The sequence below is a fragment of the Stenella coeruleoalba genome (genome assembly GCF_951394435.1).
Source record: "Stenella coeruleoalba genome assembly, chromosome: 3".
Taxonomy (NCBI): domain Eukaryota; kingdom Metazoa; phylum Chordata; class Mammalia; order Artiodactyla; family Delphinidae; genus Stenella; species Stenella coeruleoalba.
In genome coordinates, this window is record NC_137148.1 from 125809662 (window position 1) to 126064308 (window position 254647).

At 53.2% G+C, this 254647-nt stretch overlaps 5 protein-coding genes across 7 annotated transcripts; 2 read left to right on the forward strand and 3 right to left on the reverse strand.

Annotated features, from left to right (window-relative positions):
- Positions 1–22544: 22544 nt before the first annotated feature.
- On the reverse strand, positions 22545–61301 carry PDGFRB (platelet derived growth factor receptor beta; the record flags this gene model as incomplete). 3 transcript variants are annotated; one of them, XM_079916835.1, is made up of 23 exons in its annotated part: positions 22549–24819; positions 25932–26164; positions 27264–27369; positions 27921–28020; positions 28458–28569; positions 29355–29477; positions 29720–29838; positions 30753–30913; positions 31975–32134; positions 33197–33307; positions 33678–33782; positions 34334–34466; positions 35365–35459; positions 37851–38062; positions 38496–38619; positions 39953–40068; positions 40774–40966; positions 41511–41682; positions 41799–41926; positions 42646–42912; positions 43441–43764; positions 44834–44879; positions 60879–61301. In XM_079916835.1, the coding sequence occupies 22 exons, from the start codon at positions 44871–44873 to the stop codon at positions 24642–24644; spliced, it is 3312 nt and encodes a 1103-aa protein (XP_079772961.1). In that variant the 3' UTR covers positions 22549–24641. The 3 variants fall into 3 exon arrangements, with proteins under 3 accessions (XP_079772963.1, XP_079772962.1, XP_079772961.1); XM_079916836.1 differs by lacking the exon at positions 60879–61301 and having other exon boundaries at positions 22548–24819; XM_079916837.1 differs by lacking the exons at positions 43441–43764; positions 44834–44879; positions 60879–61301 and having other exon boundaries at positions 22545–24819; positions 42612–42759.
- Positions 61302–71654: 10353 nt separating this feature from the next.
- Positions 71655–86747, forward strand: CDX1 (caudal type homeobox 1; the record flags this gene model as incomplete). Its single annotated transcript, XM_079918222.1, has 3 exons — positions 71655–72172; positions 85842–85987; positions 86541–86747. The coding sequence occupies exons 1-3, from the start codon at positions 71740–71742 to the stop codon at positions 86745–86747; spliced, it is 786 nt and encodes a 261-aa protein (XP_079774348.1). The 5' UTR covers positions 71655–71739.
- A 6197-nt stretch (positions 86748–92944) lies between these two features.
- On the forward strand, positions 92945–111736 carry SLC6A7 (solute carrier family 6 member 7; the record flags this gene model as incomplete). The annotated part of the gene is made up of 14 exons (XM_079918291.1): positions 92945–92977; positions 97641–97824; positions 99513–99644; positions 99780–100014; positions 101718–101856; positions 103393–103527; positions 104439–104542; positions 104665–104789; positions 105480–105592; positions 105897–106028; positions 106520–106619; positions 106811–106911; positions 107459–107626; positions 111368–111736. 14 exons carry the CDS (start codon positions 92945–92947, stop codon positions 111575–111577), a joined length of 1911 nt encoding a protein of 636 aa, XP_079774417.1. The 3' UTR covers positions 111578–111736.
- Positions 111737–123806: 12070 nt separating this feature from the next.
- CAMK2A (calcium/calmodulin dependent protein kinase II alpha) lies at positions 123807–185990 on the reverse strand (the record flags this gene model as incomplete). Its single annotated transcript, XM_079917266.1, has 17 exons — positions 123807–124039; positions 127776–127870; positions 130479–130554; positions 137072–137120; positions 142827–142867; positions 145420–145462; positions 146986–147069; positions 147655–147777; positions 148841–148935; positions 149080–149163; positions 150500–150602; positions 153587–153659; positions 153772–153837; positions 154726–154780; positions 161500–161559; positions 169520–169614; positions 185929–185990. The coding sequence occupies 17 exons, from the start codon at positions 185988–185990 to the stop codon at positions 123807–123809; spliced, it is 1437 nt and encodes a 478-aa protein (XP_079773392.1).
- A 6231-nt stretch (positions 185991–192221) lies between these two features.
- On the reverse strand, positions 192222–199808 carry ARSI (arylsulfatase family member I). Its single transcript, XM_079918059.1, has 2 exons — positions 199015–199808; positions 192222–194729 (listed from the first exon to the last, which is right to left on the reverse strand). Exons 1-2 carry the CDS (start codon positions 199329–199331, stop codon positions 193325–193327), a joined length of 1722 nt encoding a protein of 573 aa, XP_079774185.1. The 5' UTR covers positions 199332–199808; the 3' UTR covers positions 192222–193324.
- Between the last annotated feature and the right edge of the window lie 54839 nt (positions 199809–254647).

Genomic DNA, 254647 nt, shown 5'->3' on the forward strand with positions numbered 1-254647 from the left:
CCAACATCACCAGCCACTAAAAGGATAATAAGGGAATACTATAAAATGCTCTAGGTAAAAGGATTATAAGGGAATCCTGTAAAACGCTCTAAGTACATCTCTTCAAGTTAGATAAAATGGACAAATCTCTGGAGAGACACAAGAAGATGCTTCTAGCATCAGTGAGCTGGCCTGTTGGCCCTAAGGCGAGGATGAGAAACATGGGAGGCGGAGCTGCACCAGCTAAGGTACCTCTGCTGAGCCCAGCCTGGAGCAGAATCCCCAGTCACCATGTAGATGCCTGAGTGAACCCTACAGAGTCCAACAGGATCAGCCGCACAAGGTGTAGATGAGAGAGAAATAAATGTCGTTTATTATTATTGTAGATTTGTGGGGTTTTATTTGTTTGAATGCTATAGAAGAGAAGCTAACTGGTAATGTATTGATCTGGGATAAATGCCAAGCCTGGGGAGGGTTGGGTTTTGCCAGGCAGAGGCAGGGAAGAAAAAAGAAAGGGCATTTAGAAAGAAATGAACAGCAAAGGCCATTAGCAGAGCAGCTAGCTGGCCACTGGCAGGTACAGAACCCAGGCAGAGAGCAGTAGTGCCAGGAATCCCTTCCCAGCAGCACGCTATAGCCCTGTTGCCCCACAGTGCTTACTGCAAGATAGTCGTACATACAGAGGGATCTATTCTCCCCGCGGATGCAAGTCCCCCCCATAAACCCTTCTCCCAACCACAGCCCGTTTCCAGGAAAGCCACCGGTACGAATCATGTATATGCTCCACCCTTCCTGACCTCTGTCCACACAGCTATAGGCTCATCCACGGGTCCATTCATCCGTCCACTCAGACATACTGTGTGGTTTTAAAAAGCAGTAGTAAATGCTATTTACTGCACTGTGGGGCTTCGGGTTAAGCACTTAATCACACATCTTAGAAGTCTTTCCATGTCGATAGAGATTTACCTCAGTTGTTAACTAGCTACACTGTATTCATGACATAAACGTACCATGATTGTTTTCACCATTCCTCTACTGAATGGACTCTTTAGTTACCTGATTTTTCTCCACTGTAAACAATGCTGCGGTGCACATCCGAGCACCTAGATGGTTGTGCGTGTGCGCCATCATCTGAGCGGGATCCATTCCGGATTTTGGGGTCCAAGGGTGGGTCCAGTAAAATGTGAGGCACTGTTAAACTGCCTCCAACAAAGGCTGTGTGGGGCTCCCCTGGTGGCGCCGTGGTTAAGAATCCATCTTAGGGCTTCCCTGGTGGAGCCGTGGTTAAGAATCCACCTTAAAATCCACCAGGGAGAACAGGTTTTAGTGAGGGTCCTCCCTTGAACCATAAGTTTACATCTCTTCCACAAATTCTTACCTTGCAAAATAACTTAGAAAAACCAGTGGAGGTCAGACGTATCTGCCTACTCTTGATCTGAGGAACGTTGATAACCGCAGTGCACGGCAGAGAGCTGACGGTAGCACAGCCAGGCGTCCTTCCTCGAAGAAAAACAAGCACTTAGTGAAGCTGGGCTCTGCAGCTGGCTGACTGGGTTTCCTCCGCTGCAGTGCTCAAGATAGTTTACTTCTTGGCCAGCAAAACCCCAGAAGAGGCTGGAACAACTACCTTCACCAAACGCCTGCCGCTTCTTCCCAGCCTTTATGGTTGGGGCCGCACACCAATCAGCAGTCTTATCAGAGACTCAGGTCTGCGTGATGCTGCAATGCTGGCTGTACCGGGAAAACCTGGGCGTTCACGGGAGATGAAGGAAAGCACCAGGACTTGCCAATCTGAGGCTACGAGCAACCTTTATTCCTATATAGGCAGCACCTGGGCACACGGGCCGCTTGCCCCGCCAACCACTCTCCATCTTAGTGCCTGTACTGAGGAGTTATCTTGCCCCCCAGAGAATGGATGTTTGGGGAGAGAGAACATGAAAACAGGCAACCCCTAAGTCAAAGTCTTAGTCAATATCCCAGGTTTCAAACCCAAGAGCTGAGAACAGTGTATGGACTGCAAATCTCTAGAAAATGGCCTTCCCTCAGTAACTCATAGAAGCCCGTGCACAAGGAAGATAGCCCCGCTCGCCGCAACTAGAGAGGGACCCGCATGCAGCAACCAAGTCCCAACGCAGCCAAAATAAAAAAAAAAATACCATTCACTTAAAAAGACAAGAAAAGAATTCCCTGGAGAATCACAAAGGAGAATGGAGAGCCTCAAAGATGACCAGCTTGGATTTGAGGGTTCCCTTAGGGAACACTGAAAAGGTTTCCATTAAAGATGGTTGCCAAGCACTGTAGCCTAAACGTCACACGTGCTGCCTGTCTGCCAAGAAATCTGTCCTGGCAGTTCAGAGGCTTCACCCACGGTGGTCAGAGGCTCCTAAGAGTTTGCCCCCGAGTGCTGAGGGCAGGCGTGCCTATTGCAGAGGGGCCTGGGAGAGGCCAGGCTCTGTCTCACGCACTGCCTGGATAAATTTATCTCATGGGGAGGCAGGTGGAGGAAATGACAGGATCACCTTGAAGAAACCAAAGTGAGGAGGCTGTCAGACTCAGAGCTGAATTTGAGAGACGAATTCAGGAGTATACAGGTTGAAACACCCAAGCCCTGACTTCTTTGTGGGCATGTTGGGGTTTAATCTTCCACGTAGATGATCGAAACATTTTACCTCCCCAGCACAAATCAAAGAGAAGCTCAGCTCAGTGCCTGGGAAATTTCCAAGTAGAATACATTCCGCCCAAGACCTCCATATAGCATGTGGCCTTTTGCATCACCACCAATGCTTGCTCCTCCGGCAAACTTTCATGCACACACACACACACACACACACAAACACACACACACAAACACACACATACACATACTGAAAGGCATTTCAATGCTAACTCCCTGCTAGTTTGGCTCATACAAAAGAGGGTTAAAACTCTCAGTGAGGAAAACCGAAAACCTCCAATTGTATGAAATTCCTTTAACCCAGACATGGGTGACGTTCTTCTGGGGTCGAGATTTTCCTGCTCATGTTCCTTCATTTCCCCTTAACCCTCTTGCCACAACAATGTAATCTGGGCTGGTTTAAGAATACACACCTTTATCAATACCGCCAGGTAATTATATTAGGCACAGGTGAAAACTCTCAACAGCTCTGTAAGGCAAGCTCTCTAGTCAGGGAGCCATGGCTTTAACCTCCTGGGTCAGAGGACCCCCCCCCCAATTAATCCTGATTCAGAAAGTTTTGCTATAGTTATCCAGGAACCAACCCCTATTAGCCAATCCTAACAAAGGAAACAGTCAGACATAGGCAAACAAAAAGGCATGGGGCTCTAACCCAGGGTTGGGATTCTAACCTGATTGATCCTTTCGTACCTCAGTGGCTGCAACCTTTTAGAGTGTCTCTCTTAAGGTGGGACTCTCACCCACAATCCTGATGAGTTTATTCAACAATATAGTCACTGGTGCATTTTAACACGGTTACTCACCCCAAAGACATCTGATTTAGGAACTGTTTCTTCTCTCAAAAGTGAAAGGAGCACTGAGGGGCCTGGAGGGCCACAGCGTTACCGGGAAGCAGGAACTCGACAGCTGACCCTCTAGATGATTTTGGTCTGGGTGGCCACTCAGGGTCTGTGGTGAGGCCACACTCCTCCAGGGGCTACAGTGCCTCGGGCAGGCTGTCACAAGACTGAGTCCCTTCATGGAGTCCAAAACTGTTACTGAGCAAGGGCTTGCTACCCAACGTGCGTAAGAGCCAACACTATGTGCCTGGCATTTGAGAAAAGGAAGAACTTTATTGGGAGGTTGGCTGCCAAGGAGACAGATTTGAGGGCCTTGCCTTGGTTGACCCCCGGATGAGGAGGAACCTTGGATACAGACGGATGACGATAAGCAATAGGTGGATGAACACCCACAGTGCTCAAGGGTCAGCTCTACACCAGTTAAAGGACATTGTCATACTGGATAAAAAAGCAAAACCGAGGGTTTCCCTGGTGGTGCACTGGTTCGGGTCCCCTGCCGATGCAGGGGACACGGGTTTGTGCCCCGGTCCAGGAAGATCCCACATGCCGCTGAGTGCCTGGGCCCGTGAGCCATGGCCGCTGAGCCTAGGCGTCTGGAGCCTGTGCTCTGCAGCGGGAGAGGCCACAACTGTGAGAGGCCCGCGTACCGCAAAAAAAAAAAAAAAAATGTAATTTCGTGCAGCCACTATGGAGAACAGTATGGAGGTTCCCTAAGAAACTAAAAACAGAGCTACCATATGATCCAGCAATCCCACTCCAGGGGGATATAACTGGAAAAACTCTAATTTCATCTTTACTTTCTAATAATCAAAAAGATACATGTGCCCCAATGTTCATAGCAGCACTATTCACAACAAGCAAGTCACGGAAGCTATCTACGTGTCCATCGACAGAGGAATGGATAAAGAAGATGTGGCATAGCCTCCTGTTGTTTCCCAGAACCTGTCAGGATTCCCACCTTCCAACAGTCCTGCGTTCTGGCAGAGCCTGGAGCTAAGAGCAGAGAGAATTAGTGGAACAAGCTTCATCTCTCCTGGATGCCAATGAACAACCTCACAGCCTTCTCCTTTGGGCTCTGACCTAAGACTCTCCCAGCCTGTTTGCAAGAGGCTAAGGGCCTCTTAACTTCCAACATGTCCCTGACCCATCTGAAATGGGCAACACCTGGAGAACTTAACTTGTTAAAAACACACTAGCCTGGAAGGAAGAGCTCAGCCTCTTCTTTCGGGGAGGGACGTTTAGGTGACTATTCTTGAGAGAGCAGAACAGCAAGCTTTGTCCTCAGCACCTTAGCCCTGTGGGGCCCTGGGTTGCTCTAGTTCCTGCCTTTGCTGCCAGGAGATGTGTCAGCTTGATCATACCAATATGGTAACTGAGAAGATGAGAACAGAAGTGATGAACCTGCTGCAGGTTTGCTGGTTGGTATTAGAGCTGATTGAACCCCAGGCCCCCTGTGTCCCACTTCTGCAGATTCCACTGTTAGCAGGAGATGATCAGAATATACAAGTCTCACCATTTAAACCCTCTGTGACCAAGACCCTTTGCTCTCTTCAGCCCCACCTCTCCCTGTGACCCCATGGTCCATACTCTAGTGATAATTTACTTTTTTCATTAAAGTGTAATTGATTTACAGTATAAATATAACACAAGTATAAGTATACATAAGTATAAATATAACACAAGTATAATTGTGTTACTTTCAGGTACACAGCAAAGTGATTTGTTTAAACACATATTCTTATTTTTCAATACTTTTCTTATAATTAGTTTATTGTAAGATATTGAATATAGTTCCCTGTGCTGTAACAGGAAATCCTTGTTGTTTATTTTATACATGGGAGTGTGCATCTGTTAATCTCATACTCCTAATTTATCCCTTCCCCCTCTTTGGTGACCATAAATTTGTTCTCTATGTCTGTGAGACTCTTTGTTTTGTAAATCAGTTCATTTGTGCTATTTTTCAGATTCCACATGTAAGTGATATCATGTAAAAAAAAAAAGATGTGGCATATATATATATATAAACACATATAATGGAATATCATTCAGCCATAAAAAAGAATGAACTAATCCCACTTGCAGCAACATGACCTACAGATTATCATACTAAGTGAAGTAAGTCACACAGAGAAAGACAATATCATATATCACTTGTACGTGAAATCTAAAATAAAATTATACAAATGAACTTATTAACAAAAGAGGAACAGAGTCACAGACATAGCAAACAAACTTATCGTTACCAAAGAGGAAAGGTGGGATAAAAAAGGAGTTTGGGATTAACAGCTACACACTACTATATATAAAATATATAAACAACAAGGACCTAATTTATAGCACAGGGAAGTACATACAATATCTTGTAATAACGTATAAAGGAAAGGAATCTAAATTACATATATAACTATATATATATATATATATATATATATATACCTGAATTACTTTGCTTTCTACCTGAAACTAACACAACATTGTAAATCAACTATACTTCAATAATAATGAGAAAAAACCCACTTTAAATATGAAGACATAGGTAGGATAAAAGTAAAAGGATGGAAAAAGATATTCCATGGAAACTGTAATCAAAAAACAAAAAAAACAGCTAGAGTGCTGTATTAATCTCAGACAGAGCAGACATCACAACAAGGAATATCTCTAGGGATAGTCAAGAATATTACATAATGACAAAAAAGTCAATTATCCAAGAATACAACTATCCTAAATGTATGTGCACCTTAGAAGAGAGCTTGTAAATACATGAAACAAAACTGAGAACTGAAAGGATAGACAAATCTCTGGTGACACATCTCTCTCTGGAACAGATGATACAAGTACAGAGAAAGTAAGAATATAAAAGCCCTGAACAAAAGTACAAACCAACTTGATCTAATTGATATTTAGGGAATACTCTACTTAACAACAAGAGAATACACATTCTTCCCAAGGAAACATGGAACAGTCACCAAGATGTACCATATTCTTATCTATATGTAAAACCATGAAACATTTGAAAAGCAAAAAAAGTTTAAACATCTAAATCATACAAAGTATTTCTTGTACCATAACAGAATTAAACTTGAAATCATTAACAGGACAACAACTGGGAAATCCAAATATATGGTAATTGAACACTTATAAACAACCCATGAGTCAAAGAAGATCTCCCAGGGGAAATTAGACAATATTTTTAATTGAATGAAAAAATAATCAATGATCTGAGTTCTACCTTAAGAAACCAGAAAAAGAACAAATTAAACCAATAGTAACTATAAGGGAGGAAAGAGGATAACAGCAGAAATGAATGAAATCAGAGAATCAGTAAAGCCAAAAGCCGTTTCACTGAAAAAGAAAATATATATAAAATATTCAAGAAAAACAAAACAAAACAAGAAAGATACAAGTTAAAAATGTCAGGAATCAAAGAGGGGACAACATCCCCAACATCACCAGCCACTAAAAGGATAATAAGGGAATACTATAAAATGCTCTAGGTAAAAGGATAATAAGGGAATCCTGTAAAACGCTCTAAGTACATCACTTCAAAAAGTTAGATAAAATGGACAAATCTCTGGAGAGATGCAAGAAGATGCTTCTAGCATCACTGAGCTGGCCTGTTGATCCTAAGGCGAGGATGAAAAACACGTGAGGCGGAGCTGCACCAGCTAAGGTACCTCTGCTGAGCCCAGCCTGGAGCAGAATCCCCAGTCGCCATGTAGATGCCTGAGTGAACCCTACAGAGTCCAACAGGATCAGCCGCACAAGGTGTAGATGAGAGAGAAATAAACGTTGTTATTAGTTTAGATTTGTGGGGTTTTATTTGTTTGAATGCTATAGAAGGGAAGCTAACTGGTAATGTATTGATCTGGGATAAATGCCAAGCCTGGGGAGGGTTGGGTTTTGCCAGGCAGAGGCAGGGAAGAAAAAAGAAAGGGCATTTAGAAAGAAATGAACAGCAAAGGCCATTAGCAGAGCAGCTAGCTGGCCACTGGCAGGTACTGAACCCAGGCAGAGAGCAGTAGTGCCAGGAATCCCTTCCCAGCAGCACGCTATAGCCCTGTTGCCCCACAGTGCTTACTGCAAGATAGTCATACATACAGAGGGATCTATTCTCCCCGCGGATGCAAGTCCCCCCAACAAACCCTTCTCCCAACCACAGCCCCTTTCCCAGCAACAGCCACTGGTACGAATCATGTATATGCTCTACCCTTCCTGACCTTTGTCCACACAGCTATAAGCTCATCCACGGATCCATTCATCCATCCTCTCAGCCATACTGTGTGGTTTTAAAAAGCAGTAGTAAATGCTATTTACTGCACTGTGGGGCTTCGGGTTAAGCACTTAATCACACATCTTAGAAGTCTTTCCATGTCGATAGAGATTTACCTCAGTTGTTAACTAGCTACACTGTATTCATGACATAAACGTACCATAATTGTTTTCACCATTCCTCTACTGTATGAACACTTCAGTTACTTGATTTTTCTCCACTGTAAACAAGGCTGCGGTGCACATCCGAGCACCTAGATGATTGTGCGTGTGTGCTATCATCTTAGCGGGATCCATTCCGGAGTTTTGGGTCCAAAGGTGGGTCCAGTGAAATGTGAGGCACTGTTAAACTGCCCTCCAACAAAGGCTGTGTGGGGCTCCCCTGGTGGCGCCGTGGTTAAGAATCCATCTTAGGGCTTCCCTGGTGGCGCAGTGGTTGAGAGTCCGCCTGCCGATGCAGGGGACACGGGTTTGTGCCCAGGTCCGGGAGGATCCCACATGCTGCAGAGCGGCTGGGCCCGTGAGCCATGGCCCCTGAGCCTGCGCGTCCCGAGCCTGTGCTCCGCAACGGGAGCGGCTACAAGAGTGAGAGGCCCGCGTACCGCAGGAAAAAAGAAACAAAAAACAAAACAAAACAAAAAGAATCCACCTTAAAATCCACCAGAGAGAACAGGTTTTAGTGAGGGTCCTCCCTTGAACCATAATTTTACATCTCTTCCACAAATTCTTACGTTGCAAAATAATTTAGAAAATAAAGTGGAGGTCAGACGTACCTGCCTACTCTTGATCTGAGGAAAGTTGATACCGCAGTGCAGGCAGAGAGCTGACGGTAGCACAGCCAGGAGTCCTTCCTCGAAGAAAAACAAGCACTTAGTGAAGCTGGGCTCTACAGCTGGCTGCCTGGGTTTCCTCCGCTGCAGTGCTCAAGATAGTTTACTTCTTGGCCAGCAAAACCCCAGAAGAGGCTGGAACAACTACCTTCACGAAATGCCTGCCGCTTCTTCCCAGCCTTTATGGTTGGGGCCGCACACCAATCAGCAGTCTTATCAGAGACTCAGGTCTGCGTGATGCTGCAATGTTGGCTGCACCTGGAAGACCTGGGCGTTCACGGGAGATGAAGGAAAGCACCAGGACTTGCCAATCTGTGGCTACGAGCACCCTTTATTCCTATATAGGCAGCACCTGGGCACACGGGCCACTTGCCCCGCCAACCACTCTCCATCTTAGTGCCTGTTCTGAGGGGTTAGCTTGCCCCCGAGAATGGATGTTTGGGGAGAGAGTGCGTGAAAACAGGCAACCCCTAAGTCAAAGTCTTAGTCAATATCCCAGGTTTCAAACCCAAGAGCTGAGAACAGTGTATGGACTGCAAATCTCTAGAAAGTGGCCTTCCCTCAGTAACTCATAAAAGCCCGTGCACCACAAGGAAGATTGCCCCGCTCGCCGCAACTAGAGAGGGACCCGCATGCAGCAACCAAGTCCCAACGCAGCCAAAAAAAAAAAAAAACAAAATACCATTCACTTAAAAGACAAACAAAGAATTCCCTGGAGAATCACAAAGGAGAATGGAGGGTCTCAAAGACAACAAGCTTGGATTTGAAGGTTCCCTTAGGGAACACTGAAAAGGTTTCCATTAAAGATGGTTGCCAAGCACTGTAGCCTAAACGTCACGCGTGCTGCCTGTCTGTCAAGAAATCTGTCCTGGCAGTTCCGAGGCCGTAGCCACGGTGGTCAGAGGCTCCTAAGAGTTTCTACCCGAGTGCTGAGGGCAGGCGTGCCTATTGCAGAGGGGCCTGGGAGAGCCCAGGGTCTGTCTCACGCACTGCCTGGATAAATTTACCTCATGGCGAGGCAGGTGGAGGCAGTGACAGGATCACCTTGAAGAAACCAAAGTGAGGAGGCTGTCTGAGACTCAGAGCTGAATTTGAGAGACGAATTCAGGAGTATACAGGTTGAAACACCCAAGCCCTGACTTCTTTGTGGGCATGTTGGGGTTTAATCTTCCAGGTAGATGATCGAAACATTTTACCTTCCCAGCAGAAATCAAAGAGAAGCTCAGCTCAGCGCCTGGGAAATTTCCAGGTAGAATACATTCCGCCCAAGACCTCCATATAGCATGTGGCCTTTAGCATCACCACCAATGCTTCTTCCTCCGGCAAACTTTCACACACACACACACACACACACACACACTCTCACACAAATTGAAAGGCATTTCAATGCTAACTCCCTGCTAGTTTGGCTCATGCAAAAGAGGGTTAAAACTCTCACTGAGGAAAACTGAAAACGTCCAACTATATGAAATTCTTTTAATCCAGACACGGGTGACATTCTTTTGGGGTCGAGATTTTCCTGCTTCACGCTCCCTCATTTCCCCTTTACCCTCTCGCCCCAACAAGGTAATCTGGGCTGGTTTAAGAATACACACCTTTATCAATACCGCCAGGTAATTATATTAGGCACAGGTGAAATCTCCCGACAGCTCTGTAAGGCAAGCTCTCTAGTCAGGGAGCAATGGCTTTTACCTCCTGGGTCAGAGGACCGCCCCCCCCAACCCCTTTAATCCTGGTTCCAGAAAGTTTTGCTATAGTCATCCAGGAACCAACCCCTATTAGCCAATCCTAAGAAGGAAACAGTCAGACATAGATAAACAAAAAGGCATGGGGCTTAACTCAGGGATTGGGATTCTAACCTGATTGATCCTTTGGTACCTCAGTGGCTGCAACCTTTTAGAGTGTCTCTCTTAAGGTGGGAATCTAACCCACAATCCTGTTGAGTTTATTCAACAATATAGGCACTGGTGCATTTTAACAAGGTTACTCACCCCCAAAGACATCTGATTTAGGAGCTGTTTCTTCTCTCAAAAGTGAAAGGAGCACTGAGGGGCCTGGAGGGCCACAGCGGAGAAGCAGGAACTCAAGAGCTGACCCTCTAGATGAATTTGGTCTAGGTGGCCACTCAGGGTCTGTGGTGAGGGCCACACTCCGCCAGGGGCTACAGTGCCTCCGTCAGGCTGCCAAAAGACTGAGTCCCTTCATGGAGTCCAAAATTGTTACTGAGCAAGGGCTCGCTACCCAACGTGCATAAGAGCCAACACTATGGGTCTGGCTTTTGAGAAAAGGAAGAGCTTTATTATGAGGTTGGCTGCCAAGGAGACAGATTTGAGGGCCTTGCCTTGGTTGACCCCCCAGAGGAGGAGGAACCTTGAATACAGAGGGATGACGATAAGCAATAGGTGGATGAACACCCAGTGTTCACGGGTCAGCTCTACACCAGTTAAAGGACATTGTCATACTGGATAAAAAAGCCAAACCCAATATTTGCTTTCTACAAGAAACCCACTTTAGAATGTAAACTGGTGCAGCCACTATGGAGAACAGTATGGAGGTTCCCTAAAAAACTAAAAATAGAGCTACCATATGATCCAGCAATCCCACTCCAGGGCATAAAACTGAAAAGACGACAACTCTAATTCAAAAAGATACATGTACCCCAATGTTCATAGCAGCACTGTTCACAACAGCCAAGTCATGGAAGCTATCTAAGTGTCCATCGACAGAGGAATGGATAAAGATGTAGCATATATATATATATGATGAAATATCACTCAGCCATAAAAAAGAATGAAGTAATGCCATTTGCAGCAACATGACCTACTGATTATCATACTAAGTGAAGTAAGTTACACAGAGAAAGACAATATCATATATCACTTATATGTGAAATCTAAAATAAAATTATACAAATGAACTTATTTACAAAAGAGGAACAGATTCACAGACATAACAAACTTATGGTTACCAAAGGGGAAGGTGGGATAAATTAGGAGTTTGGGATTAACAGCTACACACTACTATATATAAAATATATACAAAAAAAGGACCTACTTTATAGCACAGGGAACTGCATTCAATATCTTGTAATAACTTATAATGGAAAGGAATCTAAATTTTATATATATATATATATATATATATATATATATATGAATCACTTTGCTTTACACCTGAAACTAACACAACATTGTAAATCAACTATACCTCAATAACAATGAAAAAAAAGAAACCACTTTAAATATAAAGACATAGGTAGGATAAAAGTAAAAGGATGGAAAAAGATATTACATGGAAACTGTAATCAGAATAAACAAAAAAAAACAGCTAGAGTGCTGTACTAATCTCAGACAGAGCAGACATTAGAACAAGGAATATTTCTAGGGATAGTGAAGAATATTACATAATGACAAAGAAGTCAATTATCCAAGAATACAACTATCCTAAATGTATGTGCACCTTAGAAGAGAGCTTGTAAATACGTGAGACAAAACTGAGAACTGAAAGAAGAGATCGACCAATCTCTGGTGACACATCTCTCTCTGGAACAGATGGTACAAGTACAGAGAAATTAAGAATATAAAAGACCTGAACAAAAGTACAAACCAACTTGACCTAATTGATATTTAGAGAATACTCTTCTTAACAAAAAGAGAATACACATTCTTCCCAAGGACACATGGAGCAGTCACCAAGATGTACCATATACTCATGTATAGAAAAAACATTAAAAATTTTAAAAGCATAAAGACTTTAAATATCTAAATCATACAAAATATTTCATGTACCATAACAGAATTAAACTTGAAATCATTAACAGGACAATAACCGGGAAATCCGAACATATGGAAATTGAACAACACTCTTATAAACAACCCACGAGTCAAAGAAGAAATCCCAAGGGAAATTAGTCAATGTTTTTAATTGAATGAAAAAATAATCAATGATCTGAGTTGTACCTTAAGAAGCCAGAAAAGAACAAATTAAACCCATAGCAACTATAAGGGAGGAAAGAGGATAACAGCAGAAATGAATGAAATCCAGAAAAAGTCAGAGAATAATCAGTAAAGCCAAAAGCCGTTTCACTGAAAAAGAAAAAATATATAAAATATTCAAGAAAGACAAAACAAAACAAGAAAGACACAAGTTACAAATGTAATCAAAGAGTGGACATCATCACCAACATCACCGTTTTAGTGTACAGACACTAAAAGGATAAAAAGGGAATAGTAGAAAATGCTCTAGGTACATCACTTCAACAAGTTAGATAAAATGGACAAATCTCTGTAGAGACACAAGAAGATGCTTCTAGCATCACTGAGCTGGCCTGTTGATCCTAAGGCGAGGATGAGAAACACGTGAGGCGGAGCTGCACCAGCTAAGGTACCTCTGCTGAGCCCAGCCTGGAGCAGAATCCCCAGTCACCATGTAGATGCCTGAGTGAACCCTACAGAGTCCAACAGGATCAGCCGCACAAGGTGTAGATGAGAGAGAAATAAACGTTGTTATTATTTTAGATTTGTGGGGTTTTATTTGTTTGAATGCTATAGAAGGGAAGCTAACTGGTAATGTATTGATCTGGGATAAATGCCAAGCCTGGGGAGGGTTGGGTTTGCCAGGTAGAGGCAGGGAAGAAAAAAGAAAGGGCATTTAGAAAGAAATGAACAGCAAAGGCCATTAGCAGAGCAGCTAGCTGGCCACTGGCAGGTACAGAACCCAGGCAGAGAGCAGTAGTGCCAGGAATCCCTTCCCAGCAGCACGCTATAGCCCTGTTGCCCCACAGTGCTTACTGCAAGATAGTCATACATACAGAGGGATCTATTCTCCCCCTGGATGGAAGTCCCCCCAACAAACCCTTCTCCCAACCACAGCCCCTTTCCCAGCAACAGCCACTGGTACGAATCATGTATATGCTCTACCCTTCCTGACCTTTGTCCACACAGCTATAAGCTCATCCACGGATCCATTCATCCATCCTCTCAGCCATATTTTGTGGTTTTAGAAAAAAGTAGCCATTGCTGCTTATTGCACTGTGGGGCTTTGGGTTTTATTACTTAATCACCCATCTTAGAAGTCTTTCCATGTCAATACGCTGAGATCTACCTCAGTTGTTAAATTGCTACATTGTATTGAGATAAACGTACCATAATTGTTTTCACCATTCCTCTACTGAATGGACTCTTTAGTTACCTGATTTTTCTCCACTGTAAACAATGCTGCGGTGCACATCCGAACACCTAGATGGTTGTGCGTGTGTGACATCATCTGAGCGGGATCCATTCCGGATTTGGGGGTCCAAGGGTGGGTCCAGTAAAATGTGAGGCACTGTTAAACTGCCCTCCAAAAAGGGCTGTGTGGGGCTCCACTGGTGGAGCCGTGGTTAAGAATCCGCCTGCCAATGCAGGGGACACGGGTTTGAGCCCTGTTCCGGAGAGATCCCACATGCCGTGGAGCAACTAAGCCCATGTACCACAACTGCTGAGGCTGCGCTCTAGAGCCCGTGAGCCACAACTACTGAGCCTGCACGCCTTGAGCCCGTGCTCCGCAACAAGACAAGCCACCGCAATGAGAAACGCACACACTGCAACAACGAGTAGCCCCCGCTTGCCACAACTAGAGACAGCCCGCGCTCAGTAAGGAAGACCCAACGCAGCCAAAAATAAATTAAAATAAATTTAAAAAAAAAGACTGTGTAAATGTGCATTCCTATCAACAGTGTGTAGGAAACCAGCTACACTATGTTCTTGCTGACATTGGCTTTTACTGACCTTTAAAGATGTTCCCAATCTGATAGAAAAGAAATGTTATTTCATTGAGATTTTAATATGCATTTGTGAGGTTGATGGTAAAGTGATTGCTTTTTTAACATGTATATTGGCTATTTGGATTTCTTCAACAGATATCCTTGCCTCATTTTCCCATTTGTTTCTTGCCTTTTATTGATTTGTTGGCACTATTTATATTCTGTATTATGTCTATTAACCCTATTATCAGATACATTGAAAATATTCTCCCCCAGTCCACCACTTCTCTTTCAACTTTCTTTTCTGGTATCTCTATTTACACAGAAGTTTTACTTTGTTGTCAAATGTGCTGGTCTTTTCATTTCTGGTTTCTGGGCTTTGTGTCTTGCTTAGGAAGGCTGAGCCATTAATCGTTTACAAGGCACTTTCATTTCCATTTTCTCATAGAGGCCTGGGCCACAGGGACTCAGTGAAGTGCATAGTATCTCCACTAGAGATAAGAAAAAGAAAGGTCAGAGAGGGTAAGTGACTTAACTCAGGTCACACAGTCACTTTGGGGAAGACTTAGAGGCAGTACTGGGATTCTCAGGGACTCAGGTCCAGGATACCCCTCCCGACTGCCAGGTCGATTGGCCAATACCATTCCCCACACACTCACAGCATTCCTGGCAGGTCACCTGCGTACCTCTTGTAGTTAGAAAGCTGTAGCCCATGCTTCCCTACCAGGGAACAGATCTGTCTCCCTGGGGTACTCACCTGTCACTACTGGTGCTGTTTTCAGGATCCCCCGGCAACTCTGTTCCCTGTCCCGCAACAGGCCAGCTGTGTGGGGGCAGCCCCTGTGGCCCCTGGAGGCACCATGTCTCTAGGGCAAGCACTTCATCCCTTAGCGGTCCTCCTGGGACCTGGTCTCCCAACACGTCTGGTCATCCTCACCCTCATCAGATCTTCCACAATATGCAGGGTCAGCAATATGACGTTAACTTTTTCAAGTCCAATATATTTGGAAGGAGCCCCTTCGTGTGGTGACAGGGGCACAATCAGGTGGCATGGGGGGATAGGATGGAGAGGCTTCGAGGGTTTCCAGAGCAGTGGCTTTGGAGCTGGTCCTTGGAGGAGTCCTCCAGGCAGAAAGGAAACCCAGGAGTGTGACCGGCATGAGGGCAGAGAGGGCGAAAAGTCAGAGCTCCCCGTGGCCGGCCAGAGGAAGGGAGCAGAGGCCGAAGTAGGAAGGGGCGAGGTCCAAGGGCAAAGTGTCCCTGACCATGTGGCTGGGGTTTTAGGCTTTATCCTACAGGCCAGGGTTCTTCATGGGAACTGGAAGAGGGGGGGTACCTCCAAGTACAGTCTGGGTCCAAGTACAGTCCAGGGACCCCAGCCTCAGAATCACAGGGGTACCTGTTAAAATGCAGATTCCAGGGCCATCCCAGGCCTGTGGAATTAGAGGTGGGATATGGGAACCTGCACAGGAAACAAGCTCTCTAGGGGATTCTGATGCTTCCTTGTGTCTGAGGCCATTGTCCTCCAAAGCCCACGGATGGCCTTGAGGAAAGCTGAGAATCTCTAAGATGTAGGTGAAGTCTGTGTCTGGTCTCAGGACTGGGCTCTCAGCTTCCATTCAATTCTCACAAAGTCCCTGATCTGGGCTGGCGGGGACCCCTCCCTGGTGGAGGGCGTTGAGGTGGAGAAGGGATGTGGCTACCCAGGGGGATGGAGGTCACAGTGACCCCGAGGGGTGACATAGGCCACCTCAGTAGAACCTGTCTCTGTCCCAGAGATCAGAGGAAGCTGTCACTTCTGTTCACCCAGCTATAACTCCAACAGTTTGGACTCCCTACCTGTTCCTGCCAGGCTGGCAGGGGTTCTGCCTACGCATCCCAAGCCTTCTGGGTTCACACCCATCTCAGTTCTCTTTTCACTTGCAGGCCTCCGAGGTTCTACGCATCCCAAGCCTTCTGGGTTCACACCCATCTCAGTTCTCTTTTCACTTGCAGGCCTCCAAGGTTTATCAGGTTCTCACATGTCAGGCAGCATGCCAAGCTCTCTTTGGAATTTTCTCACTGAATCCTCAACCCTAGAGGTAGGTGTGGTTATTATTCCAAGGCTCAGAGGAGTTAAGTCACTTTCTCGAGGTCACACAGCTGGTGAGGGTTTTCCTGCCTCTTGAGCCTGTGGTATACCTGACCATTCTGATCCACTGATTTTAGATGTTTGAAGGATGAATGAATCAACAAACGAATGCTGTGTTCCAAAGCTCTGTGAGCAGGAAGGCACTGTACCCTCCTGGAAATATGGCATTTGGAGGCCTAACATCATCCACGTGTTGTTTATGTGCCAGGCACCATGCCAGGTTCTTTGCATATTTATCTCGTTTAATCCTCTCAACCAGGAGACCTGTTCTATTAATTATTCCCATTTTGCAGATGAGGAAACAAAGGCTCATAGAGGTTAGGCACTTGCCCCAGGTCCTAGAGCCAGCAGGTGACAGAGCTGGCTGCAAAGACTTTGCTAATGACCATCAAAATGCACAAGGTGACCCTGGGTCTTTCTCAGACGTGAGGGTGCTGGCGACCCATGAATGTGGGTGGGAGTGCCCTGGGCTCATGTGGTGACCCTAACTGGGGAAGCTGCAGTGACGCTGCCAGGAGGGTGATGAACAGGGACCCCAGACTGCCATGACTCCTTCCTGTGGCAGAGGAGCTTTGCAAAGGGTTTGCACGTCAGCCTGAACATTAGGATGTCCTGAAGCAACTGTGTGGGCCCGTCACGCTCCTGCACACACCGAGGGCCTGTACTCATCTCCCTGCCTGGCTCTGGGCTCCTGGCACCTCCGGACCCCATGGCAGAGAGAGCTCAGCCCCCACTCTCCTGACCACTCAACCCCAGCCCCAGCCCATGTCCTGAGATGCAGGCAGTTTCCCCACCAGGGAGAGGAGGGGCCCAAGCCAGGAGCCAGGGACCCACCATCAGAACACTTGGCTACCAGTCCTGCTTCGACCCCAGGCCAGAGAGATTCTACTGCACCTCCCTCTAGGACTGAGGATGAAATGAGTTCTAGTATCTGGTTTAGGCTACTGTGGGGTGTTTGTTCCCATCTACTATTCCAGCCCAGCAGGGCAGATCAAGTCCACACTCTAGCTGAGCTTACAGGAGCCTTTGCGACCCACCCACATCTGACCTCAGATCCTCTGCTCTCTCTACTCATTCTCCCCACTGTACTGAACCCCAAGCTTTCAGCTCCAGAACTCGCCATGCTCTTTCTTACTGCTCTATGTGCTCCTGCTTCTGTCTGGACGGTGCTCACCCCTCCTGCCTTTGTCTGTCTTATACTCTCTCTGGCCCCCTGAGGTCACAGCACTTCTCAGTGTCAGGATGTTCTCAGTGAGGGAGGCTATTGATATAACATCATCCTGACACCCTCCACCCCCATCACAGCTCCCTGGCAAGCCCTGCATCTCTCCTGGTCTCCTTTATACCCTCTGCCCTTGGCCCATGCCCGGCAGATGGTGGGAGCTCAGTCAGTGCCGGATGCATGAATAAATGAGTAAATGTATAAACAAACGAACAGAGAGCAAAAGGAGTCCTCCACTCTCAGAAACCAATCCATTTGGTGACTACTTCACATGCCAGGCCCTGTTCTGGGCCCAGGAAGGAGAAGGCTCAGGGCAGTTTTCTGCCTTCATGGTCCTCCCTGTCCTAAGTGGTGGTACTATAATGCAGGTGATAATACTGATATCAGTCTATATTGCTATGATTTATCATCCAAACGAGGACCTTTGAGACCAAAAGGGTGTCATTAGTAATTGCAGTAAAGTGGTTACATAAAGAGGGGCTGTCTTGAGTCCCCCCCTGTCCACTGGGCACTTTCTTTGTGCCAATCTCTAGACTAATATCTTTGTACAGGTCATCTCATATGATCCTCACAATCGCCTAAGGGGATAGCTATAATTATTCCATGTTATAGGAAAGACAGGCTCAGAGATGTGTTCTGCCCAGGGTCACACAGCTGATAAGTGGCAGAGCTGGATTTGAACTCAGGAACTCAGCCCCAGAGACCATGTTTTTAACCACCTGCCTTCAGCAACGGCTGGGGCTCTCAGAAAGGTCAAGGGTAGAGGGGAGTGGCTTGGTTTTTGGAGCCAGACAGACTGGGAATGACATTCCCCACTCATAGCTGTGTGACCACAGCCAGCTCCATGACCTCTCTGTTTTTTTCATCTGTAAAACAGGGGAAGGGTTACTAACTCAGATCCAGTGAGACAGTAATGCAGGTGAAGTGCATTCAACAAATGTTTATCAAGTGTTGACTCTCTGCTTGGCCTTAGGGACAGTGCTGAACACGGCAGGCACGGTCCCTCCCCTTTGGAGCTCACAGCCTAGGGTGAAGATGAACTAGGGCATCAGTGGAGTTGCAGGACATCCTGGGAACACTGAACACAAGGAAGAGTTTGCCTAAACTGAGAAGGAGTTGGGGAGAGGTCCAGGGAGGAGTAGGGAATATTCTAGGAAGGAGAGACAGCATGGTAAAGGCTTGGAAGTGAGAGAGCACATAGGACATCAGGGGACTGAGGGTGTCAGAAAAACATGAGGGCCCATCAGAGGCACAAGCAAAGGACTGGGAAAAGAATCCACTTCCAGCTGAGTATTAGGAAGGCTTCTTGGAGGAGGTGGCTTTGGGCTGGGCTGGAAGTTAGAGCAAGACTTTGCCTTTCAGTCATAGAGGGCCGGGAGTCCTAGGTGGTAAGCGCAGCACCAACAGAAATGCAGAGGCGGGGCTTCTACACAGCAAAAACTAACAAAATGAAAAGGTAATCTATGAAGTGGGAGAAAATATTGGCAAATTATATATCTGATAAGGGGTTAATATCCAAAATATAAGTAACACATACAACTCAATAACAAAAAAAAAATCCAATTACAACATGGACAGAGGAACTGAATAGACATTTTTGCAGAGAAGATCTACATATGGCCAGCAGGCACTAATCATCAAGAAATCAAATCAAAACCACAATGAGGTATCACCTCACACCTGTTCGAATGGCTATTATCAAAAAGACAAGTGATAGGTGTTGGTAAGGATGTGGAGAAAAGGGAAGCCTTGTGCACTGTTGGAAGGTTGGACAGCTTGTAGCCACACAGGGGTAGACAGGCCTTGAGGGCAGATGTGGGGAGGGAACAGGAGAGGTTGGAGGCAGGTCAGGAAGGGCCTTAAAGACCACATGAGGATGTCTGGACTTCGTTTGTTGGGCTGTGGGGACCCATCAAAGGTGTTTGAGCAAAGGAGAGCCAAGATCACAGTAGGCTTCAAGAAGATCAGTAACGGAGAAGAAAAACTTTCAGGCGTGGAAGCTGCCATCTTTTCCCTTCAGAAGGGGAACAACCACTCTGAGAATTCTGTGATTTTCCAGAAGCTTTGTTACTTCCCTGTGTTTGTGACTTTCTAGTTCCTTGAAGTGATTACCCACAAAACCCCAAACCAGAAAGAGACTGGAACTGTCCCAACCTTGCTAGGAGGAAAGGAGCCCTAAGCGGGGGGCGGAGGCATAGGGAGCTGTTGGAGAGGGCAGACAAGCATGCCAAAGGGGGACCAGAGAGAAGGGCAGGGGCTGAGCCAGTGGGAGGGGGACCACAGAGAGATAGTCCGGCTTCTGTGATGTCCCTGAGTCCCTGCTGGATCCTGAGAAGGGCCACCCTCTGCCCCAGGCTGGGTCCCCTTCATCAGGCCCCAAAAGTCATGGCAGGTCATGGCAGATGGTATTCTGAGCTGTGGGAACCCATCACAGCCCAGAGAAGCCCCAGAAGCCCCCTCCAAGGAGAAGCCTACCCAGGGAATTCCAGGAGCCTCACCCCGAGTGGACGGTCAGCACCCGGACTCCAAGGTTCAGCCTGCTGCCCCCTCTGCATCCAGGAACTGGACTCAGAGACTCCCTGAGAAAGGCAGTAGCAAGGATACCAGACTGGCAGGCATGAGCCTCTCTGTGTGTGACCTTGGGCCAGCACTTCATGGCTCTGAGCCTCAGCTTCCTCACCTGGATCTTCCCTTGGCATGTCTCCTGGCTGTACTGTGAACATCACATGGGTCTACCGATAGGAACCCACTCTAAATGCTGAGGGACCGGGACAGAGTCAGGCTCTCAAGGGTCTCTTTCTATATTACATATTTTGTAATAGATACTTTTCAGTGTAGGCATATACTATATAAATGCTTTTATAAAAGTGATTTAAAATGACTATGAAGCTGAATGCGAAATTGAAATAGAAGAGGCCTTGTGGAGACACGGCTCTAATTCAAAGAAGGGGCATTAATGGGGGTCGTGGGGCCCCTCATCAGCTGAGGGTCAGGGCCCCTCAGCAAAAGCTTTCAGTCTTTCCCTCTTTTTCCAGGAACAAGGATGCTGGCTGTGAATAGGGTGGCGGAAGAATTGTGTAGTCAAGTGGCTCATCGTCTGGCAGGAAAATTCCAGCTCACCCGTTCCCATGGGCCCGCCTGAGTGGCGGGAGCCTGCAGAGGTTGACCTACGGTTCCCCGTCCTCCAGCTCCTGCACCCCTCTGCACAGGGGACTGTGGGTTCCAAGTCCCCCACCAGACTCTTGCTTATTATGTCCACTTAGCCCTCAGACTCCCTTAGCTCTCTCCTCTCCCCCAGTTCTTTCTCCTGGGGACCCACAGACCTAGAGGTCTGGAGTCAGGAGACCGGGGCTGGGACCCAGGCTTCCCCACTCACCTGCCATGCAAGCCGGCCTGGGCTTCGCCTCCCCTAGGGCTGACCTGGGGGTCGGCCAGGCCCAGGCTCCTATCCCCTCCCTGCCACACCGACCAGATGACATTGGGCAAGCCACTTCAACCCCCGTGAACTGGTGTCCCCTTTGTAATATGGGGACAATAGTAGCCCCTGGTTCACACGGTGGATGTAAGGGCAAATGAGAAGATGTGTGCAGCAACAGGACAGGCCTGGCACAGAGTAACTGTTCAGTAAGTGGGCACCGGCGCTCTATCCTCCTTTATCCCTTTGTGGCATCATTAGCTCCATTTACCTCTGGGGAAATGGGGGCCTGAGGCCAAATAATCCACTCAAGGCCCCATAAGGAGCAGGCCTGAGCTGGAGGGAGCCGAGGTCCCCTGACCTCCGGATGGAGGCTTTTCCCACGGGCGAGGGTAATCCGCATCTGGAATGTGGAGATTTACTCTCTTTACGGGGCAGGTCTGGGTATGGCTTATTCATCTTCTACCACAGCCAGGAGAGACGGGGTCACGGGCTCTAAGGCCAGGACCCCCAGGAGGGTGGGCCCTGCAGCAGGTGGGGTTTCCCTGGGGGTGGCTCAACCGCCCGAGTTGGCGGCTGGGCCCATGAGTCAGAGCTGCCCCACGTCTCTGTTCCTCTCCCCACTGGCAGCCACGGCCCCAGACTCCTGGAGGCAGTCCAGGGAGCCCTGTGGTTCCAAAACCAGGTGCCTGTCCCTAGGAACAAACTGAGAGGCCCCTTCCCCAGTTCAGAGTGAGCAGGGAATGGCCAAGGTCACGTAGTGAGGTGTGACAGATCTCAAGCTGAAACCTGGTTCCACCTCAGGTGACCCCTCCCAAAGGGCTCAGGCGGGAGGGCCAGGAAGCCCCAGGCTGGGTCCAGGACCTGTGCACCCTGCCCTCGGCCCCTGGCAGCTCCATTGCCCTGGCTCCCTACTGCCGCCTGGTCTCCCAGGCCTGCGCTGGGCAGTGGAGCCGACGTCCAGTCCTGAGCCGGCCAGCAGACACCGAGATGCCTGGTTCGTGCCAGCCCCACGCCACCGAGCTGCTGCAGCCATGGGAGGCCGGTCCGCACTCCTCTCCCAGCCTGGCTAGACTTTACTCTCAGAGACCCAGCCGGGCCGCCTTTCCCACCACCCCCCCGACCGGCCTTGTCCTGGTGGCTCTCACCCCACGTCTTCCTCCCTTCCTCTTCCCCTATCTCCTTCACCCTCTCTCCTCATTCCTCCTGCTCTCTGGACCCCTTGGGTGCTCTGTCCATCTGCCCTGATCCTACCTGAGACACGACCACTACTCACCGGGGCCTGGGATCTGGGCTTTAGCGGATGCCTCTCGATCTGGGCCCATGGGCAGAATGGAGGGAGGGGGCGGGGTGGCCTGGCTTAACAGCCAAAGCCAAAGCACATGGTGGGGCGGAGTGGGGCTGGCGGGGGAGCGCAGGCTCCCGACCCAGAGCCGGGCACTGCAGAGCCGGAAAAGCCTTCTCCTTTCACAACCTGGAAAACCAAAGCCTGAGGTCCAGGTCACCCGGCTACCGGCGAGGAGCTGGGGGGAGTGTGAAGACCTCCGTCTCACAGATGGAAGCAAGACTTGAGCTGAAGGGCCCCGTGCAGGGATCCTACAGCTGGGCGAGCCCGGCTGCCCTACCCCACTTTTGCCACCTTCCGGGCCCGGGGATCCAAACCTGCGAGACACCACGAGGTCTGTGGGTGAGAAGCACCAGGTTTAATATTAAAATCTTTCTTTAAAAAAAAAAGTACACAGAGAAGAAAAGTTGATGGCATACAAAATAGCACTTCTGTTGTATAAATGTGAGTTAATGTGAGTCCTAAAAATACTTGTAAACCTAGGTGATTACATCTTTGGTACCGTAGTGAGAACCCACGCCCTCTCCTTGACCAGGCTGCGGGGGTCCTGGGGCGCGGAGGCGCCAACCAACACAAGGGGCTGGTGCCCAGAGGCACTGACCTTCCCTCACCCTCCGTCCAGCCCTTCCCCTGCCAGCAGTCTCGGCCACAGCCCTCACGCCCCAGTTCCCTCCAGTGCCAACTGGGCTGGCAGACACAGTGAGGTGAGCATCCCCGGGCAGACAAAGCCATGTTCTACGGTTCCTGCCTCAGGGTGGGGCAGCTGGCAGGTGGGAAGACACCCCCCAAAGTACCCACCTCTTGTGCCCCTTCCTCAGGTCCCCCATCCAAGGTTTCTTGTCCGTTCACTGTCCTCTAGGTCTGCGGCACAGACCTGGACAGCAGGTACGAGTGGTGGGCTGTGTCAGGTGGTCTGACTTGCCGTCTCGGCCTCCTTTGCCCAGAATAGCTCCAGAGGTCATGTGGGTGCTGAAAGGGGTCCCACGGTCTCCCCATGTCCCTGGGGCAGCTTCTGGGGGCTTTCTAGGACACTGGCTGTCGCTCAGAGTCAAGGCCTGGGCAGCTGGCCTTTGGAGACTTGCCAGGGGCCTGGGGGAGGGGCACAGCGCCTGAATGCCTGGAGTGTGCTGTGTAGCCTGGAAACTCCCCAGACCCCAACTAACCCAGGATAGAGGTTTGGAGGGTTTATCTTTGCTTCATCTGGGCAAGTGTGCAACCCCTGGAATATTCTAGAATGTTAGTGCTGGCAGGGCACCAGAAGTCAATGAGTCCAACCTGCTCATTTTTCAACAGGGAAAACAGAGGGCGAGGGATTCCTCCAAGGTCTCTTAGTGGGTCCAATGCCACATTGGTCCATACACGTGGACACCTCTTGCAGGCACGTCAACACACTCATCACAGACGTGGGGCCCATCTGGCCCTGGAGACTCTGGTGAGTGGAGTAAGACTGGCAGTGATGAGGAAAAAGACCCCTGGATCCATGGGGCCAGGAAGACACGGACACAGGCATGTTATGGGGAGGTGTACCCCGAGTGCCTGGGGCAGGGGCTACAGGCCAGGGTGTCCTGTCCTTGGCTCAGCCCCCAGCATTAATTAAGCTTGGAAGGCCCCAGACCAGCCTGGGCCTGGGAAAGCAAAGACTGGCATTGAGGGGAGGTGGCTTCTGGATGAGACAACACTGTCCAAGGCCAGGCCCTAGCTCAGCCAGGAGCCAGAGATGCTAGGGTCCCTTCCCCAGCTCTTGGGCAGGAAAAAGTGCAAGGAGAGAGCTGCAGCTCCTTGAGGGGCAGCTGGCTGAACAGAAAAAAAGTTAACCTACCACCTCATGAACCTTGAGCATCTCCTCAGGGATTCCAGCCTCCATATCTGTCAGCCAGGGTGAGAATCCCAGATGGTGGGTTGCCAAGCCCACCTTTCCCACCTTACAGATGGGGAAACTGAGTCCCCTGGGAGAAGCCTGGCTCAGAGTCACATGCGCTCTCCAGAGGCAGAGGACCGGTCATGGTCCCTACGGTTCTCTTACCTCCTAAGCCAGCCCCAGGGGTCGGGGTGTGATGTGCCAGGGGCAGAAGCTTTCCAGAGGGGACAGCTGATGGGAACAGCCTGGCTGCTGGGAGGCTGGGCCAGGCCAGGAGGCGCAGGGTGCTGGGAGGTAGAGGGGGAGCTTCGGGTAGGGCAGGGTGGGGGCCAGCCCCTACAGGAAGCTGTCCTCCGCCTCGGCCCGAGGCCCAGGGCAGCTGGAATCCGGCGGCCGCTTGGGCTCTGGCTCCACCTGGGACTCAGGCTGGGGCTCTGGCTCTGGTTCCTCTTGGGGTTCCAGGGGGCTGTCACAGGAGATGGTAGAGGAGGTGTTGACTTCATTCAGGGCGGAGCTAGAGGCGGAAGGCAAGTGAGTGAGAGGCTGGGAGGGAACCACAGTGAAATAATACCAGCCTTAACGTAGAGCTTTCTATCTATCCACCCTTGCAGCGTGCACCTTACACATGTTAACTCACTGAATCCTTGTAAAGACTATGCAAGGCAGGCGCTGTGAGGAAAGTGCAGCTCAGAGAGGTTACATCATTGCCTTGCATCACACAGCGGGTAAGTATAGGAGTTAGGACTTCAAAGCAGATCGAGTTGATTGCTCACCCGTCAGTGTCTCTCTCCTGCATGCCTGAATGTATAATGATCTCATTTAATCCCCACAACAACCTCCAAATAGAAGTATTCTTACTGTTTTCATTTTACAGTTAAGGAAACTGAGGTTCAGAGAGGCGAAGCAGCTTGTCTGAGGGCACCAACATTCACAGCCCAAGCTGTTCGAAACTCTGAGCTCAACTCCTCTATACATTGGCTACTTGGAGCCTTGGAATGTTTGGGGCGTGGGTTTGGCCACATGGGGAACATCTAGTCCAGGCAACAGCTGGCCTTCCTCCAAAGCCCTCCCCATACCGTAACATCACATCCCGAGGCAAAAGAAAAGCACGAATCTCCTCCCCAGTCCGAATTCTGGCCTGAACTTCTGTAGGTACCTCTGCCTCCCTGTGCCAGGCTCCCTGGGGTCCTCAGGGCATGGTGCTAAAGGACAGACCACAGGGCTGGTGATGCCCATAGAGTAATACATGGCGTGCTGGGGATGCGAATTCGATTTTCCTCTTTTCCTCCTTAGGGCTAGGACAGGGCCTAGAGAGGGGCCAGAGTAGATGGCCTGTGGAGGCTCCTTTAAAGAAACAGCTACCTTACCATATATCCCAGGCCACTTTCTCTTACCAGCCTGCCATTTCCACTCGAGGTCATCAAAGGTCAAATGAGTTCAATTCTCTCTTCTATTCACTGGCAGGAATAAGTACTCACCCTAGGTAACTTACTTCTAAGGCAAGCCTGATGGCATGAAGACACAGACAGATACACACACAAAGACACACACACAAAGACACACACACACACACACACACACACGCTATGCATCCTACTGCTTTGGGCTGCAGGTCAGAATGGCTACCTGGCAAGGCTGGGGGAACCCTCCAGTGGTCCCTCATCAGCAACCTCGGGTTTGGGGTCAGGCAGGGGGATGATATAGTCGTTGTCACCCTCGTTGGGCTGCACAGCAGTGTAGAGGACGGAGCTGGTGTCCAGGGGGGATCGGAGGCCATTGAAGCCGGGCAAGCGGGCTTGGGACCGAAGGACGGCTGGGTGGTCGCTCCTCAGAAACTCCTCATCCACCTGCTGGTACTTCTGCTCGGCAGGGCAGGAAGAAGCCGAGACACAGGGAGGGTCAGACCAGAAATGCCTTTAGGGATCATCTAAGGGCAGGTTCTGACCCAGCCCCTCCCGCCTCATGTAAATAAAGCACCTGGTGCTCCGAGAGGAAGAATTGCCCAAAGCCCCACAGCTGAGCTGCTCTCCTACCCGGCCTCTCACCAGACAAGATGGGCTCAGGGTCACCCAGGGAGGGGACAGTGATCGGACTAGCACCCGCAACCCTAACTCTTCCCCCACTTCAGGGTAGACAGGCGCGGGCTCTCTGCCTGCCATGGCCTCCCTCGCTACTGAAGGGAGACAACTCCCTTCCAACTCACTGGAGCTGTAAACAGATGTGGTTGGGAGTGGGCTTAGGAATGGACTGAGGGAAAGGGCTGTGTCTGGGCCAAAGGACAAGTGCATCCCCCTCACTGTAGCTTCGTAGTTGGGCAGCGAGGGTTTTAAGGCCCTGCTGGCTCCGTAAGCCTTGTATGAGCCCGCCACAGGGTCCAAGTGGTCAGGCCCTCAGCAGTCATCTCGCCTGGGGTTGTTCAAACTTGTGACGGAGGCCCAGGACTTGGTCTGGGTGCAAAGGCATGAGGAAGGATGCAGGATGAAGGGGGCTGTAGGCTTCCTGCCCCCACTTTAAATTAATCAGCTTCCACATAGGATTTCACTTTTAAAAACTCTATGCTGCTAAAAGAAACTACACTCACAGCTCCAGCCCATCCCTTATTAGTACCAACAGGGAAACTGAGGCCCAGAGAGGGGAAAGGATGGTCCCCCAAATACCAGCATGTCACACAGAGCCTTGTACCCTGTGTCTACTTCTGGACCAGAACTCTCCGTTCCCCACCCCAACCCTGCCTCAACGTACCTTTTTTTTTTTTTTGCGGTACGCGGGCCTCTCACTGTTGTGGCCTCTCCCGTTGCGGAGCACAGGCTCCGGATGCGCAGGCTCAGAGGCCACGGCTCACGGGCCCAGCCGCTCCACGGCATGTGGGATCTTCCCGGAGCGGGGCACGAACCCATGTCCCCTGCGTCGGCAGGCGGACTGTCAACCACCGCGCCACCAGGGAAGCCCTCAACGTACCTTTTTGTAACCCTCGCCCAGCAGTCTCTCGAGAAGCAGCACCAGCTGGGAGAAGGGGGGCCGAATCTCAAACTTCTCTTCCCAGCACTTCTGCATGATCTCATAGCTGGGGAGAGGGGCAGAGGGGTCAGGGTCTCTGGCTCAGGGTCTGCCACCTCCCAGAACAAGGGGAGTTATGAAGAGTTTGGAGGGGAGGGGTTTTTTCCATTACTGTACCTGCATGTTCCCTTGGGAAGCCCTCCCACCATCCTCAGTTCAGTGGTCCCATGGGATTGATCACACCTTGGTGAGCACATGACATGGGCATGGCCAGTAGGCATTTTTATCCCCTTAGCTCAGTGGCTGGTTTTCTGGATGGGGAGGTGACCCCAGCTGAGCCCTTGACAGTCACCTCTGGACCTTTCACTGGAACTATGGTGAAAACAGCTAGGACGTAGCCATTTGGACGGTGCCAACCTGAGAGTGAGGCTGACGCGGAGGAGAGCAGAGCCCCGCGGTAGGATGAGAGAGTGTAGATGATGTCTTATGAACAACAGGATCCAGCTATACCTACATTTGTCTACATCTCTGAACTAATAAATCTATTTTCGGCTTAAGCTGGTAAAGTTGGATATCTACTGTTTGCACCCAAAGTATCTTCCCAAGCGCTCCACTCACATCTCGTCAGAGGCGTGGGCAGGCTGGGCCATGCGGTAGCCCCGCTTGATGGCATTGTAGAACTGCTCGTTCATGGGCAGCTCTGGGTACGGGGTGCCACCTGTTAGGGAGCAGAGACAAGAAACACAGGCTCAGGTGTGTCGGAACAGTGGCAAGAATCTTCCTCCATGGGACAGGGAGAGGCACACCAACCCCGGCGTCGGTGAGGGTGCAGTGGCCTTGGCATTGGGAAATGTGGGCTCCCTCATAGGCTCTGGACAGAGACTGCATGCCTCCCCAGAATCAGAGAATCAGAGAATGCCGGAGCCAAGCAGGCTTTTTGATGTCACTGTCCAGATTCATCTCTACTGAGATGGGGAGGTAAAGAGATCCAGAGAGGGCAAGAGACTTGCCAAGGTCACACAGTAACAAGAAAGCAGCAGAGCTTCTGAGCCCTGTCCCAGAGCCCATCCCACAGCCCCACCAGGATGAAGGTGTGAGCGGTCAGGGCGGACGCTGCGCCGTGAGGCTGAGGACTGGAGGAAGAAGGAAGCGTACCCAGGGTGAAGATCTCCCAGAGCAGGATCCCGAAGGACCACACGTCGCTCAGGGTGGTGTAGAGGCTGTTGAAGATGCTCTCGGGGGCCATCCACTTCAGAGGCAGGAAGGTCTGCGGGAGGGCGGAGGCTGCTGAGTGCAAGGAGGGGCCGGGCCCCACTCTGCACCTGGGAGCCGGGAGGAAGCCTGGCAGTTCCCACCCCCAGCTCTTTCTCACTTCTCGGTCCCTGAGGGCCCATCTCTGCTGGTGCACGGTTCCCACGCCCATCCCACTGCTGGTCAGAGGATCAGGAGGCTGAGTTTCTTTTCGCACAAGCTGGGGACATGGTAACCCCTGTCCATGAGGGAGAGCCCCAGGGTCTGAGGCTCCTCATGGAACAGGCTCCCCTTCTTGACCCTAGGAAAGGCCCTGCTGTGGGGAAGAAGAGACGTGCCAAGGTGTCACCCAGCTCTCATCCTAGCTGCCTTAGATCTCTGGGCAGATTCCTACGCGGGAAGTGCAGACATGAGTGGGAGGCAGGATGGTCACCTTTGAACCAAATACTGCCTGCCATCTACTCATCTGTCTTAGCCTGTCACCTGGGCTTCTTGCTCTGTTCACCATCGCCGCTGGGTCAGCACATTTGGCCTGTTGCCCCCTCAACCTCCCCAGGACCCTTTACAGCTGGTCCCTTGCCCCCTGCCACGACCAGCAAATCTGAGCCCCCGGCCTACCCCACGGGCCTCGGCGTCTCACCCCCGCCCCATGCACAGCTAGTGGCTCCCCTTCCCATCCCTGCACACAGGGATAGGCAGGCAGAGCCCATCGCCACTGGGAAGGTCAGGCCACGAGAACCCTGTCCTGATCTCCCATGAGCCACAGCCACGCGAACCATGAGGACGGGGAAAGGCACTCACACTGCCTTTGGAGATGTAGTTCGAATCCCGCATGATGTCACGAGCCAGGCCAAAGTCGCAGATCTTGACCAGTTTGCCCTCACAGATGAGCACATTCCTGGCTGCCAGATCTCGGTGGACGCACTGGGGAGGGAGGAGACGGGAGCTGAGACCGTGGGGGGCAATTCTGGGGAAAGACTCTCCGTGTCAGGGGCTTTGGGAAATACGCATCGCTGCTCAGGTGTGAGGGGCCGCCAGGTGTGAGGGCATTTGCCGTCCTCACCCGCCAGAGGGCTGCCGTACGGGGCCATGTACTGGGAGCACCCTGGCTGGCTGGGTGACCCACCTCCCCAGGACCCCACTGTGCTCACTGTGACCACACATACATTCTTGGAGGCCAGGAACTCCATGCCATTGGCCACCTGGTAGCTGAAGCCCACAAGATCCGTGTAGCTAAGTACTGGGGACTCGTTGATTAAAGTCACCCGGCAGGTCCTCTCAGGAGCTAGGGAAGAGCAGAAGGACACCCACTGTCTTGTGTCTCCCTGGGGCTAGAGAACTCCTGGCCTTTGGCTCGTGGAGGCTGAATGTCCCAGAGAGAAGACTCCTGATCCTCTAAGCCTCCCACAAAAGGAAAACAATTTCCAAATATCTAACTTAAATTCTCCTTCTTTATCAGAGCCCTCATTGGCCAGAAAAACTTTTGGCTTTAGCCCTGGGCCACCTTTGCTCAGCCTGGCCTGCCTGCTCTTTAGGGACTCTAGATCAGCCTGGCACCTGTAGACCACTCTTCCCCAAGGCCCCAGCAGGTCAGGCACCCCTGTGCCCACCCTAGCTCCTCCCCTCCCTGTGGACTGTGTACACGTCTCTGGACCCAGAAACAGGGGGTTCATATTGGGGTTCCACCACACAGCAGCTTTGGGCAGGTGGCTAGCCTCAGTTTCTGCATCTATGAAATGGGCACAAGGTCACCTTCCTAGCAGGGTTGTTGCCAGGCTGGGCAGAGGAAAGGTTTCGAAAAGAATGTATGACTACATGGGACTTCCCTGGTGGCGCACTGGTTAAGAATCTGCCTGCCAATGCAGGGGACACGGGTTCGATCCCTGGTCCGGGAAGATCCCACGTGCCGCAGAGCAACTAAGCTCGTGCGCCACAACTAGTGAGCCTGCGCTCTAGAGCCCATGAGCCACAGCTACTGAAGCCCGCGCGCCTAGAGCCCGTGCTCCACAACAAGAGAAGCCGCCGCACTGAGAAGCAGCCCGCGCACCGCAACGAAGAGTAGCCCCCGCTCGACGCGACTAGAGAAAGCCCGTGCGCAGCAACGATGACCCAATGCAGCCAAAAATTTTTAAAAAATTAAAATTAAAAAAAAAAAAGAATGCATGACTACATAGGTGTGAGGACCCTGTGCGCACCCACCGGAGGGGACGTAGTTATCATAAGGAGCCATGTAGTTGGAGGACTCGATGTCTGCGTATTTGACGTCCCCTTTCATGTCCAGCATGGGCACGTAGTCCACTGACTCATCTTTGCTCATGTCCATGTAGCCACCATCGCTCTCCCCAGGCAGGGACACATGGCTGGGGGCAGAGGAGCGTTACAAAAGGAGAAGCACAGGCTCTTCCCTCTCTTCCCCTTCCTGCAAGGCCCCATCACTCATGCATTTCTTCTCTCCCTCACTCTTGCATGCCCACACAGTCTGTCACAATATGAATGACCATGTAGTGAGCCCTTCCAGCCAACCTCAGGCCCACGCTGAGCTGGACACTGGGTCTGCCAAGATGACCTAGGACCCCGGGTGTGTCCTCAGAGAATTTACGTCCAGGGGTGATTCCAGCAACCCAGGACCAGGGTCACAGGAAGGGCCTGTACCCAAGTGCCTTCCTGTGGCCACTACAGCACCGTCCAGCCACGATGCCCTGCAAGTGGGCAATGAATCGCCTTAATGCCTCTGCCTGCAGCAGCAGCTCCCCCGAGAGCTGAGGGACTATGTACACATGTGTCTCTAGGGTTAGAGAAAAGACTGGAAGGAAATCAATCAAAATATTGGGGAGGACACGGGTGAGTTTTAATGTCTTCTAATGCTATTCTGAACTTACTCTTGCCTCTGCAATAAACATGTGTAGCTTTTGTAATTAGCAAAAGAACAAAGAAATGTTATTTTTGGAAAAGAAAAAGAAGAAAGGGGATGAGCTGCCCTGGAGGCACTGGAGAGACTGGTGTGGGGAGGAGGGGGGAGGCTGTGGTGAGGCAGGAGTAGAGTGTGGAGCACTACAGAGGGGGTCATCCTGGGACAGGAGGGCCCCAGGTGCCCCCTGTCGACAGGAGATGAGATGGGGTGGGGTGAGGGGTCAAGGGGGTCACCCCCTCTGAGCCTCCAGAGTGCTCAGCGCAGGGCCTGGCACACCACGGCAGTCAGCAGGTGGTAGCCGATGCCACCATCATCACCACCGTCATTGTTTTGCCCACCTCTGGGGTGGCCAGGGGCCAGGTCTTGAGCTGGCTGGTGAAACAAGTGAAACCTGGTTCCAGGAGTGGCTCTGCCCGCCCTCACCTCAGCTTTCTGTCCTGGACAAGGAAGGAGTGAGCAGGCGCTCCTCAGGGCTCCCCACAGATTCAGGTCCCGCCCTCCCTCCAGTACCTGGGCAGCGGGAGCCCAACGGGCAGGGCGTTGCTGTAGAGCTCAGCGCTGGGCGGGTGGCGCTTGTTGGAGCAGCGCTGCAGAAAGGTGTGCTTGTTGCGGTGCAGGTAGTCCACCAGGTCGCCGTAGCGGCAGTACTCGGTGATGATGAAGATGGGCCCTGCGGAGGGACAGGCTCAGGGACAGTCCCGGGGCGGGGGGGGAGGTCTTCCCATCAGAGCCATGAGGCTAATGACGGGTTGCACGTGGGTCAGCAAAGAGGCTTAGGTGCCAGGCAAACCTGGACTTTCCTGACCGTGAGCAAGGCACTTAGTTTCCCTGAGCTTTACTTTCCCCATCTATTAAATGGGGCTAGTAATATACCCACCCCAAAGGGCTGCATTGAGTATTCATGAAACAATGCCTTTGTCAGCTCAGCTCAATGCCTGGCAAGTAGCAAGCACAGGGTTAGCTGTTATTGATAAAGCTGATTCTGGAGCCCAGGATACAAAATAAACAAAGGTAACTCTTTATTACCAGGTTACTGTTTAAATTCAAACACGATACATTGACTTAAAGTCAATCAGTGACAGCTTAAACATACTGGTGGAATCAAAAATTTTGAAATGTGTGATCACTGCAGACATAAGTTGGCCTACGCACACAGCGTACTTCTGTATTCTGTTTTTGTTGCACAATACCGAGGAAAATCCCAAATCTCACAATAAGAAGCTGCAAATAGTGCTAACATTTTTTTTTGGCGGCCTAACTTGTAATCAGAGCTTCAAATAAACACATTTGGCTGGAGAGACCTTATTCTATGATCCGAGTGACAGCAGCTCACAGTGAGCAAGCTAGTTGGTGGGCTCCAGAGGTGGGGCTATAACTCATTTCAGTGTCACAGGAGCTGTCACTTTTGATAGCTTTTAAAAGGTATTGTAAACAAATAAATAAGTAAAAATAAAATAAAATGTATCGTGAACATTTTTTCAGTGTCAGAGAACCCCTTGATTTGGAAGCCGCTAGGACTGGTGAACTAAAGAGTCCTTTGGTCTTGAAGGTGATGTGATTTGGTGACTTGCTAAATCCCACACCCATCTGCCTCTGTGAAGTGAGGGCACCAGACAGGGTGCGCACGGACCCTCCAGCTGGAGTGTCCTGTCCGTAAACTGAGGAGGGGGCGGGGAGGGGCCAGGCTTTGGCCACTGGCACTTCCCCAGAATCCTCTAGGGGTGGGTTGTACCTCCTTTAGTGCAGGCCCCCAGCAGGTTAACCACGTTCAGGTGGGGCCCGAGGTGACTCATGATCTTCAGCTCCGACATGAGAGCTTGCTTCTCGCTGCTGCGGGCTGTGGCTGAGGGAGAGAGGGGGCCCTCAGGCTTGGTCCAGTCACTGAGGCCCCGCAGACGCCCCACTGGAGCCTCTTCCGGCTCTTCTGTCCCAGGCTGGGCTGTAAGACCCAGGTGGCTGAGGGAGATGAGGAGCCGTGCACAGGAGAAGAGGAAAGAGGATGGGAGGAAGATGGAGGAGGACAGGAGGCTCCCGGAGGAGGGGGCAGGGTGAGAAAGCCTCTTTCCCAGAGCAGAATCAGGAGTGCTGCTGGCTCTGGTGTGAGTGCACTTCCTGTGCCCGGAGAATCAGCGGGAGGCCTGCTCTGGGAATGCCTGAATGTGCGGGGAGGGGGCAGCGGAGAGGTAAGGGAGGGGCGGGCTCCCAGGACTCACATTTCAGCATCTTGACGGCCACTTTCATGGTAGCCTGTGAATGGCTCAGGCCGTGAGCCGTGGCCTCCACCACCTGGCCAAAGGCCCCGGAGCCCAGGGTGCGTCCTGGGGAAGAGATGATCTCTCAGCTCCTGGCGCACTAGGAAGCTGCACCCCCCTACACTCTCTGAGGTCAAGCTAGACATCCCTCAAGCCACCCTGGACTTAAGGTGTTTCTCCGACGGACCCTCCTAAAATCACAGCGCTTCGCAGACCATCCTGGTCTCGCCTAAGTCCTGCCTGCTTTCTGGCCCCTCTTTAGTCCCTGGAGGCCTTCTTCTCCCCACAGAGGGGAGCACAGCTCCTCCACGCTCTCTCAGCCTCTCCAGCTAGACTAAGCGCAGGCCTGGCACTCAGCCTGCCCTCAACTAATACTTCCTCTCTCGCCATGAAGGGGTCTCATCTCACACCATCATTGGATCATAGGACCTCAACGTTGGACGGTCCCTGGGGGATCATCTTGCCGCCACTGTACAGAGGGCGGGGCCCTATGGCCAGAGAAGGCAAGACGTCAGCACTAGGTCTCAAAGCTAATCATGGCAAGGCTGTGCTCAGACATCAGTGTTCCCACCCGCCTCAAGTCCCCAGACTGCCGCTTGAGGCCTCCCTGGGCTGACCAAGCACAAGCTGGTCCCGCGGCAGCTCCCAGGTGGAGTCGTAAGGCAGCTGCATAGGGTCCACGTAGATGTATTCATGGCCATCAGAGCTCACAGATTCAATCACTTTCCATCGGATCTCATAGCGTGGCTTCTGCAGGACCAAGACGAGGGATGGATCATCAGAGGGGGACCACTAGGTCCAGCTCCTTATGAAACAGATGGGGCAGGAAAACCTGAAGCCCAGAAAGGATTAGGGGCATATCTGAAGCCATACAGCATGTTATCAATAGAGCCAAGGCCTTCATGGGCTCCACGGAACAGATGTTGGGGGAGGTGCTGAGGAACAGCTGACAGCTGAGGGGCAGGCTCATCAGAACCTCCGTACCAGCTTCTCCCAGAGCCTGGGCCGCTCCTCAGATGGGAAGACGGGAGCAGGCAGCGCTGGAAGGTAACACAAGGCAGGGACATTCTACTGGATGTGGATGGCCCCTCCCCACGCTGGATCAGTCACAGTGGGAATCTCAGAAAGATATAACCTTAGAGTGTTGAAATCATAGGAGGTTGGAGTCACAAGATTGGGATCTGAGAATGATAGAATCATGGGGCGCTGCAATCCTGTGGTGGAATCATGGAACGGTGAAAGCTCAGAACAGTCCATTGAAATGACAGATTTAAAGGATTAGAATGCCTTTCAGTAGAAGCCTGGGAGTCTCTGTGGGTCAGAGTTGGAAGAATGCTGGAGCCCGTGCAGTCCACCCTGAAGGTCCCATGCCCCGTGGTTGCGATGGGCAGGGATGATGCCTGAGCAGGACTCTGGATGGAAAGCGGGGTGCACAGCACAGACAGGGCACCCTGGATGGCCTGGACCAGGCCCACGTTGCCCAGGCTGCTGGGGTTGAAAGCAGCTCAAACACGCAGCATCACTTCACACCTGAGCTCCACGCTGGGCCCCGACCATGGCCCGATCCTCCAGCAATAGGGGATTGCGGGGGGGTCCATGCAAAGAATGGTGTGCCAGTCTGCACCCATCAGGCAAGGGTGGGGCTTACCTTCTGCCAGAGCATGATGAGGATGATGAGGGAGATGATCGTGAGCACCACCAAGGCCAGGATTGCCGAGATCACCACCACCTTGAAGGGTAAGGCTGGAAGCAGAGACAGGAGCTGCTTATGAGCAGACAGGGCGTTTGGCAGCTCCCCTCCCTTCAGTCCACCCCTGGTACCACAAATCGCTCTCTGCCCAACCTGCCCCATCCCCCTTTGGCCTACGATGTCAGACCCTTAGCCTCTCCCCTCTGGGCCACATCTCCAGCCCCTTGCATAAATACCCCATGCCCTTCAGTAACTACCCCTGGATCACTACTGGCCGCCAAATCCCTTCAGCCCTTGCCAGGGTCAGTCTGGCCTGTCTGCCGTAGCTCCAGATGGGATGCAAGCTCCTGACAGCTGGGCTGTGGTTCACCTCTCCTCTGAATCCACGCCCTCATTGGGGCTGTCACTGCTAGGACAGAGCCTGACTGAGAGGCCAATGGACCCAATAACTGAGCTCCCATAGCCTGAGGCATCCAGACTGCAGAAAGGAGCCGGTTTCCTCCCCCATAGTGATGGTAGTTGTAAAGTACATCGGGGTGTGGGCCAGGGAACTGGGGTAACCAAGTAGGGCCAACTCTGGGTGCCCCCCCCAAGCCCTGAGTGTCCTCTACCCCCAAAGCCTCAGCCTCTTTGCTGCACAGATACCCACTCCTTCCCACTCCCTCCACATCCACCCTAGCCAGACCCTCACCTCCCCTGTCCTGCCCCTCTGGCCACCCATGAAGTCCCCTGGGAACTCACTCCCTCCTCCTGTGTCACCCACCTGCCCTTCTCTGCTCGCTAGAGAGCTCTGTCCCTCCTCCTCAGGGACTCAGACCAACATCACTCCTCTCCTCCTTTTCCCCATCCTGGGAAGGAAGCCTGCATCTTCTAGGGAAGCCATTTCCAAGTAAAAAGAGGGGCCTTCATCCAGCCTTGGAAATTCCCCGTGGGCTGGTACATGGCTTCCCCCTCAGTGGCACACAAAAGTTTTACTTCTGCTTTGCTCAGAGCTGGTCTGCACGTGCCCACTTGCTCGAGGATATGTGTGCATGTGTGGGAGTGTGAGTGAGATAAGGCATTAAAACCCATCACCCATCCCACCACAGGGCAGGGGGAGGCAGGTCTGCGTAGAGCAGTATCTGCCTGTATAAGCCCATGGACCTACCTAAGTATAGGCATAAGTGTGTCCAAAACACCTTGGACAGTCTTCATATCTCTGCTTGCACTGGCTTCTGTCTTCTCCTGCAGCTCCCTCCTTTACTAGTCCCCTCCTCCTTATCTCCTCCCCCAGCCCCTAAATATATACACTCTGTTCTCCAGCCAGGTTGAATTCCTTTCATTTCTCTGAACCCACTTTGCCTCTGGGCTTTTGCAGAGGCTGTTCCGTCTGACCAGAGCACCATTCCTCACCAGGCTAACTCCAGTTATCTTTCAGGTATTGACCTAAAGCTTCCTTTTACCAGGACACTTTCCTGAATCCCACAGCTGGGTATGGAGCCCCTTCTCCCTTTAGGCTTTCCCCCCAAATGCTGACCCCCACAGTGAGGTTGCCTAGTTCCTTGTCTGCCTCCTCTCTGCACCGTGGGCACTAGGAGGACAGGCAGGGCTGGGCCTTCTCCAGTGAGAAGCTGCGACCCTGTGACTATTTACTGAATGAGGAAATAGGTGAAAAAATGAAGCACGTGCACGCAGGTCCACGCATGCACAGGGACTGGCAGGTAGCAAAAGCGTCTGGGCACTGTAGGAACTGTTCATACGGATAAGAATTATGCATGGATGTGTACCTGCTAACAGACATGCACGGCACAGCAAGCATATGTGTATGGGGATTGCGTCGCACAGTTTTACAAAAAGGTGTGCTGCATCTCCACGCTTACAGACGTGCACTATGCCAGTGTGCACACGTGCACGGGAGTTGTACATTGTTTGCACACTTGTATGGGGATTGTGCACCTGCACGTACACGCCTACAGACGTACACACGTGGGTTTATATACCTGCCTGGGGATCGGGGTGCTCATGTACATGGTTTACAAACATACCCTCAGTGGGTTTATACCCATAAACGTGCTTGTGTACATGCTTACAGACACACGCTCTAGCTTTACACATGTATGTGGGGATTGGGCATTCTTCACTACTTGCTTTACAAACCTACACTTGCAGGGTTTGCACCCACGTCAAGGATCAGGCATGCTCGCGTACACAGCTTAGGACACACATACAGTGCACATACAAAAGAAGACAGCACTGTTCATCGTCATGGCTTATACACATACACTCGTGGATGTACACATGTGTGGCAATACTGTGCTGCTGTGCAAATGCCTGGGGAGATACACCCACAATGCTCCTGAACGCTGACTTTAGCCTGCTGTGGGCACACAGGCACAGTTCCAAGTACAGCAGGGTTGAGGTGGGGGTGAGGGGTCGTCAGGGGCTACGGAGGATGGAGGACTCACAATGTGGCACCACGGTGACCTCCTGAACGTCTTGGCCCAGCAGGTTGTGCAGCGTGCAGCGCACTGACAGCGGCTGATCCACACGGCGCAGGCGCAGCGTGCTCACCACCTCGAACTCCTGCTCCTCTGCCCAGTACGTCACGTTCGTCTCCAGCAGGCTCTCCTCCTCGGAACTGTTCCCCAGTGGCGTGGGAGGCAGCTCCAGCGGACACCTGCCGGAGAACCAGCCAGGTCGGCTTCCAGTCCCTTGCTTCCCTATGCGGGTGGGAAAACTGAGGCCAAAAGCAGGCAGAGCCACCGGGTGGTGGTAGAAGGAAGCTGGGCGCGTCCAGTTCCTTTTTCCCACTGCCTGGTCCTGAGTTGGTTCCTCCCGTGATCCCTCAACTGACCAGCAGGGGCGCACCTACCCCAGAATTGAGAACCTGGATTGCAAAATCCACTCCCTTCCTTTGACCCTCAGGGTTAAGGTAAGGAAAGGCAACAATTTAGGTCATGCAGAGCATCTCCAAGAAGCCACATCTTCTACGATATGGATCTAGCCTGGAACAGTGTTCCCAGAGGATGGTGTTGGACTAGATGACCTTCATTGGGTCCTTCCAGTCAGCTATGGGTACCCTGGGAGACCCTGGCCCAGGGTCTGCTCACCTTTTGAGGTCGCTGCAGGTAGACCAGCTGAGGTGTGGCTGGGGCATGCCCCGGCCACGACAGCGGACTGTCTGCTCGCCGCTGGCAGGGTGGCTCTCGCTCAGCTCCAGCACACGGACAGGCACTGCAGGGAGAGGGGCACGGGCCAGGAGGTGGAGAGGTCAGGATAGACAGTCAGTAAGAAAGGCCCTCAGGGAGGACCTGGTCCAGAGTCTCCCTTGGGGGGAGGGGAGCTTCAGACGGCAGGTGAACATTAAATACCAGGAATCACCATGTGAAAACTGACAGATTCCCCTTCTGGGTACTTCAAAGGGAAAGTCTCAGTAGGGTGCTAGTCTGTCTTTAACACCTCTCTGAGATTTGCTAATCTTCCCTTTTAACAAAGAGAGGGCAGGCCTGAGGATCAGAGCCCTGGACCGGCAAGAACATGCAGTTAGAATTTAATAGCACTGTTTTGTTTTCTCAGAGTTTATTTTAGTGGTTGCTTTATATTTATGACATGTGATGCTGATTTTCCATCTACAGTGGAGAAGTTCACTTTTCATTCAAAATAAATTTATTTTTAGAGAGTCAATTCAAAAAAACATTAAGTCATTATTGTGTCATTTCTCTGCTCAGAATCCTGCAGTGGCTCTTCATTTCAGTCACAGTAAAAGCCAAAGTCCATACAAGCGCCCAGGAAGGCCTACACGATCTACCCTCTCCTGTCCCCCCAACTGCCCCGTCTCAGCTCTGACCTCATCTCCCACCGCTCTCCCCTTCACTCTGTTCTGGCTACACAAGCCTTTCTGCGTTGCTCCTGCCTTTGCACTGCCTGGTGTGCCCTTCCCCCAAATAGTCACTTGGCTAATGCCCTCACCTTCTTCAAGTCTTCACACAAATGTCATCTCCATGCAGCCAATCTTGATCATGCTATTTGAAATTGTAACTCTCCCCACTCCCCTGCCCCCAGGACTCTACCCTCCTTACCGAGCTTTTCTGTTTTTTTGTTTTCTTTCACAGCACTTGTTACCTTCTAACCTTGTACATGGTTTGCTGTTTTTTCCCCTTTTTTGAATGTTTATCTTCCCCGCACTGGGATGCAAGCTCCACAGTGGCAGGGCCTCAAGAACCTTGAATGGACTGGCATATTGTAGTTGCTCAATAAATATCTAATTAGTACTATAGTGTAAGTGGTGTGTGAGAAGGAAAAACCATGCCACTGGGATGTGAATGCCTGAGGTTTTGTAAACACCAATCTAGCCCAATGACCTTCTCGCAAAGCTGTGGAAACTGAGGCCCAGAGAGGGGATGTGCACGCAGCAGTGGTCAGTGTCAGAGCCTGGCCTAGAACCCAGCCTCCTGAGTCCTGGACTCTCTCTTCTCCTCCTCCTGTGGGTGGATGGACAGTGTAGGAATGGCAAGACAATGGGGGTGGGAGGGTCAGGGGAAGGAAAGCAGGGTGGAAGGCTCCTCACCGTTGACCTGCAGCTGGAAGGAGAGCTGGGCTTCAGCATCCTCATGGAAGGCCCGCATGGTGTAGCGGCCAGCTTCAGCCACCTTCACCCGCACCAGTGTCAGTTCTGACACATACCTGATGAGGAGGACAGGCCAGGAGACCCAGCTGTCAGAGCTGGAAGAAGTCCTACAGCCCCCACCTTTCTTGTAAAGACAGAAAAACAAGGTCCAGGGAGTGGAAGGGGAGTGTCAAGGTCACATGGGTATCAGTAGCAGTGCCAGGACTTTTGAATCCCCACCCATAGGCAGCTCCAGTGAGTCAAGGGGGAGGGTTAGGACGGATGGGGTGGGGGGCGTGGTGGAGGGGAAGCACCATCTCCATCCGTCCACATCTCATCCCTTTCAGAAAGGCCTGACACTGCTTTATTCTAACATGCAGCACCTCAGGTCAGTCTGCTAATCTCCAGCCTCAGGGGAACCATTCTTGCATAGGTGCAGTGGCCTGCCTGCACCCTCTTCTCCAGTCATCCTGCCTTTTTATCCGTGGCTGCTTCCGGCTGACTCCACCCATCACAAGGACAACTAAACATCTGGGTGATCGGATGACCAGAGTCCGTTTTCCCCTCTAGACAGGAAACTCTAGGAAGGCTGCAACTGTCTGTTCTGGTCTATGCAGCATCCCCAGTGCCTGGCACAGGCCCCTGGTATGGCGCCTGGCATGTAGTAGGCTCTCAGGAAAGATGGGCCTCGATAGGTTTGCCAAGTAGCTTAAGGCTGTGGGCTGCCTGCCGGCTGCAGAGAATAGTAACTTCAAGAATGAAGCGGACAGGCCGCCGCTCACCGGGTCTCAGACACATTGCGCGTGGACAGCGCAACCTCGCCGGCGCCGGAGTCACCCAGGGTCCGGTTGTCCTTGAACCACATGACAGTGGGCGGCGGGTAGGCCTCGAACACCACCTGCAGTGTCCGGCTGCGGTGAAGCTCCGCGAATTGTACAGGGTCCAGCTCTCCCAGCAGCCGCACGTAACCGCTCTCTGCAATGGGCGGCCGTCAGGGGCGGGGCTATGCCCGGCCTCCAATGGGGCAGCACCTCCTGGGGGCGGGGCCTCAGGTTTTAGGAACTGAACCAGCGAAGGAGTTACCTGAGTTGGGGTTCAGGTGGGTACTGTGATGGAATGGAGCAGGAGCCGAATTTGGGGCTGATACTGGTTTGGGGGCTGGGCTCAAGATTGGGACTGGGGTTGTAGTGCTCTTTGGTGTGCTCTGTCTCAGGATTGTGGCGGAGATGGGTTACAGCCTGGCTGAATTTGGGGATGGGGCTGCCTGGCCCGGGGATGGCAGCTGGGATTTAGAAATCGGGTTGGGGCTCAGGTTCTGGCTAGGCGGGAAGTCTAGGTTGGGATTAGGATTGGAATTGGGGCTGGTACTGTGCTTTGGTTCTGGTTTATCCTGAAAAGGGGGCTTTGCTTGGCACTAAGGCTAGAGATGGATTAGAACATGGCTGACAGTACCCCAGGGCTGTGACAAGGTCTGGGTCCAGTTCAGACTGAGGGCTGGGGGTAAGCCTAAGGCACACACCGACCACGGTGACATTGATGGCCTTTTCATCTCGATGGTCGCTCACACTTTCTGATACATTGCAGATGTAGGTCCCTGAGTCTCCCAGCTCGGCACTGGGGATGTGCAGGATAGAACGTATGTGGGGCATTTCAAAGAGGAAGTCGGTCACTGGCTCCACCAGCCGCCCACTCTGTAGGGAAGGTTGGGGCAAGCCCCCCACATCAGGAAAGGTCCATGAAGTCAGGCTACGAGCCTGAAATACCCATCCCTGCCCGTCCCTTCCTCCCACCCGTGGCCCGGCATTACCTCCATGCGTGGGTATGTCCACTCAAAGTTGACCACCTCATTCCCAGTCACAATGCACATGATGGTGATGTTCTCCCCTTGGCGGACCACAGTCTGCACCGCATTCACTGAGACGTTGATGGAGGACACTGGTGGCAAGAGACTGGCTTAGGGCTGAGGAAGTCACCCCCCAGCCACCAGCACATCCGTTTAGGGAGGGGGTGGGGGTCCAGAGAGGGAAGGGATAACTGGTGTGGAAGATTCACTCTTTCAACAAATATTTATTAAATACCTACTATTCTAGGCACTGGGCCTTTAGCAGGAAGCACAACAGACAAAATTCCTGTCCTCATGAAGCTGACATTCTAGAAGGGGTAACAATTTTGAAATCAAAGTACTCTCTGAGCATCTGAGTACAGAAGAAATTTATTGAGCACAACCACATACTCTCCATCTTTTGTTTTATTTAATCTTCACAATAATCCCACTAGGTAAGCAGTCAGTATTATCCCCATTTTACAGAGGAAGAAGCAGACTCAGAGAGATCATGTGTCTTGTGCAAAGTCACTGAGATGGGAAGTGGCAGAGCTGGGATTCAAACCCCACTGGTTCAAAGCCTGTGCCTTTGCCCACCGCAGTATACAGCCCAGCTCCACCACTAATGCTTCCTGTGACCTTGGACATACTCCATCCTCTTTCTGAGTCTCAGTTTTCTCATCTGTAAAATGGGGCAACACACCTGCCTTCCAAGGCTGTAGTGAGAATTCAGTGAAAAATGGAATTGCACACTGTGTTATCCGAAAGGTCTGTACCTCTGTGGAGGGTCATACTTGCCTCTGCTGAGCACCAGGCCAGAAAGGGGGCTCACCCTGGAGGCTGTAGACATAGTAGGCATCCGAATCCACCTCCCTGTCCCCGATGGTGGTTTTGCAGACGTAGGTCTTGTCCTCAAAGGTACCAGAGAAGCCACGTTGGTGGTCATAGGTGATGGGCAGCGGGACATCCACCTTCTTCTCATGCAACGTCACCACCAGTCTCGGGTCCGTCACTCGGCACGGAATTGTGGTCTCAGTTATTTCCGTGAGAAAGATGAATAGTTCCTCGGGGTCAACGGGGAGGAAGCCCACAGTGGGATCTGCCATAGGTGAAGCCACGAATACGAGTCAGAGGAGCTGGGTTTCTGGCTATGCCCTGATTTTCTCGGTTACCTTGAACAGGTCTCTTTCTCTCTCTGGGCCTCAGTCTACCCACTACAGAATAAGCATGCTCTCAGAGGTCCCTTCTAGCTTTAGCATTTAATATGGACAGCACTGGCCTGAGAAAGAAGATAAGTTGCAAGTGGAAGGGCAGCTGGTACCTGGAGCTTAGAGAATGGGGAAAATGAGATGTGGAGGCCGAGAGGGTGCATACTGGAACCAGCTGAGAATGCAGAGTTCTTGGGAACCGGGAATGGGGTGGGCTGGCAGGGAGCAGACAAATATTCAGGGCAAGGGGTGGGAGTGAACATACTCCTGGACTGAACCAGGCTGGATTCCCTGATTCATCTGCGTTTCTGAGACAGCTGTGTTTCACCATATCAGTAAGGCACTTTCTGAACTTCCCCCAGATGCCTGCAGTTGAGAAGAGGAATAAGGGAGTGAGTACACAGGCCGGGGGCCCTCACCTGGCACAAAGATGTAGAGTCGTTTTCGCTCGCTGGCCTCCAGCCCATGGGAGCCTTTGTAGGTACAAAAGTATTCTCCTGTGTCTAGCCCAGTGACATTGGTCAGTGTCAGCACGCTGGAGAAGGTGCCGTCCTGGCTCGTGGTCATTTCCTGTGGGGGCTTCTGGGACGTCCGTTCCCACACCACTGGAGCTGGACCCGAGCAGGTCAGAACAAAGGTGCTGGAGAGATTGAGGACAAGCTCTGGCCCCGGGGGTGTGATGACCAGGCCCCAGGAGGCCCGTGGTCCCAGCAACAACAGCAAGGGCAGCAACAGCACCTGGCCTTTGGGAGAGGAGACATCAGGGCACAAGAGCATGAGCACCTCTCCCCACAGCTGACCCTGAAGAACACACCTCCCTAATCCACAGAGAACACAGACTGGAACCCATGGCTCTGAGACCTGCTTGCCCGGGGCCTGGTCTCCAGGGACTCCTTCTGGCCTCCTGGCCTCTTGACCTCAGTTCCTAGAGACCCCCAGCCTTGGAGTCTTTCTGCAGTGCAACTTTCAGGCTGCAGGCATGTTCTCTCAAAGGCATCAGGAAATCCTCGGGAAGCAATTCCCAGGCCTCCAGTTCCTGCATTACTTCCCAGGTCACTTTCTGAGCCTCTTCCCTGCAGCTGCCCCAGATGTCCAGGTTCTGCCCCAAATCCCAGAGATGGCCCTGCTTGGGGAAGTGGTGGCCAAGGTAGTCCAGAGTGAGGCAGACTGGGACACGAAAGATACTGAGGCCCCTGGAGGCTGAAGGGGACTGGGGATCGGGGGATGTCAAGTGATTGGTTTCCCCTCCCCTTGCTGACACCACCGGGGAAGGATTCTGTAAGCCTCACCCTCCCCACCCTGGCCCACTTCGGCAGGGAACATGAGGTGAAAATAAGCACCCACTTAGACGGGTGGGTGCCCAGCCGGTGGGTCGGTCGTCTTTGGGTGGGCCTTTGGCTGGTCACTGATTGCCTGGAGAAGCCCACCCAGACTTGGGAGCTTACAGTCAATGAGGGGTCCAGGCAGGGAAGGGGAGTCCCCCACTGGAACCAGACTGGCCGGACTAGTACCAACGAGTGCTGACGAGAGATGGGAGACCAGGGTGACTGTTAGGGAATGGGGTGGGGACTGCTGGTGAGGGGACATGGATTTGAGCTGATGTCTCTGGACAGGCAGAGGTCGACTGAGGCCTCCGAGCTGAGAGGTGGGCAGTGGAAAGAGGCCTCCACTGAGAGCAACTGGAAAGGCAGGGAACTGGTCAAGAGCAGAGCAGTGCCCGGGCCCTGGTGCTGGCATGCACCACCCCGCCGGCTCCAGATCCCACTTAGCTGGCTCCCCAGGGCATTCCGCCCCTGCCCCGAGTCTACCTACCTTCGAGGACAGGAGCTCGCATGGCACTCGGAGGCCGCATGGTATCCTGCAGAGTTAAACAGGGGTCAGGGCCCAGAGTTGCCAGAGGCAGCGCCAGGGCCCCTCTTTGCCTGGGTCCTGCAGAGTAAGCCCCAGCCTGAGCCCCCCAGCCTCTGGATCCCTCCGGCTAAAGTCAAAGGCTACTCAGAGCCCCCTCCAACAGGGCACTCATGCCCAAGGAGCTCCCTCCCCTGTGCCAGGCCCATTCACAGGGTGCCTGGACCCTGCTCTGGCTCTGCCTCTACCTCCCTGATGGCCTCGGCCGAGACCCCTGCTTCTCCCTGGGCCTTGGTTTCTCTGTATGTATGTGGGGGGCGGGTCTTGGGCTGGATGGTGTCCAGGGGCCCGCCAGCTCTAACAGCCTGTCCTCCGGGTGACAGTTCCAATACCAGGCTCTTATCTGCCAGGACAAATATTTGGGAAAGTGTGATGAAAGGCCTAGGGGAGAAGGAGGGGGTAAGCCAGAACCCGGAGAACTCCCACAGCTCCACAAGCACAACAGGAAATGGAGGCGGCGTTGGGGAGGGAAGCGGGGGCTGTGGAATGTGGGGGGCACACCCCCCCCCCGCACTGGCCCCCTTTACTCAGCCCCAAGCTGCCCAGGGAGGCCCAGGAGGGAGGGGCCGGGGGCTGGGCCCAGGGGAGGCCACCCCGCACAGCACGGCTTCAGCGGTCCTTGGAAACTGTTGAATCCAAAGCCCCCACCCACACCTCCAGGGTCCAGATGGGGAGAGTGAGGCTCTGAGAGGGGAAGAAGTTTACCCCAGGCTACACAGCAGCGCTTGTCCTGGAGGGAGACAAAGGGACTGGAATGATAGAGGTAAAAAGACAAAGACGCCAAGAGACAGAGAGAAAGGAAGCACCGGGTGATGGAGGCAGAGGGAGACAGAAGCAGGGACACGGAGAGAGATGGATCGCACTGCGTGCGTCTTTGCCCTACCCCTGCCCTTGGCAGCCCCTTCCGAGGGTCCAAAATAACCATCGATAGCCAGGCTTGCAAAGGTCTGACTGTAGGATCAACAGGAAGAAGGCCAGAAGTGGGTGGGGATCATAAAGCAAGAAATGTGGGAGAGACCAGGTGACAAGGCAACCGGGAGAGTGGGGCTCCTGCCTTCCCTGAGTGGCTGCCCTGCCTGGCCCGGCTCCTAAGGCCACACACCGATTGCTCCCACTCCACTCTCATCTCACCCCTTTCAGTTCCCATGCCAGGGCTGGGATCCGGGTTTGAGCCCCAGCAGGGCTACCTCCTGCACCATCACTATCTCAGTGGCCTCAGTCTGCAGCTCTCAAAATGGGACAACGGCAAGTATACCACTTACAGGGCTGCACTTACACATTAGTCACGGGACACAGGCAATGGCCCTGGCTTGGGGTCGCTGGTCTCGGCTCTGCCCAGTGCCCTCAGAAGCTCCCTGAATGAATCTGCTCTCCTTCTCCTCATTCTCCCCATCCCTTCAGACCGGCCTGCCTGAGGGTCCCCTCTCCCAGTTGCTTTAGACTCCAAGCCCCGCCAATCTGAGGCCCCCTCCACGGTGCCCTCCTCTCCCATCCCTCCTGCCCCAGCCCTCCAGCTGGATGCCAGGCCTCTTCCAGCAGGAGGGAGCAGCGCCGTGGCGGAGCCAGCATCCACCACAGAGGCCTATCTGTCCCTCGGTGGGTGCCCCTCTGGATCCCCCCTTCCTACCAGAGATCTCAGCCAAAGAAAATCGTTAGCAGCGGAGGCTGGGGGAGGGGGTCATTTCAGCCTCCCTGCCCCTCCCCTCCTGGCCTCCCTGGCTGGCCACACTGTTTATTATTCTAAAGGAGGAATTTGGTCGGCTGGCCTGGAGATGGGAGGTCACGGCAACTAGGACTGGCCTGGCTCTGGAAGGCTGTGGGCCGGGCCTCTGGGCGGGCAAGCGGCCTCCCCCACCACCCCCGACCCTGGCTTCTCTCCTGCTAGGCCTGGCGCTAAGGGGGCTTAGAGTCCCTGAGACTCTGAGCTTGGAGGGGCCTTCTTGAACGGGCAGCAGAGGCCCAGAGACGGACAGAGTCATGGCCCAGTCACACAGCAAAAAGATGGAATCAGGCTGCAGGGAGAGGATGGGCTGGGCACAGGAGCTCAGGGAGAGTGCAGCCACCTTCGGGAGAGTATGGACAACCAGGGATCTTGGACTGGCTTCTCTCTTTATGAAATGAGCATTTCATATGGGGCTTCAGACCTACTCTGAGACTGAGTGTGTCTCCAGCCCTCTCTGGGACTCAGTTTCCCCATCCACACAGGGAGAGGTTTGGATGGGTCATCTCAAAGAGCCATCGCGCTCTAAAGCTGCCAGAGAGAAGATTCTGGTCACTATTATTCCTGCCGTGGTGGGTTGGGGACATAGGGACCGATGGGAGGAAGGGCAACATTCCTGAGGCCGACGTAGAATAAGAATCCATAACCCATCTCATTCCATGGATTCAATCTCCTGACGATTTGGTCCCAGATTTGCTGTGTGTACTTTGACAAGTTGCTTCCGTCTCTGGACTTCAGTCTTTCAGGTGACTTCCAGACAAATAAACGGGTGATGCGGACACCCAGGAGGTGGCAGGGGGAAGCGTGGTGTGGGCCACAGGCCGGTGGACTGGGAAGAACCAGAGTGGGGCTTGGGACATGACCTCCTGGGCCATCTTGGATGATTCCCTGACACCCCCAGTTGTCCATCCAATGCCTTATAGACTTCTGTGCTTCCCAGGGGCTGCTGTATTTCTAGCCGACCCCAGAGGGGCCCAGGTGGCTGATATGGGGGTGGAGGACTTGCCTGTGACCACTCCCCTTCTTCAGGGGCAGGGCTGCGCTCCAAGGAGGGACCACCTGGGACAAGGTGGGTGTCATAGTCAGGGAGGAGGCATCCCCCTTCCTGCCACACTCTCCTGCCTGGGGAGGCCCTTGGAGCAGAGAGAGGGAGGGGACCCTCGGAGATCCCCTGCTTCGCACATGAGGCGAGTTCCCGTGATTCCTTCTATCTTGGCCAGGTTGGGGGTATGAGGACCAAAGATTAGATAATTGCCCAGCTCCTCACAGTGAGTCAGAGGGAACCCCTCCCTTGGTCCAGGGGAGAACCCCAAGTGAGCAGAGGACCGCAAGCCCAGGAAGGACCAGGAGCAGAGGACCGCAAGCAAGCGTGCTTGAGGAGTCACTGTGAGAGCCCCAGCCTTCTCTCCTTCCTGCTCATACAAGCTTCCACTCCTTTCCCACCGCCTTAATCTAAATAAATCCAGTCCATCTTGGCCACATCCGCTAGCAGCAGCTTCCCTCCCTCGGGGTCCCGAGGCTCCCACGACACAGGCAGGCCGGGGGCGGGGGTGTGCTGCATGGCTGCCAGTGGGGAAGGCTTGCACACGGAGAGCGCGTGCACACACAGCACAGGCTCCTGCCTACGCGCTCGTTCACACACTGCTCTGAAACACACCCGTGTGCAGCGGGCCCTGCGTGTGCCCAGCCCTCACGTCGGCACCGGACACGTGCACGCCCACACACGCACACACGCAGCTCCACGGTGCCCAGACTGCAGCCTCTGTGCTCTCCCACGTGCCCATGTGAGGTGCGCACATGCGCGGCAAGTCACATGTATACCCGGCACAAGCAAAGCTGTGCACATACAACACACACAGAGCATGTGCACACGGTACCCTGAACTCACCTGAACACACGTGCACATGCGGGCACAGACAAGCCACAGATCCGACACGTGTTGTGTACTTACTGTGCCAGGTGCCGTTCTGAGCACCTGACATAGATCTACTCACTTGTTCCTCAGACAACACTATGAGGTAGATACAAGGATCATCCCATTTTAGATGGGGAAACTGAGGCAGAGAGAGCTTATGGCAGTTGCCTAGGAACACAGAGCAGAGATTGAGCCAAGGCGGACTGCTCTGCCACCATTACTCTGTTTACTGGGTTTGGCTGGGCTGAGGCCAGCGGGGACTGATGGAAACAGACCGGACTGAGATTTATCCAGCCCAGAATGACAGGACTTGGCGATCTGATGTAGGGGGGCTGGAGAGAGAGGTACCCGGAGCCCCACCCCTATGTCTGGCTTAGAGTACTAGCGGGCAGGAGTGTGTGTGTGCTGGGGGCACAATGCCATCTTCTGAGATGAGAATGTGGCGGAGGAGAGGGTTTGGGAGCTGTGGCACTGATCTAGTTTAGAATTTGGAGGGGCTGCGTATCTGAGTGGACAGAGGGACACTCAGTCTGGAGGTGGGGAACAGGCTGGGCAGAAATAGCAGTGAAATGGGGGTGGGAGGAAGCCCTGCTTCAGGGAGAAGCGGGTGCTTGAGGCCAGCAGTCTTGGGCCAGGGATGCTCTGAATAAACAAGATGCCAGAGGGAGGAGGAGGCCCGGCCGTGGGGTCAGAGTCTTGGAATGTCAGAGCTCCGAGGCCCTCAGGAACCAGCTATCGGATCCAGCCCCCTTACCGTGCCCCACTGTACAGATGGGGAAACTGAGGCTTGGAAAAGGACAGGGATAGGTCTCAGTGTTTTGACCTAGGCAATCCTGGGCTCAGTTGACCAATGGGGCACTGAAGCACACCTGACTGGGCAGCCCCTGCCTCCAGCCCCGGCTCAGATGTGAGGCTGGTGGCTCAGGGCCTAGGGTTCAAACCACAGCTGCTGCTACCTCCCTCCCCACAGGATAACGACCCCCCTTGCCACACACAGACCTTTATATCACCTTCCCTGCATTGTCCCAGCCTGGCGGGGATTGGAAACAGACTCAGAGGAGGTGACTTGCTAAGTTGCTGGCAGAAGGGGGGACACAGACTCCGGTCTCCTGCCTGGTGGTCTAGTCCTCTCTCCTCCACACCACAGACACTTCACAGCTCCTGACACAAACTTTGGGGACAGATCCCTGGCTGAGAGTAAGGGATGTGGGTTCTAGCTCAGCCCTGTCACCCTGGTCCTGCCCCTCTCTGAGCCTCAGTCTCCCCATCTGTACACAGGGTGGGCAGGGCTGTCCTAGGAACACTTCTGGGGCTGACATGGTGTGACTCTCAGGACCCTGCTCTGGAAGAAGCTGTGCTGAATTAGAATGCTGGGGTGGGGGTAGGGTGCGGGGGAGGGGCCCTAGCCAGGATGTCATGACTCAGCTCGAAGGAGGCAGCCAGCCCCAGTCCTGGGCGTGCGTAGGGGCAAGAGGCATCTGGAGCTGGAGACTGAGTCTTCCCGCCAGCGGTTGGGAAAGTACAAGAGTGATGGCAGAGAGTGTGGCCCACGTGGGCTTACCCCAAGTGGGCTGAGTTTTAGGTAGACTCTTGCAACACAGGTAGGGGAACCCCATCCTGGGAGCCAGGGAGGAGAGCCGTTTCCGTTGGGTTGGGAAATAGTTACGGGCTGCGGATAGAAAGCTGGGAAGGGGCTGAGGCTATGCGGCTCTCACCTGCCCCTCTCGATCCGCTGCCCCTTCTGCCGCTAAAGGTTCAGCACTCCACCCTACACACTGAATCTCCCCACAGACCTCAGGATCACGTAGAGGTCAGAGAGGGTGTGCAACCTGCCTCAAATCACACAGGGATGCAGCTTGATCACCCAGGCCCAACTCTCTGCCACGCTGCTTCTAGACCCAGAGGACCTTCCTGCTTTCCAGGTACCTATGAGGTCTCCCAAACAAAGCAGCAGAAGTCAGCTAAGCTGGGGCCTGGCATGGGATCCAGCTGTTCTGGAAGTCCAGGTGAGTGGAAGGACAGTGCTAGTTCCATGGACCGTCAATCTGATGCCCCTACCCCTGCCCCCTCCAGCAGAAACTTGGTGGCCTCTGCCTGCCCCATTGTACCAACCCCTCCCCTATCACCTCCAGTCTGTCCCCTCCTGCCTGTTCTCACACCCTAACCAGAGGAACATTTCTGAAATCCCCATCTGACCATGTCCTTCCCCGACACTTCCATGGCACTCCATCCGCCCTCAGTAAAGGCCAGCTTCTTAGCCCAGCCTTTAAGACCCTTCAAGCCCTGGCCCTGCTGACAGACGGCTCATCATGACAGAGGGGGGAGGATGCTGTCCTCCCAGCTCCCCAGGGGCCCAAGTGAGGCTTCCATGCTCTTGTCACTCACTCTATGCTCCTGTCCCCAAGGAGGCCTCCCCAGGGACACAATGGAAAGAAATGACCTATTTTCTGGAAGTTCAAAATAAGACGAAACATCTGTCTGGATCGGAGTCAGGCTGATAAAGAACGGGCTGATCCCCCCAGTCCGAGCCCCTGCTCCTGCACACCCCCTCACCCGCACTTGGGGGTAGGGGGAGCAGGCCAAGCTCCTTGGAACAGTTCATGGGAAAGCGCTCAGTGTGTGCCTCACGGCCGCTGGGGGCCCAGGGGAGGGGGCCTAGGTCCCCACACGGGCTGGGAAGCGGCCCTGAGAAGGAGGTCAGGGAGGGAGGGAGGCCCACTGCACACGGCTGTCCACCCGCCTGCCGAGCAAGCACTGCTTGCCTCCTCCGGCGCCTCGCGGGCCTCTCTGTTCATCCCCATGGCCACTCCCCGGCCCATAGGGCCTGGCTCTGCCCAGGCCCAGTGATCCCTGGACTAGGGTCCTCTGGAGCCCAGCTAGGCCCCAGTGGCCCCTTCAAAAAGGAACAAGGACTTAGAAGGCCTTGAAAATAACAACGAGAAGAAGAACTACCTATGATTTAGTTCTCATCACCCAAAGCCTGGGCTAAGGCCTGAATGTGAATGATCTCAGAACAGTCCATGACATCAGGGTTGCTTCCGCATTTTACACACGAGGAAAGCAAGGCACAGAGAGGTCAGACCGTTTGCCCAACGATTTCACCAGTCCTGGAGCTGGTGCTCGACCCTGGGCAGACTGACCGCACACAGGCTCAACACTCATATGACAGCCTCTCTCAGGCAGGAGGCAAAGATGTCAAGCTTGTGTCTGGCACACAGTACGAGCTCAATATACACTTCACCAGGTTTATTCTTTCACCCTCTGTTTTCCAACCTCTCCTTCAGTCTCCTTCAGCCAGGTGAACCTGGCAGGATAAGCGGGGAGGAAGTCACACCATCTTTCACAGAGCCCTTTAATCTTAGGGCTGGGAGGGGCTGTAAGTCCTCCCAATTCACATCTCCCCCACCCTTTCTGCAAACAAAGGGGTTGTCCAGCCTCCAACTGCACACCTCCCATGACAGGGATCTCACTAGCTCACCTGCAGCCCATTCCATTCTCGGACAGCCCAGGATCCTCAGAGGTCAGACTATTTGAAAATTTTTATTCCATTGAGCACAATCTGTCTCATCGTATCCTCTACCCATTGGTCCTGCTTCCATTCACCAATGCCAATGCCCTCTACCCTGCAACAAGGATGTTTTTCTTCCCATTCATTTTTCTGATGCTCCCCAACCTGAAAACAAACAAAAGCCCTTACTAATTCAGAGCCAGGCACTCTGCGAAATGAGATGACCTGGGGGTTTTGTTTTAGCCTCACAACAATCCTGTGAGGAGGATACAATCAGTATTCCCATTTCACAGAGGGGGAGACTAAGTCTCAGAGAGGTATGGCAACTTGCCCAAGGTCACACAGCCGATAAGTAATAAGCCAATGATAAGCTGGGATGCAAACTCAGGCCCTTCTGACTCCAAACCTGTATTCTTCACTGCTCTGCTAGACTGCCTAGCTTCTGCCCAGAAACAGGTCTGATCACAGAGAAACACTCCCACATGGGTTCACCCTAATGGGGTCCACACGGAATCCAGGCTCTCAGGGATGAGGGATCCTCAGAGGTTACAGTCCTGTCCCTCCCTCACTGAGGGGCAGAGTGAGCAAGGGATCTACCCCAGCTCACCCAGGAATTTGGAAGTCAAGTAAGGGTAGAACTCAGGACCTTTCTGCGACGTCACTGCAGAGTCTGAGGGTCAGCATCCAGGCTGAGGAGAGGAGTCTCTGCTGAGGACAGCCTGGGGCTGGCAGAGGCAGTGCCCAAGCAGGTCTCTGGTCTACCATGAGGCCTGTCCCAGACGCCTCCGATAAAGAGCATCCCGGTAGTCAGGCTAGGTGGGTGGTCAGCTCTGCCACAGGCCTGCTGCGCTCAGGGTCCAGGCCTGCCCCTGCTGAAGCTCCAGCACCCCTTCCACTGTTCACAGAGGGCCTGGGGGCCTCTGCAGCTGCAGAGTTCCAGGCCTCCACCATCCCTCGGCTGCCCTCCCTGAAACCCGCCCCCCGCAGCCAACCCCCAGTCTCATCTCCAGCCGGTGCCATGGCAACGGGGAGCGTCAGGCCCTGGCAGCCAGAGGAGCCCCTGAGAGGGGTCCCAGGCTGAGGCTGGGGAGGGGGGGGCGCAGCAGGCGCAGACAAGTAAACCTTCTGTTCCCCTGGCTGCTGCCAGCCCGAGATCAGCCCTGGGCCGGGGTGGGGGCCACACATAAAATGGTTCTCAGAGCCAAGTGGGCAGGGGGCAGGCCTCGGCCATTCAGACGGACCCACCAGCACGCGGCCTTCCCCCAGCAGCCCAGAGCCGGCACATCGGGCAGGGCAGCTAGCTAAGGAGAACCTGCGTCTAATTGCTGCCAGTTACGGAGCATTGAGATTCCCCTCAGAGCCCTCCTGGGCAGCAGAGCCAGAGGGGAGAAAACGCCCACGTTTCACTCCCCCTGGCTTTCCCAGCATCTGTTCTTTCACCCCTTCCTCCAGTCGCTCACCCCGAGTCTCCCACTTAACTGTTACTCAGCCTCCCTGTGCCTCGGGTTTCCCATCTGTAAGTCAGGGCTCGTCATCGAGTTGTCAAGGCCTTTGAATGAGTTAATACAAGGAAAATACTCAAAGCAGGGCCTGGCACACAGCCCTCGGCCAAGTCAGTGGCCACGTGACTGTTCTTCATTCACTCACGGGAGAATAAGTCACTCACTCATTCACTCACTCGCTGGCCTTGAGACCCTGCTAGGCTGAGCTTGTCAGCAAAGGATGCATGTGGGAAATGGGGTGATGGGAAAGCCAGGAAGGGTAGCTGCAGTTGTTACTGGTATTGTCAGCAGGCTCAGCTTGGGTAGGGTCGGGTCTCCTCCTGGCACACTCAAGGATTTAAAGGCCAACCCAGGACCAGAACCCAAGTCTAATGACTCCCAGTCCACTGTCTGCCAACCAGCTCTTTCTTCTACCTTTGTTTTGGCCTCTTAGTTTGATTTTTCACAAATGAGGAAACCCATCTAACGATTTGGGGGATGTCTTCAAGTTCCTCGTATGGGATTAGGCATACAGTAGGTGCTCGATAGATGCTTACCCAGCATGAGAGATCAAATGGCTGTGTAGAGTCAGCTCTTCCGGTCCTCAGCTGCACCCTAAAAACTCAGCACTCCCTGGGCTGGGAAACTGGGATAGGCAGGCGATGGTGACCCTTGCCCTCCAGGAAGGTGATGGGACGGGCTGGTGAGGGGGCAGCACAGACACATGGGACCCTGATGCCAGCAGGCTGTGCCTGACGCCTCCCGGGGCAGTGAAAGCACATGGAGGGGCTCAGCCAGGCCGGGGGCCGCAGTCCCAGCTAGAAGCCACTTAATCCAGGTCAAAGTCCCAGTTCTACTACCTCATAAACATGTGACCTCTCTGAATTTAACTTCCCTGAGTCCCAATTTTCTGGAAAACAGCAAAAGAGATATCCTTTTCCATTGCTGTGAGGGTTAGAGATGATGATGAAAGGCTCCTGAGGTATAACAGGCGCTCAGTAAATGGTAATTATTATGATTATAGGACGAATTCAAGGCGGGAGAGGGTGGCCTTGAGTTGGGTTCTGTGGTGGACGATGCCAGGGAAGGGTATTCCACAGAAGCTCTGCGTGAGCAGTTAGGGAAGGGGGAGATCACGAGGCATCCGGGAGGTGGCAGAGAGAGATCTGTTAGGCTAGAAACTGGGGCTCTTCAGCAAAGAGGCAGGGGATGGGCAGAGAAGAAGGGCAGAGGCCACTCTGGGAAAAGTTTGGGGTGCTGAGTAAGGACTTGGGCTCAGCCCTGGAGGCACTGGGAAGCCACCTTGTCAGGGTATTGACAGTGAGAGTAGGGGGCTAGCTGCTGGTTGGGCAGCGACAATGGTGCAAGTCCAAGCCCTTATGGGGATGGGGGGCCTCCACAAAGGAGAGTGACGGGAGTAGGTTGGCATTTTGTGGGAGGCCGTGGATTAGAATGGGGACAGTGGAGGCAGTGAGACCAGTCTCAGGGATGAAGCCATCTCAAACCCAGCCTGAACTCCCTGGCAGGACCAGCTATATAATTTGCGGGGCCAAGTGCAAAATATAAATGCAGGGACCCTTGTTAAAAAACTATTCAGCATTTCAAGGCAATGCTAGGCCCTTCTACGCGTGGAGCCCGCTGTGACTGCACTTGCTGGACGCTCCTGACGTCACCCCTGCTCCCTGGACTAGAGGGGAGGCCAACTGTCTGTCCATCCATCCATCCATCCATGCAGGCATCCACCAACCTGTTTATCCATCTCTCCCCTACGCTTATTTATCACTCTTTCATTATCCATTCAGCAGAAAGGCCCCAGCCTGGGGGCTGATAAGGACACAAATACAGTTAAGACAGGAGTAGCCCACGGTCCACTGAGTCACACCTGAGCCTTTACCTTTAGGGCTTCAGTGACAGGTTTGTAAATCTGAGCCCTGCCCTCTGCGGCTGACTCTGGAACTCCCCCCCCCCCCCCCGCCCCATCCATGACCACTTAGGCTCAGCCTCAGGAGTGGAGAAGCTAGAAGAGGACGTGTCACAGCTCTTACGGTTCCACTTCCCAGAACAGAAGGTAACCAGGGCAGCAACATGTGAAATACCCGCACAAAGGCTGGCAGGAGCTCTCAGGGGCTAAGAACGGAGCTGGATGGAGCCTCTGGGGTCACTGAGCTGTCCCCTTACCCCCCACCCCGTCACTTTATGTAAAAGGAAATTATGGCCAGAATGGAGAAGTGATGTAACCAAAGGCTCCGTGGTCCACAAGACTATCCAGAGGGTTTCCCATCCCTCGTCGGGATGGTGCTGCCCCTTTTCAGCCAGAAGTCTGCCCTGGGGCCTCACCCCGGGGAGAGCTGGAGCCTAAGCCCTGAACCACAGAGGTGGATGGTGAAGATTCAGCGCTGGCACAGAGGGAAGTCCAGACCTGCAGGCCGGGTCCCGGGCTCAGTGCTATCACTGACAACCTGTAGGACCCGAGGCACGTCCCTCCTCTTCTCTGGACCTCAGTTTCCCGTGCATATAGTAAGGAAGTTGAACACAGTGATTCCCATAATCCTCTTCACTTCTGACCTTCAGGAACCATCTGACCGGCCTGGCCCTGCTGCCCCTACCTCCCAAGCGACAACCCTTTCCATCACAGGGCAGAGGAGCTGGTACCTCTGGCAGACGAAAGGTTCTGGACACCTGAGACATTAAATAGCTCTGATCTGAAGCGAGGAGAAGAGAGGGTACTAATGCAGTTAAAGCAATACACTTTGATTTTCAACCTCCTGCACTAGGCTGGGCTGGGGCGTCCCAGAAAGCATCTGGGAAAGGCGGATCCTGGGGTCACGGCCTGGGGGGTTCAGGAAGCTCTTTTGCCTGAGGGTTCTGGGCCTGAAGTCTTGGGAGGGGCTTCTACACTGGAAGCAACAGTGTGTGAATTCCACACTCCTCCCATTAGAGGTGGGTCTCTGCATCCATTCCCTTGCCTCTGGAGCCCATCATTCATTCATCTACCATGCGCCAAAGCCTTGCTTCCTTTTGAAATCAGAGCCTATGAAGTCCGAAAATCAGCAAAGGGTCACAGCATCCACACATACCCCCTCACGGGCAGTCCTCCTGACCCTCCTTCCTCAGGATCCCAGGAAAATAGGGCTGTGGGCACTGGGAAAACACGACCTCAGAGCTCCCCAAGAAACTGAGTGCATTAACAGGCCGCTCTGACTGTCAGAAGGTCCCTCCTCCTTGTTACAGGGCACCGTTTTCCATTAGAGGTCATCGATCCTGACCACTTTCTGTAATGTGTAGAAAAAGGGTAAGAAAAAACCCTTTCACTGTGAAGTTAAATATGCATGATCCCTGAGTACACAACAGAGCTTGTGCAACTGCCCATCTGGGCTGGTGTGGCTTGGAATCCTGGAATTGTTTTAGGGCTGGAAGGAGCTCAGAGATCATCTTGTTCAAACTCCTTGTTTTACTGATGGGAAAACTGAGACCCAGAGAGGGACTGACTCACCCACAGTCGCACAGGATGGGTTCCTGGGTCTGATGACCACCTCTGGTGCTCTGAGGGGCGCCACAGCTGAGATCCAGAACCCACCCAGCCTCTCAATCGCGGACTCTGGAGTCAAAAACACCCGGTTTAAATCCTGGCTCTATCGCATCCTGGCTGTGGGACTTTGGGCAACTGACTTAACCTCTTAACCTCTCTGGGCATTTCTTCATGTGTAAAATGGAGAGTTTATATCCACTCCTCGAGGTGGTTTGCGCTGATTAAATTAGTTCAGCAAATATGAAGCACTCACTGAATACCAGGCCTGTTCCAAGCGCTAAGGCATACAGCAGTGGACTTGACGGTAATGGATGTAAAGCACAATGAAAGTGCTCAGAGAGGGCTGGTCCCAGTTCTGTCATCCCGCACACGTGGCTTCCCAGTTGAGGCGTTACAAGCTCTGATGCTGGGGAGACATGGTGGAGGGTTGCGGGAGCTGTGGAAAACAGGGCAGGAAGATCTCCCCCTTCCAAGGGTCCACTGCCTGCGGGGTTCTGAACCACGTGCAAGAAATGGGGTGAGGGGGTACCTTTCAGGAATGTCTGGGGCCTCTCTCATTCCTTCCTCCCTCCTCACCACTCAGCAGCCTGTCCTGAGCAAAGCACCCAGAGGAGTCCCCTCCTTCAGCCTAGAAGGCAGCTGGTCTCAGAGCCAGACTGTGCCTGGAGGATAGAGTCGAGCCTTTGGCACACCCGTGCTGCCCAGGTCCCTTCCCTTCTGTGGGCATAGCACTTCGTGAGGTGCAGACCAATTTCACAGCCAGGTCGTCCCGTGCAGGAGGCGGGGAGAGCAGCTGCTCTCTCTTAGCCTTTGGCATTAAGTCCAGCCCCAGGAGATGCAGGAACTGTGCTAAGCACCTTATCTGTATTATTACTATGTGGACCCTGCATCCCACCCTACTGCTCACAGAGGAGGGGCCTGACACCCAGAGAGGCAGAGCGCTAGCCCAGGGTCACACAGTCAGCCAGACCAAGGGGGGCTCATCAGACGACCAAACCTGGTGTTGTTTACCCACCGTGCCCACTGCCTTCCAGATGCGGACGCAGCAAGAAAGAGGACGTGGGGGCCTGAGGTTGGCCACACAGTGGATTTGAGTCGAGCCAGGACCAGTGCTGGGTCTCCTGACTCTGAATCCACGGTGCTTTCCGCTGCCCCACATCTGTGGGCAATTAGAAGTCTCATCTCTTCTTCCCACAGAGGAGGGAGGGCTGCCCGATCACCACTGAAGGGAGGGGACTCACCAGATGGTCTCCTTCCTCACTCAGGACCAAGTCAGGGCCCGGGTGGACCTGGGAGCAGGTCAGGCCTGAAGCTAATCTTTCTGCTGGAGAAAGTGCTGGAGCCAGGAGCAGGCTCTGTGGGAGGATGGAGACTCTCCGCTCTGACCAGGGGGGCTCCCTGGGAGCAAGGGGGTTAAGTCTTTGGTTTCAGGTAGACCTCGGCCTAAATACCAACTCTACCAACTAACTGTGTGACCCTGGGAAAGTCACTTAGCTTCTCTGAGCCTTGTTTTTCTTGTCTTCAAAACAGGGGTAAGACAATAGCCAGGACATGGAAGCAACCTAAGTGTCCATCAACAGATGAATGGATAAAGAAGATGTGGCACATATATACAATGGAATATTACTCAGCCATAAAAAGAAACGAAATTGAGCTATTTGTAGTGAGGTGGATGGACCTAGAGTCCGTCATACAGAGTGAAGTAAGTCAGAAAGAAAAAACAAATACCGTATGCTAACACATGTATATGGACTTGAGGACACGAGAAGGGGAAAGGGTAAGCTTGGACGAAGTGAGAGAGTGGCATGGACATACATACACTACCAAATGTAAAATAGATAGCTAGTGGGAAGCAGCTGCATTGCACAGGGAGATCAGCTCTGTGCTTTGTGACCACCTAGAGGGGTGGGATAGGGAGGGTAGGAGGGAGATGCCAGAGGGAGGGGATATGGGGATATATGTATACGTATAGCTGATTCACTTTGTTATACAGCAGAAACTAACACACCATTGTAAAGCAATTATACTCCAATAAAGATGTTAAAAAACAAAACAAAACAAAACAAAACAGGGGTAAGAATAATACCTATTCCAAAAAGCTGTTGTGGGGGATTATAAGGCGTACGAGGTTCCAGGCTCTGTGCCCAGCACAGGGTAAGCACTCCGTGATGGTGACCAACATGGTCTGCATGTCCCCAAGGGCTGTGGATTCAGGGCCCTGATGCTTGGAGGCAGGGGAGGACTGCCTGATTTCAGAAGATCTCGTTAGAGGCCTCTGTGCACTTTGGGATCACAGAGGCAGGGGCACTACCCCCCTTGACATATAGGAAAATGTCTGGGGGACGGACACACATAAGGTTCTGGAAAGGCACCTGAAGGAAGACAAGAGGCCTGGGTTCTGGGCTCACCCTTGGGAACACCAGGTCTTCAGTCAGTCCCTCCTCCCCTTCACAACCACATTTTCTCAGCCCCACTGGCCTCCTGGGAACACTGGGGCCAGAACACTAGATGGGGAAGCCTGGGGCCCAAACGATCTCTGATGTATAAACAGAACACGAACAGAAAGAGAGGGTCAAGAAACAAGGCTCCAGGATGATGGGCGTAGTAAGCTCTTGGAAGACTAGAAGAACGTGGGAAGGCTGCCTGGAGGGGGTAGAATAGGGAGGGTCCTTGAAGGAAAAGGGAAAGTGGTAAGGAAGGGCATGCCCACTGGCAGGATCCTGAAGATTCCTTCCGGGAATTCTGGGATCTGACCGTCAGGAACACAAAGCCCAAGTCTGGCGTGATGGGGCAGGGAGGCTACTATCTCCCTGAGCTCTGCCACCTACTAGCAGAGCGGTGTGGTACAGTTTTGTGGCTGCTGTGAGCCTCAGTTTCCTCACTCGTAAATTGGGTATAAAATCAGTCCCTGCCCCTGGATTTGCTGGTGAGCGTTACATGAGATCATGCTTATAACACACTCCACATGGCCCTGGCATGCAGTAAGGGTCCATCAGTAGCAGCCGCTATTAAGAGTTTGGGCTTTCTATAGGCACCTTCTACCAGGGAGACTCACAGAAGGAATCAGATTCATATTTAAGAAGGACGGAGACAGTGAGGAGGCCTGAGCAGCTGCCTGGGACCAGAGGAAAGGGCCCAGCAGCCAACCCCCTTCTTCAAAGAGGGGGCCCCAGATCTGACTGCTAGATTGCAAACCCCCGGCCCAGGCTGCACAACTGTGACTGTTAGGAAGGGCCTGCCCTGGCCCCCTCGCCTTCGCACTTTCCCAGCCGCTGGGGGTTTGGAAGGACATCTTAGGAATCTGGAAAATTTGCAAATCCATTTAAATCCTGAGAGGTTGCCTGGCGGCCGACTGGCTTAGAGCCAGACAGATTCTTAGGGACAAGGCTTGGGCCCAGGGACAGAGGCAGTGGATCTGAGGTCCCCGTTCCCTGCTAGGTCCTCTTGCCATGTACCCTGCTGGCCATCTCTCAATTCCCCTCTCACACCCCTCCCAGCTCTCCCCGCCACCCCCCCACAGGCGGTGCTTTGCTTTGGAGGACACCCCCGCCCCCCTGCTTGGCACCCAGAAACCTCTGAGATTTGTTTGATGCGGGCAGGGGGCACCGACCCCAGAAGCAGCCTGAGCAGGAGAGAGCTGGCTCCTCCAGCCCTGATGTCGCCAACAGCCTCCTGGCCTCCTCCCATCTGGTTTGGTTAAAAATATTTTCCATTTTTTGACCTACCCAAGAAGGCGCAGCCTGGGACAGGGGGACAGGACAAGGGGCTGGGGTTCCCTCCTCTTCCCAGCACTTACCTTGCTGCTGATGCCTTCTGAAGTATGGGCAAGGTCCCAGGCTCTGGGCTGTCACCCCCTCCAGGAAGACCTCCTCACTGCCTACCCTCTCCTGTTATCAGAAAGACTTTGCTGGACCTGAAATTGGGCAGCAGCAGGGTAGGAGGGCAGTGAGGACCTTTGCAGGCTCCCAGAGCCTCAGGAGAATGGCGGGAGTGAGGGGCTACGGGGGTGAGGAGTGGCCTCACTCCCAAAGCATCCCTCTGGAGGAGCAGGGCTGCCAGGAGGGGCCGCCCTGGATCTGTCTGTCTGTATCGTTCGGCACAGGCTGCTGCCGGGTGCCGCTGGTCAGAGGGGCCCGGGCGCTCTCCTAGTCCCTCCTTCTCTCCGGCTCCAGACTGGGCGGGCAGGGACTGCGGGCTGCTGGCAGCCCCAGGAGCTCACACCACCGTGGGCTTCCCTGCCCCCCCTACTTTGGGGGAAAGGCTGCAGGGCGGCCTCTGATTGGCTCAGCTGGGAGAAGGGGGCTGGGGGCGGGGAGGGTGGACGCGTGCGTCTGTTTTCAATTTTAGTTCCCCCTCCCTCTTTCTTTTCCCCCAAGTTTCTTGTTTTTCTTCCTCTTTTCCCTCTGCTTGCTCCCTCCCGTAGCCTGCTCACTCAGGATGTGAGGAGATGTTTAGAAATTCCGCAGCCCACGCCAGCCAGCCTCTGAGTCACTTTTATTAAAGAGTGGCCTGGCCCCACTCACCTGATGCCTGTCTCGGGTGGCAGACTCCCCTTGCCGTGGCACCTGGGGCTGGGTCCTTCTCTGTGCCTTAGCTTTCCCATCTGTAAAAGGAGCTCCGATAACCTATCCGGTTGATTCCATCGACATTCATTCCTTAAACAAGCTTGTTGAGCACCTACTACGTGCCAGACGCTGTGCTGGGTGTTGGGATGCAGTAGTAAGTTACAGTCCCTGACCTCAGGGTACCTAGGCTAGTGGGAGAGACAGTGCCCAGGGAGGGCAGGGGGGCTGAGAGTGCATTCAGAGGGGCACTCGCAGAGGCTTAAGGGAATCAGAAAGGGCTTCTGAGAAAAGGTGACTTGGAAGAGAGAGAAAGCCCTTCTGAGGTTATCAGTCACTTCTCATAAGAAGAAATCAAGGTCCAGGGGTGAATTAGCACAGAGAGAGAAAGAGACATGCCCAAAGTCATCCAGCAAACTTCAGATTTCCAGACATCTTCCTCCATCATCTCAAAATCCCTGGACTACCAAGAAAGAATTATTTCCTCACCGTATAGACAAGGAACCGAAGCCCAGAGGAGTGAGATGAGCTTCGCAAACTCACACAGCTATGGCGGAGCTAAAGCAGAACCAGGCCTCATGAGTCACATGGTGGAACAGATACAGGTGATCGGACCCCAGCGGAAGACCCACACTGCAGTGTCAACCGGCCCTCCTGTCCCACCTTCTTCTTGGGTTATCCCTTCCCCATCTCTCATTCATTTTCGAGTGCCTGTTGCGTTCCGTTTCCATCCTCTGCACTAAGGTCTGCCAAGGTTCCTCTGGGAGCCCCTGGGCTTCTCACCCCCTCACTTCTTCAACCGTCATTTCCTCGGATCAGAACGTGTCTCTAGTCACAGACTCCTGACCAAGGGCATCATTTTAAAAGGACATAGAGTTGGGTTGTGTCACCCTGCCGCCATTACTGTACACATGGGGACTCGGAGTCCCAGAGAGGGGAAGAAAAGTGTTCCAGGTCACACAGGTAGAGCCTGACTCTGCCCAGAGCTCCTTCCATCCTGCCCTCTGTCTACACCCTTTTCCTCCTGGGCCTCACCCCAGGTTCCTGTTCATGGGTGGAAGGAGGTTGGGATTTCATGCCAACCACGGTAAGCTATCTTGCACTCATTTCTTGGTCTTGTCCCAGTGGGGACTGCCCAGCGGAGCATCTGGCTGGACCACACAGAGGGAGAAGGGTTCTCAGACGAGCTCCAGGCAATGTGCTGGGGGCCGTGAGAGCCTCCCAAGAGAGGGGGCCTGGTCCAGCTTGGTGGCAATGGAGTCACAGGGGAATACGGGGGACTCCAAAGACCACAGGGTCAGGCCTTCCTGCCCAAAGATTCCATCAGTCTTTACAACTTCCCTCCAGGCATTTGCCTTGGCCATTCACCTCTAAAGCCTTGGCCCAACTTCTCGGACCAGGTCAGTGGGGGAGAACAAGGAGGCATTTCAACTCCCAGTACCCAAAATAGATAGTCTGGGAGTCAGGAGACCCAGCTGTGCACTTCTCGTGTGGCCTTGGGTAGTTACCATGTCCTATCTGAGCCTCAGTTTCCCCATCTGTTCATAACACGGGTGGACTCTCTGTGCTGGAGGGCCCTTGGGATGCTTTGTCCACAGTGTCTTAGAGTTGGACTCTAGCTAGGGAGAGGAGGCTGGTGGACCCCAGGGCAAGGGGACAGCTGGGGGCCAGAGATGCAGCACAGAGGGGAGGGGGCGGCCGCTGGTGGCTCCCCTGGGAAGCTGGCGGCTGCCGGTTTCCGGCCAGCCCAGGCATCCGGCTGGCCCATCTGGAATCACTTAGCCCCTACCACCATTAACCCTTGGCAGTCACCAGGACTGTTATGCCTCCTCATAGCTGAGATGGGGTTGGGGGATGCAGAACCCCATGGAACACCACAGGGCACTCACTGAGGGCTGGACAGTTGAGGAAGAAGGGTCATGATTGACAGGGCAGGCTCTGGAGCCGGAGACAGAGCTGGTTTCAAATCCCGGCTTCTGCAGTTCCAAGCTACATGATCTTGGGCAAGGCACTTAAACTTCTCAGCCTCGGTTTCCTCCTCTGAAAAATGAAGATAATTCAAGGAATGACTCGAAAGACTGCTGTGATTTGTAATGCACGCCTCAAGGGCTAAGTACAGTGCCTGAAGTGTTCTTGAAATAGTGTGTCTCCCTCATTCCAGCTGCAGCCCACCACTGTGTACCCCTAGGCTGAGCTCTCCACTTGCTGGGCCTCAGTTTCCCCTGTGTACTCTGAAGGAGTGTGCAGTGGGCAGTGCAGTGCCGTCACACCAGGGTGGTCAGCGTGGCCCCCAGCCCCACTGGGGACAGGATGAGCCATGAGCAGTCTCCCACCTGCCCAGATGCTGGGAGCCTGGTCCAGCCTCTGACAATCCTGTCTTGGGAGAGGCTAGGTTGAGAGTGGGTGGGCGGAGCGTGGAGCGTGGGGAGCACTGCCTGAGGTGAAGTGGAATGGGGTACAGAGGGAGAAAGGAGCCGCAGGCCTTGGGGTTCAGCACGTCCCCTCCCCACTGCACAGTGTCATGCTCGGGGATTAAGAACCTGGGCTCTGATATGGGTAGTTCCAATCCAACTCTGCCACTTCCTAGCTGTGTGACCCTAGACGAACTACATGATCTGAGCTCAAAGAGCCTCAGTGTTTTGAGCTGTAAAATGGGGCTGTTGAGAGGCCTGAATAACACCTGCACCGAAGGTGTTTTGTTCCAGGACTAGGGCAGAGTGAGAAAGCTCCACAGGAGGTGCCTGATTCTCAGGTGTCGCTGGGAGCTGCTGCCGCAGAAGTCCACCATCAGGGGTGGAGGGAAGCTGGTCCCACCGCTGCTTGTACCGTCAGGATGCCTGAGGCCCAGTGATGGAAAGTGACTGTGATATGAGACCAGGACGGACACCCAGGTTCCGGTCTAGACTCTCAGGCCCATGTTCTTCTCTGAAGGAGGGAACTGGGCTGAACTGAACCCCCTCCTCAGCCCCCCAACCCACGCTGCTTAGAGCCGGAAGCCAGAGCTCTCCGTGGGGCGGGGGAGGGGGCCCGGAAAGGGCGCCTGAGTGGGAGAATTCCCAGTAGGCCAGCTCAGTGCTCACTCAGGCAGCACCAGCAGCCACCACATCTGGCTCTCCCACGCTCCCGGCGCCGCCCCCCCCCAGGCTCCCCCGGCCTGGGGTGAGGATGCAGCACACATGTTGCAGGCATTGGCACAGTCATCTTGGATGTCAGGGCCTGAGGGGTCCTAAGAGCAACAGGCATGGAAACTGAGGCCCAGAGAGCAGAGAGGACTCGCCTGAGGTTAGCAGAGACAGAAGGGGCCTGGAATGCAGGACTCCTGACCCCCGGCACCGTGTCTTTCCTCCCTGCACACCCTGAGCTGGTAGGTCCCTGTACCTACAGGTGGGGGAGTGAAAAGAGGCACACAGTGGAAACTGCCCCTTCCCCTCCTGGACACTCAGCACAGTGGCTGGCTGGTGGGGAAGAGGGACCGGTGGCGGCTTCAGGCCACATTCCCAACCTAGATTCCTAGAACCGCTTATGCTGGCCCAGGCTGTCACCACCAAGGCCTAACAAGGGCTTCAAGACCCTGCCCGCCTCAGCCTCTCCCCAGCCTCCAGCTGGCCTTGGTCTCAGTGCCCCAGGGAACAAGAGTGTGTCCTTCTGGTGCACAGATGGCTCAAGGATCATCAGAACCCCAGGGCCCTCAGAGGCCACATATCTCCCCCTCACTGGCTAAACTGGGCCTCAGAGAAGGCCAGAACCCTCTTGAGGGGACACAGCGGGTCTGGAATGGGGCCCCTGACTCCCAGGCCCTTCTGTTTCTCCCACCGCTTATCCATGCAATTCAAGTTAACTGAACACCTGCCATGTGCCCTGCCCTCATAGAGCTCATAAGCAAACACCAAGGAAACCACAAATTAATAATATAAAAATTGTGACAAATGTGCTAGAAGAGTCAGAATAACAGGCTGGGGAGGTGGGGCTCTTGTTTAGGTGGATCAAGGCTCCTCTGGGGAAGACATATTTCAACTGAGATCTGAGGTTAAGAGGCCACCTACAATGCAGGGGCAGGAACAGTGTTCTGGACAGAAGGAACAGCACGCGCAAAAGCTTGGAGGCCGGAAAGAGCCTGGTGTGTTTGAACAGGAAGGAAAGAATGGTTGAGGCACAGAGAGGAGACGTGGTGGGGAATAGGCTGGAGAGGCAGTAAGGGGCCTTGTGGGCCCGACAGGAGTCTGGCTTTTGTCCTGAGGGTCAGGAGGGGCCAGTGTGGGATTTTAAACAGGGCACCGATGAGATCATGGTGGTACGCTGTGGAGGACTGGCTAACAGGGGCAAGAGGCGAGGCAAGGCAGGGGGCTAGTAGGGAGGCTACGGTAGTCGACTGTGGGCTGACCGCCCCCACCCTGACTCTCTCCATCCCAGAGGCTGCGGGAATGCGTTCAACTGGGAGTTGGGATTTCTGGGCCATGCTTGACCACTGACTCACAGTGTGACCTTCCTGTCCCGGCCTCTGTATCTCCTCTGGACAATGGGTCAGACACAGTGCTCCTTCAGATGTGCACATTCTGCCCCTGGGTCTCTGGCTCTAACGTCCTTTCCGCTCCCTAAGTGGCTGTGTACTGAGGGACTGCCCCCCGCAGGCCACGCCTCTGTTTCTTCACTGGGAGGGGGAGGGGAATCAGCACATCTTGCGTCAAGATTGAGACTAGGCAGCCAGTGAGCCTTCCAGTAGTACCTCAAAGGGACAGCAGGTGGCGCCCCAGCCTCTGAAGGGGGCAGGAGGAGGAGAGGACCGTAATGGGAGGGGAGAGGGGAGGGGGGAGGGGCTCCCAGCAGCTCCAGCACTCACCCGTGAGCCTCACAGCTGCCCCCTGAAGGTGGGCAGAGATCACCATCCTCACTTCCACCTCAGGAACAGCTCAGAGAGGGAGAGTTCCTTGCCCAAGGTCACAGAGTGAGGTCGAAGCCTGGCTGGGAATGGGGGGGCAGTCTAGGTAAGCCTAATGCTGGCCGTGGTGCCCACCAGCTTCTCGTAAGCAAATCACTTCCAACAGGAAGCTAAGCCCAGAGCCTCTTTCTTTCAGGGCCATAAACCTGATTTAAAAACCAAGTTATCACCAAGATCTTTATGAGGCCATCGTCTCTGAGCCCCACCCCAGAAGGCCCTGGTTGGGTGTGTGAGAGCAGCCCAGAGGGAGGACTTCCAGAGGGAAGAGGGGCCCACCCGGGGAGCCAGAGGGAAGGAGGGCTCCAATAAACGCCGCTCCCAGAGATAAGGGGCTGTCAGAGAGGAAGAGGCTGCAACACGGTCGAGGAAGGGCTTCTCCACCCACACTTGGTCACAGCGCCACAGCTGGACGGCTGTCCAAAGCAACAAGTCCCCAGTGGGCACCTGGGGACACTGAGGCCCAGGGAGGCAAGGACTCAAGGTCACATGGCGAGTCAGAGGCCAAGGTGGGGGAAGACCTGCGATTTCAGACGCCTAGCTTGAAATTTTTAAACAAGGTTACAGTGTCCTCAGAGGTGTCACATGAGGGGTAGTTCAGGTCTCTGACTGAGGGGTCCATCTAAAGGTGAGGGTGAGGGGGGAGCTGAGGCTCTTTTGCCTGAGGAAGCTAAAGGAGGAAGAGGAATCAGGTATTTGTTTAAGAAAAACCCTGGGGTGAGGGGAGAGGCACATCCAGGCTCACTATCCTTCCAGGTGGCTCAGCTGGAGAGGAAAGAAAAACTTCCATACAGGCCACTCACCTGCTGTGTGGCCTCAGGCAGGTAACTTCACTTCTCTGAGCTCTAGCAGCTTCACCTGCAAAACAGGGATAACAATGACCCGACCTCACCTGGCTGAGGATGAAATGAGATTAACACATGCAAACAACTTGGCATGATGCCTGGCACTTAGTAAATGCTCAATAAATAATGGTGCTCTTGTTATTATTTCAGCACCGGTAAAAGGGCAAACCCTGCAATCTCAGAGTGATGCAGTGAAAGGGCGCTGAACTGGGCATCAGAAGACCTGGGTCTGATTCCAGTACAGAACTGACCTGCTGTGGGAACTTGGAAAAAAATCCTTTCTTTCTTGAGGCTTCTGGCCCTCAGTTTCCCTACCTGTAAAATGAGTGGGTTGACTCTCTGAGGGTCTTGTATGATCAGGATGCTACGAAATGTATGATGGCCTTGCACTCCTACACTACATGGACCAGGCGTGCCGTTTGGAGGATCAGCAGGGCTGGCTGAGGACCCCTTGGGCGCTCTGGCTGGGCAGCAAGAAAGGCCAGTGGGGTCAGGACACCTAGCTTCTGTGCCCAGCTCTGTGCCTCTGTGACCTTGGCCAGGCACCTAGACCTCTCTGTGCTTCCTGCTTCCTTTCCTCATCCAGCAAATGGGGCCAGTTTGTCCCACCTTTCCCAGTACCCAAGGCTCAGGAAAGAGCAGGCCCAAGGAGGGGTGGGGGTGGGTGGAGGCCGGCCCCAGGAGGTGTCTGTGGAGCGGCAGGCGCCTCCTGCCTCCACCCTGGGAGAGGACAGCACTGAGGGTACCACGGAGCAGCTGGGATGGGCCCCCAGGCCTTAGGCCTCCCTAACTCTGCTCTCTCCCTGGCTAGGGAAAGAGTCCCTGCTTTGCCTGGAAAGTCCCCCATCCCTCAGCCACCACCCAAGCTCTGGACACTGTCTTCATCACTCCTGGACCCCTGCCCAGCTTCCTTGCAGCTTTCAGGCTTCCCACCTCTCCTCTGGCTCATCCTCCACACACCAGCCACAGCCCCCTTCCCACCACGCAAAACCCTTGATAACAACCTCCCATACCCCTCATCAGGTCTGTCCTGCCAGGCCTTGCTCTGTCTCTCTCCACACTCCTCTCCTGCCCCCGTCTTGTGCGCCCCCCCATCACTAAACTCCAAATTGGTCTTTCAGTTCTGGAGGACCACGTGTCCCCTCCAGCCTCAACCCCTCTGTTCACACTGTCCCTCTGCCCACAGTGTTCCTCCTTGCTCCCCAGGGCCTTGATTCATATGTCACTTCCTCTTGCAAGACTCCCATGTCTCCTCCCTTTGGGAAAACTCTCCGGATTCCTGGCCCTCACCGAGATGTAATTTTGCCCCATTTGTGATCATTTGATTCGTACCTGCTTCTCCCCCTTCCCCTTCTGTAAGCACCCCAAGTGCAGAGCCTCGCTCAGTACCTGACACAGGGTCAGCACAAAGGAGGAATGTTAATACACATTTGTCAAACATATGAACACATGAACAAATGAATTCCTATACCTAGTCCCAAACTGTAAGCCTTCCATCTAGGTCTGATGTAGCATATTCTTGGAATCAGGGGGCACCTAGAGGGCCCCAACTTTCTCACTCCCTGGGATAGGCATCCTTTCAGCAGCATCCCTGACTGGGGACCTCCAGCAGTCACCTGCATACCTTCTGTGATGGTGAGCTCACTCTCTCTTTCACGACCGCCCTCTAGAGAGCACTTCACTATGGGTGGGTTGGAATCCATTTCTGTGCCTGCAGCTTTCTCTCTCAGGTCTTAGGTCTGCCCTGTCCCCCGCCCCAAACTCAGACCTTCAAGTCACTCTCCAGGTCCTTTCTTCCTCCATTCTGAGCAGTCCTGGTTACATCAACTCAGAGAGTAGAGCCCAGTTCTCTTGGGTCTCTCCTCCCTTCTCTGTATACTTCCCAGTTTCTCACTGACCCCTTGAAAAATTGGGTCCTGGGCAGAGCCCAGCACTCCAGAGGACTTGCTGAGCAAACTTTCACCAACACATCCACTTCCTGACCTTCCCTGCTAAGGCAGTCATGAGCTCATCCACGTCAGCCACAACCCAGGCAGCCCTCTTTCCCTCCTCCCATGAACAACCTTCATTTTGCTGCATAAACTCGGACATAACCCCTTTCCTTTCGGGGCCTCACTGCTTCCATCTGTGCAATGAAAAGAGTTCCTCCAAGCAGGAAGGGGCACCCTGGGCATAATGTCCCTCACTCTGCTATAGTAGCTATGAGAGCTGCAGAAGAACAAGATTCTGACCAAGACCAGCTTCATGGGTGAGTCAGCTGTGCAGTCACACAGGGCCCAGTGTTTAGAAGGGCCCCATGCTTGGTTGAATGCTCTACCGTTGCCATCTTGAAATTTATAATAATTTTTGAAGGGATCTCACGTTGTCATTTTGCATTGGGCCCTGTAAATTGTGTCCTGATCCTGACACATCTGTCTAGCCCTGAGATGATGCTGACCTGCCCTAGCCAAGGTGGTGACCCAAGGGACGGACAGCTTAAATAGATAAGACCCTGATTCTGCCCAACTTCTGGGGGCCACATGTCCCTGAACATTTAGGGGGCTCCCAGGAAACGCTGGAGGATCAAATCCCATAGGGGGCTTCTGTGCAGCTCCTTGGCCCTGAACCTCCTGTGGGGAGGGAACGCATCTCCCACAGGCCTTCTGATCCAAAGCCCTGTCCTTCATGAATCCTTCCCCAAATCCCTCTACTTTGCTCGCCACTCCCGGTTCACTGATGGTCTCTCAACTATTTAACACCCCCCAACCCCAGTAGCTGTGAAATGTTTGGCAGTCTTTAATTGGGCAAGGTGCGGGGAGATGCATGATACATTTAAAATACAAGAGAGCCCCAACAATAATAGATAGATCAGGGCTTTAAAAAGACATCTTTGAATCAAATGAAACACTTTGAATATGAACTGGGTATTAGATAATACCCAGGACTTTGTGTTAATTTTCTTGGAATTTTATTTTATTTATTTTTTTATAGAACAGTTTCTTATTAGTTATCTGTTTTATACCTATTAGTGTATACATGTCAATCCCAATCTTCCAATTCATCACACCAACACCAACACCACTTTCCCCCCTTGGTGTCCATACATCTGTTCTCTACTTCTGTGTCTCTATTTGTGCCCTGCAAACCGGTTCATCTGTACCATTTTTCTAGGTTCCACATATATGCGTTAATATACGATATTTGCTTTTCTCTTTCTGACTTAACTTCACTCCATATGACAGTCTCTAGATCCAGGAATCTGTGTTAATTTTGTTAGGTGTGATAATGGCATATTATGTAAGAAAATGTCCATGTGTTTTAGAGATGCATGCTGAAGTAAGTAGGGGTAAAATGACATGACGTTTAAAATTTCCTTTTAAATACTTTAGCAAAAAAAAGGGAAGCGAGCCAGTTAAATAAGTGTGGCAAAATCTTGATAACAGTTGAAACTGGTGATGGGTATATAGTGATTCACTCTACAATTCTACTTTTGTGTATGTTTGAAACGTCTCATTAAAATAAAGGTGGGAGTGAGGGCGCGGGTAGGGGGGTTGCCAAGAGAATTGTGAGAAGTTCGCTAGAATGTCTCTAAAAGAATGTCGCTACGCCACCTCTCTAAGAACTTTCTCTAGAGAGCGAACTCAGGTGAACTCCCCAATTGTTTGCAGACTCGTGTATGTGCATATGTGCATTTTCCCCCCCGGGAAAAAACATCCACAGCTTTCATGAGACACTCAGAGGGGTCGTGACCCCTCCTCTCCCCCCTGCCCCCGCAAAAGATTAAGGACCCGCTACCTTAAAGACGGGAACCCGGTTTGAAGTCAGCGTTTCTCCCCTTCACCTCCAACAGGTCCCTGCGGACTGCGCCACAGGCCCGGTGTGGCTGCGTGACGCTGGCCTGGCGCCCCTGAACCCCACGGATCCCTTCTCTCCACCTGTAAAAGGGGGTTGCGGGGCGGTCGAGGTGTTCGGGCGGTTAGGCTGGGGCCTCACAGGAGACTCCTACACCTAGCGATGCCTCGATGCTCGCTCAGGATGCGCCCTCCGCGCCCCCCACCCCCCTTGGCCCCGGCGTCCACCTCCCGCTTGGGGCGGCAATTTGTCTCCTTTTGAACCCCCCGCCCCCGACGGGTTTCCCCCTTTGATTCGCGGCCTGGAGGCTCCCCCCGCTTTGAAATGCAAACCCGCCTCGGCTGGGGCCGTGGCGGCCCGGAGCTATAAAAGGCCTGGGTGGGGCGGCGGCGGCAGGGCTGGGAGTTCAGGTGAGCAGTTGCTCGTCGGGGCGGCCGGCTGCGGCGGCTCCAGGGCCCAGCATGCGCGGGGGGCCCCGCGGCCACCATGTACGTGGGCTATGTGCTGGACAAGGAATCCCCCGTGTACCCCGGCCCCGCCAGGCCCGCCAGTCTCGGCCTGGGCCCGCAAGCCTACGGTCCCCCGCCGCCTCCGCAGTACCCCGACTTCACCGGCTACTCTCACGTGGAGCCGGGCCCCGTGCCCCCTGCGGCCTGGAGCACGCCCTTCTCTGCGCCCAAGGACGAATGGGCCGCCGCCTACAGTCCGGGCCCCGCGGCCTCCACCGCCAGCCCGGCCCCGCTGGCATTCGGGCCCCCTCCGGACTTTAGCGCGGTGCCCGCGCCCCCGGGGCCTGGGCCGGGTCTCCTGGCGCAGCCCCTCAGCGGCCCAGGCGCACCGTCCTCGCCCGGAGCGCAAAGGCGGACGCCCTACGAGTGGATGCGGCGCAGCGTGGCGGCCGGAGGCGGCGGTGGCAGCGGTAAGCACCCCTCCCTCACCCTGCGCCTCTGGACGGTTCCCCTGGGCGCCGGCAGGTGCTAGAGCGAGGCCCCGGCCGCCCCCTGTCTGACCTCTGCCCCGGCCCTGCTTGGGTTCCAGAGTGTGCCCGCCACCCCCGACTCTGTCCCTGCGGGCTGTTCTCTCAGCTTCCCCCTTCTGAATCCTGGAGCCTTGGGAAGCACACGCCGTCTTTCCCTGTAGACAGGGAGACTGAGACCCCAGCCATGAAGAACGATGCCTTGTGGTTGCGTGGCAAGGCCGGAACTAGACACAGGTCCCCAGACCTTTATCCCAGGGTAAACTTTTAGCAACACTGGCCCTGGTGGTCATCCGTTTCATGCACCCCTATCCCAGCCCCAAAGAGGGGCTGCAAACCCCCAAAGGACATGCACCGATTATGTGAACACCCATAAGTCACTTTCCTTTCCAGGTCTCAGTCCCCCATCCATACAACGAAGAGATCGGTGGGTCATATCATTTGGACTAAAAAAGAGCCCTCTTTGGTTAGATTGGTGGTGGTGAAGGGTCCCTACCTTACCATCCCAGGGCTCGCCCTGAACTCTTGACCCTGGGGGAGGGGAAAGTAGGAGCAGTTGGGAAGGTGGCTACTGTTTGGCTCCTGAGCCTGTGAACCTTCTGCCCCCAGGCAGGCCTCTTGGATCCACCCTCTTCAAAGGCAGGGGAGGGGGCAGGACAAAGGCTCAGCTTTAATGAGGGGCGGCCTGACCTCCTTCATAGGTCCCCCCTTTGTCATGTAACAGGCTGGGCCTTGGCTCGGTAGTGACTCCTGTCGGCCAGAAAGTGAACATGATACCCATTGTCCCGACTGTGTCCGGCCTGTCCTGACAAAGGCCACCTGGCCTTAGGGGCGGGAAGTTGGCCTGCCCACCCTTTGATGTCCAGCCCCTCCTCCCTTTCCCCCAGCTGGGAGCGAGCCTAGGACATCCCCCACCTCCTCTCTCTCTTCACCTCCATGTCCCCACACACTCCCAGCAGATGCTGGGGAGGGCTGATCAGCAGCTACAGGTTTAGCTGTATTTGTACCACCTCCTTGGGAGTCCCAGGGACACAGAGCCTCCTGTCTGCCTCCGGAGGCCTCAGAGGACTGGGGTTTCTGTCCCAGCTGTGCCACTTGTCTCTGTGGCCTTGGCTAAATAATAACAGCTAATGTTTATGGAACACTTACTAACGGAGCGAGCACTGACCTGATATCTTTTAATTCTTATAACTTTATCATAGGTGCTATTATCACCCCCGTCTTCAAGAGGAAGAAACTATGGCATAGAGAGGTTACAGAGTTGCGCAAGTATAGTTATACCTACATGAGCAGTAAATGGTGGGGCTGGGATATGACCAAGCCGGTGCTCTAATCCTCTGAACAGCGTCTCTTAAACCAGCCATCTTTTCTGAGTGTCAGTTTCACCATCCCATGAGAGGGAAGGGTCTTGTACCTTTGTTTGAGTTACAAAAGGACCCCTTTGTGAAATCTGATGGGAAGTATAAATGTTCTCCCTAGAAAAACAAAGTGTTTCCTAATCGGGCAAACAATTTCAGGGGTTCTAAAGGCCCCCAGAAGCTTTACCCATAAACCTCGGTTGAGAATTTTCATTAGATTATATGAGAGGAAGTGTCTGGGGCCACTGACCCTCAGGGTCCTGCAGTTCTGTGTCTGTTCCCTGAAGAAGGAAGCCCACTTTTCCTGCTCCTTTATTCTGGTTGTTACTTCCTGCTGATCAAGCGACTTTGGAGATGGATGGGGAGGTTCCCCAGGGGCGGGGACTTGGAGAGAGGCCAGCACTATGTGAGGGGGAGAGAGTGGGTCAGTGGGTGGGGGTCAGAGGACTGGCAGGAACCCTGGGGAGCTTCCAGGCTGTGTGATGTCAGGCAAGTCACGTCCCTCTGGGCACTGGAGCTGCCGAACTCAGTTCACCTCTGGTCTCGGAAGTCATTTGGAAACACTTGTCCCTGGGCACATAGGGGGCCTAGGAGTAACTCTGCCCAAAGGCAAAAGTCCTTTCCACCTTCACTCTCAGAAACTAAAATGAAGGGCCAAGGGAGGTTTGGGGGCTCTGGAGGAAAGTGGCCACCCCAGGAGCCAGGTGAGAGCCGTTCTGCCTTTTTGAAGGTAGAAGCTGCTACCTGTCCACTCAGGCAGCATCTGACTCTGACTCTGGAGGTGGGGTCAGAATTGGGGTGGGGTTACAGACCCTCCGTGAGACAGAGGCCAAGCCCCTCTCCTCTTTGGCCTCAGTTTCTCCTTCTGGGCAATGAAGATACAGGGTCTCTGGGGGTGTTTCCCAGGTAAGGCTGTTGTCTGGGACAGCAGAGGGAAGGTCAGTGCATGCCATCTCCCCAGATGTTGCTGGTCACCTGTTCTTATTGTACCCTTCTTGCCCCTTCTTCCCTCTTCTGTGCCTCTAGCATTCTAGAATATCTGAACTGGACAGTTAGAGAACAGACATACAGATGGGAAACTGAAGCCTGGAGGTTTTAAGGCATGTTCCAGGTTCACACAAGTGGAGGCAGGGCTGGGATATATGTTGGATGAGTCAGTTTAAAATTTTCCAGTGGCTTCCCATTATATTTAGGGCAAAATCTACACTCCTTCCTGAGGTCTACAAAGCCGTATGTGCTACTGCAGGCAGGTCTTGTACACATACTGTTCCCTCTCCCTGGAAAACTCTTTCCCCAGACTCTTTGCAGGCTCTTTCTCACCATTCAGGTCTTAGCTTAATGGCCACCTCCTCAGAGAGGTCCTCCATGATGTTCCAAAGTAGGCACCCCCCACCAATACCCATTGATCATCTTTGCCATGTTTCCTTCAGAGCACTAACTTACTTATTTGTGAGTTTGTGTGTTGTCTGTTCCCACACCCACTGACAAGGTAAACTCCTATGAAGTCCAGAACCATGTCTGTTTGACCCATGGCTACATTCCAGGCACCGAGCTCAGTGTGTGGCATTTAGTAGGTGCTCAATACGTTTTGTTGAATGAATGAACAGGGCAAGTGTGAGGAACAGTAAGACAGCTCTGGGAGAAGAGGGGAGAGATGAGATCTCAACCTGGAGATGGGACCCATGACTGTCCAGCCGAGCAGCTCATGCCAGTGGTGGAAGCCTGGTTGCCCCCTTCTCCCTACTCCATGGATAGGACAGTACTCCATCCTCACCTGGGGAATTGGCGTTGCTGAGGCTGGGACTAAGATGCCAGCTTTCCCTAAGGAGGGGGCAGGAAAGATGGGGAAGATGTGGGAGAGGCTGTTATGTTGTCCATTAACCAGTTCTGAGTGACGACTTTCACTTGACTGAGGCCAGGATAGGAAATGACTACAAGGGGCTCTATTTTTTTTTTTTTCTGTCTTCCCCGTTTGCATCTATAAATATCAGCATTTTCCTTAGGAAGGTTCTAAATTATTCTTCTGCTGAAGGCTCAGCCTCCAATTCCTTGTGAATAGTTTTTCACAGGTTAATGGCCCATTGGGGTGGCTGAGGTCTCATACAAGTCGGGAGATGTCCGCTCAGATGATGAGACTCTTGCAGCAGGGTTTAGATCTTGGTCCATCCCCATCAGCTTTCAGATAGAGAATCTGAGGCCCGTGGAGGGGATGAACCCTCCTCTCCCCACCACATCCTAGACCCTCTCCCTTGGCCCATTGCCACAGTCACCAACCTGGCCTCTCACCTTCAGCCTCTCTCCGATGCCCTAGCCGCCCTCTAAACCATGGCTTCCCACTGCCATGGAATTGCCATTTCATTTTGCGCCGTTTCATTGCTGTAAAATCCAGCTCCATTTCAGAGCCTTCTTGAGAACTCGCCCCAACCCACTCTTGAAGCCACTCTCCCGTTAGTTTGCCGAGATACAGAAATGCTTACCTGGGACAGTTAAGAGTCCGGCTTGGGAGCCTCAGGCCTGGGATTGCATTTCTGTCAGAAGCTGCATTAGCCACAGGCGAGTTAATTTGGGTCATTTTTCTGAGTCTCAGCTTCTTCCACTGTAACATTAATAAGATTACACCTTGAAGCAATGGTGCCAGTAGAGCATAGCCCTGACCCTGGCATACAGTAGGTGCTCAGTGCACTGGTGCCTGGGACCATCTCTACCAGTCCTTAGCAGGTGCACGCGAGCACACACCTCACACTCCCTGCCTCTCTATTATGGGTCCCTTGACCTGAACTGCCCTCCCTTCCCTCTCCTACCTGTTTACCAGGTCAAATGCTGCGTCTTCTCCAAGGCCACCTCCTCTAGGAAGCCCTCCTTGGTTCCCTCCCCTACACACACTGTACCAGGCCCTTGTTTTGAACAACATTTATCACTGACTGTCTTGTTGATCCCTGCCATCTACCATCTGTTATCCCCTCAAGGAGCAGTGCTAATCAGTCCTGTCCTTCTCACCATACCTTGCACATTGTAGGAGCTCACGATAAAGCTAATAACTGTGGCATCAGCTGAGTCTTTACCATGTGCCAGGCACTGTGCCAAGAAGTTTGCATGGATGATCTCAGTTACGTCTCATAACAACTCTAAGAGGTGTGAGGAGCTATTATTAGCTTCATTTTACAGATAAAGTTAATGAAGCTCAGAGAGGGTGAGGTGGCTTGCCCAAGCTCACACAGCCGGGATGCTGCTGCACAGGGTTCAAACCTAGACTCTACGGCCTAATGAGCATCTATCAAATAAAGCAACGCACTCAGAATGGGAGCCCAAGACCCCTCCCCATGTGCATTCCCGTCTAGGTGGGGAAAAGGAGGCCAGTCAGAGACGAGCTATAAGAGGCTGGAGGGGGAGGATGGGCACAGCAGGTGCCGGGCTGTTTAAAACTGGTTCTCAAGGCAGAAACTCCATTTGACACCTCATCTCTCAGATGTACCTGGGAAGCGGGGAGTGACCCAGTCAGAAGGTGGCAGAAGGCTTTTTTCGGTTGGGTGTTCCCCCACACGCACACTTAGGCACGTATTGCTGCGGAGAGCTTGGGGAGCTGTTCTGAAGGTCCAAAACAGCTTTGTTAGCAGCAAGCCTGGCTTGTCAATGAGGAATTATCTTAATGAGATGACCCCTCAAAGTTCTGTCCTGGAGCTCTTGGGATTTGGACACATTTACATCTGGAGTGAGGTCCGGCACCCTGTTCACATGCTAAGCCCTCCCCCCCCGCCATACTTGCCCATCAACCTTATAGGGATGTGCCACATAGATCCCTCAGCATCACCAGAGAGAGGGAGCAGGCGTTGGTGAAAGCCGAGACTGACACTCCAGGCTCAACCCCCTCTGATGTCTTCCCATTTCTCTTGAAGTCAAATCCAAACCCCTCACCCCAGGGCTCAAAGCCCTGCTAGCCTCTCCAGGCTCATCACATGCCTCTTTCATTCAGTCACGTAGGCAGGCAGGCGATAATAGTCTCTGAGTCTCTCTTCTGTGCCAAACATTCTGCTAGGTGTTAGAGATTCCTGCCAGAACAAGCAGACAGGGTCCCTCACAGAGCTGGTCCTCTGTTGCTGCTCTCTGCCTCAGGGCATTTGCACATGCTGTTCTGTCTTCCTGGGATATTGTTCCCCATTGGTGACATGGAAACCTCCTGCTCAACCATCATATCTTGGCTTAAATGTCACCTCCTCCAGGAGGTGACATTTACCTGCCCCAAGCTAAATAAAGTAGGTTCCCTCCCCCACCACCTCCCGCCACCTAATCTAGCTCTCAGCTCCATTGCTTTCCTTCACACTAATCACAGTTCGTAATTATTTCATTTGTTTGTTTTTAATCTACCCCCCCACCCATGAAAAACAGGAATGAACTGTTTAACAAATAAGTACCGAGCAACTCCCACAGTAATAATAAAATGAACTAGCATCTATTGAGTACTCGCTATTTTTTCAAGTGCAGGTATTTTCGACCCCAGAACAGCACATTTCTCCATTAGATTAGTGACGTTGACTAAGGCTGTGGGAGCAGTGGAGCTGGACAGAAGGATGTCCTTTAGAGGTTGAGCCACCAGCTGATGGATTGGATGTGGGAAGCGGGGGAAGGGCCACCTAGGCTTTTGGCCTGAGTGGCCTGAGGATGGGGGCCATTTACTGCGAGAAGACCAGGAAGCGGTAGGTCTGTGTTAGGTTTAACAAGGATTCATCAAGCACTCGCTGTGTGTGTCTGGCACTGTTGTGGAACCAAATGAGCAAGGTGGCATGGTCTCTACCCTCGCAGAGCATTCAGGGAGCCAGGAACCAAGGGGAGGGGATTTGCCAAGGTTCCTCAATGAGCTAGAGAAGGGCTGGAGTCCAGAGCCCCGTCCTGCACCTCCGCCCCAAATGTGACTCTTCATGTCCCACGCCTGTGGATGATTAGTCAGGAACTTCAACTCCAGACCAGAGGAGGATGGCCAGGGTAGGGCAGAGGCCTGGGAACTCCACCAGGAAACAGCTGGTGGCCTCAAGTTGTTCAGCCCGGAAGAAGATGTGAAGGGATGCAGTTGCTGCTTGCAACTCTTAGAAGGGCTGTTCTAGGCCAAGGGTGCCCCTTATTTCTGGTGCCCCTTGTGGAAAATCCTGGGAAGAATATAGATGGGTGACGGATGCAAGAACAGGCTGCTTTGTAGATAGTCCAAGCAGTCTGGTTACGTATGCTGTGCGGGTGTGAGCATCTGGCCCTGGCTGGGAGTTTGGTCCAGCCGTGTTGTCCAACAGAACTTTCTATAGCTCTATATCTATGCTGTTCAGTGTGCTAGCCACGAGCTACATGTGTCTATTGAGCCCTTGCTATATGGTTAGTGTGACTAAAGAGCTGAATTTTTAATTCCATTTAATTAATTTTAATTTAAATAGCCACACGTGGCTAGTAGCTGTCATACAGGACAGTGCAGGAAAATCCCTCTCAAGAGTTTCTAGAATGTAATCCATTCCAGATGGGCTCCTTATTCTCCACTGAGGAATCTCTCTTGCCTCTTTTGTCTCTGCAGTCATCATCTTCTCCTTCTTCTTCCTCCTCCTCTTCCTTTTTCTTCATCATTGTCACAGATAGCTTTTATTACTAACTACCTTGTTAAGGAAATGATCACATCTCATCTCCACAGCTACCATGTCTAAAGGAGGCATTCATGTCCTTATTTGACAGATGAGTAAACTGGGATTCAGAGAGGTTCAGTGACTTGCCTGGGTTCCCACTGCTGGCACCTGGCCTGACTGGGTTAGAACCACTGCGTCTATCTGACTCTGAAGTTTCTGTCCTCTTCACTGCTTCTCGTAGCCAAGTCAGATCGTGGACCTTCTTGAGAAGACAGGAGAGGGGTAGAGGCCTGGGAGGAGGAGGGGGCGGTGCTGACTGAGTGCTGTGACTAGGAAGGAGGGTGACAGTGGGGTGGAGAAACTTGCCTAAGGCTACAGGGCCCCTGAGTGTGGCTGGCCTGCCTATCCTCCTCTCATCGCACCCCTGCCCCCATGCCAGCCTCGCCCCTGCTCCAGGAATGAGCAGGGGTGAATGAGGAACTGTGCTAGGGCAGCCTGGGACTGGCAAACCAGCCAGAACAAGGACCAGCCATGGGCCCAGTAGAGAGCCTCATTGCCCAGGGAGGATATCCGGCCACCATTGAACTGGGTGGGTCAGGGCTGCTGCAGCAGAAGTCCCACCCACTGGTAGTACAGTTGAGGAAATGGGTCCAAGCTGAACATCACATGTCCGGCTGGTGGCCTGGCCAGACCTCCCCACCCCTAGGCCTATGTTCTTTGCCCTGCGGCTCCCCATCAGGCAGCATTCCTACCTCTCCCAAGGGATCCCTCCCACAGGCACTTGTGCAAATAGCTCAGTTTTCCTTGTCGTGTCCATAGCTCTTTGCCCTTTGCAAACTGCTTTCACACCCATTCTGTTCCCTGGGGGAAGGAAAGCCCAGAGAAATTCAATCCCTTGTCGAGTCCTTTAGCTAAGGATGCAGACCTGGGCCCAGGTCCTTAAGGGAGGACTCAGAGCTACAGAAGTTCAGAATCTACAGGGCCCTTGGAGCTGACACCAAACCTTCTTCTGATGCACAGGAGAAACTGAGGCCCAGAGAGGAGAAGGGACTTATTTAAGGCCACACAGATGGCACAGAACTGGGAGCTGGTGGTTCAGAATCCCCTCTGGTAGGCTCGTTAAAGATGGCAGGGAGACCAGGATGCAATAGATCTCAGAGCTTGGGAATATGTATTTTTAACAAGCATCCACGCATGCATATGTGCATTCCTTTGTGTGTGTGTGTGTGTGTGTGTGTGTGTGTGTGTGTGTGTGTGTGTGTGTGTGTGTTGGTCGGGGTTGTGGGGATTTTGATTTACAGCCAGTGGGCCCAGGACCACACAGAGAGGGGTCATGGATCTGTGTTCCAAGCCCTAGGGCCAGAGCTGGCAGTGTCATCCCTCAGGGCCACAAACCCAGCAGGAAGAGGTCAAAGGAAATGCTGACCCAGAGGCCACTCAATTTTCCTGGGGCCACCTAACCCGCCCTGGGGGCAGAGGCTGAACTCTGGTCCAGGATAGATGGGGAGGCCCCACTGCAGACCGCCAGGCTCCTGCCCTCTATCCTCCAGCTGGGCAGGCCCAGTTTCTAGACTCTCAGACAGGGAAATCAGTCTTAGACTTCTTTCAGCAATAATAACAAATATAATCAGAGCATCAACAAACATTGGCAGCTTCATGTTTCCAAGTTGGAAGGGACCTTATAAATAAACAGTCTCATCCAACACACAGCCCATTGCTCAGATCCGTTTCCCAGGATCCCTGTCCTGTGGTTATCCCACCATGGAAATGAATAAGATGTACCTTGCCCTGTGTACCTACTGTGTGCCAGGTACTGTGCCAGGCATCATTTATCCATCCATCTCAAGTGATCCCCTGTACACCCGAGGGTTGGAGATCATTATGGGAGACCTTACACTGGGCCATAGGTTCTAATGCTGTTTCTGAGTCTAGACAGACCTGGGCTAAATCCCACCTTCCAGATGTGCAGACCTTGCTGAAAATCAGTTTTCTCATCTGTAAACTAGGGATAACAGTCGCACAGCTTCGTAGGTTGTTGAGAGATGGATGCAAAGTGCCTGACACATGGACATATTGACCATTATTAGAATAATAATTAGCCCCATTTCATAGATACAGAATTTGAGGCTCAGAGAGGTGAGGTGTCCTAGATCACCCAGCCATTGAGAAGCTGCCTGGCGCAGCCCTGGAGGTCTACTTGCCCGAACAACCACATGTCAGGGTCACCTGGAGAGCTATTCAAGTATCAAATCCCAGAGGCCCACTTCAGTCCCATTGAGTCTGAACTTCTGGGCCAGAATCTGTGCTTTTAAAAAGCTCCCCAGGCAATTCTGAGGCTACTGGTCAGGTATTTAGAACCATCAGCCTGGCGCTTCCCAGGACCTCTGCTGTGCGTGCTTTAGGGATGGGAAGTTTGCTACCTCCATGGCAGCCTGAGCATATGGACGGGCCATTCCTCACAACCCACAGCCAGAGCAGAGAGAAAGCCTCTCATCTGCACAGTTATCCAAGGCTCTTCTCTCCCCATGCTTCACCCCTAAGAGCTGCTAGGGGGGCTCCCACCCTCCCTCCCACCTACTCGCACTGGCATCTGGCCCAGAGGGTTATTCATTAGGTGGCTGGGAGTGGCCTGGCTCCCATCAGACACCTGTTACAGGAGCCCGGACTTCCCTCTTAGGCCCAGTGTCCCAAGGGCCTGTAAATCATTCATCCTGGGCGCTCTCCCTGCCCCACCACTGTCACTCACCTCCCTGCCCCCTCTCTCCTGGGCCCCCAGGGTGGCACAGGTGTTCGCAGGAGGGGAAAGGAGGTTTGCTCATGGCAGTGGGGAGTTCTGGCCCAGAGCTGGGACTGGAGCCCAGGGCTCCTGACTGTCATTAAGAATACAAATTCACATCTGCACATGGTAAAAATTTAAACATCCCAAAGACTCCCTCCTACCTATGGCTCCCCAGCCTCTAGTCCCCTCTCCAAGGCACGCCAACCCCCATTACTGGTTTCTTGTGTATTCTTTCAGAAAGAACTCGGGCCACAAACATGTTTGAGTGTGTGTGTGTGTGTATTCCATTTTTATACAAAAATTGACAACATTTTGCCTTTTTTTAAACTTAACAATATATTTTTAGAAATTGCTCCATATTGGCACCTACGGAGCTTTAGAATTTCTTTTTAGTGACTGTGTAGTGCTCCTCTCCATGCATGTACCATCTCTTATCTTACTAACCGGTCCTGACTCATAGACATGTACATTGCCCTTAGTTCTGTGCTATTTGAAACAGCTACCTCTTTGGGCATTTTTCTGTGGGATTGATCCCTAGAAGTGAGATTAATGAGTTAAAGGGCATGTGCATGTTAAATGAGGCTGAGATCACCAAGTTGGGCCCCAAGGAGGATGTTCCCATTATCACCTTCTGGACGGCAGGTGGGACTCCCTGGACCACACAGTGCGATATCAAACATTTTGGTTTTGGGCAGAGCCATTTTCTTAGCAATAACATTGTGTGCTTTGAGCAACTCCACCAGATGGAAGTGGCCGATGTGTTCCTGAGCCCACCAGCCCTTCTCTTGGGTCCAGGGAGGGGGTGACAGGGCCTGTAGGCTGGGTCTTCACTGGTAGCCTTGCTAGAGTCTGCAACTATGCAGAGAGGAGTAACCTATGCAGCTAGAGTCCCATCTCTCATCTAATTCCCTCCGTCCCCTGACCCAAAAGAGCCTGGCTGAGGTCAGGAAGCCTGAGCCCAGGTTTGTACCACCACCAGAAAGGATGGCCCTCCGCAAATGCCCTTTTCTGAGCCTCAATTTCTCCCAACTATGAAATGGGCGCAGTGGGTCCCCATTTGCTCGTCAGGAAGGATGGGACCGAGGGTTGGGTGCCTGAGGGAAGGGGGGGGTGTCTTTATAATCTCTCAGGCTGAGGTTTGGGTGGGCAGGGAGCCTCCGCCCCCTACCTCAGGCTGTGAATCTTCTAGGCATTTTCAACCTGTGGACCATCCAGCCCCAGCCCAGGGCTTTCAGAAATCTGCCCTCACCATGGTCTGAACCCACTCTTCCCAGAAATACAAGTAGATGGGTGGTCTGTTGTTTGAGCTTCTGCTGCCAATGCTTAGAGGGCCCTATAGCAGTCTCTGTGGACCCTGAATCTGGTGGGGTGAGGAGCTGTGCACTAGAGCAGGAGGGAGACCTGCAGGCCTGGTGAAATGGCCTTGGGCAAGTCCACGGCACCCTGGGGCTTCAATGACCCTGACTGTACGGGAAGGTTGGACTAGAAGGACTCACAAGGCCTCTCTTATTTGGACCTCTGGACGCTGTATAACCATCCTGAACGTCAGTCTCTTCATCTATAAAGTGGGAGGAGACTAAACTCCCATGACCCCTTCTGGCTTCAGCCCAGTGAACCCAGTGGGGTTGTGGGTTCAAAGCTCTGCTGGGTTTCAGTGGTGGTGCATTAGGCAGAACAGTTTTTGAGCCGGCGTTGAATTTTCTAGGTCAAGGAGGGGCCCCATCTGGAGCCAAGGCCTCAGCAGCCACCCCCTTGTCCCTTTCCTGGGCTAGGCCTGGCCAAGGGCCGAGGCTGTCCTGTGCTGCGTCGGGCAGTGGGCTGAGGTCAGTGGTTGTGGAAGAGTCCAGTGTGGTTCTGCTGCTCTGGCAGGAAGCCCAGGGAAAAGAGCCGAGAAACATGTGCTGTCTCCTGTTCTCCACAAGCCCTTTGGCTCTGAGGAGCCCAGCACTAGCCTGCCAAGCTGTGTGGGCCGGACCGGCGCTGGTGGGGGGAGGGGGGGCGGTTAGCGCAGGGGTGCCGAGGAGCAGGCAGGCCCAGAGCTGGGGCCAGGGAGGCGAAGGCCAGGTTACTGCGGGGGCCCTTGGCTGAAGTGGGATGGGTTCGATGGTTATGCAGACCTGCCATGCCCTGGTGGGACACATGGGTGGGTCTAAAAAGTGCTTGCGCCTGCCTCCTGTTTACAGCCGCAGGCTCAGCTTCTTACAAGGAAACTGGTGTTGAGTCCGGCCCCCACAGCAGCCCAGGCCAAGCATGACTCTTAATAGTCTCTCCAGATGGACCTCTGATCCCAGCCCGAAAGAGATCCCTGACATTAACCCAGTCGGTCCTCAAATCCACTTCCGGGCCCCAGGCTGAGCCTCGTGTGGAAGTCAAGCCAACCCTGCCTGGGTTATGGCAGGTCTCCCCACACGTCCCCCTTCTCACCAATCTGTTCTCCATGCAGCAGCCAGAGTAATCTTAAATCCTCCATCAGACCTCTTGTCTCCTCTGCTCAGAAGCCTGCAATGGCTCCTGTCCCAGACGGACTAAAACCCAGAGTCCCTCCCGGGGCTCGTAGGCCCAGCTCGACCTGTCCGCTCCCTTGGCTCACCGCACCCCGGGCGCACCAGCCTCCTCACTGTTCCTTACTCTTCACGCGGCAGGCATGCCCCCCATCAGGGCCTTTGCACCTACTGTTCCCTCCGCCTGGGAACCTCTTCCCCAGACAGCTGCATTGCTCTTTCCCTCACCTCCTTTAGATCTTTGCTTAAGTTCCCCTTCAAGGTAAGGCCTTCATGGACCACTGTATTTAAAATCACAGCCTCACGCCTTCCTCAATTCCCAGTCCTTCTTTGTCTCTGAAATACTTATCATCAATCAACATATCAAATAATTTCCATATTTATTTTATTTTTGCCCATCTCCCTCCACTAGAACCTAAGCTTCACGAGGGCAGGGACTTTTTGTTTTGCTCACTGCTGCACCCAGCACTTGGCCACAGCAGGAACTCAGTAAATATTTGTGGGCTGATCTGAGTACTCCTGCTCTGTGCCTGGGCACAGGCTGGAGTGTAGATGGCTCCGGGCAGAGAGGTCCCCAGCCTCTGGTGCAGCCCCAGCTCAGGGCTTGGCGCCTAGAACCAGGGCCTTCTGAGGAGCCTGACAGGTCCTGGGGAGCCACCGGCAGCCCCAGTCCTTTCTGTTTGATTGTGCGGCCACCAACCACCAGGCACTTGACAGGAATTGAGGAGCATATACCCCAGGGCGGTTCCTGCAAGCTTCCTGCTTCGGCCTCCGGCTGTGACGGCCCTTCCTGCTCTCCTTGCGCACAGGAGAGAGGAGCAGCTGACGTCTCGTTATCTCAAGCTACCCTTGCTGCCAGGTGTTCCTTCCTCCAAGTCTCTAGTGCTCAGACCTGCGGTCTGCGGAGCCCCAAATTGGAACCACCTGGGAGCTTGTGAAAATGGAGACTCCACGCCAAGGCTTTCTACTTCACGTTCTCGGTGACACGCCGGAAGCTGTGTTTTTCACAAGCTCCCCGCATGTCTGTTCTGCAGCCACACCTGGGAACTGTTGCACGAAAGCGGGTGGGCCTGGCAATCAGAGTAGGGCTCTGGGTCAGGAGACTTGGGCTGAAACCCCCAACTCCACCCGCTGCTTGCTGGGTAACCCTGGGCAAGTTGCTTCCCCTCTCTGAGCCTTAGGGCCCCCCAGATGGGCATGAGAACAGTGCTTGCCTCCTAGGTTGAAAGTCTCGAAGCCTGAGCCTGGGAGAATGACTGTTACTCCCTCAAGGTCCTTCTTCAGGGGCCCTGGATTGCTCTTCCCCCTGGGAGCCCTGCCTTGGCCTTTTGCAAGCTCCCCTCCCCACTCACCTCTCCTCCTGGCACCTCTGCTTCTTAGGTAAGACCCGGACCAAGGACAAATACCGCGTGGTCTACACCGACCACCAGCGCCTGGAGCTGGAGAAGGAATTCCACTACAGCCGTTACATCACCATACGGCGGAAGTCAGAGCTGGCCGCCAATCTGGGACTCACTGAACGTCAGGTGTGTGGGGCTCCCACCTCAGCCACAGGAGCAGTCCCGGGAGTCTGGCCTCCAGGCTGCCAGGCAGATTATGGAGCTCAGTCGAGGGAGGAGAACAGAGAGGTTGTCTCCCAGCCATGGTCATACAACACAATAGAAACTGAGCTGCTGCCAATCCCCCGGCCAATTAAACCCAATATCCCTGACCACCAAAAGGAGCATGGGGGCCTGATTAGCTATAGGCTACAGCGGGCTTTGATCAGTGCTGTTTAAATCCAGAGGAGGGAGCGGTCACAGGGAGAACAGGGAAGGCTTCCTGGAGGAGGGGTGTTAGAGCATGGCTTTGGAAGATGGAGAGGAAGAGGGTTACAGAGGAAGTTGTCTTAAGAGTAGGGGAGCAAGTTCCAGAGGGGGAGAACGTGTTCAGGGTCCATGAACAGTTGGGGTAGCCGGAGCAAGTGGGAAGCCCCAAGCGCCACATCGAAAAACAAGAGCTCCACTGCCCCTCCTCTTTTCCTCTTGTCCTGTCATTCGGTCTCCCCACCGCCCACCCCATCTCTCTTTGACCCCACAGGTAAAGATCTGGTTCCAAAACCGGCGGGCAAAGGAGCGCAAAGTGAACAAGAAGAAGCAGCAGCAGCAGCCTTCCCAGCCACCCCCGCCCGCCCACGATGTCACCGCCACTCCAGCTGGGCCACCTCTGGGGGGCCTGTGCCCCAGCTCCGCCAGCCTCCTGGGCACCTCCTCCCCAATGCCTGTCAAGGAGGAGTACCTACCGTAGCCCCCCGACCAGCCTTGTGGGCTGGGGGCCTTGAGGACTCAGGGGCTAGGAATGTGGCTCCTGTGGGGGCCCAGGAGGCCTAGTCTGAGTCCCAAGCCCTGCCACTGACCTGCTGAGTAACCTTGGACCAACCACCCACGCAGCCCCTGCATCCCCTGGGCCCATCTGTGCAGCGAGCCTGCTGGATGAGGACCTTTTCCAGCTCTGGTGATCTAGGCCTCAGGCGGACAAGGGAGCCTGGGGTGGGAGGTCTTAATCCCCAGGGGGCTAGGTGAGGGGGCCACCCAGCTCCTCCTCCAGAGGCTCAAAGGTGGGAGGCTGCTGTAGGGACTAGACTCCTGGAGAAAGGAGATGGAACGGAGAGAAGATGGAAGGCTTGCAGACCGTGACCTGAGGGGGGGAGGGGGGAGGGTGTCAGCTCACACCTGCCTGTTCCTGCAGCCTCACCTCTACCTGCCCCCCCCCCCCCCCGGCATAACATGCACCAAACCCTCTCCAGGCTGGATGCAAAGCGCAAAGCCCACAGGATTGGGCCTGAGCAAGAGGCTCTGGGCTACAGAGCCATATTCCCTCACCCAGATTCTCAGTGGAGATCCCAGGTTGTGGGGAAGGCCTCCGAAGGGGGACAGAGGGGCAGAGTCCATCCTGCCGAGTCTCTACCACCCCACCAGGCTGTCCCTCAGGGCCCAGGCCCCAGGGAGCCCCCAGAGAACTTTCTCTGGACCAAGCAGACTCACAGCTGGGCAAGGGGCTGCCCAGAGAGTGGAATCTCTTGAATGCAGCTTCAAGAATAAAATTTTTTTTCTCTTTTTAAAAATGTATGAAAATCATTATACATAACATGAAAGGAAGATGTTAAAGGAGTGTAAATCATCCTTGCCCTTCTCAGCAACTGCATAGTCTCTCCTAGTCTCTGTAGGCCTACCACAAGGTCACCTTTAAAATACTTCTGAAAGATCAAAACACGACCTCATTAGAGTAAGGCTATGAGACTGTTGAATTTTAAGTCCATTTTGTAAGCAGAATCATCAGATTCAATATTTCAGTCTTTTGAATTTTTCAAATACTTTCAACTCAGGGTTTTCTTTCAACAGATGACATTCGTTGGGCACCCCGTATGCCAGGCATGGCTGGGCCCAGGGAATGTACAGTCCTTGCCACCCAGAAGTTCCCAGTCTGATCTGTGCTCTAGGTATCAGGGTAGCAGAGCATCCAGGGAGTCCAGAGCGAGCTCCCAGCTTATCCTGGAGGGTCTGGAAGGCTTCCTGGAGGAGGTGATTTTAAACTAAGGCCTACCTAAAGGACTAGTAGGTGCTGTCAGGCCAAGAAGGAGGAATAGTAAAAAAAAGATTAAGAGGAATGTGAACTTGAAGTACACTTTTTAAAAACTCCTGAGAAAAGCTGCTATTTTGAACTCCCTTCCAGAGGTGGGCAGGAGTCTGCGCCCTGGGGCCTTCACTCCCTAGAGGGCTCTGGTGCCAGCTGCCTGCCCCTCTGTTTACTGTTCTGGGAGGTGGCCTAGCCATAAAAAGTGTATGCAGCCTGCCTGCCTGCCCTTTGCTCCTGGGGCACATGACCACAATGCACGAGGTGGATCCAGTCCCCACGTGAGCCCCTGAAGAGCAGAGGCGCTTCTCTCTCCTCCTCCTGCTGTTGGCCTGGGAGACATCATGGCTTCACTGAGGATGGTGGACATCTAAGGCATGGGAACCAGGTGGTACCAGGGGAGAGGACCAGGGTTCCAGGAGCAGAGGAAGAGGGTTGGTGGCAGGGTGGCTAGCGGTGAGTGAATATAGGTTTCTGATCGTCAAAAGCGTTTGCTGTGTGACCCTGGGGTAATTGCTTCACCCCTCTGAGCCTCATTTCCCCATCTGTAAGACTGGGGAGCTTGTTTACCAAGAAGAAATGACTCTGGTCAAATCAGTTTGAGAAGTCCTGCAGACTCAACCCTTCTGGGAGAGTCACACTGGTGCCTTAACACATCAAAGGCTCTGACAAGTCCCACAGCAAAGAAAACCCTTGAATTTTCTTTTATCCAGCATTCCCCATGCTTCACTACCCAGGAGCCCGCTACCAGCACCTACCAGCACCCCAGTGAACACCGCTCTGGAGTGTGGGAACGCTGTGGGCTGGAGGGCCACACTTCAGCTGTGACTCGGTCAGTGTTTAGTAGCAGATTTTGTTGTCACATGGCCTGGATTCCAGCTTGACTACTTCCAAGCTGTGGGACTTCAGGCAAGTTACTTAGCTTCTCTGAGCCTCAGCCTCCCCATTTGTCAAATGGAAATAAAATACTCTAAGCTATCTAAGCTATCTCAGAATTATGTTTCGCACAGGGCCCGGCACACAGTAAGTTCTGGGTTTTAGCCACCTGCTCCCTGGGCTGCTGCATCCCAGTGTGATGCTGGCAGGCCTGACTGATGTTCTAACTACCCCCACCCCCAGTGCTGAGGACAGATGGTGGCTGGGAAGATCTGAGGCAGGACAAGGCCGCCCCCAGCCACAGGGAGACCTCTGCCTGGTTGGAGGTCAGTCGCCAGGCCGAGCAGGCTGGGTGAGCTGCAGTTGCTGTCTACGTGGGCGGTCAGGGCCTTGGGTGGGCCCCACAGGTTGGACTGGCCATCACCTGTCAACTGGTGTTTGAGCTCCGTGGAAAAGGAAACTTTTATCTAAGACAACTTCCAAGCAGTGTCTTGAGCTGCGGTGTGAAGTAATGCATTCCCTGCCACCCAGAGAGTTCCACCAGAGGCAGGGGTGTTGTAATGGCTCAGGGAAAAGGACCCGTTACGTCCTGTCAGACCCGGCGGCCACCCCAGTGCTAAGAGGTGTTCCAGCTTCCCTATCAGGAATGGCCGATGCTGCTTCTGCTTTGCATATAGTGATTTTATGCTTCCCCCCTGAGCTGATGCTAGAGATGGGGGATGGAAGGTGGGAGGGGGGCATCCAGGCAAAAATATCTGGCCTGGCCTGGCTGTGAAGGCCCAGGGCCTGGTCGTGACCTCTAGCAAATCAGAAACGTGTGCGTCAGCGCTACGTTTCTATAGACCCCTGACACCATATTGAGAATCTGAGTTTTGTGGATAAGACTCCCAACACGGACCGCCAAGAGACTGGTGTGGGCTGAGTGGAGAGGGCCACAGCTCAAGACTAGGGAAGGCGTCAGGGCTGGGAGTAGAGTGGCCTCACAGAGGAGGTCTCTAGCAAGGAAACCAGCCTGGCCCAGGGTGGATGAGATGCCCAGCCAGTGGGACACAGAAGCTGGGAGCAGAGCAGGTGTGGGACAGGGCGGCTTGGGAGGGCACGCCTGTCCCCTCACGGCTGCTCCAGAACCGCTTTCTCACCAGAGGGATTAGCGGTCTGGATCCTCATCTTTCACAGTCGCCACGCCGGTGTAACAAAACACATGCTCTTCAGCGATAAAGTCGGAGCGTTTAAGCAAATTAAAAATGTTTATTTATATGCATTTAAAAATATCTCCCTATATAATAAAAGGAAGTACATTTTCATCTCACATTTTCTTTAAATCAGCACGCATCCCCATTCTTCTGGTTTGTTGTGAGACCAAGAGAAATAGAGGGAGGGGAGAGGGAAAGGGAAATAGATTATTTACTAGGTTTGAATTCCTAACTAGTTATTTTGCCAAGTGGTACCCAAACTTCCTCTGGGATGGGGGAGATGGGGTGGTATTGAGAGCAATTGTCAGATGTGCTCTGCAGCTGAACTCACGGCCAGTTGTATGATCATAAAACTGGGGTTTCAGAGGGTAGACTGACTCATGTGGACAATCTCTTCTAAAAAATGGTGGGGGGTTGTTTATTGCATGAAGTATAGAGTTTTCCAACAAGTGCTGTGGGGATGGGGGAGGGGATGGCAGAAGGTGTGATATGGAGGGCAGGGCCTAGGTGGGGTCAGACTCCTAGACTCCAGGTGTCACCCTGCCTCTACTTCACAGGGTGATTTTCCAAGTCCTGCCTCGTCTGGGCCTCAGTTTCCCCTTCTGAAAGGCATGGACCTAGACCCATTTGTATTCAGAGCCCCAGTGACTGCTGCTGATGTTCAGTGGTCACCCCATGACGTGTCTGAGAAAGGCTAAAGTCCCAGCCCTGCTCCCTTCCCTTTGCCTAGGGTTGGCTCCCTCCAGGGCTGGATCTCGGGGAGCAGGTGCTGCTGGGAAGAGGCCACAAGGAGGCTAGTCTTCCAGGGCTCCTGAGCCAATGCCTCACCTCTACTCCCTGTTCCCATGGTTCTCTCTTCCTTCCTTAGCGTCTAATGAAACCCACAAGCCAACGAGAGGGAGTGGTTCAGCAAAGCTGCCTGTAAGAAGTGTGGTGACACGCCCTCGGGGAGAGGAGAGGTGGGTCCTGCCTGGGCCTCTTAGTTTTTGCCTCTCCTCAGGCACGGCCCTGAGGCCCTCCTCACTTTATCTCCAAAGTTCAGAGATTCAGTGATTTGTGACCTTGGGCACACAACTTCACTCCTTCAAGACAGTTTCCTTAGGTACAAAATGGGGATGCACAAACTTGTCTTTCCAGGCTGCTGGAAAGAGCTAAAACTTAGATACTGGATATGAGCTCATCTAATGCACACAGTAGGGCTCAATGAACGCCCCTTCCGTTTACATTCATGGCCAAGGGGCTCCTTCCTCCTGGGTCTGGAGAGTCCCTGCCTGCCCTGTGAGGCCAGGCTTAAAGGAAGGAGCAGCTAGGTGGGACCTGGGGAGGAGAGGTGGGCCTGGGACCCAGCCAGGCCCTTTATCCAAGCCTGTGCTCTGATTTAGAGCCTTCCTGCCTCCTGCTCCAGGGATGGGAGGGCAAGCAGACACTTAATCACATTCTCCCCAAAGGCCTCCCCATGTTGGCTGCTGGTAGGGCAATGCTATGAGTGTCTGAACTGGGACACTTCTGAGAGTGAAAGGAGCATGATTTGTAATGTATATGCTGGGCCCACTAGCAAATACTCGTTCAGTTCCACAAACCAACGCATATGATCACTCTAGCTAATAATTTCCCATCCTAGCTGCGGGCTCACTGTACCCTTACAACACTCTGGCCCCAATTGGCGGATGGCCCACTTTACAGACAGGAAACCGTTAACATTCCCAAGGTCATACTGCGGGTGGACAGGATCTAAGTCACGAACCATCACAACCATACGGTGGTACTTGCCCTGTCCCTCCTCCTCACCCCAAATTCCCTGTTTCACTTTCATCCCAAGGAAACAGGCCTGTTCGGCACCACTGCTGGCCTGGAAGGTCCATGAGCCTGACTCTGTCACTAGTGTCACTCGCTAGCTCTGTGACCTTGAGTGAGTGACTCAACCTCTCTGTGCTTTGGTTTCCTCTTCTGTAAAACAGGGATAATAACATCTTCTCCAGGTCACTGTGTTGAGAAAAATAAGACCTAGCCCAGGATCCGGCACACTTTAGGTGCTCAGTAAGTATTGGTAGATTGGGTGATTTAATAAATATCTGACTATCGGCTGTTCATTTGTTGGCAAGAGTGGACAACACACAGTGGGTCCATACATGTTAACTGAGCTCCTATGATGTGCCAGGCTCTGTGCTAAATGTTTTCTATGCACAACCTTCCTGGATTCCTCACATCCTTATAAGGGAGGTAAGATTCTTGTCCCCACTTTCTAGACAGAGAATGGCAGCACAGGGAGTTTAAGTAACGTGGGCAGGGTCACAGAACAAAGAGGAGGTACAGAGATGCTGGAACCCAAGGCAGGGCTGTTACTGTCCATGTGCATGGCCTGCCTCCCTCATTGCCCAGCTAGGGAAAGGGAGGCCCAGAGAGGGCAGGTTACTTGCCCAAGGTCACGCAGGGGACGGTGGCGGAGGCCTGGAGACCTCTGAGGGTTTCCTTTGCGGACCCCCCTCCCCACGCGCTCGGGCCCCTCCAATCGGCAGCTCTGCGTGCGGGGGCGCGCATCCCCCTGCTGTCAGTCAGTCAGCCCGTCTGTCTACGCGGACGCAGCGGTGCACCCCTCCCCAGCCTAGGGCGCTGCGCAGGGAGAGGCAGCGCGCGGCAGCCCACGGACGGCAGCGCCTGCGCCCGCGGCTCCCCAGCCGGTGCGCGGGAGTCGCGGAGGACAGGGCGCGGCAGCCGGCCGGCAGCGAGATCTCTTGCTCCCTCGCTCGCTCTCTGCGCTCGGGAAAAGCCCAGCCGGGAAGCCCCAGAGACCCGCCCTCCAAGATGAAGAAGCTCCAGGGAGCTCACCTCAGCAAGGTAGGGCACGAGGGCAGGGGCGCACCTGAGGGAGGGGTGCGGAGGCCCGCCCCCTCTCGAGCCCCCTGGGAGGGTGGGAGAGGGCACCTGCAACCGGCTCAGGGCTCCGGAGGAGGCCGGCAGAGCTGGATTGCAGGGAGGGGAGGGGTCACAGCCTGCACGGGGTGGAGAGTGGCCTTCCCCTTCTGGGGATCTGGATGCAGTGTGATGGGGCCTGGGGTTCACTGGGCCAGGTCCTGCGAACAGGTGTCTCAAGCCACAGGAGGCACGAGGTAGGGGTGCTGGGGCCAGGCACCCGCCCCTCCCCAGGACCCGGGTCCATTTCCCCCAGGGGCTGATCTGGGGGGGTGGGAGATGTTAGAATAGCTGAGACAGCCTTGAGCAGGACTGGTCGGGGGTGGGGGCTTGGAGCAGGTCCTCACCTGTGCACTCTGCGCTGAAGCAGTGAGCCAGCAGCTGCGCCCTGGTTTCCTACCAGCGCTCCTGCCCTGCAGTGCCCACCTCCTGCTTCCTCCCCACCCCCTTCATTCTCCTGGCAGCTTTGGCTTCCCTGATAAGACCCCAGGCTGCCCCTCAGCAGGGCAAGAGGGAGGCAAAGACAAGTAGGGAGGAAATGGGAGACCCAAGGGCTGTGGAGGTGGGGTGGAAGCTGGCATGAGAGAAAAAGCCAAGTCTATGTGTTCCTGGAGCCCTGGGCCCAGACCTCAGCCCCGCCCCACCTTGTCCTGTGGGATTGGACCTGCCAGCCAAGTCACATGTATGTGGGGAGGGAGAGTCTCGGGGGAAGTTTTCTAGCTTTTGGCTTAAGAGTACCAGTCTTAGCCAAGGAGTCAGAACGCCTGGGTACTGTTTCTACAGGTGCCGCTTACCCTGTGACTTGGGGCAAGTCTGTGTTCTAGCCTGGACCATCACTGGTCCATCCCCAGCGTGTGGCACCAAAGCAGGCCCCACAGTCCAAGGGGGTGGATACTGTGAACTCCCAGCTGCTGGTGTGGTGGACGGTCCCCTCTCCCGCAAGACCCACCGCCACCATACACTCGTTCAAGCTCTCTGCCCTTGGGCAGCTGAGCGTGGAACCACTGTGCTAAGTGGGTCCTTTTTGTTTCCTGACATAAGTGACTTGCTGGGGTCATTTGTGGGTCTTTTGGGTCTTCTTGAGTCCAGCCCCTGTTCTTTTCCATCCTGCTCTCTCCTCCTTCCTCTCTCTTCTCACAAGAGCCCCCGCCCCTCACTGGCACAGGGCTACTCATTATGTAAATAGCCATGTTGTATGAAGCCTGATCTCAAGTAATCCTCCAACAATCCTGGGCCCTAAGTCTTATTATCCCCAATTTATAGACAAGGAAACTGAGGGGTGCAGGTTACTGCTTTCCCGAAGGTGGGCTGAACCACCTAGGGCCAGCAGGGTAGGGGTGGGACCCCTGGCCTCAGTGTCCCCTCCCTTGGTCTCCAGGAGAAGGGGGTCGGGGAGTGAGGAGGCGTCAGCTATGGCAGCGTTATTCAGAGATGAGCACGGGACTGAGGGTCAGGGGTCTGAGTCCTGGCTTTGCTCTGCCCTTAACTTGCTGTTTGACCTTGGGCTCGGCCCTTCTCCTCTGAAACTCACTTTCCTGATCTGCACAATAATGAAGTCAGACTCCAGATTCCTACTGTCTCTCTCATCCTGAAGGAGGTATGAAAGCCTTGGCTTGGGAAGTCGTACCTCTCTCAGCCCCGACACTGCTGGTGACCTACCTCTGTTGGCCCCTAAAAGAGGGGGTGTGGTCTGGCAAACTCAGATGTGTGTGCCTGTGTGACTCTGGGTGGAGAGTGGGGGGATCAGGGGTGGGAGCCTCACACCCAGGCAGAAGTGTGAAGCAACTCATCCAGCTCCCAGCCCTACCCCGCTGATCTTGTTGCTTTTCTTGGTCTCTCAGTTCTGTCCTCTCTGTGCCAGCCTCCTGGGATTTACCGCGTGGTGGGGTTGGAGGCTCCACGTGGGCTTTGGACTGGCTCAGCTTTGGAGGACCCCATCCCCTGTTCCTGGAGCAGGAGCAGGCTTCCCTCTGATTGGGGGAGGAGGGGACGGAAGAGCTGGCAGCATCCTGCTCTTGGAACTCTTGTCACCATGGAAACAGAGAGCCGGGACTGTTCTGTGAACGTAGAAAGGGCAGCAACTTCTCAGGAGGGATCAGAGGAACCTCATTATCAGGGCCTCCTGCCAGCTGGCCTGAGGTGGGGGGGTCACAGGGTGACAGGTCTGCCTCCTCACCCAATACTAGGGGCCAGTGTAACTGGCTGCTACCCCATCCCTCTTGGAGTTCACCTGGGAGGGAGTGGTTCCAGAGGGCTGATGCTCACGCAGCTGGAGAGGAAGACTTGGGGAAAGGGGCACCCGAGGGAAGGGGTGGGTTTCATACAGATCTAGGAGCTGCTGCTGTCCTCACCCCAGCATGTCTGAGATCACAGCTAAAGAACCACCAGCAACATAATTGTTTCAACCCCTGGAGCCCAGTTACTTGAAAAGCAGCTTTTTCATGCTCTTCATCATTGTCAACATCACCCGTAATCATGCCAGGCTGCCCCCATCACCACTGCCCCTCTGGCCAATAGCCAGCCTCAGGCGGGATCACCACCATGGTTGTCACTATCACTGAGAGCCCAATGCTGTTACCACATTTCTGCCACCTGAGCCCGTTGCCCTAACCGTGTCGTTGCAGCCAGGCACCTCCAGTCCCGTGACACTCGGACTCTCCTTTCACCGTCCTCATCCCAGCAAGGTTTCCTCTGTCACCTGATTTGTGTGTAGACACCTACTTGAGCTGGTGCCAGGAAGGGCAATTTTAGGGGATAAAGCAAATTGGGTAGTAGCTATTTGCTGAGTCCCTGTGCTGGGATCTGATCTGGTCCTCGAGCACTGTGGTGAAGTCTCCTTGATGAATCTTGCCTCACAGATCATCAGAGCCAGAAGACTATTAGCTAAAGATTATCTAGACTTGCATTTCTGCCAAGTATATCCTGACATGCTAGCTCCTTGAGACCCTTTTCTTAAGTAGAATTGGAGAATACTGTCTGTTCTAGTCTCTACTTGGAGAGTCACAGTGCATATTGGTCCATTAAAGGATCTGACAAGTCCTGCAGCAAAGCAACCTGTTTTACCTTGTGATAACCCAGCTTTCCCCAAACTTTTAAATTCAAGAATCCTTTGTTCCACCCAACATCTACAAACATTTCAAGTGATGTATTTTTGGAATTAGTGATCTATCCAATCCCCTCAGTGTCCATATGGGGAAACCAAGGCTCAAAAGAGTCTTTCCTAAAGTTGCACAGTGAATTGGCACAGACCTGGGATGAGAATCGTGGTCTCCTGACGCCCAGTCCAGTGGAATCACTGTTTCCCCACGGTTGTTCCTCAGCAGGAAGCAGGAGGGTCCTTTCTCCTCTCTGAAAACCATGAACATTATTTGATAATGGGCCTTCTTTGCAGCTCCGTCCTCCTCTGCCATGGGGCATGGCTTTCAGAGGCAAGCAGAAAAGGTGTAGCTGCCCCTTTCTCCTGCCCATTCCTGGAGTCACTTCTGGGAACTGCTGTCTGAATTTTAGATAGTCATCCTGGTAACGTTGGGCTTCCTTCCTGGCCCTAAGCCTGGACAGCTCATGGACACACTAACTCATCTCTCGGGCCAGGGTTCCAAGCACCTGGAGGAAGGCCTCCATCGCCCAGCCCCAGCCTGAAGTGAGAATGCCCAGTGGGCTTCCCTGCCCTCCTTAAATCACAGGAGGGGACTTTAGGGACAGCTGGTTGCCATTCCCCTCTGTGCATGCATCTTTCCTCCAGAGACAGGAAGATTACAACTTTCTGAGGCAGACTGGGGCTTCAGTAGCTTCTTCCTGCTTGTGAGCTAAAATTCACAGTCCTCAGTAAGCCTTCTTGAGCCACACAGCATAAATCTAAGCCCAGGGGAGCCCACATTCTCTCCATGCCCCGTCCTTTCTATGCTAAGGGTCCCAATTCTTCCTCTTGTCCTCCTGTAACTGCCTTTCCTGAATACACTCCAATCTAGTCAGCTGCACATGCTCCAAACTGCCACTGTCTTTCTTAAAATATGGTGCCCAGAATGGAGTAGCAGAACCCCAGCACTGGGTGGTTGAAGACCTGGGCTCCAGCATCAGGAAGCTCTGGGCCGGAAACCTAGTTCTCCCACTAGCCAGCCTTGCGAAAACTGTGGGTGTGTCATCATGCCTCTTTGAGCCTCAGTTTCCCTCAGATGAGTACTTAGCTCATAGAGTTGTTCTGGGAATGAAATCAGGTAATGTGAGTGAAATGTTTAGTGCAGCGAGTGCGTGGTAAGTGCTCACACACAGTAACTGTTATTAAGATCGTCATCGTCGTCGTCATCAAATAGGACCATCCCTTCATTGGACCCCTGTGTTAGCCAAACTAAGATCAAGGTGGCTTTCTTAGTGCCTGAGCCACCCTGCTAGTCTCAAAAGTCTGTAGTCCCCTGAAACCCCAGGGAGCTCCTGCCTATTAACCTGTCAGCCCAGGTGAGACCCGTTGATTATCTGAACCAATAGAGTTCTTGGCACTTAGTCCTGTTTGATTCCATATTCTTATTTTGGGGGTTCCAGTTCAACCTGGCCTCACCTTCTCCCTCACCCCTTTGGTCTCTCTTACTGGCAGCCCATCACCCCAGACCTGCTGATGACCCCCAGCGACCAGGGCAATGTAGACCTGGACGTGGACTTTGCTGCAGACCGGGGGAACTGGACAGGCAAGCTGGACTTCCTGCTGTCCTGCATCGGCTACTGTGTAGGCCTGGGGAACGTCTGGCGTTTCCCCTATCGAGCCTACACCAACGGAGGAGGTATGGGCCTGATGCCTGCATGAGGGGCATCTAGTCCAATGGGCCAAGGCTCAGGGTGGAGTGAGGTGTTAAGTGGCCTTGGCCACTGTCTCCTATGTGACCTTGGGCTGAATTAGTTGAAAGCGGTGACCTGGGGCTGGAAGGGGGAGCTCACCCTGCCGTGTCCCTTTCCTCTCCCAGTCCCCTCCTTCCTGTCTCATCCCCAGCATGGATACACACTCGGTTCTCTTGACAAGCCCTGGCGCTTCCTGGGCCGTGAGTGATGGGCAGAGGGGGCTGCCTCTGCTTGGTGATGAAGGGCTGTGTGTGCCTGTCAGTGATCGCTGTGCTCTCAGTCTTCTCCCCGACCCTCCTCTCCCACCTCACCTCCTCCGGAACCTCGCTCCTTCAATCAGTCATTCCTGCTCTTGAATCTTCGATCTAGCCTCCTCTCTTGTTCCTTCCATTCACGCTGCAAACCCAGCATCTCTTTCATCTTAAATTCTCTGTCCCTGCCTCTCCATCAAGTGGCTGTTCTAAGTCTCATTAACAATAGCTGGGGTTAGCACTCACCCTTGGCCAGGCCCCAGGCTCAGTGCTCTCCAGGCCTGTCTCATTTAACCCTGATGACAACCACCTGGGTGGGCACCATCTTGATGAGGCCGCAGTGCTTGGAGAGGCCAAGTTCCTTGCCCAAGGTCACACGATGGGGATCCACCATTCCACCCCAGGGCTATCGTCTCCAGAGCCAATGTGCTCCCACCAGCACTGTGTCTCCTCCCAACTCTACCAAACTCCTTAAAGAAGCGCATATTGGCAGAGCGACAGAAATCCAAGTAGAACTAGATGAAGCAAGGACGAGATGACTTGGGATGACTGGGAAGTGTGGGACGAGTGCCGACCTCCAAAGCTCCAGGAACTCAGGGATGTCCATAGTTGTCTCTGTCCTCCCTCTCCCTGGTTCTGATGCTTCTTCCCTCTCTGTGTGCTGACCTCCTTTTTCCCTGGACCAGGCTTCCTCCTTACAGGTGGGTCGGGGGTGGCCACAGACAGCTCTGGAATGACTTCCTTCCCAGCACTGCTCTCTCTGAATGAATCTATATAGAATTGCAGGGAAGGTATCTAATTGGCCTGCCTTGGGATATGTGCCCAGGAAGGGGTGGGCAGGGGCTGGCTGGTGTAACTGGCAGCACTTCCAGAGCCATATGGTGGTGGGCAGTCCTGTAAAGGAGCTGGCTGCTGACATGAGAAGAAAAGGGGAAGGGATGCTGGGCACACGGGACCACAGGAGGCAGCCACAAGCCCCTGAGGTGGGGCTGGGGAGAGGGGAGGGGCAGTAGACTGGAGGCATGTTCTGCAGGGCATCGATTTCTGTACTGACGGTTTGTACTTCCTCTGGCGGGGAATGCACTTATTCATTCACTCATTTGTTCATTCGTTCACTCACTGTCTGCTCTGAGCCCAGTCCTGGCCTGGGCGCTGGGGCTACAGAGGTGAGTAAATCCCGCCCCCCCCGCCCCCCCCACCCGACCCCTTGGCCCTCAGTGATCTCCTAGAATAAGAGAAGACAGTCTTGTAGTGCCCAGCCCTAATCCGCGTGAGAAGTGGTGGTGTCTGCCAGTCAGGGGAGGGGTGGGGCGGGGCTCGAGCTGGGCTTTAGGGGGGGTCCAGCCCCAGACCCTCCCCGCCCTCCCTTCTCCTCCTCGCAGGCGCCTTCCTTGTGCCCTACTTCCTCATGCTGGCCATCTGCGGCATCCCCCTCTTCTTCCTCGAGCTCTCTCTGGGCCAGTTCTCCAGCCTGGGACCCCTGGCTGTCTGGAAAATCAGCCCCCTCTTCAAAGGTGAGGCTTCAGTGGGGTGCTCTGAGCCTGAGGGAGGTGAGGAGGTTCCCGCCACAACCTGTAGGCAGAGAGGGAGGTGAAACCCAGAAAGGGGACGGCTTCCTTGGCCTGAAGGCCACCCGCTCCCCCGCCCAGGTGCCGGCGCGGCCATGCTGCTCATCGTGGGCCTGGTGGCCATCTACTACAACATGATCATCGCCTACGTCCTCTTCTACCTCTTCGCCTCCCTCACCAGCAACCTGCCCTGGGAGCACTGTGGCAACTGGTGGAACACGGACCTCTGCCTCGAGCACAGAGGCTCCAAGGACGGCAACGGGGCCCTGCCCCTCAACCTCACCAGCACCGTCAGCCCCAGCGAGGAGTACTGGAGGTCAGGCCCCCGCCGGCCCAGCAACGGTCAGGGAGGGACAGAAGGCATCAGTGTGCCCGTGTCCCCAAGGGGCTCAGCATACGCACCTCAAAGGCCAAGCTCAGGTGCTCGTGTTAGGTGGACTCTGGGTTCTAATCCCGGCTCTTCACCTGGCCAGCTGTGTGACCGTGAACAGTTTCTTTTGCTTTATCTTGGAAGTGGGTGTGCTAATAGTATTGGAAGGTTACTGTGAGGATGCAAGGAAAGAAAGCTTATAAATTGTGCTGCCCAGCCTGGTGGACTGTGAGTGCCCAGTAAGTGCTAGCTGATGGCAATGATGCCGACGGTAACGGTAATCGTCAACTTTTGCAGCCTCAGTTTCCTCCTCTGCTCAAGGGGGTAATAAGAGTCCCTGCTTCATAGGATGGTATCAGTCAGTCACTCACTCATTCGTTCTTTCAGTCTGTATTTATTGAGTACCGACTGTACTAGTGGGTAAGGCACTTAGCAGAGGCCATGATCCTACAGGACCATCTCAGGTTAGTCTAACAGGAGAAAGAAGACTGTAGGAGAGAGTAATGCGAATTACATTAATTCATAATGATGAATTACATCATTATGCGAATGATGCAGGTAATGCAGGTAAAACCCTTAACACAGTGCCCGGCACACTGCAAGCCCCTGTGAATGGTGGGTATCAAAAGGGCATCGCTGCCCATTGGCCTGCCCCAAAGTCCCACTTTATAGCTGAGAAAACAAGGCCCAGAGGCTTGCTCAGTACCTACTGGCAGAGGCAGTACTGGAACCAAGGCCTCCTGATCCCTGATCTTGTTCTGGAACATTCCAGAGTAGCCTTGTTCCTAGGTAGGGACCATTGGTTAACCAGAGGACACAGACCAGATACCCCCAACCCTTTACCTAGTAGCAAAAGGCTACTCTTAGGAATCTTCCCCCAAATGAGCCGCATGTCTTGAAATGTTTTAATCTCCAACCCACACATATTACATGGTCCATCCGTTTATCCATTTAAAGTCCATCCAAAGTGTCTGCACCTGCTGAGGAGTATGTCTGACCAATGGGGAAGGGCTTGGGTCTGCAGCTAAAAGCCAAAGAACATGACATGGTCACTGGCAGCGGCCAGGGGTCTCCATGGCAACGCCATGGCCCACTGCATCAGTTGGGGGGAGCAGGCAGGAAGCCGATTGGCAGTCTCACAGGGCTGAAGGGAGCTGAGTGAGTGGAGGGACTTTACAGAGGGGATCCACATGGAAAGGTGAGGCACCAGCAAGAGGGACAGCCATACCACCCCTGAGGCAAGGAGGCAGTGTTACCGGAACCAGGGAAAATTTGAAGCCTTGGAGGAAGGGCTGCCCAACAAAAGCTGTGCTATAGAAGAAGGCAGTCACAGCCAGACCCTCTGATGGTGTGCGTGCATGTATGCGTGTACGTGTGTACACATGTGTGTGCAAATACTCCAACCCATCATCCAGTCTCCTGCTGTTGCCTCCCATTAGCCAGACCCAGATGGAAATTGAAGAGGAAAGCAGCCTGCGTGATGGGGTCTGTAGAAGCCCACCTCGTGGCTGCTGAGCTGGTCAGAGAAGGATGGAGAGGAATCAAATAGAAAAAAGCCAGGATAGTCTCGCAGGCCGGCCACAGCTTTACTCCATGTCTGTGGAACGTGGCAGGGTCACCAGAGGACATTCAGACCTTGTCTCCCACAGCCGCTACGTCCTCCACATCCAAGGCAGCCGGGGCATCGGAAGTCCTGGGCAGATCCGCTGGAACCTCTGCCTTTGCCTGCTGCTTGCCTGGGTCATCGTGTTCCTCTGTATCCTCAAGGGTGTGAAGTCCTCGGGCAAGGTGAAGCTGGGAGGCCCCGGAGGCTTGAGAGGCTGGGAAGGGTGAGGTCTTCCTGAGGAGGCAGGGTGTGGACTGAGCCTGAGAGGATGGATGGACTTCAACTGGGAAGAGGGGGAGGGAGAGTGCATTGAGACTGGGGGAGGGAGGCACTGCCTGAAGGAAGATGTGGGGGTGAGCCTGGATGGTGGCTAGGCTGGCTCGCTAGACTAGAAACACGCCGAGAGCGGGACCTATCTGTTATTCAAGCTTCTTTCCTAACCTAGTGCTTGGCGCTTTGAAGAACCTCAGCAAGTGTTCATTGAGTGCTTGGAGGGTGGGTATGAGTGACGGCTCTTTGAAATGCAAGCACGAGAACACCCAGTTGTCACACTCAATTGGAAAGTCTAGAGGGTCTGCTTCAGGCATGGCTGGATCTAGAGGTTCAGTTGGAGTTATCAGGAATGTCGTTCTCTTGGTGTCTCAGCAGTACTTTCCTCCAGATTGGCTTCCTTCTCAGGCTACGTTTTTCATGAGGTTGCCCCTAGCAGCTCTAGGCTTACATCTTACCTGCTTAGTATTCTCCCTTGTCCCAAGTTTCAAAAATCCTAGAACTGAGTCTCACTGGATACATAGGTCTGATATCCATCCCTGAACCAGTCACCGTGGGCAGGAGGGTGGAGTGCTCAGCTTGGCTGGGGCTGGGAATGGAGTCAGCGCCAGGTGGGAAAGTCAGGCGACTGTTATCTGAAGAAGGCCAGCTAGATGCTGGGAAGACAAAGCCGCAGACGCCCGTTTTAGGTTATGAAGGGAAGGAAGGACTTGGAACTTCCTTTAGGTTATGAAGGGAAGGAAGGACTTGGAAACCTTCTGAGCGGTTTAATCAATCATTTATAAATTAGAACTTGTCCCTCTGCAAAGGGCTGGGAGACGTTGTCCACGAGGAAGAGAACCACTAAAAGAAAGATTAGAAAGACAGTGTAGAGACCATTAGAAAGCCAGGAGAGGTCATCGTGGTGCAAGCCGAGGCAGCGAGGCTGGAGACTTGATGGTGTTTGCTGAGGGCGAGGCTGGAGGTCTGGGAACAGGCACAGACGGGGCAGAGGGGAGTTTGGGTATGTCCAGCGTCTGATGACCACGCAGGCTGGGTTTGCAGGGGGCCTGGACCAGGGTGCAGTGGAGCTAGAGAGAGTGGACGGTTGGGAACAGCCTTGGAAAGCAGTGATGTGTGGAGGGAGTGAGGGACTGCTCCCAGCTTAGGCTGCATAGGTGAGTTAGTAAGGTGGGGATTTCTTTTTTTTTTTTTTGCGGTACGCGGGCCTCTCACTGTTGTGGCCTCTCCCGTTGCGGAGCACAGGCTCCGGACGCGCAGGCTCAGCGGCCATGGCTCACGGGCCCAGCCGCTCCGCGGCACGTGGGATCTTCCCGGACCGGGGCACAAACCCGTGTCCCCTGCATCGGCAGGCGGATTCTCAACCACTGCGCCACCAGGGAAGCCCAGGTGGGGATTTCTGAGAGGAGCAGAGGAGAGAGAAGGTCACCCCCCTTACTGTCTCTCAGGTGGTGTATTTCACGGCCACGTTCCCCTACCTCATCCTGCTCATGCTGCTGGTCCGTGGAGTCACCCTCCCAGGGGCCTGGAAGGGCGTCCAGTTCTATCTCACCCCTCAGTTCCACCACCTGTTGTCTTCCAAGGTGAGGCCCTCAAAGCCTGCGTGCAGAGGGAAGAGTCAGGCTGGGGAGAGGAAAGAGGGCTCCCTGGGAAAAGAGGGGGTGGGGGGAAGAACCTTCCACATGGGGAGCCCCGTGTACCAGGCGCTGTGCTTGGCACTTTCCTTGATTATTATTCACAATCCTATGCAGTAGGCATTATTCTCTCATTTTACAGATGAAGAAGCTGAGGCGCAAAAGTGTTGGTGATACGCTTAAGGTCACACGACTAGGGGGTGGGAGAGTTGGGATTTCCACCCTGATCTGTCTGACTCCAAACCCCAAGGAGGGCATTGTAATAATAATAGAAACAGCAATGGTCCTGACACCTAACGTTTCTTATTGTTGGTGGATGACTGTGCCTGGCCCTGCTCTAGCACTTTGCATGTATGTAGTTACAGAATCCTTACCACCACCCTACGAGGGAGGTCCTGTTCCTATCCCCTCAGTACAGACGAGGGTCCTGAGGCCTGGAGAGGTGATGTGGCCTGGCCAGGTTACACAGATAAAAAATGGTAGAGCTGGGATTCCAATTCAGGTCCCTCCAACTCTAGGGAGGAAGTAAAGGGGTTCCAGGGGCTTATTGTCAGTAGGCATCTACTGAAAATTTACACGAGGCACTACTTCCTTCAAAACCGGACCAAGCTTAGAGAGTATCTCCTAGATCCTGGATGGGGAAACTGAGGCCCAGAGAGGGGAAGGGATTTGCCCAGGTCCTGCAGTGTAAGTGTTGGAGCAGGGCTTACTTCCTGCCGGTGTCACTCGTGAGCCAGGCTCTTCACCACAGCATCCCTGGACCTGTCGACTGGCTCTTGCCCCACCTCCTTCCTCCTCTGGACACCATGGTGTGCCAGCCCCTTCTCTCTGGCCTCCATCTGCATCCTTTCCTGCCACAGGTGTGGATCGAAGCTGCTCTTCAGATCTTCTACTCCCTGGGTGTGGGCTTCGGGGGGCTCCTCACCTTTGCATCCTACAACACGTTTCACCAGAACATCTATAGGTCAGGGCTGCCTCCCAGATCCCAGGGGCTGGAGTGGGGAGGAGAGTGGCTGGCTGGGGAGGGCCTCGTGGGTGAAGGCGTGGCCCGCTCACCCTGGCCTGTGCCTGGACTTCTCCCGGCAGAGACACCTTCATCGTCACCCTGGGCAACGCCATCACCAGCATCCTGGCTGGCTTTGCCATCTTCTCCGTGCTGGGCTACATGTCTCAGGAGCTGGGTGTGCCTGTGGACCAAGTAGCCAAAGCAGGTGAGCAGGCTGCCCAGCCCTGGTGGGTGGAGGGTGTGTCGGGGACAGCTGGGCTGGGCAAGTTAACATACATGTGGCCCAGCAAGGTTGTGGATGGGTATGTCACGTGCGTGTGCGTGCACACGAATGAATGTGTCTTAGCTGCTCTCTGGGTGTCCTAGAGCAAAGGGATGAATGTACAAATGAGTATGTGTCAACCTGTGTCTGGAGATAAGTGACTTTCTGTAGGAGATTGTCTTGTTTTGCCGCATCTTAGGAACTTGCCTTGCTTGTCCAGATGAGTCACAACCTGTGTGCAGATGGCTGTGCAAGTTAACTGAGGGTTTGAATGATGTGAATCAGTGTCTTGTGCCAATGGGAGTGTCTGAGTATGTGTGTTCATGGAACTGTTTGTGCAAATGATTGTGTACATAAGTGTATTCAAATGAGGTTTTCTATTTGGTCTTGCGTTTTCTCGTGCACTCATTATTAATTAATTTATTTTATCAACCTGTGTTTATGGAGCACCAACAGTGTGCTGGCCTGTATCCTAAAAATTAAGAAAGTGTTGGAAGTGTGCAGTGAGTGTACGTCTCTGGGTCTGGCTGAACCAAGTGTGCCCAAGTGGCTGTGAGCGACCACGTGCGTCTGAGTACGTATGTGGGACCCCCGCGTTCCCCAGACTGCTGACGCCGTGTGCCCTTGGCCCAGGCCCTGGCCTGGCCTTTGTCGTCTATCCACAGGCCATGACCATGCTGCCTCTATCGCCTTTCTGGTCCTTCCTCTTCTTCTTCATGCTGCTGACTCTTGGCTTGGACAGCCAGGTGAGCTGCTCCACGCCAGTGGGTGCACCTTGTGGTGTGTGTCTGTGTCTCTGTGCGTGTGTATGTGTGTGTGATGTGTGTATCTCTATGTGTGTCTGTGCGTGTGTGAGATTCATGACTGTATGTCTTCGTGTATTGTGTCTGTGTGTGACGTGGATCTGTGTGATGTGTCTATCTATGTGTTTACCTGTGTGTGTATGTGTGGCGTGTGTGTATCTGTGCCTGTGAGATGTGTATCTGTGTGTGTTTGTATGTGTGTGTGTGGGGGGAAGAACTCTGACCCCCCCCATTCTCCCCCCCCCAGTTTGCCTTCCTGGAGACCATTGTGACAGCTGTTACAGATGAGTTCCCGTATTACCTGCGGCCCAAGAAGGCTGTGTTCTCAGGGCTCATCTGTGTGGCCATGTACCTGATGGGGCTGGTCCTCACCACGGATGTGAGTGGCGCTGCGGGGTGGGCGGGCAGCTGGTGGGCAAGGCTGGGGCAGACACCTGCGGCACTGTCTGCGGCCAGGCCAAGCACTCCCTGAACTACCTGCTTCTTCCTCCTTGGGAGGAACCTAGTCCACCCCAGGCCCTCTCTCCCAGGGGCAGCTTGGCCTGTGACCCAGAGTCCTGACTTTGGAGTCTGAAAGACCTGGGTTCAAGCCTCGCTCCTGCATTTGCTAAGGGACCTCAGGACAAGTGGTTTCACCCCCCTGAGGCTGTTTTCCCACTGATAAAATGGGGTCTACATCTAGGCTTGCTGTGAGACTCAAATCAGATGATGTGTATAAAGGGCTCGGGAGGCAGACAGCAGTCACGCTGTCATCGTCTTGCCCTCCCCGCCGGTCTGGCTGCTTCCTGCTCACTTCCTGCCTGGGGAAGGGGTGGCATCAGGGAGAGAGGCTGGGATAAGGGGACCCCAGAGCTGCGACTTGTGTTCCAGGGGGGCATGTACTGGCTGGTCCTTCTGGACGACTACAGCGCCAGCTTCGGGCTAATGGTGGCGGTGATCACCACGTGCCTCGCTGTCACCCGGGTGTATGGTGAGAGGGGCCATGGGAGGTGGAGTCAGGCTCCCCACCGTGGGAGAGTGGGAGTCTACCCTGGAGCCCCCCTGCACTGGGTTCCCGGTCCCGAGGGCCAGGGTTCCCGGTGGGGGCAGCTGGAGTGGAGGAGGGGTTGCTGGTGCTTGTGGGGCTGCGGGTGGGACCACGCTCCTCCCTCCCCTGTGCAGGCATCCAGAGGTTCTGCCGGGATATCCACATGATGCTGGGCTTCAAGCCGGGCCTCTACTTCAGGGCCTGCTGGCTGTTCCTGTCCCCGGCCACGCTCCTGGTAACCGGGGGTGGGAGGGAGGGCTGCTGGCTGGGGACTCAGGGCTGAGAGCAGGGCCCCTCTGGGCGTTCAGTCTGGTAGGACTGCCCTGGCCCATAGTGGGCCTCTGTCAGGGCTGAGAGGTGGGGCGGGCACCGGGATCCTGGTCTACCCCCCTCCCCCTTGATGCCCCCAGCTTTTGTAGCTGTGCTGAGGCTGGTCCTGCGTTTGGTTGGCAAAATGAGCGGGGCTTTCTCAGGCCTCAGAGGCTTAAGGCTGGGGTCAGAGCAGCTCAGGGGTAGGCCGCCTCAGGAATTAGGGCGCCTCAGAGCTGGGCTGTCTCAGGTCTTGGCGTTGGGTCAGCTTGGGGCAGGGCTGTCTGAGGACTTGCAAAGGCTCCAAAGATGGACCATCTAGGTTCTGGTACAGCTTAGGACTGGGCTGTCTCAGAAACTGGGTGGTTCTGGGCTGAGCTATCTCAGGCTTTAAGGTAGCTCAGACCTGGGCTATCCCAAGCCCTGGGCCATGCCCGAGGCCCACGTTGATGCTGGGAGCCCCCCACCTGCAGGCCCTGCTGGTGTATAGCATCGTCAAGTACCAGCCCTCAGAATATGGTAGCTACCGCTTCCCAGCCTGGGCGGAGCTGCTGGGCATCCTGATGGGCCTGCTGTCCTGCCTCATGATCCCAGCCGGCATGCTGGTGGCTGTGCTTCGAGAGGAAGGCTCGCTCTGGGAGGTGAGTCTGCCCCACCCCTGCCTGCTCCCAGCCCCCTGACCTGTGGCCCTGCCCTGGGCCCAACCTCCAGAAGAGAAAACGTCTGCTCCAGCACCTTTTCCAGAGCCTGCAGGATTCTTTTAACCGGGAAGAGCATTTTTTTCTAACCAGTAGCCTGGGCTATGAATCAGCTCAGATCTGCTTGGTCTGTGGCAGGCTCTGGGGCCAGAGTCCTATCCTGTGGCCCCTCCCACCACCTGGGGCCCCTGGCAAGGGAGGGGCACAGACCACGGATACTGGCCACTGCCCACGTGTCTTGGGGGAACCTGAAAGGACAAGGGTCTTATCCAAGGTCCATGGTGAGTTGGGCAGGGGTCAGGACTTGAACTCAGGTTGCTAGCTTCCCTGTGGAACTCAGGGTCAGAGGCAACATTGAAGGACCCCAGGGGTGGGCTGTCACCCTCCTCCGGTGACGGGGAGCCCTGCCCATGGCCAGGGCTTTGTGGAGAGACCCAGAAAGCATACAGAGTGCAAGCTGTTTGGTATGGGATTCTGCAGGCTCGGAAGAGGGGAATAGGGACCCTTTGTGGGCCAGTGGACATGCTGGGTTGCTGTGCAGCTGCTGGAGATCCCGCCCCTCTCTGAGCCTCAGGTGCCCTCTGCACACTGAGCCCTCCACTTCTTTTTTTAAAATTTTTTAATCTAATTTTATTTATTTTTTATAGAGCAGGTTCTTATTAGTTATCTATTTTATACCTATTAGCGTATATACGTCAATCCCAATCTCCCAATTCATCCCACTACCACCACCCCCCGCCCCCCACTTTCCCTCCTTGGTGTCCATACATTTGTTCTCTACATCCGTGTCTGAGCCCTCCACTTCTGAGGCCGTGGGTGTGGAGTCCTCTGGTGGCAAGAGGCTGTCATAGTGAGTGGAGCTGAGTGAGCCTGCCAGGGCCCAGAGACGGCCTTGGGACACACACACACACCATCAGAGGTGTGCTGGAGCCACTAGTACTGCTTCATGAGAGCTAATTGTTAAATATTCAGGAGTACGCTGACCCAGTTGTTAAACCATTGACAGCTTGAAATTGACAAGTGTGGGGATAATTACAACAGTGAGATTGGCTACAAATCAGGGCTCCTGTGCCCCTCCACCCCTCCCCAGCCTGCTAACCAGCTCACTACTGCCCACCCCCCTACCTCACATACCTCCACTGTTCCTTGGCTGTCCCTTGCCCCATCTTCCAGCTTCTGGAGGGAGGCTCAGAGCCCTTCCCTGGCAGAAGTGGGCTGTGGTCACACTGCGCAGATCCAGGGGAGTCCTGGAGTCCAGCCACTGCTCTGCCTCCAACTGCTGTATGACTTTGAGGCAAACCCCTTTCCTTTTCTGAACCTCAGGAGCCCCACCTGTGCTGCTAAAGGAAAATTGTCTCCTTGTTGAGAGCCAGGGTGTCTGCGAAGGGAAGGAGGAGGGCTCCAGCTCCCAGGAAGCTCATGGTTCCCAAGCCTTGCTTTGCCTCCCTCCTGTCCTGCTGCCACCGCTGCCCACAGCCAGGCGGAGGGGACAGGTTGTTGGGGGATCGCAGAGCCCCACAGAGAAGTCATTGCCCCGCTCAGGGGTGCCACCTTCAGAGACCAAGCTTCCCAGCACTGACCCACTAGGATCGGAATCCTGGGTCTGCCACTTGCCAGCTTTGTGACCCTAAGCAAGTGAACGCACCTCTCTGAACCTTGCTTTCTCAGTCCTTAAAATTAGGACAGTGATCCTTACCTGTCAGGGGAGATACCGTGATCACAAAGGTGGTTCTCCAGTGCACGGCTCATCCATTGCACTCCGGATGTGCTGATCCCTGCGATTTCCCCAAACGTGGGAAACTCGACTGCAGAATTTGTAGCAGTGGGGGACTGCGTTTGTGCTTTCCCCTAAAAAAAAAAAAAAAAAAAATGAGTATAGTGATAACTGCCCATACGGTTGCTGTGAGAAGAAAAAAAGCTCATCAATGAAGTCAGTACTGTGACAGGCAGAAAAGCAGGGTATTTTTAAAGTTCAGGATGGGGTCAAGACTGCCTGGGTTCAAATGCCACACCACCGCTTCCCACCGGTGTGACCTTGGCCAACTTAACTAATGTCTCTGAACCGTACTTTCAGACAGTATCTGTGTGGGGGGGGTGGAGGTAATAATAATACTCCTCTCATAGGGATAGTGTAAGGATTAAATAAGCCCATACTCAGCACAGAGCTGGGACCCGGTGAGTGCTCAGTTCTAAGCTGGGGGGTTCTCACCTCAAAACCTGGGGTGATTTTGCCCTCAGGGGACCCTTGGCAATGTCTGGAGACATTTTTGATTGTCCTGAGAGGGTGGGATTGGAGGGGGAATGCTACTGGCATCTAGAGGTCAGGGATCCTGCTACCCACGGTTCGATGTGCAGAACACCTCCTAGGCCACGATGTCAGTGGTGCTCTCAGGTGGGGAAACCTTGGTTTAGGCACTAGTGTGCAGCTGGAAACAAATCTAAGTCCTCAAACTCAGGGAGCTTGTATTTTAATGCGGGAGACGGACAATAAACAAACAAACACATGAAGGCAGTGGTAAGCGCAATACTTAAAAACAAAACCAAACCTAACAAAGCCAGAGGCCAGAGCACAGGAATAGAGAGTGATGGAGGACGGGGTTCTGGCCAGGGTGACCAGGGGAGACCTCTCTGAGGAGGTGACAGAGACCTGACGAAATCGCCAAGGTGATTGGTTTAGATGTCTAAGGGGAGAGCATTCCAGGCAGAAGGACAGTCAGGGCAAAGGCCCTGAGGCAGGAGGGGCCGGCACGTTTGAAGTCAGCGAGACTGGATCAGAGGAGGTGGAGAGAGAGTGGCGGGAACCAAGATCACGAAGGTAGACAGGGGTCAGGACGTGGCGGCCATGAGAGCACTTTGGATTTCATTCCAAGTGAGATGACAAGCCTTTGGCAGGTTCCTGAGTGGTGGGGTAACATTACTGTCAATGCATTTTAATGGGCATCACTGTGCTTTGAGTATAGAGCTGTGCTAGGCCCCACGCTAAAGGCATGGCACACATTATCTCCCTTGGAATCTACACCCAGGAGGCTCCACTTAATGTTGGTTGTCTCCCTTCATTGAAGGGTCTGGGGCTCTTCTCCCCAGCAGGGCAGGCAGAGGGCTTTGGGAATTTGGTCTGAGGAAGACAGAACCCTAGAATGTCCAGGCTTAGTCATCACCTTAGCTCCCTCCTTCCATGGAAACTGGAGCTTGGAGAGGGAAAGGTCAGACATCTGAGTCAGACTGACCATGGCCACTCTGTCTCCATCTTCCCAGTGCATGGCTCTCTCCCCAAAGCTCCCAGCTCTTCAGGACTCAGCATTTAGGGGAGGGACCCAGAGTGGACTCCTGGACTGCCTGCCATGTAACCATAACAACAGCCACCATTTACTGGGCCTTACTCTGTTCCCAGCACCCTGCTCAGCAGTGCCTTCCTAACCACCCTTTGAAGGCATCACGATTCCCAAGTTACAGATGCTGGAAGCAGAGCTTAAATTCCATGCCCAAAGGACACCCAACTTGTGAGTGGCAGGGCAGAATTCTCCCCAGGCATGTGACTCACTCCCTTGGGGAAGTGACAGTGCCCCCGCCCTTTCCCCGGGTTGTTGGACAGACTAATCCAGGTGACGCGGTAAGTGTTTTGCCGGTGACCCTGGAAGCAGTCCCTGAGCCCTGGTTCTCAGCCCTGTGGTTGCTCTGCTGCAGCGGCTCCAGCAGGCCAGCCGGCCAGCCCTAGATTGGGGCCCGTCACTGGAGGAGAACCGGACAGGCATGTACGTGGCCACGCTGGCCGGGAGCCAGTCCCCCAAGCCACTGATGGTGCACATGCGCAAGTACGGGGGCATCACCAGCTTCGAGAACACAGCCATCGAGGTGGACCGAGAGATTGCAGAGGAGGAGGAATCCATGATGTGAGATGGGAAGCAGGCAGACAGGAGGCCCTGCCGGCTCCCAAGGGTTGCCACACACCCTCTGGGGTTCTGAGAGGCCTGAGGCTGCGGGAGGTTGCCATGGTGATGCCGGTCCCCAGAGCAAGTCCCTTTTTGTGGCCTCTGCCTCTCCTAAAACCTCTGTCTACTCCCAACACACACGCACACGCACACGCAACCGCACACGCACACACTCAAAGCTGAAAATGAGCCAGCTCAGCCCTTACTTCACAGATGGACAGACTGAGGCCCAAGGTCACACGACAGAAGGGACTGGACCCCAGGCCTCCTGACCGGCCAGCTCCCTTTCTCATGTGGCAGCTGGGACCACCCTCTCATCTCTGTTCAGGGCCCAGTCCCTTCTCTTCTCTTGGGGAGCCTGCCCCATGCACTTCAACGAATCAGAATCTTGAGCTGGGCAAGGACACTCAGGTTGTCTCGAGGCCCACGAGGCCCCGGGCATCAAGGGTTATCAAGTCAAGTGGGAGAAAGATCCCTGTGGGTTCACGTGTGCAGGCCAGGTTTCCTGAAGGAGGTGGGACCTGAGGGCCCTGGAGGATGGGCAAGTTTGGAGAGAGAGAGAGGAAGAGGACGGCAGGGTGGGGAGGGCCTCTGGCCAAGGCGTTGATCCAGCCAAGGTGTGGGGGTCAGAATATAGCCCCCTTGTCCTCCCCTGGGGCCAGGAGGTAGCCTAGGGAGAGACCAAGGGTGAGTGAGTGAGGAGAGCGGGAGAGTGGTGGGAGAAGTTACCAGCTTACAACAGGATTCAAGTGGGAATGCAGATCGTTGGAGAGGGTGAGCCAGGGACGCGGGTGGGCAGGGGATTTGCAGGATCATGTGCTTTAGATAGAATATCCTTCTGGCTCAGCGTGCAAGGTGGAATAGAGGGGATGGGGTAGAGGCGGGAAGCCTGCGGAGGAGAGACCAGAGGGGCTAGTGCCTGAGCTTGGGTATTAGGAGGGTGGAGGGAGGGAAAGAAGGAGGACCCCAGAGCTTCCCTCTCTGGACCCTATGCCCTCTAGTGTGGGGAGCCCTGGGCATGATTAGAACCGGGGAAGGGAGGGAGGTGCCCGACCTGCACTGTGGAGGTGGGAACGAGGGGTCCCTCTCTTCCCTTCTCCCTTGTCCTGGCGGCCCTCACTGTTTCCTCTAGCTCCAGGCACTGCTGGGGAATGGGCCTTGGCTGTGGACGACCAGGCCACTAAGAGCCTTGGGAGGTGGTCCACACATATGGCTGTCTGGTCCCAGTGCTGCCGACTCTGCCTCAGCACACGGGTCCCTGGGCACGGACACCCGAGTGGAGGCAGAGAGCAGAGGGCGGGCGGCACCCCAGGCCTGTAGCCAGAGACCTTGGCATCTTCAATCCCCAGGCTTGGGAGGGGCTGCCCTGGGGTCCCTCCTTCCCCGAGAGATGAGGGTGGGGTGAGAAAACGCCTGATCAGGTCCCTTGCACATGGCATCCTCCAGTGGGGCAGGGTGGCCTGGTGCATCAGTGCCAACCCCTGTGCCCTCTCTGCTGGTGTTTCCCCAACCCATCTGTGTTCTGTTAATAAACACCAATGAAGTCATCTTCCTTACCCTGTCTCCTTACTGCTGAGAGCCACGAGGGGGACAGCACAGAACTTTCTGGTTCCCATCAGACAGATAAAGGGAACTGAGGCTCAGCTGCCTCCTTTCCTGGCCCACCTGGCTTCTGACCCTAGCTTTGCCATTTCTCCTTGGCAGTGGTCGGTGGGTGGGGCTTAGGAAGGATGATGAAGATGAGGAAGGCCCTTAAAGACCACCTAGTCTCCCGTTATACATACGGACAAACCGAGGCCCACAGAGGGGAAGAGACCTGCTCAAGGTTACCCAGCAGAGACAGGCAGAGCTGGGGACAAACCAGGGCCTGTCAGCCATCTCCTTTCCCTGGCCAGCTGCCCTCCTTCCCTCCCCAGCTCTTTCCCAGCCTTACCTGCAGTTGCAGCTGGAGCTCCAAGAGTAGAATTGGGAGGAGCCATGACTTTCCCAGGCCGGAAGAATTTCCTGGTTCTACCCACCCCCACCTGGCAGGACCTTGCCAATATAAAAGGGCCCCAGTGCCTTTCAAATGCGAGGCCCAGGTGTTTGCAAAGGCTTTGAATGCGGGTGGAGAGGAAGGGCTGCTGCATACTTCGGATATTAATAAATTTCCCCTAACAAAGGGCCAGGGCCCCCTCCTGCCCCCTCTTTGTTTGGGGCTCTGGGTGGGGGAAGAGAGATGGGTTTGCTAATTTGCAGAGGATGCAGGAATGGCCTTCACAGTTCACAATGCTTCTTCCCACACCCTGGGGGCGGGCTCCAGCCTTGCTCACAAAGCCCCTGGCGCCCGGCCCTCTCAGCACCCCCACAGCCACCTCTGGCCCGGAAGGAGGCGCTCTCCGGGCTTGCTCCAGGATGGAGCCTGAGCTCTAGGACTGAGCATGGCTCGTGAGTACTCCTCACGCAGCCCCTTGGCTGTAGCCCTGCATCTTGGAAGTCAGGAGCGGAGGATCCTAGGAGTCTAGGCTTTTCTTTTCCCAGATTCCCGAGTCTGCAGTTGGAGGATTCGAGGCATCTACGAACTCCACCAGCCTCAGCTCCTCCAGCCTCACCTCCCTTGCCCTGCTTTCCTCCTGCCTCCGCTCTTCCTGGCCACCGCCCTGCCGCTGCGGTTCCTGGACTGTCCTCCCTGGCCCAGTCTTCCAGTCTGTCCTGCTTTTCCCATTTCCGCTGCTCCGACAGCCTTTCCAGCTGCCCCAGGCTTCTGCTTCCTCTGCTGCCCATGCCATCTCCCTACTGCTCCCGTCCTGATCTCCATATTGACTTCAGATCTCCCTGCCTCATACCAGATGCCAGCCAGGCCCCGATCGCAGTGGGAGCTGATTAAGGACCAGGGACCCACAGCTGGAGGCATCCCTGACAGCACAGTACGCATCGGACAGGAGACATCAGCCCTGTCTGGAGTAGAAGCCCAGCCTGGAATCCTAGAATGTCCCAGCAGGTGCCAAACCCAAGTGCCTACAGGGCCAGGCAGGGAACCCCGGCGAGCAGAGCTGTGGGTGTAAGTGGGAGAGTAAGTGGCATCTGACCCTTAGTGACTATTGGAGAGACAAGAGGGCCTGGTGGGGACTGTGATGAACTGGAGAAGAAGGTATGATGCCTCTCTTAAGGGGGAGCTACCTCAGAAGTGTGGGCCCAGGTCTCCAGATAGCCTGGCTTTTTAAGAGAAGAGGGAAATCTGGATTTTCACGAGACATTTCCCATTTTTAAATGTGGGAAACTGATTCAGAACGTGTAAAAGAGCATGGCTCAGTTAGGGCCTCCTGTCAGCCTCTCAGTGCACGCCGACAGCTCAGCAGAATTAGGGCCTTAGCAGTCGGAGAGGCAGGGCTTGCCTGGGGATCCACGGTGAGAGTGGCCTAGAGCTGAAGCCAGGCCCAGGGCTCCCCACTCCTGCTCAGTGCTCTGCTTCCTGTCTTCGCTAATCTCTGTGTCCATGGACCCCTGACCCTGGGAGGCTGATGGGGGGCCCTGGGAGGCAGTGGATGTGCCTGGCTGGGGTGTGGTGGAGGGGTGACCTGGGGCCCTCCATTCCTGTTCTGGGAGTCATCAGAGACCGAGAGGCACTGAGATGGGGCCGTGGACCATCTGCCGTGACTTCCAGCCTATGATCTGTGAGAGCAAATGGGGGTGGGGGTGGGGCAGAGGAGAGAGAGGCCACACCATTAGGGCAGCCATATTCTCAAGGTTAAGTTAGGGTCAACAGATAACACCGTGGGTCCGCTGGTTATCTTGCTGTTTGGTCCTCAGTAGGCCCTGCCCCCTCCACCACCCCCGCCAAGTTCGTCTCTGCATGGTTCCCTGAATAGGCCCAGGTTCCCTGACCCAGTGCCTTCTCCATCTACCCATTGGAATCCTGTCCATCCTCTCAGGTCCCACCTCCATACAGTCTTTATCACCCCCAGGTATGGACTCCTGGGGTCTTCAGGGGGGCTGGCTCAGCCCTACATCTGGTGAGCCCTGCCCAGCCTAGCCTGCACAGAGCACTCACGGTGTTCTGAGACAGCCCATTAATTTCCGTGCAGTTAAGACCCTTACATCACGCTCTTTGGACCCCAGAGTACTTGGGGCAGCAGTAGGGCACCATCGGGGGGCGGGTGTGCTACTTAGCCACACAGACCTGGGGTCGTTCCCTGCTCTGCCCCTCCTGGCTGTGTGGCCTTGGGGACCCACAGTGCCAGTGCACAGCTTTGCACCATGGATGCAGCATCAATCTAAAAGCAGTTTCTTGGTGGCTCTGGGGACAGCGAGCGAAGAGTTAAGACAGTCCCAGCCCCTCCGAATTCCACGTGACCCGGGGTTGCAGAGCCTCCGGGTCTGCGGTGGACACCGTTCTCCAGACTCATTTTTTGCTAATGGCTCATGGAAAGTTTGGCTCCTTGAGCTCCAGACCACTCCCTCTGGGGCCTGAGGCCTCGCTGACGCTGGTCTTGCCCTGGAAGGGCATCCAGAGCCGCCTCCCACCCGCGGAGCCTTGGTCAGCACCCCTACAGCACGTCTGCCTGACTTCCTGCTGCCTGCCCTTCTCCCCCAGGACTGAGCAGCAGCCCGCCCCCTCTGGCCACATGGAGGCCTCCTCCCGGCACCCCCATCCAGGATCACTTTTCATTTGGGGGAATTTTCCCACTAAAGCCCACAGCATCTGTGAGCTGTGTCCCTTCGAGTATTGGAGTGGGTAGCAGCCCAGGAGGACTCGGACATCCGCTGGTCAGAGCCCAATCTCGACTCCATTGCTCACTGGCTGTGTGACCAGCTGAATCTACTGCCCTTCTCTGAACCCAGGTGTCCTCAGATGTCAAATGGGGAGAATAACTTTCCCCTGGCAGGGGATTAAATGAGGTAATATAGCTGCTTGATGCCTATTAAAAAAAAAAAAGATCAGAATGCTTAACCTAAAACGTGGCATGTAGAAATTCTCTCCAGGTGTCATGGTTCTCAAGAGCCTGCTCTCCCTTGCACAAATAAAGAAACAGGCCTAGCTCGCTCCTTCAACCAACCAACCTGGGGGAAGGAGGGCGGGGGTGGTGTGCTTGGAGCCAGAGACAGGCCAAGACGGAGCCCATGGCTCGCACCTTCCAGCTCCATGGCATTTGCCTTGGAGGCTAGACCAGCGTCCCCATCAGTAAGATGAATGGGTTGGACAGGAACCGTGTTGTGCCCCACAGAGGTGGCTGGAGGGAGAGCTGTGGGCAGAGGGGAGCTCAGTGCCCCTGCCTGCCCAATTCAGGCTTTTGCCAGTGACCATGCCGTGGAGAGCTACAGGGGGAGCACCACCTCTCTGGAGCCAGATTCAGGGCTTGTCCCCTCTTGCAGGATGGAGTTGTGAGTAGGAGCCCTGATGGTTTCTGCAGTGAGCTAGGATGCCCTGCCTGCCAACCCAGTCAGAGGTGGAGGATGTGGTGTGGGGCTGGGGGCAGTGGGACAGGAATAAAATCCTCCGGGCCAAAAGCCTTGCTTGGACCTTGATTCTGCTGAGCGGGTTCAGGGTCTCAGAGAGTTTGGGGGCTTGGGGTGACGGGAGTCAGAGCCAGGGGAGGGGCCGACGGTCAATATTGATCTAGCTGAGTCAGGGGAGCAGGATGGGGAAGCGGGAAGGCGGGGTGGGGCCTGCCGATAACTGGATCTTCCAGCTGCCAGTGTGACTGTGGGAACCGGGGAAGGGGGTGCTCAACACAGAATTCCCAAACTGGGTTCTTGCTAAGACTACAGCCGCCTGGAGCCCTGCCCAGTCCAGCGTTTCCTAATCCCTGCGGGTGGAGCCTGAAGTATCTGTATTTTTAGCAAACTTCCCGGGTGATTCTGAGCAGCCAGCCGAGTTCCCATATATATTTGGGGCCCACGGGTTCACCCCTGTTGCTGTAATGATGAGGAAACTGAGGTCCAGAGAGGGAAAGTAACACGCCCAAGGTCACACCAGGAGAGAATGATGATAATCCCCTCCTTTTTCTTGCGGGACGAGATAGTCCACTTCTAGATAACTCCATTCACCATCTGCTGTGGCCCAAGGCCCTGGAAGGGATGGCCGCCCAGAGGGAAGTGGCCTCTGAGACCTTTGCGGGCCCAGGTGGAGAAGGGAGGGTGGGGCTCATCCCAGGAGGAAGGACAAGGAGGGCGTCCATTTCCACAGGACTGGACCTGCCCCACCTTGCCCTCTGCAAACACTCCCAGCACCTGCTGGGAGATGTTCCCTAGAAGGTATACTATGGCCCTGGTCTGGGAAAGGCCATTTCCATTGCTGGGGACCCACCCATGCCCTGGAAAGGCACACCTCCAGCACGGTAGGTTCGGGGCCCTCTCGGCCTTCTGACACCTCTGACCCCCTTCTCCCCGCTACGTGACCCACTGTTCTGGGCTCTCAGCCTGGCTCTTGCCTGCATTCTTCCGCCACATCTCAATCTGCCGATCATCCCCTCAAATCCCCTCCAGAACCCCCAGTCACTGCCACGCCCCTCCTACTCTTTCTTCTAGAGCTCCCACAACCTTCGCACCAGGGCCAGCCCTCATCCCAGCCCACCCTGAATGCCGGTTCTCGCTTTCTGGGGTGGCATCAGGGATTCCTGGGGACAGGAGACAAGCTAGCTCATCTCTGGGTCCCCCTCAGAGCCCAGCCCGTCTGCCGCATGCCCTAGCAGTTGTTCGGAGTGGTTCCTATTCCGAGTCTCACCTCCCTCCCTCCCTGGGCCATTTTGGGCAAGTGCTGCCTTCACTTTCTGCACCACCGCGTCCCCTTGTTCGTGGAATGAAGAGAATAGTAGTGCCCAGCAGGGGGGTGAACTGAGGGTTGTGAGAGCACACATAAAGGAGGTCAGGTGTGCACACGTTCCAGCAGCACACATTTGTCAGGGGTCTACCCCGGGGCAAGGATGATGATACCTGCTGCGTGCATCCTGAGCGTGGACCAAGCGCTGACCGCCTTCAAGGAGCACACGTTATGTAGACACTTGCTCAGGTGACTTCAAACCAGCACGCTCTGGCGAGGTGGGTAGAGGAGGTCGCGGAGCTCATGGAGGGACCTAACACAGTGCCTGCTGGGAAGGAGGCGGGGCCTTCCCGGAGAAGGTACCGCAGCTGTGTCCTGAAGGGTGCGGAGGCATTGCTATGCACCGAGCAAGGAAAAAGAGGGAAACCAGCCCTCTGCAGTGAGTTCTGGCGTAAATGGGCAGTGAACAGGTGGAGACTACAGGTGTAGACCACTAAGAGATGAGGCAGCAGGTGGAAGGGATAGGGGTCAAAGAGATGGGGTTCCTGAGAATCCCAGCCACCGTTTGCTGGCCATCCACAGATGGAGAAACACAGACCAGGGGCCTGGAGAGAACAGAGCTCTGCGTGTTTGAGTCCCGGCTCTCTGTCTTGCAAGAAGCCTCTTTGCCTCTGAGCCTCATTTTCTTCATCTTCAAAATAGGGCTGTTGTAAGTGGGACAAGAGGTGTGAAATCACTTTGTGAACTGTAAAGGATCATGCCTCTGTAGATAATAATAGTGCTTTAAGTGGAGCTGGTACTTTGCGAGGTAAAGGATACTTCCTGAGGTCTACCGGAAGCTCCCAGAGCTTCGCAGGCACACAGAACCCCGGACCTCCTGTAACCTGCTCCTAGGCTGCCACCTGCCGGCAAGTGCCTGCAATGGCAGCCCAAGCTCTCAAGTCCTTCCTGCTGCCCAGGCGGGAGATCCAAGGCGCCTGAAGGCTCAGGTCCAAGCAGTCCTGGCGCTGCCGTGCCAGGCTCCAGGGCAAGAGTGCAAATGAAAGCCTTAGGCCCCCCTGCGGCCCGCTTCCTTGTGCTTTTCAGCCTTACTGCCAAGGTCCTCACGTGTGTGAGGGGCACATGCCCCATAGACACGCCCCCCTGGCCGCCTCACAGGCCAGCAGGCAGGACAGACCCAGAAAGCAGCTGGCGTGGGTATTCTGGAGCCCAGACACCCGTAGCGTGGTCTGGAGAGGACCATAGGCTCCAAAAGTCACAACCCCCCAATCTTGTGGAATCAGGCCTCTTAGGTAGGGGGGGCATGGCTTACAGTGAGCAACTCATCTGTTTTGCCTGGGACTTCGGGTTTCGCACTGAAAATTCCATGTCAGCAAACGGGATGGTTGGTCACCCTCTCATGGCCTGAGGGGGCCAAAGCCTCTGCATCACCACCCTGGCCCAGCCTGAGCAGCTTGGGCTCAGGGAACCACACTGGCCTCTAATGCAGCAGTGGCCTCCCTTCTTCCAGTAAAGCCAGCCCACCACCCCTCGCAACAGCCCCAGCACAGGTGAAACTGCCCCCGACACTAGTTTCACAGATAGTTTGTGGGTAAAGAGACCCTTCCTCCCCCTCTGAGATTCTCCAAACCCCTCTCCAGGGGCTCTGAGGCCTGGGGGCTTGCCTGTGAGGTTGGGCGGGAGGAAAAGGAATGGGTGGGGAGGGACTTCTTCTGGAACAACCTCCTCATTATACAAGGAAACCAAGGCCCAGAGGAGAAGAGCCTGGCCCCAGGCTCCCCGAGGGAGACTCTGCTGTTGGCCACTGGAGGCAACTCACGCCTACCCATTGCTCTTGTTAAGGGCACTCCACGTGCCTGAGACGGAGCCAACCCCATCCCAGCCTCTAAGGCTGGGGCACGTGGTCCAGGCATAATCCCACAGTGATTGGCTCAGACTTAAGCACGTGACCACGTTAGTCCAATCAGAATGAAGACCTGGGCCTTCATTGTGCAAATGCCAAGAACTAGAACAGGAAACTGACAAACTCTCCCAGTGCCCTGCTTGACCAAGACAGAGAGACAGCCAGTGCACAGAAGTTTGTAGCTATTTATTGCACTGAAAACACCAAGAATAAAACAGACACCCCTTCTTCCCCCCAACCCCACAATAGCAGAAAGTTTGAGCAGTGGTCATTCAAGTTCACAGCCACATATTTTAAAAAAGGAAGAACGGAAACAAAACCCCAAACAAATAGTAACAAAGAAACCAGCACAGGGAGTCTGGCAAATACATCCCCAAAAGGGTCTCCCTTTGACGGGAGACAGGAGGCCAGGGGTCAGGATCAGCGCTTGCTGGGCGCACGCCCGGGAGAATGCTTTCCCGTTAACGTGTTTGCATGCTGGAGCCTAGGACTTGTCTTCGGTGTGGAGTTTTTGCATCTGCAGGACGTTTGACTGTCCGGTGGGGTTGGGCTCTGGGCCGCGCTTTGTCTGCCAGTCTCCCCTGCCTGCTGCTTTGGGATCACACCGGTGCCCTGTGGTCCACACCGGCTGGCTGCGCACCCACAGGCTTGGCCTTCGCAGTGGGGCCATCTTGGCCTGGGGTAGGGACCGGCCTCCACTTCTCTGGCACCCAGAGAGGGGCACAGTGGACAGGAGGTGCGTCAGCAGATGAAAGGCAGGACGTTGGTGTCCTCCAGCTCAGCTCCCTCTGGTGGGGAACCGAGGGCAGAGCAGGGAAAGGACTTTCCCAAGGTCACACAGCAAGTCTGGTCAGAGCTGGGAATGGAATTCTAATCACCCCCAAACTGTGGCTCTTTCCCCCGCAGTCCCCTGCGGATTAGTAGAGGACAGGCACCAAAGAGGGGGATGAGGGGCAGGCGGGGGAGGGAGGGGGGACTGGTCAGGCCCAGAAAAGAACAGGAGTCCAGCCAGTGACTCACACTGTCAATTCTCATGGGCGTATTGGGCTTCACCTCACCATCCTGTTTGATCCCGCATCAGCCCTGCCACATAGGCTGGGCGGGAATATTTAACCCCTTTAACAGAGGGGGAAACTGAGGCTGAAGGAAGGACCAGACTTTGCCTTGGTAATGGCAGCAACCGCTCACCTTTGGCTTGGGGATGGCTGTGGGAGCTGGCAGACAGCAAGGGAGGCAGGCGGTTTGGCTGCTGGAGCGCTGGGCTCATTGGGCCTTGCTGGGAAGCCTTCTGGACCTGGGGCAGGCCAAATGCCCGCCCGGGCCTTGGCAGCAGGGTCTCTGCCAAGGATAGAGCCCAGTGATCGACCAGTTTGGAGACCAGGAGGGCTGGGCAGCCTCTCTCCTGGCCTACGGCCCCCACCCAGCCTGCCTCACCTGTCCCGCGGGCAGGAACTCTTGAGAATGGGCCCAGCAGACAGCTCATGATAGGGGAAAACTCAGAAAGTCCTGGGTCACATCCCCACCAGTCCGGCTCCACTCAACACCCAGGATTCCCCAGAGGTTTGGGGGAATCAGAGACTCCTCCAAATCTTTGGGGATGTGGCTCTTCCTCCCCTAAAATCCTCCAGAGGGGAAAGTATCTCATCCTGGCAAAACACGGCCACACAGAGGCCAAAAGCACAGAGAGGCAGCAACATAATTCCGAGTCGGACACTGAGAATACAACCTCTATTTTTTTTTTTGTCCAAAACATGTAGGTTGGTTTTGCTGAGTGTTTTTTCTTCTTTTCTTTTTTTTTTTCAACATACTTACTGCATATAAAGTCATGCAAAGAAAAACAGTGCAGACAGTAGATCCTGGTGGAGGTACCAAGGCATTCCACATCAGAGTCAATCCCAAGGGAAGAGGGAAAGAGAAAGGAAGAAAGAGATGCAAACCCACAGCTGCAGGAGGAGGTGCGAAGAGGAGAAATCCCAGCGCTCTTTTTGGACCCGCATGAAGACACATGCTCGTGAACCCTCCAGAGCTAGGTGGGGGGCGCTGAGGGGGGGTGTGCAGATGTGGGGGATGAAATCCTGGGAAGCACGGTAGTAAGGACCCCAGTTTGGGAGGCAAGCAAGGTAAAGTCCAGGTACTGCCACCCTCACAGCTTCCCCCACTCTCTCTGCCCTGATTTGCTGTTTCTAACACCTGATGCTTCTCCAGTCCGCAAGGGAAGCTGGGGACTGAAATGTCAGAGAGATCCTTCCCCCGGGGGCTGAGTCCATCTCAGCCCCAGATAACCACAAGTGACAAAGTCCATCTCAGCGATGACCAAAAAAAAAAAAAAAAAGACCAAGAACAGAAAAAAATACCCCTCAGCCCTCTTCCCACCTCCCTTCCCAACCCAGACCTTCTCACCAATTTGAGAGGTCTAGTTATTACATAAATATCCATTAACGCAAAATCCATTTACGAAACACAGAAGTTTGGCTATAAAAAGGCATGCGGTCCAAGTAGAAGTGATACCTAAACGCTGTTTTCTTTCGCCCCCCAAAAGCAATCAGATTCTCTCCCTTGGATGTGATGAAGCTGGAATTCTCCGGGCCTGATGGAAGGGTGGAATGCGCCGTTAGTGTTGGAAGTAAATGTCAGCAGGAGGAGGAAGGAAAGAAGTGGGGGCACCCTGAGAGGATTGCGCTCCCCACACTGAGGGAGGAGGGTCGGCTGGAGAGCAGGAGAGCAGGACAGGATGGGAGAAGAGTTAGGAAGGCAGTTTGAGGCGGGAGGCTCCTGGCATCTGCTCCTCTCTCCCCCTCTCCCCCGGGGGAGGTTGGCTCGGGGGACTGGGCGTTCTTCTGCCCTTCCCTAGAGGAGCCCGGGAGAGGCGAGATCAGGGAGAGGATCTGGAGGTTGCCACATTCCTCCCAGCTCCGCCCCTCCTCCCCAGCCCCTGGATGAATACACAGCTGGGCACTGTGGCTTCCGGCCAAGGCAAGACCAGGCCAATGACAGCTGAGGGGAGGGGGGGGGTCCTCAGGTCCAGCACCCAGGGCACGTGGGCCTGAGGAAGCCCTGCCCTGGCAGGGGACGGGTGGTGACGGGGAGATGTCGCCATTTGCTCTGAAGTCATGATGGCTTTTGCGAACAGGCAGGTTTTCTTGACACAGGTATGAAGGTGATGGTGATGGTGGTGGTGATGGGATGATGTGATTGGGGGAATTCCAGCTAAATCCAAGTGGGAGAACCAGCAGCCACATTCCACGGACGAACGGTGGATCTCTGCGGTACAGTGCCCCCAGCCTGGTCCTTCAGCTGTAAGACATGGTATGTGTGGTGCGTAACGTAGGTGCTTCCGAGGGCACCCAGCCTGCCCACCTCCTTGGATGGAGTTCAAGCTGCCTCCTGTGGGTCCCCCCAGCTCTTCCCCCTCACCCCCTGGGGCCTCCAGGCCTGATCTCCTCCCTGTGGTCTTCCCAGCCGCCGGGTTCCCCAACGTGTACCGTCTCCAGACAGGCACCACCCCGTTCCTTTAGATTATCCTGAATAACAGATGGCAGGAAGGAGGGGCTCTTACTGGGGCAGGACGGAGGGCGCCCCAGATCTGTGGAAGTGGATGATCTGCCATTTGCCATCCCGGCGGTGCCAGACGCGGGTCTCTTCCGACTGGGCCGTGCGGGGGATGCCGCCGGCATCCAGGTACTGCGTGATGCGGATGTAGGCGATGCAGGCCGCCTCGTCACCCATCAGGTGAATGTGGGGATTCAGGATGGTGGTGTGCACAGGCTTGCTGTTCCGGGACCACACTGCAGGCGGGGATGGGAGGGGGCAGAGGGGTCGCACCTGGGGGCCTCCTGCCTCGCTTCCTTCACTTCCCCAATTCTCAGCAACCCTCTCGGCAAGAGGCACCTCTGCCTGCCTCGCTTCCCGAAGAGTGGGGCTCTGTGACAGGGCTCAGCTCCCTGGGAGTCAAGCTCATATCCCAGCTGAGATACAGTGGACTTCAAAACAAGCTGAATTCTTCAAATGCAGGGGAATGGAATTTTCAAATCATAGTGTCTCAGACACGCAGGTGAATGGGGAACCAGGTGAGCTTACACCAGAGCCTCAACCCAGATCCCTGTAGAGGCCAGGAGAGTACATTAACAAGGAGGCTGAACTGAATATAAGATGCTAAATGACAACGGACCCTTCGTCTCTGGGCCAGGGGGACAATAGGGAGTGGTGGCGAATAGGACACCGTGTCCCTTCTGTGGAGGTGCCCTGCACACAGCTTCCCTGGTGTTTGCTATGTAAGTGGGACCCGTGTTGCCACACCTGATTTTTCAAGAGAATCTAGAAATCTGGATTTTTATGTCGAATGCCTCATTTTTAATTATTGGCATCAAATTCAAATTTAAAACATCATACAGACCCCATGAAACATGTGTAGTCCAGCTATGGCTTGTGGGTCCCTCATTTGCCACCTCTATTCTCAACATGTAGAATGATGGAAACTTGAAGAATATTAAAATTGTATAACCTTAGAATCTTGGAATTCTAAGGATGGTGTTGGTGGTGATGGGGTGAAGTCGTGGAACTTTTCAGCGTTAGAGGGCAATGCATAGCTCTTGTAATCACGGCAGAACTGACAAAAGTACCAGAAACCGGCTCTCTCTATGTGAAATATTACTATTATTATTATCATCATCACCACTCTCATCATCATCTTGGTTCTAGGAACTCTCAATGTTTTCAGCAAGATAGAAAACAAAAGCACAGAAAGACGATGACCTAGGGAGGGGCTGGACAGGGATCACCAGGATCTTGGCTTCAGAGGAACCCTCATGCCGTTTCTTAGTGCAGCCCAAACGTATCCGAATCCATGGAGAGCTGATTTAAAATATAGACTACCCAGCCCCACCCTTCAAGATGCCAGCTCAGGAATCTATAATAGTAAAAAGCTCCCTCTCCCCGCTCCCTCCCCCATCCTCTGATTCTGATGCCCAGACAGGTTTGTGAGCCACTGATTTCCTGAAAAATGTTAAAAAAAATTTTTTTTTTCCAGGACTTCAGAAAGCATCCAATAGTATCCACCCCTAAATATTCCAATCACACTATACCCAGGCTTTGGATAAATGACTCAAAATCACTAAGTCTTACATATGTAGACTAAGAGACTTTTACAGTTCTGGGACCTTGGACAGAGAGAGTGCAGAGCTTTTGTGTTATATAGGCTTGGGGGTGACCTCAAGGTCAGAGGTCAGAGGTCACCCCATGGCCCTCCCACAAAATGCAAGGAGGCCTCCATAAGCAGCCTTGACAGCATCTGGGGCTGGAGGCACTCAGCACCGTCTAGTTCAATGCATCCATTTAGCAGACCTGGAAACTGAGGTCCAGAGAAGCAATCGGACTTGTCCAAAGCTAGGCCAGTTTCTGAAAGAAATGCAGTAGAACCTAAAAGAAGTCGGTCTCGAGGTGGGTCTAAATTAGGACAATCCAGAACAATCTCCAAAGGGACAAACAGAGCTTAGTATTGTTGAGGGCGCTGGGCCTTACTGTTGTCTGCCAGGGCGAGGGTCCTGAGGGTCATTTGTAGAGCAGTGGCCACCCTCATGTGGTATCTTCTGAACAGACTCTAGGCTTGCATTTTCTATCCTCATGGATAGAATGGGAGAAAGGGCCAGGTCCTCCCGCAGGATAAAGCAGGCAGGAGGGTGGGACTTGCCCCAGGGCAGGCAGTTACTCTGGGTCTTGGCCTTGTGGGTCCTTTGATGTGACCAGGTGTCCAAGCCCAGAGTCCAGCGGGCTGGTGCTGTGATGGGGCTCGCTGCCAGGATGCAGATCAAGGGCTAGCACAGCCGTCTGTGTTTTTTTTCCCTTTTGCCATCCCTCAGTCTTCAGAGCCGGTTCAGCCTGGTCTCTGCTCTGCTCTGTGGGGATTGTGGAATTCTCTGGGGAACCAGTGCCCCCCACCCCCCAGGACAGACGAGTATAGAGGTGGCCATGGTGATCAGCTAGGGAACTCCAGGGTGACGGGGACGGTGGGGTCCAGCCACCTCTCCTCACATTCTATCTCCATTGCTAGCCTTAGAAAATCAGAGTTTGATGTGTCAAAGGAAAATGCAACTTCCTTCTTCACGGCTTTTTGGGGATGCCCTTAAGCCCTCATACTCTACAAGATTCCATCAGACTGCGTGCAGGCAGGAGAGGAGTGTCCGTCTAGGGACACTAATGCCCAGGTGAGGGGGGAGCACAGGGAAGGAAGGAGGCGCTGGAGAGAATCAGGACCGGGTTCTGCTGCCAACTTTCTGGGTTCCTTTGGACAAGTCATTCCCTTCTCTGGACCTCTGTACAAGGAAGAGTTGGACTAGATCCAACTTCAGTTGCTTAGGTATCACCTTTATTTTTACCATCTACCTGTACTTACTTTATGAAAATATTTCCTTAAACTGATTCACTTTATTAATTTATATGAATTTATTTTAAAAGAAAACTTTCTAGTACAATCATTAATGAATAACCAGTCTCATAGAATACAATTTTAATAATAAGTCCAGTTAAAATAAAACCAAGTTATGTAATCCTAGCTCCATGCTCTTGCCTGCAAGGGACCTGAGCCTGAGACCACTCTCTTTCTGATAATGAGGTGAGTTAGAAAGCATTAGGTGCTTGGGACAGACTAGCGTTAAACTGACCCTTTCCTCTTGGCGGAGCCGGATGTACTGAAAGAGAATTTAGATAGGGACAAACTTTCTCACTGTGTGAACCAATGCTGTTTCAACTGGTGTCCACATGCACCGGAAATCACCCAGCATAGCCTTGGTGGTACGTGCCTTCCCTCTGGGGGACCCTGGATGTGCCACTTCTCAGGGCCTCCCTCCGGGTCCTGAGCTGCAGGAGTCTAACCTGCGTGTGCTTTGGTTCGTCCCCGTCTGACCCCTGGCCAAGGTGAGACACAGACACAGGCAGAAAGCGCCCTAGGTCAGGCCCAGCCTCAGCCCCCTGACAGCCCCGGGTTGCAAAGCTGCCAGGGTCTCTCCTGCAAAGGAGAGGCCCGGGAAGGACAGACATGCGGACAGAGACCTAGACAAATAGGCAGGGCACAGCAGTGTGAGCTTTGTCCTCTCCTTCCCCAGACTGCCCACCCACGGGGGCACCTGCACAACAACAGCCCATGTGCCAGCTTGCGACCAGCTGGGCAGCTGGGGTGGCTGCAGGCATTCAGGTGACTGTAACTTGGGGGTGTGCCCTGGTGGGAAGGCTCCCTTATCTGTAGAAAGGGAAGAAAGGTCTTCCCCAGGCCCTACCAGGGTCATGGGCAGGCGAGGGCTGGGAGGGCTTGTCACGCTCGTCCCAAGTCCCCATCCACAGCCACTGGCGTCGGACGGTCCAGGGTTTGGGGAGGGAGCCAAGATGGTACCAACCCCTGTCCACACAGGACCTTCCTCTTCGCTGCCTCCTGAGCTGCCCCGGGGGCCCTGCCCGTCACCCTGCTGTGCCATCTGGCAGGACACGGAAAAGAGCAGACAACAGGCAGCCCAGAGGGAAGGGATTGCTCACGGTTTTCAAAATAGAATCGATGGAAGTCCAGGCCCTCGACCAGGTTCCCTAGGGCCTCGGGTTCGAAGGCTGTCATCCCGGGGTCACACATCTTCCTGGGGGGAGGAAGTCAGAGGAAAGATGGGCTAGGGTGGCCTCTCGGGTGCCCCCCTCTAAATTCCAGGGGCCTGGACCCTGGGAAGGCAAGCCTGTGAAATAAAAGTGACTGCACCCACCTCACAGGATCAGTGAGGTTGGCGGATGGGACAGGGCTGGTCCAGTTACGGTGTGGGGCAATGCTGACTGGCTAGTGCCACTGAGAACTGGGAAGCCTGGGTCCAGGTCGTGGCTCTGCCACTTACAGGTTATGAGACCCCCAGCAAGGGGCTTAACCTCTCTAAGCAAGAGCACCATGAATGTCGTGCATGGTACGCTGCCCCAAGGCTCCGGCGGGGATAATTCAGCCTGTACACTCCTCTCCAAATTACATCCCCCGCCCAGGGCAGCAGATCCATCCAGAGAGGGCTTTTCCTAAATGGTCTTCCTTGGCTGGGGAGACATTTTCCTTCACTAAAGTGAAGCAACTTCTGTTCACCAAGCAGGTGTGTCCCTGGAGGGAGTGCGTTCTGCTACTTTAAACAAAGTTGCCCTATTGTTGGCAGCAGCCCTCCTGGTGAGCCACACTTTCCTCTTCTGTAAGATGAGGAAAACAGCATTCCAAGAAATGATGCCTGGGAGGAAGGAGCGCAGGGCATGGCCGAGGAGGCCCACTGCTCTGCATTTTCGGCTCGGTGCTCCCACCCAGGTCTGTTTTCTGGGAGACCCTGACAGCCGGACGGAGGAAGGAAAAACCTGTCTCCCCCACCCCTAGGTCTCTGGGATCTTCTGTAACATAACATGGACCCCTGTGATGATGACAATGAAGCCAGGAACAGGAAGCACCCCAGGCCAGTCAAAGATCCTGACACAGGGAGGGACTGAAAACAGTGGAGGAGGGCACTGGGCCAGCATCGTCTGAGCTGGACGCCGTGGGGAGAGCAGGGCACTCTGCCCTTGCTCTGCCCTGACTGCCCTGTCTCTGTGACTCCAGACAACTCGCTTCTCCACTCAGGACCTCACGTTCTCCAGATGGAGCTGGAGGTTGTGCTCAGACCATATGGGACGCTCAGGACCCTTCCAGATCCAGAATCCACTAAGGCTGGGGGTCTGAGCCCTGACCGTCTGGAAGACTAAGCAGCCCCTGGCCAAGAGGAGCCCTTCTCCAGAGGGTCTCTGGGTGTCCCTGCCTCTGAAGGACCCTCTGCTCCAATTCCATTGTACGTGTAGGGAAACCGAGGCTCAGTGAGACAAAGGAGCTTATCCAGGGTGACACAGGGCCAGACTCGGCACCATAGGCCCCAGAGGTCATGGCAAGTGGTCAGAACCTAGACTGGGCTGCAGATGCCAGAGGAAGTGACATCACAGAGGTGGGAGGCTTGGGGTCCATAGGGGCCACCTCTCTTTCCCTTTCTCCCTGGCTGTGCCCTTCCAGAGCCACTCTCGGGCTCTCCCATCGCTGACTTAATTCTTTCTAGGACCGGATGCAAAACCCGTTCAACAGCGCATTTCCATGCTTTTATGCAACCCGCAGGGGCACATGTGCACACACACCCGTGCACACCCCTTGTGCACGCAGTCACAAACGTGCATGTGTGGGCAACTGCATCACACTCACATGTACAAGCGGCCTCCGTCTCACACCTGCACCTTCCAAGATCCTTGTTCCTCCAGAGACAATCAGTAGATGGCTGGGGCTTTGCCACCCGCTGCTGCTGAAACCCTCCCACAGTTAGGATGTGCCTGGACTGCCAAGCCTTTGAGAGACAAACTTCAGCTCCTGGACATAGTGGTAACCAAGATCAGGCTGCCCGAGGAGCAAAGCCCAGCCCAGTTATTCCCATCTCACCTGAACCCAATAAGCAAAGGTCATTCTGCCCTTAGTTGGCAGCTTTCGTCCACCAAAAAGCATATGTGGGGTCTTCAGGCCCAGGCCTCGTTAGCTCTGGCCAAGATGTTGAGGCCTCAGCCCAGAATCCTGGCTCTCCTGGGGGCCAGCGGAAGGCCTGCTTCCAGGCCAGACCAGCAAGGCTGAGGGTGGCCACCAGGGGTCGCTCCAGCCCAGCCTTTGCACAGAGCTGCCCCTCCAACAGCTGATCAGGTGTGTAGAGGATGTCTCATACCACCTGTTTCATATCATGCTATTTTTGTGCACTCTGCCTTATCCCCAGAGGATGTAAGATTCCTTCTGGAGGTTCTTTTGCTCACCCCTACTCACTGGATGTACAAACGCTATGGGTTCCTGCCTGCTGCTTCTCATCTGAGGTCATAGGAGGTCCAGGGTGAGGCCCCAGGCCCATGTGGCAGGACCCAGCTCATCTCCTGAGGAGGTCCATGTTGTGGTGGAGACCCACCCACTCTGTCCTTGGGGAAGCAAAAGAGTTTTGTTGGAGTTCCTCCTGGGGAACAAGATAGGAGCAGGACTGAGATATAGACAAGTATTGTGAACAGAAAGCTTAATGAAAGCGTGAAGTCTGAAGGCAAACCAGAAATATGAGTTCAGCCTGATTCACAGCACATGCAGAGTGAGTAAATGAGGGTCAGAGACAAGGACCCCCAAAGGTAGCCATCAGCACCCCCTGATCAACAATCCAGGCGGGACATGCAGAATGGACCCAGCCGACTCACGTGTAGGACTCAAAATCTCCATTGCTTATGGCTTCAATCAGCTGTTCTGTCACTTTTATAATTTCTTGTTTCCGCACTGTAAGGCAGGAGGGAACACAGAGAAATAATAGCGATAGTGATTGGGATGCAGCGCCAACCACAGCTTCCTGAGCCCCTAACATGCGCCAGACCCTGTCCTGGCACCTGAGGGCCTCAGAGAGATTGTCTCGTTTATCCTCACACTGTCCCTGGGTATCATTACTCCCATTTCATGGAAGAAGAAACTGAGGCCCAGAAAGGTGAAGAAAAAAGTGTGAAATTTCCCTCAAATACAATGGGCAGAGCCAGTGTCTTAGTTGGCAGCCTCTGCCTCGAAACAGCATGCATGATTCTGGCTCTAGGCCTGATTTGAACCCAGGTCTCGAGTCCAAAATATGCTTCTCCATTACCTTGTTTTGCCACCTGAATCCAAGCAAGGTCACCTGTGGAGGTTGTCACCAGCAACCATAAACCAGGGGCTCCCCCATGGTCCAAACTGGGGCCACTAAGGGCGGGCTTAGGGCTTACTCATCCCTTAGGTCTGAGTCAGTTTTTGTTCCATTTGGGTGCCTATAGGAATCAGGCACTGAGCCTTCCAGAACTTTCTAGGCAGAATGAATCCCAGTTGCTGACACCTGGCCTCCCCTGTCCACCACTGAAACACCACGAACAGCTGCTGTCTTCCTGGTAGAGGATTAGACATCAGTTTTCTTATCAGGTGTGTGATGTTCTGAGCCCCAGTTTTCCCATCTGTAAAATGGGGACACCATCACCTCTCATACGTTCAGTGCTGAACAAGTTGTGTAAAGAACCCAGGCTTCAGCACCAGACAGGCTTCTTCTAAATCCCACCCCAGGTCTTTACAAGCTGTGCAGCCGTGGGGCACGAGGTTGTTTTCTGGTCCCTCGTATGGAGCTGACAATGCCCCCGTCCCGGAGTTGTTATGAGCATGCGATGAGATGATGTGCCTGAGGCACTTGGACCAGAGCCTGGCACACAGTAGGTATACACTGCAAGTGCTGCCTCCTGCATCTGCTCATTACTGCATCTGCTCCTCACAGCCTGGGGGGTAGGGGGAGGCGAGGCCAGTTTCCCCCCATCTGACACATGAGGAGACCGAGCCTCAGCAATGAAGGAATTTGAAGCCAAGTGTTCTGGCTCCCAGCAGGGCTATGCACCCAGAAGCCTCAGGCGTGTTTCCCAGGGCCAGGCCTGCTTCCCTTCCTCCCACAGGCTCAAGCTTAACCTCCAAGCCGGTCAGTGAGCTGGCCTGCTAGAGCAGTCTCAGGTGAGATGGGTGGACATGTTGCCCATTTCTCAGGCTGGGAGCATGGGAGGGAGACGGCTCCTGGAGGAGGCCTTGTCCCTGCCCCTTTCCTCACCAATTGCTGGTGCCATCCCATCCCTCCTCACACTGAGGAGCTCACCTCAGGCCCAGAGGATAAAGAATCGCAGGACACCCAGGCCGCAAGAACGCTTGGGGACCAGGGACTCAGCCTGCTCATCCAACATTGGGGAAACAGAAGCTTGGTAAGGGGTGGGACTTGCCCAAGGACATAGAACATTTTGGGTGCAGAGTTTGGCTCCCAGCCCAGGGCCTTTTCCACAGGACCCAGGAGCTCCCATGCGTTCCGTGATGTGTTGGGCCCACATGCTTGTCTCTTCCCCAGCTCAAATATGAGCTCCATGGAGGCTCGCTGATCCCTGGAGCCTGGAGCAGGCCTGGCCAGGCATTCCTTATGGAGTGAGTGACTGCGCCAGTGCTTAAGCCGCGAATCTTTGAAGCCTCCCAGCACAATTTCATGCGGTTCTCTCCTCCCGGTCAGAGACAAGCTCCCGTCACCGTGGAGGCAAAAGGTGAAATAGTCTGCTCCAGTGGACCAACCGCCCCGAGCAGACTGTGCAGCTCCAAAGCCCATCTCCCTCTCCCCCCGCACCTGCCCCCTCAGGGCAGGGCCCGGTGCCCAGCGCAGCTCTTAGCACGTGGTGGGCGCTCAGTAGACGTAACATCACTGAAGTTACTATCTCCAATGTCAGTCACCACAGTGAGCCGCTAATTCTTTATCTCCTGGCTCTGCAAAGAATCGCCAGGGCTGGGAACGGGTCTGTCTTAGACCAGGAGGTCAGCCGGGTGACTCTGGGGTCTTGCCTCGGGCTCAGGCGGAGGCAGCTTGAATGAATGAACGAGCAGATGGACCAAATCAGGGTCTGGGGCTGCTGGCCTTGCCCTGTTCCCTGGAATTGCCCAAGTTGCCTTGTGGCCTCTGTCCCTAGGAGCCCAACAGCCCGGCCTCCTGGTCAACTCTGACCTCCTTCGTGGAAGCTGGGGGATTGAGGATGGGGAGAAACCCACCTCCACCAGGAGACACCTCGTTCCAGCTGCTCCCACATGAAATCAGGGTGATGATGCAGAGTGACTCCACATGCTTTAAGAACCCTTCCCACTTGACATTCCACGAGCCCGTGCTTAATGCCCTGTCTCCCGTGGGCCGCTTCTCACCACCATCTCAGACAGGCTACTCAAGCGGTCAAGGGCATGGATTCTGGAGCCAGACCCCCTGAGTTTGGATCCTGGCTCTGCTACTTAGTAACTGTGTTCCCTTGGGCAAGATACTTCCTCCTACCTCAGTTTCCCATATGTATAATGGAGCTACTAATAGTACTTACCTCATAGGGTGGTTCTGAGGATTGAGTTAAGAATATATCAATAAAAATAACTAACACACATATGGTCCTCACTCAGAACCAGCTACTGTTCCAAGCCCTTTATATCGACTCACTTATGTAAATACGATGCATTATGTAAAGCACTGAGAGAACTGCCTGGCCCTCCATAAGCAAGCGCTGTGATCACCATCACTGGAAAGCTCTGACTTGGAAGTTCTCCCTGAGGACGGTCTCTAGCCTCTAACCCGGGCAGGGACACTTCCCAGCAGCCTGATATATGATGGTTCAGTTTCGGTTGGAACTTTGGGGCTTGCAGCCCGCCGGGCAGGCCACCGCACTGCTGAACGGCTTTTGCCATTTGCATCCACCTCCTTCTTTCAAGTTGCAGTCTCCCCCTAAAAGCCCCCAGTTATAGTTCTGGTCTGCCTTCTGGGATCCTTCAGTGTGTACCTGCTTCTCCAGGTGCCTTCCCCCACCAGTCTTTTCTTCTCAGGGCTGAAGGCCTCCCGCATGTGGTTCGCAGGATCTGGCTCCAGCTGGCCATCTATTTTCGAGGGTACTTAAGGTGCTTAGTTGCCTCTCTGAGTGTGAGCACACTATCCCTGATGTGGCTTGAATGTTGCAGAATATCAGGTCTGGGGTAGCACTCTCTACCCCCTCCCCAATTCTGGACACTTCACCTCTATGAATGCAGCCTGAGACAGTGCCTAACTTGGCCTCCAGCCACTCAGGACACCAAGTTTGCCGACAATTGAAGCCTAGCAGGCAGGACTCTCCCTAGCTTCATTCTCTGGGACCAAAGATCTGGGGGTCTGGTGCTCCTTAAATCTGGAGGAATTCACTCTGGTTCTGAGCCCCTCCCATGCCCTTGGCAGACCTATTGCTCTACGAAAGATTCATCCAGCAGCTGCTCAGTGGCACCCTCTGGCATTTCTCATCTGCCAGGTGTTCACCCAGACAACCAGGAGGGCTCCGCTCTAGATGGGAAAGCTGAAGCTCCAGAGAGGTTAAGGCACTCTCTCAAGGTCACACAGGATGAGGAGGCTGAGACGGGATCAGCATTCCTGACTGATAGTTCCTAGAATGTCTCTGCCCAGATTCTAAGGCAGCTCTTTGGGTTGGAGAGGAAATTGAATTTTCAAGGAGCTGACCAGGAGGAGATAGGGCGGTGGGGAGGATGTCTGGCAGAACCCCGTGCAGCTCAGAGGGTGAGAGGCCTGTGTATGAAGCCTGAGGGGCTCTGAAATATTAATGTCCCTTTCTTTGCTGAGGGGAGAATGATCCCTGGAGGATGACATTTCTAATTAACTTTAATGTTAGGTCAGAATCCACCCCACCAGCTGCTATTCTCACTTAGTAAGAAGACTTAACAAATTAACACCAGAAAATGGTTCTCTGGAAACTTTCTCTGAGGCCTGGAGAAGCTGGGGGAGGCACAGAGTTCCTCTCTCCTGCCAAACAGGGGGAGGAGCTCCTGGCTGAGCCAGCAACTCTTCCATCAGACATGGCCTTTTACATGTGTGGAAACTGAGGCAGGGAACGGGGTCCCAGTTTTACCATTAGTAACATTGACATGCCCTTTCTCTTCGCTAGGCCTCAGCCTCCCCTCTTTATTTTATTTTTAAATTAAATTTTATTTTTTTTGGCTATGCTGCACAGCATGTGGGATCTTAGTTCCCCAACCAGGGATCAAACCCGTGCCCCCTACAGTGGAAGCGCAGAGTCTTAACCACTGGACCGCCATGGAAGTCCCATCCTCCCCTCTTTAAAAGGGGCATAAGTGAACTAAAATTCAAGACTTCGCAAATGTTCCCATCCTGATATCTCTAAAGCAGAGGATAATGATTGTAAATGTCAGGCCTCAGGGATGTAACCCAGAGCCGTTACCCCAGGTGGAAAATGTCTTTAACGGGTCACATTTTACATTAACAGCGCACACAAATTTTACATTCTATTCCAAACATTTCTCTGTCTGTTGAACGTATAAATATTTGTCTTAAAATAATCTTTGAGTAAAACTGACGCTCCAAGAAAACGTCACATGGCTTCCTGTCATTCAACCATAAGCTCCAGTTTGAAAGAAGAGAAATTAAGACTTATTAAACAGTGGCCATATGCCAAACACTGTGTAGGCACTTTAGACACAGCCTGTCGTCTCATCTGCACAGCAATCCTCTGAGCTTGATACTATTATCATCTCTTTACTGTTAAGGAAACTGAGGCTCAGAGAGGTTCAGTAAGTTGTCTAAGGTCACCCAGCAGATGGACTCCAATGAAGAATCACAGAGCCAGTTTGCCTCCACAGACCCTGTCTGCTCTGAGACCAGGATTATGAGGCCACAACAATTCTCCTCAAAACTCCCAGCACCTTACAATGAGCCTCAGATATGGTGAATGTCTCAGAAACAACCTATCTCGGCCCACCATAAACCTATGGAATCAGATTCCACTGGAGCAGGGCCAGGAATATGGTTAAAAATCATACTTGAGGGACTTAGAATGCTGACCTGATCCCAAGGGAATTCTTCGAGATAATGCATTTTGAAGGTTGTCCCTGGTGCTTTCATAGACGCTTGATTTGCTCTAGCACCAGGCTATGGTGATGGAGTGACCATCTCCTGCCCCTGCTTTGCCCCAGCTGGGAATGACCGGAGAGGGACACACATAGGGTGGGGCTGGTCTTCCAAACATCGTGGCAGAGTCAGGAGGCAGTCAACGGCGTTTAGCGTGTCAAATCTGCCTTAAATAAGCCTGCACGGCAACTGTGCAAAAATATTTATTACATAACAAAATGCTCTTGTCCCCATCATTGTATATTCTTTTAGAAGCAAATCATCTAAACTCCTGAAAATATCTCAACTGGCACAGCTGTGATCTCTCCAGGTCAATGCTGCTTTTCTCGATTTCAGAGACTCCCCAGGCATCTCTGACACACACTGGAGTGTGAGAACCCCCTCCCTTGCCGATCTCCCTGTCCTGGGGAAAGAAGAAGGGCTGGGTACAGGCAGAACAGCAGGATGTCACTAACTCGTCCAAGGATCTGGTGTCCCCTGGGCGGAAGCCAGCGCTCCATCCTCCCTCCTCCAAGCTCCAAGCATCTTTCCACATGCCAAGGCCTCCTCAGCTGAGCCAGGCCCTGGAGCCACACTGCCTGGGTTCATATCCTAACTGTCCCCTTTACGAGGTCTGGGAGCTTAGGCCAATTGACTCAACCCCTGAGTTTCTGGGCTGTCGGATGGGGTTAATCACAGTACCTACTTCTTAGCTTGTTGTAAAGCTCAGGTGAGTACCAAGCACTTGGAACAGGTCTAGCATGCAGCAAGTACCCCATAAAAGGCAGCCATTGTTCCTATTCCCATCCTATTATTTCCTCTCTTACTATCAGATCACCGTTATCTGGGGTCTTGCTCCCCCTTTCATCCGAGGGCTTGTGAAGACTATTAGCCACTGGCTACAGTAGCCCCCGCAGTTTGGGTCGGTCTTAGGCAGTGTTTCCCATATTCCAGTTTGTTGAATTTCCTATTGATACATTTTTGCTTTCCCTTCCCTTACTATAATTACTTCAAGTTTTTAAAATCAACTTGTGGTTTTTTTTTAAAATCCAAAAACACTGCCAAAGGAAAATGTATACTACTATGATACATTTATGACTTGACTATGTTAATTTTTTCTAATACGTGTTAAAGTCAACACATAACTGCTACCATGAGAAAAGTCCATCCAGGCACCTCACACAGGGAAATGGCACCCCGCTGTGTACCCAGCCTATAAGGAGCCAAAGCGAGGCTCTCTGTAGAGAAACAGGACACAAAGCTGGCCTTGCGGTCCCTTCAGGCCGGAGGCTGTCGGCGAAGGGGGCCTGCCAGGAGGCCCGGGGGCCCAGATGCTGAAGGCAAGACCCCTCCTACCTTTGGTGTCTTCATCCTCAATGGTGGTGTTGGTGCTCTCTGAAGATTCCTGCCAAAGAGAACACGGGAGGTGGTGAGGCCCGCTTGCCAAGCGGGAAGAGGTGTGGTCTGCCTGATGCTGCGGCCCCGTTGCCGTAAGCCTCATGGGCTCTGCCATCCAGATGCTGCACTGAAAACCCTGTCAGACTTCCAAGCCTAAGGAGGGGACGGGCCCAACTAAGCAGGTGGCTGGTGGCTGGTGGCGGGGACGGGGCTGTAAATGAAGGGGTGGATGTGTGGAGAGCCCTGGCCTTTCTGGAAGGGGGTCCTGAGCCCTGTCTGCTTGAGGGAGCAGAGAGGGGGTGTGGAGGGCAGAGAGGCACATGGTGGCCACAGGACGGGGAAGGAGTACACACACCGGCAGGAGAGGAAGAGAGAGACGGGGGGAGGCCCAGTGTGACAGAGGCTGGGCTTTCCAGGGGGAGAAAAACCACACAACTGAGGGAGACAGCAATGGAATCAGAAGAAGAGGGACGTGGGCCACCATGCCACCGCAGGAACCCCTAGACGGTGGCAGGGGCTGGTGGCTCCTCTGCCACCGGCAGGCCCTGGGTAGCCTCACAGAAGCTCAAGAAGGGCCTCTACGGCGCCCGCTACTTCGGCCAAACCAAGCCCCCCAGTGGCCACAACTGACACAAACCAAGTCCTGAGCTGAGCTCCAGAGCAGAGGGCAAGGCGAAGCGAGAAGCCACGGGCTGGATGTGGGATGGGCTTCAAGTCAACCTTCACAGCTGAGGGAGTTCTCAGGTCTACCAGCAGGCTGCTGGCCTGGGTCATGGAGTTGGAGGTGTCAACAGAAACACGCCAACAACACGCACACACAACACACATATTGTCACACGAGGCACACGTACCAAGCACACCCTGAGCACCCTCTCCCCGCCCGGGTTCCCAGTGTAGCCTGCAGGAGCGAGGCAGGAGCGAGGGTTCGAGGCCCAGGATTTACCGGCGTTTGGGAGACGGCAGACACTCACCATTAACTGAACGCTGGAACTGGACTTTCTTTTCTGGAAAAACAAGGAGAAGAGATGGGACAGGAAAAGACACAGCGTGAAAACGGCAGGGAGCAGAGGAACGAACGACAGGGGAGGGGTGGAAGGAGGATGGGCCTCGGGGTCATCCTCTGTGGTCCCTTGCCGGCAATGGCATTGGGACAAGGAGTCAGGGCCACCAGCAGCAGCTGACCTGGCAGGGCCAGGCCTCTCTCAGCCTAGCGTTCTGGAGCCTCGTGCACAGCTGCCTGGGTCTCAACAATCCAACCATCGAGCTGCGGGCTAAGCCTCTCTTGGATCAGGGCTCGCCCTATGCCAAGTTCAGATGGAGGAGGCAAATCCTGGGTCTCAGATACCCGGCGCCTAAGGCCTCCAGAATCCTAAGCTCTTGAAGGACAACAAGGTGCTCGGGTCTGGAGATGAGGCCCAATGTCTCCTCCTAGACTCCTCCTGTGTCTCTGCTGGAAAGACCCCACTCCTAGTTTGGTTGAGTGTCACAGTCACTCAGGAAACTTGTCCAAAATATACATAACCAGACCCCCTGTAAGGAGTCTGATAACTAGGTCTGGGCTGGGGCCTGGGCGTCTTTATTTTAAACACTATCCCCAGGTGATTCCAAAGCAGAGACAGGTGTGGGAACCACTCCTCTAAGTGGCCTCAGAAGTCCTGGTTGTGCCCACAGCTTCCCAGTGACTGGCCTATTCGGCTCCTTTATGCTGATAGAGAGACTGCGGCAAAGGCAGACGCACAGCTGAGCCCAGAATTCGAGTCTTTGGGCCTTGCCATTCAGCCTATTCTAGCTTTGGGGGGATTTGTCATTTCCCCTGTATAATCAACTGTGGAACCAAGGGAAGGAGAGAGGAACATGTAGACTGTCTTCTCCTTCTTTCAGCTCTAAGCCTGGAGTCTTAAAGACTCACACTCATAGAAGGTTACAGGCCAAGACCGACACCTGCATTGAGCAGACAAGAACCTGGGGTCCAGAGACGGGCAGCGATCCACCCAAGGTCGCTCAGCTAGCTACTAGCAAAGAAGAGGCTGGAACCCCCAGTGCAGGCCCTCTCCTCTGTCCAGGTACCCACAGCCTGATGGCTCTTCAAAGGCTTATCCTGGAAGCACTTACATCTGAGAGGCCAGGAGGCTCTCCCCTTGCTGCTCTGTGTGGGGAGCAGAGGGGAGACCTGAGATGCCTCCGGGCAGGCCTTTGCCAGTGGGAGGCACTGGATATTCTCCAAGTGTCCTCAGGTCTAAGTCTGGGCTTTCTGACTCCAAGATCCAGGAGCCTCTGAGCGCCAGGAGCCTTAGATCCTATCCTGTCCTCTCCATCCAGGGCCTCTGCATGGAGGTGGCTCACTGGGCATTTCCAGTGTAAGTGCTCACAGCCCCTGCCTCTGCCCCAGCTGGCCCGGGCAGTGTGACTCCGGCAAGGCAGCAGCCTGCAGCCAGCCCCTCCTTCCCTGCCCTGTCCTCCTAGCGTTGGCCTCACTCCTGGCTGGAGCCGGGCCAGGCACAGTGTGTGTTGGAGGGGACAGGCCCACACAGCTCGGCTGTCAGCGGAAACCTGAGGAGCAGCGTGAGGGCCAGGAGTTTCCAGGCGGGACACGAGGAGGCAACACAGAGCAGAGACTGCATCAAATTCGGACGCACAGTGACAGGATGGGACATGGGGGAGAGGGGTCAGGACGCACGGATGGGACACCAACAGGGGGCAGTGAGTGGGGTTGAGGGGTGGGAGCGGTCGGCCCCTCTTCATGAAAGTAGAGGCCTAGGAGTGGCTGGGACCGGGGGCATCGCTTCTTGGTAATAGAAAGACTCGATTTTCCTGAATCACAAAATGATGATGATACTAATAAGAACCCTACACCGACCAGCGTGTTAGTTTCATTTAGAAAGTGAACTGTCACCAAAAGGAGAGTCACATCTCTTAGAACCACGTGAAGAGCATGGTTCTAAGGTGGGCAGGGACGGTAGAAACAGAGGATGGTCAAAGTTAGCCTTGAAAAGCCCTTAAAAGCCCATACAGTACAGTATTGTGTCATATCTTGAACTCCAACCCGCCAGTTTTTCCTCCAGCGTTGGAACCGATCACTGCTTCTTCAGTCAAGCCCCAGGTGGAATCAGTGGTCTGTCTCTAGGGACCAAGTTGTAGTTCCTGCTTTGGCCGAGCACATGTTGGCTACGGGAGCATCACGGTGCGACTCCACCAGGCCCACCCAGGCGGGAGCCTCTCACCAGCCTCCCTGAACACAGCGCTTCTCCTCTTGCACAGATGACGGAACTGATGGCCCAGGTCCCCAAGGGAGGGAACAGTGGGGCCCAGGCTCAAACCCCTGGCTTCTTGACTTGAGGTCCAGTTTCAGTCATAGTAAAAACATGAATGGACCTCCCTCCTCTTGCAGGCCGGGCTCCCCAAATCCTGGGCAAATCCCCCTGGGTTACTCCCGTCTTCCGGCTGGATGTCCCCGCTCCTCCATCCCAAGGAAGGGGAGGAGGTTGAGCTGCAGAGAAAGGGTCGGGCCAGGAATAGCCTTTGAGTGTCTCTTCCTCCACACCCAGGCCACCCTGAGAAGTCACTCAGGGTCTGTCCTGTCCTACAGGAAGCAGCAGCAGTTTCTTCAGCTGTGCCCACTGGAAGGCCCTGCAGTGACCAGCCAGAGCCCCGCCACGCTACGAGATGCCCTTGCCCTCAGACAGCCTCCGCCTCCTGGCCTTGCCCAGAGAGGAGCCAGACAAGAGCTTCGTCCCACGACCCAGCCTGAGGGAGGCCCTGACCAGGGCTTTGCCAGGGCTACACCCGAGCGCCAAGCAGACGGCGGCAGCCCTCCCGCAGCCCCTCCTCCTCCACCTACCTGGGCCCCAGCCCACTAGCGCCTGTGACCTCTGCCCCATGTCCCCCAAATATGATTCTCCCCAGGGGACCCAGTACCCCCAGTGTCTACACACTAGGGCCAGATTGAGCCCCAGCTGCTCCAAGCCTACCCCCCTCCCCCGCAAGTTGCGCATCCCTCCATCACCCTTACAAATTGGGAGGGGAGGGGGGTGACTCATGGGTAACCCAAAACAGCAGGTAAGCCAAAACTCAATTCTGGATTCCATTACAGCACTGGGGATGGATGTGTGTCAACTGCATAAACTGGGCTGGCTTTAGATCTGTGTTTTCCAAGTATTTTCTCGAGCAAACTTCAAGAGAAATCTTACCCGAAAGTCCAACACATAAAGCAGAAAAGATACTACTACTGACTAGCATCTCATGAGCATGTATCGCACGCCAGCACCATGCTAAGTCCTCAATGCACAGTATCTTAGTTCATCCTCACAGACAGCCCTGGGAGGGGGGAAGCCCGGCTCACCCGTTGCTTGAATGAGGAAACACAGGCTCAGGAGATTCAAATAATGGGCTGAAAGCTCACCCAGGCTCTCTCAACCACTGCGATGGCTGGTCCATGGAACTGTTCAGGCTGAAGTGGGTGTGAGAAGCCCCCAATCCTCTCTGCTTGGCCTCCCCCTTCCAATCCCTCCCCATCTGCTGCCAGAGGTACCTCCCCAGAACCTTTGGGCTCCAAGGAGTTCCATTTGTAAACCACTGGCTTTGACTGATAACCAAATAATTACATATTCCTCAAGCACCCAAGATGAGAAGGGAAAATGATTTTTTCTTGTTTGTTTGTTTTTAAAGTGGAAATCTTGGAAATCATGGAGTTCACAGCCCTCCCCCCTCCCACTGTACCTATGGGGAAACTCAAGCCCCCAGAGGGCCAAGGGCAGAGAGGAGGGCCATATCCTGGCCTCAGGCAGACAGCCCAGATCCCCTCCCATACCACCCCCCCACCGGCAGACCAAAGCCAGGGGCCTGAGACCCTAAATGCCACTACAAACCAAGCCGTGAAGCCACCAGCCCACCTGGGTGGCTGTGTTTGGAAAGCATCCCACACCTTCCAGCGTCCTGGGCACAGCCCAGCCCTGGGGCCCTGGCCAGGCAGGGCTCTGAGCCCAGAAAAAGGCAGGGTCTCGAGAGAGGAGAGTCCGCAAGGCGAGCCAGTGGCAGGGGAGGAGGGAGCTGCAGAGAGTAGGGGACCAGGCAGAAAGTAGGGGACGAGGCCCCAGAGAGCAGAGGGAGAAGAGAGAGGAGGGAGGGAGGGGTCGGTGGGGTGTGGAGGAAAGCAGCTCGGGCGTCAGGGGTGGGGACAGGGCAGGCCTGGGTCGGCAGAGGAGGGGATTCTTAGCACTGAACCGCAGGCCTCGATGGGGCTGGGTACCTCTGGGTGTCAAAGCCAGGAGGATTGGCTGTCCATCCCCTGCAGGCTTTGTAGGCTGGACTGGGGCGTGCACTGGGTCAGGGGCCCATTCCAGCCAGCCTACACTCGGGAAGGAGGAGGTCACCCCTCATGACATCTCTGTCCCTTCTTTGCACCCACTCACTCACCAGTCCTCCAGAACCGCAGAAATCTCCTTTGACCGGCCCTCATGCCCACCCCAACCCCAGGCCACCTGCCTCTCCCACCCTCTTTCAACCCTCCCCTCCCCCGCCTGCCCCCCGCCAATCCTGGTGGGAGGGTGGGCACCGTAGCCCAGGTCCGGGTCTGGGGATGCCAGGCTGCACGGGTGAGCACATCTGCCCAGAACACCATCGGCAAGGCCTGGCCTCTTGTCCCAGCCCTGCAAGCCGGGCCCTGTGGGCGGAAACGCTGTCAGAGGCAGACCCTGCCGTGCTGGCCGGGACTTACCTTCACACCATCGTTCTTCTTGTTTCCTCCACTCTTCCCGCCTGCAGAGGAGAAAAAGTAGAGGGTTACCAACACCAGGCAGGGCACCAGGGCCCACAGGGCGAGGAAGAGCAACATCCACGGGCAGCGGAGGGCACAGAGCCGGAGCAGCGACGTGGGGAGACCTCCTCCCCTCCCTCCTCTTCCTTCCTGGGCGGCCCTGGGTCTGCCGGTGGCCCGCTGGGTGGGAGTGGGCCTGGGTTCTCAGCAGTCTCAAGTGTGACCCTCTGGCTCCATGGGTTGAGGGAGGTGCCCGATGTGTCCCAGGACCGTGGGATTGCTGTTTCAGTCTGGGGATTCCCTCCAGATCCTGGTCACCACCCGTGCTAGTGGTGGCCAACCTGGAGGCCCGGCTGCCCAGCCCGGGGCTGGACGCTCCCTCCCCGCCCCGGCCGGCTCTAATTTTAGCCCCATGCTGCCGCGGAGGTCATGTGTCAGCCCTGCCTACTCACTCTGGACAGCTGCGAAGCTGCATTTTGCTGGTGATAAGAAGCAGATGCCCCCGCTCTGGGGCCCACCCCTACCAGAGCACCCATCCCCTGCAGAGGCCTCCCTACCCTCAAACACCGGAGCCCCACACTGGGGCTGGCTGTGTCCCTGGTGGCTGGGAAAAGCAGAGCAACAGCTCTCAGGGAGGCCCCACCTGTCATTTCCCATTCCCTTCCTTCTCACCTCTGGTGAGAGCCCTTGGAGAGGGCATCAGTCAGGAAGTGGGATCGATGACCAGCCCTGTGCAGCCTGACACCTGGCTGCTTCAAACCTCAAGCAAATGGCCTTAAGTTAAAGCAGACAGTATCTATAAAGTGCTTAGCACAGCACTTGACGGGTATGCAGTAGATGCTCAGTAAATGGTAGCCACTGTAAGTCCTTTTCCTGGTGGCCTGGAGAGAGCGAGCTGGGGAGGAGGGGTGGTACTGGACATTGATGCCCCAGAGGCTTGGAGGGTTGGGGCTCACGGCTGCTCCAGCTCCCCAGTCATCCTCACATTTCCACCCATGACCCCTCTCAGGCTCTCATGCAACTTTTCCATCTTGCAAAATTTCCCTCTTGCAAATCCAGGCAGGGGTGGGGTTGGGGGAGTACCTCTGGATCCCAAAGCCGAGATGAACGGCCAGCCATCATCGTGGGCTTTGTGAGCTAGACCAGGATGCACAGCAGCAGGGAGAGGACTTGCCCCCCAAGCCTCCAAGGAGGCCCCTCTCAGCTCCAGCCCACTATTACGGGACTGTGGGTCCCGTGAAGCCACATATTCTGATTTTCAAGAGAAGTCAGTAATCTGGGATTTGCTATGAAATCTCCTGGTTTTTAAGTGCTGGAAACTCTTGCCAGAAAAAATTTGTTAAACACCACTGGTGCCCCCAAGCACATCGAGTGAGAGAGAGAGAGAGAGAGAGAGAGAGAGAGAGAGAGAGAGAGAGAGGGAGAGAGAGAGACTAAGCCATGGGCTCCGTTTTGTGAGCTCTAGAGTGCCCTAGGGGCACTTCAGTTGTTAAAAAAAGACTCTGACTGCCTGGGTGGCTCAGCTTTCAGTTTAAGGAACTGCAGGATCCTTGTCTGGGGAGAGCGTGGGAAGGCAGTCCGGTGTGGTAGGGAAAGCCCGAATCTGAAGTTGCAGGGTCTTCCCAGCCCTGGGTCTCATTCTCCCAGCTGGTTAAATGTGCAGGTGGACCCTCTCAGCAATGCCAGGGCTGTAGCTTCCCAGAGCCGACCCCTTGCGGTGGAGCCAGCCACGTGCCGCAGCTGCTCTAGCTGCCCCAACCAGAGGGTCCCTCGGGTGAGCCTTGCTGTATCTGCTAAACTGCCCCATCCGCCGCCCCGGGCTCCCCAGAGAGCAGCCTCTGGCGGACGCTGGCCGTGGCACTCTCTAACATGCCCAGGGGAGCTTCTTGCTAAGCCCTGATGCTAATCCCCTCCCCTCCTGTCTTCGGGGCCACATGCCACAGGTCACTGGGCATTTCCCGCCTGAACCAGCCCAGGCCGAGGCCAAAGCCTCCTACCCTGGACTCCTTGGTGACCCAGCCTGGTAAGGCACTTGCTCTGGGTCTGGTCACAACTGCACTGAAGGCCTCCCTCTAACAGTGTGACCTGGGGCAAGTCAGAGTGTACCTTCCTGATCCTCTGTTTCCTCACTCAGAAAACAGGGATGGCGATCACCTTGTCACAAAGACCACGTGAGTGAAAGCAGGGCGCTGCCTCATAACTGTGGGGAACAGGAATACTGCTACTCCCTGGGCCTGGGCCAGTCCATCCTGGACCTGGACCCTGACATCTGTGAGGCCCTCCCCTCTGGCCGGCCCAGCCTGAGAACCCCAGCACTGCTGTGAGGTGGGGGAGCCAGACTTAACCTCTAACCCTTCCTGGTGGGCCCTTGGCTTGATGACCTTTGACCTTTACTTCTGCAGGTTTGCATCAGGTGAGCTAAGTCCCCAGTCACGGGGTCCCCTACAGCCCCCCTCTCCCCAGGCCCTCTGGCCTGAGGGCACCAGATACCCCATACGGCAATGCCCCTACCTCCTGCAGGATGTATTTGGAAATCTGAGGTCCTAGCACCTACCGGAGAAGTTCCTGGTGGCCAGCATAGTGGTGAGGATAGCTCCCTGCAACAGATAAGAGGAGGGGGTTTGGGGGAGAGGAGGTCGGAGGTGAGGGCAGAGAGGAGAGACAGAGAGATGGAAGGGGAGTGGGGAAGGAGAGGCAGGTGCTCCATTCAGACACAAAGCCAAAGCCTTCTGCCCCTTGCCGTCCATTCCTCCGTTTCTCTCACCCCACAGCCCCGAGACCACCCCCAACTCCCTGGAGAAGGGTGAGGCAGGGGTGAGCTAGGCCTTAGCTGGCACTGCTCTGGGTACACGGCCATCCTAGGAGTAGATATTAATAGATTCCACCGGCCTGGCCAGAGCTGGTGGCTGTGTCCGGGACACCTGTCCGTGGGGCTCCTAAAGGCCAAGGAAGTTTCCTGACGGGGCAAGGACAGTAGACTCTGCACCCCTTGGTCCCCCCCCTCTCTCCACCCTCTGCCTAGGGCACTCAGCTCCTCACTCCAGTACTAGCTCGCCCCTCTGTGGCTCCTGGGTTAATGAGGAAAAACCCTCCTCTGTCAATGGAGGGGCTGGGGACCAGTGGCCCTCCTGGTTCTAATTGCTGTCTGATTTGAACACTCTCTGGGTCTGACAGTCCATGATTTTAAGACTCCCTGACTCTGACATTTTGAGACTTCTTCTGCGACAGCTCTCACTGCGGGGTTGGGGGTGAGATGCAATTCTCCTGGCATCATGCTGGCCAGCACCCCGTTGGCCCCTGTCCCTGTCCTGAGCCACCACGCCAGGCCTGGGAGCAGTTGGTGAGGAGGTTCCGAAGCAGCCAGGGCCTCAGCATCTGTCACTCAGCATGTGGATGGCTTTTCTGTCCCGACCAGCTGGGGACCTCTTGGTTGCCCTTCCTACCTGCTCACGGGGTCCCTGGCAAGGTCTAGGCCAGGAGGTGTCACGGCCCTGAGAACACACAGACCAGCTGAGAGGCTGGCAGCTTAGGGCCCACCTGGGCCACAATGTGGCCTCCTTGGAGCCACAGCCCCTGTCTAGTCCCTCGGCCACTCCTCTCCAGTGCTTGGCAGCTGGGTCTCTCACCCCCACCACGGTCTCCTGCCCAGTCCCATGTCACCCCCGGAAACCTCTCCCAGCCACGCCGAAGCACTTGCAGTCCCCCTAAGGGGTCATGCTCACGCCTCCAGACTTCTGCACAGGCCTTTCTCTGTGTCTGGAACATCTGCCCAATCTGTCTCTATACTGTTAATACCTGCTTATCCTTCGGGATCTCAGCTGAAATGACACTTGCCCAGGAAGGCTTCTGGGATCCTTCCCATGGCCTGCTCCATGGCCCTGCTATGCACTCCCACAGCCTCAGGGCATGTGGTCACAGCACTCACCACTGCCCCATAACGTCTCCATCACTCGTCTGTCCTCACCGCTGCTCACTGCCCAGCCCAGGCAGCCGGCGTTCAATAACACTTGTTGACTCAACAAAGGAAAGAACTAGTGAGCGGGTCTCTTGGCCACTGCAGAGACTCAGGCCAAGCTACTCCCACAGCCGGGGGGCATGGAGGGTGAGGACCTGCTGTTACCTTCAGTTTTCTCCTGGCGTTGAACTTCTTCAGGCAGTCCACGGTCTCCTGTCTGTGCATGCAGGAGGCCACGGTGGACCGGTGCTGAAGGGAGTGGGGGAGAGGTCTGTGAGCGGAAGGCAAGCCCTCCCTCCCCCTCCAGAGTATCCTATGGATGTGGTTGCCATCTTGGGGGGATGATTTTTTGTTCTAGGGGATGGTATAAACATCCTGGCGGGGCTTCCCTGGTGGCGCAGTGGTTGAGAGTCCGCCTGCCGATGCAGGAGACGCGGATTTGTGCCCCGGTCCGGGAGGATCCCACGTGCCGCACAGCGGCTGAGCCCGTGAGCCATGGCCGCTGAGCCTGCGCGTCCGGAGCCTTTGCTCCGCCACGGGAGAGGCCACAGCAGTAAGAGGCCCGCGTACCGCAAAAAAAAAAAAAAAAAAAAAAAAAATCCTGGCAATGGACATTCAAAGCCAGTAACACCCCCAGTCATTGTGCCAACCCAAAAGACCTCCCACTTGCCACTCTGCCCCTGAGAACAACAGTGGGGCCGGTGTCTCTTGGATTAAGCTCCGTCGGCCCCGTGCTGGGCCCTCAGGCCCAGATGCGGGGGCCAGGCCTTCACAGGGGCCTTATTCCTGAGGTCTGGAGGGGCTCCCAGGAGGGGCCTTGCTGAGGAAGCTCACCGAGATCCAGGGGTGCTTGAGGGCCTCGGCGGCCGTGATGCGTTTGGATGGGTTGATGGTCAGCATCTTGTTGATCAGATCCTTGGCTTCTGGGGTGACGGTGTCCCATTCTGGTGACGGGAACTGGAAGGGGCAGAGGGGCCAGGTTTGCCCAGCCTACCCCAGGCCACCCCTGCGATCCCCCAGCCCCTGACTGGCAGGGGAGCAGGCAGGGGTCCTAGTGTCCTTCTACTCGGGCGTCCACAACCAGGAAATGGCGCAGGGTCCCCTGACCCCAGGACAAATCAGAACAACGGCCGGGGAAAGGAGGCCTCCCTCTGCCCTTCTGGAGCTGTGCCTTCTGTGCAAAGCAGCCAGACAGTGGTTAGAGCCCAGACTTCAAAATCAGAAGTTTGGGTTCAAGTCCTGGCTCTGCCTCCTGGGCTGTGTGAGCTTGGGCAAGTCATGTGACCCCGAGAGATGTTGTGAGGATTGAATACGATATAGAACACGTAGCATATAGCTCAATAGACATCAGCCATGCAGAAAAGCAGTACAGCTGGGTTGTTAGAAGCATGGACACTAGAGCCAGACTGCCCGGGTTTAAATCCCAGCTCTACCGTTTCTTAGCTAAGTGGTCTGGGCATTTATTTAACCTCTTTGTGCCTCAGTTTCCCTATCCGTAAAATGGGGGTAACAATAGTACCTGTGTCATGACTGGTGTGAGGATTAACTGGAGTAATATATAGAAAGCATTTAGAAGACTGCTATATGTGTTAGTTACTATTACTATTTGTATATACAATGTATAATATGTGTGTATGTGTGTGTACATATATCTATATACGTATGTATGTATGTGTCTATCTATACATAGAGAGAGAACCTGGCTCCTGGGGCCTGCCCCCTGGCCTCTCACACCACGTTGGTGCTGCTTCTGCTCTCTGGGGCCCCATGGACTAAATCCCATCCCTTAGATGCCCAAGTCATTAGGCACTGCCAGCTCATGGCCTGGCCCCAGTCAGCCCTCAGGTCCACCTGCTGTTCACCCCATCCCCACCCCGTAGCTAGAGAGTGGCAGGAGGCCTAAATGGGCTGGGAGGGTGGGACAGGGTCATCCTCGGGTCTCTGGCCTCACTGGACATTGGCTCTCACTGGATGGGGCCCAGGGGATGACAGGGAGGCTGGAGACAGGAGCAACACTCACATCATAGGCGCCAGCTTTGATCTGCTGGTACAGGCGGTGCTGGTCCTCATCCCAGAACGGGGGATACCCAACCAGCAGGATGTACAGGATGACCCCTGAGGAGAGAACCAGTAGACCTTCAGCCTCATGAGGAGTAGTGATGGGGGCGGGAGGTGGGGAGGAGAACGATGGGAAAGGAGAGACAGGGCACCAGAGGGTCAGGCAGCCAGGAGGACTAAGGGGCCTTTGGATGGACTCACCACAGGCCCACAGATCCACAGGCTTCCCGTACGGGTCCTTCCGCAGCACTTCTGGGGAGAGGTATCCGGGTGTTCCTGCGAACCCTGCTCCCCAGACACACAGACAGGCAGACATACACAGAGAGGTTGGCAAGTAAGTAACCCGGAACAAGATCCTGCTGGAAGAGGGATGAGGTTGCCCTGGAGATGGGGAAAATGGCCCCTGCCCCCAGAGCCGGCCAAAGGCTGGGAGCCCTGGCCTGGTAAGATACCAACGACTCTAGACCAAGGTGGACGAGGACGGAGTATACCTGTCACCACGCACCCCCAGCACCGAGAGCCTCACGGCAGAGTCATTGATCCATCCCAGGGTCCTGCCTCAGAGTCACAAACGTCTAGCACAACGCTCCTGGCAACCACTACCAATCAATTGCTGGTGGCTCTAGAGGTGAAATGTCCTTGCCTGTCAGGTCCAGGCTGAGCTGAACCCTCATGCACTCCCCACCCCTTCCAGGAGCTGGTCCTGGGATGGCAGAAGGCCTGTCCCCAACATTGGCTTTGCCCTAAGTCACTTAAGTAGGTCTCTTTTTCTTTTGAGCCTCAGTTTCCTCATCCATGAATAACGGATTAGGGATTCCTATCTTAAACACCTCCCAGCACTGTTGGGAGGATTCGTTGAAATCATGGACACCCAAAATGCTTTAACGAGTCATTGTGAGAATAGTTCCTATTTAATGAGTGTGTGTGCTCAGCAGGGCTGAGAACTTTCTACGCCTGATCTCATTTAATCCTCACACCACCCCAAGGAACATACTATTATTATCCCCATTTTATAGATAAAGAAACAAAGGCTCAGGGAGGTGAAATGACTCACCCAAAATCATATACCTTGTAAGTAACAGAGTCAGGATTTGAACCCAGAGCTCTGGCTCTTAACCACTGATCAACATTGCCCACTAAAAAGTAACCCCAGATAGCTGAAACGACTCAATTATGCCAAAATCTCAGAGCACACTGGATCGTCTGAGCTTAAATCCTGGCTCTACCCCTTTTCATCTCCCTTGACAACTTTTCTTAGTTTCTTAGCCTCTGTTCCTCATCTGTAAAATCAGGATAATAATCTAGCCCCCAGGCTGTTAGGGGAACTCACGGAAGCCCCTAGCCAACAGTGCCGGATGTGCGTGTGAAGAAGTCACATACTGTTTTTTTTTTTTTTTTTCACATACTGTTTTAATGACAACCATGTCCCTGCATCAGGCCCCCAGGGAGCTAGGGTGGGTGACCCCCACTGACTCAGAAGCTGCAGGGAGGGGGGCTCTGCTCCCTGAGCCCCAGATGGGGCAATAGCCACCTCCTCTGCTGGGGCAGAGGCTTCCTAGCGGCTGACGTGTCAACTCAAGGCTGGCCCCCAATACCCCTGACATCCCCTGCCCCTACTCACCAAACCATGCCTGCTGTTCCCCCTCCACCTCTATGGCCAGGCCAAAGTCCGCCAGCTTCACTGCAGCGCCCTTGAGCTTGGAGGCAAGCAACAGATTCTCCGGCTTCCCAGGACCAGAGAAAAGAGGGAAAGGGGGAGAGGAAAAAGCCAGAGGACAGTGAACAGATTCAGAACCTCACCTCTGCAGCTCTGGGCTTACAGGAGGAGCAGCTGAGCGACCCAGAGGCACACCGCCCACCCCCCACCCCCAGCCCCAAACACAGAACCCTGAGCTTCCCAGAGAGGGGACTACCCCACTGTAGCCCTCCACCTTCTGCAATAGGAAGACCCTTCTTCAACCTGCCAACCCCTCCTTCCCCTTCCCTCAGAGTTTGGTTCTGGGGCTGAGGTGGGGGTGGGGCAGCGGGGAAACAGCCATCACCACAATAAGGAAAAAGAAGCAAAATTTATTGTGCTTCCACTATGTGCCAGCCCCTGGGCTCAGGGTTTTGCATACATCATTCCATTTATTATCTCAACAACCCTTTGGGGTAAGCATTATTATCTCCATTATCCACAGTGGCCTTCTTACATCCCCTGAAACAGCCACGCTTGTTCCCACCTCAGGGCCTTTGCACTTCCTGCTCCCCCTGCCTGATTTGCTCTCCCTCCGTGCGTCACAGGTTTGGCTCCTTCTCATCATCCAGCTCTCACCTTCATGTCACCCCCTCCAAGAAGCCCTCCATGACTACTCTATCTAAAGGAGGAGTCCCCAGGTATCTTCTGTCTTAGCTCCTTGTTGTTACCTTCATAGATCTCATCACAATTTCTAATGTGTTTTCCCATCTGTCTATGTGCTTGTTCATTATCCGTCACCTCTGTACAATATGAGTTTCTTATGTGTTCTGTCCACCAATGTATCACCAGCACCTAAAACAGTGGGCGGCACATAGCAGGCACTTAAGTATTTATCACATGTATAAAGATGAGGAAACTGAGGTTCAGAGAGGTTAAGTGACTTGACTGAGATCACACAGCTAGTAACCGATAGAACCAGATCGAGGCATAGTCTGGCTCCAGAGCCGTGCTCTGAACCACTCTAGGCTGAGAGATGTGGGGCCTCCTATGTGCCACCTGGCCTGTGGGGCATGAAGGCTGTCATCTTCTGCTGGGTCTGGAAGACAGGAAATCCCCCTCCTCAGGGCAGAGAGGTATTAAAAGTAGGAACTTTTCGGTTAGAAAGCCCTAGCTTCTGTTCCCAGTGCTGCCACTTCTATGCTGTGGAACTTAGGCAAATTCTTTCACCTCTCTGAGCTTGAGTCTCCTCTCCAAAAAGTGGGGATAATGCTTACCTCGTGGGGTGGCATATGGATTAACTACGATAGTCCCTGTAAAGCACTTCGCAGCGGACTACAAATGCTTGATAAGTATCAGTGCTCATACTTTTTGTTTGGGGAGGAAGAGCGGGGGCTCCGAGTCCCTGGAGACAGCTAGTTTCTTCTGACCCCCTTCCCTACTGGGACTTCCGAGGAGTCCCACACCTGACCTTTCACTGCCCCAAACTAGGCAGGATGCAAACAAGTAGAGCTCCTTCTGCCCCTCGTTAAGGCCTCTTTGGTCCTCTGGGGACAGTGTTCCCAACATGTCCTGGGTCTCAGTAGCTGTCCTGCCCTGATTTGATGAATGCGCCACTAATTAATCTATCCGGAATGGCCTAAATTTGTGCTGCCTCTCCCTGTTCCTCCTCTCGTGCAGGGGCTATGGTTATAATGGGAACAGGCCCTCGGGGAAACCTGCCCTGCAGTCTGACCAGAGACTCTCTTTGCGTGCACACTTGCCTGCGGGTCTAGACTGAGACACTGGGAGCTCACCTGGGCTCAGGTGCAGAGCCACAGATGGCTCGTGACAGTCAGAGGTGAGCAGGGGTTCTGGTCAGAGCACTGCACCCCAAAGAGGGACCTGGACTGACTGCAGGATGCCCAGAGAGGGTACCCGGGATGAGGAAGGCCTGGAAATCCCATCCTGGGGGGAATGGAGGAGAACAGCCCGCAGAAGCCTGAGGAGCTGCTACAAAGCCACTCACGTGCCTCCAGGGTGCTCTGAGCTGGAGGCCTGACCTCTGTGTGGCCCCAAAGGGTAGACCTGGGGTTCACAGGCGAAGCCCCACAGTGGGAGATTGAAGGAGCATTTCCTAGTAGTTCAAGGGGCTACCCCATAAGAAGTGAGTTCATAGTCACTGAAAGTCAAAAAGCAGAGGTTTGATGGACACCTGGCAGAGTCACCTAGAAGGGTTAGGCAACCTGCAGAAGCAGGAGGTGCAGTGAGTGGCGTTTTGGTCCCAGCCCACCGGGAGCATGGGATCTGGGGTCAGAAGCCCAGGGCTCCAGCCCTAGCTCAGGCACAACTGAACTGCCTGTTCTCGGGCAAATCCCCTGCATTCTTTAGGCCTTAGTTTCCTGCTCTGCAAAATGGGGGTGGTGTTATGCAGCTACCACACACTGATGCCCTGAAGCCCAGCAGAGGAGCACCGTGAAGCATGTGCTGACCGGGCGAGGCCGTGAAGCTGGTGCCAAGCTTAGACTCCACATCTGCTTAGTCCAGTCCATCTCCTTCAAGTGGGAAGAGGGAGGACGTGGAGGGCCCCAAAGCCTGTTTTCCTACCTCACCACTCCCCTCAGAGGCCCAGAAGCAAGACTGATAACGTGTCTGTGTACCAGGCACTGTGCTGTCTCCTTTGACATCCTCAGCAACCCTGTAACGAGGTTGCTATGACAACCCCCACCATAAGGAAGCTGAGGCAGTGCAGCTAGAAAGTGGCCCAGCTGGGATTTGGACTCCACCAGAGCCAGCCTTGGTGGCCTAGCTGCCTCTCACCTGGCACAAAGCACCTGAGGCTGGGAATCGGGAAACCTGGGTCCCCAGCCCAGATGCTCCACCTCCCTGAGCCTGGTTTCCTCATCTGAAGAGTGGGGGAGACATTCCCCACCCAGCCCAATCCAGGGAAGCTAACGGGGTTCTGATAGTACCCCTGGCTCTGCAGGTGGAGGGAAGGGCAGGGGATGGAGGGGCAGGCTCCCGGTGAGCCGCACCCTCAGGTGGGTCGCTCACCTTCAAGTCCCGGTGCACCACCCCCATCTGGTGGCAGTGCAGCACGGCCTCCAGGATCTGCTGGATACAGTGACTGAAGAGAGAGAGGAAGGGGGCAGGGCGTGAGGGCCGGCCTCCCCTGGGGAGCCAGCAGGAGGGAGTGCCCTGCCCCCAGGCACCATTGCCAGGCTGCACCTGGCACTCACCTGGCATCTGCCTCACTGTAATACTCCCGGGCCACGATGTCTTCAAACAGCTCCCCGCCGGTGACGCTGCAGAGACAGGCACAGAGTCACTCACCCACAGAGGCCCCAGGTGCCACGTCTTTTGGAAAAGTCTCCAGGAAGCTAAGAGTGGGGCCCAGAGACCTCAGAACCTCTGGCCCAAAGGGAGGGGCCCCAGAAGCCACAGGGGTGCTCCCCACTACAACCCCCTTCCTGACTTCCAGCCCACCCTTCCACTGACCTCTCTCCCATCCACCCTCGGGGAGAGCCAGGCTGAGGTTAGAACTGGGGGTGAGACACTCAGAACACGTCATTATGACTCATTAGGCTCCTGGAAACCCAATGACTGGAGCTTTTTTGTTTTTTAATAGACTAGTTTTTGGGGGAGGGGGTAGCTAAATTTTTGGTGAACGTGGTGAAATTTTTTGTGAACGAATTTTTTGGTTCACATCAAAATTGAGCAGTAGGTACAGAGATTTCCTATAGCCCTACTGCACATCCCCCCACCCTGACATGCACAGACTCCCCCATTGTCTCAAGTATTGTCCTTTACCCATGAGACCGGGAGCCACTGAGACCTCTCAGTTCATGTTGGCTTTTCATTCAATTGACTGGCTTTAAAAACTTTAAATTTATTCCAAAAGGAAACTTTATATCACCACTAGAAATGGAAGACCAGCATCACTGGCCACAAATAGAAACGAAACTAAATATATGATGATGGAAGTTAAAAGTGTTTGTTGGTGTGTCAGGAAAACCAGGCTGCACTGCTCAGGTGGCAGGCCTACCGTGTTTGGGGAAACTCTGTATCAGAAGAGGTAATTCAGCCCAACCTAGGAGGCATGTGGACTCTTCAGGCCAAGAGACCCAGTGAGGTCATCCCTGCCAAGGCTGTTCCCATCCCCACTCTACATCCCAGGATGGGGCCAGACTCACAGGTCAAAGATCAGGTAATGGTGTCCCTCCTCGGAGATGCTGTCGTGGAGCCGGACTGTAGGAGGGGCCAAGGCAGCTGGTTACGCAGGACACAGAGCTTCCCACCCCCAGCCTCCCTCTCACCCCTCAAAGAGCCAACATTTCAGTTTCTCCAAAAGTCACGGAGCACAAGCCAGTTGCCAGGTGCCTTGACAAATACATATGAACAAAGGATCACTGACATCAGGCATCCCCAAAAGATGCCTGGGCTTAAAGACTAAAGACTCCTGCTTTGGTCAAAGTTTGGTCCCCTTCCCACTGCAACCTTCAGTTTCCCTGCTGGGAAGGCCAGTGTCATGGAAAGACCTGTGGCTCAAATCTCTGCCACTATGCTAGCTGTGTGAGTTTGGCCAAATTGCTATCCCTTTCTGAGCCTCTCTTTCCTTGCCTGGACAATGAGAATGAAACCCCTGGACTCGCAGCCTTCTTGTGAGAATTCCACGAGGCACACAATCGATGTTTACTCAGTGCTGGCCCTGTGCTAATGGCCCTGCTCTGCTTCCGGGTCTGAGGTGACAGCAGAGCTGGTGGAGGGGGGAATGACATTGGTCCCTCAGTTCTGGCTGCTGAGAAACTGACATCTCTTCATACCTCATTTACCAAGAACAAAGGCAGAGCTCCCAGGAGCCCAGAGCTTCCAAATTACCCCCTGAGCTTCTGGGAAAAAAAAAAGGGGGCCCAAGGCCTGGGGCTGACTCTGTGGTCAGGGTCCCACACCCTGCCAGCCAAAGACAAGTTCTCCCAGGACAAGTTCATGTCCTTCCCTGCACCACAACTTAAAAATGGCCGTGGAGGGGGGTGTGGGCTCAAAGAATTACGGTACATTGCACAATGGAAAATTACACAGCTGTTAAAATAATGCGGCAGTTACGTATCTGCTGGTGTGGAATCGTCTCTAAATTATGCTGTTTGGTGAAAAAGCAAAGAGCAAAGCAGTATGCATAGTCCTTTTCTGAAAGGATGTATTTCAGCTTGTGTACGGCATAAGTCTCTCTGGAAGGATACAGAGATGTGGGCGCTGAGGGTGCCTTGAGGAGGGGAATTGGGACAGCTGGGGTTGTGGGTCGTTGTGACTTTTCTCTGTAAGCCCCAGTGCCATCTGAATTCCTGCCATGTACGTGTATTTCTGACTCAATACCGAGCCCCCGAAAGAGCTTGTGGCCCTCACATTGGCACATAAAGTTTGGAGAAGCAGGCATTAAATACCCCAGAGTGTGTCTACAGAGAGGAGGATCAGAGATGGAGGATGAAGGGGACACAAATTTAAATAAAATGTCTTTTAAAAATCTTAAATGATATATATTTATAAATAATGACTGAAAGATGTTTTTAGTATATGTGCTGCCGAAGCGAGCACCTGAAAAATGTTTTTAAACTACCTTAAGGTAAAACTAAAAAGTAGGTAGCCTGAGAGTACATATAATATAATCCTGCTTTAATTATTTATCAACATTTTATTATAAAAAATTTCAAACAGGGCTTCCCTGGTGGCCCAGTGGTTGAGAGTCCGCCTGCCGATGCAGGGGATACGGGTTCGTGCCCCGGTCCGGGAGGATCTCACATGCCGCGGAGCGGCTGGGCCCGTGAGCCATGGCCGCTGAGCCTGCGCGTCCGGAGCCTGTGCTCCGCGATGGGAGAGGCCACAACAGTGAGAGGCCCGCGTACGCAAAAAAAAAAAAAAAATTTCAAACAGAGTCAAGTGAATACCCAAGTACCCACCACCTGGGTTCTATCATTAATGTCTTATTATACTTACTTTATTATATTTCTATCTATCCCTTCACCCTTTAACCTATTTCAATTTGTTAATGCATTTCAAAGCAAAGATAGGCTTGACTTTTGAAATGTATGTGTCTTGAACTGAGCATCCTGTATTTTCTGAGTGCAGAATCTGACAACTGTACATTGGTGCCCTGCCCAGACCCCCTTTAGTAAGATGGTGCAGCCATCCTGCAGCTGCAGTGGGTTGGCTTACCACTCACAGTTGCCCTCCTTCTCTGGAGAATAGCGCACTGCTGACGGAGCCACCTTGCCCACATGGTTACCTACAGCCTTCAGCCAATGATGGACTAATGTGGGGAGGCAGAGTCTGTGCAAAGGGCCAGTCTCCTTTCCTCAAGGAGGGACAACTCCAGATGTTTATGTTCCAGAGGCCTCCCCACTGCACCCTCCACCTGGGACCAGGTCAGAGTTAGACTTGACCTGAGGCCACGTTTCTGCTCAGTTCCCTCCCCTCACTCCATCCTGCTTCACCCCATCCCTTACAGGCTTCCCCTGGGAGCACACCCTCAGTAAACCACACGCACCTGAATCCCTGCCTCAGGCTCTGCTTCTAAGAAACCTGATCTGAGGTAATATGTTTAGATGTACTTGAGAAGGTACAGATATCAGATATTACATGGAAGCCTATATCATCAATGTTAGCTCTAGATGCTGAGGTTATAGGAGATACCTCTAAAATTATTAGTCTTCTCATTCATCTACCATAAACTTGCATTAACAGTGTATCAGGGCAAAGTTTTGAAAAACACCCTTTCCTCCAAGAGGATTCTTGGGCAGCAGACTCCTTCCTGTCTACTCTGCTCAGGTGTTTTAACTCCTCTTTCCTGAGTGTGAGAAGCTCTGAGAAGCCAAGCTACATCCAGAACCGTCTCAAAAAGAGCTTTTAGAACTGGGTCAACAGCCATTTCAGAGGAGCTCCAAGAAAACTGGGGTTCCAGATCTACCCTCTGGCCAGGAGCCTCAGCCCATTTTAGAGAAGGTCCTCAGGGCTCAGGGAAATGGACAGAATGCGGGGCCGAGGGGCGTATCCAGAGCTGCCTGTAGCTCAGATGGTGCCTTTGTGCTGATTGTAAAAGGCTGGCCCTCTGCTCAGCCAGGCGAGGGGGATATGGGCTGGATTCCGGCCTCCACCTGCGGGATGATACTGGAGTTGGCTTCAATCCCCGAGAGATGGCTGCATCACGGCTCAGAGCTCAGGAGACAGGACTCCTCATTTCAGTGCTGTTTTCACACACAAAACCTCGCCTCCCATGGATGGAAGCTGTCCTCAGGGAAAACTCAACCCAGAGCCCAAGAGAGGCAAGGATTCAAGGGCCATGGCCTATGTGACAGTCCCATCTCCTGGTGGGGAGACTGGCATGTGTGTGCTCATTGATTTATGCTGTCACTGCTTGTCAAAGAGCAAACAAATCTGTAATCTAGTTTTCATTTGTGTAGCTGGATTCGTGAACTTCTGACACTCCTGCCCTATTTCCAACAGTTACCATTGTTTTCTTTGAAACTGAAGGGTCTATTTGACCCCCTGGCCACTGCCCCGCCCCCCAACAGCACACTCCTGATAGTCACAGAAGGACTGAGAACATGGGCTCCGCAGTCAGACTCTCTGGGTTTGCCTTCCGCTCCACCTCTTAGAAGTTGTGTAACTTTGGGCAAATTACATAACCTCTCTGAGCCTCCTCTTCTAGCAGCAGCGCTAATACCACTGCACTGGACTGGTGTGGGGAGTTAATGCAGTGATGCTCGTAGAGCACTCAACACAGTGCCTGGCACTAGGAAGAACTTAATAAATGAAGACATCATCATCTTCATCACTGACTAACCTCACTTCCCTTGGCCACCCCAAATCACCTGCTAAACTCTCATGTTGTCTCCTGCTCCCTGGGGCGGCCTTTGGGGTTCAGGGGCGGGTCTGCCTCAACAGCAGGTGCTAATGGTACAGAGAATAGAGTATTGTCCTCCCCGAAGCAGGAGCTAGGAGGTAAATGCTTTGTGCGTAGCACAGCTGGACCCACCTGTGCTGAGCCAGGGACCTCCCTGACCTAGTGCCCTGTGTGTGGCTGGGCAGTGGCCATACGCAGGCAGCAGCCAGTGACCTTGGCTGGACTCACCAAGCAGCCTGAATAGGACTCAGCCTAGTTTCTCTGGGCACGGACCCACTTCTCAGGTTCTGCATCCACATCTGGACCTCTTTGCACTTCTTTGGGCAGATTCCAATCTACTTTGAACTGAGATGCTTGGAGGCTCAGGAAGCGGTACCCTCCAAGGACACTTCCAGCCCTAACAATAGCTTCAAGTTCCTCTGAGTGTCTTCCTGTTCTGGATCTCAGCTCTGCTCTCCACGTCCCTGTCCATCAGCCACCCCCACCCCCTCCCCACCATTTCTTTTTTTTTTTTTCCCTTTGGCTGCACCACATGGCTTGCGGGATCTTAGTTCCCTGACCAGGGATTGAACCTGGAACCCCTGCAGTGGAAGCAAGGAGTCCTAACCACTGGACCGCCAGGGCAATCGCCCCCATCCTCATTTCTTCCACAGAGACTAGCAGAGGCCTTGGCACATGGTGGGGCCTCGGATGCCCTTGACATCAGGTGAACAAATGGAGTAAATGACTCAGTGACGATGATGAAGATGATAGCTGCCATTTCTGAGATTTTACCACCTGCCAGGCTTGTGCTAAGTGCTTGACTTACAATATCTCACTTAACCCTCACAACAGTTCTAGAAAGTGAGTAGCATGATTATCCTCATTTCACAGAGAAGGGTACTGAGTCTGAGAGCTTCATAGCCTGCCCAAATTCAAACACCATATAAAAGGTAGAGCTGAGGGACTTCCCTGGTGGTGCAGTGGTTAAGAATCCACCTGCCAATGCAGGGGACATGGGTTCGAGCCCTGGTCCGGGAAGATCCCACATGCCACGGAGCAACGAAGTCCGTGCGCCACAACTACTGAGCCTGTGCTCTAGAGCCCGTGAGCCACAACTACTGAGCCCACGTGCTGCAACTACTGAAACCCGTGTGCCTAGAGCCCGTGCACTGCAACAAGAGAAGTCACTGCAATAAGAAGTCCGTGCACCACAACAAAGAGCGGCCCCCGCTCACCACAACTAGAGAAAGCCCGCACACAGCAACGAAGACCCAACGCAGCCAAAAATAAATAAATAAAATAAATAAATTTTTTAAAAGGCAGAGCTGGGATTTGAATCCAGGTGTGTCTGACTACAAACTCCATTCTCTAAACCACTGTGTTATATATAATGCCCCAAACTGACGACTCAAAATCTTCATGGCTCAAAGGAATGAGAATCCTATGAAGATTTAGGCAGGAGGCAAGACTCCAGGTAAGGTTGCTCTGTGGGAGGGTATAGGCTGAGAAAAAGTGGAGCAGCTTAACGATAATAAAGCACTTACGGGGGGTTGTTATTGTACTATGCTCTATGTGATCATCATAATCCTACAAGCTATGTATCATTTCCATTTTCCAGATGAGAAAATTGAGCTTCAGAGCAGTTAAACAACATGTCATGGATCACACAGCAATTAAGCAGCAAACCCAGGATTTGAGCTGCAGTCTGTCAGCCCCAGAGCCCATAACTTACTCCTCCCCTTTAGAGCTGGGAATGAGCGGGCGAAGGAGGAGGCAGCGTTGACCTGAGACAGCTGCAACTGTGTAGTGGCGCACGCGTGCGCGCACACACACACACACTCCCCGCCTCCTTCCTCCAGGACTGATGGCCTTTCTAAGCACCATGGGATTATATAGTCAGAGACCACTCATGACCCCCTCCATTGTACAGTTGGGGAGCTGGAGGCCCAGAGAGGGTAGGAGCTGCCCACGGTCATAAACAGGTCAGGGGCCAGGATCCAACCAGGGTTGCTCCCCGCCAGCCACCTTGCCACCCCTTCTCCGATTCTAGCCCTGGAACCTCTAGCTGCTGTGTGTACAGCTCTGCTCCTTTTCCCAGGCACTGGGAAAGGGGAGGTGCCTTCTGGGTATAAATAGCAGATGGAGATGCTTCTCTTCATCAGGGAAGTTAACCCTTGGGGCCCTGGACATAGAGAGATGCTTGTCTCCTGAGGGAGAAGGCTTGGTAGCTGTCAGAGCTGGAATGCTCCTTACAGAGCACCTAGACCTTGTTCCTCAAGTGTGGTTGTAAGCCAGCAGCTGTGGCATCACCTTGCAGTATGTTAGGAATGCAAAACCTCAGGCCCCATCCAGACCCACTCAACCAGAATCTACCTTTTAACAAGATGCCCAGCTGGTCCAGACAGTCCCCTCCTTGTGAAGATGGGAGAAGTGGCTCAGAGAGGGTAGTGCTCCTACCCAAAGTCACACAGCCGTTCCCTGACAGAACTATATCTAGGCTCTGCACTCCCTCCCCTCCATGACTCAGAACGCTGCCAGGCTGGGACGCAGCCCCCCAGTTGTGCAGGGGTGGGGGAGGGGAGGTCAGGTAGCGATGTGCTCTTTCAGCGCCATCCTGCCCGCCCTGGGCTCAGCCGCTCCATGCAGCCTGCGTTCAGTCCACCCTGGGCAGGAGCCGCGTTGGGCTGGCCTCAGAGAGGCTGGCGCTGCAGGTCTATGCAGGTGGGCAGGGCCACGGAGCCAGGCTGATTCAGCGTGGGGGTAGGTTTGGGGAGTGGGCTGCACCGGTCAAGGCCAAGCTTGGCCTATTTTCGTCTCTCTCAGAGCTTGGGGAGTTTTCCTGAAACAGCTTTTCTGAAGGAGGCTGCTGGCAGCGTGGGCTGGGAGGAAGGGCCCCTTCTTCACCTTCCCCCCCCCCAACCAAGCTGCTCTCCGAGGAGTGCGGAAACCAAGACACACCCTTTCCCACCTCTATCGCCTCAGTCCCCGAGAAGAGAGCAGCTACCAGCTCCCCTCAACAAACACCTACCAGGGCAGGCAGGGGAGCTGGGCCAGGCCCCACCTGTACCCCTCACCCATCCCCCATGCTCACCAATGTTGGGGTGCTTCAGCAGGCGGCAGATGCGGGCTTCACGCTCCAGCTTCTGGTGGTCTGAAACACAGATGCCCAGGTGAGTCCAGGTGAGAGAGGAGCCTCCACCCATCCCATCTCTCCCTCCTCACAGCCTCCACCTCCCAGGGCAGCACCTGGGCCCCGGGCAAGCTCGCCTGCCTTTTGGGCAGAGCCTCTGTGTCCTCCAGGAAGGCAGTGGGCTGCAGCGAAAGGGAGGGAGGCTGGGTTTGCAGTGACGCAGAAGTCCCTTCCCCTCCCTTGGCTTTCAGGGCTCTCAAACGAGGGGCATCTCTTTCCTGTATCAGAGCCAAGCTCCAGGCAGCCTGGAACATCCCCACTCGCACAACAGGCTCCAGCTGCCCCTCCTCCAGCCCTGCCCCTCACACTACACCCCAGACGGACTGAACTGCTGAACTTCACCTCTCCAGGCACGCGCTGCTCAGCCCTCCCACTCTGGAGCCTTCGCACACGCGGTTCTCTCAGCTTGGAAAGCTCCCTCTCGGCCTCCCACCTGTTCCTCACCGGCTGTCATTCACTCCTACCCATCCTTCGATGTCGCCCTTTCCTGGCAGCCTGCCCTGACTACCAGCTGGTAGGGGCTCCTCCTCTGTGCTCTCGGGGCCCCTGGACAGCACGTCCCATTCTGTCTCAGGGAGATCGCTGTCCTTGAGGACGAGGACTTGGTCTCTGTTGTGCCTGTGGCATCTACCCAAATGCCTGGCCCATAGTAGGTGCTCAAGGAATAACTGAATGAAAGAACAAACGACTGAATGAACGAAACTTTCTAAGGGAGTGGGAATTCTCTGCAGGAGAAGGGCCATATTAATTCACAGAAGCCGCCTCCCGTGAGAGGAGTTGGGACCAGGGACACAGAGAGCCCCAAAGAATCTGCAGGTAGAACTTGGCCATGGCAGCCTCAGGGCTTACTCAGAGATCTCCCACCTGCTTCTCAGGACGTTTGTCCAAATCCCCTGGATTTCCCTGCCCACCTGGGAGAGAGGCCTCGCTTGGGGTCTGCACCTGTGGTCCCTGATACTGAGGCTGCTGAGAGCAAGCACACCCCTGACCCCACTCAGTCCTCCCAACAGCCCTGGGCTGTGGGCATCACTGTCCCCATTTTAAGCGTTTTGCAATTTCCTTTTTGGTGCTTTTCTCCAATTTGGTATTTAATGCCTTAATTTTAAAAAACAAAACAGTATATAAAAGGAGCCAGTCGCAAATGTAGACTATGTAAGCCCTCATGACAGTCCTCTGAGGATGGCGCTACCACTGTGCTGGCTTTACAGAGGAGGGAACAGAGGTTCAGAGACATTAAGTATCTGGCCCAAGGCCACACTGTGGTGAGCAGTGGCCGCACGCTTTGTACTCAGGCAGTCAGGCTCCAGGCGTAAGTCAGGGAGTTCCCTGGTGGCCTGGTGGTTAGGATTCCGGGCCTTCACTGCCGTGGCCCAGGTTCAGTCCCTGGTCAGAGAACTGAGATCCCGCAAGCCGAGTGTCACGGCAAAAAACAAAACAAAACAACAACAAAAAACAACCCGGTGCTGTCCCATTTTCCACACCCTGACTCATCACCACCTCCTCCACCTGCCCCCTATTCCCGAATGGGAAAATTGAGGCCCAGAGGAGCGAACTCACACAGACACTCAGAAGCGGAGCCAGGACTAGAACCCCTGTCTCTGAATGGCCCCTCCAAAGCAGGTGGGCACCAGGGAGGATGATGAGGATGGAGAAAGTCCCAGCCCTGTCTCCAGGCAGCCAGCTTCCCTCTCCCCTTCCCCCTCCATTAGAGGAATCACCAGCCGTCCTCCAAGGGCTGCAGAAACCAAGATCAATACTAACATGTGGCTTTTCCATCAGCAAAGCAATTAAGACCAATCCTTCTTCCATAGAGTGGAAGCTCCACTCCCCAGCTAAAGGCGGCTACAGGCTAGGGAAGGGGAGGCTGGTCCAGGCTTAGGGGTATCCCCCGTTTCCTCTTCCCTCTCTGCATCCTTCCATATCCTCCAGGGCGGGGGCAGGAAAGCTGATTCCCAGGCAAAGGAGGGGGATCCCCATCCAGGGCTGGTCAAGGTCCATCCCTGAGCTGAGGAAGGCTGGACCCTCCCCAGCTCCAAACCCTGCCCCCCACCCACCCATCCCCAGCAGAACCAGAAACCAGGCAGCTCAAAGTGGGGCCTATCAGTGGGGGCTGGGGGCCTCCTGACCTAGGCTACACATTCAAGGGATAAAGGATCTAAATCCAGAATTCTGATGTTTTTCTCCACGCGAGGTCACCCAGGAGCAGAGGTACACTGACAGGATTGAAAGAAGAAAACGTTCGTCACACAGTTCAAATGTGTGCCTGGGGACTTCCCTGGTGGCTCAGTGGTTAAGGATCCGCCTGCCAAAACAGGGGACACGGGTTCGAGCCATGGCCTGGGAAGATCCCACATGCTGTGGAGCAGCTAAGTCCGTGCGCCACAACTACTGAGCCTGTGCTCTGGAGCCCGCGAGCCACAACTACTGAAGCCCACGAGCCTAGAGCCCGTGCTCTGCAGCAAGAGGAGCCACTGCAATGAGAAGCCCGCGCACCGCATCGAAGAGTAGCCCCCGCTCACCGCAACTAGAGAAAGTCCGCGCACAGCAACGAAGACCCAACGCAGCCAAAAATAAATAAATAAATAAATTTAGTTTTAAAAAAAAGAAAATGTGCCTGGTTACCAGACCTCACTGCTGGAAAGGCTAGGAACTAATTCTTTTTATAAATCTTGTAATCATCTTGTGCATAGTACAATTACACTGCATTGCAAATTTCAGCGCTAAAATCATTAATTTGTTGAATGTAAACATGTACTTTATACAATAACTTTTGTAACTCTGAAATGTTTTCATTTTCTAATATGTAGGGAACCTCAAGAAACGTAGGGACTGAGTTCCTCTTGACCTCTGAGGCCTTGCTCCATTAGGCAGATGGAGAAACTGAGGCCCAGTGCTAAAGGAGCAGTCTCTTTATCAAAATCAAGGTGGTCATCAAGGTGATCAAGCCTTATTACAACTCAGAGCTCTGAGAAACTACTCCTGAACACTCCCCCCAACCCCCAGCCAATAGTCCTGGGCAGCCACAGACCTCTTATTAAAATATAAATTAGATACTGACTTCAAACTTGCCGACAGCTTCCTAATGTACTTATAATACAATCCAAACTCCTCACCACATCCAGGAAGACTGCTGGGTGCTGGGTCCGACCTCATCTTGGCCTTGAAGCTCCAGCCACACTGGCCTCCTTTGCGGCCTCAGGCACTGCAAGCCCCTTCCCACCTCAGGGCCTTTGCACCTGATGCGCCCTCTGCCTGGAACACTCTTCTCCTGGGTCTTCTCATGGCTGCCTTCTTTTCAGGCAGGTCCCAGCACAATGTCACCTCCTCAGAGAGCTTCCCCGGCTGCCTTTTCTGAATGTCCCTCCAGCCCCATCACTTCCCCATTACCCTGTCTTATTTTCTTTGTAATACTCATTGCTACCTGAAATTACCCAGCTTACTTGTGTGTTTAATGTTCTTTTCAGTCTCCCTCCTGTAGAAAACAGGTGCAATGAGAGCAAGACCTTGTCTGTTGGTCTCTGCCTTGTTCCCAGGGCCTAGAGCCACACAGCAGCTTGTCCAAGTTCCCATAGCCAAGAAGTGGCAGAGCTGGGATTTCAACCCACGTTGATAATTACTGTACTATATTGCCTCCCATTCTCATAATTGATAAATTAATCCATCCAGCTCAGTAGAGGCCCATGACGGTGAGGGGTCTGAGAGAAGCTAGTCTGCAGCCTCCTGCCTGGGTACCAGGAAGACTTGCTCCCAATGCCCATTATGATAAACGCTTTGTGAATCTTCTCCTTCTGTCCCTTGGGGCAGGCCTGGGGGCAAGATATTGGGGTTAAGGGGGCCAGCCCTGCCCAGAGCTCGGCAGGCAGCAGGTGGGTGGAAACTCTGGGGAGAGGTTCCTGGGGCCAGACAGTACCAGCAGGGCAGAGCGGGGGAAAGCAGAGCCCCGGGAAGTGCAGTCAGGCAGCCTGAGGGCTCTGCCTGCAGAGGGGGTGGGCTCTAGCAGGCAGATGGGCAGCGGGATTCTGGCTAGAGGCACAGGAACCAGGGCAGAAAATAGACCTCTGAGTCTCGGAACAGAAAATGTTCCCTCCCCCCACAGGACTTCAACAAGCCTCCAGATCCTAGGAGGTTGGAGAAATAATCCCGAGGGCCAGGAGTGCCGGGCAGGGGTGGGGAAGGAGATGAGAGAGACCGGAAAGACGTGTCTTACTGCCTCTTCGAAGGCTCCCTTGCATGAACCTGAAGCTCAGAGGCAGCCTGAATGATCTCACCCCGTGCTTCCCACCCAGTGTCCTGGGACTGATGGCCGGGGAGCCGAGGAAGTGACCCCTCAGCGCTCAGGTGGACAGTGGGGCTAACGGAGGTCGCTGTATGAGGGCCAGTCACCTCTGGCGGCACCAGCCACATCCGCTTGCCCAGCGTGCCCTAAAACGTTGATGAATTCTGTGTGTGCCTGCCTGGCGAGGCTATAGCTAGGAAGCTTCCAGAGCCCCTGGCAGGGAGCTGGCGCTGAGCATGTACTGGCTGTTGTCACTGCTGACAGGACTTTTTATTTTTTTATTTTATTTTATTTTTTTTAGGACTTTTTAAATGCAAGAGCTTGGGCCTCACCTCCTGAATCCCACACCCTCAGGGGTGGAACTGGGGCAGCTGTATTTTTCAAAAGGCCCCCAGGGGGATTTGGCAAGGACTGGGACAGGAAAATATTTTTACCTTCATTTCATGTCTTTATGGCTTCCTCGAATTGTTTATACTATGAGCATTTTATATAAAAGAGTAGTTTAAAAATAGACACAAAAATTCTCTCCGGGGTTTGGGAAACGCTTGATAGAAGAGGCTGACCCCGTGGAGAAGGGGAAGACACAGCTCCCTGGGGAGTGAACCGACACCCCACGGGGGCGTGCCCCCCCTCTGGGAACTGCCAAAGTCACGGGGGTGGGGGGGGGTGGGGGGAGTGCCAGCAGGAGAAGCTTGGAACGTGTTGGCAAATATTCAGCATCAAACGAGTCCCCACCCCAGGCACTGTGAGCGGCAAACAAAGAAACCTGCTAAAAGAAGCTCTGCCCCTCATCTCCTGCTGGGGAGAAACGCGTTGGCAGTTGGCAGACTTCTTCGGGAAGGTTCTCTCAGAAGCTCCCCACTCCCACCCTTCACATTCACCTAGGCCTGAGCGCCTTCCTCCCAGGAGCTCAAAGGCCCCTGAGATCCAGAGAGGGGGCAGTTACTGCACAGCCCAGAGTCTACACTGTCCCTGGAACGCTTAGTCACCTTCCAGAAAATAGGCAATGCTCCCTCCATGCCCCCCATATGCATCTGTCTCTTTCTGTCGTGTGCTTGTGTGGATGTGGCTCTGAGAATGTGGTGAACTGGCCCAAGATTCCCCAGAATCCAGGGAGGACCTTGGTTTCTTTCTTTCTTTCTTTTTTTTTTTTTTGAGATGTTTTTGATGTGGACCATTTTTAAAGTCTGTATTGAATTTGTTACAATATTGCTTCTGTTTTATATTTTGGTTTTTTGGCCACAAGTCATGTGGGATCTTAGCTCCCCTACCAGGGATCGAACCTGCACCCCCCGCATTGGAAAGCAGGAGTGCCTTAACCACTGGACCACCAGGGAAGTCCCAAGACCTTGGTTTCTGACCCTCCCTCATTTTGGGGGCAACCCAACCAATCACCCCAAGCCGTGGCTCTAGTCCCGCCCCCTCTGTATCTCAGGGATTGGGACATCTCCCTTGATCAATAGTGATGTAAAGCACAGAGAGGGCACCAGACAGCCACTAGTCACACAGCAACGGCAAGGCAAGTCCCAGCAATTGGGTGAGGCAGCCCTCCTACTGGCCTTCCTGCCAGCCCTGGCTCCCTGCCCCCGGCTCTGGCCCTCGACCTTCCACAGGTCTCGCCCTTCCACGCCAGCGTTCATGTGGACTGTGTGGCACGGCGGGCCCTGGTCTTCAGAGCACCCCCCCCACCCCCAGCCCAGCCTCTCCTCCCTGAAGGACACTGGTCTGCCTATGGGCGGGGTTCAGTAACTAGGAGAAAGCACTGGGCTCCCAGCAACACTGAGCCAGAGAGATGAAAGGCAGCAGCACACAGTCCAACACGGAACATGCTGGGAGGCCTGCGGGGGACAGTGTGCATCCTGTGCCAGCCTCTGTGAAATCCACACCTGCTGGGCCCTGGCCCAGACACAGCTGCCACTATGCCAGGCAAACACCTGGACACTTCACCAATCCCTCACACGATGTCTTCCACACTGCACAAGCCATGGGCTGCACAGACCGCACGTGTACCCGCCTCACCCAACAGAACGTCCTCCACCCACTGGGGGTCCCCAAGGCAGCAAAGACCCACCATTCAGAGCGGAGATCTTTTTTTTCCGGTACGTGGGCCTCTCACCGTTGTGGCCTCTCCCGTTGCAGAGCACAGGCTCGGGACGCGCAGGCTCAGCGGCCATGGCTCACGGGCCCAGCCGCTCCGCGGCATGTGGGATCTTCCCGGACCGGGGCACGAACCCATGTCCCCTGCATCGGCAGGCGGACCCTCAACCACTGCGCCACCAGGGAAGCCCTAGCGCGGAGATCTTTGTAGATAATCCTCCCCAACGCGCTGACTATGGTCACCACCATTACCGCCCTAACCACATGCTAAGGGCAAGAAGCAAAGCTTCTGTGCAGGCGTTCCAAGTTTTAACATCCATACAAATCACCAGTGTCTTGTTAAAATGCGATTCTGGGGCTTCCCTGGTGGCGCAGTGGTTGGGAGTCCACCTGCCGATGCAGGGGACACGGGTTCGTGCCCCGGTCCGGGAGGATCCCACATGCCGCGGAGCGGCTGTGCCTGTGAGCCATGGCCGCTGGGCCTGCACGTCCGGAGCCTGTGCTCCACAGCGGGGTGGGGTCCGCGGCAGTGAGAGGTCCGCATACCGCAAAAAAACCAAACAAAAACCAAAACAAAACAAAAAAAAAATGCGGTTCTGATTCCTTATATCTGGAATCATGAATTTGCATTCCTAACAGTCTCCTGGTGTTGCTGATGTTACTGGTTTAGGACCACTTCCTAATTAGAATTTCCTGGGGATCATTTCCAAAACCCAAGTCGCAGCCCAGACTAATTAAATCGCAACCTGCGGGATCCAGGCATCAGGAGTGTTTGAAGCTCTCCAGGGGATTCCAGGCTTGGAAGCCACCGTCCAAGGGAGTATATAGGGACCAGAGGGTGGACTGGATTGGTTGAAGCTGAGTGCACTTGGAGTTCACGGGACACTGGTTGAGCCCCGAGACGCGTCGGGCGCCGTCCTAGGTGCTGGGCGTATGTAGGGAATGAGACCCACTCCCACCTTCTTGGTGCTCATGGTCATGAGGGAACATAGATATTAAACAAGGCACCAAGCCAGTCAATGGGATAGCTCCAGGTTGATAGAAAGCCACAAAGAGAGGAAACAGTAATGAGAGATATAAAATGGGGAAGTCCCCCTCAGGTCTGGGGGTCAGGGAAGTCTCTCCAAGGATGTGACATTGAACTGAGACCTGAAGGTTGAGAAAGAGCTATCCTTGTAAGGAGCCAGGTAAGAGCATCCAGGTAGAGAGAAAGGTAGGTACAGAGGTCTGGCGGTGAGAATGGAGGCAAGCGGCAGAAAAGCAGGGAAAGGAAGGCCTACCGAGCACCTTAGTCTTTACCTGCACGGGTGGATGAGGGGCAGAGAGCCTGGCTTGTGGGAGAGGCTGTGGCCTCCAGCCCAGACCCTCTAAGGAAGGAATATGGAGGTGTCTATTCTCATCATACCCACAGGAAGAAGAGCCCCCACCTCTGACAGCAGCAACATCCAGGCGGACAGACCCAGATCCTGGTTCCAACCCAAGGGGTAGAGGGAGGGCTGAAGGGAGGAGAGCCCCGGAGGGCAGGCCAGGCACGGATCCACCGCCTACCTCTGGCCGAGAGCTTCTTAGTGTTGATGATCTTGGCAGCATATTCCTGGCCAGCCAGCACCTTCACACACCTGCGCACCACTGAGAAGGCTCCCCTAGGACAGAGAAGGCAAAGAGGGTGAGGGAGGGCCCAAGGGCTGCGTTCCCAAGAGACACCACAGTTCGTGCAGCTGCACCGTGCTGGGAGGGAGCCCTCGCTCAGTGCTGCTTGGGCTCGTAGGGGCTGCTGGGGCCCGATTCAGGGACGGAGCAGGCCCGGAGACCCAGGTGAACCACTGGTAGTAAATCTTTAGGAGCTTGGCCTCATGAGACATGAGACTTGTAGAGTCCTAATAAGTTAGGTTCACCAAATTCTAAAACATTAGAATCATGCAGTGTTAGAATCACAGAATCTAGGTCCCTGGAAATTTTCAGTTTTTTATTCTTTGAGTAGGTAACACATTGACATGGTTCAAAGTTCAAAAGGTACAAAAGTGTAGATAGTTAAAAGAGTCCTCCCCATCCCTGTACACTAGTCTCCAAAGTCCCCTCCCAAGAGATGGCCAGTGTTACCAGAGCATCTTTCCACAGATACTCTCCGCAATACTGGATACTGGACCTTGCATGCTGTTCTACATTCTCCTCTTTTTCAGAAATATATTTTTTTTTTTTTTTTTTTTTTTTTGGCGGTACGCGGGCCTCTCACTGCCGTGACCTCTCCCGCCGCGGAGCACAGGCTCCGGACGCGCAGGATGCGCAGGCTCAGCAGCCATTGTTCACGGGCCCAGCCGCAACGCGGCATGTGGGATCTTCCCGGACCAGGGCACAAACTCGTGTCCCCTGCATCGGCAGGCAGACTCTCAACGACTGCGCCATCAGGGAAGCCCCAGAAATTTTTTAGAGATCCTCCTTCTGTATTATAACATAAAGAGTTCCTATTGTAAATCAACTCTACTCCAATAAAAATTTAAAAATAAATAAATGTTTTTTAAAAAAAGAGTTCCTCATTTAATCATGTGGCTGTCCTATAACTTACCTAGCCAGTCCCCTGTCGATGGGCAGTTAGGTTACTTCCGATCTATAGCTATTACAAACAGTGCTGCAATGACTAACCTTGTATGCGTGCATTACAATTACATTTCCCATGTGTACAAGTGTCTTCGACTAAACTTCTAGAACTGGTATTATTTGGTCAAAGGGTAGGTGTTGTGTGGTAATTCTGATAGATAATGAGAGATGATCCATCTTAGAGGTGTACCAACTTACTTTCGTACTAGGATGTGAGGGGACCATTTTCCTCCACCCTTGTCAACACAACGTGTTATCAAACTTTCATATCTTTGCTAGTGAGATGTGGAACGTGGTGACTCAGTGCAGATTTGATTTGGAATTTTCATATCAAGAGCGAAGCTGAGCAGTTTTTCATGTTTTAAGAGACTCCTGGGTTTTTATCTTCAACGTATTCGTGGCTGGGAGAACTTGGAGCAAGGGCTGTTGGTTTCACTGCTCATAGAAGACATTGTTGCCATGTGGAATGTGGCCCATTTCCCAGATTGTTTGATTTTTCGAGAAAAACTGGAAGTCTGGGTATTTTCGTGACATTTCCCAATTTTTAAATACTGGTACCTTATTCCAAAAAATTTAAACACAGTATTTTGCCAAACAAAACTAGTTTGAGGGCTAGATCCGTCATCTAGGTGCCATGTTATACCCTCCACCACAAAGGTCAGCTGGTCCAACCCCTTCACATCACAGAGGAGGCCCCCTAACGGGCCAGACACTACCTGTGGTCACCACCATTACCACCTTAACCACAGGCTAATGTCAAGAAGCAAGTCTCCTGGGCAGCCTTCCCCAGTTTTAATGTGCATAGGAATTACCCAGGCATCTTGTTTAAAAGGCAGATTCTGATTCCTTAAGTCTGAGGCGGAGCCCAAGATTTTGAGCTTCAGTGTAGCTCAGGGTAGATTGATTGCTCAAGGTCACACAGGCCAGGTCATGTCTAGAACTCAGGTATTTCCTCCCCCAGGTTTTTGGCTTCTCTTCCACCCAGGGAGCCTGCCGCTTGCTGGCCTGAATGCCCAGGTTCCTGAAATGGCCTCACCCCACCATATCCTCCAAACTTTGATCCCCTCTCCTAAGCACACAGGCAGGTCCAAGCCACAAAAATGAGGCTGATGGGAGCTGGGGCGGACGCTGGCAGGCACCGGCAAAGCCCGCAGGCTGGCGGAGATGCTTGCCCTACACACATCCCTGGGCGTTGTGTCACCGGCTTCTTCGTGTCCGGGCAGCATGAAGGGAATGAGTGGGAAACTGTGGCGAAGGATAAGTAAGAAAGATCTGGGAGGAGGGCTAGAGACCAGGAAATATGACCTCGTAGGAAAGCTGAGGAAGGCCAGAATTCATGGGCACAGCAACAGACCGTCCGTGGGGTGTGCAGCCCTGCCTGTCCTCCACCTGGAGAGAGCAGCAGACCGGGTGCCCCTCCCTGAGAAGCCTCCTGGCGACATGTCCCGCTGTTTGTGCTCCCAGAGCACCCCACACCTCCCCATCTAGCCTAGGACTGTGCTTGCTCGTTCAGCTTGTCTGTCCACCAGACGGAGGGTTCCTGAGGGTCAGGACTGGAATGTTCTCCACACCCATGCACAGGTACCCAATGCTACCTACCAACAGGGCTTCCATAAATGTTACTCTAGGAACAGGAGGCAGATTTAGGTGAGAGGTTCTCAAATGAGACGGGGAGAAGATTTCAGTCTGGGGTTTTAGGAATAGGAACAGGCATCTGAGGAAGGTGAGCACACTGGTCTCTCAAAGGTGCCCACCCTACCCAAACAGGGAGGTTTCTGCCCAGTGGGAGGCCATGATTCTCAGAAGCCCCAGGAGAGAGAATGTTTCAAGGGGTCACTTCTGGGAAAGGTTTTGTGAACTCCAGGGAGAGGAGGAGCAGAGAAGGAGGGCTTGTCTCACTCACCAGCATCTAGCTCATGCTTGGGCCAGAGTTGGAGTTTAATTAACTTGGATGGAGGGATGGATGGATAGAGTGAGGGAGAAAGGGAGGATGTGAGGCAGGGAGGGAGAAATATAATTTCTCCACTAGAGAAACAAAACTCCATTCTAGATAAAGACATTAGATCGATGGTTATCAAACAGGCTGTTTCAGAATGCCTTGGGAATCTTTTTTTTTTTTTGCTGCATTGGGTCTTCGTGGCTGCGTGCGGGCTTTCTCTAGTTGCAGCAAGCGGGGGCTACTCTTCGTTGCGGTGCGTGGGCTTCTCATTGCGGTGGCTTCTCTTGCTGCAGAGCATGGGCTCTAGGCGTACGGGCTTCAGCAGTTGCTGCGCGTGGGCTCGGTAGCTGTGGCTCGCGGCTGTAGAGCGCAGGCTCGGTAGTTGTGGTGCACGGGCTTAGTTGCTCCACGGCATGTGGGATCTTCCCGGACCAGGGCTCGAACTCGTGTCCCCTGCATTGGCAGGCGGATTCTTAACCAATGCGCCATCTCTTTTTAAAAGATTCCCGGACTTCCCTGGTGGTGCAGTGGTTAAGAATCCGCCTGCCAATGCAGGGGACACGAGTTCGAGCCCTGGTCCGGGAAGATCCCACATGCCGTGGAGCAACTAAGCCCGTGAGCCACAACTACCGAGCCTGCGCTCTAGAGCCGCAAGCCACAGCTACTGAGCCCGCATGCCACAACTACTGAAGCCCACACGCCTAGAGCCCGTGCTCTGCAGCAAGAGAAGCCACCGCAGTGAGAAGTCCACGCACCGCAATGAAGAGTAGTCCCCGCTCGCGGCAACTAGAGAAAGCCCGCACACAGCCACGAAGACCCAATGCAGCCAAAAATAAATTTCAAAAAAACAAACAAAAAAACATATTCCAAGGCATCTCCCAGACGTACCAAATCAGAACCTTCAGATGCAGGCCCAGAAATCAGTATTTTCAGTTAACAGGCTGCCCAAGTGATTGCTTCCCAGCCAGCTTGGCACTGCCCTGCCCGCCTTCTGGGGAAGTCCTGCTAAATGCCTGGTCCCCCTAGAAATCAGCATTGAGGGGCCATCACATGGGGCTCTGTGCAGAGAGGCTCAAGAGGCTCTATGACCCTGGGCTCTGCCCCAGGAGCTGAGGACTAAGAGCCATGTCTATAAAACAAGAGAAGGCACGCTTGCTGAACTTCCTCCTCAAAACACAGCACCAAGATTTTTGTAAATCCCAGGCTCTAACTAGGGGTCCAGGCCAAGGGCGGAGCAGCTGCAGGAACACTGTGTCTCTGAACGTAGGCATATGCATTTTTTTCTGGGGCAAGAATGCATAGCTTTTAGCAGATTCTCAGAGCGAGGAGTTTATCAAATCCAGTTCAGGGCTACTGATCCAGAGAACACCAGCCTCTCACATACCCAGAAGATGTCCTCCCTTCAAATGCACATTCACCACTGAGCTCCTTGGCCCTCACAGCAACCCTGTGAAGTTGGAATTATGATCCCCTATTTCACAGATCAGGAAACTGAAGCCTTAAGGGAGCAGGCATAATCCTGTCGAGGCTGTGAAGAGAATCCAGGTCACCTGCCCTTGTTCTTCTGACTCCACCAAAGGCAAGAGAGTGTGACCCTAAAAAGCAGGGGCTCTGGGCTCACAAAGCCCTGTGATCTGATCGTGACTGAGCCCCGACTGTGTGATATTGAACTTGGCCCTTCAACTGTCTGTTTCCTCCTATAAAATGTGGTCTATAATAATATCTCCTTCCTGGGTTTGTTGGGGAGGTTAAGGGAGGTAACACATGCAAAACACTGGGCACAGTACCAGGTACACAAATGCCTGAATGGGGCGAGGAAAGGGTCTGGGCCAAGGAGCCCCTCTTTCTACCCACACAGCCTCAGGTCTCCATCCACAAGTGGAAAGGCTCCTCCCTGCCTGTCCCGGTGCTGGGGATCAGGGAGAGGAGGGGCAGAGGAGAATCTGCAGCAAAATGAGAGTGTGGGCAGCAAGCTCGCAGCCCTAACTTCCTCTCTTTTTTATCTTTTGTTTAAAAAAGGCATGTTTCTGCATTCTCGTCCCGCATGAGCCAGTGGCCACAGCCCAGCAGCCTTGGCAAAAGGAAGAGTCAACCCACTCCTCCCACGGCCCTGAGCTGAGCAGGTGGCCAGTGGGTGGGTGGGTAGGAGCCTGGAAACAGGACAGGGTGGAAAAGGGGAGGAGGCCAAGGTGGGGAGGGCAGGGTGGGAGGGAGCGACCAGGGGTCCCAAGAGGAAGGGATGAGGCCTGCAAGCGAGGGCCCTACGTGAGTGGGGGATGTCCATGGGGGGGTACTGGGAGTGCCTGTGACAGCGTTCCTGGGTGCAAAGTGTTCGGGGGGGGGAGTGTCTGCCCACAGGTGTGTGTCAGCAGCCCATCAGTGCCCTTGTGTATGTGATGTCAAGAGGCTCTGGGTGTGACAAAGCACACGTGCGTCACCCTGGGTAAGTACCCATGTTAGGAGAGGGTCACAGAATGTGGGCAGGGAGGGGTGTGTGTGTCAGATAGACACTGGAGGGACGAGACCTCAGCTCTCAGCCCTGCTGGGAGGTCTTGGGCAGGGGTCCGGCCCAGCGTGGGCATCAAATTCTTCATCTGCAACTTGGGGGGTGGGGTGGGCGTGGGGCTAAAAGGTACACAGGCCTTTCCACCTTCAATATTCTGTAGCGAGCAGTCCAACAGAACTTTCTGTGATGATGGAAATACTCTGTGTTGTCCATTGTGACAGGCACTAGCCTCATATGGCTACAGAGCATTTGAAGTGTGGCTAGTGAGACTGAAGGACTGAATTTTTAATTTTATTTCATTTAAATCATTATAAGTGGCTAGTGAACACCATATTGGATAGTGAGGTTTTATGTGGATAAGAACAGGCGCTCCTGAACCAGGCAAACCAGAGTTCAAATCGTGGTTCAGCCTCTTACCAGCAAGTTATTTAACCTTGGTAAGACTATTTCCTCCCCTGTAAAATGTAAGTAAGAATAGTACCCACCCTGAGCAGCTGTTTCAAGGATCCAGTGAGAGAGTAAGGTACGCAGTGGGTTTAGCCCAGTCCCTGGAGTATAGTAAGTGCTCAAGAAACAACACCGTTTATAGGCATCATGATCTCCGAAGTGATGAGAACAGCCAGCATCATCAGAGGCAAATTGGACCTTGTCTGCCAAGCTCGGGGAAGGAGCAAGCCAGGACAGGAGGTGTGGGGAGGCCATGGTGAGGGGGTGGGGTGCTCCCCAGGGCCCAGCAGCCTGTCCCTGGGTATGAGCAGGCAGGGAGGCTGCACCTGGTTCTCCGACTGACGGATGGGGAGGTTGCCGTGATAGTGGGTCCAGTGTGGCTGAGAACGTGCGGACGTGCTAATGGGCCGTGAGAAGCAGGATTCACCCTGGGAGATTGCTTCTCAGCTGCCTGGTAAGCAGAGTGTCCTGGGAGCTGCTGGCTGCCACCCACAGCAGGCTCATCACCCTCTCTGGCCTAAAACACCCCAAAATGCTGACATGGCTGCAGAGGCGGCACCAGGAACATTAGACGGGGACTCAGGAGGCCTGGGTCCTTGGCTGCCAACTTGCTTATCCTTCCATTTGAAAAATGGAGATGAGGAGCCCCAGCCCCATTTCCTCCTGGGCCAGCTGTGAGAAGTGTCTGCTACGTAGTGATAAGAAGAGGTTCTTGATACCCAAGACTGGTTACTGCCAACTTCCCCTAAAGGAACCCTCCCCTCCTTTATGCCGGAGCCTCCCAGAGCCCACGGCATTTGCCTGCGGGTGTCAGCAGACGGGGACACTGCTTACGGGGCTTCAGTCACCGAACCCCCTCTCCACTCTGCCCTCCTTGGGGGTCTGATGAGCAGGAGTCCTGACAATCTCTAGGGTCTTCCCTTCATTGGCTGCTTCCTCAAACACACCCAGGTCTCCCACATTCTGCAACAATAAACAACCTTCCTTCTCCCAAACTTAAAAAATTGAAGAAAAAGCAAGAGTGTTTCTCTCGACCCAGCAACCTGGGCCACTTCCTTCCTCCCTTTGTTGCTGCCAAACTTCCAGAACAAGTGTCCGACATCCACCGCCTCCTCTTCCCACCTCCCACACTCCATGAACCCACCACAATCTGGTTCCCACCTCCGGGCTCCCTGGAAGAAAAGTTGTGCCAGGCCCGTCCCCCCAGCCCCCTGCCAGCCCCGGCATCCCCCACTAGGTCTGATTGATCTGCCTAGATTGCCCCACTGACCACCCAGCTTTGAGACCTAGCTTCCCTCTTCTTTCTGCCACACTGTCCCCGGACCGCCCCCGCCACTTGCTGACAGTGCTTTCACTTCTTCATCCCTCCTCCCCACAGCATTGCTGCTCCCTGCTCGCTCTCCACCCATTCTTACCTCTTCCCCCTCCATCCCTTCTACCCAGGACCATTAGCTGGGATTTCTGGGGAGGCTCTGGGCGTTCACGAACACACCTAAAACTTTAACAAATTTATTGTATGTCTGTGCGTTGTTCTGGGCAGAGGATGTATATTTTTCATTAGCTTGACAGAGGATTCTCTGACACCCGTCCCCCCAAAACTGATGAAAGCCACTGACTATCACCCAAGGTTGAAATCTTCTTCTATACCACCCCTCCTCTCTTCAGAATGCTAGTCCCAAATTTCTAGCTACTCACCATCTTGCCTGGATGCTATGTGATAGGCACCTCTTAATCAAAGTCCACTCTCCTCCCCCCAAATCTCCCCACTCTGGGTTAATATACCTAAGCATTCTACCTCTCTGAGACAAGCTGGGGTGATTTCAGAAAGTTCCTGCTCGGAACTTCCCTGGTGGTCCGGTAGTAAGATTCTGTGCTCCTAATGCAGGGGGCACAGGTTCAATCCCTAGCTGTGGAACTAAGATCCCAAATGCCACATGGTGCATCACGTGGCCAAAAAAAAAAAGGAACGTTCCTGTTCAAATGTATACAGACCTGTTATCTCTAATACCTCTTGGTGGTCAGTAACTTACAGCCCAGGTTAGCTGATCTGATCACTTGGCAAAGAGTAAGCCCTGGGGGCATGGAACCCAGAGCAGATGGAGTTTGAATGGCTGGGGGAAGGGACAGAGCTGGGGCTGGCCACCAGAGCAGCTCCACCGCAGGGGTCAGAGCATGGGCCACACGTGGCTACATCGGAAGCTGCAATAGTATCTTGCCATTGAGATCCATTCTCTCCCCATTCTACAGATAAAAAAACTGAGGCCAAGACCTTGAACCCAGGACTCCTGACTCATCGTCTTTTGCTCTTTCCAATACCCCATACTCTCGCATCAGAGGGCCCTAACTTGGGGTCCACAGATGGGCGTTAGGGTGGGGGGATCTGTGGGAAATATTATACAACATTCTGTGAGTTGGAGTGAGTGTGTGTTTTCAGGGGTGACTGTGGCTCATATGAGATTCTCTGAGGGCTCCTAGATTCCTCAAACAGTTAAAAATCTGGGATCAGATTTGTTCAGAAATGAAATGAACATCTTGGTTTCCAAAACACCCACCTCTACATACTTTAAGCAATTCCCTTCACTTTTGGGGGGACCTCAGTTTACCCATCTGTGAAATCAACTGTTGATCATTTTTAAGCCCTCTTTATTTTTTTCGTTTGAAGCAATAGTATCATTTCTTTTTTTTTTTTTTTTTTTTTTTGGGTTCACGGGCCTCTCACTGCTGTGGCCTCTCCCGTTGCGGAGCACAGGCTCCGGATGCGCAGGCTCAGCGGCCATGGCTCACAGGCCCAGCCGCTCCGCGGCATGTGGGATCTTCCCGGACCGGGGCACGAACCCGTGTCCCCTGCATCAGCAGGCGGACTCTCAACCACTGCGCCACAAGGGAAGCCCAATAGTATCATTTCTTAATAACAAACAAACAAAACACAGCTATGCAGGTCACCAGACGGCAAATAAAGCTGAGATGGTAGGGGCTGGCAGCTCAGGACCCCTTCCACTTCGTTTTCTCTCTCTTCTCCCCAGCTCAGCATGGCAGCTCTGCCCCAAACTCCACAAACTAGCATTTGAGAGCCAGAAAATCCTAGGACCTTTTTCTGAAACCACACATCCCTCCCCAAGCCGCTGCAGCCGCCCACTTCCAGACTCCAAAAGATCCTGCAGGGACACAGTGTCTTCAAGCTATCCTGCACACCCCCCCAGGCCTGCCGTGTGCCAACCCAGCAGAAGTCTTGTGGGGGACACAGAAGGCCTGGGAACCAGAAGAGTCTCTTTGCTGCAGGGAACATTGAACCAACAAAAATTCCAACATATTCCTTGTTTGGGCTATGCCTGGGTTTTCTTGAATGGGTTACAAAAGGGAAAAAAAAAAATCCACAGGTGGTGGTGTGATGAATTGGGAGATTGGGATTGACATATATACACTAATATGTATAAAATGGATAACTAATAAGAACCTGCTGTGTAAATATATACATATATATATATATATATATATATATATATATCTATCTCTCCACAGAGCTTGGTGACAGGATCAGAGCAGGCAAAGCAGGAAAAAGGCTGAGGGTCTGCTTTCTCCCCAGGCTCCAAGGGCCTCCTGGCCTGGCTCCATCGACACGTACACAGCAAAGACTTTCAGAGCTTCAGAGAGAGAGGCTCCAAGGGGTAAAAAGCCAAGCACTGGACTGGAAGGAGGCTGGAGCGCCCAAACCTCATGTGTCACTGGCTGGTGTGACCTCAGGCAAGGCCCTGACCCTCTCTGGGCCTTATTTCCCCGTCCCTAAGACAAGGGAGCACTCTTCATTTTGGTATTCTGTGCAGAACTGAGGCTATTCTGGCCCCGAAACCGTCGCCCACTTCGTGCTTGCAGCACGGCATCTCACCAGGCGAGGACAGGGATGCAGGGCAGGAGGGAACTGGAGGCACGGGGTGAGAAGAGGGCTGTGGAAATGCATGCATATCTCTGCTAGCAGGGTGCTCACTATCTCCCAAGGCCATGTCTGTCTGGGCGGTAGAAGGGCAGTTCTGACCATTGGAAAGTTCTTCCTTACGTTGAGCTGAAACCCACCTCCTTGTTACTCTACACGTTTGGTCCTGCTCTGCCCTCCAGGGCCATACAGAGCAGCCTTGTCTCATCTCTGGGGCCACATGATGTCCCTGCAGAGATGAGGGGAGAGGACACACCCCTGAGGGGTCTTTTCTCCCTGCTAAATTCCCCCAGCTTCTCAGCCCTCTCTCACTTAATTTGGCTTCCAGACCTTGGCCACCCTGCCTAGGCCCCCTCTTCTAGACATTCTATAGGTTTTTAATATTCCTTTTAGTACCCAGGCATCCAAAAGTTGGAGGCAAGTTGAGCAGGCCTAAGAAGAGTAGGTCCACCAACCTCCCTGGGGCTGACATGCTCCATCAAAATATACACCTCAAAGCCTTTGCCTGTGCTGTTCCCACTCTGAGGAACACTATTCCACCCTCTTCCCTCTGACTGACTCTTATTCAGCTTCCAGCTCCCCAGTGTCACCTCCTCAGGGGAGCCTTCCCTGATACCTCCCTCATTCCAACTAGTTGAGGTCTCTTTGCAGCTCATAGCCCGATGTTTGTGCTCAGAGCCCTTAACCAGCTGCATTTAAATAATAATATCTGAAGTGATTTAATTAATGTCAGATTCTCACTAATCCATAAGCCCCAAAGGGGCAGAGATGACATAAGTCTGGCATGTGGTATCTGCTGGGCTCAGCCTGGGGCTGGGAACAGAGTCTGTTGTCAGGAAATACTTGTTGAGTGGATGCAAGAGTCACAGAAGCATTCCTCCTTTTATGTGATGCCAAGACACCAAGGCTGTCAGCGTTTTCCAGCACAGAAAGTCCCACCGGCCTTACAGGCCCACCTGACGCCTTGGTGGGCAGCTAAGCCCCACGAGGACCTAGATCTAGTGCCTGGGCTGGATGTCAGCAGGCTGTGGCATGCTCGGGGGGCTGCATCAGGCCGGCCTGGGGAGGGAGGCTTCCTACTGTGCCAGAGAGAGGCTCGGAAGAGACCGTGACACGGGCAACATGCATGCAGGAGGGGTGGACTGTGGCCAAGGGACCAGCACAAAAAAGAGGGAAGGGGAGAGAAAGAAACAGAGAGCAGAGAGACACAGGGAAGGACGAGAGGCAAGGGCAGAGAGAGAGAGAAAGAGAGAGAGACAGCCCAGAAGACTAGCCAGCATCATCTTGCTCTCCCTGCACTGGGAGGTAAGACTCTTGCTCGATGCCCTGTTGGAGCCAGTGTGTTTGTCGACTTGCACGTCCACATGCACCCATGTGTGTGTGTGTGTGTGTGTGTGTGTGTGTGTGTTCGTGCACTAGCAACAGCATGCAGGCGCTGCATTCCAAGGCTCTGCCATCACCCCACTGAGAGGACCGGGGCCCAAGACTGCAGGGGTGCTGGCAGCAGTCACCGCGTGCTTGTGCAGGGAGGCAGGCAGGCGGGAGGGAAGCTCGGCAGTGTCAGTGTGTCTCAGGCTGTGTGGAGGCGGAGGCCTGCGGCATGCACCAGAACATGTGCGTGCCTTCCGCTCTGCTGGCTCGGAGGAGGAGGGAGGAAAGGCTGTCCCCTTCCCACCTGCCCCCCAACTTCCCATCCTTGGCCTCTGGCCCCTGCACACCATCTGGTCCCCTACCAGACCCTGCTTCTGCCTCTCCCTGTGGCCTTGGGCAAACCACCTCTCCCTGGGCGTTGGCTCCACCGTTGATGCTTGTGAGAGACAGTGTCTATGGTCCTCCCAGCTCTGGTGTTCTGGAAGCCCGAAATTCCTCAAGGGTGCCTTCCACAGACGGAGGCTAAAGAGGGTAGCAGCTCTAACGGCACATTTCAGCATCTGCAGAAGTGTTCTGATCCCCATTTCACAGATGGTAAAGCTGAGGTACACCAAGGACAAGGAATCCACCCAGGGTGGTGCCTCAAATTAGAAGGAGAATCATGATTGGACATATATAAGTGACAGTTCAGAGTTCCCTCACCCACAAGGCCACACCCCTCTTCCCTGGAAGTGTTCCCCAGACAGGGCACCAGAAGCGGCCCCTCTCATCAACCCTCCCCCCACACGCAGGGTGCTGGAGACCCAAACCCAAGCCTGAGAGCTGCCACCAGTCTGCTGAACTGGTCATTCCACCTTCTCAAGCCTCAGTCTCCTCATCTGTAAGATGGGCGAGTAAGTTCTCTGCCTCCCTCAGAGCTAATGGGTGGAGAAGTGTCACACCGGCCCCAAAATGCTGTGAAGGTGAGAGGTTATTAGAAGCAAAATAAAAGCACAATACCGGTCTTTGGTGGGGGGAGTACATCGATGCCCATGTATTTTCTCCCTCTCCAATATTACACCATCGATCCTCCTAACAGCTCTGCCAGGGAAGGGCGGGATTGCTAAACACATTTTGCAGATGTTAGAGCTTGTGTCCCAAGAGAGAACCTAAGCAACCAGGACCCTGGGCTCGCCCCCACCGACCCCCGCCCAGCGCAGGGAGCTGCCTCTGGTCCCCAGTGTCCCCCACGGATCATCCCAGCCTAAGCCCCATTCATGAGACAAAGCCATGGAGGTAAGCGGGGTTGGGGGGGCTCTGGAGGTAGCTCTCCCCACTCCTTGGGGCAAACTTGCAGGCGCCTGCAGCCCCTCCCCAGCCCCAACACCGCCCTTAAGTCAGTTTCAGGCCCCTGTTTCTAGAGAGGAAAGAGTGGGTTGCAAGCTCTCCAGCCTCCCTCCCTCCTCCCGCACCCCTTTCTCAAGTGAAATCCCCTCCTGAGCCTCTTTCTGTGCAGCCCATTGATGACACGGGCTGCAGCGTAATTCTGCCTCTCTAACTAACCTCTCCTGGGAGTGGGATCCAAAGCCCAGAGCGTGTCAAAGGCTGGTGGAGGCATCCTCCTTCTCCACCTCTTGGAACCCAACCCCTTCCCCTGATCTTGGTCTTCGAGAAGGCTGGGTCTGCGGGGGAGCTCTGGTCCCACTGCCCGGGCCCACTCTGACCCTGCAGCTGGCGGCGCTGCAGCCTGCCTTTTGCCTCCAAACAGGCATCTGTGCTCCTAAGGTCTGGGCTTCCATTTCTCTCTCCCATGGGAGGAAGGAGGATTGGGGTCAAGGGAGGAGGGAGTGAGCTAGTCTCCGGGTCCCAAGAGACAGCCCCACCTCAACCCTCTAGGGAAACTGGAATCAAGTTCCTGGCTTACGTGAATCATACGCTGCAGTGCGACCTTCGTCTAGTGGCATCGAGAGGCCCCAGGGCCCTGATTCCAGCTCACGCCCCCTCAACTGGCTGCCCACCAGGCGGGGGAGGGACTGCCAGCCCTCCCACGAGCTGTTCAAAGGCCTGCAGGCAGGAGCCAGGCCTCACTGGGCAGGGTGCCAGGAAGCCCTCGAGAGGCACGTGTCCTCCTCTCCAGCTGGGCAGCCAGGGCCCTTCAGAAGGAGGTCCAAAGACCCCCACGTCCCCTTGGAGGGCCAGCCCAGCTGCCTCAGGCAGTCACCGTGCCAGTGATCTGACATGGGCTCCCAGAATGGGAGCTCGGTTTCTGGGTGGTAACAGCAGTGTCCCCACTGACAGGGACCTTGGGTCACCGATTGAAGGATGGGCCCTGCAGGCACCTTCGCCACTTATCCCCACAGAACAGGAGCTGTTGCATATCCCCGCTAGCCTGTGGGGGTGGGGTGGGGGGCAGGGCTTGGTCAGCCCCTCTGCCAAGCTGGGCAAACTCCAGACAAAAGGTAAAGGCGTGGCAGGTCAGCTTCAGCCTGTTCGTCTGAGGGCAACAATGACCCCAGCGTGCCAGGCTTGTCACTATGTCTTTATGAGAACCATCTCATTTCATCCTCCCAGCGCTTTTTTATCTCCAGGTTACAGGTGGGGGGAAAGAGGTGCTACAGTCCGCCCAGTGTCACAGCGCTATGGGTGGTGAGGTCCAGACCTTGTGGGCACTGCCACTTCCTGTCCCACTAGGCACTTGGACAGAAGCTGCACGCAGAGCACGAAAGCCCTGTCTCCTCGGTGATGCGCCCAGGCCTTTTAGATCCAGGCATTAGAGGTGTAGAGCCTCATCTCCTTTTTTTTTCGGATACAAGCATCCTGAACCTCAGGCCCATCCTTAGCCTTTCCGATGTCCTGCAAGTCCTGACATTGCCTGGACCATTTCGTAAGTTTGTGTGTTTTTCTAGGGAAGGTAGACTTAGACTTTCATCATATACCTGGAGGAATATGTGACCTTAAAAAGGTTAAGAGCGCTGATGGTTGTGGAAGGAAAAGGTCTGAAATTGATCAGATTAGGCCTGGCCATGCCTGCCACCCTCAGTTTTCCTGTCATGGCCACGAAAGGGCTCCCTGTCCCCTAAAATTCTGCCCTTGCCCCAATCCCTCCAAGCGCCCCAGCAGACAGCGGGGCTGAGAAGGCTCACGCAGGCTCTCCCTGACAAGTCACCCCCACAGCACCCAGTCTGCATGATATCCATCTCCTCTTGGGGCAAAACATCACTTTTATTTTCACTTTGAGCGCCTGAGTCATGTCTCAACTCCATCTCACTGCACTCTGTGACGCAGTCCTCCCGAAACCGAGGCTTGCTCGCACCCTGAAAGGCAGCTCCCAGCTGATCAGGGAATCCTTGGTTCCGTGGGTGCCAGAACCCAGCTGAGAAGGGGTCCCTGCACAAGTGCAGCAGACAGCCTCGGTCCTCCAGAGCAGCCCCAAACGTTTCGTTCCTGCTGTCCAGCCCCCCACATCCCCAGCACAAAAACACACTCAGAAAGACAGGAAGTCTGCAGACAGGAGTGAGCACACATCTGCACATGGGTGTGTGTCTGTATGAGGGAGCTGGTGTGTGCCTGTAGGTATCAGGATAGCCTGGTGTGCAACTGTGTGAGTGTGTGTGTGTGTGTGAGTGCATGTGTGTGTGTGTGTGCGGGCAGCCTACTTGTACACAGCCACAGGCCCACCTCCCACATATATGCAGACACCAGCCTGAGCTCACACACGCCTTCAACACCCACACTCCCACCCGAGCCCATGGGCCCAGGCCTCACACGCACACACATAAACCTTCCCGTGGACATGCCCCCCTGTTCCTCACAGACGTGCAGGTCCAGACCTCACAGGAGCACCAGTGAGCCCCAGTCCCACGTGTGCATCCTTACACAGACATATATTTACGCACAGCTGATATGCATACAGCTCTGACCGCCCATACATGTGTACACACAGTGCCGCATGTACACACCTTCATTCCCCTGCAAACCAGCCAATGGACCTGCTTGTGCCACTTGCATCCACCCACCCCTGCAGGGCACACTTGCATTTTTAGGCCTTACACATGAAGCACACACCAGCACCTCCCTTCCGGTACACACACATGTGAACACATGCACACCTTTTCAGTGCATGCAAGTGTACCCCAGAGTCAGTCCTCACGCAGCAACACACAACAAAGCACACCCCTGTGTGTGCACATCCAGACCTCACAGCACCACATACCTGCTCACAAGGCCCCTCTCCCCTGCACTCCTGCTGCTACAGTGGGGACCACCCAGGGCACTGGAGCTGCTCTGCCTACGGGGAAAACTCTGCCTCTACACCGTACCCCTACCATGGATCCAGACTTAGCTGGCGGCATCCGGGAACGCTTCCCTGACACTCCACAATCTATCGGGCTACCCCAAAGGGCTCTCCACCCCCCACATCCTCCCACCCTTCTCTCTACACCAGTCATCAGAGGCAGGAAACGAGCTCTGGGGCTGGACAACTTTGCCAAGAGACCAGAGCTGGTGCACCCTCACATCACTAGCCCCTGCAACAGCAGTGTCCCCCCACTGCTCGCCTGATTGTCCCTCCCCTCATCCCCTCCCCTCCTCCCAACACCTAGGAAGCCTCACCAGTGGCTCCGTTATTAACCCCTGCTGTATCGTTGCCCTCACCCCTGGCAGGAGCTGGCAGGGGGGAGGTGGGGAGGGGATGTGCTTACAGGGAGAAGTTGGCCACTCTGCACAGCTGCTGTAGGTGCCTAAAGGCAGGAGGAACTACCTGGGAGGTGGTGAGCTCTCTGTCACCAGAAGTAACCAAGTTGAGGGAGATGGCCACCTCAAGAGAAACTCAACAGGGGATTCCAGCCTTAGACTCAGCTGACTGGGAAGATCCCTTTTTAATCCTGTTTCTAAGAATCTGTGTGTGCCCAGGTCATGTGCATTTGTGTGTGTATGTGTGTGTGTGTGTGTACACGCACAGACACTGCCATGCACTGTCAACCCTTCACCTCTACGCACACACTCGCCGGGCTGGCCTTGGCTCATCTTGGCAAACATGCCCGCACCTGGCTCTAGGCGCTCTGCACGTACAAGTGCCCCCAAACACATGCAGCCTTCCTCCCTGTGTGTGCACTGGGAGCACTGCAGGTGCACACCCCCACCCGTGACACTGACTCCCTGAGCCCTCCAGGACTCTCTGAGGTGCAACTCACTTTCCCAGTTCCTCGAAGAGCTGGTACTCTTCCGTGAAGCGGGTGCAGGTGATGGTGGCCATCCTGGCGCTGGGTGGGCAGGCGAGGCTTGGGGCTGGAGGACCAGGACTGGGATGCCGCTGCTCTGTTCCCGGAACTAGGGGCCACTCGCCTGCCCGTGCTGCCAAGTGCAAACTGAGAACCGGCTTGACTGACGAGCCCGGGGCTTCTGAGCAGAGCACTGTGGCTGCTCACAGCCTCGCGAGTCTTCGTCAGCATTCAGGTCCCCATGGCAACCACCTCCGAACCGCCCTGTTCCCGTTGCCCCGGTAACTGCCTCCCCAACACCTGCCTGCCTTCCACTTCAAAACCTGCTCCCTGGCGCCCTGGCCCTACTGCACACAGTACTGCAGGCCTGTGTGGACCCGGGGGTGGGCGGACCCAGCACCCCCGAGGTGATGGACCAAGGGAGGGGTTGGAGGAGGGGAAGGAGAACAAACTTAGTCCACAAGTAATCTTCAATCTTCCCACCTCCCCCACTTCCAACTGTGGGGCCCTTGTAACAGACAAGATGGGATTAAATGGGGCAAAAAGGCAGTTGCCATGGTAACGGCTGGTGGGTGCCACATTCTGGGATGGTCCCCCGGAAAGACAGGATGCAGTTACCCTGGCAACTTCATCTCCTCTGGAGAGACAGGTATTGCCCCGTTGCCCTGGCAACAGCCAGGTTCTAAGGTTTACAGGGAAACGATGGCTAATTCATTGGGATCTCTCTCTCTCAGTGGATCACCGTAACCTCTGTAACTATCTCTCTGCTCCCCTCTAATTTTTTTTTTTTTTTTTGGCCTCTTCCTCTGTCTTTATTTTGCTCTCTCTCTCTCTCTCTCTTTCGCTCTCTGTTCTTTGCCACCTTGTCCATCACACTGGGACCCTAGCTAGGGGGAAGTGCACAGAAGCTACCAGGATTCTGGAGGGAATATCCCTGGCTGCCTGCTCACCCCAACCCCTCTCAGCCATGACAATTGGTCCCCTCCTGAGGTCTCTTCCATAACCACTCCGTTACCCCAGGCCGCCAGAGGGGCCATGGAGATCTGATCTCCTGGGGCTCATGTCCCAGTTTCTGCTTGTGCTTCAAGTCAAGGTGAAAGAGGTGGAGGCGGCAGTGGGGAGGGGAGCATGGCCTGGCTTGGAGGGGAGTGGCCGTGGACCTGCCCTAAAATCCTCATTCCCAAATTTTGTGGGCACTTTCCTGGCCAACTTCAGCTCTTCAGGGCAATAACCATATCTATGGCCCCAAGATCTCACCCCAAGGCCCGGGGGGGTAAGAAGGAAAAGGACTGGCGTTTAAAGATCTGAATTCAATTCCAGTCCTAACATATATTAACTGTGTGACGCTGAGAAAGTCACAGCCCCTCTCTGAGCCTCTAGCTCCTTTTCTACAAAACAGAACAAAGTTGCCACTGCAGAGGAAGGCTGTGAAGATAGAACAGGCTGAGGGCTGTAGAGGCCTTTGGGGAGTATGTAACTGTGAGGCCTCTTTTTAGTTTCTAGAAGAGGAGAAGGAAGGTCTAAAGTGAGACCATGACCACCCCCATCGCTCTAGCTTGAACTCAGAATCTCAGACCCTCACACCCACCTCCTCCATTCAAGCTCACTTCACAGCCCACCAGGCTGAGGTCTCATGCCAGCACTTGCCCACAATGAGCACAGGATAAAAGGATCCAGGATCCAAACCCTCTGGGTTTCTAACCCACCCATTCTGAACCTCCAAATTGCCTTACCGGTCACCTCACTTGCTGGACACATTGTCTGCTTGTTGGTCATCCCCAACCCCAGCAGATCCCTGACTCACTACCCTAGGTCCAGGAGCCCCTGGAGAAATCTGGGTACACCCCCCCCCCACAATTCTGCCCCTCTTCCTGAGAGCTGGGAGTGGGAGAGAATGATGGAGTTGACTCTGATGCAGCCATTTCTTCCCAGGAGAGAAATAGGAGGGAGGCAGGGGGGAAGGAGGGGAGGAGAGCCAGGGAGGAGGGAGTAATGGCTTAGCCACTAATTGCACCATTACCACCTTCACAAAAAGGAAAAACCACTCAGTTTTGTTTCTGCGCACAATGTGCTTCCTGCTTCTGCTGCCAACGTTGCAATTCAGAGGCAGAGAACAGAGGCCTTTGCTCGGGGGGCCGCACAGCCGGTGGGCAGCGGGCAGGGCACAGAATACCGCTAGAGGCCAGAGGCGAATGCGCACAACTGGAGGAAGGGCTGCACCGCCACCTCCGTGTCCCAGACCCTCTAGCCTGTCGCCAGGAGGGGATGGCTACCACACACGAAAGCACTGGAACAGTCCTCAGTCACCACTTGCATCATTGCCCAGAGGAGAGAAGAGGTAGCGTTCTGCAGTGGTTAGAGTGACTCCATGACCTATAGGCTGTGTGATTTGGGATGGGTATCCTAGATTCCCTGTGTCTCAATTTCTTAATCAGCAAAATAGAGTAAAACATTCCCTAGCTCCAGGGCTGTTCTCAGGATTAAATGAGATGAGCACTGTGTCTGACACACTGTAAATGCTCAATAGATGGGAAATTATTCTTATTAAGGGACTGAAAAGTCCCTCCGTCTTCACACTGCTCTCTCTGAATCATGCAAGTACACATCACTATCTTCAAGTCCCAGCACTTTGGGTACCATTCTCTGAGTCCCCACTGGAGTTGAGCTGATGGTTTGAACATCACCTTGCCCTGGCCTGGTTTGCAGAATTCCCACAGAACAAAGGACTGGGGCTAGAAGGCAGGGGTCACAAGGCCTCCAGCTGTCAGGTGTCAACCTAATGGTGCTTCAGAAATTAACAAATAAGACAAAAGGCAACTGTGCCCTGAGGCTGTATTAATGGGAATCTAATGTTCTGAATAAAGGAGGTGATAGTTCCGCTTGGCCTGGAGCTGGCCTGATCCTCTCCCCTCTCCTCACCCCTCCTTTCCTTCCCTTGAGCTCTTCCTTCTCAGGTGTCCCTATCCTTCCTATTCCTTTTCATCCCCTTTCTTGTTTCTATCTCCCCTCCTCTCCTTCTCTCAGTCTCAGTCATCCTTCTCTCCCTTCCGGTGCTGGCCTGGATCCTGTGCACACGGTCCTGGGGGGATGGGCAGGACCCAGGCTGTAGGATCCTGATGGTGTCGAGATGCCCGGAGAGGATGGAGAGGGAGGAAGAGAAGGGAGAAGAGGAAAAGGTCTCCTTGGCAACTCTCTTACACACACACACACACACACACACACACACACACACACACACCCCTCCGAACCTTCGAGAGCCTAGCACAGGGGTGTGGGCACTGCCTCAGACAGGCACCCCCAACCTGACTGTAACTGTTGCCCTGCCAAGGAGGCACAACCGCTAATTCACTGCCTCCCCTGAGCCCGAGAAGCTGGCAGCTGTGCCCGGTGGCAGCGGGCAGCAAGGAGCCAGCCCTGCCTCGGTGGCGCTGAGAGCACGAGCTGCTGATTGCAGCAGGGGGACTGTTTCTGCCAGACTCCCCACTTCCCAGGGATGTGGCAGCAGGAGAGCCAGCACGTGTGCCCCCAGCTGCAACTTGCGTGCCGTACTCAAGAGCAGGCCTGCCTGCCACTTGCTGGTGGCCAGGGGCGGGAGCCCTGGAGGGCACTGAGCTTGGCTCTGACTCGCTAGGACAGGGAACCGGAACACAGGCTGTACCCCATGGAGCTGGAGAGGGACAAACGGGGACCAGGGCCAAGTTCCTGGGCCACAGCAGGGGGTGACACCCGACTCAAATCCCACCTTGCACAGCCTCCACGTGTGCTCACACACACACGCCCGAGTGCCTCAGGGTCCTGCAGGGTCTGGGTAGGCACCACAGAACACGTGCCATCTGCGCGGTCCCCACGAGGCCTGTCCCATTAAGGGCAGTGAGCATGGGGGCAGAATCGGTGGAAAGTGGGCCAAGAGAGAAATGATTCTGCAGAGGGTCTAGGTGGAGAGTGATTTGGTTCATTACTTGCAGTAAGTCATGCCAGCCTCGCACTCAGAAGGGAGAGGAGCCAGGGGTCAGGGAGCAGCTCAGTCCCCTGAGGTGGCCCACATACGTGGCACTCCTTGCAGGGGAGAGGGACACAGGGAGCCAAGGGACAGAGAACCACAGCTACTGGGCCCATGTCTGCACGGCACAATCTTCAGCTCAAGGACCCAAGTTCAAGTCCTGCCATTGGCTGTCAGTGTGTACGGCAGGTCTTTTTCCCAGCGGGGCCTCCATTCCTTCCTGAGAAATGTAAAGACAAGATGTTCCTTCACTGACTCCAAGGACGTGAAAAATAGTTCTTTCCACTTCAGAGCCAAGCCCTGTGCTAAGCACTTTACATACTGCACTATTTATACCTCATAACAAATGTCCGTGAGAGAGGTACAATCGTCTCCCGTTTTGCAGAGATGTGGCGGGACTTAACCAATATAAGGTTTGTTTGACTGCAGCACCCTACCCTGTGTTCCTTGGACTCCACTTGGCCCAGGCCCCTTACAGACAGGGGACTGAGGCCCAGAGAGAGGAAGCTGCCCTCCTGCAGTCGCACAAGTCCGGGGCAGTCAGGATGACAAGCCGGAATGCCTGACTCCCCGAGCAGCGCTCCTTCCCTTCCCCTCCCTGCCCCGCTCTTTCCTGCACTCGGGGCTACTTGCCTAGGTCCCAAGGTACCCAAAGGCACCAACCAAGAAGAGGAAATAGTGCCAAGGCCCAGGGTGGGGCCCAGAGCCCTGCTCCTCCAGCCAGGTTAGGGCTCTCTCCTGGCTCCTAGGGGACTGGTCATCCCTGCCCAGGGCCCCACAGACAGGGCCCAACTCCGACAGGGCCGCCCCTGGCTCTAACCTATCTGGCTGGCAGATCAGCCAAGGGGGAAAGAGGGGGCCTGTCTGGCATATCCAGGCTCCACTCCCCTAAGGGGCCAGAGCTGCCTCTGGCCTGCCCTTCCTTCCATCCCTCCTCACCATAAGCGGTGCAAGCATCTGCCTGGAGATGCCATTCAAGGGCCTGACACAGAGTCCAGACCCAGGTGCCCTGGCTGGGGGGAAGGCAGGAGCCAGAGGGGGTGGGAAGAAGGGGGGCGGGGGCCATGCTGATTGCTGGGCAGAGCAGACGCCACAGCAAGCAGGCTGAGCCTCTCGTCACCACGCCCTGAGCCCTGAGTTGCCCCTCATCCTGGGCAACGAATCCCAGGCCCCGGACAGCTGCCGGTGCCCCAGTTAGGCAGGCTTGGGGACTGCTGGGCTGTGGACGGGGTTACAGACTGAAGCTTGAGTGGGGCTCCTGGGCTGTTAGCTGGGTTCTGGGTTAGGCAGGACTCAGGCAGATGAGCTCTAGGCTGGGTTTAAGGCAAGATCAAGCCTCCTTCTCAGGGCATGGGGAGCAGCCCCCAGCCCCTAGCCCCCAGCCCCAGCTGGACTCTCCATGTTGGGGGCCAGATTGGCCCCAGGGGGTAGGCCTTGGTGCCTAGGGAAGAGCGGAAATTGGCCTTTTATGGTCCTGCACTTGTGGCCCCAAAAGGCAGAGACCCAGGCAGAGAAGCAGGGCTGGAGCTGGAGGCTGGGCCACCTTGGGCAGGGCCAACTCAGCACACACGGGAGAGGCCTCCACTCAACTGGTGTAAGCCTGGAGCGGCAGGGGAGCCCTGAATCCAAGCCACTCTGGAAGGGCCAGCCCACGCAGCTGGGACAAGGACCCGGCAGAGCTGGAATATCCTGGGTCATGCGCAGACCATGGATAACCCATCCCTGGGGTATGCCAGACCTGGGACTTCAGAGTTTCCCTCCAGAGCAGCCAGAAGAACTGAGGGTGGCCGGAACCCGGAGGCCCCAGCTGGTCCTGCCCCTGCCCCATCATGACCCAGGCATCAACATCCTGGAGACAGAGAAGGGTTCCAGTTGGGGGGAGGCCCTAAGAGGTAAAGAGAGCAGGGCCGGGAGGAAGGGCCCCAGGACATGGACGGTCACCTCCACCCCGCAGCCCCAGGCCGGCCCCTCCCTCCTGGGCTCAGCAACCTCTGCAGGAGGGATGCAGCTCTGTAACCAATTCTCGAAGCCCCCTCACTGCACCGCACCCACCCCACCCGTCCCGCTCATCCACATGCTGACGAGTCCTAACAGGCCTCCTTTGCCAGAGACAAAAATAACTATTTTCAAAATTCACAGCAGGGCTTTCGCCTACACACGCTGCACCGACTGGAAGCTGAAGGGAGATATGCAGAACGCAGTGTGCGGATAGAGGCCCGCTACACAGCCAGCGAGCCCCGAGACCCCCATGCCTCTTCTTCCCACCGCCCAGCCCGTGTCCCCCAACACTCACACACCTAGGGGCGCCCAGAACACCTAGGGGGAGGGCTCTCAGCTTGTCCACTGTACACAGGGACAGTGAGGCCCGGAGCGGGCCTGAGATTTGCGGAGGCCCCACAGTGGCTCTGGGACCAAGTCCCATACGTTCTGCCCCTGCCCAAGGCGCCCACCTCCTCTCCCATTCCCTGGACCAACAGTGAGCTCACGCCTGGCCCAGGACGCACGTGCACACACCCACATGAGCTCGCAACCGCACTGCAGCCCTCGCTTCCGTGTTACTGCGCTTTAATCAAGTTCACGGGTTCCTCCACAACCATTACCTCGGCCAGTCCTCTACAGGCCTGTGAGGTAGGCAGAGCCAGGGCTAGCACTCCCATTGCAGGTGGGGAAATCGAGGCCCAGGGGAAAAAGACTGGGCCGAAGGTCAGAGTAGAACCCAGATGTCCTGAGTGTGGGTGCACGGCTCTTTTCATAGCTTGATCCTGCAGGAGCTAATAGCCATGCCCAGTCCTCCCCTTCCCTCCCAGGAAGATGAGCTCACCACCACTGCTCCCACCACGAGTCTGTTCCCAGGACTAGCCCAGGCCACATGAAGATCCAGGAAGGTCACCCCCGGGTCCCTTCAGAGAGCAGCCGCATCACCACGCCTCGGCTGAGGTCCAGGCCTGGAGCTGCCTCCAGGTGGCCCCTCACCCAAGAAGTACCACAGAGGTCCAGGGTTCAAGAGCAAGGCCTTAAGTGCGCTAGGAGGTGACAAAGTTGATGGGAACTCCACCACAGCCCTAGGCACCAGGTCCACACCACAGAGCGACAAAGCTCTTAGAGCTCATTCTCCAGATGAGGAAACTGAGGCCCAGAGAGCTCACGCAGGTCACTCGAGGTCACAGAGCAAGTCAACGGAGAGGTGGGACTGGGACCCAGGGATCCCAGTCTAGTTTCTTCTCTCCCGACTCCTAAACCGAGCTCCCCACCCTTCAACTGAGGGGCTCGACTCCCTCCATTTCCCTGCAGATGAGGACGTGACCTGGGGCCCCTCGCTGGTGAGGACCAGGGCTAGGCTTGCACGGGGAAGGACCTCACCTCCCCCCATCAGATCCGGTGGGACATCAGTCTGGTGTTGAGTTTACGGAAAAAGGATCGCAGCTTGCAAATCTTGCATTTTTTCTTACGGTGCCCTCGGGAAAGGCTTCGAGCCCTACTTTCCTCCTCTTCTTCATCTTCTTCCTCATCACTGGCCCAGGGCCCCCAAGCACCCCCATTAAAGTCAGGATGGGCTCGGGGATTCTCAGCTGGGTAGCGCACGGGGATGGCTGTGCGGTTATAGTCCGCCAAGCGGGCCAGCAGGGCTCGGACCACATCCGGCCGCTGGCCAGCGAGGTCCTCCCGTTCGTAGGGGTCAGCACTGATGTTGAAGAGCCACACAGCCTGGCGGGCGCTGGCCATCCGCTCCAGGTTCCACCAGCTGCCGGGGAAGGCAGCCAGCGTCTGGGGTGGGATCCAGTCGCCGTAGCCCGGGTCTCCCGTCAGCAGCTTCCACTCGCCCACGCGGATGGCGGCCTGCACGGCAGTGTTCCAGATGCCAAAGCCACCCTCCAGGGAGCCATGCCGGGCGTGGTTGTAGAGCGGGTCAATGTTGTGCAGGATCTCCGTGCGTGGCGAGGCCCGGCCCTCGCTGATGGCTGGCCACACATCATAGCCGTCCAGTCCGTCGGCTGCCGAGGCGGTGCCACCCGCCAGACCCACCAGGGTCGGGTACCAGTCAGTGATGTGCACCAGCGCCCGGCTTGTCCATCGCTTTCGCTTGAGCAGGGGGCTGTGGACGAAGCCCAGGCCCCGCACGCCCCCTTCCCAGTAAGTGCCCTTGCGTCCTCGCAGTGGCCAGTTGCTGCCCCCCGAGAAGGTCTGGCCACCATTGTCACTGGAGAAGATGATGACACTGTTGTCGTAGAAACCATAGCGCTTGAGGGCCCAGGTGATATTGCGCACGGCCTCATCCATGCAGGTCACCATGGCCGCATACTTCCGCCGGGCCACGTTGCCCATGGTGCGGTAGCGGTACAGATACTCGCGAGGGGACTGCAGGGGTGTGTGGACCGCCTGGAAGGCCACATAGAGGAAGAGAGGCCGCCGGGGGCTGTGGCTGGCTAGGATGTGGCTGACGCGCTGGGCATAGAGCAGAGTGGAGTACTGGCCGCTGAGCCCCCAGGCCACACTCTCGCCCTCGTGCAGGTCAAAGCCGCACACCCCCGGGCCGTCGCAGTTGTCATAGGTGTAGTAGTCCACGTTGCCTGTGAGAGAGCCCAGAAAGGTGTCAAAGCCCCGGCGGGTGGGCAGGCACTCCTTCCGGTAGAAGCCCAGGTGCCACTTGCCCACCATGTGGGTAGAGTAACCCAGCTCCTGCAGCTTCTGGGGCAGTGTTACCTGGTCCAGGGGCAGGCAGTTGGGCTGCCGAGGGCGGATGATGGAATGCTGCAGTCCTGTGTGGATCTGGTATCTGGTGGGAAGAGGGGAGGACACAGAAGGCACCAGTGAGCCAGAAACCACTGCTCTGGCCACCCAACCCCCAACACTCACCCTGAGGTAGGCTCTGATCCAAGCGCTACCAGTAAGCAAAGTAACAGTAACCAGTAGGTGTTATCAAATGTGCCAAGCACTTCAAATGCATTATCTCATTGAATCCTCAAAATCAGCTGAAGCAGGTCTCATTGTCATCTTACAGAGGAGGAGGAAAAAGCTCAGAATGGTTAAGCCACCCGTGCAGTATCACACAGCTAGGAAGTTGGGGAGTTAAGAGTTGAACCCGGGCTAATCATAACAACAATAACAAAAGCTGACACCAAGCACTTGCTGTATGCTCAGCATTGTGCCAAGCCCTTTATAGGAATTATCTCACTAAATCCTCACCGTAACCTAGGGGGTGTCTATCGTTATTATTATTCCCATCTCCCAAATAAGAAAACTGAGGCTCAGTAAATTAAGTCATTTGTCCAGTGATTCACACAATTAGTAACTGGAGTTGGGATTTGTATCCCCAGCAGTCTGACTCCAGGTTTCAGAGTCCCTACACTCTAAGCCACTAACTTGCCATGGGGCCTAGAGCAAGTCTTACACTCCCAAGAAAACTCCTATTCACTCTTAAACGCCCAGCCCAAATGCTACCCTCACTGTAAAGTTTCTCACTCAAAGAATGAGTCACTTTTGCTTCTGGGTTCCCACAGCATTTAGTACAAATCTTCATTGGTCCAACTTGGCCGTAGGATTCTACTCAGTCATCTGTACATGCTCTTGGGCCCGATGATATTTAATGAGACTGTCCCTTACTCATCCTTGCATTCCTAGCATTCAGGTGATGCATTCAAGGACACTCAATTACGAAATGAATGAATGAAGAATGGCCCTCAAAGGATTTTAGAGCCAGAAGGGACCCAAGTCATTTTCTAGTTTATTCACCTCAACTTAAAAAGAAACTAAGGTCCAGAGGAGGGGAAAGACCTTGCCCAAGGTCACTCAGTGGTCAGGAGCAGAGCCAGGACTTGAACATAAATCCAATCAGAGTCCAAGCACAGACCCTCTTCTGGCAAACTAGGCTGCCACTTCTCTTCCCCCACTGAGGCCTCAGTTTGTCATGTGTAGGAGTGAGTTGGTTGGAATGGGACACCTCTAAAAACCTTCCAGTTCCCAAATTTTATGAGACCAGTTCTCATGTGTCTGCCCACAAGTTTATGTGGCCCCTAGATCCAGGTCACTCACACAGGCTAACACCCTGAGGCAGGAGCAAATGGTTAGCAGGACTCTGCATTCCTCGTTTATTCATTCATATCCCTTTCCTTCTGTGGTCAAGGCACCCATGTGATCTGCTTAGGGTGTCTTGCCTTTACTCAAGTCTTACAAGTCCCAAACTAAATAAGAAGCCTGGAACCTCACACTTGTATTAGAACCCCACACGTTTTTCTCACTCCTGGGCATCAGAGTCAAGCCCAGACCTAAATTCCTGACAACTTTAAGCCAGGCACTGGGATGGGTTTTTCTGTTTTGGTTTCCTTATTTTAAAGCTGTTTTGCTGGACTTCCCTGGTGGCACAGTGGTTAAGAATCCGCCTGCCAACGCAGGGGACATGGGTTTGAGCTCTGGTCCAGGAAGATCCCACATGCCACGGGGCAACGAAGCCCGTGCGCCACAACTACTGAGCCTGTGCTCTAGAGCCCACGAGCCACAGCTACTGAAGCCCCCGCGCCACAACTACCGAAGACCCCGTGCCTAGAACCTGTGCTCCGCAACAAGGGAAGCCACGACAGTGAGAAGCCCGCGCACTGCAACGAAGAGTAGCCCTCGTTCGCCGCAACCAGAGAAAGCCCGCGCGCAGCAACGAAGACCCAACGCAGCCAAAAAATAAAATAATGAAATAAATTAAAAAAAAAAAAGTTGGAGCCTGTTGGCCCCGTTGCTTCACTGCTGGGGTGAGTTGAATTGTGCCCCTCTCCAAAAGTGACTGCAAAAAAAAAAAGCTGTTTTGGTTGTTAGCTATCATTAGCTACTACTGCCATTTATTTATTTATTTATTTATTTATTTATTTATTTATGGCTGTGTTGGGTCTTCTTTGCTGCACATAGGCTTTCTCTAGTTATGGCGAGCGGGGGCTACTCTTTGTTGCGGTGCGCGGGCTTCTCATTGCAGTGGCTTCTCTTGTTGCGGAGCACAGGCCCTAGGTGGGAGGGCCTCAGTAGTTGTGGCACACGGGCTCAGTAGTTGTGGCTCATGGGCTCTAGAGCGCAGGCACAGTAGTTGTGGCGCATGGGCTTAGTTGTGGAGTCTTCCCGGACCACGGCTCGAACCCGTGTCCCCTGCATCGGCAGGCGGATTCTTAACCACTGCGCCACCAGGGAAGACCCACTACTGCCATTTTTAACACTATATGCCGCACACACTATTTCACTTACCTTGCATAAGAAACCTACAGTGAAGACTGCTATTAGCTCCATTCTACAGGTGACAAAACTGAGACTCCCAAAAGTGCAGCAACGGGCCCAAGTTCAGACAGCTGGCAAGCAGTGGAGCTGGGCCTTGAGCTCAGATCTCTGAGACTCATGCTCAAAATCTCTCAGTGACGTGGCCTCTGCAGACCTCAGTCAAGCTAATGAACGATTAGATTTGATACAGGAAGTACCCTAGGCCCCTGAGTCACAGCGAGCCTCTCTTCATAGGGGCTGGGCGCCATGAACATTGGTTCATAAAGTGAGTGGGCCAGCTAAGTCACCACAGCCTGTCTGCAAGTGAGTAATGCAGGAAACGGTCTGTCCAGCTTTACCAAACACAACTGGACGCACTAACAAACACTAATGAGAGTAGTCAGCATCAGTCAGATGGGGCCAGCTGCAGGGGGCGGAGGGCAGACGCTGCCCAGCCACGCTCAGCTAACTTTGCAGATCCGGGGAGGTGGGGAAGTGCTGGGGGGGCTGGAACACTGCCCTGCATGCTGTTCATTCCCCTGCTTAAACCAAAAGTCATCTCTCGGAGAGAAATGCAAACATGTGCACAGCTCTCAGGAATGCAGATTCCTCCTCCCTCTTCTGGAGGCTGGTCAACACTTGGTCTTTACCATCAGCCCCCAACCCTCAGCACTTACACTGGTGTCCCTTCCTCTTTCCTGTTCTCTTTCCCAGTTCCTAGAGCTCAATGCTGAGCAGCAGACGGAAGAAAGAAAAGGCATCCCTTTTGACTCCCAGCTCCAGGGCCCCTCTAAAGCACCTGGCCTCTCAGTCCTCTCTCCTACAGACCCCGAAGTTTGGCCCAGGCATCGGGTTTGGCCCTCCCTGATTCTGTGCCTCAGCGTCTCCCATCCAGGAAACAGGGAGGCTATGGCTCTGGTTTCTGAGATCACACTAGAGGCTTTTGGGTAGAACTTGGGAGAAAGCATGCCCCATCCCAGGATTAGCTTCAGCCGTGCCAAAGGATTTTCTCCTAAGTGGCCAGCGTTTTGCCTTCTACACACACACACACACACACACACACACACGCCTCCTGTTTCCCTGCTCTTTTAATCCTGTAATCCTACCACCTTGCCTGTGGACAAATCCTTATGGAGAAAGCAGCACGTCTCCTTGGGGCCCCCAGCCAACTTGGGAGGATTTTGCAGATGAAAAAACAGAGGCTTTGAGAAATGAAGTGACTAGCCCAAGGCTACACAGGTCACTGCATCCTGTGTGTGTCTTTCTCCTCCACCTATCAACTCCTTGGCTTCCTCCCAATTTGTCATCAAACAATTTGGGGACCCTAATCCCTCCTGTGACATAGAGGCTGCCATTTATTGATAGCCAAGCAGGCTATATGCAACTGGTTTCATCCTCACCACTCCTTTCCAAGATTTAAAACTGTTCACCCCATTTTATGGACAAGAAAACTGAGGCTTGGAGGAGTTAAGTGATTTGCTCAGAGTCTCAGGGTGTGTAAATTGAAGCAGCACTCAAAGCTAAGTGTCAGAGGCTGCCATGTCCCTCTAACAAAGAGATGACCAGATGTCTCCTTTACATGGCGTGGAGTTTGAATGTCCTAGAACATCAGGGGGAGAAGACCCCAAAGATGATCCAACCCATTCAGCGTACAGTAGGGAAACTGAGGCCCATAAAGGGCAAAGGACTTACTAATGATCACAGCCAACTGGGGACAGAACTGGCTGTGAGCCCGAGCTTCCCGGTGGGGGTAATGTCGGTACAAGTGAAACCTACAGTTGGGTTTATTTGGGGCTTGAACCACCAGCATCAGTGGCTTGGGCCATGCCTACCTGCCCGTGAGAAGTTGGCTCCGCGAAGGCGTGCAGATGGGCTGGATATAATAATTCTCCAACTTGACACCCTCGGCTGCCAGCCGGTCCAACGTAGGGGTTTCGATATCTGAGCCATGGTAGCCCACGTCGTGGTAGCCCTGGTCGTCGGTGAGGATGAAGATGATGTGGGGAGGCTGGCGTGGAGCGGCCGAGGGCTGATCGCCGGCCTCCGCGGGCGCGTCAGCCACTAGGCTGGGCTTGGCCCAGTCCCAGGACAGGTAGCCGAAGCTGAGCAGGCTGACCAGAGAGAAGCCGGTGAGGGCGTGCATCGCCATGCCGGCCCGTGCGTCCCGGCGCGCAGGGCTCCCAGGGCCTCACCGCCTCGCGCGCCCAGGGCGCACGGCCCGCACGCCCTCCGGCCAGCCCGCCCGGACACCGCGAGAGCGCTCAGCGTCCCCAGGGGAGGCCCAGCGGCCAGTCCGCGACTGTCTGGACTATGAGGCCGGACCTGCGCGGCCGCAGCGGGGCGCTCTGGGGAGGTCAGGCCCGCGCCGAGATGCCTCCCGCTGCCTGAGCGCCAGCTCTGCGCCGCCCGTGCTCCCTCTCCCCCAGTTCAGCCAGGCCAGCCTGAGACTTGGTGTGGCGGCTTCCAAAAAGTGCTCTCCACCATCCTCTGACTCCCCTCTTCCTTCTAGCCCTCGATTTCTCCCGTCTCCTAATTTCTCTCGCCTCTGCTTTCCCTTTCTCCTCCTCCCGACCCTCCAGCCCCTGGCCCAGCCTCTCGCCCCGCCCGGAGACCGGAGAACTGTCGGCTCCGTAGGGTGGTGGGCAGGACCCCAGCGGGGAAGGGGGAGGAAGCACGGGCTGGGCGGGTCTGTGGGGGACACCGCGGGAGAGAATGCGAAAAAGTTGTAACATCTGCCGGGGCCGAGCCCCAGGTAGAGGGGCGGGGCGTCCAGCGGAGGCCCCGCCCCTGGGCGGGAAGCCCGGGTCGGCTGGGCCCTCTGGCTCCAGCCTCCGCCCTGGCCCAGACTGGGGAAAGGAGGGAGGGGGCTGCGCGGAATTCGATGGAACAGCTCTGGAATGGCCCGGTCGGACATTCCTCGATCATGGAGTCTTAGCTTCTCTGAGTGCCAGTCCTGGAAGGGAGGCGCATGATTTTCTATGCCAAGCCGGTCATTCTACAGCTGGTGAAACTGAGGCCCTGAGATGGCCGGGAACTCGTCTAAATCACGAGCAAGTTGGTGGCTTCTTCCCTCTTGGGGCTAACAGCGGCTGGCTGAGTGGCAGTAGAGACAGCAATGGAGAGTAGGGACGACTTTGTCAAGCACCGACTTTGGCAAGCACCAGAAATAGGTTCTGGCCTTGCCGGGGGCTTACCTCTCTCCCCAACCCCTCCCCCTCCTCGTTCTTCAATTGACAGCTTGAATTTTAGACTGGCAGCCCTAGAATCCCGAGGACAGAAGCTGTTGTATACATCTTGTTCTCCACAGGCTCCAGAAGCTCGATCAGTACGTATTGCAGGGATGAATAGATGAATGGGCCTCAGAGGTCGCCCAGGCCAACACCCACCCAAGGAAATCTTCACAGCAGGGAAAGCAAGGTGGGGGAACTCCTGGGCCAGGCAAGTATCACAAATGAGTAAAGCAGAGGGGCCACCGTGTTGGCCCAGGAAGGCAGGGACTGCACGGAGCAAAAGACCTCAGCCTCGTGTCCAGCTGACTGTTTTCATGAAAGAATGTGGACCCGTGTTTCCAGATCTTCTGATTTTCCCGAGAACACCCAAATACAGATTATTATGAGAAATATTCCAATTGTTAAGAGCTAGTAACTAATTTAAAGTAAATTGAAGCCCTGTATAGGCCAAATCAAACCTATCTGAGGACTATTTTAGGCCATCGGGCGCCTGTTTGCAACTTCCACTCTGCATCATTGTTTTCCAGATTTTTAACGAGGCTGTATTTTTTTAGTGGGAAAACTGAATTAAACAAAACTAGTTAGGCTTTTTTACTCCCGGAACTTCAATCTTTAATATGCTCATCTCCAAAAGTAGGGGTTGCTAAAACTGTATTTCCCAATTTTATGTGACTGAGGACCCTCTTTTTCACAGAGCTTCTCCAAGAGCCCGTGTTTTGGGAACTTTGAAACACAAAGACTGCCCAGGTGGGTCTTCTCTCCCAGCATCTTTCCCCTGCCAATATTCTGCCGTGTTCCCTTCCCTTTTCTTTAAAACCACTGTGTGTGGGGAAAGAAACCAGACCTCCAAAATAGCAGCCCAAGTGAATCTGCATTTCGAAATGAGGGCTGCGTGGGGCTGGCCACTCCTGTTTGCTCAAAGCCCCAGATTTAGGATGACCAGATTTATCAGAAGGGAAAACTGAGCCTGTTGTTCCGGCAGAAGAAATGTTGAAGATGGACAGGAAAAATACAGCCTCCTGCGGGGAATGCAGCTAAAATGGTGCTTCCGGAGGCTTCAGCCTGAGGCTGTCCAGGGTGTCAAAGTGGGACAGGTCACAGGAGGTCAGATGGACTTGGGTTTTGTATTCTTCGCATTGTCTGTCCCAGACCTTGGTCAGGAGGAACTGACCAAGTTCCTCCTGAGAAATGGCACAAGGAGAAACAGCGAGGGGGTTGGGGTGGGGATTCAGACTTGAAGAAATAGGTCCAGGGAGGCCAGCCCACGGGCTGTAGATCTCTGTGGAGCTGCCACAGGGACAAGACAAGCAGACTTTCTGAGAGTTCAAGACCGTGGGCTCTGACATCAGACTGCTTGAGTTCAAATCCTGGCACTTATTTGAGGTCAGGCCTTGGCCAAATTATTTTGCCTCCCTCAGCCTCAATTTCTTCATCTGTAAAATGGGGTGATAATATAAATGAGACACAACACAGTGCTCAGTAAGTGCCCAGCACATAGTAAGCACTTGATGAATGTCAGTGGTTATGATGATTGTTCTCTGTGCTTCTGAGAGAAAAGACTGAGTCCTGTGGGTGAAAGTTAGTGGGAAACAGATTTCAGGCCAATTTAAGGGATTACTTGTGTAGGAAACCTGGCAGCTTGCTTAATAAAAGGATGGCAGTGATGGGTGAATCACCATGTGGAGAAGAGTGGGTGGACTCTTGTTCCCCAATATTCACATTTCTTTGAAGAGTCCCTCAGTAATCACTGAAACCCACAGTGGCTTCTGGGGGCTCCATTCCCCGCCCCCCCCCCCCGCCTCTAATGTTCTAGGGAAATAAACTCTGACCCTCAACTCTTCCTTTAATGCCATTACACAACTGGGCCAGGGTGCAACATTGAAGCCAGACATTTCCAAAGGCTTAGGGATGACAAAGCGGGAAATAAACACACAGAGTAATGTGAATCCAGGTCATGCCACTTTCAGAATGTGGCTCGCTCATCTTCCCTTTGTGTTCTCTACCGTGTGCCTACCTGTCCTCTTCCCTGGGACAATGTCCATCAGCCCTACCCCATCCAGGTAGATCGCAAGAACTCCAAGATGTCTTCAGTTCAGACCCAAGAAGTAAGGCTCAGAGAAAGAGAAGTCCCTTCTCCAGCTAAACCAGCCTTTGCAGTTTCTATCTCAGGATCCAAGATGATTCCAAGATGATTGACAGCAGGAACATCCACAGGGAAGTTCCACCCCCCCATTCCCATAGGTGCACACATACGCCATAACCCCCAAAGGACACCTACATGAAAACCCTACTAGAAGCTTAACACATGCACACGAAATGCAGATCAGATGTGGCAGGGGTTGGTGTTGTTACTTGCTGTTGGAGATTTCCATTGATGAAATCAGACTTCAAAAAGCACTGAGTTCCTCATTACTGGAACTATGCAAGAAGGGGAAAAAGTGCCCGTCTGTCCCGGAGGTAATAGGAGAGATTCCTGAACTAAAATGGGGAGCAAAGCTAAAGGACTTTGAAAGTTCTTTCCAACTTGAAAACGTTATGATTCTAATTATTTATTCCCAGACAATTTTTTTAGGACACAGAGATATAAAAGTGAAACGCAGGGGAGTCTTTTTTGTGCCTTTGTCTTTCATTGCTGTGCGTGGTATGTGTGCGTGTATTTGTGTAGGGGGCTGTGTGTGCGTAGGTGTGTGTGTACTTGTGTAGGTGTGTAGGTGTGCAGCTGTGTAAGTTATGTTTGGCCATCTTTGAAGTAAAATTATCTTAGTACAGTTATTATTTCCTTCTGACTTAATTGACCTTGGCAAAGATCTTATGTACAGATCATGCATGTTGTCGTCCTCTGGAAGTCAATTTGTCTATGCTGGACCAAATCAAGGAGCTACAAGAAAACATAGAAGGCCTCTGGACAGACAAAAATGTCACAGAGTTCAATCCCTTAACTTAGAGTAGAGCTCCTCAGGCCTTCCTCACTCCAAGCCTACTGACTCTTACTTCATATACAATTCTTATAAGCCTAACGATTTCATTTGCCAGCCCAAGAATATTGGAAGCAGCTCAGAGGGAATACATAAGAAGGTGGCATGAGGCACCTGCCTGTTTTATAGTAATACAGTTTCATAGTGAAAACATTAGGGAGAAACAAAAGAATAAACATAAAATCAGACTGATGAGTTCCCAAAGCCTGGGAGTTTGGGGCCATTTGATGCAGAAGCAAAGAGCCATATCTACCCGAACAGAACCAAGGGCATCACCAGATCACAACCCAGCATAGAAATGAGTGACGGGTCGCCCTCCAGAGTTTAAATCCTGTTCGGGATCCTCTTTTGAAGAAAACTGGGGAAGGCATCAACTATTTTTTCTGTCCAAAATGGTTACTATGACAAGTTCATGGTGTAAGCTCAGCTTCCATTATAGAACATCCTCCCAGAATTTGCAGGCTCAGGAGGCAGTACCTTCTGCAGTGCTTCTGGGGTGGCGAGGAGGATCCTGCACAGCTGTGATGCTGGAGGTCAGACTCAGCAACCATAGAGCATGCTCCCCAGGGACAGGTCTAGCTCATCCACCTCCTACCTCCTCCTCACTGCCCTCAGATGCCAGCATTATGTTCCCTGAACTTCAAGCCCCGTAAGCCTCTGTAGCTTGAAAGGGTGAGTGGCACTTGGGAAAGCAGCATGCCAAGTGGGAGCACAGAAATCCCCTTTCTCACAGGTGGGCTGTATCCTCCTATGGAAGAGCAAAGACCTCCCACAAGAGAATATTCCACAGGTGCCCTTGTTCACCTCGTCTAGTAACCCCTGGTTCTCGCCTTAACCCCCACGCTCTTGACTAGTGCATCATTCATTATAATTAATTAATGATTAATGGTAAGGTCAGAAGTGTTTAAGAAAGCCAGGATGGCTGCCCTATGGAGAATGTATTGCCAGGGTCCCAGTTAAGGGTGCATGTGAGAAGTCCAGGTAGAGACCGGCCTGCCGAGGTGAGTCGTTCTCCCCAGTGGGCAGGCTGAGGCCCGGTTCTTGCTGGATATCGCTGTATTTGGGCAAAATGGTTCTGGGAGGAAAAGTGCTTTCCTCCTTGATGCTGGGGCAGCCCCTTTAGCATTTCCAGGGGAGACACACATTCCCCTGACCCTTGCTTCCAGGCCCTCTTGGTGGTCTCGCTGAGTGCCCCTTGTCTGTCAGAATCCCATATCAGACATCTGAGCCTGGAGTGGCAAGAGCCCGGGCACCCAAAGCCCCTTGCCTTTAACCCTTCACTGGGCTCTGGCCCTGGGCATTTCAATGGCTCCTTTCTCTGGCGCTCAATGAAACATTCTTCCGAGTAGATTATTGAAAGCAGAGCTCTGGATACACAATGGGCGCTCTGTGCTCACAGCCACTGCCCAATCTGTTTGCCCAGCCTGACTGCAGCCTCCCCTCTCCGCACACCATCCACCCTCCACCCACCCGACCCCGGCCCCACCTCAAGGCCAGCTCGCTAGAGGGAGGCCGTATGAAAGGACTTGTTCTCCGCCTTCTCAGAAGTTCCCGCTGTGGCCTCTGCCAGCCTTGGGCAGAATTAGCCTAACGTGTCCCAGGCTTGCCTCCAGCCCATCCATCCATCTACCTGAGGCTCTGCCCACTTTGATGTCCAGAGGCTTCTGTCCTCACTGGTCAGCTGAAGTTTCTCTCTTTCTCACACATACACACACATGCAGATATGTGCGCGCACACACACATACACACACACACACACACACACACACACACACACACATCAGATGGAACTTTCAAAGAAAGAGGTGAAATCTCAGAGAATCAGATGGAGAGTGGGGGCCACTGAGATCCAGATAAATGGAGGGGCTCCTGAAAGAGAGAATGGCAGGCTGCGCACCAGCGCTGCCACCCACCCCCACCCCACCCCCGCCCACCCCAGGGCTCCAAGTTCCTTGCAGGTTCAGAGATGGCAAGAGTGTTCGGGTTAAATGTGAGACGTCGGAACCAGACTGCCTGTGTTCCAGCCCAGCTCTGCCATTTGCTAGCTGTGTGACTTAGTTATCTGAGTTAACCTCTTGGTACCCCAGTTTTCTTACTTGTAAAATGGAGATAATAATAGTACCCACCTCATAAGGTTGTTGTCAGGATCACAGCAGACAAGGCAAGTGAAACTCTTAGCACAGTGCCTGGCGCATAATACGCTCTCGAGAACAGATAGCTATTGTTATTATTGTTACTATACTTAGATATTGTCATTATACTTAGATTCTATTGTCATTATATTTAGAGTCTATTCCTACAAGTGTACAAAATCCACTTTCAGGGACAAAAATCCACATTCTCCTGATCAAGTCATTCCTTTCCTCCAAAATTTTCAATGGCTACCAACTGTCTGCAGTAAAAAATCCAGCCCCTTGGCCTGGCACTTAGGGGTAGAACTTTGATTTCCTCCTTCATAATAGTCACTGGATACATGGAAGATAAATAAGTCCCATCACTATATTACGGTTGTCATGGTCATCGTCTATGGTACTACTTGGAGAAGCTGGCTTTTAGCACAAATTTATAAGGAGACCCTGCCTGGGGGAACAGAAACAACCCTGAATCAATACCAAATTGAAATTCAGAAGTAATAGTAATAATAGCTTGCATTTATTGAATATCTACTATGTGCCTGGTACCACGCATGACACTTTATATCCATTATCTCACAATTCTCATGTAGTCCTATGATGTAGGTAAAATTATTACCATCATCTTACAGATGGAGGAACTGAGGAGCAAAGAAGGAGTAAGTAATTTGCAGGACTTCCCTGGCGGTCCAGTGGTCAAGACTCCACACTTCCACTGCAGGGGGTGCAGGTTCGATCCCTGGCCAGGGAAGCAAGATCCTGCATGCCCTGTGGCATGGCCAAAAAAAAAAAAAAAGAGTAAGTAATTTGCCCAGGGTCACACAGCTGGGAAGTGTCAGTGCCAGGATTTGAGCCTAGGTCTAAAATCTAACACCTGCTGTATTAAATACCATACCATTCTCCCTCCCGTTAGAGACACCAGGCCTGCCAATAGTGTCTTCACTTCCATTTTTCCCTCTGCACTTGAGTGGTTAAATGTCAACTCTCCCCATGTACTTGGAATGAGCTGGCAGTCCCAGGGCCCCTGAGAGGTCTGAATGGGCCTGGAAATATCACGGATACATACCCTGGGAGGCTCCCTCACATCAATATCCCAGGTGGAGCTGCCTCCTGAAGGGCTTCACCCCTCAGGCCCCGAGGGGGATGGGAGCCACCTTGGAGGCCTGCTGTCAGGCCTGTTCTCTGCCCTCAAACCCCTGTCCCTGAGGCCCCACTGCTGGCTCCAGTAGCTTCACGATGTCCCAAAGCCCTTCATGGCAGAGGCTTCTCCTGGCTGTCTATCTTCTCAGACCCAGATGTCACCTGTCAGCTCTGCTTCCATGTGAAACAAGAGTCAGCCTCTCAGGGCAGCAATCTTGCTGGGCTTTTTCTTCTCAGGGACAGCACAATGCAGCCCCCGCTGCCTCCTGGCCTTGGCTAGGCAGCTCAAAGGCAAGGATGCTCACTAATGACAGGGATGAAGCTTGCCTCTGTTCCCATGGCAACCGTGGCCCTCCACTTAGTCGATCACTTTTTGAAGCTCCTGCTGGTGTGAAAGTTATTTTGCAAAGAAATGCTTAACTCATATCCAGGAACTCTGTTCCGGGTCTTCAGATCCTTCCAGGTCTCTTATAAAGTTGACTTTCTCTTTCCTCCCTTTATTGAAATCCTTTCATCTTTAAAGCTCAGCCCAAATCCTGCCTCTTCTAAGAGACCTTTCCATACTCCCTCACCCCTGCCCTCCCCACGTGGAGTCAATCTCTTGCTCGCCACACTCCCCTGGGGCGTGTTTATGGCTTTATTAAGTCACAGTCTGCCTGTTTCACAGTTATTTATGTCTCCTTCTGAGCCCCTGGTGAGCGATCAGCCCATAGTAGGTACTAAACAAATATTTGTCTGAATTTATTTGAATTTCCCTTTCAAGGTTTTTAAAAATTACTATTATTAACAGTACAGACCATTACTAATAATCCGTTATGCTTGTAAAATTATTAACAGTTTATATATAGCTTCAGGCTTGAGGGTACTTCTTTAAACCCCAGCTCCACCTTTGCTAGCTGTGTGACAGTGTACAAGCCCTGGAAATGCTCTCAACTGGCTTCTCATCAGTAAAATAGATTGCTGTAAATATTAAAATAAGTGTGTAGGGACTTCCCTGGTGGCGCAGTGGTTAGGAATCCGCCTGCTAATGCAGGGACAGGGGTTCAATCCCTGGTCCAGGCAGATCCCACGTGCTGTGGAATAACTAAGCCCGTGCGCCACAACTACTGAAGCCTGCACGCCACAACTACTGAGGCCTACATGCCTAGAGCCCATGCTCCACAACAAGAGAAGCTACCACAATGAGAAGCCCACACACCAGAGTGAAGAGTAGCCCCCGCTCGCCGCAACTAGAGAAAGCCCGAGCACAGCCACGAAGACCCAACGCAGCCAAAAATAAATAAATAAAATAAATTTATAAAAAATAAAATAAAAGTGTAAAAGGTTTACTTAGCACAGGGCCAGATACCTAGTGGTGCTTCAATAAATGTTAGCTATTATCATTTTTGTGCGGTCTCATTTGGTCCCCACAAAAGCTCTAGGATATGAAGAAGGGCAGGGCTTTTGTCAGTGTTATCATCAGTGACACACGAAGAGACTGAGCTCAGAGAGGGGAAGAGTTGCCTAAATGTTCAGACATCAGTTGAGTGCTGTGGTGGGCACCTGCTGTCTGCCTTGGGGCCACTTCCCCTCTCCTGGAGACAGACCCAGATTTTCCTTTGCAGAATTACTCCTCTCCACTGGTGTCAACTTCAGGGACAGGCTTGGACAATCGGAGCATCAGATGTCCCTCTGCCACAGTGATTAGTTCAGGGATGGACAAGGGGTCCAAGTCTGTCCAATGAGACTCAAGTCTGAGATTTTTGGGTGAATTTTTCTGTATTTCTTTTTTTTTTTTTTTTTTTGCGGTACGCGGGCCTCTCACTGTTGTGGTCTCTCCCGTTGCGGAGCACAGGCTCCGGACACACAGGCTCAGCGGCCCTGGCTCACGGGCCCAGCCACTCCGCGGCACGTGGACCGGGGCATGAACCCGTGTCCCCTGCATCGGCAGGCGGACTCTCAACTACTGCGCCACCAGGGAAGCCCTGTGTGAATTTTTGAGAACGAGATTTTCTCTTTTCTGCTGAAATATAAGCCTGGACCTGCCTGGGGCTAACCCTGACAGAGAGGAAAGCAAAATGCAGAGGCAGAAGCAGATGGACCCATAATAACAGCATCTGAGCACGCGAATCCTGAAGCTAGAACTCCCCTGGCTGTGAGTGACGTGAATCAATACGGTCTTCCTCATGCCAGTTTGCATTGATGTCTGTCACTTGCACCTGAACAAGTACCAACTATTGCTCCTCCACACAGAAGTCAAGGATCTCTTTATCCCATTCATTCACTCAACAAACACTTATTGCCATCCACTCAGCTGGCCTGAGGCTACAGTGGTGGAGAGGATAATACCAGGCTCTCTGGGAGTTAATAGCCTATTGTCATCTCACTTCACATATGAAGAGACTGAGGCTCGGGGAGGGGGATGCCCCAAAGTATGTGCCCTTCAGACGATTTAGAGGACCAAGACCCTGAGTGAAGCTGGGCGGGAGCTGAGGCAGGCAGCTGGGACTTGTCAGTTACCAGCAGGACTGGTTTAGGGAGTCATGAGTTTCTGCTCATCCCAGGTCAAAGCAGGAAGGTTCTGGGCCCAGGCCAGAGGTTGGATGCAGAGGCTGAGGCTCTGGTCGCCTGGGTTCAGAGCTCCAGGCAGGTGACAGTTTCCTGGGAGGAGCATGGCTCTGAGATCTGACTTGGGGGATTTGACTCCCATGCTCCTGGCTTAATGGACAACTTCTCCTTTTGAGCTGGAACTCTGATTATTAAAGGCTCTCCAGCAACAAGATTATCTTGGGAGGAAAAATCTGGGAGGAGGCTTCTTCTCCCAGGAGTTTTCGCTACATTTTTCAAAGAGAAGGGCCCCACTTTCCAGCCTAAGCTGTGGCTAGTTTTTCTACTTTATCCGATGACTCACGCCTGGGAAAACCCGGTCTCTCCAGGGCTGGGTCCCTCAGGGAGGCTGTGATGTCTAGAAGTTGGATTTGCACTCAGCTTGATTTATCTGTCTCCGCCTCATCTGTGTCTAGCACAGGGTCTGGCATATAGTAGATGAATACGTTTTTCTCAAATGAATGTTTGTGGGATTTTTTAAGATGGAGAGTGGTGCCCATTCTGCGGCAGACTGACCATAAAACTAGTACAGCATAAGCTCCAGGATCCCTTGCTGGCACGGGCCTTTCCCTAAGCCCCAGGAGGGGCCCTAGCAATGTGTTCACATGGTCATATGCTTCTGTAACATTTGCACAAGTCATTTTAACTGCAATGCGTTGAGATCACTGACTCCACTCTGACCTCCTTCCTCACTGTCATATTTTCCTCCTGTCAGATGGCTTTAGAATGGCTGTGGCATCTTGGGGTCTGGCTAAGGGGAAGGTGAATTGGGAAAACATTTAGTCTGCATCTGGTGTCTGTGTAGGTTCCATGTATAGTTAAGTCAGCTGTCTTTGTATGTAAATGCCGTCGGGACCCCCTTTCTGTCCACTGAGCCAATTCACCTGTCCAAAGGTGCAGGCTCAGAGCTCACACAGTGATGCGAACGTGTCCCTCAATAACTGGCAACAGAACTATGTGTCTGAATAAGTGAAGTTTGAAATCTAAGGAGCCAGAAACTAGGCTGTGGAAAATTCTTCCAATTATCAGGCCTGTCCAATTGTAAGTAGAGGATTAGGTGCTCAGAGATACTTAGACAAAATGGAAGTTATTTCCTGTCAGCAATATTCTCTATAAAACAGTTCATACAATTAGAAGTGCACCGTAACCTTTTACTTCCTTTTAATGAGTATCATGTTGTCAGTGGGTTGAATTGTGTCCCTCCAAAAAGATATGTTGAAGCCCTAATCCCCAGTACCTCAGAATGTGACCTAATTTGGAAAAACGGGTTATAGGTGTTCTCAAGTTAAAATTACGTCAATAGGATGGGACCTACCCCAATATGACCAGTGTCCTTATACAAAGGGGAAGTTGGATACAGAGACACAAACACAGGGAAGACCCCAGGTAAAGATGGAGGCAGAGATTGGGGTACAGCATCTACAAGCCAAGGAATACAGAAGATGGTCAGCAGTGCACCAGGAGCCAGGAGAGAGACCTGGGCAGATTCTCCTTCATAGCCCTCAGAAGGAATAACCCTGCGGACACCTTGATTTCAGACTTCTAGCCTCCAGAAATGGGAGACAATAATACAATACATTTCTGGTGTTTAAGCCACCCAGTTTGTGTTACTTTGTTATGGCAGCCCTGGTGAACTAATACACATGTGGAATAGAATTTGTCAGAAGACCTGTGTCTGTACTCCACAAACCTGGAGCAGTACCACAAACGGTGAGTACATCCCTGTGTGAAGTCCCATGTTTTATGCATTCCAACTATCAGAAACTAAAAAGAAAAATGCAATTAACCATGCAAGAGGGACTTCCCTGGTGGCTCAGTGGTTAAGAATACGCCTGCCAATGCAGGGGACACATGTTCAAGCCCTGGTCCAGGAAGATCCCACATGCCACGGAGCAACTAAGCCCATGTGCCACAACTACTGAGCCTGCGCTCTAGAGCCCACAAGCCACAACTACTGAAGCCCCCGCGCCTAGAGCCCATGCTCCGCAACAAGAGAAGCCACCGCGATGAGAAGCCCGCGCACTGCAACGAAGAGTAGCCCCCGCTCACCGCAACTAGAGAAAGCCCGTGCGCAGCAATGAAGACCCAACGCAGCCAAAAATAAATAAATTAATTAATTAATTTAAAAAACCATGCAAGAGGAAAGAGTGGATTACCTTTCCACTTTCTCTATAGAAAACGATTACAAAGTTGTTTTCCTATCCTAACAACAATATACCTGAGATGGCACCTGTGACCTGCCCTCATTCCCTAAATAATACACTGCTCTGGCCATCCAGAACTTTCTCCCATTGTCCACGATTAGGACTTCCCTACCTCCACCCCTGGGGCCCTCATCCTGGGGCCAGTGTGTGCTCCCCAGATCCTGTTTAGAAAAACAACAAGCTGGGTCTGTTCCCATGGGCCCAGATCACAGATTTGAGATTCTGAAGAATGAAGGGGTAAGAAGGGCCTGGACTCTACCTCTGAAACCACCTTTCCCCATCATTTTCCATCCCTTTTGCCTACCCAGAAAACAAAATTGGAGTTATTTCCTCTTAGAACCTGAAGAAACATTGCCTTTATGTTTGGCCACAGAAGTGCTGTCTCCATTACCCTGTGAAAGGCCATTTAACATTGGCAATTCTGCTGGGTTTTTCTTTCCACCTTTTCCTCCTCCTACCACCCAGACCCGGCACCCCTACCCCCCGCCCCCAGTCTGGCCTCCAGCCTCCCTTCCATTTTCCCAGCTCCACAGTGTCCTCAGGAGAACCTCTGCTCTCTTCTCCCCTCTAACCCACCTCCCGCCCGTGCTTACCACCAGCCTCCTTGGCTGACTCTCTCATTAGAGGACCAGCCAGTGTCACATTTTCCTTAGGGTCTGTCTGGGCTTTTGGCTAAGGACCTGGGGAGCAGCAGAGGGAGCTTTTGGTTGAGCGGTTTGGCTGCAGGGTCCAGGTGGCTCCCGAGGTAGAGGGCTGTGTCTGGAGTACCCTCAAACACAGCTTGAGCCATCAAGATTCTGAGCTCAGCACTGAGAAGAGAGTATCAGTCAGGACGCCTGGGGGCACAGAAACCCAAGTGCCCAGCTTAGGCAAGACTTGCGTCACCACGAGGATGGAGGGGAGCTTCGGGGATGACTTGCCTTCTTCCCATCTTTTGCCTTTTCCCTTCTGTGGGTGTCATTTTCTTTATTCCAGACAAGTAGCCCCAGACTCACCAGGAAGAGATTCAGAGCCAGTCTTTCCTGGTCCAAGTTAAGAAGTCCTAGAGACTTTGTAGATATATTGTGAATGGGAGTGTAAAATGGCGCAGCCACTGTGGGAAACAAAAAGTTAAACATAGAATTACCACATGACCCAGAAATTCCACTCCTAGCTATATATCCAAAAAGATTGAAAACAGGGACGCAAACATATACTTGTACATGAATGTTCATAGCAGCACTATTCACAATAGCCAAAAGGTGGAAACAGCCCAAATAGCCTTCAAGGGATGAATGGATAAACAAATTGTAGTAAATACATACAACGGAATAGTACTCAGCCATAAAAAGGAAGGAAGTCCCGAAACATGCTACAATGTGGATGAACCTCAAAACGAACATGTAAAGTGAAAGAAGCCAGACACAAAACTTCACGTATTATATGACTCCATCTATGTGAAAGATCTCGAAGAAGTAAATCCATAGACAGAACGTAGATTGGTGGTTGCCAGGGGAGTTAGAAAGGGGAAATCAGGACCAATTGCTTAACTGGTATGGGGTTTCCTTTGGAGGTGATGAAAGCGTTTTGGAACTAGATAGAGGTGGTGGTTGCACAATATTGAATTGTTCACTCACATAATCATAGGTTATGTGAATTTCACCACAGTAAAATTTTAGAGTCCCATAGGAGAGCTCTGATTGGCCTAGCTTGAGATCAGGTGCCCACCCTGGCCAATCAACAGGGACTAGGGGTGGATGTGCAAAGAGATGGCAGCTCCCATTGGTTACATGGTTGCAGTTGGGAGAAGCTACATTTCCTGAAGAGGTGGGAGACGACGTGCTCTTCTTAGAAAATGATACTTTTGTTTAATAAACAAAAGAACCTTTAAAGATCAGAGCTAAAAGAGAACTGGAAAGAAGCTCTAAAGCCTTTCTGTTTATAAAAGCAACATGCTTGTTGCATCAATTTAGAAAACCTTGAAAAATATTAAGAAAAAATAAATATCACCATAATTGTCATGACTCAGAGATTATCATGGTTAACATTTTAGATAGGTAGATAGATAGATAGATAGATATAGATAGATAGATAGATATAGATATCCTCCAAGACCTTTTATTAATGCATTTCGAGTTATAGACACACATATATGGATAAAAATGCCTTTAATGTATTTTATTCTGTCTCCTGCTTTTTTTTCACCTAATCTATTTTGGACTTTTTCTAAATGTCATCAAATGTAGATTCATGCCATCATTTTCCATCATTTTAATATCTGTGAGCGATGACTTTTGAGTGGAAGTTTCTGAAAGGCTCCTTTGAGGAAGTGACGTTTGAACAGGCCATTGACTGATCAGGAGGCAGAGATGGCAGCTGGGGCTTTCTCAGCAGCGGGAACAGTGTGGACAAAAGCCAAGTCAGTGACCGTCCACTCTGCCCACTAGAAGCCAGCCTTTGATCGATGAGGGAACCAGAGAGGGGAGGTTAATTTTGCCAAGGTCATGCAATGAGTTGGTGTTAAGGGGGAGACTTGAACCCAAGACTCCCAGCTCCCAGCTCAGGGCTTTGGCCTCCACCAAGTCCTGTCCAGCCTCCTCACAATGGCACTCAAGGCCCTGCATCACCTGATTCTCATCCACATTCATTATCTTCACCGCAGATGACAGTCAGTCAAGGATCATGCTTCGTCTCTGCTTCATGCACAGACAGGAAAGTGGAGGCCCACAGAGGGAAGGGCTGTCTGAGGTCACCGAGCTGGAGGATAACAGTGGCTCATGTGGAGAGAGCCCTTATGGCGTGTCAGTTCATGGCTGGGGCGTGGCATACCCCTGGAGACCCCCCCCCTCCTCTCCCTAGGGCCGTGCCTGTACTGTCCCTGAGTCATGGTTACCAGCCCGCCTACTGTGAGTCAGCAGAATTCTTCAGGGCTGAGAGCACACAGCACAGCCACAGGCCCTCCCCTGCACCTCGGTGAGCCTGGTGCATCCTCCAGCTAGGCTGGATGTTAGAGAGTCAGCCGGATGAGTGGCCTCAGGTCATGGCCTAATGGCCTGGGAGCTGACCTGCGGGGGTCTCAGGGGTTCGGATGACTCAGAGAAACCTTAGCTGCTTCTGTGCTGCCTGGAAGCTGGAAGCTGACCCTGTGTGCTGTCTGTGAAGGGGCCTGGGGTGGAAGGTCCTGGCAACGGTCTAGGCTGGGAGAGGAGGTGGGAAGCAGTGAGAAGGTTCTCTGACATGCCCTCCACCCCTCTTTGGTCAAGTCACTCCACCTCTGGGTGCGGAGGTGGTGTGCAGGGGGTGGCGGATGTTAAGAGCACAGACTTTGCCATGAGACAAACCTGGTTTGCAGCTGGAGTCGCAATTCTGCCTCTTATTCACCTGTGACTTCGGCAAGTTACTTACCCTTTCTGGGCCTCTGAAAATGGGAAGACCAATACCCACCTCACAGAACCGCGGCAGGGCTAAATGTACATACTGCACTTAGCACAGGGCAGGGCAGAGAGAAAGCACTTAAGAACTGAGTGCTATTATTAAGGTAACAGTAAATAGTATCCAGGCTCTTTTCTGGCATTCTTCTTTTATTCATTCACCCGTTCACTCATTCATTCCCTTAACCAATATTTACTGAGTACTTACCGGGGGAGGGGACAAAGCTGAGAACAGGGCTTTCCAGAGACTAGAGGTCATCTATTTGCTGATGTTCATGGTTGAGACCTTGGCTGAGCCCAGAAAACATGGATGTTGACAGGCGTGGTCTCCACGATCATGCAACTTACATTCAAATGGGAAAAAGTGACATGGTAAATAGGCAAACTGATAATGAGCAAGAAAGTGACAGATACGGTTGAGGGTGATTTGGGGAGGCCACTTAGATGGAGTGGCTAGGAGCGGCTTCTCTAAGGGGGTGATGTTTACGCTGTAGATGAGAGGGTTGAACTGTGAGAGGCCAGCCTCATGAAGAGGTAGGAGGTGGAGCGCTTCTGCCAGGGCAAGGGCAAGGGAAAGGGCAAGGGCGAGCTTCAGCACGCGGCAAAGCTCTGCTGGGGCAGGAAGGGTGAGAAGGTTAATGGGGCTGCCAGAGCGGCAGGACCTTTCAAGCTGTGTTAAAACATGTTCATTTCTTTCTAAATGCAATTCCATGCCTCTGTAGGCTGGGGTTCCAGGGTAACACTCCCAAACTCCTGAGTCAGAACTCAGCTGGGAAGAGCTTGACCATTTTCCACAGGGTTCAGCCTGTATCCTGTCCAAGATGCTGTGACCCTTAGCCCCGCCAGCACCAGCAGGGCCCTCCCCGGAACAGGGAGACCACAGCAAAGCTGCCCAGCACCAGCTATTTCTGGCAGGGGAGGGGGTGCCTGGGCCCTGCAGCTGCATTCCTAGAGCAGATCTGCCCAAATGGTTGGACCTGAGGAATGCAGAACCACCCCTACCCCAGACACAAGGAGCCTTTTCTCACCCAGGCCCCTGGAATGAGGCTTTCCAAGGGCCGGAGGTCACTAGATTTCTGCTGTTTATGGTTAAGGCCTTTGCTGAGTAGAGGAAACACAGCTGTCAGCAAGAGGTCCAGCACAACACCTGCAGGGAGGGACCCGGGCTGGAGAAGGGAGGGGGCTGCCAGGCTCACTGGGGTCCTCGCCCTGCCTACAGAGTTCAGTCACACTGGCATTTACGGTGACTGTCCTAGGCAGAGATGACAGCCTGCCATAGATCATCCCCTGAACCCTCTTCAGAGATAGGGAAACTGAGGTTGCCCAGCTAGATCATAATAATTGCTAATGTTGAGAACTTATTATGGGTCTTCATGGTGGTAAGAACTTAACCAACATTTCACAACAACCCTGTGATGTGATTACTCTTGTTACTGCCATTTTACAGATGCAGAAACTGAGGCTTAGAGAGATTCAATTACATGCCCGAGGTCAAGGAACTATTTTACATGCCCGATGTCAAGGAACTATTAAGTGGAGGAATCTGGATCTGAACCCAGGCCTTCTGACTCTCAAGCTCACTCTGGGTTTTTGTTTCCTGGTTGTGTTTTATTTACTTAAATTAATTTTTTTTTCTCAAAGAAAACTTCTTATTGCTACTATTAATAAAAGTCCATCTTGGGCAAAGGTAAAAATAAATGCAATGAAAACCAAATAACGTGAGTAAATTCTAACTAAATTCTAACTAAATACTGTTTGCTGTCAAAGATCTGAACCTGAGAGGTGCTCTCAAATGATGAAAAAGAGGGTTTCCCTGGTGGCACAGTGGTTGAGAGTCCGCCTGCTGATGCAGGGGACACGGGTTCGTGCCCCGGTCCGGGAAGATCCCACATGCCGTGGAGCGGCTGGGCCCGTGAGCCATGGCTGCTGAGCCTGTGCGTCTGGAGCCTGGGCTCTGCAACGGGAGAGGCCACAACAGTGAGAGGCCTGTGTACCACAAAAAAAAAAAAAAAAAAAAAAGATGAGAAAGAGAGATTAGCACTTGTTGGGTGGGTGTCTATGACACACTAGTGTTGAACGGAGGCTTTCTCCTTGAAAGAATCTGAAAGCTAAAATGAGAGGGAAAAGGAAGTCAGTTTTTCACTGTGTGCTTCCCAGTCCTTTAATGCAGCTTGGCCGTGTGGTCCTTGTTAGTGCTGTTCACCAAACATTTCTGGGTTTCTGCCTCCCGGGCACATGGAAGGATGACACCTCCTGGTCCCTTTGTGGTTGGGTGGGGTCACATGACCAGTTCTGGTCCTGAATTGTACATTACTGTGGGCTGCAGCATTTAATTGCTGATTTGAGGTCCTCCAACACTCTCTTTTCCAAAAAGCGGATGCCTCATAGCCTAGGTCCCAGAGTAAGGACAGTGCCAAGAAAAGTAAACCCCCAGCGGAGCCACAGTGAATATGTAACATGGGCAAGAAATAGGCCTTGATGTCACAAGCCATTAAGGCTTTCGGGTTGTTTATTTAACACATCATAACCTAACTATTCTGACTGATAGAGCATGTCATCCAGAAACATACTGAAGATGCAGCCCTCTTTTCAGAGCCCACAGCCTTAATTCCCGTGCGGTGCTGACATTGGCCAAGCCTAAGCCTTTGTCTTCCTCACAGAACGCTCTTACCTTTACCAGGTCTCCTCCCCTGGGTTCACTACCTTGGAAAACTAACCATTCCCCCGAAGTGCCCTTGACTCTCCCCCTTCCAGAGCTTTGCCTTTGTGCGTTTGTCTCTGGCAGGAATGACCCACACTGCCATCTCTGCTCCAACCAGTGTCATGGTAATGAGACAGACTGCCTGTGTCTGGATCCAGGCTCAGCTGATTGTTAGCTGCGTGATCCTAGACTCATCACTTCACCTCTCTGGGGATGTTTCCTCATCTATAACATGAAGACGGCAGTAGGACTCTGCTATTCGCACAGCTGTTGTGAGGATTCAGTGTGTTAATAAATGTGAAGCACATAGAACAGTGCCTGGTGCATAAGAAGATATTTATAAGCATCAAAGTATCAGTATGTTCCCTGCTCATTGGAATCCTGCCTTCGCCTTGCTTCTGGCTTGTGCGTGGAAGGCCTGGGACCCTCCCCCTTATTCCTGAGGGTCCCTTTGGTGGAAAGATTGGGTACCAAGTACATTAGTTTGCCAGGGCTGCCATAACAAAGTAGCACAAGCTGGGGTGGCTTAAAACAACAGAAATGTATTCTCTCACAGTTCTGGAGACTAGATATCCAAAATCAAAGCTTCCAGAGGGCCATGCCCCCTCTGAGACTCTGGGTAGAATCCGTGCCTCTTCCTAGCTTCTGGTGGTGGCCGTCAAACCTTGGCCTTCCTTCACGTGCAGAAGCATCACTGCAATCTCTGTCTCTGTTGTGTCATGGGACGTTCTCCTCATGTGCTGTGTCTTCACGTGGTGTTCCCCGTGTGTGTGTGTCTCTTCTCTTTTTATAAAGGACATCAGTCCTATTGGATTAGCCCTCCCTCCCAAACCAATATGACCTCATTTTAACTTGATTTCATCTGCAAGACTATTTCCAAATCAGGTCACATTCACAGGTACTGGGGTTAGGACTTCAACCTATCTTCTGGGCGGACAAAATTCAACCCAAAACACCAGGAATCAGGAGACTTGGCCCCTTGACCTCTGACTTTCCCCATGGGGCCATAGAAACTGGGACGTACGTGAGTGGGAGCTCTGGCTGGGGCATCAGGACACCTGGACTCTGCCTTCTGCTCCCAGCATGACTCTGGGCACTCCTCTTCCTGGTCTCATTTTTCTTCACGGTGAGAAAGGAAAAGCATTCTCCACCCCCAACTAGGTTCTTGTAAGACCCAAACAAGGTGGGATATGGTGTGAAGGGGCTTTGCCAATTGAAACCCGATGCACAGATCAGAAGGCTTGCTCTCAGCCCTTGACTGCTCTCCCATCCTCACCCATGAGCTGGGCAGACTTACTGCAATGACAGTTTTTCTACTGACTCTGCTAATTAGACATGCCCGAGGATGGGCCCTCAGCCCTCCAACACTCTCCATCTGTGAGCTTCTCTCATGAACTTACCCTTTTCTCCTGGCTTCCTTAGTTCAGTTACTTGTCTCTCCAAGTCTCAGTTTCCTTCCCTGTAAAGTAGGAGGATTGGTTGCCACCCCATATGCTTATTGCAAGGATTCTATTTAGAGGCAATGCAGTTAAGTCAGCACAGTGCCTGACACATGGTAAATTGAATAAATATTCATTAATATTGAGTTGATCATCACCACCAGGAAATAGCACATACAACATAGAGACAGCCAGTGCATGGGAGTAATTGCATCTCCCTTAGCTCTGGGCCTTCATTCATACCTTCATCCAGCAGCGTTCCATGCAGCCCCCTACTCAGTGCCTTGCCAGGCTTCAAAGAGGATGGGTCCGGTTTGTTGGGAAATCGCACTGGCTAGGCTTGCTGTGAGGCTTGGGGAATGGCCCTGCTCTCTCTGGTCCTGAGTCTTCTCGTTGGCATAACGAAGGCCTGAGGCTGTGCAGTCTCTGGGAGGCCCCTCCAGCTTTCCTGTTGTGTGATTCTAGCCTGAGGTGGTCCTTTAGGGCACTGCTGGCCCCAGATCAGGAGTGGCTGAGATCGGCACAGTGGCAGGAGCTCAAATGCCAGGACTCCTGGCTCTGCTTCCTGCTCAGCCACTGACATGCTTGGGCAATTCCTTCCCCTCTTTGGGGGTCTTTCCTGCTTCATCACAGAATAGGCTAGCCTAGATGAAAGCCCTTCAAGTCTGTTTTTCTGCAGTTCAACAACCAACCCCCGTTTGGAACATGCCAAAGTTGCCCTCACCACCCGGCCTTAACACCTGCCGTGCCTGCCACCAGGAGCACCATCCCGCAGTGTAAATGTACCGTTTCACTTCATTCAGGTCTCCAGGATTCAGCAAAGCCTCGCCTTCCCACCCTACCTAAAACCACACGCGTATACACAGCCTTGACACTGTTTTTCCTGAAAACATTTATCCTTACCTGACTTTATACTATACACTGATTTGTAGTTTGTGGTTTCCCAGGTTCTGCCACTAGCATATCTGCCCTATAATGACAGGGACCCTCTGTCCATTCAACACAACACCCCGGTGCCTAAAATAGCACCAGGCACATAGTAGGTGCTTAATATATTGTGTAAGAAAGAGAGGGAAGGAGAGAGGAAGGAAGGAAGGAAGGGAGGGAGGGATAGCCATGAATTTAGCCAAGATCACCTAAGAAGCTTTTTCTTTCTCACCATTGCTGTTGCTAAGCAATGTCTTTTTTAGCTCGTATTTATCTGTTCTACCAATATTTACTGCTGGATCGCTCTGCCCCAGGCATGGAGCTGAGCCCAGGGGATACGGGGGTGAACTTGATGCTCCCAGCCGTCTACTTCCAGATCTTACATCTTGTGAGGAAAAAACAAATAATAAACCAGGCTTGCAGTCAGTGCAAGAACAGACAACAGAGCACCTGGTGACAATGGGACTGAGGACAGGCTGGGGGAGCAGGGAGGAGTTAGAGGAAAGCTTCTCAGAGAAAGTGAGGTGGGACCTGCGCAGTCACTCAGGGAATGGGGAGGGAGCCTGGGAGGCTGGGTTCCCGGTGGGGACCATGGCCGTCCAGGGACAGCACTCAGCCATCCCAGCCTGGGCCTCCTCTACCTGTACCCCTGAGAATCCTTTCTCCCTAGCTGCTTGGTTGGACCTTCCCGCCCCCAACCAAGTCAAGGCGTTCTCTCCACTCTCTGCACATGAGGTGGCCAGGTCCTTTCTCTCTGAGCTGTCCCCGTCTCACAGTGGACTGGCAGCTGCCTGATCCCCGGCGCCCCATGGCGCACTCCCTCTCCTCCCACTTTGACACACACTGGGGTCAGGCTCTGGACACGCTCCCTGACCTCTGCCCTGCCGTAGCTTCCAAACTGGGCTCCTTTCTCTCCAGCCTCACCTCTGGGGCATCCTCTCTGATTCCTTCTGCTATTTTCTCTCCTTACTCATCTTTTCCCTTCCCCTGAGGCTTGGGTGCAACCCCATGTTTCTTCCCAGAATCAGGACCTGGCCAGCCCCAGGGGATTTTTTCTTTTTTCTTTTTTCTTTTTGGCTGCACTGCGCAGCATGTGGGATCTTAGTTCCCCGACCAGGGATCGAACCCGTGCCCCGTGCAGTGGAAACGTGGAGTCTTAACCAGTGGACTGCCAGGGAAGTCCAAGGTGATGTTGAAGGACATGGAAGGAGGCCATTTTCATGCAGGCTCCACTGAGGAATAAGAATAAGACAAAGATGGAGAAGGAAAAGAAGGAGACAGACAGGAAGAGAAAGGAAGAGAAGGAGGGGAGGGGGAGAAGAGCTCCCCTGCACCATGCCCTTTACAAACATCACCTCACTGCATCCTCGCAAGGACTCTCTTGTTAGTCCCATTTTACAGATGAAGGCCTGTAACATTGGCCTTGCCTTAGTAGGGGTTGAGCAGGGGCTCTAAACCAGGGTGCCGGCACCAAAGCCCTCTGCGCCACCTCTCCCTCCGTGCCTTTCGGAAGAGCAGGGCCTGCAGAGTCCGTCTGCTCTGCACCCCCGTGGCGGGGCTTGCCCGGGCTGCCAAGTGAGCCAATGGGCCTGCTGCTTCTCCAGGGAATCCAGCCATTTCCCCTGATGAGGGAGTGGGACAGGGCTGGGAGGTGATCAGAACCATAGGAATTTTCAAGTTTGGGCAAAACCTTGGGGAAGGGAATTAGACAGCCATCCTGCTCTCCGGACATTTTCATAAATAATAACAATCACAACAGCTACCATTTATCTAGTGCTTACTACATACCAGCCACTGTCGTAAGCAATTACACATGCATCAGCTGGCTTGATTTTCCCAAAAACGATTACCCCCACTTTACAGAGGCGGTCACGGAGGCAAGGAAAAGTTATATCCACACAGCTGCTAAGTGACTGGGCTGTGAATGAAGCTAGGAGGCTCCGGAGTCGAGCTCTTAAAGCTCAACTGATAAAGCGGTTCTCAGGCACCAACATGGCCCTTGTTCATGGAATCGCCCAGGCTCAACCCCACCCCATGTTGGAACACACAAGGGCAAAGGGACCAGTCATCACGGCCCGCATACACCCCCAGCCCTTGTCCTCAACCTTCTGAACGATCGTCCTGCAGACCTGAGGCCATTTTCTCGGTGATGGGTCTGGGTGCCTTTTAGAAGGAAAATACAATTTTCTTTTCCACTCAGCAAGCCCATGTTTCTCTCCCCTACCTCCAGCCCCAGTGTTTATTTCTGCAAGGAAATGGCCTTTGAAGTCCTCACTTCTTGAAAGTTGAGAGGGAGAGGGAGGTACTACAAACATTTAAAAGCATGTCCACATTTTGGTTGGAACATGGCAATTTTTAAAGGATTAATAACAGTTTTTGGAATCCACAGACCCTGCTTCTCTTTCAAGGTGAAAAAAAAAATAACCCCTTGAATATCACGGCTGTGAGGGTCTGGGGGAAAATCCCGCTGGGGCAGAGAGCAGTGCCAAGGTCTTTTCAGGCAGAGCTAGGCAGAGACTGATGAGGAACAGCTCCAAATCTGGTCCAAGGGGAAGATTTCATAGATCTACAGCAAAGTGAGAGTAAGAACAACGTCATTTTTCCTAAAGCTTCGTTCACTCAGTTTAAAGAATTGTCTTTTGTTCAGGAGTTATGCCCTTCCTGCTTTGTTTGATATCAAAAAGTCCTTTCTTTAAGGAAATCATCGCTATATGAAACAATAGTCTTTTAAAAGTGTATTTAGAGAAAGAAAATAGTTGGCAATCCTATCTCAGTCTCCCAGTTTTCAATTAAAAAATTGTTTTGAGGGCTTCCCTGGTGGCGCAGTGGTTGGGAGTCCGCCTGCCGATGCAGGGGACGCGGGTTCGTGCCCCGGTCCGGGAAGATCCCACATGCCTCGGAGCGGCTGGGCCCGTGAGCCATGGCCGCTGAGCCTGCATGTCCAGAGCCTGTGCTCCGCAATGGAGGCCACAACAGTGAGAGGCCCGCGTATCGCAAAAATAAAAAAAAAATAAAAAATTGTTTTGAAATGTGTCTGGTCTATGAAATCCCAGGTCTGAGTGTACAGTTGAGGAGGAAGGAAGATCTGGACAGAAGTTATCACAATCCAAAGTAGAAACAGAGAGCTCATAAAACATTGGCCAAAGTGCTGCGGCGTTTCAGGGAGGCTGTCTCCAGACGCACATCCTGCGGAAGGCGTCTTAGAGGAGGGGGCACTGGTCTAGGCCAGGAAGGGCAGGGACCACTGCACAGCCAGGACCAAGGGACTGCTCCAGGGAGAGGGGACAGAAGGAGCAAATCCACAGAGGAAGAAGCACGACGACCCTGAGAGGACAACTGCCTGCACACAGGCTCCCCCCCAGTAGCTGATCCTGTGTATTCACAACAACCCTGCAAAAAATGTCCTCCAGTTATCCCCATCTGAACCCCCAGGAAAAGAAGGCACAGCAAGGTTAAAGTCGCGTGCAAGGGGGCCCAAGAGTCTAGCTCTTTCCTGTCTATGCTGCTGCTTTCTATTCCATGGTGGAGTTAAGTTCAATAGAGAAAGCAGAACCCAAATCTACAATATACCAAATTGTTCATCAATGGCTTTTTGGGGAGATGAGACCATAGGTGAATTTATTCTACTTTTCTGTATAATTCATTTTTAATATCAGTGTGAATTTCTTTAAAATAGAAAAGAGGTGGGTGCTTTGCTTCATTGTTTTAGTGGTTTTACCAGTAGGACAAGAAGATTTATGGAGTTTTCTGGCCATTCTCTGAGCTTCCCTTCCAGGACCAGACCTCTTGCTTCCTCTTTGTCTGTCATTCCCTTTGGCTCTAGACCATTACTCACCCCCTTTCAGGGCCCCAGCCTGGCCCTGGCCTATGGCTAACTGTCAGGACCAAAGTGTGTTGTGATAAACCAGAGCATATGGACCAGTGGAGAGACCACGGGCCTGGGAGAGGAACTAGGTCTGCTTCCTGCTCTGCCATGAATGTGCTGTGTGGCCTTGGACAAGCCTCTTTCCCTCTCTGGGCCAGATGTTACAGTAGGGCTCTTTCATACAGAGTGGCCTACAGCTGAACTATTGCAGTGGTCAAGGAGGCAACCCCACCCCCCAGATCCTTTCTTGAGGTTCCTCCTTTTCCACAAAGAGCAGGGAGTGACGGATGCCGGGCAACCTGGAGAAAGGCGGCATGATACAGCAGGAAGAGCACTGGGCTTGCCTTCTGGAATTCTAAGTTAAAGATTCTCTAGGTGGGCATTATCTGGAGTATTCTACTCCAGACTCTCTGTGTCTTCCAACTGCCCTGAGAATAAACCTAAACCCCAAATTCCTTGCCATGGTCCCACCTGCTCCATCTCACCAGCTGACTCTGCTCCCATCTCTGCCTCTTGCCCATACCCCTCCTATCGCACTAGCTCCCTGCCTTCCCTCCAAGCTCATATGCCCTCAGAGCCTTCGCACTGGCTATTTCCTCTGCCTAGAACTCTCTTACACTTTCACAGGGCTGCCTCCTTCTTGAACCTGGAGCCTCAGCTGCAATGTCATTCCTCAGAGAGGTTTTGCCCACCACCAGCCCCGTCCCACGAGCCCATGTCTGTACCCCTTCCCCTTTCATCCCCGTGACAATCAGCATCATCCCACCAGGGACCCTCTGTCTGCTTCCCTACTGTGGCCTCAGTGCTTAGACAGTCAATAAATATTTGATGAACGGTTGGTTGAATGCCTAGAATGGGCCTCAGTTCTCCTATCAACACAATGGGAAGGTAGGTATAACTCCAGAGCTCTGGTCCCAGACATCTTTTCAAATGTAACACAGTTTAGAGATCCTCTCCCCAAGAAAGCACATTCACAATACTTTGCATCGGCTTTGGGGAGAGGGGTCCTCAGCCCCTTTGATACCTGCCCCAGACACCCTGACCTTGCTGAGGCTTTCAGATTTGGGAACAGAAAACAGTGAAGATCAAATGGCTCTTCCTTTGGTTGCAAAAGGTGGTCAGGATTCGTTTCTCGCCTTTTGTGGGATTTATATTTCCTCATTTGGAGGGAAAAGTGCCCCTTGGTGCCCCTCTCACTCTTGCCCCTACCTCCTGGCAGTCTGGGCTCGTTATTCTTGCTCTTTGGTCGCCCTCCCTGGTTCCTTCTGGCCCGTTTGTCTCCTCTTCCTGCCGCTAGGATCTTAAGACAACAGACTCAGCACCAGCGACCCCTTCCCAGAGGAATGGTCTCCCTTAACACCAGTATGGTCCCCGTCTATAAAACCTTTCAACTTCATAAACTCGTAACTGCAGAAATCTGTCCAAACATTCTGGGGCCGTTGTAACTATTGGTGTTGGCTTGCAGACCTGAGCTGAGCTGCCAGGGCTTTAAAAATGAGGAAATACTTAACAGCCCCAGCCCAGGATAACGGCCAGGGAGGGCAGGGATCCCGCCGCTGGGTGCCAAGGAGCCCAAGCTGGCCTCCACTGCACAGCGGACAAGACAGGCTATGGAACGATTTCTCGGCAAAGTGAAATTGACCTAATCCTGTTACCTTTTGCGGGTGTGGTTGGAAGAGGCTGAGATGGGTCAGAGGTGGTGGGACAGCTGTCAAGAACGAGAGCTTAGTCAGAGCTGAACTTTTGTGTGGAGACCCATGTAGCCAGACAGATGAAAAAGGCGCCTTTTCTCTCCCGGGCTGGGGCGTGCTGTCTTTTCCATGATTAATGTGGGGAGGATGGCTTAGACACTTCTGAGGGCCGACGCTGAGAAGTGGTTCCTTTTTTTCCTCCTCCTCAGGCGCCTGTCTGGAGGATGATGGGCCGGGAAGGGTCAGGCGTGTTGGTGTGGGCTGCTGCTGGGCCACCTGGAACTCGCACAGGAATCCACTTCACTGAACCAGGGCCCCTGGCACCCGGGAGGTGGGCTGTGGGCCACCTCAGGAAGAGAGGTCGCTGCAGCCCCAGCTAGGAGGCTACAGAGAAGCAACTGCCCGTGACATTTCCCCTTCCGCAAGCCACATGAAACAGTTCTTGGGGGAGATGGAGAGAGAGCATACTTCAGAAGTGGGTGTGATCATTTGGACCTGACAGATGAGGTGCCCCATGAGAAGGGGGCAACTCTGTGGCCTTGGATCTCCTGGAGAATTAGTCTGAAGGAGTTCCCTGAGGTCTGGTCATCAGGAGAAAGGGCTCATTGGCTGTGTGGTTAGAAGGAATTGCTGTCCCCGTGACCCCTGCCAGAGACCCCCTCTCTCTACAGCATGAAGAAGGGCTGGGACCTGCATGGGGCCACATTTTGTGCCTGGGGCTCAGTGGGCAATTCTAAAAACTGGGTACCCAGAGGCACTAAGTCAGATCAGCATATCTGACCTCCCCACATGGTCCAGCCTGTCACCATAGCTTAGAGCCCCAATTTGCAGGGCAGTTGACCCCAGGCCAAGGAGAGCCCATAAATTTCAGGCCCATGGAGAAAGGAAGGTCACTCTGGCAGAAGCTGGGGGATAGAGGTCTTTCTCAGAAGAGTAATGGACCTCTTTTCCCTTCATCTCATCAACAGCTCTCAAGACCTTGTTTTGCCTAACGTCCTGGTTCCCACTGAGACTCTCCAAGACACCCTTGGGATGGAGTCCTGCTCTCTTTACAGGTAAGATCATTCCTGCAGCCCTGGGGGTCAGGAAAAGTGTTAGTTAGTTTCCTATTGGTGGACAGAAGAAACTGAGGCCCCAGAATAAACTGAGTTAGAATCATAAAATGGATTTTCCCTTGGAGGCCATCTGGCAACCTTCTGGTCTGGCCAGTGGGAACTCTACAGCCAAAAGAAGGGAGAGGACCAAATGCACCCCCATCGCCACCCCCCTACCCCACTGCACTGCGTGATCCCCTATGTCCAGGACCCCTGAACCCGGCCTCCCTCTCCTCTGCTCCCACCTCTGGAGGGGTCCCAGCAGGCCACCCCCATGCAGATGTCCCCCCGTTCCCAGCAGAGGCCGGGCCTGGGCCAGAGGAGCCTCAAGAAACTCATCATAGCTGAGGAGGACAAGAAAGCACCAGATGCAGGGGCAGGAGTCAAGAAAGTCGACTTCAGTCCCAGTTCCCTGCTAGAAAGCCCTGTGACTTTGGGGAACCCTTTTACATATATATCCCTCATGTTTGAAGAACGCATTGTTTTACAAGGCTCTTTCACATATGTTATTTCATTCTATCCTTAATCTCTTGGGGCCTCAGTTTCCCCACATCAAAATGAGGGAATTGAACCGACAGATGGCTTCAAGGCTTTCTCCCCCACATGCAAAGATTTTGTGAGAGACTATGTTTTATAGTATCATATATATTATATTGTTCATTTTAGGATTTATGGTGCTAAGAGTCTGTGTCCTGGGATTCTAGAATCCTGGGCTTCTAAAATTCAATGGTCTTTGATTCTGAGAACATACGACTTTTTTTGTTCCACAATTCCATGTGTCAGTGTTTCCCAAATTTCAGTGGTACCCGTACCACTTTTACCATGCAGGTTATGTCTGCATACCACCTGTATTATTACCCATTTAGTGTTTTTCTTTAAAGAGACTCTTTTTTTTTTGACTCTTTTTAACTTAAACAAATGTCTTTAAAATGGAAACTTTATATCACTACTGCAAATGGAAAACCAGTCTCTTCTGCCATAAATAGGAGCTAAAAGTAAAAATAAATACCATAAAAACAATGTTATTAAATTCTAACTAGATACTGTTGCCTGCCAAAGGCTCCCAGCCCAAGGCCTGCTTTAAAAAAAAATTTATTTAACTGTGTGTGTGTATACGCACACACACACACACACACACACACACACACACACACACACACACACACACACAGAGGCTAGCAAGGCTTAAAGAGGTATTAAAGACATGTTAGCATCAAATTAAAACAGTATAATGAGAAGACCTGAAAAGAAAACTGAACTTTTTATCTCGTTCCCCTTAAGGGATTCTGTGTGCCGCGCCATCTCTGGACATCACCTACGTTCACCACAGGAGTGTGTCCCTTCACTGTGCAAATCCCCTGGCTCTGCGACGTGGGTGAAGGCACCCGGAACTCTCACCTCCCAGGCCACAAACGTATTATCCCGAGATAACTGCCCTCAACTTTAGGCCTGGGGCTTCCTCTGCTCGTCCCCCTCTGGCTAAGAAGGGGGAGACTGGAAACCCTCAAAGCCAACCACCTGGAGACAGTTAGAGACATTCCTGGCCCCAGGACCGCTGGCAGGACTCAGCCAGGCGGAAGTGCTCTTGCTTCAGTGCAGGTGTGAAGACAGCTGGGCCTTTAGGTGATGCCTTTGCCTGAGGGGTGGAGAGGGCGGGCACAGACCCAGTGGGGCTGCACCCCCAGGTCAGGGAGAGTGAGGGGCTGCAGGAACTGGCCTGTTCAAGGCGGTGCTCACTCTCTCTGGGGCTGGCTGCAGAGCTAGGGGCATCAGGCCAGGCCCTGACCTGTGGGCAGGAGGACCCAAGTCCTAATCCCACCCACTGCTCGTCCACAGCGGGACCGTGAGCAAATTTCTTCTCCTCCGTGGAGCCACTTCCTCCCTGTAAAATCGTGATGGATACACTGGCTCTGACCATCGCGTCTGAGTGCCTGCTGACTCCCAACTCACATATTTGTATCTCAGATAAATGGCTCCTGCTACTATTGTTATAACAATAATAATTATTATTTAACCCTCACAATTCTTTGGGGAAGGGTGGGGTGGGCAGCAACTTTTTTGTTGACAGAGTCAATACATATAAATGTTCTGGTACAGGGACTTCCCTGGTGGTCCAGTGGTTAAGACTTTGCTTTCCGGGACTTCCCTGGTGGCACAGAGGTTAAGAATCCACCTGCCACTGCAGGGTTTGAGCCCTGGTCCAGGAAGATCCCACATGCCGTGGAGCAACGAAGCCCATGAGCCACAACGACTGGAGCCCGCGTGCCTGGAGCCCACCCTCTGCAACAAAGAGAAGCCACCACAATGAGAAGCTCGCGCACCGCAACTGGAGAAGAGTAGCCCTCGCTCGCCGCAACTGGAGAAAACCCGCACGCAGCAATGAAGACCCAACGCAGCCATAAATGAATGAATGAATGAATGAATGAATAAAAATTTAAAAATACACTAGTGAAAGAAATTAAGTTAAAAAAAAGACTTTGCCTTCCAATGCAGAGGGTGCAGGTTTGATCCCTGGTCAGGGGAGCTAAGATCCCACATGCCTCGTGCCCGAAAATCCAAAACAAAAACAATGTAGTAACAAATTCAATAAAGATTTTAAAAGTGGTCCACATCCAAAAAAAAAATCTTAAAAAAAAATGTTCTAGTACATGGAAGTACTTCATAAATTTGGTAACAATTCTGTTTCCCACCTGCCAGGCCCCCTGGTTCCTGAAGGCAGCATCAGTCTCTGAACTGGCTCAGCTTCGGCAGCTGGGCACATAACAACTTCTCCGTGATGGTGACCTTGACCTCATATCCAAGGCAACCGCTCTTCATCTGACTCCAGAACAATATCTGAAAAGCCAGGGATGCCTTCCTCCCTGCTCCCTTCAGCCCGTGTACATTCCCGCCTCTTGCCCTCTGCCCTTATTCCTGCCTTCACCCTCCTCTCTGCTCCTGGCTTCATCCAGCCCACAGGACCAGATTCTGAGACCCAGGTGATGGTCCTGGCTGGACCCATGATTCTCTGATTACTTTAGGTAAGTCCCGTGGCTGCTCTGGACCTCAGTTTCCCCATATGAAACAAAGCATTGAACTGAACGTCCTCTAAGTTCCTTTCAGTCCTGGCACTGGGAGTGGCAGATGCAGCAGTGCCCACCACAAGAAGCAAGTGATCCTGGCTACTTGGACTCCCTTGGATCAATGAAGATCTATCAGACTTGCAGTCAGGAAAATGGAGACAGACAATCAGCTCCACGGCCTCTAAAGAAGATTCGTAACCATCACCTCTGCAAGCAACAGGAGGATGGGAACACGCCTGTATCTACTGACCCTTACATCCTCAGCCCAGCACAGTACTCAACACATAAAAGTTGCTCAATAAATAATAATCAAATGGATGCCTCCATGCTTGAAAAGCGGTATGATAAGATTATTATTTGAAACTGAAGTTGGAGTCAAATGAAATCAAGTTAGGGCTCCTTAACCGTAAGCTCCAAAGAGAGAATCCCCCTCATCCCTTCAGTCTTTTCCTCCAGGCTCGAACTGTTGTATTGACGCAGTCTAAGCGTGTGTGTGTGTGTGTGTGTGTGTGTGTGTGTGTGTGTGTGTGAGACACAGAGAGAGAGACTATTAACTTGTTTTAGCTAAATAAACTTCAAATCTACAGGTATCCTTACCATGCCCAATACTCAATCATTTATTTCACAAACATTTCTTGAGAATGTCTGTGTAGCTGAGGCTACACAGACCTCATTGGGGGACAGGCATGGAATTCGGGAAGTCAGAACACTTGTTTCCTAGCCCCAGCTCTGACAGACATTCTGACCTTGGGCAAGTCATTTTTTTTCTTAGTAGCCTTAGTGTCCTCATCTGTGAAATGGGGGGATTGGACTGATAATATCTAAGAATCTTTCCTTTCTTATCATCTATGACCAAAGTCTCAACCTGTGAGCTACAGATTCCTGGGCGGGGGTAGGGGGGATGTGATGCGAGGAGGAGGGCAGAGTTTTTTTTAAGAGGACTGGGAAGTCGTCAGTGCATCAAGAATTGTCTGCAAACTAAATACATGAAATTACAACACCTTTCACGTGTGTTGGTGTAAGGAGGATGATGCACTTCTGAAGGAATACAGAAGTAATCTCAACAAGTTTGGAATTTCTCAAGAAAACAAGAAGGAAGTGGAGAAGAAAGTGGCTGTGAAACCCACAGAAACCAAGACCAAGTTCTCCCAGGCAAAGCTGTTGGCAGGAGCTGTGAAGCATAAGAGCTCAGAGAGTGGCAACAGTGTGAAAAGACTGAAATCGGACCCTGATCCTGATGACAAGAATCAAGAAACCCCTTCCTGCATGTCTCTTGGAAACACATCTCTGAGTGGTCCCTCCATCCACTGCCCCCCCGCTGCTGTCTGTATCGGCATCCTCCCAGGTTTGGGTGCCTACTCTGGGAGCAGCGACTCTGAGTCCAGCTCAGAGTGACGTGAAAAGCACTGGCTCTAGTCCTCACTCGCATGGAACTTACAGTTTTACAAATAGCATAGAATCCAAGTCACCTGAATACAAGGAGAGAAACAGATGTGGGTCCCGAAAGTTCAGAGGCAAGAGAGACCAGTGATCTTCTGGAGGTCACAGACCCCACTGAGAATCTGAGAAAATTATTGACTCTCCCCCATAAAAATGCATGCTGGGGCTTCCCTGGTGGCGCAGCGGTTGAGAGTCCGCCTGCCGATGCAGGGGACGCGGGTTCGTGCCCCAGTCTGGGAAGATCCCTCATGCCGCGGAGCGGCTGGACCCGTGAGCCATGGCTGCTGAGCCTGCGCGTCCGGAGCCTGTTGTTCTGCAACGGGAGAGGCCACAACAGTGAGAGGCCCGTGTACCGCAAAACAAAAAAGAAAAAAAAAATGCATGCTGGCACCAAATTTCACATACAATTTCTTGGTGATCAAAGGCCTCCTAGGTCATTTCACAAAACTGAGGTTAAGAACTCTTGACTTAGATAAACCTATAAGCAGAAGTCAGGTGAGTCTGGAGAAAATTCCTACATGGAATTCTTTTTTTTTTTTTAATTTTTATTGGAGTATAGTTGATTTACAATGTTTGTTACTTTTAGGTGTACAGCAAAGTGAATCAGTTATACATATACATATATCCACTCTTTTTTAGATTCTTTTCCCATATAGGCCATTACAGAGTTCTGAGTAGAGTTTCCTGTGCTATACAGTAGGTCCCTATTAGTTATCTTTTTTTTTTTTTTTTTTTTTGCGGTACGCGGACCTCTCACCACTGTGGCCTCTCCCATGGCGGAGCACAGGCTCCGGACGCGCAGGCTCAGCGGCCATGGCTCATGGACCCAGCCGCTCTGCGGCATGTGGGATCTTCCCGGACCGGGGCACGAACCCGTGTCCCCTGCATCGGCAGGCGGACTCTCAACCACTGCGCCACCAGGGAAGCCCTAGTTATCTATTTTACACATAGTAGTGTGTATATGTCAATCCCAATCTCCCAATTTATCCCTCCCCCACCCCCATTACCCCCTGGTAACCATAAGTTTGTTTCCTACATTGAATTCTTGAACAAGAGCAGCACACAATTTATTGGAGAGGCTAGAGACACACGGGGGTCGATGGCCTAGAGACCTGGGGGGGCCTCAGCCAGAGAAAGAAGGGAGAGGGGGAAATTGGGGTGAAGTAAACTATGAACCATCTTCTCTGTTCCTTTTGTTAGACAAAGCAATTCTTTAAGCTATTTTGAAAGACCAAACTCATAATCTTCAAAATATAAAAAAGCAGAGCCTCTTAAATCATTGGGGAATTGTTTATAAAGAAAATTATTGGATTAAATTGTCTGTTCATAATCAACAGAGGCTGGGCTGAGAATGCACAACCTCTGTGACTGGATATAGAACAGCAGAGAATCAAGAAGGGCCCGTATCCAGACAAGACCCCCTGCAATGGTCCTGTTCAGAAGCAAGACCACCATCTGGAAAAATCTTTCTCCTTTTTCATGAACATGTACCTCCCAGTGCTAGAAACTTGATGGGCATACAAGATTTAAAAGGTGAAAATATGCTTTTGATCCTTCAAGGGTAATCATTTTAAAAGTCAAGGCCAAAGCTGCCAGCACTACAATTACACCCAGCAGTCTCGTGGCAAAGGACAAAGGACCCAATGGCCAAGTGTAGTTTGAATGAGGCTGTTTGGCAGTCAAGGGCGCAGACCCCCCGAGGGTCTGTGGGGGTGGCCTGGCTGGGGAGGAGGGAGGAAGTGTGTGCCACTGAAAACAGGCTTCTCACAGTTTAACGTGTATCAGAATCACCTGGGCATCTTGTTACAGTGCAGATTCTGATTCAATAGGTCTGGGGTGCAGCTGAGATTCTGCAGTTCCAACAAGCTCCCAGGTGATGCCAGTGATCTGGTTCTCACGTCACACTTTGCTAGCGAGGTCTGAGATAACAGACAGCCATGACAGCAGAGCATGGCTAAGCCCGTGAACTTTGGAGTCAGACAGACGTGGGTGCAAATACCGACTTCCCCATCTCACTAACTAAATAACCTTAGTTACTCGGCTTATTTGAGATTCATCTCCTTATCTGTTAAATACAGATTATAGGCAGGACTGTTTGTTCATTCAACAAATGCATATTTAGCATCAGTTCTGTGTCAGGCTTGTGCTGGGCCCTGGGGACCCAGTGGTGAGACAACACAGGCCCAGTTCCTGCTCTCGTGGACCTGACTGCCCTGGAGATGATGGATGTGAGGTATTCAGCACCGTGCCTGGTACGTGGTAAGAGCTCAACAAATTACATCCATTTTTTTTTTTTTTTTTTTTTTTCCGGTACGCGGGCCTCTCACTGTTGTGGCCTCTCCCGTTGCGGAGCACAGGCTCCGGACACGCAGGCTCAGCGGCCATGGCTCACGGGCCCAGCCGCTCTGCGGCATGTGGGATCCTCCCGGACCGGGGCACGAACCCGCGTCCCCTGCATCAGCAGACGGACTCTCAACCACTGCGCCACCAGGGAAGCCCTTACATCCATTTTTACGAGAGGAGGACCATCATCAATTTCACGTGCCCCGGGAAGAGAACCCTTCTGTTAAACGCTGACTGCGTGAAAGGATATGGGATTCATTCAGCAATCCAGGGGACACAGATGTGAAGAGTACATGGTCCGTCTCCTTGAGGATCTCCTGGTTTAGTGAGAAGGTGAGTATTTAGTCTGAGTGGCCCCCATAAGCTGCCCAGTTGTCCCCAACGGCACAAGTTAGTGGTGGGTTCACTCTGCTCACACACTTGGTCCTGAACCACCAGACTCTGTTCACTCTTCCAAGCTGGCCCTGGTTCTCGCCTGATTGCTCCACCCCCAGCTTTAGTTTTCTTACTCTGCCTCCCATTTATCTGCTCTTTCCTCATCCCTGTGACTTGAAAAATGCTATTTTCCCCCCTCATTAAGGATCCTGACCTCCGTCTTGCTATGCCAGCCAGACAGCCTTAGACCTCCCACTTGGAGCTGGGCACCACTTCATGGGCCTCCCCATCCATCTAGACACCAGTGTTGGGGTTCTGGGGGGAAGAAGTACAAAGATTCAGAATGCTCTGGAAAGCTGCATACTCTCCTCAGCAGAAGGTCCAGTGGAGCCAGATAGGCCTAACCAAGAGGCTGGAGCTCGGGTGGTCGATGGAGGAACGACAGCCGCATCCAGGTGGGTTTGGCTTCCAGGGCACCTGGATCTGGGCCCCTACCCCGACCCCGTGCTTCCTGCCTGGCACGCGCTTCACTGCAGTGGGGTTGAGTCAAGGCCAGTGAGAGGAACAGGGGGCAACTTGAAGAACAGCCAATGACAGAAGACCCAGAGGCAGCCCTAACCTTTAAAAGAACTGCGAATAAATGACGGAGACTTATTAAGAAACTGTCACGTGCAGCACTGGGCCCTGGAGGTACCGTGAGGAGTGCAGCTGAGTCCCTGCCCTCAGGGAGCTTAGTCTAGCAAAGACAGCCACCGCGTTGGCAGGGCGTTTCAGTACAACGCAGCGGGTGCTGTCGGGGGAGACACACGGAACCAGTGAGTGGCAGAGGCCTCCCAGGAAGCAGAACGTTAATGGGGACCTCAAGGAGAAGGAAGCGGAGGCAGGGAAAGATGAAGGCAAAGAGCCTTCCACGATGGGTCGAGAGCACACGTGAAGACTGATCCAGAGGGCGGGTGCATTTGGTCCACGTGAGGAGAGTGAGAAAGGGGTGTGGTGAGGCATGGGGCCATGCACAGGCTGTGAAGTTTTGACCAGTCTAAGGAGCTTGGTCACTCTCCTCAGGGCAACGGGGAGCCAGCGGATGGTTCTATAGTGCGATTCAGCAGTACGGCTACCGGCCCCCTTTTACAGGTGGGGAAACTGAGGCACTGAGGAGTGGTAGGTCACTGACCTGAGGTCACACTACCAGAAAGTGAGGGGGCCAGGATGCGATCCCAGCAGTCCAAGGCCTGAGCCTACACTCTCAAGCACGTTGTTAAGTATGTATGCAGATACAAATACACGTATGTTAAAATTAAATAAATTTCTTAAAAAAACTACGCAGGGCGCAGGGCTCGGCCAAAGGCCGTACAGGCAAACCCTATTTAAACCATTTAACAAGGAGCGTCTTAATGATCCCATTAGCCCAGACGGGGCCCTTAGGAAACTTGAGGCGAGGCCCTGCTTTAAATGGGGCTTCTCTGAAGTGGCCACCACCTGAAGCAGCCACCTGAGAGGGTGGGAACAAAGCCAGCCTGTGAAGCCTGTGTCCGCTCGGGCAGGCACCATGGGGCTGTTCACACGGCAGGACTTGGCCTCAGCAGGGCGCCCGTCGGGTTTCCATTAGCTCACTCCCAGCCGCCCTCTCCACAGGTTCGTTCAGAGGGGCGATCTGGCTGGCCACACACAAGGTCGTGCGTCGTGATGGCGGCAGCCAGAAGGGGCCTGTGGCCTTTCCTAGGCCTCACCCTTTCAGGTCTCGACTTCCAGACTCCTCTGAGCCCCGGCCTGGCTCGTGACCAGGGATGCCTCATGCATGGGCTCTCTCTGACCCCAGGCTCAACCTCCACCTCCTGTGTCCTCCAGTTCCTTTCATCAGTTCTCTTGTTTCTAGACTCACACACCGCACCCCCCTTCCCTTCCAGCCACCCAACTCTGGTCTCTCCATGACCCCCTTCAGGGTGTGTGCCTGATCTTCCATAAAAGCAGCTGTGGAGACCCCAACCAGACATCCCCCTCCATCCGCATGGACGTCTGCTTCTCAGGCCAGCTCTGGGTCCTCTGGGCTCCCTCTCCCTCTGGCTGGGTCCAGCATGAAGGGGGAGGGTCAGCACCTCAGCAGGGCCCTGCCACACGTGTTCTAAGCTGCCCCAGCCACGTCTTAGGGTGAGACCTTCTGAGAAATGAGCACCTGGCCCATTGTTCTGCCACGGGATGCAAAATCCAGACAGGCAGAAGGAGGAGATTCACCTTTGCAGAACTGGATGCCGTGGCCCTCCCAGCAGGCTGCGGCTGAGGCCCCTGCCTATTAATAGTCGAGCAGCTGTTTGCCTCCCTGAATGAGACTCTTCATTACAAGCTGCGTTGACAAAACAGATCCCGCTCCTTCCTGCCCAGAATATTTGAGGGTGGAGGGGCCGCGGGGAGATGTTCCTCCCTTCCAGGGAAGTTGAGAAGGTCAGCAGTGGAAGAGACCTTAACGGTGACCTCCCTCAACCCTGGGGAGGCCAAAGCCAAGCTCATTACCACCAGCCCCTCAACCCCCAACCTCACTCCTCTGCCCACGTTCCCAGCTCCAGCCAACAGACCACTGTTCGCCCAGTACTTCCTCAAATTCCCTCCCCTCCCTTGTCCCAGTCCCACGCTAGAAGCCTCAAAGTCAAGGCCTTGAGTGACTACCCTGGATGCTGACGTCCAGGCTCTCGTCTCCCTCGTCCCCACCACTTCAATCCACTGTGTCTGTGGATGTGCGTGCTCTGCCTTAGCTCCTGGCCTTTGCACATGCTCTTTTCCCTGCCTGGGGCTCCCTTTTCCCACCCTCTTCCCATGTTTAATGGTCCCTTAAGTCTTGGCTTAAAAGAGACCACTTCAGGAAGCTTTGTCTCCCCATACCCACCTCAGTGTGCTTTCATGTTCTGCTAAATCTTTCTCCTCATCTGAAGTTCTGGGAGGGTAGAGTGGGGTGGGATTTTGTGTGGTTTTTTTTTTCATTGTATTTCTCCTCCAGCCACCAGAACACTACTATATGAAACTGAGCTAAATCAGAGAAAGGGCGTGTGAATTCTTCCTCCCCTTCCTCAGACCCCCACAGTGTCATCCATCACCACGTCCTGTTAATTCAACCTGATTGAGAACAGGAGATCTGGAAATAGGCCGCCTGGGTTTGAATCACGGCTCTACCACCTACCAGTTGAGAGACCTTGAGTAAGTCATTTAACCTTGCAAAAGCTGAGTTTCCTCACCTGTAAAATGGAGCCAGCCATACGGCCTGCCTCAGAAAGTTGTTGTAAGAGGTCAGTGAGAAAATGCTTGCAAAGTGCCTAGCCCAGTGTCTGGCGCATTCAGCAAATGTTAGCTGCAAAAATAATTTAACTCAGTGTTTCATTCGCCACAGAATCTCTCCTCCTCTTATTAACCACTGTCCATGATGGTTGGTGTTCCACAACACACGCTTTGAGGAATGCCTGTCTAGCCTAACCTTCCTGCTACTGAACAGGTGAGGGATGTGAGGCCAGAAGGAACAGAGGAAAGAGCTATGAATGTAAGAGTTAGGCACTGTCACGTGGCTGCATCTCTGGGACTTGGCCTGGACAGCTAAGTCCGTGGCCACCTGCTAGCAAGCCTGCCCGGCAGGCCTCCCAAGAAAGGACCAGTCCCCAGGAGGCCCACCGTCTTCACATTAGAGCAAGCTGGGCATGAATTTGGGTTCCCAAAGCCCCTCAGAGTGCCTAAGGCATGTTTGTGCCATGAGTTAAAGGGACTTGTTCCTTCTCTGCCTGATGGGGGGTAGAGAGTGCCTGGAGGTGGTGACAGGAAGAAGGAAGAAGACATTCGTGCAAGCCTTGGAGCTGGTGCTGTCTGCTTCCGGGAGGTTGGCTGGCTGCTCCTCCTCTCCGGGCTTCACAGCCTTCTTAAACTGTCTTCAAAGAGGGAATACGTATCCCTGCCTGCTGCAGGATTTTTCAGTCCCCAAAGCACATTTACTTCCATGATCTCACTTGATCTCTTCACTGCCCAACCTGTGAGCAGAATAAGGCTCTCCCCAGCATGGCTGATGGTAAAATTGAGGCTCAGAAAAGGCAAATGCCTTGCCTAAGTCCACAGAGTGGGGGCATGGCCATGCTGAGGCTGGAACCCAGGTCTCCTGGCTTCCCACCAGGTGCTTTTAGCACTCCACCTGGCTGTTGATCAAGGCAGGTAGCAGAATGTTCTCTGTGGTGTCAGAGGCCCAGGTCCTTTAAGCAAATAACTCTAGGCCCATAAACATATGAAAAGATGTTTATCCTCGTTAGGATTCTGAGAAATACAAATTAAGACCTTTATGAGATATCCTTTTACATCCACTACATGGGGAAAAAAAATAAGGAAACTGACAGTACCAAGTGTTGACGAGGACGGGAATCAACCAGATGCTTCCTGCTAGAGGAAATGTCTGTGGGGATAAGTGATTTGGAAAACAATCTGTTATTATATATATACATTTTAAAAAATAAATTTATTTACTTATTTATTTATTTTTTGTCTGCATTGGGTCTTCTTTGCTGCCTGCAGGCTTTCTCTAGTTGCAGCGAGCAGGGGCTACTCTTTGTTGTAGTGCGCGGGCTTCTCATGGCAGTGGCTTCTGTTGTTGCGGAGCATGGGCTCTAGGCGTGCGGGATCAGTAGTTGTGGCGCATGGGATTAGTTGCCCCGCGGCATGTGGGATCTTCCTGGGCCGGGGCTCGAACTGTGTCCCCTGCATTGGCAGGTGGATTCTTAACCACTGCGCCACCAGGGAAGTCCTATTATATTTTATAAAGTTGACCATTCACTTTCCCTACAATCTAGCAATTCCACTCCTGGACATATATACTCCCAGGTGTATATATACCAGTGCTTACCTTTTTTTAAATTTTAATTTATTTTATTTATTTATTTTTGGCTGCGTTGGGTCTTCGTTGCTGCACATGGGCTTTCTCTAGTTGCAGCGAGCAGGGGCTACTCTTTGTTGCAGTGCTCAGGCTTCTCATTGCAGTGGCTTCTCTTGTTGTGGAGCACGGGCTCTAGGTGCGCGGGCTTCAGTAGTTGCAGCACACAGGCTCAGTAGTTGTGGCACATGGGCTTACTTGCTCCACAGCATGTGGGATCTTCCCGTACCAGGGCTCAAACCCATTTCCCCTGCATTGGCAGGCAGATTCTTAACCACTGTGCCACCAGGGAAGCCCAGTGCTAACCATTTCGACCACACTGGTTGTTAAAATTTTGAAATAATTCCATGTTGGTATCAGTAACCAAATAATACCAGTTAGTAAATAGCTACTACTCTGAGTCTCTCCCCAATCCCTTCACCATGTGACGCCCTGTGCTCTGGCTGCCCCAGCTCCTCCGCTGGGGACATCCCCAACCTCTCCATGATCCAGCAGCTATACGGTTAACACCTGGCCTCTCAGAACACCCCCAAGCCAGGTTCCAGCTCCATAGCATTCACCCCGATTGCTCAGTGTCCTTATTTTTCTGGTTGTTTATTATTATTATGTACACCAGAGAGAAACTCTTTTCCACATTCACCAAGAGAAATGCACAGTTTATTCATAGCATCAATGTTCTTAGGAGAAATAACAACCACAATAACAAATCAACTATAAATAACTTGATGTGCACGGACAAGAGGTGCCCATCAGAGCTGCTTCCTCTTGCTGGGTCAGAGAAGCTGGTCAGGACTCAGGGTAGAGGAAGAAGCTGGGCCCATACTTAGTGGGGCCCAGTCCCAGTCAGATGGTTATGCTGGATAGCAGGTACTAAGCCATCACTCTGGGCCAGGTGTTCTGTGCCTTTGGGTTGTATCTTATTTACCAGCAGAGGAGCAAGTTACTAGTCTTCATCTCATTTTACAGGGAGAGAAACTGACATGTAGAGAAGAAGTAAAGGGGCTTGTCCAAGGTCACACATTGTGGAGCTGGGGTTTGCGCTCTCGTCTTTTTGATTCCGAAACTCAAACTCTTCTTCACTACTGTGTGCTCATCACCACAGACTGGAGGTTCCTGGGTTGTAGGACTTTCTCCACTTGGGATCCCCAGCCTCCAGCCCAGAGCCTGACATATGGAACATGCTCAGCAGCAGAGACTTGATCCAACAAATCAATCAGTTAATCAATCAATCAACCTGCTGTGTCTGACCTCAGCCTCTGGACCTGGCCTCACGCCTGCTTACTACCTGCCTGATCCCTGAAATCCAGGCCACAGGCCACTTCTGCCCTGATCTCCCTCGCTTCCTGAACTCCTTGATTTTGAATGGGGGTTTGTGCAAAAATCTTCTCTGAGAAGCCCCTCCGAATCTTTAGACACAAAGAAAGTGACACAAGCCACCCATTCCTTCATTCTCTAAACGTTGATTGAGCACGTACTGTATGCCAGGCTCTGAGCTGAGCTTGGGGGAAACAGCACTGACCAGACATGGTCCCTGATTTCTGAAGCTCAAAGTCTGCCCTGGGTGACCCTGAACCTGAAACTGCCTCCCCCAGAATAGCAGGTGCTGAAATGAAGCCCACGTGCCTGGCTCAGTATCCCTTCACCCCAGCAAACTGGTAAATCAAAGCGTCAGGCACTGCAGTGCTTGGTTGGGTGTTCTGCCTCCATCGACCTCCTGTCTGACCTTCTGCCTGAGGAAGAATTTGTTTTTGCTCTAGGAAGAGAGGTATAGCTGTGGGGAGTTCAATGTGCTCATTTATTTGTTTGGTTTCCTTAATTGAATCTCTTTAACAAAAATAAAGATAGTATGTTTGCCCTAATGGTGGCAGGCCCCCGCCTGAGATGTTATTACTACACTTTCCAGAATTAGAGTCACACCATTACTGCTAATGGCCTAGGTGCCCGGGGCAGTGGGAGAAGCACCAGGTGGGATTAGGAGCCTGAGTTCCCAGCCCAGCTCTGCCAATAATTGATGCTGGAAAAGTCATTTCACCTTCTCAGGCCTCAACCCCCTCCTTCGTAAAGTGAGAGAGCTGAACAGACTTATAAAGACTGAACTTTCACATTTACTGTCTCAATTTGCCTCCATAATATCCTGCGGGGAAGGCCTTTTGATCCCTATTTTACTGATGGGGAAATTAAAGCCGAAGAGACAGAAGAGTCCGGGTGACCCAGCCAATCGGAGGCAGAGACAGGACCCACAAACAGCCTCCTGACCCTTGCCTGGCATCCTCTTGTCTTCACCAGGGTTTCTGGTACTAGAGTAACGTCCAGATGCCTTTAAAAACATTCTCATCGATCCTGAGAATACGGCAAGGGATCTTGACTGCGGAGGTCTGCAGACCCAAAATATAAGAACCTTCTCGGTTTGATCTACCTGAAAATCTTGGTTTATTCAGGGGACTGTGGAATCCTTGATTCTCCCAGTGCCCATATGATCATAAATACAAACACCAACACGGGTGTAGTCACATGGCCATGCAACATGAGGCACATGAGACAGACAACCAGATGATCCAAAAATATAATTTTTAATTGTTTGAGATTATCATTGAAATGAGCATAAAAAAATTAAAGTCTTAATGAACTTGGGGACTACCCCCCGCCCCCAATCTGAGATTCTGTCAGGCTGCCTCCACGTCGCTGAAAAACCCCTCCCAGTTCTAACATTCTTTGAGTCTCCCTGGTAACCATCTGCTGGTTGAAATGACAATTAAGCTGTTCAGCTGCCTGGTTCACTTCGTTCCCTCATTATGGCTCCATGCCAGGGTCAAGAAGGCCTGAATTTACCCACCTGCAGTGACATGCGGAAGGAGGAGGGAACCTCCCAAGGTCAGGGATGGGTCTCGAAATACAGAGTAAAAAAGACCTAAACCTGGTCGAACATCATTCATTCATCCACCATCCCATTCACTAATCCATCGTTCTTAGAACATTCACTCCTGCCTGTTCTCAATCTGGGAAAGAGGAGATAGGGTAGGAGAACATAAATAAGGTTTACCACAGTGTGTATAATGTGCCACTATCCACGTCATGTAAATACATGTATGTGTATACCCACCGGTAACATTGCTTCCTCCTGGGAATCTGGGGGAGGGGTTGGGAAGCTGGGAGACTTACTTTTCTCTGTATCTTTTTTGTACATTTACAATTTTGCATCATGTATATGTATCACCTACTCCAGAAATGTTTCAAGGTAAACAGTGCTCCCGACTGCCATCCCAGGGCTCTGGTCGTTTGAGCAGGCTGACCCCTCTGTGGTGGTGCTGGTGTCAGTGGTAGTACTTTGGGGTCAGTAAGTGGGGTGAATAAAGAGACATCTCCTGGATAGTGGCATGGACATATATACACTACCAAATGTAAAATAGATAGCTAGTGGGAAGCAGCCTCATGGCACAGGGAGATCAGCTCCGTGCTTTGTGACCACCTAGAGGGGTGGAATAGGGAGGGTGGGAGGGAGACACAAGAGGGAGGAGATACGGGGATATATGTATATGTATAGCTGATTCACTTAGTTATAAAGCAGAAACTAACACACCATTGTAAAGCAATTATACTCCAATAAAGATGTGGAAAAAAAAAAGATAAGCTAAATGACCTAAAAAAAAGAGAGAGAGAGAGAGACATCCCCTGGCCTTGTTGACCATGGCTCTACGGCCTCATCCAAGGGGCTGCTGACCTGAGAGGGCTCTGCCCACCCACCCCTAGCTTGATCCCACCCCAACAGGGTGCTGTGCCCAGGATGAATTACTTGGAGGAAACAGGGGCAACCGCCCTGCTGTGGCCTCAAAGAGACCTGTTTTGGTGGCCATAATGTGGTCACATATGAGTGAAAGTGACGAGGCATGTGTGGCCCTTTCTCCCCCAGACAAATGTTTTCCTGGGAGCCATCAGGGGCTCTCCCAAGCCTGCTGCCACGGGTGAACGGGCAGCTTTCTGCAGCGATGGTGTGCCTACTGGCTCCTCTCCTGAGAGGCCAGGAATGCCACTCCACTCACATCCCTGCCTCTGGAGGCAGCCAACATGCCTCGGGACCCAGGGCTGGTAGATCTGGGTTCCCGGTGTCCCAGTTCCTGCAGAGACCCAGTCCCACTCCGAGATGTAGTTAGATGGGGCAGCCGCACGGGATGGCCTTCTGGGGGACAGCTTCTCCAGAGACTTTTCTTAGTGAGTCCTGCCTGGGGGCCTCAGTACTTCCTGCCACTGCCCTCCTCTTCCCCGCCTCCCAGAGAACTCAAGACTGTCCTCATCCTTATTTTATTTTTATTTTTTATGTTTTTGTCCACTCCACACAGCTTGTGGCATTTCAGTTCCCCAACCGGGGACTGAACCTGGGCCACGGCAGTGAAAGCGCTGAGTCCTAACCATTAGGCCACCAGGGAATTCCCCCTCATCCCAATTTTACAAGTGAGGAAGGTGGAACCCAGAGGTAAGGTAACTTCCTCTCAAGTTCACCAAGCCTATAAACCTCTCAGACTGAATTCAGCCCAGGTTGGCCCAGCTGGAGAAGCCACTCACCTCTCACTCCACCCCAGGGCCTCCCAAGAAGGGCGCTATGACCAGAAAATGGCCTCAGCTTCTGCAACCCACAGAAGCCCAGACAGTAGAGGAAGAGATTGGTGCTGTTGGTTATATTAAAATGTAAAACCCTTGTGCAACAGGACTCCATAAATAAAGTGAAAAGACAAGCCACCAACTGGCAGAAGATAGTAGAAACGGACCCAGGATTAGAGCTGTCACAGATCAATAAGAACAACACAAACAACCCGGGGAAACACGGCTCAGGATACAGAGGCAATTCACAGGAGAGGAAATGCAAAAGACCAATAAAATAATGAAAACGTTTCTGCTTCACTGATCAAAGACATACAAATTAAAACTATGAAGGGGAGGCATTTAGCCCCTATCAGAGTGACATAAGTTCTGAAGTCTGACAATAGCCTGCCTGAGCCTGGATGTGGAAAGGCAGAAATTAGCCAGGCCTTCAGATGCAAGGATGCCCATGGCTGTGTGGTTTGTACAGAGGAAAACTGGAAATAAATACCCATCAACAAGAGAATGGATTAATAAATTGTGGTACGTACAATGAAAAGGATTAGAAGAGTGATGATGTATTCTGCAGAGCTCTGCACATTAACGTGGATAAATTTCAAACAAAAGTTTGAACGAAAACAAGTTGCAGAAGACAATGTACAATATTATATCATTTATGAAAACTTCAAAAATCTGCAAAGCAACCCTTTTGGTGTTTTATGAATATATACATACGTAGCATAAATATGAAAACATGTACAGGAAGGATTCACACCAACCCCAGGGAATGGGGTGGTGACTCTCTGGGCAGGAGGGAGGGGAACAGGCTGAGAAGCTCCTATTTATTTGTGATGTCATGTTTCACGATCTAGGTCCTGGGAACATAGGAGCTGTATGTATTTGTCTCTATATTTTTCATGGTAAATATTTTATAATAAAGAAAAGCAGGGGGCTTCCCTGGTGGCACAGTGGTTGAGAGTCCGCCTGCCGATGCAGGGGACACAGGTTCGTGCCCCGGTCTGGGAGGATCCCGTGTGCCGCGGAGCGGCTGGGCCCATGAGCCATGGCCGCTGAGCCTGCGCGTCTGGAGAGAGGCCACAACAGTGAGAGGCCAGCGTACCGAAAAAAAAAAAAAAAAAAGCAGGGAGCTGGACAGTTGCTCCAGGGTCAATTGTCTCTCAGGTCACTGATCACGGTTAGAGAATTCCATCAGAAATGTACTCCTAGTCATTGCTCCTAATTCTGTTCCTTCAGGATCCCATGTGAAAACCCAACTATTGGTGGCATACATACGAATTGGTTCCTGCCCTCAGCAGGCTACTTGTGCAGGCTGGCAACTGCAGAGAGGAGCCCGCATCTCCCAGCCGTCCCCTCCATTGCCACCCTCCTCCACCCCTCACCACCTCTTCCGGCCCTCTCAGCAGATGGCTGCTCACACAGCATGTTCTTTTCTGTGGAAAGTCCTTGAGAAGCTCAGAGGCAAAGAAGGCTCAGATGAATTGCACCACATTTGTCAGTGGAGTTCTCTTTGCTAACAGCGGACCAGGCTCAGCAACGGATGCTTAGTGGGAAGAACTGAGCTGGGAGTCAGGACATCTGCTGTTGATTTACTGGGTAAGTGACACAACCCCTCTGAGCCTCAGTGTCTCCCCAAGTACACTGAGGGAGATGCAAACCTAGAAGCATCAACATTTACTGGGGAGCTTTGAACAATGCAGATGCAGGGGCCCCATAATCAGAATTGCCTGAGGTGGGGCCCTGGAATTGTCCTTCTAGTGAATCGCCAGGTGATTCCAATGCCTGGGCAAGTCTGGGAATCGTTAGACGGTCATTCCAGGTTGGACATTCACGTCTGTGAGAAAACTCTACCCACATCACCTTATTTTCTCTCCCCACCCCCAGTGCCTTCCTGCATCCTCGTTAATCATCACCCTGAATAGTTTATGCCAAACAGGGTGCTGGGTGAGAATGAGGGAGCAGATGAGCTTCCAGAATGCAGCCCCTCTCAGCCTCCCACTCCTTAGTAACTGCAGGAAAGCTGAGAAAGAAGGTGGGGAGAGGGGCAAGCACTGGTACCCTCCATGGGGAGAGGAGGGGCTGGTGGTAGGGACATGGCCCAGCTGCATAATTCCTGCCCCTCCGCCCCCAGGAACCAGCACCCCAGCCCCTAGAGAGAGCTCTTTCTTCTCCTCCCTCCCTCCACACCCGGGCAAGGGCAAGAGTCAACGCAAATCACAGAATTCTAGAACTAGAATGTCAGAGGCAGACCAAAGTTTTCCCAATTGCAGCCATTCACGGCTGTCTTACCACCTGTACTATTATTTAATTGATACTTTCTTTGACATTGACTCACTGTTTTTATTTTTACTTGAATGCCTGCTTTAGCCCCACTCTAAGCAATGATACCTGTGAAATAACAGGTTTGATGGGCTGGTTATTTTTTGTCTAATACACTTTAAAATAAATACATAATGATTTCCATTTTGAAATGTCCATCTATGTATCTCCTGAAATCATTTTGTGAGTCACCGCACTTTTCAGAAACATTAAACTTGTCCATCCCTCTTGTTTACAGAGATGCAAACTGAGGTGCAGGCAGAGGTGGCATTTGCCACAGGCCACAGTCCTGGGTGGAACCTCATTTTTCCACAGGCATCCACACTGGAGAGACTAAGGAGTACACACCACAGGGCCCTCAGTGGGCCCCAGGCACCCTGGTGACCTTGACCTTTAGGGAGACCTTCTTTGGTTGTGCACTGCCCCCTCCTGGCCCGTTCTTCTGCAATGTGGCTCCTCCTGGAAGGAGCAGCCGGAAGAGGTAGCCTTGCTGCAGACGGTGATGCTGAGATGAGAAGCTGGGGTAGTCAGGGAAGGCATCATTGTGGAGGTGGCATTTGTACTTGGTTTTGAAGGATGAACAGACCGGGATGGGCCTGAATGCCGATTAGGAAACTGTGATTTGATCCCACGGTCAGTGGTTCATCTGGGGAAGGTTTGGTAAGCAGCAGAGTGGTGCAATGCCAAATGGAGTGTGAAGAACACACAGGGGAAGGGAGAGTGATGGGGAGAAGAGAATGAGGGCAGAGGTTGCCTGGAGGGAAGAGCAATGTGACAATGGTCCAGGCAAAGAGGGACAGGGCCTACCTCTGCCTCGACCCCACTGGGGACTTCTCCAAGTCAGTTCCTACCTTTGGGCCTGTTTCCTTATGGGCCAGAGGGGAGAGCTGGGCTCCATGCCCTCCAAGGATCCTCCAAGGATCCTTTCGGCTCTGAGAAATAACAACATAAAGAGGAAATTATGCAATAGCCAGGTCATGGAAGCAACCTAAATGCCCATCGACAGATGAATGGCTAAAGAAGATGTGGTACATGTATGCAATGGAATATTACTCAGCCATAAAAAGGAACAAAATTGGGCCATTTGTAGAGATGTGGATGAATTTAGAGACTGTCATACAGAGTGAAGTAAGTCAGAAAGAGAAAAACAAATATCACATATTAACACATATATGTGGAACCTAGGAAAATGGTACAGATGAACCGGTTTGCAGGGCAGAAAGAGACACAGATGTAGAGAACAAACGTATGGACACCAAGGGGGGAAAGCGGCCAGGGGGTGGGGGTGGGGGGTGGAATGAATTGGGAAATTGGAATTGACATGTATACACTGATGTGTATAAAATGGATGACTAATAAGGACCTGCTGTATAAAAAAAAATTCCGGGCTTCCCTGGTGACGCAGTGGTTGAGAGTCTGCCTGCCGATGCAGGGGACACGGGTTCATGCCCCGGTCCGGGAAGATCCCACATGCCGCGGAGCGGCTGGGCCCGTGAGCCATGGCCGCTGAGCCTGCGCGTCCGGAGCCTGTGCTCCGCAACGAGAGAGGCCACATCAGTGAGAGGCCCGCATACCGCAAAAAAAAAAATAAATTCAAAAATTAAAAATAAATAAATAAAATGTATTTGAGTCAAAAAAAAAAAGAAGAAATTATGCAGACGAGACTGGATTGTTATAACCCTTTTGGCAGTTAATCTGGCTTTAGCTATTAAAATAAACCTATTCATCTCCTCTGGCCCCCTTTTGATTCCATCCTATGAAAATTAAAGCTCTGGTCTGTACGAATGTATTTACTAGGCTATTCTGAGCGGCACTGTTGTATTAGCCAAGCAACCAGAAGGGACTAACCTATATCACACTATCTCCCGCCTCTGTCGGTCAGTGGTGCCACAGGGGAATGGTTAAGAGCGCTCAGCCGCTGGAGCCTGTCCGAATGCTGCCATTCACTGGCTGCACGGCTGAGGCCCTGACCTCTCTGAGCCTCAGTTTCCTCATCTATAAACAGGACTGATAACCAGTTATATGCCGCCTAGGGTGCACAGCAGAGGCTCATGGTACCCACTCTACAAATTTGAGCTGTTACTGTTACTCGAAAGGCCGTGGCAGATCCAAACATCCGGAGAGATGGCTCTAATATGTTATTAACTGAAAAAAAGCAAGTTGCGGATTTGTGTGTTTAGTATGATCCCCTTTCGTAAAATAGAAAGAAGAGAGAACGGAAAAGGGGGTTGAAACCTGGTGAAGGATGTCTGTGTCTGCGAGAAGAAGGACGTGAAGGGATCTGACACTAGGCCCCTGAGACGGGTTGGGGAAGGGAGGGGCTGAGGGTCAGGGTCGGGAATGTTACCGAAAGCTCGGCCTCTCTGTACACCGGTGCCAAATCAATGCTCAGAGACAGAGTTTTGGGTGAAGTAGAAAAGGATAGCTTTATTACTTTGCCAGGCAAAGGGGGGCTCCTGCCTCGAAAAACTATGCGTCCCAACTGGGGAGGATCTGATGAGGGGGTCTATAACAATGGCTCAATGGTGGGGTCTCTGACAAGATTAAGGGTGAGGAGGGCTTGCGCTCCCTTCATCTCGTCTCAGGTGGTCGGTCATCTAATCTTCATGAGCTTCTCTCGTCCCTTTCATCTTTTTTTTTTTTTTTTTTGGGTTGCAGCAGGGTCTAGTTCCTGGACCAGGGATCGAATCCGGACCCCCTGCATTGGGAGTAGGAATCTTCTTCTTTTTAAGATGTATTTTATTATTTATTTATTCATTTAATTTACTTTTGGCTGCGTATGGTCTTAGTTGTGGCACGCAGGCTCTTCGTTGCTGCATGTGGGTTTCTCTCTAGCTGTGGAGTGCGGGTTTTCTCTTCTCTAGTCGTGGCACGCAGCCTCCAGGGCACATGGGCTCTGTAGTTTGCAGCACTCGGGCTCCCTAGTTGAGGTGGGCGAGCTCAGTAGTTGTGGCACGCGTGGGCTTAGTTGCCCCGCGGCATATGGGATCTTAGTTCCCTGACCAGGGATGGAACCCTCATCCCCTGCATTGTAAGGCAGATTCTTTACCCCTGGACCACCAGGGAAGTCCCAGAATGGGAGTCTTCACCACTGGACCACCAGGGTAGTCCCTTTGGTTCCTTTAATCTTTCCTCAGGTGGTTTCTTAGCTGCGGAAGAAGGATTAGCAACTTGATTAGCAACTGTTCGAATCTGCCCTTTTTTTTGTTTGTTTGTTTGTTTTGCAGTATGCGGGCCTCTCGCTGTTGTGGCCTCTCCCGTTGCGGAGCACAGGCTCCGGTCGCGCAGGCTCAGCGGCCATGGCTCACGGGCCCAGCCGTTCCGTGGCATGTGGGATCTTCCCGGACCGGAGCACGAACCCATGTCCCCTGCATCGGCAGGCGGACTCTCAACCACTGCCCCACCAGGGAAGCTCCGAATCTGCCCTTTGGAACTCAGGGAAGGTCATGGAGGCTGGAGTCTTGACAAGAAACTGGGGACAAAAGGGCCTCCATGCCCGGGGGCCCCAAAGGGCCTCACTCGGTTTGAGGGGTGGGCTGGGAATGGATGAGAGAAGGGAAGATTAACTCAGTCTTTATATATCTATGAATTGTTTTATTTGTTACTGCAGTAATAACTTTTCAATCTTTTATAACCTTTAAAATCTCCATTGCGGGGACTTCCCTGGTGGCGTAGTAGTTAACAATCCGTCTGCCAATGCCAGGGACACGGGTTCGAGCCCTGGTCCAGGAAGATCCCACATGTCGCAGAGCAACTAAGCCTGTGCGCCACAACTACTGAGCCTGCGCTCTAGAGCCTGCGAGCCACAACTATGGAGCCCACATGCCACAACTACTGAAGCCTGCGCGCCTAGAGCCTATGCTCCGCAACAAGAGAAGCCACTGCAATGAGAAGCCCATGGACCACAATGAAGAGTAACGCCTGCTCGCCGCAAGTAGAGAAAGCCAGCACACAACAATGAAGACACAACACAGCCAAAAATTAATTAATTAATTAATTTTAAAAAAATCTCCAGTGCGATTGAAGAAAAAAGAAACAGAGGAATTGTCATCCCAGGAGAGAGAAGGAAGCTGTGGGAAACACAGCTGGCCCAAGTGACTTGGCTAGGGAGAATCCATTTTCACAGTGGATGAAGGGACCGACTTTGGGTGCTGGGGGCAAAGGCAGTCTTCCCACATGGGCTCCTCTCTTGAGAGTGTCTGTGCTGGAAGGGCTTTTGTCCAGCTTCTCCAACGAAAAGAAAATTTGAAGATCAGAGAGGGCAAGAGACTAACCCAAGGTCACACAGTAGAGCCAGGCCAAAAAAGCAGTTTCCTGACTCCCGGCCCAGTAACCTCTCCCCTGTATCAAGCTACCTCCCACCTCTGTGCAGGAGCCACTCCTGCTGGGAAGAGAAGGGGATAGAACCCTACCTGCTTAGCTTCCTTTCCTTCTACTGACAGTCCTTCCTTCACTCATTTCCTGAGTGCCCTGCTCGAGAATGCAAGATGACTAAGGCATACTGCTTACCCCAGAGGCGCTCACAGTCGAGTGGCCTGGAAGCTTCTGGCTTCTAACACTAACAAAGACATCTTTCTCTAAGTGGTAGAAAAATGCTCTGAGGCCAGTTTTGTGTGTGTTTTGTTTTGTTTTGTGTTTGCTGTTTTGCTCTTTTTTTAATGCACTCTTTTGTTTGTTGCTGTCTTAACTGTTGCCATGTTATATTTTATCAGGTTAATGTTTTGATTTTGTGCTTGAGCCCCAAGGCAATGCGGCGAAGGGTATGATTTGGAAAATCAAGAAAACAGAGAAATTGCCCACAGAAGAGGCAGCCTCCCGGAAGCCAAGGATAAACCATAAACGCCTAAAATGAATTTCATTAGGAACAAAACCAACAACCTGTTGCCAGACCAAAGGTATTAGATCATCCTGGTTTGGCTTGGTTTTTGTTTTTTAATTTAATACCAATTCTCCATTTCTTCCAAGGTCAGCCAAGGATGGAAGACCTAGTTCCTTCTCCACTGTCTTCTAGAAGACTTCCACATTTCTGCTTCCAGGCCTGTACTCATGGTGTGTGCCCGGCCTGCTCTGCTCTCCTCTCTTCTTCAGGAGACAGGCTGTAACCACCCTTGCACTGGCCAGTATTTATGCACCGGGGCTGGGAATAATGTGGGCAACAAGCGGACCACCAGTCTGCCTTCAGGGAATTTACATTCTACTAAGGCAGGCATTCTCAACTGGGGCCATAATGCCCCAAGGGGATGAAAAGTGGTTCTTGGAGGGGTAAAAACACTTTTATCTTCCTAATGTTCACTGTCTCAGTGAGTAGCCCTACCAGCCACCCAGTCAGTAACCAGGGCACGGTCATCAATTCGAGTTGCCAACCCTGAGCTCAGGCTCCTGGTTACTGATCTTGTGGCTGCCTAGTCCATGAAGGCTTCCACTCTCTCCCTGAAAATGGACCCCATCTGTCTTCACTTTCCACCCTGCCCAGCCTAGTTTCCAGGGCCGAAAGATCGGGCATCTCTTTTGCCAACACTTTAGAACGCTCTGCCCTTTTCCCCGCCCATCTGGCAAAGCCCTGGGCCTGGATAAACCCCACCAAGTACTTTCCCCTGTTTGCACGTGGGTAGGTGACCCATGGTGGGGGAAATCACCCAGCCGACAGGACAGGACACGCTGGGTTGTCAGCACTGTCGGACATTTGGGGATTTCGTGGGCAAGTTTGCTCCTCAACCGTCTGAATGCACACTCTCCTCCTTCCTTCAAACTCCTCACCACCTCTTCCTCACTCTCAGCAGAAGACCTTGCCTCCCACTTTGCAGAAAAAATAGAAGCTCAAGATGAAATCTCCCTTAACATCCCACTACAAACCTACATCTACATCTGCACCCATCCTCTCTTTGTTCCTTCTTTTGGTTCTAGAGAAGTCATCCCTCCTCCTTTCCAAGACCAACCTCTCCACCTACATGCCTGATTCCATCCCCTCGCACATGCTCGTGAACATCCCTCGCTGATTATCTCCCCTCTTTCCCACACCCTTAATTAATCTCTCCCCTTGATCTGCCATCAGCCTGTAAACAAACTCAGGTCTCTTCCACCTTCTAACACACCTCCCCCCGTACCCCCACATATTCTTTGACCCCGTCACAGCATCTCTCTCCTCCCCTTCACACAAATACTTCTCAAAAGACCCACTGCCTCCTTCACCCCTCCTTCACTCATCAGACCCGCTGCCATCTGACCCTCTCATCACTCTGCAGAAACAGTGCTCCCTAAAGCCACCAGCATCTGCCCGTGTCTGTCATTAACCAAAGCCACTGCTTCCATCCACATCCTTCTGACCTCTCAGAGCATTCCCCATTGACCCCTCCCACTTTCCTGAAACTCTCAGCTTCCTTCCCTTGGCTACCTTCCCTACGCCCACCCTCCAGGGTTTACTCCCACCTCTCAGGCCCTCCTTCTCGGCCTCTGCAGGTATATCCTCGTTTGCACAGCCTCTAACCTGTGGTGTGTCTCACAGCTCCATCCTGGGGCGCCTTCTCTTTGGACAATCCAGCCCTCATCCACAGCCTCGTGATCATTTGTCTCCTGACAACTTCCCATCCTCACGTGCCTCCAAACCCAGGCCTCCAAGCGCCTACTCAACATCTACACTCAGTGTCCCAAAGGCCTTTCAAGCTCAACACATCTAAAGTGGAAGTTGCACTTTTCACGTCCCCCTCCACACCCTCCCATCCTTGCTCACCCAACACCGCCTCCCAGTGGTCTCCAGTTTTCCCCATCTCAGTGGAAACTACTGCCTGCCTGTTTGCAGGGAAACCTCAGAGTCCATCCTGACGCTGTCTCTCCCTTACCTTCCATTCCCACATATCTCTGTGACGATTTTACTTCCTGATAACTGGAACCTTCCACTGCTCTCCAACTGCACTGCCACCAGCACCACCTCTGTGATATTCTCCCTGGATGCCTGCCCGTACTCCTAACCCTAACTTATCCTGCAGCTACTCATACACACACTACCCCACTCTCCACTAGGCATTCACACGGGTCACATTAAAATGCAAATGTCATCCTGTCCTTCTTGGGCCTACACTGTCAGTGGTTTCCTATCACTCGGAGGATGAAAAGAAAGATCCTTTGCCCACCTTCTGCACTCCCCAATCCCCCTGCTTTCCCTCTGGCCCTGTTACACAGGCCTTTTCTCACCTCTTCTCTAGCTGTAACTTCTGCCTCAGGCCCTTTGCACAGGTTCTTTCTTCTGCCTAGGATTTTCCCCGTACCTCATCCTCCCCTGCATATAGTTCAGATCTCCTCACAAAGATCATTTCCTTAGGGAATCCTTCCCCAAGAAGAGATAGGTCCCTCCATCCTGTCAAATGCTTTCACAGTAATGGCTAACGTACACACAAGCGCAGTACTATTCTTTGGAACTCTTCTGTGCATTTCTGCTTAGAACTCACTTACTCCTCATGGCAACCCTATGAGGTAGAAATTATAATTATCTCTGTTTTATGGGTGAAGAAACTGAGGGACCAAGAAGTTATGTAACTTACCCAAGGTCACCTAGTTAATAAGACGCAAAGTGGGAATTTGAACACAGGCAGCATGACTCCAGTATAGCTTTTTTTTTTTTTTAATTTATTTTTGGCTGCGTTGGATCTTTGTTGCTGCACACCAGCTTTCTCTAGTTGAGACGAGCAGGGGCTACTCTTCATTGCGGTGCACGGACTTCTCATTGCAGTGGCTTCTCTAGTAGTGGAGCACGGGCTCTAGGCGCTCGGGCTTCAGTAGTTGTGGCTCGCAGCCTCAGTAGTTGCGGCGCACGGGCTTAGTTGCTCTGCGGCATGTGGGATCTCCCCGGATCAGGGCTCGAACCCATGTCCCCTGCATTGGCAGACGAATTCTTAACCACTGCGCCACCAGGGAAGTCTCCAATTCTTCCATAAGAAAACACTATCCTTTTCCTTTCTGCACTTACTACTGTTTGTAACAATGTATTTGTATGACTATTTGTTTAGCTTTTGTCTCCCCCATTAGACTATAAGTTCTATTGGGGTAGAGACAGTTTTATCCCCAATAGTAGGTACTCAATAAATATTTGCTAAATAGCTGAATGTAAATTAGTCTCTCTCACCACATTCCATCAGTCACCTGGTCCTGTCCCTGTTTCTTCCTAGAGCAGCAGTTTCTAAGCCTAGGAGGTTCAGGTATGTGCTTATCCATGTCCTAAAACTGGAGGCAAAACGTCATGTGTCTGTACACTTCAAATTTTTCTACAGCAAAGGTTAGGTTCGTGCTGTCTCCAGTTTCTCGATGGATCCATGAAGTTAAGAACAGCTGATTCAAATATTCCCCAGCCTAGGTCACCCTCTCCCTGCCAACCTCCCCTCCACAACTACAACACCCTCACGTCCAGTTTTGTTCTCCATAAATCCATCTTCCATGCTTTGGTCATATCAATCTTTTAAAAACATAAACCCAGGTCACCCTCCTGCATAAAATCCGTCAGAGACTATCTATTGTCCTTGGAGCAAAGGTGCAAACTGTGGCTGGGGGGAGGGGGTGCACTAGGCCCTGCTAACTTCTCCATCCTTTTGTGTCCTCACTCATTCCCTTAACCCTCCAACTCTACAGCCCAGCAGCACAGACTTGGATTTATATCTGGGTTTCCCAGCCTGTACCAGGGTGGTTTCTCCTGTCTATACTCATGCAGTGCCCTCTGCGTGGGATGCCATCCCTCTCCTCTGCACCTAGAAATTCCTACTCCATCTTTAAGCTTAAGCTTAGATATCTTCCTCGGGTCAGGGGCCCCTCCTTCTTTCTCCCACAGGCTGTATCTGTCCCGGACAATGCACAGAAGACATTGAACCATAGTTGCTTGGTTACCGACTGTCTCTCTCCTCTCTGTGAGCTTTGAGGGCGGCTGCCATATCTTATTCATCTTTTTATCCCCCAATCCTAGCCTAGCGCTAGCCCAAGGTATGGTGCTCAGTAAGTATTTGTTCAGTGAATGAATGAACAATGACAAATAGTACTTGGTTTATGGGTTCTAAAACACCTGTGAAATGAATAAAT

Bases quoted from the DNA above. Each gene is read 5' to 3' on its own strand.
- ARSI (XM_079918059.1), bottom strand. From the start codon at position 199,331: ATGGCGATGCACGCCCTCACCGGCTTCTCTCTGGTCAGCCTGCTCAGC. The intron at 194,730-199,014 runs GTAGGCATGGCC...TCTTCCCACCAG, and splicing joins AGCCAACTTCTCACGGGCAG to ATACCAGATCCACACAGGAC.